This window comes from Mustela erminea, chromosome 1, assembly GCF_009829155.1.
Source record: "Mustela erminea isolate mMusErm1 chromosome 1, mMusErm1.Pri, whole genome shotgun sequence".
Taxonomy (NCBI): domain Eukaryota; kingdom Metazoa; phylum Chordata; class Mammalia; order Carnivora; family Mustelidae; genus Mustela; species Mustela erminea.
The window spans coordinates 18,779,719-19,057,753 of record NC_045614.1 but is presented as its reverse complement, the minus strand read 5'-3'; the positions used below and the strand labels follow the sequence as shown (position 1 = coordinate 19,057,753).

Below are 278,035 nucleotides of genomic sequence, written 5' to 3'. Positions count from 1 at the left end.
TTCACACCCAGCTTTTGGTATTGAAATACCATTCACCACTGAAAGGAACCAGGTCTGGGGCAGGAAATGTGCAAGATGAGTCTTGGACATCTTGTTGTCCCAGAGAATAAGGAAGTTATCAGACTACCAGGACAAAAGACTTCTGCAGAGCTAACTTAAAGGGTCTTCCTCTGTTAAATATATAATTACATTTTTTTTTTAAAGATTTTATTTATTCACCTGACACAGAGAGATCACCAGTAGGCAGAGAGGCAGGCAGAGAGAGAGAGAGGAGGAAGCAGGCTCCCCGCGGAGCAGAGAACCCGATGCGGGACTCGATCCCAGAACCCTGAGATCATGACCTGAGCCGAAGGCAGCGGCTTAACCCACTGAGCCACCCAGGCGCCCCTATAATTACATTTTTTAAAAAACACTCATCAGTCACTTTGGAGGCTAGGCAACCAAGTTATTTTGAAAACTGGTAGGATAGGCAAAAGAATCAATCTTTTATCTTACCTTTCTAGAATAGATATACCTCAAAATAACCAACATAGAGATGGTAAGAAAGTTCTTCTTTATAGAGGTATTCCAGCTAATAAACATGGAATGAATGCTAGCATTAGATTATCATCATTTTGGAAGTCCAATGAAAATAATGAATCTAGGCAATGATCATCAATGGCTGCTAAAAAACCATGAGGTAAAAGGCTGATGAGGGGGCGCCTGGGTGGCTCAGTGGGTTAAGCCTCTGCTTTCGGCTCAGGTCATGATCTCAGTGTCCTGGGATCAAGCCCTGCATCGGGCTCTCTGCTCAGCAGGGAGCCTGCTTCCCCCCTCTCTCTGCCTGCCTCTCTGCCTACCTCTGATGTTTCTGTCAAATAAATAAAATCTTAAAAAAAAAAAAAAGGCTGATGAGGAACTTTATAATGAATAGATGAGGCTTAAAACACCTAAACCTCTCAACTGATCTTTTCATCATGAAGAAAGATGCCAGCCCTAGTAAGAACCCCTTGTTGCAGTTCAACAGGGCTGCATTGCCAATGCCAAGCATTACCAAAGAAGCAAGCATACTTGCTAAAAATATTGAGACAATCTTGTTAAGCTTCTAGATCTAAGGACCAGTTTACAGAAAATATAGGGGTTAAATGGAACCAGAGGAATATAATCAGCAAAATCCAGAGTGGTTAATTCTATAGTTTAAATGACTATATTCTTTTAAAGCATAAAAGGCAAGGGGCGCCTGTGCAGCTCAGCTGGTTAAGCGTCTGACTCTTGGTTTCAGCTCAGGTCATGATCTCATGGGTCGTGAGACCAAGACTCCAGTCAGGCTCTGTGCTCAGTGTGGAGTCAGCTTGAGATTCTCTCTTCCTCTCCCTCTTTCCCTCCTGCTCATGCGCTCTCTCTCTAAAATAAATAAATATTTAAAATAATCTAATGTTTGTGCTTTGCTTTAAAACAATGTAGATAGATTGGGGGATCTGGCGAAGGTTACAGACTGCCCTAGGTTATTTGGTAAAACTAGGTGATGGGTAGGTACACTGGAGTTCATTCATCCAATGATTTCTACTTCTATATGCTTGAAATTTTCCACACTAAAAAATTAATAAGTAAATGGATAAAAATACCTTGTATTAGCTAAAAATTCCCAAAGATGTTACCTCCAACCCAGACCCCTCTTCTGAAATTTACACTCCCATATTCAATTGCTGACCTGACAACTCTACCTCGGTGACTAATATATACCTTAAACTCAACATGTCCAAAACCAAGATCATCTTCTTTCCCCAAAACATTTTCCATCTTAGTCTTCCTATTCCAGTTAATGGCAACTACATCTTTCTGGTTGCATGGGCCAAAAATCTAAGAGTCCTCTTGACTCTCTTCTCACATTCAATCTGTCAGGAAATACTATGGTTAATTCCTTCAAAACATCCAGAATCGGTCCACTTCTCATTCCTTCCACTATAGGTTTACCAGATAAAATATAGGATATCCAGTTAAATTTGAATTTCCCAAATATTGCATGGAACACACTTGTACTAAATAAATAAATGTGTGTGTGTGTGTGTGTGTGTGTGTGTGTGTGTTTGTGTGTGTAGTTTACCTGAAATTTAACTTTAACTGGATGTCCTATATTTTTATTTGCTAAATGTGACAACACTAATCACCAGCTTGATTACTGAAATGGCCTCCAAACTGATCTCCCTGATTTTACCTTTGTCCCCACTTTATAGACTCTTCTTTATGAAGCAGAGTTCAAGCATTAAGTCAGATCATATTATCCCTTTGCTTCTACCCTATTCAAATACAAGCTGGAGTTCTCTAGATTATCTTCAGTGTCTCCCATCTCCCCTTAGCCTTGCTTCTTCCTCATCTACACCCCATTCCACACCTCTGATGGGGCTCCTCAGCTCCTCACTATATTGTTCTCCCTTGTTGGGCACACAACCAGTTTCAAGTCCCTTTCCCATATTGTTTCCTCTACTTGGTTCACTCTTCCCTCAGATAACAGCGTAATAGGCGAACCCACCTTCACCACCTCCAGGTGTTCCCTTAAATTATCTATTCAAAATTGTACACCTCAATATTTACTGTTTCTCCCTTGCTTTTTCTCCACAGCACACCATTATTCTAATAATGATATATCTTATTAATTTATCTTGTTTTGTCTACTGCAGCATGCACAACCAAGCCTACTATAATGTCAAGCCCTTTGAGGATAGGAATTTTTGTGTGTTCTGTTCCCTACTATACCCTCAAAATCTAGGCACAAATATTTGTGCCAGGCACAAACAGAAAATATTTACTGTTAAACGAGTTTTTTAAAAATGAGAACTAGGGGTGCCTGGATCGCTCAGTCAGTTAAGCCTCTGCCTTTGGCTCAGGTCACGATATCTGGGTCCTGGGATCCAGCCCTGCTTATGGCCCCCTGCTCAGCATCTGCTTCTCCTTCTCCCTCTGCTACTCTCCTCTGCTTATTCTTTCTCTCTCTCAAATAAATAAATCTTTTAAAAAATGAGAGCTAAATTAGGACAAGAGAGCAAAACTTTACAAGTATCCACAAACTGAAAAATACATACGATTTGTTTTCGATTATTACATTTCATTCAAATCCCTAGATCACCACAGACTTATTACATATTTTAATAAAGGGGAAGAATTTAAGTAAATATAAACTCTTATGTTTACTCTTATGTTAATTTTTTTCCTCTCCACACTTGTGAAAATTCCTCCTTCTAGAGTCTAGATTTAGAATCTGGATAATTTCATACACATCACTACAAGACCATTATTCAAGACCATTATTACTACATCTAGAAGATACATCCTCTATCATCTTCAATTTCTGTTTATGCTGAGAGAGGAGAATAATTTATGCAGTATATGCCTTGGGGTTTAGAATAACTACTTTGGGGGTTCCAAACCTAACTTGCTCTTAAGAGTTTTCATAAATGTGGAAAAATTCCATGGTTGCTCCCCTGACTATGACTAAGGACCACATGGGGCTTGATTTGCTCAGCCTCAAGTTTATCTGTTCTCTGTGCACTTACTCATCACCTACTACTGATATAGACTTTTAAATTCCCAGAGGGCAGAAATCCCCTCTGCCTAAACCTGTCCTTATAGATGCTAGTAAGGAAGAGGTAGTCATGCTTAGGTAGGACACTAGTTAAATGAAAACTGAGATGCACATATTACAAACTTTCAAGGGGCAGGGTTCTTCCTCCTCTAATCCCCCAGTCCAATTAGAAGAAGCATAAAAGCAGAGAAAAGGTTGGGGGGGGGCACATGGGTGGCTCAGTCGGTTGAGGGTGAGAGCCTTGGTTTTGGTTTGGGGGGTGATCTCATGGATCCTGGCATAGAGTCCCTGGCCTCCGCGCTCAATGGGGAATTTGGGGATTTTCTCCCTCTGCCCTCCCCACAACATCACCAAAATAAGTAAATTTTTAAAAGGGGGGTGCAGAGGAAAGGCTTAAGTGCATGCAAGGAATTCGACTGTCTCCACAGGGAGCCCTGCCAAGGTGGTAGGCAGGGGAGGAAAAACCGGACTTGAGAGAATATCCTACGGGTCTCAGAGAGCACCCCTCACCCTGTCTTCAACACAAAATCCTAAAGCCACAGTGTGAGGTACTCTACATGCCTCTGGCTCTGGCTCCTCTGGCTCCTCCACTAGGTCGCAGAAAAAAACCAGTTCTGTCCCTCAGACTCTGCGGCCCCGCGGGCCTTCAGAAGACCCGCTTCAACCTCACGCAGCCATTCTCTCATCTTCATCTCTTTTCAACCAGGAGACATGTTCTGGACTCCTAGACTAAATCATTTCAGGGTCCTTTCCAGAGACCGCCAAGGGATACTGCATAACAATAAAGGCAAACCCCAGTCGGTTTCCCTGGACTCCTGTTCACCCCGACTTTCTGAGCCAATTCTCTTCTTTTAGTCTCCTAATCCCGGACTCGGGATGAGAGGCTGTGGAACCCTGCGAATCTGACAAACACAGCTCTCCAAGGACAAACACAGAAAGTAAGTCTCCCAGAGCGGTCTTTCGTCACAGGGAGAGAATGACAGGCTAGGAACTCCAGCACAAGGATCAAGTGGACAAGCCAGCGTCCCAAGAAACTCCTCGAGGCCCCCGGAAATCCCGAACCTATAGTAAAGCCCCATAAGGTTCCCCAACCACCCCCCACCTTCACCCCACCCTCCCCTCCCTGCTGTCTCTAACCAAACCCCTCCCGCCTCAACCTCTGTGGGCCGTCGCGCGCCGCAAGCACCCCACCTGGGGCGTCTCTGATCTCGCCTCGAGGCCAGTCCCGCCGATGTCGCCTGAGCATGCGTGATCCCGCCCCCAGGGCCTGATCTCACCAATGAGGGTTAGGCCCCGCCTCTGGGCCCGCCCCCTCCGCTGCTCAAGATTAACGGTTCTAACAGTTTTAAAGGTTCTAACGGTTTTAACGGTCCTAACAGTTTTACCCGCAGGTTCCTTGGCTTGGCCCGGTGGCCTACCTCTCACCGCATACCGCTGCACGGCCCACGTGTGCCTCACAAGATGTACCCGCGCACCTCCTCAGTCACACCCCTGCTGCCACCCGCACCCCAGCCAGCATCCCCTCACCAGTGCAGACCCGCTCAGGAGTTACCTGACCCACCCTGCTGTATGTGGAGTGGACTGGGTGCCCAGGGGCTAGGGCACCGGCTGGGGCCCAAGGGATCCTAACAAGACCTGGGTAGGGAAAGCCGCTGGGAGGAGAGGGGCCGTGGTCAAAAGGGGACACAGAACTGGCAGCCTGGTGGGGAGAAATAGTGCAGGGAACCCGGCCTGCTAGATACTGAGACAATGTGAGGGCACGGTGGGCAGGGCAGAGGGTATAGGGAGGAGCGATCTGTGTAACTCTGTCTCTGATGGTTATAGATGGTTTTTAAAGCCATGAAACAGATAATGAAAGAGTATGGATGGAAAACAGATTGTATTGAGCCCCAGGACACACAACTTTAGAGGCCTACATAAGGAAAAAGCAGCAAAAGACTCCAAGCAGGTGTGGTCAGGGACAGAAGAGGGATACCCAAGAGAGAGAGGTGCTGTGGAAGCCGCCTGGACCATCCTTCAAAGAGGAGCTATGTTGTTACTAGTGGGAGATTGGAGGTGTGGAGGTCTCAGTTCTTGGATTCCCCATGAAAGACTTATATGAGGATCCCCACTCGAATAAAGGCTGCCAGAAAGAAAATAGAAAGCACAAAGCAATTAAGTTTAAGATGGGAGAGTACAGGGCGCCTGGGTGGCTCAGTGGGTTTAAAGCCTCTGCCTTCAGCTCAGGTCATGATCCCAGGGTCCTGGGATAGAGCTCTGCATCTGTGGCCGGTGGTCTCTTCCGCGTTGGGCGCTCTGCTCAGTGGGGAGCTTGCTTCCCCCTCCCTCTCTGCCTGCCTCTCTGCCTACTTGAGATCTCTCTCTGTCAAATAAATAAATAAAATCTTAAAAAAAAAAAAAAAAAGGATGGGAGAGTAGGCAGGCTCAGAGATGGGAGCTGTTCTGGGGTTAGGGGTGTCTTTTTATATTTGCAAATTATGGGTCACAGCTAGGGAGATCTCTGACTGAGTTTCCAAACAATCTAAGGGACTTCTCCAACTGGTTAGAAGAGGGAATTTTGAGCCTTATAGGTTCTATTTTTTTTTTAAAGATTTTACTTATTTATTTGATAGAGACACAGCAAGAAAGGGAATACAAGTGGAGGGAATGAGAGAGGGAGAAACAGGCTCCCACCAAGCAGGGAGCCCGATGCCAGGCTCAATCCCAGGGCCCTGGGATCATGACCTGACCCAAAGGCAGACGCTTAACGACTGAGCCACCCAGGCACCCCTGAGCCCTACAGGTTCTTGATGGAACTGTCATGACCATCTTGCCTCACTGAGGGTCAAAAATCACAATGTAAATATAATGAACATAGGCGGTCACCCTGGAGCAGAGGTTGAAAAGGAGAGCACATGTTCTGCATCTGTGGCCAGTGGTCTCTTCATTCCCTGGATTTTGGAAGCAGTAAGACCAGGATGCTAAAAGCCATGAAGCTAGGATGTTGTGCCCTCAGGCTTCTAATGGGTCACCTATTTATCACAGCTTTTGCCTCCAGGTCCTGTCTAACTGCCTGCTTCATCAATGTCAAATGCTGCTGATAGGTTAAGGAAAATGAAGAATGAGAATTAATTATTGGGTAAACTTGATGAGTGGTTTAGTGGGGACAAAAACCTGATTAGTGTTTGGATTCAAGACATCTGATAAAGAAACAAAATTATAAAGAACACTTTAAAGCTCAACGGTAAGAATATCACCTGATTTTATTTTTTAAGAATATCACCTGATTTTAAAATGGGCCAGGAGCACCTCGGTGGTTCAGTGGGCTAAGTGACCTGCTCTTGATTTTGGGTTGGGTCATGTTCTCAGGGTTGTAACAAGCCCCACGTCAAGATCTGCAATAGGCACGGAGCCTGTTTAAGATTCTCTCACCCTCTGCCCCTCTTCCACATCTAAATAAATAAATAAGTAGGCCAACGCAGGGTTTTTTTAATACATTGCACCAAAAAAGATCTACAGACAGAAAATAAGCATATGAAAAGATGCTCAACATTATATGTTATCAGGGAAATGAAAATTAAAACAACAATGAGCTGTCACTACATACCTATCCGAATGGCCAAAATCCAGAACACTGATAACACATATGTAGGTGAGGAATGGGAATGCTAAATGGTACAGCCACCTTGGAGGATGGTTTGGCAGTTTCTTACGAAACTGAACATACTCTTCCAGCAGTCATGCTCTTTGGTATTTACCCAAAGGACTTGAAAACTTATGTCTGCACAAAAACCTGCATGTGGATATTTATAGTGGCTTTATTTCATAATTGTAAATCTTAAACCAATAAGTCATTTTCAGTAAGTGAATGAATAAATAAACTGTGGTAATCCAAACAATGGAACATGAAGCCCTAAAAGAAATGAGCTATCAAGCTAGCAAAAGACATAGAGGAAACGTCAATATATTTTACTAAGCGAAAGGAGCCAATCTGAAAAGGCTATATACTGTAGGATTCCAATATGACATTGTGGAAAAGGTAAAATTATGGAAATAGTAAAAAAGGTCAGTGGTTGCCATGGATTGGGGGGAGGGAGGAATGTATAGCTGGAGCACAGAGGATTTTTAAGGCAGTGAAGCTATTCTGTGTGATAGCATAATGGTGCATACATGTGATTGAAGTATACATTTGTCTAAACTCATAGAATATACAATTGCAAGAGTGAACTCTAAGGTAAACTATCAACTTTGGGGGATAAAGGTGTGTCACTTTAGGTTCAGTGATTATAACAAATGTGCTATTCTGGTGGGGGAGATTAGTAGTAGGAGAGGTTATACACACGTGGGGCAGAAGGTATATAAGAAATCTCTGCACCTTCTACTCAAGTTTGTTGTGAACCTAAAACTGCTCTTAAAATTCTATATATATATATGTGTGTGTGTGTGTGTGTGTGTGTGTATAGGTAGAGCTTTGTGTATCCATACAATGGAAAACTACTAGGCCATAAAAAGGAATGAATGAGGGTGCCTGCGTGGCTCAGTGGGTTAAGTAAGCCTCTGCCTTCGGCTCAGGTCATGATCTCAGGGTCCTGGGATTGAGTCCCGCATTGGGCTTTCTGCTCAGCAGGGAGCCTGCTTCCCCCCTTTCTTTCTGCCTGCCTCTCTGCCTACTTGTGATCTTTCTCTGTGTGTCAAATAAAGAAAAAAAATCTTTAAAAAAAAAAGGAATGAGTGATTGATAGGTATCATGACATGGATAAAACACAAGATAATTATGCTACATGAAAGAAGTCAGATACAAAGAATACATATCAAATGATTCCATTTATATAAAATTCTAGAAAATGCAAAGTAATCTATGACAACAGTCAACCAGCAGTTGCTTGAGACCAATGAGTGCCATAGAGAAGGATTACCAACGGGCAGAAGGAAACTTGGGGGTGATGGGTACGTTTACTACCTTGATTGTGGCTATGTTTCATGCATGTATACATAGGTCAAAATGTGTCAGACTGTACACTTAATATGTGTGGTTTATTGTGTTAGTTATACTTAAAGCTTTGAAAAATAAAAACATTACAGATAGAATTGAAGCTCCACTCTACCTTCTCTGATACTATTCCCCAGGTGACTTCTATCCTGAATTTTATGCTGATCATTTCTAAGTATGTTTTATACTTTTAGTTCAAATGTTTGCATCTGCAAATAATATATAACATTGTTTTGCATGATTTTATCATTGTATAAGTGGTATACTTGGTGCATTTTTCTACAATTTGACTTTTTTAAAAAAGATTTTATTTATTAGAGAAAGAGAGAGGGCATGAGAGGGGAAAAGGTCAGAGGGAGAAGCAGACTCCCTGTGGAGCTGGGAGCCTGATGTGGGACTTGATCCCGGAACTCCAGGATCATGACCTGAGCTGAAGGCAGTGTCTTAACCAACTGAGCCACCCAGGCATCCCTCTACAATTTGACTTTTTGACTCACCTTTTTAAAGATAAATATATTTGTAGATTAAAGTATCTTTCCTATTGCCCTATTGGTGAAACACTCACCTGCTTACAGTTTTTCCCTTCTGAAGATGCTGCATTGAAAATTTTTGTACCTGTGAATACATATGAGAGTGGGTCATCAGAGTAACTACAGTAAGGGTGGGTTTTCTGGCTGATAGGGTTAAATCAGTGACCCCAGCAGGGTGATGTTTTCTGCTGTTAAACTTTTTATGGCATATTTTTAGAGGATGATTACCAGCTCCTTTTGGTTAGTGAACAGGGTGAACTGTTCATGTTCCTGTATTACAAATGGAAGAGAAATACAGTAATCTGCTCAAGGGCAGCTTGGAAGATAAGCACAATATTTTCGTGCTCCTTTTTTTGCTCCTTCTTTGCTCCTGTTATGCTTTCCTTCTTTACTGGGGCCCTGGTAACAGCCACCTGCCCACTGTTCTCAGGTGCTACAGACTCCTAAAAGAAAATCTGACAGAACCTTATTCTGAAGCAGCAATTTTATCCTAAGAAGCATCAACCCTTTTAACATTTCTTCTGACTCTGGAATGCTTTCGAAATTTATGTTCCTGGCAATATGGTTACACAATTTTACAATGCAGGATTCACCTTTAAAATGTTCTTTGAAGGGGCGCCTGGGTGGCTCAGTGGGTTAAAGCCTCTGCCTTCGGCTCAGGTCATGATCTCGGGGTCCTGGAATCCAGCCCGGTGAGCTCTCTGCTCAGCAGGGAGCCCGATCCCTGCCCCCCCCCCCCCCCCGCCTGCCTCTCTGCCTACTTGTGATCTCTGTCTGTCTAAATAAAAAAATAAATAATCTTTTAAAAAAATGTTCTTTGATATTTCATTGACTGAGTTCATCACACTCTACTGTAGAGTATATGTTTCTATATGTAAGAGCTTTATCCAAGCTGTTAATGCTGAGGGGCAAATTTCTCTCATAAAGAAGTAAAAATGAGCAGGAAGCACAAAGGGGTAGCAGACTGGGCAATGCCTCAATGATCTCAGCAGCATTGTGCAGTCACAACCTCCTTTTGTCACTAAGCAACAAGAAGTTGAGATTCTCTTTGCTCAGACATAGCCTCAAAAAGACAAAAGGAAAGTTTGCTTTTTCTACTTGCTTCCTGGAAAGATGCAAAGTGCTTTAGTAGGCTCGTGGGTAAGAATGCACTTTACAATTAATCTTCTCTCCTGGCCCCTGGGTAGTACCTGAAATTTGAATGAGTCATGGGAGTAAATTTAGCAAGAAGGATTTCATCCAACGTCCAGGCTGATGTAGGACCCTGAACTTCCCACTCCCCCTCTGCCATTCTAAGGTTACCCCTGGAACCTACCTAGTCTTACTGGTGCCATGTCCTTTCCTATGTGTCCTGGTCTTGTGCTAACCAGCTGAACCTCCTAGTCGTCTAGCCACCCTATTTATTCCAAGTTCTTTGCTTGGTCTTCCCAAACTTCTGGAGTTTGACTGCCCTGTATACTGGGAACATCTTGAGGGCAAAGACTGTTTTCCACCTGTATATCCCATGCCCAGTCCCATGCCTGGAATGCAGTAAAGGCGGCCCAATAATATTGAATTAACTAAATAGCAAAAAATTAATAATAATAAAATAAAAAATAAACTGAATAGAGGGCAAGTTCAACAGATAATAAAAAGACAACTTGGGCAACCAAAACCCTCAGTGGGTTGAAAAGATAAAGGGCTTTTCAGTCATGTATAGGAGGCTCCTGTGATGGCCAGAGGCCAAACTTGGGTCACATTCTTTCTGCTCAGAGCTATGATCATGGAGGACCAGACATACCCATCCTTTGCAGGAAGCTCTTAGAACAAACAGTTGGGCTCTAGGAGCTCCCTGGGTAGATATCACTGCTGTCCACAGGGCATCCACCTAATGATACCAAAACAGTGTATCTCCTTCTTAGACCTCTCACAAATGCTCATTTCTGTCTTTTGTCAGTCCCTGTCTCTGAAATCCTCTCCAGAAGGTATCCCTGTTGGTAAAGTACGTCTTTTGAAAAGCATATCCCTTGCTTAGGTGCTCCAGCTTCAGAGGGTGCCCTGCTTACCCCAGAACAGCAGGATATGTAGCAAATAAGTGCTCACGGTTTTGTCAATAAATGCCCAGGATGGAACCATTCAGTCCCCAGGGAAGGATCTTATCACCAGTCAGTGGCCCTGTTTTCAAAACTCTGCTCGGTGCTCTGAACCATCCCAACCCAAACTCTCTGGTCCCCCTCCCCTCCTGAAAAGTCTCCCTTTGCTCTTAGAAGAGAAACCATATATTTTTTTAAAGATTTTATTTATTTGACAGAGAGTACGAGCAGGGGAAGTGGAAGGCAGAGGGAGAGGGTGAAGCAGCTCCCCATTGAGCGGGGAGCCTGATGTGGAGCTCAATCCCAGGACCCTGGGATCGTGACCTGAGTCTCAGGGGGACACTTAATCAACTAAGACACCTAGGTGCCCTGAGAATGCATATTCTTTTTTTTTTTTTTTAAGATTTTATTTATTTATTTGACATAGAGAGATCACAAGTAGGCAGAGGCAGGCAGAGAGAGAGAGGGGGAAGCAGGCTCCCTGCCAAGCAGAGAGCATGATGTGGGGCTCGATCCCAGGACCCTGAGATCATGACCTGAGCCGAAGGCAGAGGCTTTAACCCACTGAGCCACCCAGGCACCCCGAGAATGCATATTCTTAAACTAGTGTGAGGCCTGCCCTTCCCTGACCTTACCTGACGAGTTTGCTCAAAATCCTTTAGTCACAAGGATTTTTGTTCTTTTTTGTTCTTCCAACACATTTCTTTCTTTCTGGCATTGGAACCTTTGCTCTTTCTGTTCCCATCACATAGAATGTTGTTCTGCTGTTCCTTGCACAGCTGACTCCTCCTCATGTTCAGGTCCCACCCTCATTTTCATGAAGGGCTATCTGTATTCCCTGTTACTCTTGATCTAGTTATTTGATCAGGTTATTTCTTCCCTGACCTTATTTGCTGTGTCCCACTCCTTCACCAGAAGGAAGTTTCACCAGGACCAGGATATTTCTGTCCTTTCACCATTTTCTCCCTAGCTTATACTGGAATTTTATGAAAGAGGGGAAGGATGGAAAAAAGGAAAAAAAAGGGAAAGGGCACATACATACATAACCCTCCTAGGTGGGCCAGCACAGTTGAGACAACTGTTTTGTTTGTTTGTTTGTTTTTAAGATTTTATTTGTCAGAGGGAGATCACAAGCAGGGGGAGGGGCAGGAAGAGGGAGAAGCAATCTCCCTGCTGAGTAAGGAGCCTGAAGCAGCATGTGATCCCAGGACCCTGGGATCATGACCTGAGTCTAAGGCAGTTGCTAAACCAACTGAGCCACCCAGGCATCGCGAGACCAACTGTTCTAATGATGGATGACAGATGTGTGTCTCTCTCCTCAGATTCTTTTTATTCTGACAGTAGCTCCCAGGAGAGGGTTCTGGCCTGGGGACCCTGAGGTCTGAGACTCAGGGTAAGCATTTGGGAGGGATTCACCCTCATGCCTGCCTTATTATAGCACAACACTGGCTTCTATGGGCACTACAGAGGCCAATTCAAGAGTGAAAGCGCTCAAGAATACCGCCTTGCAGCCAAGCCCCAGCCTCCAGCAGTGTTCCTGCAGCGATGCCAGGTACAAGGCAGCCCTGGGGGCAGCTGGGGTGGCTGGGTCAGTTTCTATTTCTCTTGGAACCCAAAAGCATCATCCCCAGAACTACCACTGCTGGACTGACACCTGAGGCCAGCTTATTCCCCAGAAAATGCATGAGCCCTGGCCACTCGTCCCTGAAATAGCGTATTTCCAGATCTCCACCTATAGAAAGGGTGGAGAAGAGCTAGTACCAAGCTGGAAAGTCTTGCTCATTGCTTTTTCTGGGTGGACGGAAGGTCAGGACCCAGTTTGGATAGGTGGCCATGGGGAAAGACCCTCCAGAACCCAGAAAGTAAGCCTTGAGTTTTGCCAACAACTGCTCTCAAGCTCAGATTCCTTGATGTCATGAAAGCCCATGGCCTAATTCACAGTCAGCCTTGTAGTCCAGGCGCCCAGGAGGCCTCTTTTGGTGAGGGAAGCAGCTTATAAAGTGGCTGGGTACCCATCCACATGTGTAGCCAAGGAGGACTGGAAAGGAGTAATGAGAGAAATAGCTGGAAAAGGCTTCCAGAGAACAGAAGAAAGAGAGAGAGATAAAGGGCCCAGACCCTCTACTGCTTCTAGGTCTGGAAACAAGGAGGGGGCACTGATCATCAGTTGGGGTCCCAACAATAAAAATCTCACTCAAATCAGGAGAACTCAGCAGAGTGTACATGCAAAGGAGTTGGATGTGAGGGCCTCAGGTAAACGTGGTATCATAGGCTGGTAACAACCAAGTGGTCAGTACCATTGGGCCCAGATGGACAGGGGAAAGTATGGCTCCTAGAACCCAGAAGGAGTGGGTGGTTTGGAGACAACTACCCTGAGAGGAGTGGTGATCATGGGGGGAGAGAGACAGACAGGTGGGGGCTAGTCTCGGGTGGAGTTAAGAGAAGAGACCTCTCCTTCCTTCCCTCCATCTCTTCCCAGGGCTTTTCAATGGCCAGAGGGAAGGCAGGCTGGCGAGAAATGCACTCAGATCAGCCCCCTGGGCAACAGCAGAATGGAGAACATGGAAAGGAACCTGGAGGAGTGTCTGGAACATTCTCTGCCCACTGCAGCTTCTTGCTCCCAAGCCTCTAGCCAGATCCTGCTTGATCTGCCATCTGAATTCTCCATGACTTGCTTTTCCAGGCCAAGAACAGGGTCTTAGAGGCTGCCATACTATGGAGTCTGAATTTCCTTAGCATTCTCAGTTTGAAGGAGAGCCTGGCATTGCCTACTGAGAGAGCTGGATCCAAAGGCAACTCCAGACCACTTATCTGGGATCACTTCTCCCTCGAGAATAATGGGACCTGGGTAGTTCAGGGACAGAGGCAAGCCGGGAACTTTGTTCTGCGTTTTTGTAGTAGCCCAGTGCCAGCTGTCATCCTAAAGACGGAACATTCAATCTGTCCCCCAGAAACAGAAGTTGGGAACATGTTTTGGGACATGTTTTAATTGAAGACTTGCTACACAAAGCATTTACTAGCATTACCAGCATCCCCAAACAGCATGATCTCTGAGTGTTGGGCTCAGACTGTATAAATGCAAAGTCTGGTGGCTCTTTCTATGTCTAAAGCTCTTTTAATTAGTGGAACTGTTTGGGGAAGGTGCACATTTTATTTTTCTATTAGCGAAGAGATACCAGGTTTCAACCAGCTGCTTGCAGCTATTATTGTTGAAAAACTTTTCAAGATGTGACACCACTTTTCTTTAGTTTGGGGCAGGTAGAAATTGTGTCATTCAGATGCAAGAAAATTCTCTTCTTTTTCTTTTTCTCTTCCAGACTGAATTAACTTATTTCTAGTACTTACCTGCCTGACTCTTGGGACATGTAATCCTGGTCCTGTTTGTTTCTTCTTTTTTAAAGAGGTTACTTTTATTTTTAATGGTCCTGTTCGTTCTTAAGGTCAGACAAGAGCCACAAGGACTCATGGTTTGGAGTAGATCCTTCATTGGTAGTGCCATGATTGTTGTATCCCTGTTCCACCACTGACATGTCTCGGTCTGTCACAGGAGCTCCTTACTCAGCATCCTATTGACTGCAGAATGCCCAGCCTCCACAAGGGTCCTTAGCTCTCCCACATGCAACTACTGCCCCATCCCAGGAAATCTACCTTTCCTCCATGGTCTCTTCAACTGGAACCCAAGCCCAAGCCCATCAGCTCAGAGACCATGGGTTTTACCACCTCAATTGAAAAGGATCCCTAGAAACAAAGATGCAGGTGAAATTCTTTCCAGGGAAAAGAATACTCAGAACTGCCCACATGGAAGGAAATGATTTCACTTCTTACCAGGCTTTCACTATTGTGAGAACAAAACTTGAGTCAATGGAAGTCAATAGATTATGCTACCACCATTAGAACAGTGACTTTCACTCTTGAGGGATGGTGTCTAGAGACATTCAGAATGATCCAGAATCTGACATACCATCATAGGCTGTCCTATAATACAGCCTTTAACAAAACGAAGCTGTTCTGAACCCTTGGTAATAGAATTGTGCACCTTTATACCAACAATGTTGGGAAAGCACCATAATCCACATGGGGCATGTGACCAGGCTGATTTCAAGAAGTTTGTGTTGTAAAACCTGAAGTTCATATGAGGTGTTCTGAAACAAACAAATAACATGTCAGCAGGGCCTGTAGTGGTTCCCTATATGATAAGTATGTCTATGACCAGATCAAGTGTGCTTTCCTTACCAAGGAGCATAATAACACTGTGAAAGTGTTGAAGGCACAAGCATAAAGTCAGAAAGCTAAATTGGATTAATAAAAAAAAATCAAAAGGCAAAAATACATGCATAGTGAGTTTTCAGAGTCAGAGTTGCCTCCCAACAACAGAGGCATCCACATTCTAGGGCTGTGTACAATTTTTTAGCCAAGGATAGAGATGGAGAAGAAATTTGGGGGTCATTTAGAACTTGCTGCATACTCCCAAGGTTTTTTCAATTGAAATTTTTATTGAAACAACTATAAATTCATAACCGGTTGTAAGAAATAATAGAGACCCTTTCTATACTTTTCCCAGTTTCCCCCAATGAAAACATTTTGCAAAACTGTAGTATAATACTGCAACCAGGACACTGACATTAATGCAACCCACCTATCTCAGATTTCCATTTTACTTACACTACTTGTATATATTAAGACCTATAAAATTTTATCACCTACTTATGTTTGTGTACCCACCACCACAGTTAACACACTGGCCAACATCGCAAGTATCCCTGGTACTGCCCTTTTATGACCACACCCACCAGCCTCCTGCTCCTCTACCCTTTCTCTGTCCCTAATCCCTAGCAACTACCAGCCTCTTCTCCTTTTCTAAAATTTTGTCATTTCAAAAATATTATACAAATAGAATGATATGGCATGCAATATTTGGAGATTGGTTTTTCTTGCTCAATATAATTTTCTAGAGATTTATCCAGGTGATTTATGGTTCATTCCTCTTCATTACTGAGTAGTATTCTATAGCATGCATATGCCAGTTTGTATAACCATTCACCTATTAAAAATATTGAGGCTGGTTCCAGTTTTTGGCTCTTACAAATAAAGCTGCTACAGGTTTTTGGGTGAACATAAGTTTTCCTCTCTTTGGATTAAATGCCTAAAAGTACAATTGCCGGATTATATGATGGCTATGTTCAGTTTTTTTTAAACTGCCAAACTGTTTTTTTCTCTTTTTTTAAAGATTTTATTTATTTATTTGACAGAGAGAGATCACAAGTAGGCAGAGAGGCAGGCAGAGAGAGAGAAGAGGAAGCAGGATCCCAGGACCCTGGGATCATGATCTGAGCCAAAGGCAGAGGCTTTAGCCCACTGAGCCACCCAGGCACCCCTGACAAACTGTTTTTTAGAGTGACTGTACCATTTTGTGTTCCCATCAGCAATGTATGAGTGATCCAGTTTCTCTGCATTCTCAACATTTGGTACTGTCTCTATTTTAGCCATTCTGATAAATATGTCATATCTCATTGTGATCTCAATTTGCATTTCATTAGTGTTTAATGATGGCGAACATTTTTTCATGTGTTATTTGCCATCTGTATATCCTTTTCAGTGAAATGGCTTCATCTTGTTTGTCCTTTTTTTTTTTATTTAAATTCAATCAATTAACATAAAATGTATTATTTGTTTCAGAGGTACAGGTCTGTGATTCATCAGTCTTTTATAATACCAATTGCTCACTACAACATATACCCTCCCCAATGTTCATCACCCCCTTACCCCATTCTCCCACCTCCTTACCCTCCAGCAACCCTCAGTTTATTTCCTAAGATTAGGAATCTCTTGTGATTTTTCTCCCTCCCTGGTTTTGTCTTGTTTCATTTTCTTTTTTCTCTTCCCATATGATCCTCTCCATTGTTTCCTGAATTCCACCTATCACTGAGATCATATGATAATTGTCTTTCTATAATTGACTATAATTTCTATAATTGACTTATTTCATTAACTTAATATCCTCTAATTCCATCCATATCATTTATGGATTTATTAAGATTTCATTTTTTATGGCTGCATAACATTCCATGCACTTCTTTATCCATCCGTCAATAGACATCTGACGTTTGCCCATTTTCTAATAGGATTGTTATTTTACTGTTGAGTTGTGAGAATTCTTTATATATTCTAGATATTATTCCTTTATGGGCTATTTGATTTGCAAGTATTTTCTCCCAGTCTGTGGCTTGTCTTTTCATCCTTTTTATACAAATTTTCACAGAGCAAAACTTTAAAAATTTTTTGATGGGGTCCAATTTATCAATTTTATTTTATTGCTCTTGCTTTTGGTATCAAATCAAAGAACCCTTTGCCTAGTTCTAAATACTGAAAATTTTTTCCTGTTTTTTTTCTAAAAGGGCCCTGGGTTTTTAATCCCTGTTGTGTCAGCTTGCTTTATGAGGAATGAAAGGTAAGGCTGGCTGGCTTCCCACCTTCATAGAGCTTTCATTCTACTTGGAAACCAACACCAGCTGTCTAGGGCAGGAGGTCCTGCTAGGGGAGCTTGTTAAAGATACATACCACACACACGCACACACACACACACACACACACACACAGATACATACCACGGAAGATTCTGATTCAGGGATCTGGGATGAAGCTAAACCCAGTCTTTTATCTAGCAACCTGTTGTCAGCCATTGCTCATACCCCAACCCAGCCTAGACTGAACTCATCAGATCAGACACTTCATTCAGGTCTGCAGCAGAAGAAGCTGAATGGCTGGGGACAGGGAACTCTAGGGCCAGAGGCCAGGCACAAAGTCAAGGTGGATGGTCTTAGGAGAGATTCCTACTAAAGTCTGGAGGCCTGGGGGGTGGCCTTTCTCTGCCTGGGGATGGGTTATGGTTCTATGGCTCCAAGTGAGCCAAAGCAAATGCCCTGAGGACTTTCTGAACCCTGTCCTTTAATTAAACAGCAAACATGTATTTGCCCAGGCACTGGGCTCAGTGTTGGAGTTATAGATGTGACCAAGACAGACAATAATCTTTGCCCACAAGGAGCTTACGTTCTTGTCAGGAACATTAGGCAACATCATACTATGTAGTCACCTAGTATGCCAGAAGGTGGAAAATGCAGAGTTGGGTGACGGCACTGATAGTGTTAGTGTTTGAAGAAATCCTCCCAAGTGGGAAGTGAGAGGGAGTCCTACGGCCAGCTACAAGAAGAGTCCCAGACAGAAGGCCCAGGTGTTGCAAAGGCCCAAAGTGGATATAGCTGGTATGTTTCAGAAGCATTAAGGATGCCAGTGCAGTTGCAGATAATGGAGAAATCAATACTGTGTGGGTCTCATGGACCACTACATTGACTTTGGCTTTTATAAACATGAGGAAATATTGTAAATTTTCAGCAAACAAGGAAGATGATTTGATCTACATATCAGAAGAGTTATTCTACCTGCTAAGAGAACAATAAACTGGAAGGGAATGCTTGGAAGTAGAGACATGAGGTAGGAAGCTCTTGCAATAATTCAAGCAAGAGAAGAATGTGTTTCTTGGATCAGGGAAAGCAGTGGACATGCTAAGGAGTGGTCCAATCCTGGGCATATGTTGAAGGAATAATCAACAGGATTTCCTGATACTTTGGATATAGGGTGTGAAAGAAGAGAATCAAAGGGACTCCAAGGTTTTTGGCAGGATCTAGCTACCATGACCTGACCTGGGGGAGGCTCTGGAGGGCTGGGGTTGGGGCATAATCCAGAGCTCAGTCATGCGTTGGAGATGCCTGTAAGACATTTACAAGAAGATATGGAATAGCTTCTTGGCTATTGAATCTGGAGATCAGGACAGAGCTCAAGCTAGATAGAGAAATGGCCGTTTCCAGGTGGTACTTAGGGCCAAGAGCTTGGGTTGTTGATGAAGGATTAAATGTTGACAGAAGGGAGGAAAGAATTGAAGCCTGGTCCTGGACAATCTAAGAGTTAAAGGACGTGACATGAAACTTAAACCACTGCCCTTCTGGTGGCAGGATGTCTTCGAAGATGCCTCAGCCCCTTCTTCAATCAGCAGCCCTAGAGACTTTTGATTTGGAGGCAAATACCAGCATGAGATGTCCTAGGAGTGAGGCAAACAGCTTTAATTTCTAGCTGCTCTTTCAGGATTTTGGCAATTTTAGCAGTTTAGGGGTAGTGGCTCCTGGCAGCTTCCCTCCATTCTGGGTCCTGATGTAACATCTGAAGGGCAGGTGAGCATCATTTTCCCCCCCATTTACCTTCTTTCTCACTGTCTTTAAAGGAGCCAGCACAGCAACACTTGTTCTCCAAGCATGACAACCGTACTTCTTTCGACAAAGTGAGTGCTGGAGAAAGGAAGGAGAGCGGGCAGGGCCCCAGCCTAGACTGAAGTTGAGGTAGGGTGGTGGGGATAAGACACTGAGGGGAGGGAGGGCTCCTGAAAACCTCTCTTGTCTGGGAAACAGCCCATTTCCCAAACAAAGATACCTCTGCTTTGGTTTCATCTACTAGCTTGCCTGACAATGTGCAAATATCCCAGGGGCCACTGGCTTTCTGGAGGTTTCACCATGGAATAGAAGGCATAACTGGGGAGGCATGCCAAAGAGGCTGGGGTACAGGCCAGGGGAGCCAGGCATCACCAAGTAGGCTTGGGTTGAGGAGGGGCCAAGGGGTGCTTGGTGCCAGGACTGTGGGCCAAGGGCCCATACCGTTGAGGAGGGCCCCTACTGCCTGCTGCAGGGAATCGGAAGGCGGAAAGACCTGGAGCGTCTGTGGCAGCGGCACACCTTCCTGCGCTGGGCACCCCAGGAGCTGGAGTTGAGCCAGCAGCGGCCCCCTGAATCCTCCTACCAGGCCAATTTCCGGTCAGGCCCAGGACTCAGTGACCTCCCCCAGCGCCTTATCCACTTTGTGCAGATCGAGCCTCCCCGAATCAGCACCACCTACCAACAGAACTTCTGCCAGCCATCCCGGGGTGGCCACTGTGGCAGCAGCAATACGGGACCGGTCACCAACACACTGCCTGACCTCCCAGGGATCCCAAGACCCAAGCTGCTGCAGCATTACCTTCATGCTGGGGTCTCGGAGTGTCTAAACTGGTCCAGATTATTAAACAAGGACAGCTGACACAGCGGCCTTTCTGTGCTTGCAGTCCAAGGGCTCTAAGAAGCTGGACAGCGGTGAGGCCCATGGCACCTGTGTGCTGGGCAGGGGAGGTGCTGCCCTGGGAACCCTGCCACTGAGTGAAAACCCTGCAGGAGCCTAAGGGCCCAGGAGGGCCACCACGGTCATAGCAGATCAGTTCTGGGACCCCAAATCCATTCTTCCAGTAAACCCAGCTGTGCGCCCCTTGTACTCATGCAGCTGTAGGGAAAGCAGTCAGTGGGCCCTTCTAGCGAGCAGCAAAGACTGGAGGAGGAGGCACATGCTGGCAGCTCTGATTTCTCTGGGAGGCTACCATGCCTCTAGGGGTCTGGTGGGAAGCCACATAGTTCTGCCTAAGCTGGGGCAGGAGGAGCCTGCCCTGGCCACAGCCCCCACTGGAACACCCCCTCCCTACGGAGGTGAGAAGAGACTTTGAGGAAATCCTGTGTGCCGTGAACCTGGAGGTCATCCCAACCCTGGGGTACTTTGCTGTAGTTTTCTGAGCTCTTCTCTGGCCATCCCGTGAGTGCCCTCTAACACCCAGAACAGTGGGGGCAGCAGTCATCCTACGTCACCAAAAAGGAAACTAAGGCTTAGGTGGGGCTAAGACACCAGAACACTTTGGGGAGCAGAAGCCAGATCCAAAAGGCTACTCTGAACCCTCTTCCCTGGGAGAATCAAGGCCCCTGAAGGAGGGCAAGGGGTTGCAGGGGCAACACAGGAGTCCACACCGAGGGCCATACACCAGATTTTAGCAGCACTTTTACTTTCACATCTGAACTTCCTGGGTCCTCACAACAGCCCTGTGAGGTAGGTAGGGCAGGAAGGTTTCAGAGATCCCCATTTACAGATGAGGATGCTGAGGCACAGAGAGGTGAAATGACTTGCTCAAGGTCACACAGTCAACAGTGTAAAGGGCCCAAAGCCACTATTCCTCTGGTCCTCTGGAGGTTCCTACATCTACTCCTCCACACCCTCTGTGTCCTCTGACCTCCCTGAACTCTCCTGGGGCCACAGAGGCCCTCAAGGTAGGCTGACAGCTAGGATTTTTCAGGAACAGCCACTGGGGTGAGATTGGTCAACTCCAGGTAGGCACTAATCCTGTGGGGCCTGAGGCCAGCTCTTCCATCCTCCCACTTCCCAGTTGGACAGAGGGCCCAGTAGTTCCAGAGCAAGTGTGGAGCTAGGCATGGTCCATGAATGAATGGGGATAAAGGTGGGTATAAGCATATGTGTCCTGCACTAAAGACAAAGTGCCCTCACCCTTTGTACCTGACCTTGGGCCTCCCGCATCCCACAGAGCCACAATGAGCTTCTTCAGCAGCAAAAGGAGCCACGGACCTGTGCCAGGGGGCACTGCGCTGCTCCAGCTGCCACATCCCCGTCAGGCATTCAGACCCCATCACGCAGACACAGCGCCTCCACAGCTTGGCTGGGACCTTGGGCCACACCCCCAATGACAAACAGCCGGGGCCCAGCCTGCAGACTAGAACAGGAGCAGCGGGCTGTGGGCATGGCCGGCAGGGCCTCCCAGCGCCGCCGTGCTAGGCTGAAGCCCTCCACAGAGCCCAGAGGGCATGGCTGGTTGCCTGCAGGAAGGAGAAAGAAGTTGTAAAGGGCCCCGGCTGCAAGGGCCTTGACTCTTTTGCTTGCAGAGCCCACAGATGGCCCAGCAGGCATCACCCCAGGATGAGCTACCAGTGCCTTGCCCCCACTGCTCCCATTCATCATTTGTTCATTTCTTTAGATTTCTATTTGTCCATTCATTTAGTGGTCACTTGTCCTGTTTCTGTCTCCTATGCCCCTACTGGTGCAGAGCCATCAATCAGGTGCTGAGGGGCACCCCAAGAGTTAGGCTAAGCAGACTATACCCTGGCTGCTTCACAGATTGGGAAAGGGAAGGTCACAAATCCCTCATCCCTGGAGTGCCAGCGGAAGGGCAGGAGGTAGTGCTCATGCTTGGGGCTCTTCCTTCCTGTCTTGGGTTCACCTCCTTTCCCTAGCCCCACAGTTACTCACCAAGGCCCCCAATGGCCATGATGTGGCCCCCAAGGGAGCCAACCACAAAGTCGGCCCTCTTATCCCTCATACGCAGGCTGCGGGGCAGCTTGGTCCAGGACCCTGCAAGAAAGGGGAAGTCAGATCCAGCCCCCACGACATACACTGTGCCCCTCCATCCGATGGAAAGTGGGGGGACAACCCAGGCTAGCCACTGCTCACCATGTTCCAGGTCGAACATCTCCACAGTGTTGACAAAGTGTGGGCGGGAGTAGAAATTGTGGGGCCCGGGTTGCTGCAGGCCACCCAGGCTGAAGACGTTGCCTTCTGCCATGGCACAACCAGCAAAGGCCCGGCGGCTGGGCAGGCTTGGGTGCCGAGTCCAGGTACAGGCCTCCAGATCAAAGGCCTCAAAAGCAGTCACTGGGAGCTTTCCCTGGCGACCCCCTGCCAATGGAATTGGGGCACCTGGGAAAGAGTCTGGAGGCCCAGCAGGCTCCTCCTCCACCAGGTTGCTAAGCCTTCACCACTGCCCACCCTAGCCCCCCATACCGAGTTGTGTGCACCCCAGAGCATGGATCCCCTACCCTGCAGATCCTCGGGCACCAGGGGTATGGTTTTCCAGCCCAGGAGGGCCACCAAAGGTCAGCACCTCCAAGCAAGCCTGGCTCACTCAAAGCTTCTCTTGTCCTGCCATCTCAGGCTAAACCTGATCCCAGCCAACCTATGGGGATAGGTGTTTTGGCACATTGAGACCCTTTCCCATATCCCCCAGGCCCTTACCCAGGACATAGATCTTGTTCCCGTGCAGGAAGGTAGAAGCCCCGTAGCAGGGTGTGGGCATGGAGGGGAGCGAAAGCCAGCAGTCCCGCCGGGGCTCATATACCCGAACTTGGGCCTGGGGAGCCGTGTCTGGGCCCATTCCCCCCAGAGCATACACCATACCATCTGCATAGAAAAGAGCAATTCAGAGTGCACCTCAGCCTGGCCAGGGTACCCTACCCTGATGGCTGCCCTGGTCAGGCCTGGGCGTGGCTGGGGACCCACATGTTTGTAGTACCCCTCCCAAACAGCAGAGAAACCCTCCTTCCTTCCTAGAGTGGGGGCTAGGAGAGCTAGGATTCCTGCTCTGGCCAGGGCCCCTCCAAGTGAAGAGCAGGAGGCAGATGATCTAATTATAATTCATCTCTGTCTCCCTGGAGATGCTATGGCAACCAAGTCTGGCATCCAAGCAGGACTGGTGGTCAGACCTGGAGGCCACAAGGTGGGGGCTCCTCTAGGGGAAGAAGGCTGGAGGATGGCTTAAGCCAGGGAGGGGCATATGGGGATCTATTAAGCTTAGAACTCAACCTGGGGAGGGATCTCTGGGGATCAGTTGGGGGATAGGAGAGGGGCTTAGGCCTGTCGGTAGGGGTGCTGGCTGCAAGCCTTCTGCCCAGAAGCCCTGCCAGCACCTCTGTATCTCATCCTTTCACTGGAGGAGATTCTGGTCCTGTTACACCCTCCGGGTCAGATGGGGGTATGTCTGAAGGCCTTGGGGAGATGGGTCAGTCAGCTGAGGGCTTCCATGGCAACTATCCCCAGACCAGCTTGGTCTTCCCATCTCAGGCTCCCTGGTAAATGTGTATATGGGAGGAAGAGGGGGGAGGGAATCTAAGCACTTACTGGGCTCTGAGCCAAAGCCCTGCTCCCCTCCCCCTCCCCTAGACTATTTATAACCCTGAGAGTCATTGGGCTACCCCTCCTTGTCTCTTAGAAAAGAGGAATGGGCAGGGAGGTGGTTAGGGCCTCCCAGCATGCTGGGGGCCAGCCTGGGCTCTGCCTCCCACTTCACAGTGGGAAAGGGCAGTTAAGGCCGCTGCTAGCTCAACTCAGACCTAGGTAGGAGCGGTCTTTACAAGAGTCAAAGCTGTGTCCAGGGCACTCAGGCAAAATATACAGCTCTTGTCCAATCTCTGAGGGTAAGGGACCAAGTCAGAAAGGAACAGAGGGTGTGGGGATGCCTGAAGGACTCCCTTAAGGCCACTCACCTCTCTCCACAGTTGCAACCCCCATGGCTGCCTGAGGGAGGGTGGCCCGACGCTCCCAGCGGCCCTCGTCAGCCAGGAAAGCCTCCACGGCAGCTACAGGACTCTGGCCCTCATCCACACCGCCCACCACTAGCACCTGCTTGCCCAGCACCACAGCAGCTGCACCAGCCCGGGCAGTGGGCAGGGGGGCCAGTGCAAGCCATGTATGTGAGGCCATGTCCAGGGTCTCAGCAGTGTCCAGGGGCAGTCCGGCCCGGCCACAGCCCCCCAACACTAGCAGATGCCCATCCTGGTATGCCACTGTGCCATACACCCGGCAGGTAGGCATGGGTGGGAACACCTGCCAAGCAAAGGCCCGGCCACTGCCTGTAGCCATGGTGTTCACCTCCAGTGGCAGGCCATACTATCTGCTCAGGTTGCAGGCCTCACTGAGGGGCATGATGGGGCCTCCTCTTGACTCTATCAGGCCCACAAGCAGTGTCTGACCAGTTCAGGGACCTTGCCTTCACCTGGAGGAGAGAGGGAAAACAAAGGGTCAGGGCCACTGAGTAGCCCCTCAGTACACAGTTGAGCAGTCTGTAGCTGAGGGAAGGGCTGGCCCAAAATCACTGGTGGGAAAGGCACAGGGAGGACCTACCCCTGACCTACCCTTGCTGGCTAGCGCACCACTGTAGCTCAGAGCCCTCCTGGGTGGGAAAGAGAGCAGATTCCCAAATACTCAGGGAACTTCTCCCCTTCCTGTGGGGCATGAGGGATTCTCCCCTCACCCCCTGCCCTCAACTAAGAACACCCAACATTCCCTCCCCCTTCAGATCTAGGTCAAGGTGGCAAGTCAGTTGACTTCCTTCCTTTTGACAATCCTCATGCTGGTGTTCTGCACGAATAGAGTCTTACTGTACCCTCCCCTTTCTGCCTTCCAGTGCGCCCTGGACAGCCAGGGATCAGACTCCAGGGTATACTTACAACCCTTTTGGGGGCCGTTCCATAGAGATCATCCATTCCCACCAGCAAAAGGCCAAGATCAGGGCATTTGGGAGGGGAGAAGCTGGACGCCAGGGTCCCACATTCCCTTCAGGTCTACTCTTAGAGGTTCGGCCCATGCCAGGTTCCCAGAGGCCCGTCTCCTTGGTGTCCAGAAGTAGGGAGGGGGATGATTTTGGGATCCCATGACCATTAGGACTCCAGACTCCCATAGTCCAGGGCGTTTCCAGTAGGAATGAGCAGCTGGACTTTCGAACCCCCTCACAGCAGATCCCCAAGTTCCTCATCTTCTCCTTTCCCGCGGGGGCCAAGCTTCTGGGACCCTCGGCGTGATGGCCTCCTGGCCCCAAACTTCCAGCTCGCGGGAGGCGGGGGGGCGGGTCCCGGCGAGCGCGCTTGGGGCTCTGCGCCCCGCGCCCCAAACTTCCCCTGAGCGCGGCTCCTGCGGGACTCACCGGCCGGGGCTCCGGCGCCGCCGGGACGCGGGGTCCGCCGTTCCGGCTCCGTGCGGGCTCTGGCTGGGGCTGAGGCCAGGCTCCGGCGGGGCTCCGGCGGGGCTCCGGCGGGGCTCCGGCGGGGCTCCGGCTCGGCTCGGCGAGGGGCGGGGCTGGACCGGGTCCGCCCCTCGTCCCCCCTCCCGACTCGGGAAAATCTCCCCCCTCCCCCCCTCCTTAACCCTGCACCTGCCGTGGCCAGAGCAGGGCGCGTCGACCCATAGTCACAGGCAAATCGGTAAACAGACAGATGGACATGTGGACGCTGGGCCTGCCCAGGATTTAGAGTCCGACCTCGGGCTGGGGGAGAACTGAGGCAGCACTGAGCAGCACAACACGTGTATGGGGGGGGACCGCTCTGAGCGGGACCCAGCCTGGGAGCACCCGCGGGGTGGGGGGGCGGGGGGCGGGCCAGCAGAACCAGCAGGCTTGAGGGGCCGGCGCCCGCCCACCCGCACTGAGCTCGTACGAGCTCTAAGACAGGCTTCGCGGCGGCGCCCCCTGGAGGCCACTTGGGGCGTGGCCCGGGCGTCTGTTAGGGGCGGTGGCTGGGTCGCGCCTCCCCAGGCACATAACAAGACAAGGAAGAGGTCTTACGGTGGACATGGAGGCTAGCAGGGGATGGAGGAGCAGGCAGTGCCGGCCTCAGTGCCTGACAGTCCCTCTCACAGGTCTGTGTGGGAGAAGTTCTTGCTGGGAGGATAGCTCCGAGCAAGGGATGAGCTTCAAGAGTCAGAGGCCAGGGGACCTCCCATGCAGATCACTCTGTAGGGCCTGAGGCCTGGGCTACTAAGAACCCAAGACATTTTGTGACTATTCATGTCCAGGGTCCTGGGCCTGCCTGTGGCCAACTCTGGGATCAGGTGAGAGCAAACTGGTGTGACAGGAGCCTATCTATTTCAGACCCTGGCCCTGGCCCAGCCTGTCTTCGGGATGTTCAGAGTATCAGTTAAGTCTGTGAGCTGCCAGAACGTTTGTGCAGGTTGGCGGTCACCTAGGAGAATTCCTTGTGGTTGTCTGTGCTTGCTACTATCTTGTTCCTCTTTCATGGACGGTGTGTGTCTCACTTTCCCCAGAAGCACATCTGGAAACGAAGATACCAGTACCTATAGTTAATGTGGAAAGTGAGGCCAGGACGCACCAGAGGAGGAGTGGCAAAAAGAGAAAGCAGCCAATAAAGGCTGTGTCATCAAGCAAGTTACCACTGTGGGCAACTGGGACCAAATCATTCTTGGTTGCTTCCCAGAGCAAAGGTTGCTTGAGGAATTCATTCTCAAATCTCCATCAGTCATGGGTTGAGAGCTGCTTGGGGGCATTAACTCCTTGGTTAGCCTAACTTCTGAAGCCAACCCTGAGTGTGGGCAGAGCCTTTTCATGACCAGAGAGGGTATCCAGCCCCTTTTACAGGCTGGCAATTGGGAGTTGGAAGGCCTCCATGGAAATGGTCGTACCAAGGCCAGTTACAGAATCTAGGTAGAAGGCTTCCATCCATGGTCAGAGCAGGGTGCATTGACCCATAGTCACAGGCAAATCAGTAAACAGACAGATGGACACGTGGACTCTGCTCCCAACTTCCTCTTCACTTAGGGCACCAGTACCTTCCTCTACAGGGTGTTCACACTGCTCTGCAAAACCCCTTACATTTCCCACTCTTCCCTTTCTAGACCTTTTCTCCTCTCCACCAATTAAGCACTTAAAATCTTCCTACCTTGAGATACTCCCAGTATGCTCAGTCCCTCCAATCTCCCTTTCCTCCCCTCCAGTCTCCTTGATATCTGCTACCCTATGTCCACTGATCCCCCCAAACTGTCATTTCTTGTGACCTTGGCACCTCTGCTCAAATTCGTCCTGCTTCTTAGCGTCTTTTTTTTTTTTTTAAAGATTTTATTTATTTATTTGACAGAGAGAGATCACAAGTAGGCAGAGAGGCAGGCAGAGAGAGAGAGGAGGAAGCAGGCTCCCTGCTGAGCAAAGAGCCCGATGCGGGACTCGATCCCACGACCCTGAGATCATGACCTGAGCCGAAGGCAGCGGCTTAACCCACTGAGCCACCCAGGCGCCCTTCTTAGCGTCTTTTGAAGGCCTTGCTTCCTCTTCTCCCCAGGAAGTAGCTCCTCAAGATCCAGCCTTGGTTTTTCTCCTTGTCACATAGACTCCCTCCTGGTGATCCCTCCCAGGCCCACTGGTCTCACTCACAACTAGATTTCCACTAGATCTCTCTGGTCAGGTGGAAATGGCTCTAAGGTCCATCACTCAGGGCTGCAAAAGGTGCCAAATGGAGAGCAAGGGCTGGGTCCTGGGATGACCCTGTTGTCTCTGCCAACTTCATCCTTTCAAATCCGTTATGCCTACAGGGTCATCATCCACCAAAATCCAGGTGAAGTCACACTTTGCCCCCAGAGTTCCATCTGGAACATACTGAGCACCAAGAGGCAAAAGAAGGTTCATCTTCCCCCTCAGGATGCTAGGTACCCATGACCCTGATCCCTAACCCTACTATCCCCCCAGTTCTAATGTCTGCAAGGAATACAGCCTGGGGATGGGCCTGCCCTACCTGGTTCTCTATTGTTGTACTGAACTCCGGGCTGGACATCACCAGAGAGGGATTCCCCTTTCCAGGACACACCTGAATCCATGCCATCCCTGGAAGCTTGGCTCTGACTCTTCATGGGACTGGCTTCTGTTTACACAGTCCTGGCCTCACCCTAAACATGGGAGGTCAACACTGCTGGCTTTGGAGAAGCTGTGGAAGACAACTGGCACAGAAGATGAGGTGATATTGGTCCTGAGAGTGGCAGCTAATTCTCAACCGTAGATGGGTCAGATACTGGACTCACCCACAGTTGAGGACTGGGCATACTAAGGTGGGACTTCCTGATTGTTCCAGGAGACCCTGAACCTTGGGACTCCACATTTCCCTTCTTTCTAAGAATGAAGGGTTAGAAGCACGGACCCCAAAGGAAGAAGGGAGTTTGCATTTTACTGTTGGACACCTTGGCTATGCTCAAAGGTACTGAGGACCTCCTATCAGTGCTGAGGTCCTGGGAATCTCAGAGTTACCAGATGAAGCCTAGGGTGTTTTGGGTGTTTCTCTTTAGGGGTGTCCAGACTCTTTGAAATCAGCAGAAATGTAGAACAAGCCTGAGGATAATGAGGTCATACAGGGAGGGAGAAAAGCTATTAACCACTCCCTAAATGAAGCATCCACCCACCCATCCACAGGCTTTCACCTACCCCTCAGCTACCAAATATGGCACCATTGTACATATCAGGATCCAAGTGTTGTGGCAATATTTCTGCCTCCTAGTTCAGGCTCTGACTGAAAAGCATATGTCCCCATTATCTCATCTTGAAACCAGAGTTTCCATGCTGGCTCCCAGCCTGGACTTGGATGGGGGTGGGAGGTGCAAAGAGGGGCCTATGGTCAGAGTCTGACCTCTTGGACTTAAAGGGCTCATTTCGATCTGTGTTCTCACATCTGATGCTGCTTGGGCAGTGGGCCCTGTAACCACCAGCCCTCTGCTGACCCCAGGGTACAGGTAGCAAGACTGAGGTCCCAGTCTCCTAGGCAAAAGGACAAGCATTCTGGACAGAGTTAAGACTGGAGGCAGGACTTCCTGCCATTGAAGGGGCTGAGGCTGGGCAAGGGTTCTCCCACCACACCCATGCACGTATTCCTAGGCAAGTACACTGGTATGCTAGGACTCTCAGATTGGATATGCCCAGCTTTGGGATTGTGTGCAGCATGTGTGTGTACATCAACCTTTCATCGCACATGCAAGCCTCATTCTTGGGAAGAGTGGAGGGCCTGCTGCCCTTGAGGAGATACCCCTGCAACACTCCCAGGCAAGCAAGGGGCATTTCTCTCTCCTTCTGGTCAGGAACTTGGGACAGAGGTAGGCCCTGTCTGTGGCTGTGGGAGGACCAGAGCCTGGAGGAGGGCTTGGAGCTTGCAGGGAATTCCTCCCAGATGTTGATGCACTACCAGGTCCCTCAAAGGGGGTGTCAGGCCCTAATCCAGTGCTAGCAGCCCTGTCTGGGACAAGTCTGAGTACACCTCTGCTCCTCAGACTTCTGCACAGGTCCGGATGGATTTAGAGACTTTCCCGCTGCCACCTCCTCCAGGAAGGCTTCCTTGGTACCCACCTGCCCTGTCCCTAGACTTTGGGGGAAACGGGGTCTCGGGGGGTCAAGGGTCACTGGGGCGGGCCAGGTCCCGGAAGCGGAAGTGCCGCGCACTTCCGGTGCGCAGCGGGCGGCCATGTTGGAGCAGCGGAGGCGGCGCAGAGGCGCGTCCTGGGTCCCCGCGGCGGCGCCGGTAGGTTGGGGCCACGGGCCTAGCCGCGCCGCGGAGGGGCCGTCCGCGAGGCGACGGGGCGGATGGGCCGGGCGGCCGGCTCTTTCGAGACCCGCGCCCTCCACCGGCCTGGCCAAGATTCCCCCCACCTCCCTATCCCTTGCCCAGCGACCCCACCCTGGGGCTGCGCGACCCGGTCGGGCTCGCCCCGCGAGCCCCGCCCGCCCCTCGCGTTTTGCTGCCTCCAAGATCCCTGCTCCTATCCGCGGCTCAGGCCCCAGGGACACAGACTCCCAGGCCAATGGCACTGATCTGCCCCAACCCGGTCCCCCTTGGATGAGGCCTCTCCCGTCCCCGATCTTTCATCAACTTCTCTGTCGGCCCCTGGGGCACGTGTGAAGGGAAATCAGGGGCCAGACTGCAGCCTGTTTCCGGAGCCTCTTGGAAGGCCCAGAAGACCCTTCAAGAGTCTAGACCGACCTGGGCGGAAGAGCCCCCAGTTCACCCCCAATATCTGTGCCTGCGGGGAAACAGGCTCCTCCCTATTCAACAGTTCACAGTCCTGGGAACTACACCCCCTGGAAAAAAAATAATAAAAGAACTAAAGTCATGTGCAAAAATTGTGCTTGGAGATGGCCTCTGGAGAGAGGAAGTGCCCGAGACACCTGAGGATCCGAGAATGTTTCCAAACAAAGAGCCCCAGGGCACTTCCTCCAGGGGATTCTGAAAACTTCCTCTGCTCCATTAGGGCGGTAGGAAGAAGCTGCACAGACGCGCCTCCTGGCCCCAGGGACCTGCCTGATCCCAGCTGATCTTTTAATGCTTCAGTACAGCTGGGGAGCTCCCTTTGGGAACCCTCGGTGTTGGGTTGGGTATTAGACATTAGTCCTGACTGACAGCGCACAGCTTCTTCAGAGAAAAAGTCAGGGACAAGTTGGGTATTCCCAGACAACTCCCATCTGGGCTGTACTGAGGTCTGCAGCCTCCAGACCCTAGTTAGGACAGCTCAAATTTCTAGTGTCCACCTTATTAATCATCTTGTTGGAGCCTTTGGCTGCCATACCTTGGGCTCTTGGTCTGGCTGCCTGGCCCCCAGGCTGGCTGGTTGATGGCTCAGACATGTGTGTTTTATACCTGCTGCGTATCTTCTTAGTTTCTGTTGAAGGAGAGTCTTACTCTTGCTTTGGGGTTATTCTCCACAATTACAGTGCCAGGATCAGACCTCTGAGCCTGTCTGGAGACTCTGAAAGCAAAACTTCTGGTAGTCGGAGGTTCACCCCTCCCTCCCGAACACCTGAACAACAGCAGCTGGGGTAACAGGGATGGTCATGACTTCAAGGCTCATGTTGTCCTGCCTTTAACTGTTTTTCCATCTAGACCTCAGAGCTCTGACCACGGACTCCACTCACACACATTAAATGTGCCTTACTATTTCTCATTTCCAAGCCATTGCACAAGTTCTTCCCCTCTTTGCTCCATTTCCATCTGGAGTTCCATTCCTCAGTTTTGTCCCATCAAGGTGTTGCCTCTCCTAGGAATCTTTCTCTGACTCTGGCAAGCTGGGCTGGGTGCCAGTGTGTACTCCCAAGAACTTTGATGGTCTCTTTCTTGCCTTCTGTATAGGGCTCCTTGAAGACATACCTGCATTCCTAGGGTTTAGTCTAATCCCAGGTTTCTGGCCTTAGAAAATGGAGAATTGAATTAAAATGGGCCAACCAAGCCCAAATCTTCCCAGGGACCCAACAGCAGTTTGGATGGCTCTCATGAGCTTCTGGACATTTATCTTGAAGGAACTGCCTCTGACCCATGTGGGTACCCCCTGCTGACCCAGTCCTCACTCTGCCAGGAGTTCAGGAGACCAGGGTTTTGCCCCAAGCAGTGGCTCACTCTGGCCAGGCCCTTTGTATGGATAGTTGTTATCATGGAGAATGCCTGATGGAGAAGCGCTGATGGACTTATCTACCTGCCTCACTCCTTATCTCAGTGCTGGGTTTTTGTTTTTGTTTTTTGTTTTTGTTTTTGTGTAATGATATCTTTTCTTTAATGCAATATATCCGAAGTATTACCATTTTTTGTAAGTAATCTCTGCACTCAACATGGGTCTTGAATTCACGACCCCAAGATCAAGAGAAGCATGCTCCACCAGCTGAGCCAGCCAGGTGCCCCTCGGTGCCGTTCTTATTGATTCTTTTCCTCTTGTCTTGGAGGTGCCGATCGCTGGTTTGTGGATACCCAGGCCGATCTGCAGTGCCTAATGCCATGAGCGTGGTGCAGCATGTGGAGGAGAAAGCTGTGCACTCCTGGTCGCGGATCTCCACGGCAGGGAAGAAGGCCCTGGAGGAGGCGCTGCTTGTCTTTAACCCCATGAGCCAGGATCTCAGTGCCACAGAGGCCCAGCTTGTAGCCTTCCTGCAGGGCCTGCGGGATGATGGCTTCCAACCCACCATCCTTCGCAGCGGTGATGTCTATGGCTATAGTTCATGTACAGCCAACCCCCCAAGCCAGACGAAGCTGCAAGCCCGTGCCCCCACCCCCGCTGCCACATCACCTCCAGCCAGTGCTCCCCGAACTGCTATGCGGCTGCCTGCAGGCCGGGCCACGCTGCTCCCTATGCCACTATCTGGAAGGCTGGCCAAAGCATCCACACCAGCCCTTTCCAAGCATGCTACCACCAACCTGCTGCTGAGCTCCCTAAAGCAGTCAAGTGCCAGCCGTGCCCGGGGTGCAGCAGTGGGCTTCCCCACCCACCTCTATCCAGGTGTCTACCCTGCTATGCGGCTCTCTGTTGTCCTTGAGGCCCTGGTTCCACTAAAGGCTCCCATGCCCTGCCTGGGTGCCAAGCACAAGGCACAGTCACTGCAGCTCTCACTTGCTGACTCTCCCCTGAAGCTGCGCAGAGGTCCAGGGAAGAGGCAGGGTAACTGTCGGCCCAAAGCTCCCAGAAAAGCCACAGGCAAGGGCCCTAAGAATCTGACTCACAGAGGCCCCAGGGCCAGACCCCAACAAGGCACTATACCCCGGAACAAGACCTACAAGGCCACCGGGTCCCTCAGTGGCCTACGAATGAAAGGTGGCTCTGCCCTGGGCACAAAAACATCCCAGGCCAAGTCAGCTCGAACACCAGCCAAAGCTGCCCAGGCCAAGGTGGCTCGAACACAGGCCAAAGCTGCCAAGGCTCGGGCAAAAGCCAAGGCAGCACAGATCAGGGCCAGGGCCAAGGCAGCACGGATCAGGGCCAAGGCCAAGGCAGCACAGATCAAGGCCAAAGCCAAGGCAGTGAGGGCTAAGGCCAAGGCGGTGCGGGCCAAGGCCAAAGCAGTGCGGGCCAAGGCCAAAGCAGTGCGGGCCAAGACCAAGGTGGTACAGGCCAAGGCCAAGGTGGCTCGGACCCAGCCCAGGAGCAGGGGCAGGCCAAAAGGGTCTGTTCAGGCCAGGACTGCAAGGAGGGGCCCAAAAAGCCGCCCAGAGACCGTGGGGCAGAAGAGGAAAAGGGCTGAGGAGTCAAAGGATCTTCCTCCCCGGAAAAGAACACGACTTGGGCCACGATCCCCTAAGGCATGGCTAGGGCCTGGAACAGCAAAGCTGCTGAAATTCCGGGCCATCAAGGTGGACAGGCGGTCTTCGGATGATGAGGTGCGGCAGCGGGCTCAGCGGATCCTCCATGTGAACCTGTCCCCTGTAATACATCTCCAGCCATTGCTGCCATACTCAGCACCCTGATTCCTTCGTAAAGTTATGTTTGGGGAAACTGAGCCCAGTTGTCTGCGTGGCCAGTGGCACAGTGTGCAATGCCCATGGATTCTACAACCCAAGGACTCCAGGTGCCTCTCCAGGGCTCTGAGCCACCATTCTCCTTTCAGAGACTGGAGGATGCGGGGTGGTATGGGTGGGCGGGAAGGGTGTTCTCATGGCGCGATGCACTGTGATTTGTTATTCTTCAAGTTGTACCTCCACTGTTCCCATCTATCACGTTTTATACCTTTCCACCTTCCAGTCTCCCGGCCTACCCTTCATGGTCTTTTTTGTGTTTGTAGCTGCTGGTAGGCCAGCTTGAGCATCTAGGAAGAGTGGTCCCAAGAATAGGGCTGCCAAAGGGGGTCCTGGTGGCCTGAGACGGGTCGTCGATGTGAGTGGGAAGAGCAGCTCCCACGCTCCTCTGGAGGTGCTGGCCTCTAGAAGTGTGAGAAGCAGCCCCTGAGGACAGGGGCAGAGCCACTCACAGGTGACACACCTCCCCTTTGGGCTACACTGGTTTGTTATCCAGGCAGGCCCTGTGCAAAAGGACAGAAGGTGCCTGTGTGGGGAACACTGCAGCCAGCAGGTTTCTAGGCCAGGCAAGGGGATGTTTGTGGTATGGCTCCCCAGGGGCCATTCAGACAGCCTGGCCTTGTCTCCTAGCCTGCTCTGTCTGCCCTTCTAGTCTCAACTTACCCAGCTGGTGGCAACAGTTTGGGGGTTGAGTCAAGGCCAAGGCTCTGGGTTGTTCAGCCATTGAGTCTGTCCTCACTGACTACAGAATTTTCTCCTTGGATGGGTCAGGTACTGTTTTAGCTGAACCAGGAGAGTTTCTATAACTGCTTTGCCCCATCAGCATTGATTTCTACCTGAGTCCCAAGCACACTGTTCCCAGGTCCAGCCTTATCAAGCTTCCTGACAGGGGCCTGTGTGTGTTTCAGACACTAAAGGCTCGTCCGGCTTTGGAGAGGGGGCTGGGCCCCCGAAAAAAACTAGCTCCCAGCCCATCTGCCAGAGCTTCCCTGTCTGCCCAGCTGAAAGGCAATGGCTGGGGCTGGCAGGGAGGGGGACACATTCCCCAGAGGCTCCTAGAGACCAGTAGCCTTTCAGGGGTGGGGGGGGGGTGGGGGGGGAGCCTCATTTGAATGAGAATTGGATCTCTTGTCTCTGGGGGTTAGTCTGAACCCTGGCCTCACTAGCGCCAGCTGCATTGGATGGCAGACCTGTAGAGAAGTTTTGCTTGCTTTTTGGTACCCCTTCCCTACCTTTTCTTCTGATTCTGGTGGGTGCCATTAAGAGGGCATGGCCTCCCTTGGTTCCCAGGCTCTGGCAACCCCCTTGCTCTGAGCCTGCCCGTGGCTTCACAGCCCTGCATGCTCTTTGTTGTCTGGAAGTCCTGCTTTCATCTACCTTGTGCATATGGGGCCACACCCCGCTCCTCAAGGGCAGCCTGCTTGCCTCTTCCTCTCAGGCCTGATTCCAGCTCCCATGGCCCAGGAACCCCAGCCAGGCTAGGCCGCCTCCTTTGCAGTCTAGTACTCCTTTCAGTTCTGCTACTGCTGCCACCAGGGGGTGAGAGGTTGCCTCTTTCCCTGAGAGCCATCCAGAGGGGGAGAAGAACTCTACAGGCCTCCCTGTGGGGCAGAGTGAGGTGAGGGTTACCCCCTGGGATTTCTACTCAGACCCTGTCCTTCCCAGTCCAGGCTTTCAGAACAATTGCTGGAGAGGCAACAGACACTACCCCCACCCAGCTGCTCAAGGGGCAGCTGCTAACTACCTGCTGGCAACTTGATTGGTTGGCCGTGGCCAGAATTTACTGCATTATCAATCACCTGCAGGTGGGGAGGAGTGTGAGGGCTCTGGAGATGGTATCTCTGGGTTTTTCTGGGCAGGTTTGGCCTTGTGGGGCTTCAGGTCATTGCTGGGGGCTTGCAGGGGAGGACTTTGCTCCCCAGTTTTGGAATTGGAGGCCGGCCACGTACCTCTTGTCATTCTCCTTAGGCGTTCCCCCAGGAATCTGATAATTGCTTCTTTTGTGACTCTTGGGACCAGGGAGGCCATAGCATTGAGAATGTGATCTGGAGTGGTGGTCGTGACAGCAACAAGACCTGGTGGTAGGCAGAGAGTGGTGAGGGTACCCGTGTGCCCATGTGTGCAGGTCTAGGGTCAGGGCCTGGTCACTCCGACAAGCCTTGTGGTTGTAGGTGTTGAGAATGCCACGATCCAGCTAGACCCAGAGAGTGCCTTCTACTTTATCCACCTCACCATGACTTTCAAGGTATTCCAATGCCCCAGCCAGAAGGCTTGCTCTGTGCCTTCTGACATGGTGGCCACCAGTGATGTTTGCCCCTGGTGACCCAAGGATCCCCTCCTCTCCCCAGACATTCTGCCCAGCACCTCTGCTCCTGGAACGCTCAGTGGACCACGGCCACTCCTGGCATGTGTACTGATTCTTTGCCTACAGCTTCTCAGGCGTTCTTCCTGGGATCCTTCCTGCTCCTCCTGGCCACAGTGACCTTGTTTGTGACCAGCATTGCTCTGGCATCAAGCCTTCCACCGACGGCGAGGTCAGACCCAGAGGAAGGGGGGTTTGAGCCCTGGGGTGAAGCCAGAGGCTCAGGTTTGCTTTCTTCTCTCAGGTAGTTTTCAGAAGTTCTGGACCTAGCCATTCTGGTGGAAGACCCAAACAACCCCAAGATTCAGGGTAATCGTCCCCAGAGCCAATCCTGTACTCCTTACATGTTAAGACAGCCAGATACTGGGGCGGGGCGGGGGGGGGGGGGTCCTGTGTGTACACAGTGGGGCAGGGATGGCAGGCAACCCAGAATCATTCTTCAGCTCTGCCCCATCATGGTTCCCTATTGTGGGCCCTGTTATGGCCCTCTGTTCCTGTCCCATCACTGTTCCCCATACCTATGCCCAGTGAATAGGGTCTATGTGTAGCTGTTTCCATCTCTGCCCCATCATAACTCCTATGTGGGGCCCCATTGCAGATCTCATTACTACTTTTCTTTGCCAGCTCCCAACAATGTACCCCATCACTGCACCTATCACTGAACCTCAACTGTTCCTTTTATGAGCCTCCATCACCGCCCCCATCCTGGTCCCTTGGTGTTGCCCTGCCCTGATTCATTATCTGGGCCTTATTAGTACCCTGCAGCTCTGCAGCTGCCTCTAGGTGGCGCCAGGGCGTCTCTGGGTTGTAACATCTTTCTTGTAAGGTAGGAGTCTTGAAAGATAAGACACATAACCTAAATCCAGTAGAAGAGCCCAGAGTCTGGTCAGGTCAGTACCAGAGCAGGACATATTCAAAACTAGCTTTTTCTCTGCACTCTCCATCTACCTTGACTGGTTATTACCAACTGCTCACCAAGTCCCCATGCTAGGTTCCAAGCAGCTGTTGCTCTTCTGAGAGACACATCTGGCAAAGGAGCAGTACAAGAGATAACCTTGGCTCATAAGCTATAGAGCAGAAAGAAACCATGGACCCATCTCTCCCATGTGTACATTGAGCAAGTGCCCATTGAGCTCTGTGGTGTGCCAAGTATCTATACTGAGCAGTGCTCAGCAGGGAGCAGATAGACAAGGTATCGGTCTTCTTGTAGCTGACATGTAAGTGAGAAAAACAGTGGATAAATAAGCGAACTAATACCATAGATGGTTTGGCTGAATGATAAACTGATTTGTGGGTTTGATGGTGGGCTGGGGAATGGAATGCTTTATTGCACTGGGGAAGTAGGTTTCAGCTATCTAGTGATTCCAGGATGGGGTGTCCAGGAAGCAGTGGGATGGTCCGGTCTCAGCTCAGGAGTGATACCAGAGCGGGAGCTGTGCAGAAGGAATTATCACCATTAGGCTGTAGTTGTCCTGAGATGGTATGCTCAGAGGAGCAGGAATGGGGGCATGCCACAGCATGAATGCTGGAGGAGGTGTCTGTAGTGACACAGAGAGACAAGACCATATCCCATTACTCCCCCTTCCATCCCAACATAGAGGAATGATCCCCAGTGTACCTGAGACCCCCTCCCCCCACCCCCGCCCAGGTCTGTGTCTCCAGGGCTCTTGTGTGTGACAGACTTCATGTGAACTTCTCCAAAGTGCACAAACTAGGTGACTGCTGGGAGGCCTAAAGGGACACCCCTTCTACTACTATGCCCTTTATGAGTTCATGGCGAGAGGCAGCTCCCTGTGCCATGCCCAGGCCTCTGCGTATAAGCCCACAGCTGGGACCCAAGCCAATGTGAAAGGCATGGTGAGCACCACGAGAGAGACATCCTGTGACTGAAGGAGTGGGCAAGCTCAGGGGACTGGGGCAGATTCACCTTGCCCTCCTCCCTCGCAGGTGCATGGTCTTTGCATCTGCCACCACCACACAGTTGGTACCCACTGTGAGCACTGCCAGGACCTGTACCAGGACCACCCATGGTGTGCATCAGAGCCTGGGCAGCCTCACACTTGCCAGAGTAGGTGCTATGCCCTCTCTGCCTGGCCATACTTGCCCCGGCCAGCCCACTCCATATTCACCTTCCTTGTTCTGCCCTAGAATGCAAGTGGAGTGGGCATGCTGGCAGTTGTCACTTTGACATGCTCTTGTATCTGGCATCTGGCAATGTGAGTGGACGTATGTGTGACACATATTAGCACAACACAGCTGAGCTCCGCTGTGAGCTCTGCCAGCTCTTCTACCGAGATCCCAGGGAGGATCCCCGTTCCCTTCACTCTTGCAAACGTGAGCCCTCAAATCCCCAGTCCCAACTTTGACCCTGATCCTTTAGCTCCATGGTGACTTCTGACCTAACTCTCCTCACCTCTGACCCATGATCCAACCTGTGACTGTGACCCTGTAAGGACCCTGGGAGATGGTTTGTGTGATGCCCAGATGAGACCTGTGGCCTCTTCTCTAGGCAGTGTCGCTGCAAATTTCATGTCTGGCGCCAGTGCTGTGACTTCTGCCAGCCTGATCACTCTGGCCTCAGCCCTACCCACCCAGGAGGTTGTCAGTGTGAGTTACTCTGGGAGTGGACCCCAAACCCCATGTCCTTGCTCTCCCCCCCAATCATTTCCCTAATAACACATGCATGTGCCTACCCCTGTAGCAGTCCCAGTAGCACCCTGAGAGCCCTGTGCCCCAGCCTGCAGGTGTGACCCCCAGGGCCAGGTCTGTGGCACTCATGCCTGTGATTCCTCCAGCAGTGCCTGTCACTGAAAACGCTTTGTCTCTGGATGGGACTGTAGCAGTTGTCTGGTAAGCTTTGACGCACGTTCTGATTTGACCTTGGTCTTTGGCTCTGAGCTTCTAGAAGCTGATTCGTATAAGGCTATAATCAGTGTGACTATAGACTGAGCCTTGCACACGGGTTGGTTTGACTCCCTGATGGTCATCAGGGTCAATGCAACCTCAGCTAGCTGAACCAGCATATGCCCTCCGGTGGGAGCTTTGGGAGCCTAAAAAGGAAAAGCGATAAAACAAGTTACAACAGTATTGGTTTAAAGCACTGGGTTTAAAGGTGTTTTGCAACAAACATGTTTGAGGGAACTCAGACCAGGAAACAGTTCCATCCTTTTTTGCCTCTCCTTGAATGTAAATCCTTTGTTTAACTTTTACTTCAACCCCTGCAGTGTCCTCATCTTACCTCTTATGAAGTACTTATATAGTATACTGGGGTCTCCTCACCCTCTCTCAGCAGTAAGCAGAGAAGCAGTCAAGCTCTGTGCTTATACCCTTTCCTCCTGCAACATGCAGTCCCAGTATATGACACACACCCCCCCCCCAGGCTCCAGATCTTCCTGTCCTTTTCCCACCTACTTGCTCTCTCTTACAATCCGAGTTCTGGGGTCTGAGCAGTGACTCTCTAGGCTGCTGGTCCTGTGACTGTGACTTTGGGGGTGCCTACAGCAACAGGTACAAAGCAGGGCCTGCTGGGGAGGGCCTCTGCCTGTGCCACCCTTTGTGGCTGCCACTGCCATGAGCTCTAATCTGGGCACTTCTGTGATGCTCTTGACCAAGCCACTGCTGAAGCTGAGCTTTTCCAGGGCCTCCAGCCAGCTGACCCCCAGTCACCTGTGAGTGTCTGGGAGGGGTAGGGGCAAGGGGGAAACCAAGGCTCAGACTTGGTTTTCAGGGGAGGGAGGGAGTGTATAGAGAAAACCAGTTGGAATAAAAGGCTCAGTAAGATTAGGAAGGTGAGAAAGTCATGGTCAGAAATTTGGTGTTTTAGAACCCATATTTTCAGGGTAATGTGGGAGGAGAGAGGGCCAGAATGTTGGAGGACCCTGACACCTGGCTTGCTCCCAGGGAACCCCCTGGCCTGCTCCTGCCCACTGTACACAAACCTCAGGGACCTCTCCTGGTTGGCTCTGGCCACGACTTTGGAGACAGCGTGACCCTCGGTGTGCTCGCCACCCTGCTAGGCAAGCCTATTATAGCACCCAGCTGCCCAAAGTGAGGAGTATGAAGAGAGTGGGGTCATAGGTTGCTAGGGTCTTAGTAGGGATGGGGCACAAGGCCTGGCGATATGGTCCCAAGACCTCCCTAAGGTCTTGGGGTAATGGGAACCTAAGTCCTGAGGTCCAGGTCTGGAGTGATCTGGTTCTGCGAGTCTGTGTCTCACATCCAGGCCCCAGAGGAGCCCCTGCTTTTGCAGACTGCCTTGGGGTTTGTACATATGGTTGATGGGACTGGCCTCTCTCTGCTGGCGCCCACAGTGCCTTGTGCCTTGGAGTATGACATTATCCTGCGCTATGAAACCAAGGTCCATGACATAGGTACCAAGCAGGTGAATGGGTAATTCTGGGTGGGAGGCAGGGGCAGCTCTATGACTGCTGACCCCTAACCGCAGGCACCGAAGACTGACAGGCATTAGTCTGTGTTTGTGCTCAGGCCCTGCCAGGAGCACCCACTGTGCCCATCTGCACTCACAGCAGCTGTTCCAGGTGGCCTTCACCTATGCACACAGGTAGGCAGGACCCTAAAACCCCCAATAGCAAAACTCCGTTATGCTACCAACACATTTGAAACAACACTCAAAGTGGAAAATCTCTGATCTGGAATCTCATCATGTCGTAGAGCAATCAAAACAGGGACTGAAGGTAAAACAGCAAGAGTTAAGAAGTTGGTCTTTTTTGCATGGGTCATAGGATGAAATACTGAAGGCATCAGAAATGGGACACCCCTGGGGCCACATGATCACAGCCTCCTTACCCCACCTTCTCTGCTCCCTGCAGACCTGTGGTTTTATCCAGACCTTTCTGCTTTGAACCAGGGACACGCTACTCCGTGATTCTGCAACTATGGAGGACCAAGGGGGCGCAGAGACATGAGGGGAGCACTATCCTTCTGGATTCAGTGAGGTCCTACGGGCTCCACCCCGCATCTGGGGGAGATAAATTACAGCAGAGTGATGTGGATGTCGTAGGGCTGGGGAGTAAGCATCACAGAGGCCTGGAATTGCACCAAGAGAATTGAGACAGGTGGATAGATAGTGTAAGGAGGCTGATCCAGGCAGCCACAGAGCCCATGCCAAGGACAGGAGGAGAACAGGCAGCTACCAGACCTCCAAGAACCTATGCACCAGGAGAGGGGCTTAACCTTTATTGTGGGGCAGTGGGGAGCCATGGCAGGGTCTTGAACAAGGAAGATTCGTTGGGGAGAATGGATTATTAGGGGGAGGCTGCTGTGGTGATTCTGACCGAAAGGTGGCATTGCCTGGACTAGATGGGAGCCGTTGGGCAGGAAGGAGAAAGAGACTCAGAAGAGAACTAGGAAAAGGGGCAGGAAGGGGCTGTGAGATCCACTGTAAGGAAGGGTAATTAGCAGGTGTCGGTGAGTGAGGCTGGGCTCACTGCCCTCTTCTTACCACCCTCCATCCTCCTACTAGACTGTGTGAAGGAGTTGCCTGGGCTGAGATCTGTGGACCTTGGGACCACAGGGCACTTATAGGAACTTCACAAGGCAGGCAGCATGGAGGCAGCCAAGACTGGCCTCCCCAGCACCATGCCTGAGGTTCGTGCCTGCCTTGCCTGCAGCATCTCGGCACCGCTCCACGGGGGTGGCCCTGGTGAGTATGTAGCCCTGGCTTGAGGGGCCTGCAGCGTGGGGGGTGCAGGAAGCACCGTGAGGCTCACCTTATCTTGCTCTTTCTCCTGCCAGCATGTGAGTGCCACCCCTAGGGTTCCCTGCGTACTGAGTGCGCCCCACCAGGTGGGCAGTGCCCCTGCCCTAATATCATTGGTCGTACCTGTGACCGCCGCATGTCTGGAACATGGCTTCGGGCCCACTGGCTGCAGTGGGGTCTGGGAACAACCATCTCCTTTCTCCTTGTGGCTTGATGGCCCTGTCATTCCCCGCAGAGTGTCACTGCCACACCGAGGGGCCACTGGTACCATCTGTAGCCCTGTGAGTAGGCAGTGCACATGCCAGGCAGCCTTGCCAGTTGCCGCTGTGCCCACTGCAGGCCTGGCTTCCATGGCAGTGTTCTGCATCCTGGGGGCTGCTGGCGTGAGTGTGGCTAGGATGGGTGAGAACATCCCAAGGCAGATGGGGTTCTCCTTCCTCAGATCCTTCCTCTTCCTCTTCACAGCTGCAGCTATGACCCCTGGGACACTGTCCCAGCATGGTGCACCTCTTGGGCTGAAGCCTGCTTCTGCGACCAGGTCAGCGGGCTGTGTGTGCTCTTACTGCCCGCACACACTGGGGCGGGACTGTAGCCACTGTGCCCTCCTCTTCTGGAACCTGAGGGGACCCCGGGGCTGTGAGCCCTGCGACTGCCATGCACAACACACTGTGCAGCTGGCATGTCACCCACTGAGTGAGGCCACATTGCACATGGCTTGTGGCAGTGCCCAGGTGTGAGTGAAGGTGTGTGTGTCTCTGACAAGGTGTTACTTGTGCCTGGTGTGAGGGTTCACATGGCCACCAGCACTGGGCGGGGGGGGGGGGGGCTGTAGCTGTGAACAGCTGTGTGAGTCTCTGGTTTTGTGTGACATCAACTGTAAGGTAGTGGTGGGACTTGGTGTAAGCAGACATGAGACCACACACACCTGACCCCACCCCCCATGCAGCCGTGTGCTAGTGCATGGGTGACCGACCGTGAATGGGTCCCAGCAAGAGGAATGAACATGGCAGGGGTTGGGTGGGGAGGCTGAGGAGACACAGCTAAAGGGTGGGGATTAAGAGCTGATGCAGGCAGAAGGGGAAGCCACTGTGAGCAAGAGTTTCCAGGAGGAGAGTGGTCAGCAAACAAATGAAATGAGGCCTGAAGTGTGGGTTCTTGGTCTTGAGCAAAGAGACGGTGGGAGTCAGGGTGAAGGAGGCATGAGAGTGAAGGTATGGAGACAGCGGGGGATTCAGATCAGGACACAGAGAAGCAAAGAACAGCAGGACAAGAGTTGAGAACCCAGAGGGTCTGTGGGAGGCTGGCCATGTGGGAAGGCGGGGGCTGGCCAAGGAGGTCAGGCAAGAGGAAGCTGGAAAGGGAGGAGCCTTCAGCCAGGTATCATTGTGGGTGCTGCCTGGGGCAGGAATTGGGCAGGGAGAAGACTCTGTGCTTGGTGTGCATACACTGCCTCTGAATACCTGTGTCCTTCTCCCTGGCCCAGAGGAGGATCAGTGTTCCTACTCACTGGCCCACGCTCTCTTCCCTCAGGTCATGGGTCAGTGCACCTGCTGGGTGGGGTTTGGGGGCTGCTCGTGCTCCAGGTGTCAGCATGAGTACTAGGGTGACGCAGAGCAGGAATGCAGAGGTGAGAAGGCCAGTCCCATGATCCACACTATCCACACTATCTCGTATGGAGAACAGGAGAGCGGCGGGGCTTTCCTGGGGGAGAGCACAGCACATTTATTGCTGTTTGTCCCAAAACTCAAAGAAATGTTTATGAAAGCAGCTGTTGGCCAGGCCAGGTGGGCACACAGAGGGCACACAGCAGGTGGCTCTTTTCTAAACCCATCTGCCAGTCCTTCGCCCCAACTGCCCTGTGACTGGATGGTAGAGCTTCCAGAGCATTGTGCCGCTTCCCTGCCCAGAGGCTGCCCTGCCATGTAACCTCTGGGGCCAGGGAAGATGCCAGTGCCCGTGGTGTTCTGAGCAGTGACTTCGGCAAAGGCTTGTATGCACCCTCCCTCTCACACAGGGCTGTTCTCCGGGGCTGCCTTGGAGGCAAGGCTAGGGCAAGTGCTGCCTGCTCCCTGCCCTTCCCGTCTCTGCCCGGCAGCCTGTGCCTGTGACTCACAGGGCTCCATCTCACCCAGCTGTGATCTACACACAGCGCCTGCTTATGCAAAGAGGGCATCTCAGGGATGAGGTGCCAGGCATGTGTCCATGGCTCCAGAGGTGGCTTCCCATGCTGCATGTCCTGCCCTGCCTGTTTCACCTCCTGGAACGAACCTATGTCTAACTCTGCTCCAGCTGCAGCTGGAAATTGTGGCCTGGAAGGTCACCTCCCTACAACACGGGATACCTGGCTGGGGGCAAGTTAGACACCTGCGGGGCCCTGGAGGGGATACTCCAGCAGGCACAGATTCTCCTGGAATCTTCTTCACCTGTTTTGGGCACTCTGGAGAAACCTACAGAGTGGGTAGCTGGATTCAGGCAAGGGGTCTTGGGTCAGTAAGGAGGAGGTCTCCAGCTAGCTTCTCAGGGCTAGGGATTTCACAGGGTCTCAGGTTGGCCTGTCTGAGTCCTGAGTTTGGGAGTCAGGTGGGTTTTCTTGAGTGAGAAGTCATAAAGGACATCATATCTCTGGTCAGGCTGATACCTCCATCTTCCTGCAGGAGGAAAGTGACTGTGTTGGTACACACGCTGTGGGCCACAGGGCATTTTGTGGCAGAAAGAGAGCCATGGGTTAGGAGGCATTGTGGATGACTGGAAGATTTATCCCAGGAGCTAGATTGAGTCAAGGGTTTGGCCTGGCCCAAAAGGGCTGCAGGAGCCCAAGGTGGGGCCTAATGGTAGGGTGGGTGGGCAGGTGAGGGTATGGGCTAGGCTGGGGCAGAAGGAATGGACTAGGTGTCCTTGCTTATGTACCTGGGGAGCCCAGAAGGCTGATTGGCCCTGCCTCAGCCAATGGAGCCCAGAGTCTCCCCTCTATCCATCCCTGCCGTCCCCTGCAGATGCTGCAGCCCAGGTCTCCTCAACTGCCCTGCTTTCCCAGGAGGCCCTGCTTGGAGCCCAGCTTGTGGCCACATTTAGAGAACAAGACAGCATCCTGGGAAAGGCCTGAGAGGCCTGGCGGTGGACAGAGCAGTTGCTGCAGGGAATGGGCCAGCCAGGGACAGAGACAGCTGTGTGAGAGCTGAAACAGCTGGTCAACAGGGTCCAGATGTTGGATCCACAGCTTCTGAGACTCCTAGTCAAAGCTGGAGTGGTGGGTGGAGATATGGATCGCTATAGGGATTCTGCAGAGGCGAGGACTCTCTTCTAGCAGTAACCTGGGTGTAGGGCAATAGGGGATTTGGGACACGCATTTCTCACCGGATCACCTTCTGGTTGGCAGGAATGCAGGGGTTGGGGATCTGGGCTGGCCTGTGTTCCTGGACCCTGTGCTTTTCCCTCTTGTCCTGGGACCCTGCACATTGCCCAGTAGGCTCTGCTTGCTTCCTATAACTCTTCCGATAGCCTGGGCATAGCTGCCATGCCCTTCGAGCAGCATCAGCAACCAGTACAGAGCCACTGGGGCCATGAATGGGAGCTAAGGGGGGAGTTATAGGGAACCATAGCTTGGCCATAGGACTGCTGGAGACGCATTCCACATCTGACCCACCCCTACCAGCTGCAGCAAATCCAGGCCATGGCAAGCACCACAGGAATCCAGGCCCTGGAGACAAGGCTTCAGGCAAGGGGGCACTGGGGTGTGGCCACCCTAGCCCATGTGCAAGCATGTGCAGATCCCAGCCTTTCCTCCTGGGTACCCGTCTGCTTGTTGTGTGTCTGTTCACAGCTGAAGGCAGGGACAGGTGGGCATCTGGGACACTGCTATGATACTCCTTCCAGAATGAGGACTACTCATAAGGCTTGACCAGGGGTCAGGTGGGAGTACTAGTCCCCTGGCAAATACTAAACAGTTGGCTGGAGGTCGGAGGGAATTGATATGTAGTGTTTGCCAGTTTCCATGGTGTAAGTAAATCTACCACCGCTGATTTTAGTCTACCTACCAATTACAAGCTGAGTCACAAAATTCCTGAAAATTTAACACCTGGCTCTTTTATTATTATTATTATTATTATTATTTTATTTGACAGAGAGAGATCACAAGTAGGCAGACAGGCAGGCAGAGAGAGAGGAGGAAGCAGGCTCCCTGATGAGCAGAGAACCCGATGCGAGTCTCGATCCCAGGACCCTGAGATCATGACCTGAGCCGAAGGCAGAGGCTTAACCCACTGAGCCACCCAGGTGCCCCTAACACCTGGCTCTTGTTAGCCCCCAGCACACCAGGTAGTCATGTCAGAGGCAGGGTATGAGAGGTCAGGATCAGGGTTTGTTGGGTCAGAGGTCAGAGTTCACATCGAGATTCCTACCCCAGATGAAGGTGCAGGTGCTGTGAGTGTGGAGCTGGTGGCATGGTGTGGGCTGGTGGTGCCCCTTCCCCAAAGTGGGGCAGTGGGCCTTGCCCTCCTGCGGGTTCACATCCAGGGTGCCCTCCCTGCACCAGACACCACAGGAACTGCCCAGAGCTGAAGGCATCCTCTATCAGGCCCAGGAGAGCAGGTGAAGGGCCAGGAGGATGGAGGCAGAGGTCAGAGGGTGGGGAGGAAAGGGATGCCCAACTGATCATCTGCACCCTTCAGGGAGGGGACAGCTAGGGCCAAGGACCAAGCCCTGGATGTTCAGGGGGTGCTGGCTGAGGTGAGAAGTCACACGAGGGCTGCAGAGCGAGGGCTGCAGGCGGCAAAACGAATACTCCCGAGGCCTGGAGGCCAGTGTACAGGAGGTGACACCCCACCCACACCCCTCAGCTCCTTCACACCTCTTGTTCAGTGGCTGCTATTACCCCTATTCGCCCCCTGAGATCCTTAAGCCACTGTGATACTGTGGCGCTACTAAGTACAGAGACCATGAAAGTGCCCTACTTAGTTGCTACCCTGCTGTGACCTCCCAGTGATCCTTTGACCTTTGCCCCCGGTTGGCAGGGCATCTGGCCCAGATGACACTGGCAGTGGAGATGATCCCAGTCCTGGGGGATCTGTCCAGTGCAGCTGTGGCTTGCAGTACCCTTTTAGGCCAGAGTCAACGGCTGGCCCAGGAGACAGTTTCATGCCTGGGGGCCTGGGCAAGTGAGATGGGTACATGGGGCATTGAGGTCTCACAGGTGGGATTTAGGGTGGGACTGGGCTCTGCTGGGCTGAGGCAGGGTCTCAGCTCTAAAACCCCCTACCCTGCATCCCCCACCTCAAGAACCTTAGGTAGCAATATGCCTAAGACAGTAGGATCTAGGTGGGGTGGGTTTCAGGTTGAGTCCTGCTTTGAGTTGCGGGTGGCCCTACTAGGCATGGCAGAGTTGCAGAAGGGCACAGATATATAGCCTGGTGGCCATGGGGCAGGCCTCAGGAGAGCGGGCCCAGCAGGCACGAGCAGAGGTCCAAGAGCTGCTGAAGTGGGCGCAGAACAGCTGGAACCAGCCAGAAGGTAATGGATGGGCCACAGTGGGGTGGCAATAGGATGGGATAAGGGTCAGATGGGAGGGTCAGAGTCAGAACGGGGTTGGTGTGGGAGGGTCAGGGCTGGGGTCAAAGTTCAGAACAGGGATAGAATTTTGACTAGGGTTAGAACTCATTTAGGGCTGGGGTCAGAGGTAAGGTCATGACAGAATTGAGGACCAGGGTCAGGGAGTAGGGCCAAAGATCAGAGAGCGGCTCACAGGACCTGATCCTCAGGGTTGGAGCACCCCTTGGTGCAGAATGAACAGACAGAGGGCAAGAAGGTGGCCACCCCGTGGGCCCTGGAGAAGTGGGCAGCAGAGCTGCTGAGCACAGGCGGCTATGGGCAAATGTGTATGCCACCTGCTGACTGCGGTTTGTGGATGCCATGCCAGTAAGAGAGACTCTGGGAGTGACTGACCCAAGAATCTCCTGACCTTGGACCAAGGACCCCACTGAGTGCCCGTTGACTCTAAGTAACTCCCCATGGGACCCCATGATATCCTCCAGTGATCCTCTGTCCTTGAGAAACCAGATATCCTGTAAAACTTGACAGAGGCCATCTAGTGCCTTTGAACCTGGTAGATCCTTTCCTGAGTGATCTAAAATTCTGAGTCACCTCTAGTATCCCTCAGACCCTCAGGTTGACTACAAGAACCCCGGGGTAACTGGACACCCCTACTCCAGATAACAGGAATAACTCTCAGAGACCCTTAAAGTCCAGTAGTCTGACTGCTGACCTGCTCGAGAGACTTCTTGAGAAACCTGGTGATTCCCCAGAAGAAACCCCAGCTTTCTCCCCCCGTCACGCAGCTCTGGCTACTCTCCACCTGGCCCCAGACAGAGTGGGCACAGCTGTGGGAGCTCAGATCCACTAGGCCCTGGCCCTACAGACCTGTGGAGTCCGTGGTCACCGCCTGTGGTCCCAGGGGCCAGGGTGGGGCACTAGCTTGCAGTTCGCATTCCAGGCCTGGGCTCTGGCCTCCCGGTAGTCCGGAAGATATGGAGTGGATACTTAGCCATAAGATCGGGATTCACTCACTGTCTGTCGTGGACGGCCCCGCACCCACCTTCAAGCTGGGAAACGGAGACAGCACTTCCTGTGCCTACTCGTTGTAGTGATTAAGGGAGATGGAGAGCCCAGGAGCCGTGACTTGGGCAGGGGATAGCCTTTCTCCATCTCTCCTCCTACCCCCATCTTGTCCTGTTGCTCAGTCCAGGCCAACCTAAAATTTCCCACATCCTTAAATAGAGGAGCTTGATGTCTCTGTGTGTGCCTTCTCACCTCCCTGCTTATGCTGGAGCCCCGGGACTGAGCAACCTCATTGATGGTGACATCCACAGCTCCTACAATGCTAGGGACAAAAGCTGTGTTCCATGGACCATTTGAAGTCTCAGATCAGTCTCCTTTCCTTTGCTCATGCCACACCCCCTCCCTGCTGCACCCCCAAACTGTGGTGGCCTAAAGCCAACCCCCTTTCCCTTGTTCTGCACAGGCCTGGACAAGGGAGCGCTATAAAGATTTGCAGGGGAGCTTGCCTGTGTCTAGAATGAGGGTTGTTTCTGGAGAGGTGGGAGGGGAACCTCCACATGGTATTACACTCCTGCCCAAGATCCACTCCATGCTTTCCTTCTTGCCATGCTTCTCAACTTTGCTCAAAGTCGCAGGACTCTTCTAGTGGAGGGGCGGCCAGCCGGAGGATTGAGTGGGAAATCAGCGGAGTTACGGGGGCAGGGTCTGCAGGGGACCCCAAAGGAGGGGGAAGGTGGGCACAGGCTCCAGACCTCTTATCACCCCTCATCTGGATTCCCCTCCTCTTCAGGATGGAGCGGGCCTCAGGGGACCAAGGGAGGGACCTGCGGGGACAGCCCGGGCCCTGGGCGCTTCGACTGGGCCTACTGCTGAGTGGTGAGAGGGCCTGAAAAGGCCTGGGATTTGTGGGATGTGATGGTGGGTTCTGGGGAGCCAGCCCTGGGGCTGCTGGGTGGGAGCGCAGCAGAACTGGCTGACCCACTATTCCCAGTGCTGGCCACCGCCCTGGCCCAGGCCCTCGTCCCGGATGTGCCAGCCTGTTCCAGGGGAAGCTGCTACCCTGCCACAGGTGACCTGCTAGTGGGCCGTGCTGACAGACTGACTGCCTCCTCCACCTGTGGCTTGCATGGCCCCCAACCCTACTGCATCGTTAGTCACCTGCAGGTGAGGCTGGGTGGGATGAGGGTCTTGGGGGAGGGGGTGCTGGCACTGCCTGAGACACTGACCCTGACCTTGACTCTGACCCAACCCAGGATGAGAAGAAGTGCTTCCTGTGTGACTCCCGGCGCCCCTTCTCTGCTAGAGACAACCCAAACAGCCATCGCATCCAGAATGTAGTTACCAGCTTTGCACCACAGCGCCGGACAGCCTGGTGGCAGTCAGAGAATGGTGAGGTCGTGGGCGGGGCATGGGGTGAGCAGGGTTGCCCACCTGTAGCCTCAAGTCCCTGACCTCCAACTCCTGCCCCAGGTGTCCCCGTGGTCACCATCCAGCTGGACTTGGAGGCTGAGTTTCATTTCACGCACCTCATTATGACCTTCAAGGTGCCCGCATGTCTGGGAGCCTGCTTGAATCACCCTGCTTGGCTCCCCATTGCCCCTGAACAGAGTCCCAGCTCCTTAGCCCAGCCCCACTGAGCTCATATGCTGTGTTCTGGCTGCATGGGAAGTTCCTTCATCTCCCACACCTTCTGTTGCCTTCTGCCTCCAGGCCTTTCCCATGCTGCCCCAAACTGAGGCTGGATTAGGTGCTGCCTCCCTGGGCCCTATGACCCCGAGCCTTCCCCCAAGCAGTGGCTACCCTTCCTGATTATTGCTTGGCTTCCAGCGGTCACCCCCACCTGCCTGTGAGCTGCTTAGGGGCAAGCCCCAGCTGGGAGCAGGGCTCTCTTGATGGGCCTGGGCTGGACTGGAGTCCTGATACTCACTGATCAGCCATGCACCCCACCCAGACATTTCGTCCTGCTGCCATGCTGGTGGAGCGCTCAGCTGACTTTGGACGCACCTGGCATGTCTATCGATATTTTTCCTATGACTGTGGGGCTGACTTTCCAGGAGTCCCACTGGCCCCCCCACGGCACTGGGATGACATAGTCTGTGAGTCCCGCTACTCAGAGATTGAGCCATCTACTGAAGGCGAGGTGAGAGCTGGGATATGACATGGGGCAGGAAAATGGGGGACGATGGGCCTGAAGCAGGGTCCAGTGTCTCTAATGGCTCCTTGTCCCTTCAGGTCATCTATCGTGTGCTGGATCCCGCCATCCCTATCCCAGACCCATATAGCCCACGGATCCAGAGTGAGTATTCCTCTCTTTGAGCCTGGCACAGTCTCAGTGTGCAACTGCTATTTGGGACCTCAATAGCTATTTTGGGTGCTTCTTAGGGCAGGTGCCAAGTCCAGTTTAGCTCAGATAGCAGTAGACAGGAGGTCTCCCAAGGTGACCTTGGCAGCTGCAACCCCTGAGTGGGCATGGGGCAACAAGAGCCTTCCTGGCCAACTGGTTCCCTATCCTTTCCCCCTCCACTTAGACCTGCTGAAGATCACCAACCTACGGGTGAACCTGACACGGCTGCACACACTGGGGGACAACCTGCTTGACCCACGGCGGGAGATCCGTGAGAAATACTATTACGCCCTCTACGAGCTGGTTGTGCGTGGCAACTGCTTCTGTTATGGACATGCCTCGCAGTGTGCACCTGCCCCAGGAGCACCAGCCCATGCTGAGGGCATGGTGAGGGACTTCAGTTGGCTGGAATAGGGCTGGGAGCAACTACAGGCCTGGCTGGACAGTGCTGACCACTTGCCTGCCCGCCTCCTAGGTTCATGGGGCCTGCGTCTGCAAACACAACACTCGTGGCCTCAACTGTGAGCAGTGTCAGGATTTCTATCATGACTTGCCCTGGCGTCCAGCTGAGGATGGCCACAGTCATGCCTGCAGGAGTAAGTGAGATCCTGGCCCCTGCCTGCTGTGGTCTGGCTGTGCTGTGGGTAGAACTTAGAACTGGGTGGTCAAGCGTCTAACACCCAGGCTATGTCTGAAGGGTATCCAGGCCTTGATGCTCCTAAGGACTCCCTTAACTCTCTTCTAGTCTACTCTGGTCAGGGGCTCAGTGTGATGCTGAAACCTTTAAGTACCTGAGCCCCCCACCCACAAATTCTGGCCTGCGGCAGGGACCTGCTGTGTTAGTGGGACCCTGAAACCCCTTATCCGCAGGACATGGTCCCTCAACTGGCCTTTGTCCTGCCTTTCCCTTCCCCAAGAGTGTGAGTGCCATGGGCACGCCCACAGCTGCCACTTTGACATGGCCGCATACCTGGCGTCTGGCAACGTGAGTGGAGGCGTGTGTGATGGATGTCAGCACAATACAGCTGGGCGCCACTGTGAGCTCTGCCGACCCTTCTTCTACCGTGACCCAAGCAAGGACCTGCGGGACCCAGCTGTGTGCCGCTGTGAGGCTGGGGTTGGGCATGGGAGAGGGAAGGCTGAGTCTGGAATAGGAACTAGGAAGCCAGACTGCTGTCCAGGTTGCAGGGGCTTGTAGTGGTGGTGGTGGGTGGGTGGAGGGTGGAGCCAGGCTGGGAATCCAGTGTCGGGGAGGCTTGGGAGATGGGTGGTGCTGGGCTAGTTGGGATAAGGGTGATCCTACATCTCTTTTTGCCCTCAGCCTGTGACTGTGACCCCATGGGTTCCCAAGACGGTGGTCGCTGTGATCCCCATGATGATCCTGCTATGGGGCTGGTTTCGGGCCAATGTCGCTGCAAAGAACATGTGGTGGGCTCTCGCTGCCAGCAATGCCGTGACGGCTTCTTTGGGCTCAGTGCCAGTGACCCTGCAGGCTGCCGGCGTATGTGCTTCTTGCCCTAGCTCCTGTACTGACCTTAACCCTTGACTTCTTACTTTTTACCCAACTCAACAGCAGCACTGCCACAGCTCCCCAGAGTGTGATGGGTCTCCTTCCCTGCAGGGTGTCAGTGTGATGCACGGGGCACAGTGCGTGGGGTCACCTCCTGTGACCCCAACAGTGGAACCTGTTTCTGCAAGCATCTAGTGACTGGACGTGGCTGTAACCGCTGCCTGGTATGACTGGAGGGGCTTGGGGTTCTGGGGTCCTGCACTTATCCTCAGAGCACAGGGCGAGAGGGTGGTGTCTGTGTCCCACTGTGGGTGCCGAGACCTTAGGGTCCATTCCTGGCTGAGAGGCGTCAGGTCTGGGAGGTGAAGGGTGGGAGCCATGGTCTAGGGACTGTGTGTTCACCAAGGGGTGGTAGAGGCTGACAGCTGTCATTGGATTCCCGGATGGGTGGCGAAGGGGTCTATTTCTAGCCCCCAGCATCCTCCTCTCCCCTAGCCTGGTCACTGGGGCCTGAGCCATGATCTGCTTGGCTGCCGTCCGTGTGATTGCGACGTGGGTGGTGCCTTGGATCCCCAGTGAGTGCTGTATAAGGGGTCCCAGGAGGGGTGGGAAAAGATCCTGGGCAGGATAAAGGGCCCTTCTTGAGTAACTCTGGGCTTCCCAGGTGCAATGAGGCCACAGGTCAGTGCCGCTGTCGTCAGCACATGGTGGGGCGACGCTGTGAGCAGGTGCAGCCTGGCTACTTCCGGCCCTTCCTGGACCACCTAACTTGGGAGGCCGAGGACACCCAAGGGCAGGTAGGAGACCACGTTGGGGGGCAGGGCTTGGATTGGAGAGGTGGCGTTATGGGTGGTACTTTGTCTGGGCAGGGTGTCTAGCCTTGGATAGGGCCTCAGCTGAAGAGCTGGGTGTGAGGACAGGCTGTGGCCGAAGAGATGGTTCTTACCTGAGCACCCACACTGAGCTGCGCCCCTCACAGATGGTCGATGTGGTGGAGCGCTTGGCGACCCCTAGTGGGACTCCATCCTGGACAGGCCGGGGCTTTGTTAGGCTGCAGGAAGGTCAGACGCTGGAGTTCCTGGTCACCTCTGTGCCGAAAGCCATGGACTACGACCTGCTGCTGCGCTTGGAGCCCCAGGTCAGACCCTCTGAAACCTAACCCTGAGCCAAACCTCTGGGTCTGGTAGCATTTCCTTCATCATCCCCTCCCCCCAGGTCCCTGAGCAATGGGCAGAGATGGAAGTGACCGTGCAGCGCCCAGGGCCTGTGTCTGCCCACAGCCCATGTGGGCATGTGCTGCCCAAGGATGACCACATCCCAGGGACTCTGCGACCAGAAACCCGGTGAGGATACTAATGGTAGTATTTGTTGCAGTGGAGGGTTGTGGGCCAGCCATAATTCCCTGAAGGGCACTTGGAAGACGCTGCTGCTCATTCATCTGTCCCTTGCTTCAAGTGCTTTCTCCTGAATGCTGTCTTCCAGGTGCTGTTAGGAATGGCACAGTTCAGAAGAAGGAGTAGAACAAGGCTTGCTCTCTTAGGGGTCTAAGTTCCAGAGGCCTGTGGCCGGAATTAATGGGAAGCCATTCAGTGTCACTACAGGGAATGCCCACAGGGGAAGGGAAGGCATCAGAGCCTTCTGAGCAGGGATGTGACTGGTCTGATGATTGTTTTCTTACATTTTGGGTTGTATTTGTTTCATGTACCTTTTTTTTATCACCTTTTTTCACATTTTATTATGTAAGTATTCAAACAATACACAGAAGTGGAGAGAACAGCATATGATGGACCGTATCCATTATAGACATCTTTTCAATTGAGATTTAACAAAGATCTGTCTACTTGCTGAATGGAAAATAGACTTAAAGGTGGAGGTTGTTCAGTTAGCTGAGTGACAGTGGGTTGGCCAGAGGTTTAGTGGCAATTGTGGCAAGATGAAGGTTCCAGAGGGTTCCAGCGGCAGAGCTGATGGCTTAGACATATAGGCAAGGGAGAGAAAGTGGAAGATAACTCTAGCATTTTGGTCTTGATCATCTGGGTGAGGATTGACCCCTTTACTGGATAGAGACATAGGGAGAAGCAGTTCCGAGGTACTTAGGGATGGAGGAAAAGTCCAGTGGGTGGGTGGATTTCTGTGTCTGGAATTACTGGGAGGCCTCAAGTTGGAGATATAAATTTGGGACTTGTCACTAAAGGGATAGGTCTAAATGAAATGACCAGAGAAAGGAAGGAGGACCAGAACCAAGCTTTGGGGTGTTTGAGACCAGTAGAGGAGGAGCTGGGGGTGAGGGAAAATCAGGAGTACGGACAGGATTCCAGAAGGGAGAGAAGAGTGTCTCAGGAAGAAGGATGCCTTGCTTTCATGACATGTCGCTAAATGCTGGAGGAGATGGAAACAGAGAAGAGGCAGCTGGTTTTGGCCTCATGGTGGTCAATGGTGAGCTTGGTACAGGCTGTCCCCTTGGCATGTTGGCACAGAAACCCCATTGGCATGGGAGGCTAGAATGGAGGTAGTGACCACAGTCTAGTTTTAGGAATCTCTTGGGAAGGAAAGCAAAGACAAAATAACAGCTAAGGGAGACTCGGGGATTGAGGGAAGATGTTTTCAAGGGCAATAAAAGAACCCTAGCATGGGTTTGCAGGAGGATGAGAATGACCTAGGAAAGGCAAGGCCAGGTGGCAGAGGGGGGACGATGTAGTGTTGATGAAGAAGAGCAGAGGTTGGAGGTCAAGGTTGGAGGAAGGACGAGGAGGCCATTGAATAAAAATTGGCAGGTATTTGTGCTGGGAAAATGCTGTGTGGGTTGCACGGTTGTAGGGAGTGTTTTCAGAGATGGGTCTGCACAGGTGTAGGACTCTGGCGAGGCAGGTTTATGGGAATCTCCTGTATGGATTCTCTGTCAGTCTGTCCAGCTGTCTGTCGGCATGACCCAGCCTTACTTGATGTCTTTCTTGGCCAGTGAGTTGGCTGCTGGTGTGTGGGCTGGGGAGGCCTAGGCTGGTGGGAATAGGGACCCTGGGTGAACCCCATACCTGTCTTTTTCTCCCCCCAGGTATATGGTGTTTCCCAGACCTGTCTGCCTTGAGCCTGGCATGTCTTACAAAGTACATCTGAAGCTGGTGCGAACAGGGGGAGGCGCCCAGATGGATGCTCCCTACTCCGGACCCAGCCTCCTCATTGACTCGGTGAATAGCTCCTTTCCCCATGCTGACCAAGAAGGCAGGGTCTGTGGGATGGGACCTGTAGCAGCGGCTGACAGGAGGGGCCCGTGATGGAAGAGACAGGCCCAGGGGGGTGCTCATTGCTCTGGCAGTGCCAGTAGGGTCCTGGGTCTGGGCCTCACTCTTCCTTGCTCATCGCTTTAGCTGGTGCTGCTGCCCCGTGTCCTGGTGCTAGAGATGTTTAGTGGGGGGGACGCCGAGGCTCTGGAGCGCCGTGCCACCTTTGAACGCTACCGCTGCCATGAGGAGGGGCTGGTGCCCAGTAAGACCCCTCCCTCTGAGGCCTGCGCCCCCCTCCTCATCAGCCTGTCCGCCGTCCTCTACAACGGTGCCTTGCGTGAGTGTCTGTGCTGTGGGCTGGTGGGGCAGAGGTGTGGGGCCCCAGCCTGACTTGGCCCTCTCCCCCTGCCCCACAGCCTGTCAGTGTGACCCTCAGGGCTCCCTAAGTTCTGAGTGTGATCCCCACGGCGGCCAGTGCCTGTGTAAGCCTGCGGTGGTGGGGCGCCGCTGTGATGTCTGTGCCCCTGGCTTCTACGGCTTTGGCCCCACAGGCTGTCAAGGTACCTGCCTGCCTTTCTTCCCTCTTATTCTCTCTCATCGCCACAACTGGCTTCCTCCCTCCCTCCCACCATGCTTCTTTCTTTCTCTGACTCTGCCTTAGGCCCCACACTGCCAGCACTGGGGCACTGGAAGTTCTCTTTGATTCCCCGACTTTCCTACCCTAACCCCACCTAGATTCCCTCAGACCCCTTCCCTGGCTCAGCCTCTGCCTTGCCCCCAGCCTGCCAGTGCAGTTCCGAGGGGGCACTCAGTGGCCTGTGTGAAGGGACCAGTGGGCAGTGCCCCTGCCGAACTGGGGCCTTCGGGCTTCGCTGCGATCGCTGCCAGCGTGGCCAGTGGGGATTTCCTAGCTGCCAGCCATGTGTCTGCAACGGGCACGCAGACGAGTGTGACACCCGCACAGGCGCTTGCCTGGGCTGCCGTGATCACACCGGGGGTGAGCACTGTGAAAGGTGAGCCTGGAGCAACTAGGAGTGGGTGGGTGGGTGGGAAGGCAGCTCCGGGATCACATCTCTCTTCCTGTCACTCCCTGAAGGTGCATTGCTGGCTTCCATGGGGACCCACGGCTCCCATATGGGGGCCAGTGCCGGCCCTGTCCCTGCCCTGAAGGCCCTGGGAGCCGGAGGCACTTTGCTACTTCCTGCCATCGGGATGGGTACTCCCAGCAGATCGTGTGCCACTGTAGGGCAGGCTACACAGGTGAATAAATAAGGTGCAGGTGTGGGGTCAGGGTGGGGCAGCTGAACTGAACACTCATGTCTTCCCCAACTGTGGGCAGGGCCGCGGTGTGATGCTTGTGCCCCTGGGTACTTTGGGGACCCGTCAAGGCCGGGTGGCGAGTGCCAGCCATGTGAGTGCAGTGGGAACATTGACCCCACGGACCCTGATGCCTGTGATCCCCGCACGGGACAATGCCTGCGCTGCTTACACCACACAGAAGGGCCCCACTGTGCCCACTGCAAGCCTGGCTTCCATGGGCAGGCTGCCCGACAGAGCTGTCACCGTGAGTGTGGGATCGGGAAGGGATTGGGGGGAGGGGGTCGGAGTCTGCTGTGCGGGCTCCCCTTGATTAATGTGCTTGACCGGCACAGGCTGCGTCTGCAACTTGCTGGGTACAGATCCCCAGCATTGCCCATCCACTGACCGCTGCAACTGTGACCCAAGCAGTGGGCAGTGCCCATGCCTCCCCAATGTCCAGGGCCCTAGCTGTGACCGCTGTGCCCCCAACTTCTGGAACCTTACCAGCGGCCATGGCTGTCAGCCCTGTGCCTGCCACCCAAGCCGAGCCAGAGGCCCCACCTGCAATGAGGTATAGGACCCTGCTGTGGATCTCTGGGTGGGTGGGGCTAGCTGTCTGTCTCCAGTCTGAAGAGCTTAGCCTCTGATGGAGGCGCTGACTTCTGCCCTGTTCCCACTCTAGTTCACAGGGCAGTGCCACTGCCGTGCTGGCTTTGGTGGGCGAACTTGTTCTGAGTGCCAGGAGCTCCACTGGGGAGACCCTGGGTTGCAGTGCCGTGGTAAGCCAACAGGGCCAGGGTGGCTAGGGGGCTTCCCGGGATGCTCTACTGGCACCCTAACTCTGTGATCTGCCCTTTCCTGCAGCCTGTGACTGTGACCCTCGTGGAATAGACACACCTCAGTGTCACCGCTCCACAGGGCACTGCAGCTGCCGCCCAGGCGTGTCAGGCGTGCGCTGTGACCAGTGTGCCCGAGGCTTCTCAGGAGTCTTTCCTGCTTGCTACCCATGCCACGCATGCTTTGGGGACTGGGACCGAGTGGTCCAGGATTTGGCTGCCCGTACACGGCGTCTGGAACAGCGGGCACAGGAGCTGCAGCAGACGGGTGTGCTGGGCGCCTTTGAAAGCAGCTTCTGGCACATACAGGAGAAGCTGGGGACTGTGCAGGGGATTGTGGGTGCCCGCAACGCCTCAGCTGCCTCCACTGCACAGCTCATGGAGTCCACAGAGGAGCTGCGGTGCGGATGGGCCTGAGGATATGTGGAGGGATGGGGTAGAGACCCAATGGACCAGGGCCTAAGCTTCTCTAAACACCACCCCCACTGGCACAGGCGTGAAATTGGAGAGGCCACTGAGCACCTGACCCGGCTGGAGGCAAAACTGACAGATGTGCAGGATGAGAACTTCAATGCCAACCATGCACTAAGCAGTCTGGAGCGAGATGGGCTTGCACTTAATCTCACACTGCGGCAGCTGGATCAGCATCTAGACCTGCTCAAGCATTCAAACTTCCTGGGTGAGCTGTCGGCCAGCTTGGCAGGTGGACCAGGGTTGGGCGATCTTTTTTTTTTTTTTTTTTTTTGAGAGTGAGAGAGAGAGAGAGAGGAGGAGAGAGAGAGAAATCTTAAGCAGTTTCCACGCCCAGCACAGAGCCCAACATGGGGCTTGATCTCACGACCCTGAAATCATGACCTGAGCCAAAATCAAGAGTTGGATGCTTAACCCAGGCACCCCGGGTTAGGTGATCTTTAGCTGACTGCCAGCCTCTGCCTACTATAGGTGCCTATGACAGCATCCGCCACGCCCACAGTCTGTCTGCAGAGGCAGAACATCGTGCCAACACATCGGCCTTGACAGTGCCCAGCCCCGTGAGCAACTCAGCAGATACCAGGCACCGGACAGAGGAGCTAATGGCTGCCCAGAGGGAGGACTTCAACCGCAAACACATGGCCAACCAGAGGGCACTAGGCGAACTCTCTGCCCGTACCCATTCCCTGAGCTTGACAGCCATAAATGAACTGGTAAGGCACAGCATGGGGTGGGACTTGTGGCTGTGGCTGTTCCTTCTGCAGGGCCCTGACTGTTCTGTGCCTGGCAGGTGTGTGGACCCCCGGGGGATGCACCCTGTGCTACAAGCCCTTGTGGGGGTGCCGGCTGTCTGGACGAGGATGGGCAGCCCCGCTGTGGGGGCCTCGGCTGCAGTGGGGCAGTAGCCATGGCGGACCTGGCACTGGGCCGGGCCAGGCACACACAGGCAGAGTTGCAGCGGGCACTGGCAGAAGGTGGTGGCATCCTCAGCCAGGTGGCTGAGACCCGTCGGCGGGCAGGCGAGGCACAGCAGCGGGCCCAGGCAGCCCTGGACAAGGCTAATGCTTCCAGGGGACAGGTGGAGAAGGCCAACCAAGAACTTCGGGAACTTATCCAGAATGTGAAGGACTTCCTTAGCCGTGAGCCTCCCGTGTAGCCCAGGCCATGTGGTTGTTTTCCCTGTGTCTGTGTTCATACTTGTGTCTGTGGGTTCATACTTGGGTCAGGGCCTGCACTGGACCTGTGTTTATCACCCCATGTCTAGTCCCTCAACCTTTGCCTATGTGGTCCCAAAATCCATGACCCCAAGCCTGTGCCCACTTATAGTTCCATCACTGTGCCTATTAACAAACCCACATTCCATGTGTGGTCCCATGCCCCAAGATTGTATCCGATGCCTGTGTTCGAGAATCTGTGTGCCTAAGGCCTTGCCTGTGTCCCCATAGAGGAGGGGGCTGATCCCGATAGCATTGAGATGGTGGCCACACGAGTGCTAGAGCTCTCCATCCCAGCATCACCTGAGCAGATTCAGCACCTGGCAGGCGCGATTGCAGAGAGAGTCCGGAGCCTGGCGGATGTGGACACAATCCTGGCCCGTACTGTGGGAGATGTGCGTCGGGCAGAGCAGCTACTACAAGATGCACGGCGGGCAAGGTCTGATCGTGACCCTGGCCCCTATCCTTGACACCTGGTCCTGATACTTACAGGCCCTAATTCCCTCTCTTCCTCAGGAGCCGGGCTGAGGGTGAGAAACAGAAGGCAGAAACTGTACAGGCAGCACTGGAGGAAGCCCAGAGGGCGCAGGGTGCTGCTCAGGGTGCCATTCAGGGGGCAGTAGTTGACACACAGGACACCGAGCGAACCCTGCACCAGGTGTGGTCTCTCTGGGATATCATGGGAAAAGATTAAGGGCATGCACCCATAGACCTGTTTAACCCTGTGTCCACCCATGACAGGTGCAGGAGAAGGTGGCAGGTGCGGAGCAGGCACTGAGCTCTGCAGGCGAGCGGGCTCAGCAGTTGGATGGTCTCCTGGAGGCTCTGAAATTGAAACGAGCAGGGAATAGCCTGGCAGCCTCTAGCGCTGAAGAAACAGCAGGCAATGCCCAGGGTCGTGCCCGGGAAGCTGAGCAGGTGGGTTGAGGCAGAGCCAGCTGGTGGAGGTTGGGCTAGAGGCTGGGCCTTCACTGTGCCACCGCACTGACTTTGCCGTCTCTATTTGCAGCTGCTGCAGGGCCCAGTGGGCGACCAGTACCAGACGGTGAAGGCCTTGGCTGAGCGCAAGGCCCAGGGTGTGCTGGCTGCGCAGGAGCGGGCAGAGCAGCTTCGGGATGAGGCTCGAGGCTTGTTGCAGGCTGCTCAGGACAAGCTGCAACGGTTGCAAGGTGAGGACTGGGGTGGGTGGAACTCCAGAGGTGTGGGTCCGTGGGCGAAGGACCCTTCAGCTGAGACCTGACCCTTCTAGAGCTGGAAGGCACCTATGAGGAGAACGAGCGGGCCCTGGAAGGCAAAGCCGCCCAGCTGGATGGGCTGGAGGCCAGGATGCGTAGTGTGCTTCAAGCCATCAACCTGCAGGTCCAGATCTACAACACCTGCCAGTGACCCCTGCAGGATTCCTACCCCACCCCCCCAGCCCCGCCCCCGTTACTGTCTTTGCATGGCGAAGTTCCCAGTCTGACCAGGCCCCCAATAAACCGCTGTGAATCCCCACTGTGTCGTCTGGACTCTGATTTGGGAAGGGGCGGGGTCTCTGGGCGGAACCTCAGGACGCCACCAGCTGGGCCAGGGCGAAGCCAAGGCACCGGAGCCCCGCCTCCTCCGTCCGGGCCCGCCCCGGAGCTACCCGCCGCCGCGTGCCCGCTCCCACCGGAAGTGCGTCACCAGCTAGGCGCTTAGCCACCCGCGGCCGTAACTAGAAGTCGAAACAAAACAAGCGGCTGAGGCGGCGGCGGCGGCGACGGGACGGGGGAGGGGCGCGCCGGAACCGGAACCGACCAGACGCCGGAACCGGAACCGAGAGCGGGTTGCCAGGGCCCTAAGAGGGCTGGCGGCGGCGGCCTCGCTCGGTGAGTGGGACGGGCCGCAACTGGCCTGTCTGGCTGGAGCCGGGGAGGCCGCGACGCGGGCCCCGGGCTGCCTGTTCAAGGTCACGGGCCGTGCCAGCCTCGAACCCTCGAGCCCCGCGGCGGGCCGGGCCCACTGATGCAGGCGGGGCCGTTACTCTACGCCCGGGGTTGGCCTCCTGACTCCGAGAGGGCTGGCGACGAGCGAGGGCGGCTTCCCGGAGGAGGTGGTGGCGGGCCCAGGGTTCGGAAGCTGGAGCTGAGTAGCAGCCCGGCCGGGGCGCTGGTCTCTAGTTAGTAACCCCCGCAGCAGTATAGGCCAGCATGGTCTCTAGAGAGGCCCTTTCTTGCCTCGGTGTCCACGGGAGAATGGGGAGGGACGCGACCTTAAGCTGAGGCCTGGTGCAAGGAAGTGGAGGATGTCCACTCCTCGGCTCTGGATCTGTCGTCATTAAAGATCCAGCCCACTAGTACCCCACAGAAGAATGTCCATCTCTGTCCCCGCCACATGTACACCTTGGGGAACACAAAGTAGTCACTTACTTGCTTTGCTGCCATCTCAGAGCAGGCTTGAGGCTGCCATGGGTCCTAGATTCATGGTTTATTCCCACCATTATCTCAATTTTGAGAACTTTATTTTGAATGGAAAAACAGTCCAGAATCTACTGGTGGGTTTGAGGGAAACTGGGTAGAAGGTCTCTAGCCTAGTGCTGATGAGTGAGTGGACCTAGGAAAGAAGGGGGTGATGTCTGTTTCATTCTCAAACTGGTTGCCCCTCCTGGTTTGGCTCTGGGGCAGAGTTGCTGCTGAAAGGGTAGTGTGACAGCTAGATACCCTTTTCACCCCAGCTTTTGCAGGCCCTTCTCTGCTTGGGACAGCAGTGGGAAAGAAAAATCCCTGTTGGGATGTAGGAAGAAAAACCAAGCAGTGTATAGGAACAGGTTCAGGGGAGGGTGGGAGCCAGCAGGTGGCAGGTGGGACACCTTAACCCCAGGACCTTGCCTGGGCAGTGGTAGCACCTGGGCTGAGCCTGACTTCAGCCACAGAGCTTGCTCCCCTTGCTGCTCCTTGTCTTCTTTCTGCCTTCCTCCTCCACCTCCTACTTCTCGGGTGGTGACTAAGCAGCCAGTGAGAGTGTGGAAAAGTGAGCACCCTGCTCAGAGTGCCAGCCCTGTGGGCTGGAGCCATGGCTCCTCTCCAGATTGGTTGAGGAGCCTGGTTCCAGGCCATGGCTACCTTGAGCTGGTGCCTCCTCAGTGAGGCTCCTATCTTTTTGTGGGCTATGGTAGGCTTCTAGGAGTCTCTGCCAGAAGATGTTGTTGCTACTTAAATTGTTTATTCCTCCTTCAGAACAGTCTGAGAGCGTCCAGGGCTGCATTAGGTGGTGGAGAGATACTGCTCTGTAGTATCTTGGTTGTTATTCTGGGTTGCTGAGCCCTGGGCTGTAACCAAGGTGCAAATTGTTGGGCCTTGATGGTGATCAGTGGTCCCTTCTCATTAGGCTGTTGGTTCCTTGTTGGAGAATTTGGCCACAAAGAGTTGCCAAGATAGCTGGGCCAGGAAGAAAGCGCCGTAGCCCTGACCCAGACGCCGTTGCCGACCCCGGGGCACTCTGGCTGTCGACCAAGCGGCTCAAGATGTCTGGCGGGGCCAGTGCCACGGGCCCAAGGAGAGGTCCCCCAGGATTGGAGGAGGCCACCAGTAAGAAGAAGCAGAAGGATCGAGCAAACCAGGAGAGCAAGGATGGAGATCCTAGGAGAGGTGATTGTGGCATTCCCAAGTGCTTGTGGTCTCCTTCTCCACCCTGTTGAGTATACAGATTAGGGGTTGTGAGGTGACATTTTTGCTCTTCCTCCTGTTTTGGTCTGATACTGAGAGAAGGACTCACAGCAGGCTGGGTAGAGCCTCAGCTTTAAGGTCTACATACCTGGGTGAGATCCTGAAGATGGTGTTTGGTGGGGTGCTGGAGTCTTGGAGGATGCCTCCCCATCATCATTTCCCGGTTCTTTTCTTTGTTGTCAGGGTCAGCGTCCTCTCGGGAGGAGCAGGCCAAAGAGGGTGAGTAATGAGTAGGCCTTTTGGGTGCAGGTGGTACAGTGCTAGGGATGAGGAGGGAGCACTGGGGCTATAGCCTTCATCTGGAGCAGCTCTGTTAGGGGTAGGTCTCTGGCAGCTGTTCACCCCCACAGGAGTTCATGGAGACCCTCATACTTTCACTGGCACACCCCCTACAGAGTTGTTGCTTGACTGGAGGCAGAGTGCCGATGAGGTGATTGTCAAGCTGCGTGTGGGAGCGGGTCCCCTGCGGCTGGAGGAAGTGGATGCTGCTTTCACAGACACAGACTGTGTGGTGCGGCTTCCAGGTGTGTCCATGTGCCCTGAGCCCAGCAATATATTTGAAGCCTCTGATCTCCCCCACCCCAGCTCACTGCCCTTCCTCTGTCTCCAGATGGTCGGCAGTGGGGTGGTGTCTTCTATGCTGAGATAGAAAGTTCTTGCACCAAAGTACAAGCCCGTAAAGGTGGTCTCCTGCAGTTGGCACTGCCCAAGAAGGTGCCTCTGCTCACATGGCCCTCTCTTCTGGTAAGTTCCACAGCAGAGTAGGGTAGGGATGCCAGCATGGTTGACAGGGCCTGACTGCTGTATCTTTGGTAGAAGAAACCTCTAGGGACCCAGGAGGCGGTACCAGGGCTGCGGTGCCAGGAGAATGGGCAGGAGCCATCTCCCATTGCCCTGGAGCCAGGTCCTGAGCCCCGTCGGGCTAAACAGGAAGCCCGGAACCAGAAGCGGGCCCAGGGCCGTGGTGAGGTAGGCGCAGGGGCTGGCCCCGGGGCCCAGGCAGGGCCCAGCGCCAAGAGGGCTGTGCATCTCCGAAGAGGGCCAGAGGGGGAAGGGTCCAGAGATGGGCCTGGACCCCGGGGTGATGCCCCCCCCTTCTTGGCTGAGACAGCCACCCAGGTAAGAGTGGGGTACCTGTGGGAGCTGGGAGATGGGAGGGTTGATAGACTGCAGTGGGGGGGCCACCTACCAGACCTATAGCTGATCCTGCCCACAATCTTGCCGCAAATAGGCTGAAGCTGAGGAACAGCTCCGGGTACCACCACTGAACCCCCAGACCTGCCTCTTGGGCTCAGAGGAGAATCTAGTGCTCTTGGCAGGAGAGAAGACCGTGTCCACCAGGAATGATCCAGTCTCCCCAGCCATGACCCGGAGCAGAGACCCTGAGAAAGGTGACCGTTCCAAAGAGGAGATGGCAGTGGCAGCAGATGCTATAACCTTGGTGGATGGTAAAGGTGGGGCTGGGGGTGGGCAGGCAGAGCCCTGGTTGGGTTGCAAGGTTGGCGGGTGGATTGGGGATAGAACAGCAGTGGGCCAGAACCTGCCCTGGGTAGTGCTGAGCTGTGGTCTCAATGTAGAGCCGGAGTCCATGGTGAACCTGGCATTCGTCAAGAATGACTCCTATGAGAAGGGGCCAGATTCAGTGGTGGTGCACGTGTACGTGAAAGAAATCCGCAGGGACACTTCTCGAGTACTCTTCCGCGAGCAGGACTTCACACTTATCTTCCAGACCAGGTGGGTGGGAGGGCAGGACACGGGACACAGGGCACACTTCAGGCAGGACAGCGTATCTCATGCTCTTCTTCCCACCCTTCCTCCTGCCCTGTTCCCTGTTCTGCTTCGGCAGGGATGGAAACTTCCTGAGACTACACCCGGGCTGTGGGGCCCATACCATCTTCCGTTGGCAGGTGAAGCTCAGGTGGGTGGTTCTTGGCCCCAGTACTATGCCTGTCCCACCCTGGGCTCCGTCTCCCTGGCCCATCTAGCCCGACACCTACTCCACCTAAGTCCCTGAGTTCAGCCTTTCCCCACAGGAACCTGATTGAGCCCGAGCAGTGCACCTTCTGCTTCACGGCCTCTCGCATTGACATCTGTCTCCGTAAACGGCAAAGTCAGCGCTGGGGGGGCCTGGAGGCCCCAGCTGCACGAGGTCTGCACACGAGCTCCCTTCATTGTCCAGCCCGCATAACCCGGACCCCTACCCCCTTCCACGTGCTGCTAACCACCAGCCCCCTCATTCCCCCTTTTTAAGGTGCAGTGGGTGGTGCAAAGGTTGCCGTGCCGACAGGTCCAACCCCTCTGGATTCAGCCCCACCAGGAAGTGCCCCCCATCCCCTCACAGGCCAGGAGGAAGCTCGGGCTGTGGAGAAGGAAAAACCCAAGGCTCGTTCTGAGGACACGGGGCTGGATGGTGTGGCGGCCCGCACCCCCATGGAGCATGTAGCCCCAAAGCCAGAGCCACACCTGGCCTCTGTGAGAATCCTGGGGTGGGGAGGGGACAGCCAAGGTTAGAGGCTGGAGAGCCTCAGGGCTACTCTCTCATCCCCTTCCTTACTCCCACAGCCCAAGCCCACATGTATGGTGCCTCCAATGCCCCATAGCCCCGTGAGCGGAGATAGTGTGGAGGAAGAAGAGGAGGAAGAGAAGAAGGTGTGTCTGCCAGGCTTCACTGGCCTTGTCAATCTGGGCAACACCTGCTTCATGAACAGTGTCATTCAATCTCTGTCTAACACTCGGGAGCTCCGGGACTTCTTCCACGGTGAGAGCAGGGCCAGGAGCCCCGGGCTGCGGGCAGAGGGGATACCTTTCCCTGCTCACACTTCTACTTGGCTGTTGTCCCTAGACCGCTCCTTTGAGGCTGAGATCAACTACAACAACCCACTGGGGACCGGTGGGCGTCTGGCAATTGGCTTTGCTGTACTGCTCCGGGCGCTGTGGAAGGGCACCCACCATGCCTTCCAACCTTCCAAGTTGAAGGTGATCTGTGGCCACTTCCACCCTGGCTAGAGAGGGTGGGGAAGGCTCGTCAGCTGGGTACATGGTGGGTGTTGGGGCTCCATGCTCACACTTGGCCCCCGCATCCAGGCCATTGTGGCGAGCAAGGCCAGCCAGTTCACAGGCTATGCACAGCATGACGCCCAGGAGTTCATGGCTTTCTTGCTGGACGGGCTGCATGAAGACCTGAATCGCATTCAGAACAAGCCCTACACAGAGACCGTGGACTCGGATGGGCGGCCTGATGAGGTCAGGGTTGGGGCCAGAGGTGGGCATATCTCAGGCATATCCCAGGCCCCAGGTCTCCTTGATCTTCACCACTCTGCTCCTCAGGTGGTAGCTGAAGAAGCATGGCAGCGGCATAAGATGAGGAACGACTCTTTCATCGTAGACCTATTTCAGGGCCAGTATAAGTCGAAGCTGGTGTGCCCTGTGTGTGCCAAGGTGCGACGGGCTCCCCTGGAAAGCAGTCCCTAGCTTGCTGTAGCTAGCCTGGTCAAATTGGGGTTGAGGGTGTGTGCATCTTTAGGTGTCGTTTGGGTAAAGGGGCTGATAGGGAGGCCTTCACCTTCTGCATGGGCTGCAGAGGTCAGGCTGGGTAGCTTTCCAACTGACACAAAAGGGGTGTTTGGGCTCAAAGACCAGCTCTAAGGTGGGGCGGGGGTAGGGGTAAGTTTGGAAAGACATGTGGGGTATGAGTGAGGGTCAGATTGATATGTGGCAACGCTGAGCAAGGCCTCAGTTGCTGGAAAGAGGGAGTATTCTCTCCTGGTGGTCCTCCTGGTCTGTCTGGTATTCTCAAGCCTGAGCGTTTCCTGGTTGGCCCTAGGGCCCTGAGGACCATCTGAGTGCCTGGATTGGGCTCCCCAGACATAAGCATCCTGTGCCCCACTCCCGGTGCAGTCACCTAGTGCCACTTGTGCATCTGCAGGTCTCCATCACTTTTGACCCATTCCTCTACCTGCCGGTGCCCTTGCCACAGAAGCAGAAGGTTCTCCCCGTCTTCTATTTTGCCCGGGAGCCCCACAGCAAGCCCATCAAGGTGAGAAGTAAGCTCCTATTTCTGGGCGATCTCAAAGACCCTGGCCCACCTCCCCCATGGATTCTATTCTTGTTACCAGTTTCTGGTGAGCATCAGCAAGGAGAACTCCAGCGCAAGTGAAGTGTTGGACTCGCTCTCTCAGAGTGTGCACGTGAAGCCTGAGAACCTGCGTCTGGCTGAGGTACATCTGTCCTTCCCCAGGCCCTTAGGCATGTGGATATGTGTGGGTATCTAGGGTGCACAGACACGCGAGATGGTCGTTGGCATCTGTATGTATACCCACAAACATGCGTGTGACTGCATGAAACCCATGGGTGTGCTAGGGCTTGAGGCATGAAGCCAGGCATTTGGTCTGTGCAACACAAGTGCCCTCAGGTCCCGAGGTTGCCATCGTCGGGGTTTACTCCCCCCTTTTGTTGGGACCCTCAAGCGCTTTTCCATTGTCATACAAGGAGCTGGAGCTGCGGGACTATCTTTCCAGCAGCTATGGTTCTCCCTCTATCCCTCACATTACCCGGAATCTATCTCTATGCTAGTCTTTCCCAAAGGTTCGTAGCTTCCAGCCTGGAGGTACTCTTTTCTTTGGGGATAAAAGTGGGAAGGGGGGGCGCCTGGGTGGCGCAGTCATTAAGTGTCTGCCTTTTGCTCAGGTCATGATCCCAGGGTGCTGGGATCAAGCTCTACATCGGGTTCCCTGTTTGGCAGAAAGCCTGCTTCTCCTTCTACTCTCTTCTCTCACTGTGTCTCTCTGTGTCAAATAAATAAAATCTTAAAAAAAAAAAAAAGTGGGAAGGAGCCTCCTATGATTTGGCCCCTCCACAACAGCCATGGGGCAGTCTCAGCAGGGCCCCACTAACTGACAGAGTGGAGGCCCACAGTGTGCAGTGCTGGGTTGGTTGCTGTCTATCCCAGTCCCGGCTTTCAGGCCCTCTGATGCACCAGGCTGCTTATTCTGTTGGGCTCTGAAGCTTATTCTGTTGGGTGCCAGCGGAGGCATATGCTGCTTTGGGGCCACAGTCCCCACTCTGCTGTTCAGGCCCAAGTTCAGGGCCAAGTCTCCTTGTGCGCTGAGGCAGGGCTAGAGAAAGGACTCGTCCTCACATAGGATCTGTGTGTTCTCTGTCCCCAGGTGATTAAGAATCGTTTCCACCGTGTGTTCCTGCCCTCCCACTCATTGGACACTGTGTCCCCATCCGACACGCTCCTCTGCTTCGAGCTGCTATCCCCAGAGTTGGCTAAGGAGCGAGTGGTGGTGCTAGAGGTGCAGCAGGTAAGTGAGGACCAACCAGATGGCATGAGGGCCTGTGGGAGGGGGATATTCTCACCCGAGCTGGCCTTGCTGAGCCAGACAACCCACCCTAGCGCCCCCAGGTGCCCAGCGTCCCCATCTCCAAGTGTGCAGCCTGCCAGCGGAAGCAGCAGTCAGAGGATGAGAAGCTGAAGCGCTGTACCCGGTGCTACCGTGTCGGCTACTGTAACCAGTGAGGACCCCCCTCGCCTCCCCCTCCCTGGCCCTCCTCTCCATGTTTCACTTGCCACCCTACCTCCTCTCCCCATAAAGGCACATGTTTTAAGCCTTTCACTTACCATTCTACTCTGCTGGGCTTGGGGGGGGGGGGGGGGTCAGGGCGGGGCTGGCATACGCAGTTCCTAAGGCCAGAGGCTAATTGCCAGCGGTGAATCCTGGAAGGTGGGGCTGAGGCCCTGTTCTTAGTTCCCCTTTCCCTTCAGGCTCTGCCAGAAAACCCACTGGCCTGACCACAAGGGTCTCTGCCGCCCTGAGAACATTGGCTACCCATTTCTGGTCAGTGTACCTGCCTCACGTCTCACTTACGCTCGTCTTGCTCAGCTGCTAGAGGGGTACGCCCGGTAAGTGCTCAGGGATGGGATTAGGGTTGGGTGGTTGGAGGGTAGGCTTGTCAGGATTCTTACTCGCCTTGCTGCCTATTGCCAGGTACTCTGTGAGTGTATTCCAGCCACCCTTCCAGCCTGGACGCATGGCCTTGGAGTCCCAGGGCCCTAGCTGCACTACGTTGCTCTCCACTAGCTCCCTGGAGGCTGGGGACAGTGAGAGGGACCCGATTCAGCCGCCTGAGCTCCAGTTGGTGACCCCCGTGGCCGAGGGAGACACAGGGGTTCCACGGGCATGGGCAGCCCCTGACCGGGGCCCTGTGCCCAGCACCAGTGGAATTTCTTCAGAGGTGCTGGCCAGTGGGCCAGTTGAAGTTGGCTCCTTGCCTGCTGGTGAGAGGGTGTCTCGGCCCGAAGGTAAGAGTCAGCTAGAAGGCTCTGCACCCAGGGTAGGGGAGGTTGGGGGAAGCTTATTTAGGTCCTGGTAGGTAGAGGAGCTGTGATTGTTGTTTGTTTGTTTGTTTGTTTCCTTCCATAGCTGCCGTGCCCGGATATCAACACCCAAGTGAAGCCACAAATGCCCACACACCCCAGTTCTTCATCTATAAAATTGACGCATCTAACCGAGAGCAACGGTTGGAGGATAAAGGTGTCTGAGGCTGTGGGTAGGAACCATGGGATGGGTTGGGTTGGCCGCTCTCCATAGTTACATGACCCCTCTCCCCACCCATCTCTAGGAGACTCCCCGCTGGAGCTAGGTGAGGACTGCAGCCTGGCTCTCGTCTGGCGCAACAATGAGCGCCTGCAGGAGTTTGTGTTGGTAGCCTCCAAGGAGCTGGAGTGTGCTGAGGACCCAGGCTCTGCTGGGGAGGCTGCCCGTGCTGGCCACTTCACTCTGGACCAGTGCCTGAACCTCTTCACCCGGCCCGAGGTGCTGGCACCCGAGGAGGCTTGGTGAGGATGGGGCGGCCGGCGGGTAGTGGGGCAGAGTGGAGTGGAGCTCTGCTGGTCCTGACCCCCGCTCTTGTCCTCCATCAGGTACTGCCCACAGTGTAAACAACACCGAGAGGCCTCCAAGCAGCTGCTGCTGTGGCGCCTTCCTAACGTACTCATTGTGCAGCTCAAGCGCTTTTCCTTTCGGAGTTTCATCTGGCGTGACAAGATCAATGACTTGGTGGAGTTCCCCGTTCGGTGAGCGATGAGCTCTGGTGACTGAAATCAGGTCGTGGGGCGGGCAGCATCCTGGGTACCTGTTGACTGTCACCTTTCTCTGGCTGGGATCACAGGAACTTGGACCTGAGCAAGTTCTGCATCGGTCAGAAAGAGGAACAGCTGCCTAGCTACGACCTCTATGCTGTCATCAACCACTACGGAGGCATGATCGGCGGCCACTACACCGCCTGTGCACGCCTGCCCAATGACCGCAGCAGCCAGCGCAGCGACGTGGGTGAGGGCACACACAGCCAGCAGGATAGGTGGTAGCGGTGCTGGTTCAGGTTATGTTCACACTCTTCCCACCTCGCTGTAGGCTGGCGCTTGTTTGACGACAGCACGGTGACAACAGTAGACGAGAGCCAGGTCGTGACGCGTTATGCCTATGTACTCTTCTACCGCCGGCGGAACTCTCCTGTGGAGAGGCCCCCCAGGGCAGGTCACTCTGAGCACCACCCAGACCTGAGCCCTGCAGCTGAGGCTGCTGCCAGCCAGGTGAGGCAATGGAGAGGCTTTGCAGGCTAGGGAGTTCAGTTCACAGATGGGAGGGGGTGGGGCATAGCCTCCTCTCCCCTAGCCATCGGTCCCTGGAGTCTTGGAACCATGATCCTCTTACTTCAGAGTCTGGAGGAATCCCCATGCTGTAGTGACACTTACAAGGGCGCACGCACACCAGCGCGTTGCTGTTGGCGTGCATGTAGGCACCCTCTTGGCACAGGCTGAGTAGCTGCTCTGAACCTCACTGGGTGAAGGGATGCTACAGCCCAACTGTACCCTACGCTTTCCCACTTCCCTCTGCACCTTCCTTACATGCCAGCCAGCCCACAGACCCTCACTTGTCATAACTCCTTTGTTCTGATGTACACTCAGGACAGGCCTTATCCAGGCTGGCCATGGGCTAGGGTGGCCGCCACCCTCTCTGAGGTGAGCGTCTGTCCTTGCTGAGTCCTTGGGGTCTTCTACCCCTTACTGACATGTGGTGCCATAGGTCTGGTGGGTGGGTATGCTGCATCTCTTTTCTGGACTGGTTTCTTCTTACTTTTCTCTCCTCTGAGCTCTCTCTGCTCAGATGCAGAGGAATCCTGATAGAAGACCGTGGTCATAGTCTAACTGGACATGGGTGGGAGGGACCCAGATTACTTGGGTTGGCAGCTCTAACCTCCATGAGCTCCTCTGTGGCAGTCCCGTGCTAAAGAACTGACCAGCTAGCCATCTCCCCACTCCCCTGGCCAACCCAAATGGGAAGCTGCATGTCAATTGGGAAGCTTCTTGGGGGGCCCAAATGCTGTCAAGATTCGCCTGCCTCGGTGCTCTGTCTAGACAGTCCTGCGAATGGCCCATGTGGCTCCCGCTTGCCCACTTCCCTTCGGCTTGACTTGGGTTGTGTAAGGGGTTAGTGCCAGTCACTTTGGGCGGGAATTCCGTGGCCAGGGGTCTTGGGGACACCGGGTCCCTCCCCACCCCTGCCCCAGGTGCTGATGGCCGTTTCCGCACACTGTAGGCTTCCCGGATTTGGCAGGAGCTGGAGGCCGAGGAGGAACCGGTACCCGAGGGGCCTGTGCCCCTGGGTCCCTGGGGGCCCCAAGACTGGGTGGGCCCCCCACCACGTGGCCCTACCACCCTAGATGAAGGCTGCCTCCGGTACTTTGTTCTGGGCACCATGGCAGCTTTGGTGGCCCTCGTGCTCAACATGTTCTATCCTCTGGTATCCCAGAGTCGCTGGAGATGAGCTTGCCGGCAGGCAGCTGCTGTGAGCTGGCCCACCTGCCTGCCCACCAGGCAATGCCTGCCTCTGTGGTGGGGACCACCTCTGGGCTTGGGCCTCGGTGTGTGCATCTGGTGGGAGAGGGTGGGGAATTTGGCTCCTGCAGGGGCAGAGCATCCTAGGGTGGGTATCCGTTCAGTTGTCTGTCTGTGCGTCCTGCTGCTCTGACCCTTGGCCTGGGGCTTAGCCCTGCCCAAGCAGCTTCCTGTATTTAAAGTGTTAATAAAGTGAGACTGTTCAGGCCCGATCTTGTCTCTCTGTCTCAACGCCGCTGCTATCTGCGCCTGCCTTGGGACCCTCCCTTGGGTGCCCGGGCTCTGAGCCAGCACCCCCGGGATGCCAGGCAGTATACCGGGCAGCCCCCAACCCCTGTCCTCATATTCTGTTGCAGGGACTAGGCCCTGGCCAGGCCCCCGAGGTGGCCCCCACGCGGACAGCCCCTGAACGCTTCGCCCCCTCTGTGGACCGCCCAGCCCCCACCTACAGCAACATGGAGGAGGTCGATTAGCAGGTCCCTGGCTGGTGGGGTGGGATTGGGACTGGGTTTGTGGAATCCCCAACAGAGGGCCAGCTCTTTGCCGCTTCTCTTTCTCTAACCCAGAGGACACTGGCTTCATCAGTGGGGGTTGGGGGTATGATTGAGGTGGGAACCTCACAGGTTGGGCCCTCTTGTCAGCTTGATCCCTGGCCCCCAACCCGTGGGCCTTGGCTTCTCCAGCCACCCCCAGTGTTGCGTGATTTGATTCTCAGTTGTACCTTCAGTTCTTTCTGACTCGCATCATAAACCTTATAATTTTATTCTAAAAATTGTAATTTTTTTTTTTTTTTGCATTTTGGAAGTGATTGCTGCTGTTTAAATATATTTTAAAAATAAATGATAAATAAGCAGACTTAGTGACTGTGATACACCAGGTGCTGTGGCCACCTCTCCTATCCTCTAGAGGGGTGTGTGTGCGCGCGTGTATGTGTGTGTGCATGCACCCGTGTAGATGTGTTAAAGACCCTGAGAGCAGGGCTCCTGGGTGGCTCAGTTGGTTAAGCAGCTGCCTTTGGCTCAGGTCATGATTCCAGGGTCCTAGGATCAACCCCTACATTGGGCTCCCTGCTCAGCAGAGAGCCTGCTTCTCTTTCCATCTGCCTGCCGCTCTGCCTACGTGTGATCTCTCTCTGTCAAATAAATAAAATCTTAAAAAAAAAACAAAAAGCAAAATCCTGAAAGTACTGTGGTCTGAGGAGAGATGGTGGACTCGCACCTCAGCCTCCGTGGGTCACAAAGCCATCAGCTTTCTGGGGCCTACCTGCTGCCCTTTGATGCCACCAGTTCTGAGTCTCATGTGGAAGCAGTGGTGTTGGGCATCATTGTCAGTACTTCACACCTAAAGGGTGGATGAGTACCCCATGAGGCTCCAGAAGCTGGGGTCAAAGGTGCAGGCACTGGGGTAGCCTGGGGCAGCCTGGGGCTGACAGCCAGACGGTAGGTCAGGGAGGACTTCTTGGGGAACAGGAAGCATTGGGAGTACTGTCTTCCTCCTTTCCTGGTATCAGGTCTTTCTTTGCTATAGTCTGAGCACCATCTGAATCCCTTAGTGGAGAACACCACTGCTATGGTCTGAGCACCATCTGAATCCCTTACTGGAGAGAGACCCTCCAAAAGGACAGGCAGTGAGCCCGAAGCTCATCTTGGGTGCCTTCGTGTGGGAGGGAAGGTGCAGGATCCTGGCGGGCCATTTCTTCCCTTAAGTCCCTGAGACCTTGGCTCCTGGCCTTTGCCCCCAGGCTGTTTACCCATAGTGGGTCTGCAGTCTTACTTTCAGGGCCTCTTTGACCTTGTACATACACATAGCAAGGGCAAATCTTATGAAAAGATTCCTTGTCTCTCTTCATGGACAGTGCAGCCTCCTCCTCTGTTCAACGGCTTGACGGTAAGGTTGGATGTCTCCAGCCAGAGCAGATGGGAAACAGAGGTACTCATAAGGCGACTCTCAAGCCAGAAAAAGTATAAGGCAGGCAGGGGCGGGGGGCGGGGGGCAGCAGGATTTTGGCAGCCCTGTAGATCCATCCCTGCCCTAAGCTTCTGGGGCCAGTCCTATAAAAAGCTTAGCATTTGGGCCCTGCTAGGACACCTTAGCCTCATTTGGAGTTAGGGGTGGAGGAAAGCAGAGGGAGCTCCTGGAGAAAGCTACCCCTGTTACCAGTGTAGGCTTTTTCTTATGGGAACATGGCACAAGGGCAGTGTAGGGTTGCTGGCTATGGAGTGGAGCCTGGAGAGCTGGGTGTGAGAACCTACAGAAATGGTGGAATTGCCAAACTGAGGGCTGGTGTTGGCATACTGTTGGAGGGCCTGCTGGGTATGGGGTACAACAGGATAGTGCTCTATCTTAACTGTGTGCAGCCCCACGTGTCTAGCCACTGGTGGTCTGCTTGTAGTAGATGCACTGATCACAGGGCTCTTTGCCCTTGACCATAACCTGGCTGCTGTTGTATCTGCCATATAACCTTCCTGTGGCATCTGCACTATGGCCCCTACTACCTCTGTGCTGCCAGCCCCAGGACCCTGCCTCTTCCCATGCCAAAGCTGTGCCTTGCTGACTGCTGCCTGGCCTTTTTCCTTGATCATTTTTTTCTTGATTTTCCTTGAAGTTGTGTCAGGGACCCATGCAAGCAAGCCGGCTGCTGAGCTGGGCCATAAAATGTCATGGTTCTATTCTGGGCAATTCATAGGGCTCCAGAAGACTGGGTAGCTTGCCTCTGCTTCTTGTGGCATTCTTGGTACATTGGTGGGGCTACTGTCTCATCCTGTGACATAGAGCCACAGGTTCCCAGAGCAGGCACTATGAGAGAACAGGAAAAGGTGAGGTAGGCCCTGACTCCATTGAGGGAGCCATCACCAGACCTGCAGGACTTGATGGTAATAGTGCTGTAATAAATCCGGTGCCATCAGGTACAGAGGGGACAGTGGATGTGGCAGGCACTGTGCTCATCAAAGGCACCTTTTTTGTGGGCTAGGTATCTGTAGCTGTGGACTCAGCATAGGGGTGGTGTGGCTGAGGCTCTGCTTCTTGGTGCCTGTTTATGGTACCACTGCACTACCTCAATGCCTGCACCTGGCCTTGCCTGGGATGGACATCAGGCTGGAGTCATGGGAGACAAGACATAGGAATGGACTTCGGTATTGATGCAGTGTGGCCCTGGGCAGAACCTGGATGTGATCATCATGTGGGACCCAGATGTAGGCCCAGAAATGGCACTTGGTCATTAGTGGGATATGACCACAATGCAGAACACAGAACATGGATAGACTGCAGTCATGGATATCCTGCCTCGTTCTTGAAGGTCCACAAGTATTAGTGACCCCAAAGCCTAAAGAGCTTGAGTTCCAATCCCAAATTTGGGGATCTTCTCACCATCACAGCAGCTCCAGTTCCACAAAGAAAACAGTTCTCCTTTAGCCTGATTCTCAGCAGGTCCTAGAAGTCCAGTGAGACACTGGGGAGATTCCGCCAAGCACAACAGGCCTCATCATGAACATTGTATCTCCTCTGCTCCACCCTTTTCTAACTTCAATAAGATACCTTGTCAAACACTTGCAGATGGATTTCCAGGTCTAATTTGCCTGTAGTTTTTTGTGACATTTGCATGCTTTGGTAAGGGAGGGTACGTATGTCAGGAGATTTTTAAAAGAAGTCATTACAGAACACCGTTGAGGTCCTTCTTCAGCCCAAATACCTCCTAGCCGGGTGTGTCTAGGTGGGCGCCTGAAAAGTGCCGGACTTAGGGAGACCCTCTATCTGCCATTCTACACACTATCTGTGCTGGAGTCTTGACAGGTTTCTCCGGAGTTCGGTCCCCTGCCCCCCAGCTGTTTCCATGACAACTCCAAAGCTGTGACGTCAGAAACGCGATCGAACTCGCAGTTGCTCCCAACAACGGAAATGGGATGGTCCCAAGCTTTCCTGCTTCTGTGCTGAACACCTTCTCAGGTTCGTGCAAATCTCCCCTAAAGTCCTGCCGCCCCCACCACTTCACTTCAAGCGACCCGCACCACGAAAACGTAGGCGGAAGTGAAGCGCTCGGAAAAACCTGTTTGGGCGGCCTCTATCTTTTAAATGGCGCCGACGACCCTGTGTAGCCCGCCCCTTCCCTCCAGGATGGCTACCATTGGCTCTCCCTGGCGGCTTCGCCCTACTATTGGTCAGTGAGCTAATGCCAACGACAGATTGGCCCCAAAGTTTTCTTTCGGTTTCCGGTGTCCCAGCCATGGCGGCTCTGGACTCGCTCTCGCTCTTCACCGGCCTTGGCCTGAGCGAGCATAAGGCCCGGGAGACGCTCAAGAACACGGCTCTGAGTGCGCAGCTGCGCGAGGCGGCGACCCAGGTGGGAGTCCCTCTGCCCTTAACCCTGGCTGCCGACTGCTTCAATGCCGGACCAGGTCCCAATCCCCATCCTCACCCCGACCCCGACCTACCAACCTTGTCTAACTCATGTTTTTCTTAACTGGGTGTGGGGCTTCTCTTCTGACCCCTTGAACCCCAGGCGCAGCAGACTCTGGGCTCCACTATTGACAAAGCTACCGGGACCCTGCTATATGGCTTGGCATCCCGACTCAGGGATCCCCGGCGTCTTTCTTTCCTTGTGAGCTACATAGCCAATAAGAAGATCCACACCGAGCTCCAGCTGAGCGGTGAGACCCCTGCCTGCCCTGCTACTTCCATCTCCATCTCCTCCCTTCAGCCAACATCCCTGTCTGCCCTTTCTGCCAAGTCCCCCAGTGGCCTTTTTCTGTGCTCCTTCCGCGTTCCTCTCTAAACCCAGGCTCTGACAATAAGGGATGGAAAGGGTTCCCCGTGGTGAAACTGACTGAGGAACGGTGTGGGTCTAAAGGAGAGCTTCTGTCAGAGCAGGATTCTTTCCTGTGGTCTCAGAGCTTCTCTAGGATGGTGCAAGTCTTAACTTCAGAGGAGGCCGAATTGTGATTATTGGGGTTTCATGGGGCTAGGCAGGGCCTTGTCTAACCACTTCTTGCAGCTGAGATGCCACTCATTGGTTCTCCCTTTCTCAGCCGCCCTTGAGTATGTGCGACGCCATCCCCTGGACCCCATCAACACGGAGGACTTTGAGCAGGAATGTGGTGTGGGTGTCATGGTGACCCCAGAGCAGATTGAAGAGGCTGTGAGTCTTTCCTTAGGCATCGGGTACCTCCTTAGTACTGACCCTGGAAAGGAGTGGCTCAGCTTCTCCACCCAGGAAGAGACAGGGTGAGAGTGTGGGTCCCTTAGAGCATTTTTGAAGGACACTTTTCTGAATGACATGGTTTGGCTTTCTGCAGGTGGAGGCTGCCATAAATCGTCACCGGCCCCAGCTCCTGGAGGAGCGTTATCGTTTCAACATGGGACTGCTGATGGGTGAGCAGGGCCGGGGGCAGTGGACTATGTTGTTCTCTCTGGTCATACCTTCTTTTTTGGGCATAAATGAGAGAGAGGAGAGGGAGGAAAAGAGCATTTTAAAAGTGGTCCGGTTGGGCCCAGGCGCTGGTTCTTGAGGTCAGCTAGGACTTTTTCTTGTGAAAGAGAGTAGGAAGTGTCCTTCTTGGCCTTTCTGCAGCTCCTTGTGCCCATGTTTCTAGGAGAGGCTCGAGCTATGCTCAAGTGGGCAGATGGCAAAATGATCAAGCACGAAGTGGACATGCAGGTGAGCAACTCCTTGAGCTGAAGCAGGCAAAGACCCTGCCATGGACAGTGCCTAGGGTCCACTGAAAGATACATGGGGGTGGGAGGGGAAGAGACACTGTCCCTGCTGTGGTGGATCATAGAGCCTAGTGTGGAAGAGCACCACCCTGGTGGGCAGTAAAAGAGTTGGGCCTCTGGGTCGCGCCTGTTTTCCGGTGAGTTACTTTCCTCTGAACCTTAATTTCCTCATCTTGTAAACAGAGGTGATATGGCCCTCATCTCAGATGATGGGTGAGAATCGCAAGAGGCTGATGGCTGAAGTAGTTTGTTGTCTTGATGCTGAGCCCACAGTTCCTCTCTGTAAATGGCAGTTTTTGTTACCTGTTTTGTCACCAGATTTTGGACTCTCAGGGGGGAAAGAGCATTTGGGGCCAGCAGAACCATGTGAGGAGGAGAAGTGGGATGGGCTAGGTAGGTTCTTCAAGGCAATATTGGTAGGCAGGCCAGAAAGCCCTTGGGTAGATGGGCGGGGTCAATCAGAGGCTCCTTGAAGCAGAACACTCTTGTTTCAGCCAGAACCCCGGTTTCTGCACAGGTTCTTCACCTTCTCGGTCCCAAAACAGAGACTGATCTGGAGAAGAAACCCAAGGTGGGGTTTCCTGGGTATGGTCCTGGCTCCCTGGGGATGAGGTGGGGTGGGGTGAGACTTCCGGCTGGGGAAGGGAGCATGTGGCCCCAGTGATCCTAAGAACCTGACCCAACTTCTGGGCTTCTCTCAGTTGTCAAAAGCTCGGCCAGAAGAGAAAGACCGGAGGACAGCAAAGGACATGATGGAGAATGGTGAGAGGCTTGAGGTCCCTGAGACATTCAGCTCTCTGACTTCTAGGCTTTCTACATGATGGGTTCTTATAGCCCAGTCTCCTCAGGCCATTAACTTCCTCATCATCCTACCTTCCACTGCCAGATTGGAATTCCTGGTGTTTCCTTTGTTCTCATTACCCAGAGACTAGCATGAGGAAACAGAGAAGTCTCGCTCTGTGCCTCTTGTCTCTGGGGTTGGAGAAAGAGGAACCTGTATGGTTCTCCTCTGGTTGCAGGATTTGGGGAGTACTGAGAAGTACCTCCCTGAGCTGCACGAGGTAGCTATATTCAGAGGATCAGAGGATAAGTTTTCTTTGGTCTGTTCTTCACAGGTGAGGCTGCTGACCAGGCCCTCTCTCTGATGGAGCAGCTCCGAGGGGAGGCACTTAAGTTCCACAAACCTGGTGAGCAGGCAGGTCAAAATCCTGGGGAGGATAAGATCTTGATAGTAACTCTTAAAGCCAGGGTAGGGAGCCTTGGGCTGCAGCGCAGTCCTCAGGCTTGTTCTGGCCCTGGCAGGTGAGAACTATAAGACCCCAGGCTATGTTACCACTCCACATACCATGGACTTACTGAAGCAGCACCTGGAGATCACTGGAGGACAGGTGTGTGGAAGTACTGTTGGGCAAGTTAGTCCTGTCACTCGCCAGGGGGCCTGGGCTGCCTTCATCCTGCTCCATCTAACCCATCACCTGGCCTCCCTAGGAAGGAGCATCTGTCCCTTGAGGGCAGTCTCAGTTCTGGCTTAATTCTGGCTTAAATGTCCTATTTCCCTCATCTCAGGTACGGACCCGGTTCCCGCCGGAACCCAATGGAATCCTACACATAGGACATGCCAAAGCCATCAACTTCAACTTTGGCTATGCCAAGGTGAGTATGTGGAAATCTGGCAGTCAGGGTGACCACTTGCTGCTCCCAAGACTTGATACCAGAAAGGTGTCCCTGCCTTTCCTGCTGCTGCTATAATGTGCCCAGAGCGGACAGAGACTGGAGGGGAATCATGTATGTGATAAAAGGCCAGGAATCCATGGGGCGCCTGGGTAGCTCAGTGGGTTAAAGCCTCTGCCTTCGGCTCGGGTCGTGATCCCAGGATCCTGGGATTGAGCCCCACATTGGGATCTCTGCTCAGTGGGGAGTCTGCTTCTTCCTCTCTCTGTGCCTGGCTCTCTGCCTACTTGTGGTCTCTGTCAAATAAATAAATAAAATCTTTAAAAAAAAAAAAAAAAAAAAAAAGGCCAGGAATCCATTGGGCTCATTGGGAAAAAGCTGAAGTTGAGGCAGTGAGTTCAACTTTGGTGAATTGCCCAGTGCAACTCCTCAGGCTTAGAAAGAGGGTGTCTGGAGTTGGTATAAGGTGCTTTGTTTAAGGCATTTAGATACAGGAAGATGAGTGAAACTCCTGAAGTGTTTTCAATTCTGACATGGGAGAGCTCTGAGAAGGTACAAGTTTAATGAGTTGGACTCTGGAAGCTGATGATATGAGAGCTCACAGATTCTATAACTCCTAGGCCAACAATGGGATCTGTTTTCTACGCTTTGATGACACCAACCCTGAGAAGGAGGAAGCAAAGTTCTTCACTGCCATCTACGACATGGTGGCCTGGCTGGGTATGGGCTGGGCAAGGGCTGGAAAGAAAGAACTGGTGGTCAGCAGGCCTCTCCGTGGGCTATGGCTTGCCATTGGGTGTCCCTGGCTCATTGCTCATACCAAGTCTTTTTCTGTCTCAGGTTACAGTCCTTACAAGGTTACATATGCCTCTGATTACTTTGACCAGCTGTATGCCTGGGCCGTGGAGCTCATCCATAGGTGAGGCCGGGGCTGTCACATAGAACTAGGCAGGCTGCCCAGGACATAGCCATCTTGGGCGTTCATACCTCTTCCCCCATAGGGGCCAGGCCTATGTGTGCCACCAGCGAGGAGAGGAGCTCAAAGGCCATAACTCATTGCCCTCACCCTGGAGAGACCGTCCTGTAGAGGAGTCACTGCTGCTCTTTGAGGTGGGGTTCTGGAGGGGCAGCTGGGTCTGGGTGGGTGCTGAGGAGGAGGTGCCCCTGTGCTGAGAGGCAGTCTGAGCCCTTGGTCCTATCAGGCAATGCGCAAGGGCAAGTTTGCAGAGGGTGAGGCCACGCTGCGAATGAAGTTGGTGATGGAGGATGGCAAGATGGACCCTGTGGCCTATCGAGTCAAGTATACACCACACCATCGCACGGGGGACACCTGGTGGGTGTGAACATGGGGTAGGGCTATGGGATTGTAGAGTGGGGTGGGGGGGCCATGGGTAGGGCAGAGTGGGGCTGGATGGTGGGGCCCATTGCCTATGCCCTGCAGGTGCATCTATCCCACCTATGACTACACACACTGCCTCTGTGACTCCATCGAGCACATCACCCATTCACTCTGCACCAAGGAATTCCAGGCCCGGTGAGGGAGCTGGGCCTATGGGGTGGCGAGGGCCAGTGGGATTCCAGCAGCCCTTCCTGTGCTGTCTCTCTGGTCTGATGTGGCCAGACCTGACTCTACCCTCCCACCCCAGACGCTCTTCCTACTTCTGGCTGTGCAATGCTTTGGATGTCTATTGCCCTGTTCAGTGGGAGTACGGCCGTCTCAACCTTCACTATGCTGTTGTGTCCAAGAGGAAGATTCTCCAGCTTGTGGCAGCTGGTGCTGTGCGGTAGGATGATTGTTTATCTCACTGAAGTTTGGAAGTAACTAGTGGCATATTCTGCCAGTATCTCACCACCTCCTTGCCTGCAGGGACTGGGATGACCCACGGCTCTTCACACTCACAGCCTTACGACGGCGGGGCTTTCCACCTGAGGCCATCAACAACTTTTGTGCTCGGGTATAGCCCAGTGGCCTGGGTGGGCAGGTGGGGGCTGAGCAGTGCAGTTTGTGGTTGTGGCTGTGAATGATGCTGATCTTCCTGCTAGGTGGGGGTGACAGTGGCACAGACCACAATGGAACCCCATCTGTTAGAGGCCTGCGTGCGTGATGTGCTGAATGACACAGCCCCCCGAGCCATGGCTGTGCTGGAGCCATTACAGGTCATCATCACCAACTTTCCTGCTAACAAGGTAGGTGTGCCTCTCTGTGTATGTGTTGGGGGAGGGGTGCACCTGGGTCTGGACATGGGGGTCCCAGTGCCTAGTGTGACTCACACCCATCTCCTGCTATAGTCCTTAGAAATCCAGGTTCCCAACTTTCCAGCTGATGAGACCAAGGGCTTCCATCAGGTTCCCTTTGGACCCATGGTCTTCATTGAAAGGACTGACTTCAAAGAAGTAAGTAGGGGGTGTGAAGGGTCCTGTTTGCTGTTGAGCCCAGTCCTGAGATCCCTTCATCTCCTTTTGTCAGTCCACCTACTTCCTACTTCAGATGAACCAGCCCCTGCCAGACATAGGGGTGGGGGGAGAAGCCTCTTGTACCTTTTTGACTTGTGCAGTCTCCTGTGTCCACACTACTTCCTACCTCTAGGAGCCAGAGCCAGGCTATAAGCGCCTGGCATGGGGCCAGTCTGTGGGCCTAAGGCATACAGGCTACATCATCGAGCTGCAGAATGTTGTCAAGGTGAGAGCAGTCAGTGCCTGCTGTGGGGAGGATCTGGGTACATGCAGACTCCAGTTCTAGTAGTTGTCCCTGGGTCTAATTGTAGGCTCCTCGACTTCCAGGGCCCCAGTGGCTGTGTAGAGAGCCTGGAGGTGACCTGTAGACGGGCGGATGCTGGAGAAAAGCCCAAGGCCTTTATTCACTGGGTGTCCCAGCCTCTGACTTGTGAGATTCGCCTTTATGAGAGACTGTGAGTGAACAGAGCTGGGGTGTAGACAGATACAAGATGGGCACAAGATAGGCCTTGCCTGCTGTGGCTACCTAGCTGGGGTCTTGACCTTCCTTCTGGCTACAGATTTCAGCACAAGAACCCTGAGGATCCTGCTGAGGTGCCTGGTGGATTCTTAAGTGACCTGAACCCGGTAGGCTCATGGGGTATAAGGTGAGGGTGGTGGGTCTCTCTGGCTGGACGGCCCCTGAGTTTCCTGCCCACAGGCATCGCTACAAGTGGTGGAGTCAGCGTTAGTGGACTGCTCTGTGGCCCTGGCAAAGCCCTTTGACAAGTTCCAGTTTGAGCGGCTTGGCTACTTCTCTGTGGATCCAGACAGTGGCCAGGGACAGGTACACGAGTTTACCTGCCTGCCCTTTGTACAACAGTGACAATGGTGGCTACCATTTACTGTGCTAAGTGCTCTGCCAACATTCCCTTAGTTAATCCTTACCACTTGAGATGGGGTTCATGTTTTACTGATGAGGAAACAGGTTCAGAGGTCCATACACAAAATTTTGTATGGCCCCTGCTTTTCTTACTCCTCAAGGGTGTAGGGGTCAGGCATAGTGGTTGTTATAATCCTTATAAAATGGAGGCCCAAAGTCATCCAGTTCTCTACCCAAAGTCATAGTTATTGAGAACCCAAATGTCCTGACCCTCAGCTCCCCTGGGAGGAGGTAAGGGTAGGGTCTGGTGAGGTCTGGGCTTCCTAGTCTGGTTCTGGCTTGGTTGTCATTCTTCCCCCTCTGCCATCCAGCTTGTCTTCAACCGGACTGTCACACTGAAGGAGGACCCAGGAAAGGTGTGAGCTGTAAGGAAGCCCCGTGGACCTACCTCATGCTTCTGGAGGCCAAGGGTACCCAGACTCCATGTCAATAAAGAACAGCTAAATCCCCTGGAGTCTGTGTGTTGTCTGTCTGCACTTCCAGCTCCTGAGGACCTCAGATACTTGCTGGGGGTAGGGAGGAGGTGCACTGCACATACCTTTGAAACCACTGATACACTTCTAGGGCAGGGATCTGGGCCTGATTCGAAATCCTGTGCACCTGGCATGAGGGGCTAGCAGGCTCTGGGTGCTGTCCCACTGTTTGGAAACTTGTGCCAGAGGGATCTGAAGGGTTTGTGTCTGCTTGTGTGCCCAGACAGATGAAAACACCTGGTTCTCAGTCTAATCATTTAGCAAATAATTATTGAGTGCCATCTATGTGGCAGGTAAAATGAGAAGAGGAAGACTTGTGAGGTGGCCTTCTGAGTTGACGGACTAGTTGGGCAGACAGAGGGTGACCAGCTACGTGCAAGAGAGGTCTCCCTGGGGTCTGTACAAGGATGGAGGAAGTTCCTGACCAATCCTGTGCCTCAAAGTACTCTCAGGAGGTGACTCCTTAGGGAACCCCTATAGACCAAGGAGTTGTTTGCCAGGCGGGAGGAACAAGTGCAAAGGCCCTGAGGCCCTTTTTTAAAAAAAGTCTATAACCCTCGGGGGCAGTGTGGGCTACTAGGGAGGTCTACGTGTGCCTGCAGCTTTAACACCCTCCACATTTTCCCTGTATACAAACACCAGGCTACCAGAGGCCCGCTTTAAGGTGGACTGGGTTGCTGAAGGCTGGATTAGGAAGGCAGCGGATTGAGGCGGGGGTTCCTAACTGTTAAGGACTCCTGCACGAAAGTGACTCTGGGCTTCCCAGGTGGGACGATGGTATGGGGGCGCAGAGCCTAGGTTAAGGGGCTGCGGGGACTACCTTAAGCAAGAGACGGGGCCCCGCCCCAAGTGGGGCTGCGCGATTGAAGGAGGCCCAGACATGCTGCAGAAGGTGGGTCCAGAGAGCGAGCTTGACACCCAAACTGCCCAGGCTCCTACTCCAGGCCGGTATGCGGCCCAGGCCCCGCCCAGCATGGAGGGGCGTCCGAGGGCGGGCCGCTCCGCCCTACACTCCTGGCTCTACTCGCCGTTTCTGCATCCGGAGGCCCGGCCTCTCGCCTCGGCACAAGCGTTCCCTTTAAGTCTGGCCAGGAGGCAGTCTCAACTCTCGCGGGATTCGACGCTTCGGTTATCGCGAGAGGGGCATTCGGCACCCATTGGCTGTGAGGGTTGAATGTAAGATGGCGCCCAGGGAGCTGTGAGGGGAAAATCCTGTCGGTCTTGGAGCGGCGACGGCGGAACCGGGGCCCCGAGCGGTGCGGCGGGGCCGGCGGGTAGAGCGGCGGCGGCGGCGGTGGCGGCGACGACGACGTCGCCGGGTGAGGGCTGCAGCTGGGGCAGAGATGTGGCGAACCTGTGGGCCTGAGACAGCGGGCCCACCCCACACAACGGCGGGCGGGGGCGGGCGGGCGGGCCGCTGCCGCTGGGCCCAGGAGACCTCGGGGCGGCTCCGGAGAGGAGAATGTCCCTGGGCTCGCGCGCCCCCGCCCCTTGTGGAGTGGGAAGAGGCAGGTCGGGGACTCGGGTGGGTGCGGCGCGCGAACGCGCACTGGTGCTCGCGCGCGGCCGGGCCTGTTTATACGCGGGCGCGCGCGCGCTGTGCGGCCCTCCTGGCGCGCGTGGCCGCCGACGTGCGCGTTCCCGGTTTGGGTATCTCTGCTCCTGGTGCTGCGGCCCTTGGGCTAGAGCGGGTGTCGGTGGCGCGCGCCCGCCCGCGACCCCCGCTTTCGGGGCGCGCTCCCTGCTGTTGGGTGGCGACGCTGCCGCCGCGAGGACGCGCAGGACACCTCTGCTGCGTGGAGCGGCGGCGAGCTGGCGGGAGGCTCGCAGTGTGAGGAAGGTTGTGGGTTGGGCCCTTCCTGCTCTGGTGACGTCCCCGGACCGCCGTGGCCTAGGCCTGGGGAGAAACCGACCGGCTTTACCGTCTGACTTGAGGATCCGCTCTTCCGCGAGGCGGGCGAGATTGCTCGTTCTTCTTGAAGAATGCAGTGACTTGAGGCTAATGTGCGGGGAGGGTGCTGCCCTGTTTCTGAAACTGAGCTATGTAGGTCTCTGAGGGCAGCGAGCCCCCTCGAGTTTCTTCACCTTGTTCTTGTGCTTTGTGCTGGAGAGGGAAGGTTAATCCTGGAAGGCTCTTCAGCGGTACCTGCTTTCTTGTCATTGCAAAGTAATTCTTCCATAAGCGCAATTCCTACGCGTCACCTCTGTGCGCTCCGGAAGGGGATCCTTTTCTGTGGTCGTGAAATGACCCGAGCTTTAAAATTCCACTTGAGATCCTTAAATGCAGCCTTTTCTTCTGTGTGGGTGGGAGGGGCTTGTTTGTATTCTGTTAGACTAAGGAAGGCCCGCTATCTCTCAGCCAAAAAGTTGACCAGAACAAAATTAAACAACCTGAGAAACCTGTGCTCTGCCTTCTTTTATAATTACAAAATTCCCCAACAGAAATTTCTAAAATCTGTTCATATATCACTGCAGAAGTCACTTTTGATGTAGAATTTCAATCCTTTTCGGCTTTTTTGTTGTTGTTATGGTACTAGGGAAGTTCTAGGTTTGTCCTAGAGAAATAACACACTTAACACACTTGTCTTTTTTCTAAGACAAGACATCTATTTTACAGTCTTGCTTAATTAAGTTGAAAGAAAAAGAAGCTAAGAGGAAGTAAAATTAGCTACCAAACAATAATGATGGGGGTAATTCTTTTAACATACTGTATTTTAAGAACAAAGTTAAAATTTAAAAAGAGGCTGAGGATGGAAAGGACTTCTTTGTTCTATCTTCTTCAGAATGTTACAAGTCTTAAGAACTCAGGACAAGCAGCAGAAATACATGCAACATGGTGACTGGTGAGTTAAAATCATTCATACGCTGAAAATATGTGTGCAGTCTTTTTCCTAGTAGTATTTAAACATTACAAATCCTGCCAATTACTCTGAGTGCTGTCTGACAGAAACTACTAAGTGCTGGGAAATTGAAGATGTGGGAGAACTGCATCTTTGAATCCAGCCACAATTTGCTGCTTGAACACTTTTCTTCCCTTGAAATGTAAGTCAATGCAACTTTCAGGTTTTAGCATGAGGGCGCACAGCTTTTCTAAGGACCTTAAATGGTGCAAAGAAAAGTAGTAAAGTTTGAGATAGACTTAAAATTTTGATATACCTTTTAGGCCTGCCTGTTCCAAGATATCTTTGTTTTTAACTATTAAGTTTGAGATCTGCCATTTAAATTGGTGTTTGTAGATAATATTTTTGTAAGCTCATTAGCTTAGATTTCTCTATTAGAGGATCTCCTACTTTCAGCCCTTTGTGATGAATAGTTTGTGTACCTTTTCATAAACCTTTGCTGTACACATCCCCTTTCCAGCTTATGTTCTTGCCGTTTCAAATAGATCAAATAGGGGTTCAGATTTCTTAAAATTTTAATTGCTCCCAAAAGGTAATCAAAGTCAGGGGCTCCAGGTATGACTGTCTTGCGTTATGACAGCTTCAGAATCAGGAATCTTTACCTTAAAGCTTGCATGCTGTCTTTTAATCAGTTGTGGTTTGAACTCTATGTGTCATGCTTCTTGCTTGTCTACTTTTGAAATGGCCATTCTTTGTCTGTAATGGTCTTTTATTTCTCCATCTCAGAATGAGGTGTTATATGAGCACCTATTCTTTTCTGTTATTTTGTACTTAGTTGCCCTGCATTTTGTTCCAGATGTTTTAAGTCCTCTCCAGGATTGTGATTTCTGATTGTGGCTGCATGAACAAGTGATAGATTAACCTCTTGCTTTGCTGAAAAGGGGGAAAGAATGAGCCTTTGGTGTCACACTTGAGGCTAGAGCAAAATTTTAGGTAGAGCTGTTGGCTGTCAGAAAGCTTTTTTTTTTTTTTTTTTTTTTGAAATACCTGTAAATTCAAGTGATCTGTATAAAATTTAATGAAAAATTATAAAATGAACCACTGGTTTACAACCTCTTGAAGTTTAACAATGCCAGCACCCCTGCACCCTTCCTGGGTCCATTCCTAGTCATAGCTTCTCAACTGCTAGAGATAATTATCATTTTGACTTCTGTGACAATCATGTTCTTTTTCTTTTCACTTTTATCACCTTCATATCCCTCAACAACATAGTTTTGTTTGCTTTTGAGTTTTATGTACATGGAATCATACTGTATTTTATATCTTCTTTAAGCATTGCTAAATTCATCCCCATTGTGTGTGACTGTAGTTCCTTCATTCCAGTTTCTTTATAGTATTCAACTATATGACTGTACCATAATTTACTCATCCCTTTTGTTATTGCTTGACATCTAGATTCCTTCCAGTTTGGGGCTGTTACTAACAATACTACTTTGAACATTCTTGTATAATTACTTTTCTGTATATGTGTGTGATGCACACCTGGGGATAGAATTCAACTTTACTAGTTGATACAAATGGTTGTGCCAGTTTACAGTTCATCAGTCTTTGGTGGGAATGTGAATTTAAGTTCCTGGTTGAAAGTGTGTTGTCCAAAAATAGAAATATGGCAAAAATGCTCCTAAATCAGGCATTCCTCTGGTAAAGGTGTGGGGCAGATAAATGACCCAGTGGGATAATACTTATCCCAAACCATGTATAGGTTTAGTATCCTTAAGAATAGAAGTGTATCTCCCAATTTGCTTCTTTGAAATGATTCTTAATGTTAATTAGGACAGATGTGACTGCAGCTCCTTAAAATAGAAGTTGATTTCTTTTTTAATGTGAATGTGTTCTTCAAATTAGACTTAAACAGAGCTGTAAGGAGCCATCTACAAACAGTAGATGTGAACTGTGAGAGGGGCCCAATAACATGACTGGGTAAACAGGAAGAGGCAGGACTCTGAGGCAGCTCAGAGTTTCTTCTCTTAGTCCATTTTATATTCAAGACCTGCTTTGTGGAACTGCATGGGAAACTGGGAAGAGGTATCAGAAATTTGAGGAGACCCAAGATAGGATGATTCTGGTGAGTATTTAAGTTTTCCTTTAGTACCTAAATAGAAAAAAGAAAGAAATTGGCAAAGAGACCTATGAAAATGTAATAGATTATTCCTTTAGAATAACCTTTGTCCATCATACCTTCTTGTAAAGGTATGATAAAGTAATGATAACTTCATACATTGAGGGCCTAAATCTGTCAGACACTGTGCTAATAAGCTCCAGTAGAAGATACTGGGGAAATACTAGTGATTGATAGGTGTGTATATAAGTGAAAATCTTCTAGGTCTGTTGGTTTGGGGTTTTTTGTTTATTGTTTTGCAGAGCAGCTATGCTTAAGAGTATTCAGAAGCAAATGCTTGTTTACAGACTGCGCTACCCCAATGAGCCCCAAAGTGTTTTCCGTACTCTTTGCTTTTTGACTCCCAGAAATTGGGAGTATTCAACTATCCCTCCAGCTTCATGTTTTTCTGAAGTATCTTAATTAATCAGTTAATTTACTGTTGCTCACCAAGTCTTTGACCTGGAGCTAATTAAGAATCTTGCTTCTTTGGGGGGGTTGTGGAGAGTTTTTCCATTTCTCCATTACCAGGGTTCACCCTTGTGCAACCTTGTGAGCAGCATCTTGAAGAAGTTAACAGTCTTCATTATTATGCAAGCTCTGGTGCTTGATGATTTTGTCTTTAAATAAGAGTTTTAGGTTTTGAGGGAAAAATCATGCTACGATCAGCCAGAATTGTTTGTGTGTTACTGTGGTGTAATCGGTGTGTGAAAAGATTAATTTTTAATTATCTTTTTGATTTAATACAAATTGTGGAAAATATAGAAGAGTATTAAACAGGAAGAAATTTAAGTCCTCTGAATCTACCACCAAGGCAGAACTACTGTTAGCAGGTTTTTTGCATTTTTTTCCTTAGGTATATAAACAATATTGGGATATATAAATACAATTGTATTAGTTCCCTTTTCACACATAATTTATTTCTTTGTTAAATTTAAATAAACTATTTAGAGGACAAGGAATCTTCCAGATGTTAACATCTTTTTTTTTTTTTTTTTGGCTACTGTGTTAGTAGATCTGTAGAACACTCAATAAATGCTTAGGAGTGGACTTTCTTTATATGAATTTGGTATATGATAACAGTGGCATTTCAAGTCAGTGAACAAAGGAATTTCAGTAATTCAGTAAACGGTACAGGGACAAGTTGTTTGCTCTTTGGAAAAAATAAAATTAGACTTTTACCTCACATTATACAAAATAAATTTTAAATGGATCAAAGCATTGTATTAAAAAATTATAATGTTAAGTTAAAAAACTCTAGGTGAATAATGACCTGATTTTTATAGTAGGGAGGGCTTTTTCTGATCACAAAAACAAAGGAGGAAACCGTGGTCACCACTATTGAGAATTTGCTTAATTTTTCCTCAGTGTTTTTTTTTACTCACTGACTATTCTGAAATATTTGAATACATTTCTGAAGCCTTCCCTTCGCCCACCCCCTTCTGAGCAGCACTTTTGTGTCAGGTCAGATGCTGACTTAGTGTGCTTTCGTTATTGGGATGTGTCAGTCTGGTAGATACTGCCAAGTGAGCAGGTTAAAAAGACAAGAAATGAAGCCATGTGTGTTTTAGTCTGTATAAATGGACAGATTGGAATGTTCTTTCAAATTGGCCTTTTTCATTAAATTTTTAAGTTCTCCAAGGGGTGCCTGGCTGGCTCAGTCAGTAAAGCATGTAGTTCTTGATCCATGGGTTGTGAGTTTGAGCCCCACATTAGGTGTAGGGATTTCTTAAAAATAATTTTTTTTTTAAGATTTTATTTATTTATTTATTTGACAGAGAGGGAGAGAGAGAGAGAAAGAGCAAGATCACAAGCTGGCAGAGAGGTGAGGAAGCAGAGCCCGATGTGGGGCTTGATCCCAGGATCTTGGGATCATGACCTGAGCTGAAGGTGGAAGCTTAACCCACTGAGCCACCCAGGTGCCCCTTAAAAATAAAATCTTAAAAAACTTTTTAAGTTCTCCATTGAATTCATTGTTGGTTAATATTTTTAGCTTCCTCTGATTCATTGGTTCTCAGAGGATTTTGTGGACTTGTACAGACAGAATCAGTGAAGAACCTCCTAGGGGCCTAGTGAAAGAAAAAAACAATGGGAATCGGGAAGCCCTGGCTTCTGCTTGAAGCTCCACTGACTATCATAGTCAGCTCTAAACTTGGAGCACAGCAAAGTGTTTTTATATTTTGTAGTCTAAACTGTTTAAAATACAAAAGGTGTTTTTTATCATAGAATGTTTCATGTATTTTCACAAGGATACAGACGAATAGGATATCCGTTGAGGAGCCTTTATCAACATTTTCTAAGTTTTTTTTTTTTTAACTTTTTTTTTTTTAAGATTTTATTTATTTATTTGACAGAGAGATCACAGGTAGGTGGAGAGGCTGGCAGAGAGAGAGAGAGACACAGAGAGGGAGGGAAGCAGGCTCCCCACTGAGCAGAGAGCCCGATGCGGGACTTGATCTCAGGACCCTGAGATCATGACCTGAGCCGAAGGCAGCGGCTTAACCCACTGAGCCACCCAGGCGCCCCAACATTTTCTAAGTTTTATAGCACTTTTCCTACTTCAGGATGTTGGTGTTTTGTTTTGTTTTTTAAAGGTTTTATTTATTTATGACAGAGATACCTAGATAGATACCTAGAGAGGGAACACAGGCACGGGGGAGCTGGAGAGGGAGAAGCAGACTCCCCATTGAGCAGGGAGTCCCATGCGGGGCTCAATCCCAGGACATTGGGATCATGACCTGAGCTGAAGGAAGACACTTAATGACTGAGCCATCCAGGTGCCCCTGTTTTGTTTTGTTTTAATGAAATCTTGAATGAACTTTGAGACTTTATAGCAGATGCATTTCTAAGCTTTTATTCCATTCTTTCTTTTTAAATTTTAATTTAATTAATTTATTGAGTGGGCTCCAACACCAGGCTGAACTCACGACCCTGAGATCATGACCTGAGCTGAGATCAAGAGTTGGACACTTGGGGCGCCTGGGTGGCTCAGTGGGTTAAGTGTCTGTATCTTCAGCTCAGGGTCCTGGGATCGAGCCCATCATCAGGCTCTCTGCACCTGGCGGGGAGCCTGCTTGCCCCTCTCTCTTGCCTGCCTCTCTGCCTACTTGTGATTTCTGTCAAATAAATGGGTGAAATCTTTAAAAAAAAAAAAAAAAAAGAGTTGAACACTTAACTGACTGAACCAACCAGGTACTCCTTATTCCATTCTTTCTGAGAACTGAATATCCACCTTATTTTTGCTTTTTGGAATAAATTTATAGTCAGACTAGGGTTTCTTGTAATGATTTATCTTAACATGGTATTCTAGAAATACAGGATTTGCTTGGAGCAGAATGGAACCTTGATTGGAACCTTGATTTAAAAAAAAAATAATGTCCTAAGTTTAATTCGGTATGAAATGCTGTACTCTAAAAGTAAGCTATTTATTTATTAGAATTATACTCCCTTCACTAAATGCTTGTCAAAAATAGAGGACACCAGACTTTAATTTCCTTATCTTACATAATGGGAAGTCTGGAGATACTCTGAAATTAATAAGCCTGCAAATACAGATTTAAAGCTATGAAATTGATCATGGCAAAAATAAAAATGTGATTGGCAGGGGTTAGTGAGAGGAAGATGATTTAAATGCCCTAAACTTACCTTTCCTGAAGGACAGATCAGTGTTTAAAATAGGTAGATCAAGAAAGCATACTTACATATTATTTTGTGTTTTGGTTTTTTTTTTAAGGCAGTTAACATGTTTGTTAGCTTGACTGTGGTGATTATTTCTTAATGCATAATTATATCAACTTACAAATTGTACCCCTTAAATATATACAATTAAAAAACAGTTGCTTTGCATTAAATGACACATTAAAAGACAGGTGAATGCACATATATTTGATATAGTGTCCTTTTATAAGATACACAAAGAACTTTTACAAATCAAGTAGCAAAATGCAGAAAACTTTATAAATTGGTAAAAGACTTAGAATGACGTTTTAAAGAACAAGATTTCAGAATTATCAATAGATACAAAAAAGGTACTCAACTTTGGCTGCCAGGGTGGCTCAGTCCTTAAGGGGCTACCTTCAGCTCAGGTCATGATCCTGGAATCCTGGTATCCAGTCCTGCTTTGAGCTCCTTGCTCAGCAGGAAGCTTGCTTGCTTCTCCCTCTCCCACTTCCCACTTCCCCCTCTTATGTTCCTTTTCTCATGGTGTCTCTCTCTGTCAAATAAATAAAATCTTCAAAAAAAAAAAAAAGGTATTCAACTTCATTAGTCATCAAAGAAAAGTAAGTTAAACCCTGAATGTGGCATGTACTGTGCTCTGTTAATGAAAAATCAGACATTAATATTAAGTGCTGTTGAGAATGTATAACAGCTATATGTGGGGTTATTTTTAAATTATTTTTCTGTACTATTCGAATATTTTTTCTTAAAAAATAAATGTGTTGGGACGCCTGGGTGGCTCAGTGGGTTAAAGCCTCTGCCTTCGGCTCAGGTCATGATCTCAGGGTCCTGGGATCAAGCCCCACATCGGGCTCTCTGCTCAGGGGGGTGCCTGCTTCCCCCCTCTCTGTCTGCCTGCCTCTTAGCCTACTTGTGATCTCTGTCAAATAAATAAATAAAATCTTTAAAAAAAATTGCTTTGACATTATAGCTATGACTCCAGTACAGACAGTCTTGAGAATTCAAGCAGTCTGTCACTATTTTATGGGAATGCAGCTAATTGTTAAAGAAAATAAATTTGGGGAAATGTAAGTTTCAGTTGACCTCTGCCGTTCTTTTATTTTATTTATTTATTTTTTTTAAGATTTTATTTATTTATTTGAGAGAAAGACAGTGAGAGAGAACATGAGCGAGGTGAAGGTCAGAGGGAGAAGCAGACTTCCCATGGAGCTGGGAGCCCGATGTGGGGACTCGATCCTGGGACTCCAGGATCATGACCTGAGCCGAAGGCAGTCGTCCAACCAACTGAGCCACCCAAGCACCCCTCTGCCGTTCTTTTATGATGGAGGTGGACTACTGAAATATGTAATAGCATAGTATAGAAACAGTTAATTTCTGTTCATATATCTCTCTCCTTTGTCCCTTTTTGAGCTAGAAGGGTAAGTGTGATTAGGTATTTAGAGTCACATGCTGAGAATTTTGTAATGTTGTTGGGTCTATATTATGAGAGCTGCCTTCTTCAGAAGGAAATTCCAGTCATGATGCTCTTATCAGAGGAGAGGTTTGACACATTCTATACCAGTGTGGTGAGTGTTTTTGGGTCACCTACACTGGAATGTCCTTCTCTGAATAGGTTAGAAAAGGATGAGTTGCTTGTCCTTTGTGGTGGTCTTTTCATTTGTGCTATGACATCACTGAGAGCTGAATTTTGAAGTCTCATAGACTTCGAAAGACCTCCTAATTTTCAACTCTGAGAGAAGAAGATATCTGAATGCAGCTGTAGCAGAGAGAAGAGAGAACTGAGCAAGGCAGATGGTCCGAAGAGAAGTGAGAAAGGGACAAACGAGTTAAATTTCAGATTAGAGGCCGTCAGCAAAGGCTTTAACCTTGCCCTCACCTGACCTGCACTTGCTGTTCCCTGCACTTCATTGTGCTTGGAGTTTTCCAGAGAAATAGAGGCTCTTCGGAGAGGAGTGGCCTAGGATTTGACTTTAGGCAGGACAAAGTATATGTGTTGTTCTTGTGTGTGTGTGTGTTGTTGTACTTTATTTATGGAAAGATATATTTAGAATATATTATATGCATCATTAAAAGAATTACTGTTGGGTCTCTTCTCTTTGAAAGCACCCAAATATAGCTCATGTAGTATATTTACAGTGTCCCACAGAAATGTTGCCAGTGTTAATAACTTAGTAGCAGTAAGAATTAAATGTTTTCTTTGGTCTCACACTTGTCCCAGATACATAGGTTCTTTTCTCAAGATATATACTAACTATTTACCAAGAAAAAGGGTAACATTTATGGTTGTAAGTTAGAGATGTTACAGGGACAAAGAGCCATAATCCTTCTTTATACATTCAGTTGCAAATCCAACATACATGTACATGTATGCATATATGTACCTACTGTGTGTCAGCCATTCAGAGCGTATTGGGACACAGTCTTGTCTGCCAGGAGTTTAGAGTCAAGTGAAAGAGATGAGATGATTACCCATATGCCTTTTATCTGTAACATAAGGCAGAACACCTGGGCAGTGAAAGAGACTGGCCTTTCTAGCCTTGATGCCCTTCTAGCCTTTCCTTGATGACCCAGGGAGACAAATCACTTTTTCATTTGCAATTGACAGAGAGCCCTTTTTGGCAAAAAGGTTGACATCGTCTGTAAGACCCTCCTGTCCTGCTGCTGCTTTTGTTTTGGAGGTGGTTCTGATCCAGAGAGGTGGGAACAGTATGAAAGTAGCAGTGGTAGGGCCCTTAGCAGTCCATAGATAGATTGCGTGGTTGTCCCCCAGGTAATTGAGAATTACTATCTACCCCTGCAGATTCATTCTTAGGGTAAATACCCCAATGAAGAATGTGACAAATTGATCTCTGAATCTTAGTAATGTCCTAGTAATTTAAAGTGCTACTCAGCTCCCTCCCCCAGCTAATTTTAATAATACCAGCTAGTACTTATATGGTGCTGTCTATGTTGGATTTTCTTCCAAGGACTTTACTTGTGAAGTGTGTTTAATCTTTATGTCAATTCTGTATGATAGATACTATTTGTCCCCATTTTATATACAAACTAAGGTTAACTAACTTGTCCAGGGTTTCAGAGCTAAGGAGAGATCACGCCGGGATTTGGACCCTGGCAGGCTGGCTCCAAAATCCGTGCTTTTGACCAGTAAGCTGTGCTGTAAAAGAATGTGAGCAATATACGGCAAACGGATTTTTGGTGTTTCTGGTGGCAGATGAAATATAAGTATATACTCCCTTTCTCTAGGGTCTTGCTACAGCTAGATGGCATGTGTATTCTTCACTCGAGGACATCGTTGGTCGCAGAAATTGAACATGTCAGTAGGAATCCCTGCTCCTAACTTCCTTGGTTGTCCTCTCTGTGATGGTCACAGAGTAATTTTGCATGTGACTTTTGTTGTCCAGTGCTTGGCTCTGCAGAGAAGATGGCATTGGCCTAGAACTGGGTGGAGAGTGTGTTTTCAGCCTGTTTCATCCAGTACTGTGACGCATGCCTTTGTTTTTTGTTTTCACTGTGATAGTTTGATTTAAGAAATGTTTATGGGAACAATTTCTAGATACTGTTAACTAAAAAAAGAATAAGGTGGTATAATAACTCTATTTTGGATTCTAGATGTACACAGCTACCCTGAATATTCCACTCTGATGCAAGCATGATTGCTCTGCATTTCAGAATATGAAAACAATAGCATAATTTTGACTTCTGACCATTTATTTTATTTCTAGGAACCCTAAGGACTCTGCAATATGAATAATTCCCTGGAAAACACCATTTCCTTTGAAGAGTACATCCGAGTGAAGGCGCGGTCTGTCCCGCAACACAGGATGAAGGAATTTCTGGACTCACTAGCCTCTAAAGGGCCGGAAGCCCTTCAGGAGTTCCAGCAGACAGCTACCACTACCATGGTGTACCAACAGGGTGGGAACTGCATTTACACAGACAGCACCGAAGTGGCTGGGTCTTTGCTTGAACTTGCCTGTCCAGTCACCACCAGTGTTCAGCCACAAACCCAACAAGAACAGCAGATTCAGGTTCAACAACCACAGCAGGTTCAGGTAAAAGGGAGATGTTGAGGTGCATCCTGTTTAATAGATTTTTATTTGCCATCCGGGTTTTGGTTAGTAGGAACATCACATCACAAATGTCCAAGGTTATTTTTACTAGGGGGAGTACTCTGGTTTTTTAAAACACATTTTATTTAACACAGAGGCTTTCATAGTATAGACTAAAAGTATTTGCAACTACCATAAACTAAAAAGATTGCAGATACTTGCCATTTGCTTTGGAGAATTGAACAGTATGGGAATTAGTGGTCTTCTGGGACTGGGTTTGGATGTGATATAGCTGTGTGTAACAGAAGGCTCTCTTTTATCTGTGTCACCCTGAACAGATCAAGAGCAGAGGAGGGGTTCATCTTACCTCATTATTTAAAGCATGACATTTGGAAGTTGTTTTAAAAGGATATAATATATTTCAGTGATCTTCATTTATTTTTATTGTTCCCTGACTTAGGTCCCTTGTAGATTTCTAGGTCTGCATTTACTATTTGTAATCCTCAGGAAATAATGCTAATTGTAATAAGCTTACAGAAAGAGAAGAAGCTTCATACATTTGCTGAGAAGGTCAAAGTGCCTCTTTAGGGCTTCCTCATCTGAGACTAACAGTATGCTCCATTTACAAATGCTGCTTTCTTACCCCTGTCTGTTGTGATTCTATTTCATTTTGTCTCAATGTTTTTTACACCAAGAGAATTGGAAAGGGTAGAACTTGATGGAGGGGCAAGGACTGTAGAGAGGTATGTTTGATAAGATAGAAAGACTGGCCTCTTTGCTCCTTAGGAATGCAGGCAGATATATTGGAAGGATCTGGGCTCTGGAGTTGCATTCCTGGGTTTAAGTCTGGCTTGACCTCCTATTTGTTGACATGATTTAAATCTTTTTAGCCCTAGATTTTTCATCTGTTAAATAGGGATAGTACTATTTAGTGATACTGAATGAGATAATAAACAAGAAAACATCTGGCACGTGGAGGAATGCAGTATTGTTTTTTCATTTTTGTTCTTTTTTTTTTTTTTTTTTAATTTTTTTTTAAGATTTTATTTATTATTCAACAGAGAGAGTGTGCACAAGCAGGGGGAGCTGCAGGCAGAGGGAGAGGGAGCCGCTGACCTCCTGCTGAGCAAGGAGTGGGATGTAGGGTTCAATCCCAGGACCCTGGGATCATGACCTGAGCTGAAAACAGACCCTTAACGACTAAGCCACCCAGGCACCTACCTCTATTTTTTCCATTCTTTGTAAGGTGTATAGGAAAGGTAGACTGATTTTTTCGTTCAAGAAATTATTCTGCTGTTACTTAAACCGTGGACTTCATTTTTCAAAAGGTTAAAATGGTTTGGGATATGGGCGTCTGACTAGTCTGTAGAGCATTCAGTGTGACTCTTGATCTTGGGGTCTTGAGTTCAAGCCCATGCTGGGTATAGAGCTCACTTTAAAAAAATAAAAGGGAAAAAAATGGCTTGAGATTTGAGTCTAAAATGTTGTTTAAGGGCGCCTGGGTGGCTCAGTGGGTTAAGCCGCTGCCTTCAGCTCAGGTCATGATCTCAGGGTCCTGGGATCGAATCCCACATCGGGCTCTCTGCTCAGCGGGGAGCCTGTTTCCTCCTCTCTCTCTCTCTGCCTGCCTCTCTGCCTACTTGTGATCTCTGTCTGTCTAATAAATAAATAAAATCTTAAAAAAAAATAAATAAAAAATAAAATGTTGTTTAAGATGGTGAATTGAGGTCACCTATTAACATCATCATCTTTCCTTAAAACCCCTGTAAATAAAAGAAGGAACGTAAATATAATAATAAATCCATGAGATACAAGCACTGAGCATGGAGCTTTGCTTAAGATTTCTTTCTGTCCCTCTGACGCTCCCACCACTTGAGCGCTCTCTCTCTCTCACTTAAAAATAAAAACAAAGGGGTGCCTGGATGGCTCAGTGGGTTAAGCCTCTGCCTTCAGTTCAGATCATGATCTCAGGGTCCTGGAATTGAGCCCCGCATCCGGTCTTCTGCTCAGCAGGGAGCCTGCTTACCCTCCTCTCTCTCTGCCTGCATCTCTGCCTACTTGTGATCTCTGTCTGTCAAATAAATAAATAAAATCTTAAAAAAAAAAATTAAACCTCTTTTTTTTTTTAAGATTTTTATTTATTATTTGAGAGAGAGAGAGAATGAGGGAGAGAGAGCAAGAGAGGAAGGAGGTCAGCAGGAGAAGCAGACTCCCTGTGAAGCAGGGAGCCCAATGTGGGACTCAGTCCCAGGACTCCAGGATCATGACCTGAGCCGAAGGCAGTCACTTAACTGACTGAGCCACACAGGCACCCAAAGCAAAAAAAACTCTTAGGGCAAATCTATTTTCATTAATAACTGGCTTAAGCCAGAGGGATTTAATTTTTCTAAAATTTTCTAAAATTTTTCTAAAAGTTGGCTTTGTAGGGACGCCTGGGTGGCTCAGTTGGTTAAGCAGCTGCCTTCGGCTCAGGTCATGATCCCAGCGTCCTGGGATCGAGTCCCACATCGGGCTCCTTGCTCAGCAGGGAGCCTGCTTCTCCCTCTGCCTCTGCCTGCCATTCTGTCTGCCTGTGCTCGCTCTCTCCCCCTCTCTACCTCTGATAAATAAATAAAATCTTAAAAAAAAAAAAAAAGATTTAAAAGTTGGCTTTGTAGATTTAATTTAAATAAAGATTAAATTGATACTGTTACTTACAAAAATTGATACTGTTAATCTAAAGTTACCAAAATCATAAGCTAGACAGTATTAATAAAAATACAACTGAAAATACAACTTTATATAAGACTTTGAAAAAAAATTTTTTTCTGAGTGACATCAGAGTCAAATATATGCCTTGCAGTTATAAAATTATTATGCAGGGGTGCCTGGGTGGCTGAGTTGGTTAAGTGTACAACTCTTGATTTCAGGTCAGATCTTGATCTTGGGGTTGTGAGCTCAAGCTCAGCTTGAACACCCAGCTCTATGCCCACTTAAAAGAAAAAACCTGGAGTTACTATACACACATGTTGGTTTCTTGGTCTCTTTTATTGGCCTATCTATACTTAGTTTAAAAGGATAATTTTTTAAAATTAAAAATAGCGCATGAGGCATAGGGGAGGTAAGTCCTGTACTAGCAGATACTGTTTGCACCCAAGCTGCTCTGACTGGAGCCTGTGCTTCTGCATAGTGCTGCTGATATACGAAGAACTCCGAGAAAGTAGAAAAAATAACCTAGTAAAAAAATGAACAAAGGATATAGTAGTTTGTGAAAGAAGAAATACATGTGATCATATGCATATCAGAAGATATTTCATACTACTGGTAATTATGGAGGTATAAATTTTGAAAGTGAAATATATTTCATTTAATAGATAGGAAAACATTTATAAAGATTTTATCCAGGACAGCAAGGGTATGGAGAGGATAAATTAGTGTAACTCTGGGGTACATAGGTGGCTCAGTCAGTTAAGCGTCTGCCTTAGGTGTAGATCATGATCCTAGGGTCCTGGAATTGAGCCCTGCGTCTGGCTCCCTGCTCAGGGGAGAGGCTGCTTCTCCCTCTCCCTCTGCTGCTTTTGCTCTCTCCATTACTCACTCTTTCTCTCAAATGAGTAAATCTTTTTTTAAACAATGCAAAAAAAAAAAAATTAGTGTAACTTCTTGGAAGTGGTTTTGGTAATACTTGTCAAATGCTTAAGTGTGCATACCTTTGACCTTGCATTTGTTTTCACAGGCATATATGTATATGGGGATATTCACTGCTGCACTCATTATAGTAGTAACACTAGAAACAAGTCGCTCAGTAAGGGAAATGGCAAATAATGGCACTGGTACAATTGTAGTATATTGTCCTATGTAGCCAGAAGAACAAGGTAGATCTACATGTTTTGACAGGGTAGGATGTTTAGCAGATTGCTGAGGGTCAAAACCAGTTTAGTATCTCTTTTTTTAACATGCAGAATGTAGTAGTTCTTGAACAATAGTAGTAAAGTTCAAAACAGTAATTGGGCTTGGGAGTGGGATGCTAAGGAGAAGAGCTCAATTTTTATTTGTTTATTTATTTTTAACTGGGCTCCATGCTGGGCTTGAATTTTATTTTAATTTATCTTTTAAAAATTTTTTTATTAACATATAATGTATTATTAGCCTCAGGGGTACAGGTCTGTGAATTGCTAGTTTACACACTTCACAGTACTCACCATAGCACATGCCCTCCTCCCCAATGTCCATAACCCAACCACCCTCTCCTTACCTCCCCAGCCCCAGTAATCCTCAGTTTGTTTTGTGAGATTAAGAGTCTCTTATGGTTTGTCTCCCTCCCACTCCCATCTTATTTCATTTTTTTCCTTCCCTACCCAGCAAACCCCCCACATTGCCTCTCAAATTCTACATATCAGGGAGATCATATGATAATTGTCTTTCTCTGATTGACTTACTTTGCTCAGCACGATACCCTCTAGTTCCATCCATGTCATTGCAAATGGTAAAATTTCATTTCTTTTGATGGCTGCATAATATTCCATTGTATATATTGAACACATCTTCTTTATCCATGCATCTGTTGATGGACATCTAGGTTCTTTCCATAGTTTGGCTATTGTGGTTATTGCTGCTATAAATAAACATTAGGGTACACGTGCCCCTTCGGATCACTGCATTTGTATTTTTAGGGTAAATACCCAGTAGTGTGATTGCTGGGTCGTAGGGTAACTCTACTTTCAAGTTTTTGAGGAACCTCCATGATGCCTTTCAGAATGGTCACACCAGCTTGCATTCCCACCAACAGTGTAGGAGGGTTCCCCTTTCTCTGCATCCTCACCATCATCTGTCGTTTCCTGACTTGTTAATTTTAGCCATTCTGACTGGTGTGAGGTGGTATCTCATTGTGGTTTTGATTTGTATTTTTTGTATTTCCCTGATGCTGAGTGATGTAGAGCACTTTCACGTGTGTCTGTTGGCCATCTGGATGTCTTCTTTGCAGAAATGTCTGTTCATGTCCTCTGCCCATTTCTCGATTGGATTATTTGTTCTTTGGGTGTTGAGTTTGATAAGTTCTTCATAGATTTTGGATACTAGCCTTTTATCTGATGTGTTGTTTGCAAATATCTTCTCCCATTCTGTCTGTTGTCTTTTGGTTTTGTTGACTGTTTCCTTTGTGCAAAAGCTTTTGATCTTGATGAAGTCCCAGTAGTTCATTTTTGCCCTTGCTTCCCTTACCTTTGGTGATGTTTCTAGGAAGAAGTTGCTGCAGCTGAGGTGGAAGAGGTTGCTGCCGGTGTTCTCCTCAAGGATTTTGATGGATTCCTTTCTCACATTGAGGTCCTTCTTCCATTTTGGGTCTATTTTCGTGTGTGGTGTAAGAAAATGGTCCAGTTTCATTCTTCTGCATGTGGCTGTCCCATTTTCCCAACATATTTGTTGAAGAGACTGTCCTTTTTCCATTGGACATTATTTCCTGCTTTGTTGGAGATTAGTGGACCATAGAATTGAGGGTCTGTTTCTGGGTTCTCTATTCTGTTCCACTGATCTATGTGTCTGTTTTTGTGCCAGTACCATACTCTCTTGATGATAACAGCTTTGTAATAGAGCTTGAAGTCTAGAATTGTGATGCCACCAACTTTGGCTTTCTTTTTCAACATTCCTCTAGCTATTCGAGGTCTTTTCTGATTCCATATAAATTTTAGGATTATTTGTTCCATTTCTTTGAAAAAAATTGATGGTATTTTGATAGTGATTGCATTAAATGTGTAGATTGCTTTAGGTAGCATAAACATTTTCACAATATTTGTTCTTCCAATCCATGAGCATGGAATGTTTTTTCATTTCTTTGTGTCTTACTCAATTTCTTTCATGTATACTTTATAGTTTTCTGAGTACAGATTCTTTTCCTCTTTGGTTAGGTTTATTTCTAGGTATCTTATGGTTTTGGGTGCAGTTGTAAATGGGATCGACTCCTTAATTTCTCTTTCTTCCGTCTTGTTGTTGCTGTATAGAAATGCAACTGATTTCTGTGCATTGATTTTATATCCTGACACTTTACTGAATTCCTGTACAAGTTCTAGCAGATTTGGAGTTGAGTCTTTTGGGTTTTCCACATAAAGTTTCATATCATCTGCAGAGAGTGATAGTTTGACTTCTTTGCCGATTTGGATGCCTTAATTTCTTTTTGTTGTCTGATGGCTGAGGTTAGGACTTCTAGTACTATGTCGAATAGCAGCGGTGATAAGGGACATCCCTGCAATGTTCCTGACCTTAGCGGAAAAGCTCTCAGTTTTTCTCCATTGAGAATGATATTTGCTGTGGGTTTTTCATAGATGGTTTTGATGACATTGAATGGGCTTGAATTTTTAAGTAAACACAAGGGGCGCCTGAATGACTCAGTCAGGTGAGCATCTGACTCTTGGTTTTGACTCAGGTTGTTGTCTTTGGTTTGTGGAATCAAGCTCTGCACTGGGCTCCCTGCTTAGTATGTGCTAACTTCATGTACTCTTTCTCTAAAAATAAATAAATCTTTAAAAAAAAAGCAAACTAATTTTGCAATGAAAGAAAAGTGCTGTTTGGGAATATTTTGCTTTGAACTTGTAGGTATAGGGCAATGTTTTTGTTTTAAGATTTTATTTATTTGAGAAAGAGAGAGGCCACGAGAGAGGGAATCCAAGCAGGGAGTGGGAGAGGGAGAAGCAGGCTTCCCACTGAACAGGGAGCCTGATGCAGGGCTTGATCCCAGAACCCTGGGATCTTCACCTGAGGTAAAGGCAGACGCTTAATGATTGAGCCACCCAGACGTCCCAGGACAATGATTCTTAATCTTTTCTTCCCTTTGAGACGTCTTATGTCTCTATGGATAAAGCCCTTTGCTCTAGATGCTAGACCGAAAGCTCCCTGATTTGTGGAGTATAACATTATACCTGGAAGGAGAGAGATGGTTACATAAGAAAAATCTTACCATATAGTGATGAATGCAGAGGAGTGAAACAAAAGCAGGTGGGGAGATCAGGATAAGCTCAGTGTGCTCTTAACATTGAGTTAAGACCAAAGTGTTGGCAGATGAACCATGGTGGTTATCTGAGGAAAGAGCATTCCACATCAGAAAGCCCTACGGTGAGAGCCTGCTTATTTTTTTTTAAATGGCAGAAAGACGGGGGTGCCTAGGTAGCTCAGTTAGTTAAATGATTTCAGCTCAGGTCTTGAACTCAGGGTCATGAGTTGGAGCCCCATGTTGGGCTCCACACTGGGTGTGGAGTGTACTTTTAAAAAAGGGCAAAAAGGTGGGTCTAACTAGAGTGCATTGAATGACTGGATGAGGCTAGAGGGGTGACATATGTATGTACTGTCATGTACGTCTAAACAGACCTGCCTTCTCAATTCACATGGTTAAAAGACTCTTTGCCCCATGGTACAGTTGACTCTTGAACAATGTGGGGTTAGGGGTGTTGGCTCCCTGCACAGCTGCAAATCTTCGTGTAATTTTTTTAAAAGATTTTTATTTATTTATTTGTCAGAGAGAGAGTGCACAAGCAGGGTTTGCTGCAGGCAAAGGGAAAAGCAGGCTCCCTGTTCAGTAGGGAGCCGGATGCAGGACTTGATTCCAGGACCCTGGGATCATGACCTGAGCCAAGGGCAGCCACTTAACCGACTAAGCCACCATCATCCCTCTTCGTGTAATTTTTGACTCCCCAAAAACTTAATAGCCTACTGTTGACTAGAAGTCTTACTGACATTAGCAGTCAATTAACAAATATTTTGTATGTTACATGTATTATGTACTGTATTCTCATAATCTAGACAAAAGAAAATGTTAAATCATAAGGAAGAAAAAATACATTTTCCTTTTTCAAAGATTTTATTTGAGATAGAGTATGCATGCGCATGTGAGGGTGTGGGGGGCAGAGGCCGAGAATCTCAAGCAGAGTCCACAGAGCCTGATGTAGGGCAGGGCTCAATGTCATGACCCATGAGATCATGACATTTAACCAACTGAGCTACCTAGGTACCCCAAGAAAATACATATTCAGTACTCTGCTGCATCTATCACAAAAAACCTGCATATAAGTGGACCCATGCAGTTCAACACAAGTTGTTAAAGGGTCAGCTGTATTGTGTCTCAGTGTCTCAACCTAACCCCCCCCCTTTTTTCCTTAAGATTTTATTTATTTGAAAGAGAATAAGAAGAGAGAGGAATGGGGGGGGTTGTGGGTAGAGGGAGAAGCAGACTCCTTGCTGAGCAGGAAGCCTGATGCCAGAGTCAATCCTGGCACTCCAGGACCGTGACCTGAGCTGAAGGCAGTTGCTTAACCAGCTGAGCCACCCAAGCACCCCTCAATCTAACTCTTTTTTAATAAGAATTAAAAATTATGTCTGTATTACTGTTACTTAAATTTTCAGAACGATTTATTGTCTTGAGAACCTAGGCTGTTTTCTAAATTGCTTTTTTAAAAAATTATGGCAAAATTAGATTGCTTTTTAAAAACCATGTGTTAACCACCTTAGAGAGTTTCCTCTGTCAGACTTCCGCATCCGTCCAGCCTAGAAGCAGCACAGACATTGTTAGTTTTGACAGAGTAATTACATCCGTAGAACAGTTTTAGTGAATTGGTGGGAGACAAAGGTACATGTTAAAGGTTAATCACAGAAGTAGCCATCTGAATAAGCTTCACTGTGTTCCTTTACTCTCTACTACTAACACAGTCACACTTCAGGCCACCAAATGTGTGGGGTTTTTTCCCACATTGACCAATTCTCTGACATCAGCTAGCTGTCCTACAGTTCAGTTGATACTGTCTACTTGGAGTTAGTGTCAGGTCCCACAGGTTAAGGGATCCGTCCCACAAGACTGCCCTCCAGCTCATATACCAGTCAGGTCCTAGGATATCATCTGTACTTCTGATTGACTAGCTATGAGTTGGGGTTCTTACTACCCCTCCTTAGGTTTCATAATTTGTTGGAACAACTCACAGAACTCAGGGAAACACATTTGCTGGTATATTATGTAATAAATGATATGATAGAAGATAAAAATGAATAGCCAGATAAAGATATATAGGAGCCTCTGTCCATATGGAATTGGGGTACACCACATTCCTGGCATGTTCACCAACAAATCATACTTCTGAACCCCATACTTCTGGGATTTTTATGGAGGCTATATCCCATAGGTACAATCCATTAGTATCTCAATTTCTATCTTCTTTCTTCTCCAGAGAATGGAGTGTGGGGCTGAAAGTATCAAGCTTCTAATCATGGCTTGGTCTTTCTGGTGACCAGCCTCCGTCGAGGAGCCCACCAAGAGTTGCCTCAATAGAACACAAGATGGATCTAGCATTTTTATTAGCACTTACAAGATTTTAGGAGCTCTGGCCAGGAGCCAGAGAGAATAAAATATATATTTTTTTATTATACCACAGTATCATTCATCTAGGTAAGATAAGGAGGCAACTTCTAAGGACAAAAACAAAAGCTGTCATATAAATGCCTTGATAGTGTGTATAGTACTAGGAAAGGTCCAGGTTTTCTGTTCCTGGTCTGTTAGTCTGAGCTGGATAAAGGGGATTCATTTGGAACTTCTCTTTCAAGAACCCTCTTGAGTTGGGTGCTTCCTAAAGCATCCACATGGAGTTAGATGCATGTGTTAGAAAGAAGGCCTTCTTTTTTTTTTTTTTTTAATTTATATTTTTTATATATTTATATTTTTATATTTTTTAATATTTTATTTATTTGACACAGAGAGAGAGAGAGATCACAAGTAGGCAGAGAGAGAGAGAGAGAGACGCGGGCTCCCTGCCAAGCAGAGAGCCCGACACGGGGCTGGATCCCAGGACCCTGAGATCATGACCCGAGCTAAAGGCAGAGGCTTAACCCACTGAGCCACCGAGGCACCCTGAAAGAAGGCCTTCTGATGGTGAATCCCAGGGTTTGGGTTTCATTTCGCATCCATGAAATTGCTTTTTCTTCTGCCCTTTTACAGGGCAGGAACTGAGGCTTCACACAGGTCTGGTTGGTCAGTCTGGCTGCACTAAGTGAAGGGTACTTTGGGGAAGGGGACCTCTCATCACTTGCTCCTTTTGCAACTCTTCATTTGTTATTTCAACTCTTGTCCCTCTTTCTCTTTCTCTTCTTGCTGTTGTACGTCCCCTTCGTGCTGGATGGTTCGTAACCCCTGATCATAGTGTGGAATTACCGAGAATGACAAAGAGTTAATCAAAAGCCAGACTTGGCTCTGAGACAAACAGGATTCTGGTCTGTCTCTGCAACTTCAGATACGTCATCTTAAGCAAGTGATTTAACCACAGAGTCCATTTCCTTATCTACATCATGAAAATAAAAGAATTTATGTTGTAGTTACTTTGAGGGTTATATAAAATATTAAGTCCTAAACACATTCCCTGGCACATAGTAATCCTTTAATAAATAAATAATAGCTGCTGTTGTTTTCTTCTTCCTCTTCTCATTAGTGCCATTCCTACCTTGGGCCTCAGTCGCTTTTCAAATATTTTAAAAGTACCCAAACATTTATTCCCACACTGTTGGTAGTGCCATTTTTATCCTTTTTTTTTTTCTTTTCCTTTTTTTCTTTTTTTTTAAGTAGGTAGGCTCCACACCCAGCATGGAGCCCAGTATGGGGCTTGAACTCAAGACCGTGAAATCAAGACCTGAACTGAGATCAAGAGTCAGATGCTTAACCAACTGAGCTACTCAGGCGCCCCATTCTTTTTTTTCTTCAATACATAAACTTAACAGATGCAATTCAGATCTCTAGTAACTCCCCTGAACATCCTCCTCTCCCAGAGTAAATGCTATTTTAAGGTTTTTAGCTTGGTGTGATATTTTCTGTATCCATCTGGGTATTGATTTTTAGTTATAAATATTAGACATTCCCCCTCATCCCCTTTTTTATTCAGAAAGAAAATGACTAAAGGATAGTAGTTAGCTCAAGGAATTTGTGGGAGGGCTGGAGAATGGGTCTTGGAGATTACAGCCAGGCACAGGACTCAGGTCACATTGCTGGCCTGCTCTGGCAGAGACTTTCTGCCACACCCATGGGCACAGGTCCTTGCTCTACTACAGTCTCATTGGGATCTATGCCATCCTGCTCCATTTCTGCCATATTCCTCCACTCTCACCAGAAAATGGAGGTTGTGGTTCTTGCTGCCTCATGTTGCTCCCTTCTGAGTCCAAATTTCATGCAGTGTGTCTAATTTGGGAAGCTTTGGTCACATGCCCGCACTAGCTGCAGGAGAGGTTCGGAGAATGAGTCTGGCTTCTGCCTTAGAGAGGCAGCGCTCGTTTTATGATGTATTCTGCAAACATGGGTGTGCAGCCAAAAACGGGACTGCAGTCAGCTACTCCCTCACTGGCACATTGTGGGCCGATTGGGATCCTGATCATCACTTGGATCAGTGAACCACGTATTGCTCCTTTTCCTGGCTCTTCATGTCCAGCCTTTTACTCAAATTTAAATCTCTTCCCTTACCGTATTTCTAAGTTCATTCGTATAAGAGTTTGGTAAATGTTTAATACGTGAGTAGAGACTTTACCATTTTCAGAAGAGTGTTAGTTGAATAGGAATTCTACCAGGGCCCCTAAATTTTTGCTAGACTAGTTGTTAAAAGGTGCAGGTAGGTTCCTGCGTGTGTGATTCCTTACCTAGTGGGGTGTTCTTCTACCATGTTGAGCACTGTCCTCAACCATCCCTCCTCAGTGAGATTGAGAACATGAAATGGAATGTGAGCTACATGAGTTTCCTAGTACTGATTTTTAAAGGGGACAAAAGTGAAATTGATTTTTTAATCACATTTTATTTAATCTAATCTAATACTTCAACATGTAATCAGTATAATATTAAAAACCATTTTCCCCTTTTTTGGTACAAATCCTTGAAATCTGGTTATGTTTTGAACTTGTAGCATGCTATAGTTTGAACATTATAGGTGATGGCCAACTACGGTAGAGGATATTGGACCAGCACAGCTTCAGAGGAATGTGAGGGAAGAATTGTTTACTCTATCCTATGGAAATAAAGTAATTTTAAAAGTTGTTTATGAGGCAAATGTGGAAATTGACCCTACACGTTCAGTTTATTTTCTTATTTATTTATTTAAAGATTTGTTTATTCATTTTGGGGGGATGCTGAGGGAGCAAGAGTCTCAAGCCGACTCTGCACTGAGCAGAACATCACGTGGGGCTTGATCTCATGACCCTGAGATCATGACCTGGCCTGACAATAAGAGTCAGCCACTTAACTGACTTGACTGTGCCCCCAGGTGCCCCTTTTCTCCTTTAAATGAAATACTGATTTTATTTTACACTTTACCCAGAAGAAGAAGAAAAAAAAATCCAAGAAGTGGTACTAGATACGTTTTTTTGGTTTTGTTTGAGTTTCAGTGATTGGAAGAAAAGATTCCTAATATTGGTAGTACATGTGTTACTTCATGGTTTCTCATTGTTCCTTAGTTGGAATACTTAGTCCTTACGTGTTGAGCTTTGAATTACTTAGGTTATGAATGACACTGAGGAAAAAGGAAAAGATTTTCCATCTGCAAACTAATTAAGAATGTTGACAAGTCAGGGCCAATAAGACTTCTAGACTAGTGGTTATCCAGGTGAGTAGAATCACCTGGAGAGGTTTTAAGATACTTATTTTAGAAAGAGAGAGGCTCGTGGAGGGCAGAAGGAGAGAGAGAGTCCTGAAGCACACTCCGAGAGCACAGAGCCCAACACGGGTCATCTCTGCCACTACCCCCGCCAATATCAAGACCTGAGCAGAAACCAGGAGTCATCTCCTTAACCATCCTAGCCATCCTGATGCCCCTCACCTGGAGAGTTTCTTAAAATGAAAAATGGCTAGGGCACCTGGGTGGCTCATCCTGGCTCCATGCTCAGTGGGGAGTCTGCTTGAGCGTCTCTGCCCCTCCCCCAACTCCTGCTCTTACGTGCACTCTCCCGAAGGCCTGCGCTCTCTGTCAAATAAATCTTTTTTTTTTTTTTAAAGATTTTATTTGTTTATTTGACAGACAGAGATCACAAGTAGACAGAGAGGCAGGCAGAGAGAGAAAGAGGGAAGCAGGCTCCCTGCCAAGCAGAGAGCCTGATGCGGGACTCGATCCCAGGACCCTGAGATCATGACCTGAGCTGAAGGCAGCAGCTTAACCCACTGAGCCACCCAGGTGCCCTGTCAAATAAATCTTAAAAAAGGAGAGAATGGCTGCTTCCCTCACCCCATGCCCTGAATTCTGATTTAGTATAGGTAGGACTGGGGTCACTTCTAAATGTTTGCATTTTTCCCCAATTTTATTGAGATCATATAGCACGTCTAAGTTTAAGGTATACACCTTAATGATTTGACTTATATATCATGAAATGATTACCACAATAAAAGTTTGGTTAACTTCTGTCACCTCATATAGATTAAAAAAGGTTAAGAAAAAGGAAGTTTTTCCCTTCGTGATGCAAGCTCTTAGGATTCACTCTCCTAACAACTTTTCTCTATACCATGCAGCCATATTAGCTACAGTCATCCTGTTGTACATTATCTCCCTAGCACTTCTGTATCTTACAGCTCTGAGTTAATACCTTTTGACCACATTCATCCTGTTCTTCCTCCTCCCTGTGCCCACTTTTAGTAGTCATAAATTGATGTCTTTATCTATGAGTTTCTTTTTTTTTAGATTCCATATATGTGAAATCATGTAGTATTTGCTTTTCTCTGACTTACTAGCATAAAGCCATCAATGTCCATCTGTTTCACAAAGGTCAGAATTTCTTCATCCTTTGGCAGACACTCAACCATTTTCCTGTCTTGTTATAAATAATGCTGTGAACATGGAGTATAGATATTTCATTGACATGTTTTAATTTCCAGAGAATTTTTATTTTTATTTTTTTTAAGATTTTATTTATTGGGGCACCTGGGTGGCTCAGTTTACCTTCAGTTTGCCTTCGGCTCAGGTCATGATCCTGGGGTCCTGGGATTGAGTCCTGCATAGGGCTCCCTGCTCAGCAGGGAATCTGCTTCCTGCTTTCCCTCTGCTGCTCTCTCTCTCTGTCAAGTAAACAAATAAAGTCTTAAAAAAAAAAAAAATATTATTTATTTAAAAGAGTGCATGAGAGAGAAAGCAGGGGGAGGGACAGAGGAAGAAGCATACTCCCTGCTGAGCTTAGAGTCCAGTGATGGGCTTGATCCCCGGACTCCGAGATCATGATCTGAGTGGAAGGCAGATGCTTAACCAACTGAGCCACCCAGGTGCCTCGAAAATTTTCATTTCTCATAAATTTCCAGGTTGATGCTGAATATGCTGCTCCATGGATCACATTCAGACATACCTTCTGAAAAACTTAATTGGTAATATACTCAGTGGAGTAAGGAATCTGAGAAAAAAAAAAGTCATGAGAATAAAGAAAACAAAACCAGCTCAGAATTGAGCTCTAATTGCAGTGTCATAGCTGTACAGAAGACCCAGAAAGCAGTCTTCCCAGGTTGAAATATAAAGTCAGAATGCTCAAGAAGAAAGTAGTGCCGTACATCTTATGTGGTCAAGAGCCCAGAAATACAGTTATACTTCTCTTCTGAATAATGGGGGGGGGGGGCAATTAAGCCTGGAAAAGCTGAGGGGAGCTAAATGAGAAGGTTAATGATTTAATTGTGTGAAGAAAACTAAAACTGTGATTTATGAGGGATTGATAGAAGGTGGAAAATAGTGGTTTTGGAGGAAAAAAAATCATTCCCCTCAAAATGTCCCCCTCTCCCATTTGATATACAACTTTTCTAGGATACGCAAGCTTAGAGATGATCTTTTTCCTTTTTGTACCTATTGAGAATCATCTTAAATCTAGGCTTAAGTTTCAAAATGCTTTTTAATAATCTGTGTATATTTTTTGCTTAGTTAATCAGTCTGTCAGTTTGTTTGTTTTTTCTTTTGAGACACTTGACCGGAGTATTATAACCTTGAAAATTGTAGCTAAACCTGTTAAAAGCATAGAGTTGATCAATCACAGTACTAACTTCTAAATGTCTACCTTAGATTTTTGTCTTTTCCTCTTTTTTTTAAAGATTTTATTGATTTAGGAGTGCCTGGGTGGCTCGGTGGGTTAAGCCTCTGGTCATGATCTCTGGGTCCTGGGATCGAGCCCCACATCGGGCTCTCTGCTCAGCAGGGAGCCTACTTCCTCCTCTCTCTCTGCCTGCCTCTGATCTTTCTCTCTCTGTTAGATAAATCAATAAAAATTTTTTAAAAGGTTTTATTGATTTATTTGAGAGAGAGACATAGCGAGAGAGGGAACACAAGCAGGGCAAGTGGGAGAGGGAGAAGCAGGCTTCCTGCCGAGCAGGGAGCCTGATGCAGGTCTTGATCCCAGGGCACTGAGATTATGACCTGTGCCAAAGGCAGCTGCTTAATGACTGAGCCACCCAGGTGCCCCCCCCCTTTATTTAAGAGAACTCTTTTAGCAACTCTTACTACAAAGAAATACTTGAAGTCGTACAGTTCTTTCAGTTCACTTCATTTTTGCTGCTTTTCTGAGTAAAATTTAATTTTTTGTGTTTATTTGCTGAGTTTCTAAATTCTTACTATGACCATGTAGTTGTGATTAGCCAGATAAAAAGTTAACATTTTTATATAAATTTTAAAATTGGGAGGTAATATAAATAACAATCCTTACTGACCTATGATAGTTATGAATAAAGATGATGAACGTATAATATTTGATTTTTTATTCAGTATGTTGACATTGGTAAAGAAATGTCACAAAGTGCTTTAACTCTTACTCCTCTAATTTTAAATTCTAACTACTTTGGATCTAAAATGGCATCAGATTGGGCGCCTGGGTGGCTCAGTTGGTTAAGCAACTGCCTTCGGCTCAGGTCATGATTCCCGGGGTTTGGGATTGAGGCCCACATCAGGCTCCCTCTGCTCTGTGGGGAGCCTGTTTCTCCCTCTCCCTCTGTCTACTACTCCCCCTGCTTGTGCTCTCTTTGTCAAATAAATCTTTTAAAAAAATAATAATAAAATGACATCAGATTATTTGTACTTTATTCTGGAGTGAGGAGTAGTCCTGTCCCCCACTGCCCCTGCAGTTCTGATTCCATATTACATATTAAACAGTTATTGTGATAACTGTTTCCATTTCTGTTGGAAGATTGAATGTTGATAAATGGTTTCTAAGAAAAATCAATTAAAAGAGATACAGCAGGAGCAATAAGTGTCCAGCTGTTGGTTTTGGCTCAGGTCATGATCTCACTGTCAGGGAATTAAGCCGCTTGTGTGCTCCTCAATCAGCCCGGAGTCTGCTTGAGGTTTTCTCTCTCCCCGCCCCTCGCCCCCACCACCAGGTGCTTGCTCACTCACTCTCTGACTCTCTAAAATAGATAAATCTTGGGGCGCCTGGGTGGCTCAGTGGGTTAAATAAAGCCTCTGCCTTCAGCTCAGGTCATGATCCCAGGGTTCTGGGATCGAGCCCACAGCGGGCTCTCTGCTCAGCAGGGAGCCTGCTTCCCCTTCCTCTCTTTCTGCCTGCCTCTCTGCCTACTTGTGATCTGTCAAATAAATAAATAAAATCTTTAAAAAAAAATAAAATAGATGGGGCGCCTGGGTGGCTCAGCGGGTTAAAGCCTCTGCCTTCAGCCCAGGTCATGATTCCAGGGTCCTGGGATCGAGCCCCGCATCAGGCTCCCTGCTCAGTGCAGAGCCTGCTTCTCTCTCTCTCTCTCTGTCTGCCTCTCTGCCTACTTGTGTACTCTGTCAAATAAATAAATAAAATCTTTAAAAAAAAAAAATAAAAATAAAATAGATAAGTCTTTAAGAAAAAAAGATACAGTAAACTTATGAAGCATATAGGCTAGGATTTAGTGATAATAGCCAGTTTTTTAGTTTACTTATAAGATTTATTTGAGAGAGAGAGTGTTGGTAGGGGGAGGGACAGAGGGAGCAACTTCAGGTAAGCTCCCTGCTGAACGCAGAGCTCCATGTGTGTGCTCAATCTCTCCGACAAGGAGATCATGACCTGAGCCTAAACCAAGAGTTGGAGACATAACTGACTGAGCCACCCAGACACCCCAATAGCCAGATTTTTAAAATTTTGTTTTTAAGCAAGTAATAATAATTATAAAATGTCTATGTATTTAACTCTAGCAGTGGTTCTTTTTTCCCCTTAAGATTTATTTAAATATTTCTTTATTTATTTGAAAAAGAGTGAGCATGCAGAGGGAGGGACAGAAGGAAACGCAGAAGTTCTCAAGCAGACTTCCCAATGAGTGCAGGGCCTGACCAGGGCTCAGTCTCACTACCCTAAGATTATGATCTGAGCCACACAGGTGCCCCTATAGCAGTGGTTCTTAAAGGGTGGTCCAGGACCAGTCCTCACCAGTACCCTTGCAGGGTTGCTTAAGGTCAAAGCTGTTTTTACTATAATACTGAGATGTTATTTGCCTTTTTCACTGCCAATTTCTCATGAATGTACCAGTGGTGATTTTTAGAGGTCACGTATGATATGTGCACAGCAGACTGAATGCAGAAGCAGATACGAGAATCCAGCTGTCTTCGATTAAGTCAGCTCTTAAAGAGTTTTGCAAAAATGTAAAAAAGGCAACTCTTATAAATTTTTTGTTTTGGCAAATGCAGGCATACCTCCACGATATTGCAGATTCAGTGCTAGACTACGGCAGTAGAGTGAATATTGCAATAAAGCGAGTCAAATGAATTTTTTGGTTTCCCGGTGTGTATAGAAGTTATTCATGCTATACTGTGGTCTGTTAAGTGTGCAATAACATTATGTCTTAAAGAATGTCCATGCCTTAATTTAAAAATACTTTATTGCTAAAAAAATATGCTAACCATCATCTGAGCTTTGAGTGAGTTGTAATCTTTTTGCTGGTGGAGGGTCTTTCCTCGATGTTGATGACTGCTGATTGGTGGTTGCTGAAGGTTGAGGTGAATGTGGCAGCTTTTAAGATTTTACTTCTTTGTCAGAGAGAGAGAGTACAAGCAGAAGGACTGGCAGGCAGAGAGAGAAGCAAGCTCCCCACTGAGCAAGGAGCCTGATGCAGTACTTGATCCCCGGACCCTGGGATCATGACCTGAGCCGAAAGCAGATGCTTAACCAATTGAACCACCTAGGCACCCTCATTTCAGCAGTCTTTTTTTTTTTTTTTTTTTTAAAGATTTTATTTATTTATTTGACAGAGATCACAAGTAGGCAGAGAGGCAGGCAGAGAGGGGGAAGCAGGCTGCCTGCTGAGCTTAATCCCAGGACCTTGAGATCGTGACCTGTCGCTGAGTCACCCAGGTGCCCCCCGTCATTTCAGCAATCTTAACAGCATTGTCACCAGGTGTAGATTCCATCTCTAGAAACCACTTTCTTTGTTCATCCATAAGAAGCAACTCTTCATCCATTAAAGTTTTATCATGAGAATGCACCAATTCAGTCACATCTTTAGGCTCCGTGTTGTAGTTCTCTTGCTCTTTCCACCTGCAGTTACTGTCTCCACTGAAGTGTTGAACCCTTTAAAGTCATCTGTGAAGATCAGAATCCATTTCTTTTAAACTTCTGATAATGTTGATATTTTAATCTCTTCCCATGAATCATGAATATTCTTTTTTTTTTTTTTAAGATTTTATTTATTTATTGGAGAGGGAGAGAGAGAGAGAATGAGAGAGGTCAGCGGGAGAAGCAACTCCCTGCTGAGCAGGGAGCCAGACGTGGTACTTGATCCCCGGACTCCAGGATCATGACCTGAGCTGAAGGCAGTCGCTTAACCAAGTGAGCCACCCAGGTGCCCGAATCATGAATATTCTTGATGGCATCTAGAATGGTGAATCCTTTCCAGAGTTTTCAGTTTACTTTGCCCAGATGTTCAGAGGAATCACTCTCTATATCCAAGCATATATACCTTAGAAAATACATTTTTTTAATTATAAGACTTGAAAGTGAAAAAATACTCTCATCTTTGGGCTGCAGAATGGATGTTGTATTCGCAGACATGAAAACAACAATAATCTCGTTGTTCATGTCCATTAGAGCCGTTGGGTAATCACATGCATTGTCAGTGAGCAGTAGAATCTTTTTTCTGAGTAGTAGCTCTCAACAGTGGTCTCAAAATATTCAGTAAACCATGTTAAACACATGTGCTGTCATCCAGCCTTTGTTGCTCTGTTTATAGAGTATAAGCCCAGTAGATTTAGCATAAATTCTAAGGGCCCTGGGATCCTTGGAATAATAAATGATGAACATGAGCTTCACCAAGAAGTCACCAGCTGCATTGAGTCCCTGATATTGTGTCAGCGTTTCTTTTAGGCTTTGAGGCCAGGCATTGCTTTCTCCTTTCTAGCTATGAAAGTCCTAGATGGCAACTTCTTCAAATATAATCTTGTTTTATCTACACTGAAAATCTGTTTGGTGTAGCCACCTTTGTTAATTATCTTAGGTCTTCTAGATAACTTGGCGGTAGCTTCTACGTCAGCACTTGCTGCTTTACCTTACCCTTTTATGTTATGGAGATTGCTTCTCAAACCACATGAACCAACATCTGCTAGCCTCAAACTTTTCTTCTGCATGTTCCTCACCTCTCTTCAACCTTTGTAGAATTGAAGAGAGTTGGGGTCTTGCTCTGAATTAGGCTTTGGCTTAGGGAAATGTGGCTGGCTTGATCTTCTATCCAAACCACTTAAACTTTCTCCTTATCAGCAATAAAGCTGTTAGTGTTATCATTCATGTGTTCACTGAAGTAACACTTTGAATTTCCTTCAAGAAGTTTTCCTTTGTGGGGCACCTGGGTGGCTCAGTCATTAAGTGGCTGCCTTCGGCTCAGGTCATGATCTCAGGATCCTGGGATCAAGTCCAGCGTTGGGTTTCTTGCTCAATGGGAAGCCTGCTTCTCCCTCCCACTCACCCTGCTTGTGTTCCCTCTCTCTGTGTCTCTGTCAAATAAATAAATAAAATCTTTTTTTTTTTTTTTTAAGATTTTATTTATTTGTCAGAGAGAGAGAGAGAGGGAGAGCAAGGGAGCACAGGCAGACAGAATGGCAGGGAGAGACAGAGGGAGAAGCAGGCTCCCCGCCAAGCAAGGAGCCCGATGTGGGACTCGATCCCAGGACGCTGGGATCATGACCTGAGCCGAAGGCAGCTGCTTAACCAACTGAGCCACCCAGGTGCCCCTAAATAAATAAAATCTTAAAAAAAAAGTTTTCCTTTGCATTCACAACTTGACTGTTTGGCATAAGAGGCCTAGCTTTTGGGCTACCTTGGCTTTTAGCATGCCTTCCTCACTAAGTTTAATCATTTCTAGCTTTTGAAAATGACTCTTCCTTTCATTTAGAAATGGTTGTTATTAATTGGCCTAATTTCAGTATTATTTTTGTCTCAGTGAATGGGGAGGCGTAAGGAGGGGCAATTGGCCAGTTGGTAGAGCTGTTAGAGCAAACACATTTATCGATTTAAGTTTGCCATCTTCCATAGGTGAGATTTGTTGGGCCCAAAACATTTACAACAAGTAACTTAGTAACATCACAGATCTTGTTGTCCAGTCACTATTAAAAAATATAATGATAAAATTTGAAATGTGAGAATTCCCTAAATGTGACACAGAGACACGAGGTGAACAAATGCTGTTGGAAAAAACAGTGCCAGTAGACTTGATCAGTGTGGGTTACCACACATCTTCATCTAAAGAACAAAAACAAAAAACATCATGTGGTGAGCACAGTAAAGTGAAGCACAGTAAAACTAGACAGGCCTTTCAGCTGTTATTTATGTTAATGTGACTGGTTTGTGTGATACCCAGGTTTTAATTTCTAGTGTGGTAAATATCAGTAACTATACCCATGCTAAAAAGAAAAAAAGAGGCTATTGGGAATCCTCAATAATTTTTTGAGACCAAAAAGCTTGAAAACAACTGTTCTGTAGTAACTGGTTTCATAAGTTTCCTCTACGACCTTATGTAAAGCACTGGTTCTAAACTTGGGCATGCATTAGTCACCTGGAAGACTTGTTAAGATAGATTGTTGGCCTGTTCCCCAGAGTTTCTGATTCAGTAGTTCTGAGATGGGACCTGAGAACTAGTGTTTCTAACAAGTCCCTGGGTGATGTTGGCCTGGGTGTTGCTGTTGGCCTGGAAACTGTATTCTGAGATTCACTAGTATAAAGAAATATTGCTTATAATGAAGGAAACCTAGGTATTGAGTACCTACTTAATTTATGCTCATAACAACTTTGTAGGGAGTTAGGTGTTCTCCCCCTTTTTATTTTTATTTTTTTAAGGTTTTTGTTTGTTTTCTTTTTTTAATTTGACAGCACGAGCAGGGGAGCAGCAAGCAGAGGGAGAAGCAGGCTCCCCACTGAGCAGGAAGCCTGATGAGGGGCTCCAGGGGCTCAGTCCCAGTACCCGAGGATCATGACCTAAGCCAAAGGCAGACACTTAACTGACTGAGCCACCCAGGTGTTCCTCCCCCTTTTTATTATACCTGAGGAAATTGAAACTTGGGGACTCCAAGCTAGAAAAGTACAGCAGCTATTCAAGTCTAACTTCAGGCCTATTCTCTTTACATAAATTCCTTTTTTATCTTTTTAATTGGTGATGGCTTTATTGAGATCTCATTCTTGTATAATTCACCCATTTAAAGTATACAGTTCAGTGGTTTGTTGTTTTTTTTTTAACACATTTATTTTGGAGAAAGCATAAGTGAGAGGGGCTGAAGGAGACAGAATATCAAGTTGACTCCCTGCTGAGCACAGAGCCAATGCAGGACTCAGTCTCATGACTCTTGAGATCATAACCTGAGCTGAAACCAAGAGTTAGACGCTTCACCAACTGCAGCACCCACATGTGCCCGTTTTTTGGGGGGTGGGGCAGTTGATTTCTTTTAGAGAGATGCACACATGAGCAGGGGTTGGGACAGAAGGAGAGAATCCTAAGCAGGCTCCCCTCCGAGGGTGGAGCCCGACAAGGGGACTTGATCACATGACCCCAAGATCATGACCCAAGCTGAAATCAAGAGTCAGGGGGCATCTGGGGGCTCAGTTGTTAAGTGTGTGTCTTCGGCTCCGGTCATGATCCCAGCATCCTGGGTTCGAGCCCTGCATCAGCTCCCTGCTCGGTGGGAAGCCTGCTTCTCCTCTCGTACTCTCTCTACTCGTGTTCCCTCTCTCCCTGTGTCTCTCTCAAATAAATAAAATCTTTTTTTTTAAAAAAAGGGAAAAGATATAATCTCTCATCTGCCTTTTTACCTTCCTAGACTAGTGTTAGATGTGTGTCTGGAGGAAAAAAATATTTTTTTTCAATTTACAGACTATACATGGCATCCTTTCATGGTGCTCTGTATGCTGAGGTAACAGCAACAAGAAATGAGCTGCGTTATCATCAGAAATGTGTGGTTCAGGCTATAGTAACCTTCCTTAGGTTAAATTACCAGGAATCTTGTGGGGGGTGGTTTTATTGGCTTCTTTTTTAAAACAAAAGTATCTTAGTTAAGCACTTTTTAATGCTGCATTTCAGTAGCAATGTAGGGAGGTCCCTCCAAAAGGGATTTCACAAGTTTTGTCTCTACTGTGTTTTTCACTAGGCTGTGGTGGGAGTAGTTTTGATCCTTGGTTGAGAATTGCACACCTGTGGAATGTACTTATCTTACTGATCTTTTAGAACATTGGTCCCCATACTTTTTATCACTCAGTCCATGATAAACTATTCTTTGAACATACACCCAACTGTATTTTTATAAATTACCTACTGGTACTACTATACCAACATGCAAAAACAAAGTGGATCACAGTTTAAAACAAGATCTGATATTTTCTTCATAGATCCACTTGATGGCCTTGCTTTCTTTGGTAGATAATTGTTGCTCTGAATGCTGTGTGATGCTGGAGAGTTTTGCATTTGGTTTTGGGTATTGTGACCTCCTCAGAAGCTTTGGGTATGGCAGCCCCTCCTCCTCACCTTACCTAGGGAGCCTGCCTGAGATGGCTTCCTTTTGGGGCTGGATTCCTGATGTTGCCTTGTTTACTCACTGCCACATCTTGTCACTGCAGGTACAGGTGCAGGTACAACAGTCTCCGCAGCAGGTCTCGGCTCAGCAGCTCTCCCCGCAGCTCACGGTTCACCAGCCTGCTGAGCAGCCCATCCAGGTCCAGGTGCAGATCCAAGGCCAAGCACCACAGCCGGCAGCCCCTTCCATCCAGACCCCGTCTCTGCAGAGCCCCAGCCCTTCGCAGCTGCAGGCGGCCCAGATCCAGGTGCAGCACGTGCAGGCAGCCCAGCAGATCCAGGCTGCAGAGATTCCAGAGGAGCACATCCCACATCAGCAGATCCAGGCTCAGCTAGTGGCTGGCCAGTCTCTTGCCGGGGGTCAGCAGATCCAAATCCAGACCGTGGGTGCCCTTTCCCCACCACCGTCTCAGCAGGGCTCACCCCGGGAAGGGGAACGGCGGGTTGGCACAGCCAGTGTCCTCCAGCCAGTGAAGAAGCGCAAAGTGGACATGCCCATCACTGTGTCCTATGCCATCTCAGGGCAACCGGTGGCTACCGTGCTGGCCATTCCACAGGGCCAGCAGCAGAGTTATGTGTCTTTGAGGCCAGACTTACTGACAGTAGACAGTGCCCACCTGTACAGTGCCACTGGGACCATTACTAGCCCTACAGGAGAAACCTGGACCATCCCTGTTTACTCTGCCCAGCCCCGTGGGGATCCTCAGCAGCAGAGCATTACCCACATTGCCATTCCCCAGGAAGCCTACAATGCAGTTCACGTCAGTGGCTCACCCACGGCCCTGGCAGCTGTAAAGCTGGAGGATGACAAGGAGAAGATGGTGGGCACCACGTCTGTAGTGAAAAACTCCCATGAAGAGGTAGTGCAGACCCTTGCAAACTCTCTCTTTCCAGCACAGTTCATGAATGGCAACATCCACATTCCAGTGGCTGTGCAGGCTGTGGCAGGCACCTACCAGAACACAGCTCAGACTGTCCATATATGGGACCCTCAGCAGCAGCCACAACAGCAAACTCCCCAGGAACAGACGCCGCCACCGCCGCCGCCGCAGCAGCAGCAGCAACTCCAGGTTACTTGTTCAGTAAGTGACGACTTACCGGTAGGGCAGCCTGCTCCCCCAGGGCCAAGTGCAACACAGAACTTCCTGGCAACCTCAAGCTTGTTTACTGCAATGATGTTGGTCTTTCAGTAGTATATTTAATATTTCAGTTGAGTTTGGGGAGGGGGAATAGAAGCAGCAGGTGAAAGCTATAGAACAGGCAGGCATTCTGTCCTGGTACTTGGAGGTAGATGAAATGATCAGCAGCTGCTTTGGGGGTAGATGCCATGGATGCTTCTTTGTCATCCCTTTTTAAGAAGAATAAAGTTCTAGGGAAGGACTAATGGGACATGCTGAGTATTATCTGAGTTTAATAAGCTATTCTCTACTCCACGAATGACTGAATCTAGTGGAACCCTTGTCGTTCAGTACACAGGCTATAAACTCATCACAACGGAGAGGCTGTGAAATTATTCCTTTTGAGTTATCTGTGGACACACTGTAGGTGAATTAGCAGATGTAAAATACTTCCTGGTGGGCCTGTTAAAATTAATCACCTTTGGGAGTGTCAGATAAACCACCACAGTGGGTTTTTATGTTCCTTAAATAATCAAGCCTTGGTTAATTTTCTATTATGGAAGCTATGTTGAAAAAAATGTTTAACTTTTTATTTTGAAATAATCTTAGACTTACAGAAAATAGAACTCTCTTGAAATTCCGAATTTAAAATTAGCTTTTTGGGGGCACCTGGGTGGCTTAGTGGGTTAAGCCTCTGCCTTCGGCCCAGGTCATGATCTCAGGGTCCTGGGATCGAGCCCCGCATTGGGCTCTCTGCTCCGCAAGGGAGCCTGCTTCTCCCTCTCTCTCTGCCTGCCTCTCTGCCTACTTGTGATCTCTGCCTGTCAAATAAATAAATAAAATCTTAAAAAAATAAAATTAGCTCTTTTTTCTAATGTTAAGCCTTTTCTTTCTTTCTTTCTTCTTTTTTTTTTTAAGAGGACGAGTGTTGGTGTGAGCAGGGGGTGAGGGAGAGGCAGACTTAAGCAGACTGTGCTTGGTGTGGAGCCTGACTCAGAGCTTGATTTTATGACCCTGAGATCATAACCTGAGCTGAAATCAAGAGTCGGAGGCTTAACTGACTGAGTCACGGAGGTTCCCCTAATTGTTACATCTTTTTAAGGATACCACAGAGGTGTGGATAAATTTATTCCTTGAGACTGTTAGCAAACTTTAGGGCTTCTGGTCTCATGGGACTGCTAAACGCAATATGCCTCAGAGGGCAGGGGCTCCTGGGAATGCATGCAAGCAGCTGGTATAAACAGAGCACTATTAGACTAGGGACTGTACTCAGAAACTCAGGCTGTAAGCAGAGGCTGACAAAGCAGTTCCAGAGGCTGGTATATTATTATAGGTGACTTTTTATGGACTATTAAATATGCAGCTGCCAAGGCCTAGATGTAGAACTGTCATTGCTTCAGGTAGCTTATAGTCCAGTTTTGGAATTATAATGCATGTTTCCTATTTTCTGAATTTCTTATAAGGCAGCATAATCAAGCGTGACGTGACGTTTTATGTTCCACACTCACAAAAACAAACTGGGTATTGAGAAACCATTCTAGGTTAAAAAGTCAACAGAGACGTCTTTGTGGGAAAAGTGGCATTTGATCTCTGTAGCTTCAACTGACAAAAATGGAGCAGCATCCTGACAGAGCCAGAGATGGACAGAGGGGACATGGCCTAGTACAGCATGAGAGGGGGACTGTGGGAGAGGAGTTAGTACAGGGAGCAAAGGATTTATCTTCCCAAAGGGAAGAGTTGAGCTTTACCTGATCTGTAGTAGGAAATGTTTCCATAATCCTAAGAGTTGTGATAACAAGATCAAGTATGGATGTGTAGAATTAATTGCATGTAGGTGAAACCAGCCTGGAGAATTATGATGTAGCTCACCTTTTGCTCATAGGGATGGGGAGGATATCAGGCCTTTCCTCAGCTTTCCTGGTCCTTATCGTCTCAGTCTGCAGGTCAGGCCTCTTTTCATGCTCATCAGGCTCTGTAATTTCCATTTCTGGGCCCTTAAGCAAGAGAAGATCCTTTGGGGAGTTCATCTTAGTAGGCCCTTGTTCTTCAGAGGCAGTGTCTCCTTTGGGAAAGTCTTACAGGAATGAATGTCAGGTATTACCAGAAAAGGAAAACTTGAGAAGAATACCCATCAGGTGGGAAAGGTGAGTTTGTCCATTTATACCACAAACATCCTTCTGCCCTCTGTATTGGGCTTAGTGCCAGGTGCTGAGGAACAGATATGAATAGTTTTTGCCCTTGGAGTACTCGTAGTCCATGGGGAAGATAATTGTGCTGTGATGTGAGTTGAGCCCTAAGGAGAGCTGATGACAGAATATTGTGCTCTTCCCCTGGCATATCCTTTATGAAAGTTACCACATGCCTTTAAAACCAGATTTATGGTGAAACCTCCCTCCCTTGAGCTTACATCCACCTCTGTCTGTGGCCCCGTTTCTCCACTTTGCTTTATTCCCAGAGTCCTCAGGCATTATCTGTACAAGCTGATTCTGCCTACTAACCAGTTTTCTCTTCAATTTATCACTGTTTCTGTTCTTGTCAAGGTCAGCAGTGACTTCTTGTGGCCAGATCCAACAGGCATGTCTCTTTTTATCTCATAACAACATGACACAATAGACCATACTTACCTTCTTGGAATTCTCTGGCATGGTTTTCATCCTATCCACCACTGTTTTGGGTTTTTTGTTTGTTTGTTTTTTTACTTCTCAGGAGAGTTTACTCGTGCTTTTATCTGAACCATATATATTCATGTTCCTCAGAACTCAGTACTAGCCTTCTTTTCTCTTTAAATAGTTTCTGTCTATGGCCGTGGTTTTCAGCACCCGCTAGATGGCTGGTGCCACTGAAGGTGATAGTCACTGGCAGCATCTGCCAGGCACTATTTCAGTGTTACACAGGTCATTTAATTCACTCACCAACTTTATGAGGTATGCACTACTATCTCCATTTTATAGATGAAGAAAATGAGACACAGATTAAACAGCAAGACCAAAGCCATGGTTAGTAAATAAAAGAGTTGGGGTTCAGCCCCAGGTAGGCTGGCTCTGGAGCCCATGTCTTATACCCTGTGCTGCATTGAGACATAGAACTTTATCTCTAGACCGTGCCTTTTCCTTTAAACCTTTCTCATGCCTCCCGCAGCGTATTTTTCATTCACTTGGATTTCTTGAAGCTATCTCAGCCCTTCATTAGCATCACCTATTGAGAAATTCTCCTCTCGGGACACTTGGCTGGCCCACTTGGCTAGAGCATGTGACTCTCGATCTTGGGGTCATGAGTTCTAGCTGCATTTTGTTTATAGAGTTAACTTAAAAATAGATACATAGGTGGGTGGGTGGATGACCTGTTTTAAGAAACAAAAACAAGGGACGCCTGGGTGGCTCAGTTGGTTGGACGACTGCCTTCGGTCAGGTCATGATCCCGGAGTCCCGGGATCGAGTCCCGCATAAGGCTTCCAGTTCCACGGGGAGTCTGCTTCTCTCTCTGACCTTCTCCTCGTTCATGTTCTCTCTCACTGTCTCTCTCTCAAATAAATAAATAAAATCTTTAAAAAAAAAAAAAAAAAGAAAGAAAGAAAGAAAAACAAAACTTCCCTTCTCAGAAAGTGGTACCATCTCTACCCATTTGTTTAAACCGGAAACCCAAGAATCATCCTTGAGTCTTCTTTCCCTTTTCACAGCCAACTCGTCAACAAGCTACTTTGGTTCTACTACCACACTTCTCAACATTTCTTAAATCTTCTTCATTGCCATCCTAGTCCAGGCGACTAGCACCTTTGCCCTTCAATCCATTCTCCATAAATCAGAATATTTTTTTTTTTAATGTAGGATGATGTCACTTCCCAGCTTAAAACTCTCCAAGGACTCCATTATAAAGAGGAAGGAAAACTACCACAGTGTACAAAGCCCTACTTACACCCGTAGTTTTCGTCCTGGTTGGGATCACTACTACACCACCCACTGACAAACATTTAGACATGTAAAAGAATTTTGTTGTCAAAATGTTTGGAAATGCTATATTAGTGGGGGAAGGCACATAGTGAAGGGGGCCAGGCGAAAGACCAGAAGCAAAGTACTGCCCCGCATGCCCTGTCGCCCACCTACTTATTTAGTCAGACTCCTAGATTTGCAGCTTGGGTAGGTGGTATTAATATTGAACAAGATAGGAAGGGAATAGATCTGGACAGGGAAAGTGTTGAGTTCTCTCCATAGATGGTAATCTGAGGTAGTTGTAAGATGGAGACATAAAGTACCCCCTGGGTATATTAGTGGCAGATCTAGCTTGGAGCTGCATAGTTAGCAATCATTTCCACAAACATGGAAGTCTAAACTGGAAAAGTGGGTAAGACTCTCCAAGGAGATGGTAGTTGAACTGAGAAGTGTGCCTAGAGTGGAGCTCCTGGGTTGACAAACATTTAAGAGCCTCACACTGATACTTTTTTTGTGTTTTTTTGTTTGTTTGTTTGTTTGTTTAATTTTATTTATTTATTTGACACAGAAAGAGAGCACAACTAGGGAGAGCCCGATGTGGGATTCAGTCGCAGGACCCCGGGATCCTGACCTGAGCCAAAGGCAGTAGCTTAACTGACTGAGTCACCCAGGCGCCCAAGAGTTTTTACTTTTATTCATTGATAAGGAGCTTTATGTGTCATAAATTATTTTGCCTTCAGTTTGAATGATTTGACATTCCTTAGCTCTTTGGGTAGGCCCTGGCATGGAGAATTCCTCAAAGGAATTTGTTCAGAATATAGACGGTGTGTGAGGCCCAAGAACCTATGCCTGGTATCTTTGTTGGTGTTTATCCCGCCCAGTATGGGGATTGTGATTGACACTCATGGACATTTCATGTGCCACTTTGTGTGCACAACTTGGCTTTTAGACCATTGAGGACAAGACAACTCTTCCTTTGGAGGCAGGAAGCTAGAGTAGTACCTCCTGTCTTCAGAAAATACCCTTAGGAGGGACGCCTGGGTGGCTCAGTTGGTTAAGCAGCTGCCTTCGGCTCAGGTCATGATCCCAGCGTCCTGGGATCGAGTCCCACATCGGGCTCCTTGCTCAGCAGGGAGCCTGCTTCTCCCTCTGCCTCTGCCTGCCATTCTGTCTGCCTGTGCTCGCTCTCTCCCCCTCTCTCTGATAAATTAAAAAAAAAAAAAAAGAAAGAAAAAGAAAATACCCTTAGGAAATAGAGCAGTATTATTGAGAAGGAATTTGTGGGGGTAAAAAACAACATTATATATAGCTAGAGGAGCCATATACATCTTTCAGGTCTTTTCTTATCTTTCAATGGCATGAGAGAGAACACAACTTTTGCTTGTTGTACTTTTCCTTTTCCAAAACAGTGATTTTCTACCATGGCTGGACATAAGAATCACTGGGAGCTTTTAGAAATACTGATGTCAGGCTCCCATCTTAGACCAATTAAATCATAATCTGTAGGGATGAGGCCCAGGCGTGGATATATTCTAAAAGCATCCCAGATGTTTTTAAGTGCACTCAAGTTTAATGGTCATTACTCTGGACACTTGATAATTCAACGTGTGGTCTGCAGACCAGCTCCCTTACTTGGGAACTTGTTAGAAATGCAGAATCTCAGTTCCCACCTGAGACCTTTCAAATCGGAATCTACACTTGAAGAAAATCCAAGAAATTTTTTTTTTTTTTTTTTTGCACTTTATAGTTTGGCAAGCACTGCTTTGGGCCAGTAGTTCTGAGTAGTGACTAAACTTTAGAATTGCCTTTTTATGTGGGAAGGTATTTGAAAGACTGTAATCTCTTTAAAAAGAGATTCTGGGGGGCGCCTGGGTGGCTCAGTGGGTTAAAGCCTCTGCCTTCAGCTCAGGTCATGATCTCAGGGTCCTGGGATCGAGTCCCGCATCGGGCTCTCTGCTTGGCAGGGAGCCTGCTTCCTCCTCTCTCTGCCTTCCTCTCTGCCTACTTCTGATCTGTCTCTGTCAAAGGAATAAATAAAATTAAAAAAAAAAAAAAAAAAAAGAGATTCTGGGGTAGAAGCCAGGTATTGGTATTTCTAATTCAGGGATTCAAAAGTCCAGCCAGGGCTGAGAAGCATTGCAGGAGCCTTAACTGTTCTTGGGGTAAGGAGTAGAACTCCAGTGGTCTTTGAAAGTAGGATAACAAGTGGAAGAAAGATACTTTTTTAATACAAGAACCACAGGTAACATTTTTCTAGCATTTTTGTGGAAGGGTCTGGTGCAAAACAATACTGGCACATTTTGATGGTTTCTCTCTTACAGGCTCAGACTGTCCAGGTTGCTGAAGTTGAACCACAATCACAGCCACAGCCTTCCCCAGAACTTCTGCTTCCAAATTCTCTGAAGCCAGAAGAAGGGCTTGAAGTCTGGAAAAACTGGGCCCAGACAAAGAACGCTGAGCTAGAGAAGGATGCTCAGAACAGACTGGCACCCATTGGGAGTGAGTGTTTATTGGTTGGGGTGGGCTGGACTCTGGCTAAAATGTAACGGTACTGAAACAGCAGGAGGACATGATGGCAGGAAAGTGGCGTCCTTTGGCTCTGGGGTTTAGGGATCACCATCTGAAATAATATGCCGAATTCAGGACAGGCAACAAGCAGACCTGACCTGCTGCACATGAACAGGATTTATGGTGTTTGCCCAAGACCAAGCATGTTTGTACACATGGATTTCTGAAGTCAACCTAGCAGATCTGCGCAGAGTGAATTCTGGAAAGAGATAGGAACCAGTGACTGTCTTTAAGGCCCTTCTTCCTTAACATTATGTTTGTATTCTTCCTCACCTTACAGAGTATGGATTTTGCGGGTTTTTTGCTTTCATGTCTTGGCCCCAATAATAATTTTGAAGGTATGTGAGGTGGGGAGGATTGTGGGAAGGAAATCGTTAGTGTAAATAGGGCATACATGATTATTGTCTTAGTAGGCCAGTTCTGACCTTAGATGCAGGTAACTGTTTCTGTCCTAGCTCCCTGATGATCACTATCTAACCTGAGCGCTCCCAGGGATATGAGCAGCCAGTTAAGAGGTTACTCTTGCCAGGACCCCCATTCACCTTTGGGGGTCACCTTTGGCTTGTGTTGCAGGGCGCCAACTCTTGAGATTCCAGGAAGATCTCATCTCTTCTGCTGTGGCTGAGTTAAATTATGGGCTCTGTCTAATGACACGGGAAGCTCGAAACGGAGAAGGTGAACCCTATGATCCAGATGTGCTTTACTATATTTTCCTGTGTATTCAAAAGGTAGGAAACAGACTCCAGAGGAACGTGTTCAAGCTGTGTTCCTGTTGGGTATTTGCTGGTTACTGAAATTAGTAAAATGATAAACAAGTGGTTTTAAGGAAGTTCTCTTTCAGCTAATAATGAGTTTTTATTTTTTAAATTTTATTTTCATTAAGTAAATTAACATAGAGTGTATTAGTTTCAGGGGTGGAATCCAGTGGTTCATCAGTTGCACATCACACCATGTGCCCTCCTTAATGCCTGTCACCCAGTAACCCATCCTCCCCCCACCTCCCCTCTAGCAGCCCTCAGTTTGTTCCCTGTAGTTAAGAGTTTCTTAGAGTTTGTCTCTCTCTCTGATTTCATCTTATTTTATTTTTCCCTCCCTTCCCCTATGATCCTGTTTTGTTTCTTAAATTCCACATATGAGTGAAATCAACTATATTGAGTTTTTTTGATGTGCATTTTTAAAAATTGCAAAAGATCGAACATGTTTGCTTCAAAAAAATAAAATAAACATCAGCCATAATCCCATCATCTAGAGAAACTTTTGCTAAAATATTTGTTACAGTATCTGAGAGCCTTTTTAAAAAAAATACAAAGCATTTATATAATAGATTTTATTAAAGTAAATATGGTTTGCATAAAAGTAACTATCCAAAACAAAGTCTGGTGTTAATATTCAGCTCATTTTCTCATTGTTTTCTGCATTAACACAAAATAATATTTGAGAATCTAGCTAGAATATGCAACTGTAGGTAGGCTTTGAGAACATCTTAGGTGCAGTGTAACAGGGAAACTTGATTTAGGACCCGCAGTTCAGGAGAGCAGGGGTGGATTTCTCAGTGTGTGAGTGCTCTTGTGGTGAAGCCCTCAGTGTGATGGAGGAACACTTGCTGGTTGGGATTCATCCTGTTGCCTGAGCCTAAGAAAAGTCTGCTTCCCTCTTTATCTCTCTTTCTTCCCAGTCACACAGGGCACTTGAGTAAATTGGTTTACATACTCGGTTTCATTCCATGCTCTCCCTAGTCCTGGAAGGCAGGCACAGTCGTTTCCACTGACAAAAAAAACTGAGCCCCAGAAGTTAAAATACTCACACGAGTTACTTAACTTACACCATGGCTAATAAGAGGCTGGCCCCAGAGCCTGTGTTATGGTTTTTTGCTACCACAAGACAATGCCTTGCCTGGGTGAAATAGTGTTTGCAAAATCTGTCCCATTGACCAACTCTCCACAGAATGTTACCAGAGTCATTTCACATGATCTGAAGTATACTCTGGAAATATCATATGCAGGACCTTTTTGACCTGTTACATTGTTTTGTTAAGGAGGCAGGCGTGGGTAGGGAGAGATGATGATACTGGTAGCACAGTGTTTATTTCCCCTGAAAGTTTTACTCAGGAGATTATCAACAACTTTTACTGTTTTTCTTTTAGTATCTTTTTGAAAATGGAAGGGTTGATGACATTTTCTCCGATCTTTATTATGTTCGATTCACGGAGTGGCTACATGAAGTTCTGAAAGACGTTCAGCCCCGAGTCACTCCACTTGGTAAGCGTCTTCTTAGTCCTTGAATGTCTTTCCCACCTGGGTTTAAAAAAGGTCAGCTGCCGGTGTGGCTGCCTGTGATAAAGCGTGTGGGTGAGGAGGCTATAAATCCTAGGTACCAGCCTCAGCTTCTGTGCTGCTTGGCCTCGTATGCAAGGGGCACGGCATACCAGACAGAGAATCCGGCAGGTCCCAGTGTGGCAAGGACATGGGGCACAGAGAGTTGGTGTACTTTTTTTTGTTTGTTTGTTTGTTTTAATTAAAATTTACTGATTAAAATTAGAATCACTGCATTAAGAATTATGAACTGTTTGATCTGTAGATTACTCATGTTACATATTGGGGTTTTTTCCATGTGTTTGAACATGCACACAGATATATCTATATGTATATATAGATACATAGATATTCTGCATGTATAGAACATAATTTTTGCTTTACCCATATAACCACCTGAATAGCATGCGTCGGAAAGAACAGGAGTTTTACAGTAGAATGTCTGAGGTGTCTGTTTTGTTTTTTAATAAACTTTCTTCTTTTTAGAGCAATTTTAGGCATACAGAAAAAATGAGCAGGGCATAGAGAATTCCATAATACTCTCTCACACACTGTTTCTTCGTTTATTTAATACCTTGTATTGGTGTGGGGTATTTGTTATAATTGATGAGCCAATGTTGATATTAGTAACTAAAGTTGTAGCTTACATTAGGATTCACTCCTCCTGTGCTGCATTCTTTAGGTGTGGACAAATGTGTAATGACATGTTTCTGTAATTACAATATCATACATAAGTTTCGGGTCTAAAATCCTCTGTGTTCCACCTGTTTATCCCCCTTTCCTTCACATCCCTGGCAATCACTGATCTTTTCACTGTTCCATAGTTTTGCCTTTTCCAGAATATCATATAGTTGGAATAATTTAGTATGTAGCTCTCTCAGATTGGTTTCTTTCACTTAGCAATATACATTTTTTTTAAAAGATTTTATTTATTTATTTGGCAGACAGAGGTCACAAGTAGGCAGAGAGGCAGGCAGAGAGAGAGAGAGGAGGAAGCAGGCTCCCTGCTGAGCAGAGAGCCCGATGTGGGGCTCGATCCCAGAACCCTGCGATTATGACCCCAGTCGAAGGCAGAGGCTTTAATCCACTGAGCCACCCAGGCGCCCCAGCAATATGCTTTTAATGTTCCTGTATGTCTTTTCATGGCTTGACAGCTCATTTCTTTTTCTTTTTATTGCTGAACAATAATCCACTGTATGGATGTGTGTGTTTATCCACTCACCCATTGAAGGACATCTCCGTTGCTCCCAAGTTTTGGCAATTACGAATAAAGTTGCTCTAAACATTGTGTGCGGGTTTCTGGTGGAAGACCAGACAAATCACTGGAATAGCATAGAGAGCCCAGAAGTAATGTCACACAAATATAACTGGCTTATCTTTGACAAAGGAGTAGAGGCAGTTCAGTGGAGAAGAGCAGTCTTCTCAACAAATGGCGCTGCAGCAACAGGACACTCACGTACAAAAACATCAATCTAGATGCAGACCCTATGCTGTTCACAGAATCCATTCACACTGGGTCACAGACCAAAATGTAAAACACAAAACGGTAAAACTCCTAGAAGATAACGTAGATAACATAGGAGAAAATCTAGGTGACCTTGGGCTTGGTAGTAACTTTTTGGATGTAACACCAAAAGCACAGTCCATGAAAGAAAATAACTGATAAGCTGGACTTCATTAAAATTAGAGACTTATGACCTATGAAAGACACTTTTAAGAGAATGAAAAGACAAGCTACAGACTGGAAAAAAATCTTTTGCAAAACACATACTTGATAAAAGATTGGTATTCAAAATATACAAACAACTCTTAACACTCAACAATAAGAAGAAAGCAAAACCTGATTCAAAAAATAGGCAAAAGATCTGAAACAGATTCCTCACCAAAGAAGATATACAGGTGGCAAATAAGTATATAAAAAGATGTTTATCATTAGATATCATCAGGAAATTGCAAACTAAAATGAGATACCACTGTACCCCTATCAGAGTGGCTAAAATCACAAACAGTAGCAGCCCCAAGTGCCGGAGAGAGAGTACAGGAATGCTCATTCTTTGCTGGTTGGAATGCAAAATGGTATAATCCCTTTATAAGACAGTTTGACATTTTCTTTTAAAAGTGAACATTCAAAAAATAAAAAATAAAAAAAACAAAAGTGAACATTTTCTTACCTTATGATCCAAGAGTTGTGCTCCTTGGTATTTACTCAAATGAGCTGAAAATTTAAATCCACACAAATATCTGAGTTTTAATCCTGGCTTTGCCGTTATTAAATGTATGCTGCTTATGGGGGTATAACTCAGTGGTAGAGCATTTGAAAGCAGAATGTATGCTGCTTAAACTTTTTTTTCCCATCAAAAAAATCTAACTGGAATTAAAAACTTCTTTTAAAAAAATTGAGATGCAATTGATATATTAGTTTTAGGTATACAACATAATGAATTGATATATGTGTGTTTTGTTTAATGATGTGTTTAGTTAACATCCATTACCACAGAATTAGATGCTTAAACTTTAAGAAAAAATTACTGGTTAAACAAATACTTTTTGAATACCTGCTGTGTGCCAGGCAAGTATTTCAGGTGTAGATAATACAATGTTGTAACGAACTAAATGGAGCTTATAGTCTGATGGAGGGAGACAATGTGTAAATAACCAATTTATGAAGAACAAAGCACAGGGGAATGGAAAGCGTTAAGGGCATTGGGAGGGAGGCCTTTCTGAGGCGCTGTCATTAGAACAGAAACCAAGTAAGTGATTCCCTACATGATTTGCAGATTTTCAAGCCAAGTGTGGCTATGCCAAGTTTGCTTTTTTTAAAAATTGTATTACAGAAATTTCAAGCACATACAAAAATTAAACAGAATAGGTAAGTGACATTCCCATGTACCTGCTGTCCATGGCAAATCTTGTGTCTTGTGCACACCTGCTTTTCCCCTCCTATATTATTTTGAAGTAACTTCTAGACTTGATTCATAAATACTTAGTATACTTGACATACCATGATGCCACTTTTATAATTGAAAAAAAGATAATTCCATAATGTCATCAAAATCTACCCTACCCTTTGTTCAGATTTCTAAGTGTCTCATAAATGTCACAATCTTGTTTATTTGAGTCAAGGTGCAAATAAGGTCCATACATTGAAATTGCTAATGTGTCTTAGTATTTAGCTTTAATCTTTAATTTTCTCCTTGATTCTATTTCTTACAATTTTTTATGGAAGAAATTAGCCATTTATTAATTGATTTATTAAGAGTACCAGGGAGTGCTCCGGGAGGGAGGGACTGAGGGAGACGGAGAGAGAGAATCTCAGGCAAGCTCCATGCCCAGCATGGGGGCCAGCTTGGAGCCTAATCCCACCACACTAAGATCATGACCTGAGCCAAAACCAAGAGTCAGACACTCAACTGACTAAACCACCCAGGCACCCTGAAACTAGCCTTTTAAATTGTCAGTCTGATTACATCCCCATAGTGTAGTTTAACATAGTTTTCTGTTCCCTGTATTCACAGTTAATTGATAGTTCGTGTAAAGACTTCTTTGATCGGGTTTTGATTTTTGTGTTTCTTTTTGGCAAGGTTATGTCATAGATGTTGGTTATATACTTCCAACTGATACCCATAATGTCTGCATACATTAATTCATTAGGAGTTGCAGATGGTGCTATTCTGATATTATTACTTTTTCATTATTAGCTGAAGTACAAAGCAAAACTTTCACTTGATCACTCTTTTAATACCTAGCAGTATAGATGATGGATTTTATAGGAGAGACAGATAAGGGCTTATTTCTTATCTTTGTTTAGCAGTTTTTATGGTAATGAGTTGGTTCACTGGTTTCATCCAGTGATAACCAGTTCACTTCCTTTTCTTTTTTTAAGGAATCATTTGTGAACTAATGAATTTAAGCATATTTAATTTGGCTCAATCCATTGCAGTTCTTTTTTGCTGTGCAAATAGTTCCATCTTTGGCCATTTGGAACCTCCTAAATTGCTTTTAAGTTCTTTGGACATGGCTCTACTTCCTTGGTTTCTGATTGGCCAAATGTTCTAGGCTGACCATGGACAGTTTCTGTTTTCCGTCTTGATGTGGAATTGGTCAGTTCTCCGTGGAGACTGGTTCCTTTTAGTGGTAAATGGCATTTTAAGAAGCACAGTCTGGATGCACAGTGGTGTTCATTGCTCCTGGGTTGGTCGTTGCTCATAGGCCTTTCAGTGGGAAGAACTAAAAAAAGCTAAAATAGGTCATTTCGATGCTTGCAGTTCAGATTGAGAACTGTCAAGTTTTTATATGATGTCCCTGTCTGCATCTCCCTTCTCCCATGCCAGGAGTCCTGGTTTTTAGATCCTAAACTTGGCTTTCAGTTTTGTTAAGAAGTAGTTCAAGCTAGGGAGGCTCATTAAATGGCAGAGTGAAGTAAACCCAAGGAAACAGCACATGCCAAGTACGTGTGGGACCATTTCTACCACTGGCCTTCCCCAAGGAGGGATCTCTGTGCCACTCACCTGCTTCAGATATGTTTGAGGGCAGGGAAGCTTACCTCATTACCAGTAGGCCTCAAAAAGGGAGTAGAGCTAGAGCTGCCCTGAAGAGACTGGAGTGCACTTAATGGAGCTTTGGCAGGAGCAGAGAAGAGCAATGTGTTGGGCAGAATATTTCTTTCCCCGCTTCTAGGAAGTGACATCCTTACTGCCTGCCTGGAGGATCCTGCAACTCCAGCAGGAGAGCGCTTTCATCACCGCCTTAGTGCCTGGCGCACAAACACTTGTACGTTAACTGTTGAACGAACACATGAAGGGGGCTTGGTGATCAACTCAAGTCGCCTTTTTCTTTGGTGTAGACCTGGATGCACAAGGCTTTTGATCAAACACTGGCCTTAGCCCCTGTCCAGCTCTCAGTTCGCTTACAGACCGGGTTCTTAAAGTAAAATCTGTGCTGTTGGGGAATCCTGTAATAGTTTGAATATCGTTCTCCAATATCATTTTCCCCTTTATCCAGAGAGGGGATACGAATGGGTTTGCTTTCTAGAGGTGGAAAATGTGAAAGGTTTAGCACGGGCCAACAGGCACCCGTACCAGTTCTTTGGGCCCTTAACGCCTGAAAATACGATGCAAGCTCTGTACCCTCTTTGTAGAGAAGTATGCACATATGCAGAGTTTGTTATATAGTTTTGGGTGTTTCAGTATTCTTTTGCCCCACTTTAACTGTGAATTAGAGGAAGAATTAACAGGTAAGCGCAATCATACAGGCCAGTAGTTCTTAGGAACTTGTTAGAAATGCACATTACCAGGACCCACCCCAGAAACATGGGCTGGAACTCAGCCATTTGTGTTTTATCCAGCTTCCAGATGGTTCTGCCATTCCCTAGGGAGATTTTTCTGGTTAAACTTGTACTCTTTTGTGGTCCTTGTGCCTCCCACCTCCCGTCCTACACCTCTGAGGGCCCACCTGCCATCCTCTTGTTGTAGCAGTGCTCTATTCCTCCTAGGCTATGTCCTGCCCAGCCACGTGACTGAGGAGATGCTGTGGGAGTGCAAGCAGCTCGGGGCTCACTCCCCTTCCACCCTGCTGACCACCCTCATGTTCTTTAACACCAAGTAAGTGTTCTAGAAGCTCCATGCTTAGCCACTGCTGGCATCTGCCCAGTGAAGAGGGTGGAAACTATCCAGGTAGATACAGGAATTCCTTTGACACATATTTGAGAACCTTTGGGCTACTGAAAGCCTTCAGTCCCACTTGGCTACATTGGTTTGGTGACCAGTGAGGCAGACAGCCTTGCGAGACCCCTGCCATCAGTCTTGATATGGTTCCTCCACTAGACAGTGTTTTTGGGTATGGGCCTGTCCAGATTCTGGGAGTGTGCACAGTGACTCCTCTGAGACACCGATGGCAGAGGGTAAGTCATAGTCTCCTCCTGGCACCCCTCCCTTTGCCTTGCTTTCACTTGTGGTACAGATACTTCCTGTTGAAGACAGTGGACCAGCACATGAAGCTGGCCTTCTCCAAGGTTTTGCGACAGACAAAGAAGAACCCCTCTAATCCTAAGGATAAAAGCACGAGTATTCGGTACCTGAAGGCTCTTGGGATACACCAGACTGGCCAGAAAGGTAGGGGCTGCAGAAACAGCTGCAACTTGTCCTGCCCTGCCCTTGTGCCTGGGGGGTTAGTGTTGAGTGTGAAGGTTGGGATTTGTTGGATAGGAATTCTCCATTCCCTTCTTCCCACCTAGAAACTTCAAATTCTTGTAGAAGCAGAGATGCCCCAGAAACGATTGCTGCTTTTTCCCTTCATACTTTCCCTCCATGCCGCACACCCTTTCTCCTCCCAGTAAGTCTAGTTGGGATATCTGGAAGCCTAAGGTTCCTAATCTGGTCCTGAGCTAAGGCAGTCTCATGCTGTGTTCCTGGTGGTGGGGGTGTGTTTTATAGTTACAGATGACATGTATGCAGAACAGACGGAAAATCCAGAGAATCCACTGAGATGTCCCATCAAGCTCTATGATTTCTACCTCTTTAAATGGTGAGGAAGCTTTATGGTGCTTGGGTGACTGTATGTTTGCATGTGTGCATTGTACCTGTGTACAAGGCATTCTTTAGTCCCAAACAGAGTAAAAACACACTTCCAAAAAGCTAAATAGAGAAGCAGCCTGACTGGTTTCCCCAAAGCAAGTGAAATGACTATTTTGTGACTTTATGTGGTTTCCTGTCTTGGAGAGGGGAATGAAGGTAGATGAAAGTATAGAAGGGTGGCCTCCATAATGTAGCATAGTATAGCCCTGCATCTTCCTGGCCTTGACCTTTGTCACTAGCAACATCAGTCTAGGGGGCATTTCTTTCCTTGGCTTTTTACTCTCTTACCCTTGCAGTTTGGAATGTCATCTGTACAGCAATGCCAAAATCATCTTTCTATGTTATAGGTCTTATGTTACTTAGATTAAACCTTTAGTGGTTTCCATTTATTGCATAGAGAAAGAGTAATCTTAATGTTGCCAACAAGGCCTTATGTATACTCCCCCTTGCTAATCTTATGTCCTTGTAGCTCGTGGCTCTCTAGCCATACTGGCTCCCCTCCACTCCAGAGCGTCTTGCTCTTCTACCTCCAGTCCTCAGCTTAGAAATTTTCCCTGTTGGGCAAGAGTCCCCTCCCCACCCCCATATTTGGCTAGTTGACTCCTCTCCACTCCTCTTTTCAAAACAGCTTTATCAGAAGCATTTCCAGATTCCCTACCTGTTCTTTTGGGCTCTTTGCTCTGTAGGACTTATCACTGATTGTCATTTTGTGTTTATTTATGTAACTGTTTAATTGTTCACTGTCTCATATCTGTAAGTTCCATAAGGTAGGGAGTCTTGGATCCTGCTCATTTCTTGAATATCAGCCCTTACTGCAGGCCTGGCACACAGTATCCCTTTGATAAATCTTTTTTTTTTTTTTTTTTTAAGATTTTATTTATTTGAGAGGGAGAGACACAGCAAGAGAGGGAACACAGGCAGAGGGAGTGGGAAAGTCAGAAGCAGTCTTCCCGCTGAGCAGGGAGCCCAATGCAGGGCTTGATCCCAGGACCGTGGGATCATGACCTGAGCTGAAGGCAGCCGCTTAATGGATGAGCCACCCAGGTGCCCCCCTTTGATAAATCTTGAGTGGATATGTTAGAAGACGGCATATGCTAAGTACAGCACAACTTTGAGGGAGTGGAGGTGAGCCCAAGTAAGCGTCCAGTATCACAGCCAAGGTCGAAGGCAGAGTCCCCTACGTCAAATTTGGGAATTCAGTGAACTGGGTAGAGGAAACAACATGAACAAAAACTTAGAGAGGACTTGTAGGCAGTGAAATTGGTTCCAAGTAGAATATGGTTAGACTCAAGTAGATGAACCCTGATATCCCGAGGCAGGTGGTTAGAGGAATGACAGCTGGCTGCATGTGAGGGAGGAATGGAAGGGAGGCAGCTGGTATTGGCAGTAGCCCCAAAGGAGGCCCTAGAGGTAATTGTGTGTTGACTGCATGGAATTCGGTAGCTATGCCGTCATACTTTTGAAAGCTGCTGTCTTCCCACATTTTGCATATAGCATCTGTCTGGAAGATTCCAGGGTGGGAAGGTTGAGAATGTTTTGGTTTTACCCAACTTTTAAACTGATATATTTTTCAGTCCCCAGAGTGTGAAAGGCCGGAATGACACGTTTTATCTGACGCCTGAGCCAGTGGTGGCCCCCAACAGCCCAATCTGGTACTCGGTCCAGCCTATCAGCAGAGAGCAAATGGGACAGATGCTGACTCGGATCCTGGTGATACGAGAAATTCAGGAGGCCATCGCAGTGGCCAACGCAAGCACCATGCACTGAGATCCCTAAGCCATGGTGCAAGGGAGATGATCCAGGAAAAAAAAAAATGGACAGACTTTCACACTAAAGAAGAGGCCTCCGTTTTTTTCTTTTTCTTTCTTTTTTTTTTTTTTTTTTTTTTAAATTGGTGTAGTTATGAAGCCTTTCAGACTGCTTCTGTTTAAAATGTAAAAGGAAACTTTGCCTCCTGTGTGTCACCGTAAATCTGCCGCAGCAGATTCCTCAGCCCGTGGGGGCTCTGGGTTTCCTGAAAGCCACATGTCCTAGAAAGTTGTTGGCTGGCTTTTTCTTTTTTGTCTGGGGCCTGGGGAAAGGGCTCGGACTGTTAGGAGAAATGTGGCCCCTTCCCTTACTCCAGAAAGATGGAATTAGTGACGGACCCTCCAGGGAATCTCCCCAGCTGGCTTCCACTCTGACTGGCGGACGTCGCTGACCACAGGGGAGCCATGGTCTTTTCTTTCTTCATGCTCAGACATAAACTTAGCATCTTAATGGAAGGAAAATGAGGGGAACTTCAATTATGATTTATTAAAGACAATTTCTATTACACCCTCCTTTCTGACAAGTGACATTTTAGATGTTAAAGTAAAAACTTTACCATGCCTTTTTTTTTTTTTTTTTTTTTTTTTTTTTTTTTTGGCCTGACATTGAGGCCTTAAACCTGAGGCTCCTGTGCCTGATGGAATTCTTGTAACATACACTCGTGTATCATATAAAGATACCACTCTGTTTCTCTTATGTATTCTTAATCCTAGTTGTTTATTAAGAATGACAAGCACGTCTTTTCAACATGCTAGTGAACATCGCCTCTTTATTTGGGAGGAGGCTAGCGGGCCAGTGGAAGCAAAGCCTTAACTGCTAGTTGAACGGGTCACTGTCTTCTGGGAGGGGGCGGCCTCGGGAACACCCAACTTTGTGGCTGCACACTTAGGGCGTGCTTTGCGCATGCGCTCCCTCAGCCCCGCCCGCGAGGTGCGCGGGCTCCGCCTGCTCGTGCTACGTCCTGACGTCAGTGACGCGTAGGGCGCAATGACGATAGCGGCGGGTTTATATTGGCGCGGCCCGGACGGCTGAGGCCTCTGCGGCGCGGTCTTCGGGCACACGCGGCTTTGCCCGGCACTGGCCATGGCCGACTACTTGATTAGCGGGGGCACGTCCTACGTGCCAGACGACGGGCTCACGGCACAGCAGCTGTTCAACTGCGGGGACGGCCTCACCTACAAGTGCGGGGCTAGCGGGCTCACCTGGGGAGAAGAGGGGCGGCGCGCTGGATTGGGAGGCCGGGCGGGGTTTTCCACTGAGCCCGCTTGGACCTGGGCTTGGGAGACAGGTTCCGGAGAATCCCCCACCCATCTCTGGGGCTCCGTTTGATAGATCTGAAGTGGGGCGGGATGGAGGAGGCATCTTGGCAGTGCTTGAGATTTCAAGCTAGAAGCTCCATTCTCTTCAGCACATGGAGTTGTCAGGGTGCCAGGGTCGCTGATGACAGCTAGGTGGCAGAAAAGGTCCCGTCTTCATCTCCACCTTGTGATTTGTCTGCCCTGCCTGTGACAAGGGCTGGGTCAGTGCCCTCTACGCCCAAATGCCCTATGACATGATTTGCGGGGATGGAATCTCGGGCCCCCTTAAGCCTGAGCCTTAATCCAAATTCGCTCCCCTCCCCCGTAGTGACTTTCTCATTCTCCCTGGGTACATCGACTTCACCGCAGACCAGGTGGTGAGTATGGCCAGAATTGGGGTCCTGAGCATCAAGGTTGGGTAAGATACTTCTCTTCCCTGTCTCTCTGCTACCACAGCAGATTGGGCTTGGGGGTGGATTCTATGGAATAGTCTGATTGACATGCAGGTCATACAGGGCACCTGTTTTATGGGGGACCTGACACCACCCTGAGGCTTTTATGAGGTGCTTTCCCACATTAGCTGGCCGTATTTCCTCAGGACCTGACTTCTGCTCTGACCAAAAAAATCACTCTGAAGACCCCACTGGTTTCCTCACCCATGGACACAGTGACAGAGGCCGGCATGGCCATAGCAATGGCGGTGAGCATCGTGGGCGTAAGGACAAAAGGAGGGACCTCACTCACACTCTTCCCCAAAGACACACATAGTCATGCTGCTCCTTGTCACTTTTTCGCTGTCTTCTGTTTATCATGCAGCTTACAGGTGGTATTGGCTTCATCCACCACAACTGTACACCTGAGTTCCAAGCCAATGAAGTTCGGAAAGTGAAGGTCAGAAGGGCAAGGATCGTGGTCAAGAACTCCTGGGAATTGCACTGAGGTGGAGTGGGGTGGAAGTGGGGGATTTGTTCTCCTAATTTAGGATCCCTTTTTCCCCACTTGGGGGTTCAATTCCTGAGAAGAGCACGAGACCCTGTGTCCTAAGACAAGAGGACCAGGTGGATAGAACCTAGAGCCCACCCATGTTTACTATCCCTGGGTTTGAATTGTGATTTGGTCCTGTGGTACTTGCCAGAGGGGGAGTTGGCACAGACCCCAGGCTTCAGACTGATAAAGATGGTTCAGCAATGTTCTTTCTCACCATCCCTTCCAGAAATATGAGCAGGGATTCATTACGGATCCTGTGGTCCTCAGCCCCAAGGATCGAGTGCGGGATGTGTTTGAAGCCAAAGCCCGGCATGGATTCTGTGGTATCCCAATCACTGACACGGGCCGGATGGGGAGCCGCTTGGTGGGCATCATTTCCTCGAGGGACATAGATTTTCTCAAGGAGGAAGAGCACGACCGGTTTTTGGAAGAGGTGGGTGCTATTGACAATGCAAACCCAATCTCTGGCAGCCAAGGCTTAAGGTGCGGTTTCTGTTGCCTGAATGGCATTTCTGGGGGTCTCTGCTGTCCAGGAAAGATCAATGAATGCCCAGCCTAGTCTCTGACCCCTTCGTGGGGTTCCTGCATCTCTTTCCCACCAAATGCTCTCATTGTGCACAAGTGTTTGCCAGCATGTATGCTGTGTTGCCACTCCCAAGGTGGGGGCAGTGCTCAAGGACCAACTTCAGCCTCCTCGGCAGAGCCCTCCACTATGTAACATTACAGCATGTTCTGTGTACCACGTCCTTCCTACTCAGTTTTCATCCATGCCACTATTACTGCTGCACTGGCTGTTGGGTTCATTTGAGGAGGGTGGTTTGGGTACAGGTGTGTGCTGGTGGTGGTCTGTAGAACCTCACCCCTGAGTCTGGGCGGGGTGTATTGGGAGGTCTGGTCTCTGGGCCCTTCTCACAGCTCCCCTCACTGCTAGATCATGACGAAGAGAGAAGACTTGGTGGTCGCCCCTGCAGGCATCACACTGAAGGAAGCAAATGAAATTCTGCAGCGCAGCAAGAAGGGTGAGTTCTAGAGACGGGAGGGTTCTGGAACCGAAGACCAGGGTTCTGATTTATGTACCTTCCCTACTCTCAGGAAAGTTACCCATTGTAAATGAAGACGATGAGCTGGTAGCCATCATTGCCCGGACAGACCTGAAGAAGAACCGGGATTACCCACTGGCCTCCAAAGACGCCAAGAAGCAGCTGCTGTGCGGAGCGGCCATTGGCACTCATGAAGATGACAAGTATCGGCTGGATTTGCTAGCTCAGGCTGGTGTGGACGTAGTGGTTTTGGTAAGCACTTTGCACAGGCAGGGTGGGGTGGTAGGGACAGCCTTCATACCAGTACATCTCACTGGGACTTTCTCCTGGTCCCAGGACTCTTCCCAAGGAAACTCCATCTTCCAGATCAACATGATCAAGTACATCAAGGAGAAATATCCCTCTCTCCAAGTTATTGGAGGCAATGGTGAGGCAAGACTGGGCACCAAAGTGTGTGGGGCAAGAGTTAGGGGAACTAGGCTCCCCCTCAGACCTTCACACAGCCTTTCCCTGTTCTTCACTATAGTGGTCACGGCTGCTCAGGCCAAGAACCTCATTGATGCTGGTGTAGATGCCCTGCGGGTGGGCATGGGCAGTGGCTCCATCTGCATCACCCAGGAAGGTAGGAAATGCTTTGGCGGGGCCCTCAGAGACCCTGATGTCAGCAGGGCCCTTAGCCCCATATGGCCTGGAGCCAAGCGCTCCCGTGGGAACTATACTGAATCCTCCAGTAGGGGCAGTCCCAGGGCCAAACAGGCCCCTTGGATGGGTGACATGCTGGAAGACGAGTTCGTCATTCCTCACCTGCCACTTCCCCCCTGCCTAGCCTGGCCTCCTTGCTCCTGCTCTGCACCCTCTCTAAACTCTGGTCTGTTTGTTTTATTTAGTGGCTCCCAAGATCCCTCCAGACATAAAGTCCCACAGCCCCAAATGCCCTTCTACTGTCAAGGGTTGCTATAGTAAGTCCAGCCCGGCCCACTGGCCCGGCCCAGCTGCCCACTGCCCGGCTGCTTGGTTGACTGTAGCTGTAGCTCCCGGGGTTTGTGGTGCTGATGGGTGGGCAGGGCAAACTGAATGACAGACCATGGTTTTGGGGGCTGCTGGAGAACACAGCTCCTTCCTTTTCCTGGGGTGCTTGTAGGGCAGGACCCCCTTCCCAGGTAGGCCCTAGTTGGCCCACATTTCCTACAGTAGGCACAGCTCAAGGACCAACAAGGCCACTCTTCCTTCCACATGACCACTCCCCTTATGTTGCCTGAGCTGCCAACCCCGCTGGGAGGAAGGGATGGGCCTCTGGATACTAACTGCACGGTGACCCCCAACCCCCACTTGATATCAGTTGGGTGGGGCTTCTCCCGGCTGCTGACTGCATGTGCCTGAGGCTGCCCTGGGCCATGCACACATGCACGTGCACACACAGGGTTGAGTGGAGGCTGTCACAGCTGTTTAAAACTGTTGAAGGCAGATGGGGCAGCAGCCATTCCAGACAGGAATCTCAGCTGGGCTGTAGTCCTGATGCAGGTGTAGCAGAACACTCCTGGGTGCAGAGTTATGGCCCAGGTCCCATTGCGTGTCCCCACTAACTCCACCCACCCATCTGTTCCTCCATTTCTCAACAGTGTTGGCCTGCGGGCGGCCCCAAGCAACAGCAGTGTACAAGGTGTCAGAATATGCACGGCGCTTCGGTGTTCCTGTTATTGCTGATGGAGGAATCCAAAATGTGGGCCATATTGCCAAAGCCTTGGCCCTTGGGGCCTCCACAGGTGAGGCCCGACACCCAGGGAGTCTGGTGGGATTCCTTCCCCATTGCCACTCAGGGTCTGTTCCCATCACACCCATTTGTCCATAGTCATGATGGGCTCCCTCCTGGCTGCTACCACTGAGGCCCCTGGCGAGTACTTCTTCTCTGATGGGATCCGGCTAAAGAAATACCGTGGTATGGGTTCTCTTGATGCCATGGACAAGCACCTCAGCAGCCAGAACCGATATTTCAGGTGGGACAGGAAGGTCAGTTACCCCGTACTGATAGCCTTCTACTGATACGCTCATCCATGCTTTGAACTTGCCTATGTTGCCTTACCTTTCCCTACAGTGAAGCTGATAAAATCAAAGTGGCCCAGGGGGTCTCTGGGGCTGTGCAGGACAAAGGGTCCATCCACAAATTTGTGCCGTACCTGATCGCTGGCATCCAGCACTCCTGCCAGGACATTGGTGCCAAGAGTTTGACTCAAGTCCGGTAAGCCTGGGGAGCCGGGACATGGGTGGAGGAGCTAGTTGAGGGCCAGGTACCTACATCAGACATTTGCCCTTCTTCAGAGCCATGATGTATTCTGGAGAACTCAAGTTTGAGAAGAGAACATCTTCAGCTCAGGTGGAAGGAGGTGTTCACAGCCTCCATTCGTAAGTGACCCTTCTGTACCCATCCACCCTTGGGGCAGAGGTTTCTGCCGTGCCTCCTTCCTCCTGACCCCACCTCAAAGCTGGTTGTTCTGCTTACAGGTATGAGAAGAGGCTTTTCTGAAAAGGGATACAGCATACCCCCTCAGTTTTTCAATAAAAGTTTGGGAAAAAAAAAAAAAAGTGGTGCTCAATCTTTGAGGTCAACAGGCAGGTGTGGTGGCCACTATCACAGATACATACAACAAACATGACACTCATTTGTAGAGAAAGCCTCAGACCCTGAGGTCAAGCTATTCCTCAGATCTGGAAGGAGGTACTAATTCTAAATTCATCAAGTCCCTCCTGTGGCAGCTCACAAGGGAGTCTGGCCGGGTCTAGCCAACCCTGGCTCACAAGGGTTCAGTCTCACATTGTGGCTGCTTAGGACAGGTCATGGAATAGTCCTTGGGGGCTTTGGACTGGCACCCACAGGGCCTCCTGCTTGGCCACAGGGACCAGGTTGAGACCCACATACATATTCTAACGTGAGTTAGAGGATCTTGTGGAGAAAGCACTGAGGTCCTCTCGGAGGTATATGTGAGCAAATACATTGATCTGCAGTTTGGAGCAGGTGCCTGGACTGCCTCCTGCCTCTGAGAAGCTAAGCAGTCTGCATAAAAAGAGGATCCCCTGGTTTCTTCACACACACAAACACACCCACACAGGAGCCCACTGAGCCAGCAGCAGCTCCTGACCAGCAACACACCTAATACAAAATGGTAAAAGTGGATTAAATTATTAATTTGCTGGCAAGAAAGAGGTGTTACAGTGCCAAAGAGGAAGGGCTAATGAAAGCGCTGGAAACTCCTGCGCTCTGCAAAAAGTGCCAGGGCCCTCCTGGACAGGTCAGGTCAATTCCTGGCAGTTCATTCTGCAGCTCGTTCTAAGGATGTGAGCGCCGTCCCTCTGGGTGGAGGGATAAGAGCAGCTCCTGTTACTCGGCCTTCATGACACAGGAAGTTGAAAGTGGCACAGGCATTGGGCTGCAAAGAGAAAGCCTGCATCAGCCTGGCGAGGGCGAGGCCTGGGTCCCGCTCCACGCTCCCGAGGGGCGGACCTTACCGTGTCCTGCACTTCCACAGCGATGCCCCGCTGCCTCAGGGCTTGCAGCACCTGGGGTTGCAGCCGTTCGGTCCGGTCTCCGGTGCCCACCACCACAATCTCTAGGGAAAGATGGCGTGGGCTAGCCTCCGGCAGCTCTGTGCGGAGGCTGGGGCGGGTGGCTTTTGGCTTTCCAGGGCTGGAAGCACCTCAGCCCTCCCCTTCTCCAGTACCTATTCGGGGCTCCAGCAACCAGAAGAGAGAGAAGCTTTCTTCAGTGATGTCCCGGTGACTTCCTACCTGTGTTGGGAGGAGACAAGTTAAACAAGCTCGCGCGGTTTTCCCCACAGAGCCCTTACCTGCGCCCCAAACGAGCAACGGAAAAGCCCAAGTCCGCGAGGGACAGAATCGGGGGGGCAGGCCCGGGACTCCGGCCCTCCGCTGCCTCACTGCTCACGTTCCACTGCACCACCGACTGCGGGAGCAGCGCGCAGGGCCCAAGCACGCGATTTCCGTTGACCATGAAGCCGCGGCTGCTGTAGCTGTCGATATACATGATCTGCGGGGACTCGCGCTGCAGCAGAGAGATGCGCGTCCGCTCATACAGCTCGTCGTCCGCCGGCGTGAGCCGGTGCCCTCGCCGTGGGGCCCTGCGGAGGAGTGTGCTCGGGCTCTAACCTGCCAGGAGGAGCCGGGCCGGGATCAATGGCCGTGGGGGCGGGGATCGGGGACGCTGGGCCCGGGCTCACCTCAGCAGCTCCGCAGGGGAACAGCGTAGCACGGCTCGCGCTCCGCACAGGCCGCGAAGCAGAAACGCGGCTACCATGGCTGACCGGCGTGCGGGGATGTCGGCGCCGGGTCAGGGGGTCGTGGCGGAACCTTCCGCAGCGCGCCCACAGCGCCCCCTAGGTGCCGGAGGGCACCGCGCAGGCCGGCTGCCCCAGCGCGGGATTTTGATGGACCGGCCGGTGCCAATTGTCCCAGGAGGGCCCGTCCCCTAGCGGGGCTCCGGTGTCTGCACCTGCCGCCCGCCCCGCCCCGGGCCCCCGCAGACCGTCCTGGGGGAGCCAGACACCTGGTGGCGTGGCCGGCCTCAGAGAGCGGCCTGGGCCCCCGCCGCAGCCTAGTCCCCGGCTCTCAGCCATTACGCAGGGCTCCCGGGGCCTGGGGCGGGGCGGCGGCGCACCTGGTCGAGTCCCGCACACCTGGCCAGGGCGTGGAGCCAGCCTCCAAACCCCTAATCCCAGGCTTTAGGGCGTCGGGTTCCCAGGGCGGGGCAGCAGGCTCAGGTTTCCCTTGCTTTTCCGCGAATCACGCCCCTCCCCAACCGTCGCCCGCGCGACCGTTGGCGTCGTCGCCGCGCGTCTCCCGGGGCGTGGCTGCGCGTGGATTGGCTTGTCGGGAGGGCGAGGGGGCGTGGCTGAGTGGTTTCTCCTTAAAATGGCTCCGAGTCTGCGGCCCGAGCAAGCGGAAGGGGACGCCGCTGTCGGATGATTGTGGCTCTTCGGGTGGGATCGACCCGGCCGAACGGTACCAGCTATTGAACTAGACAGCGGCTGGAGCATCGCCCTGTCGTCGCTCACCATGCTCGCGGCCCGAGAATTCCCCGACCCCCCCCCCCCCGTCTTGAGCCGAATCAGAGGGCCTACGGGCGCGACAGTCGCTGGTGCCCGCGCGGCTTTCGGGGATCTCCGCGCCCCCACCGTGTCGTGGCCTAAAGGGAACGTTGACGCGTCTGCTGCCCACTGGGCCGGGAGGGAGGTTCGGCACGGCGGAGGACGTTCGCAATGGATTCCCGGGGGTCCCGTCGCCGCCATTGGGCACCCCCCACCCACCCAGCCAGCGCTCCGGGCGCTGGCAGAGTCACGGGACGAAGGGCCCTGGGTACGGGGGTGTCCCCGAGGCGGGTGCGCGGGTTTACTTCCTCTCCGGCCCCACGGGGGAGCTTCTCTTTTGGCCGATCCCGAAGCCCTCCCCGCTATCGTCACCGCACGGGTGGCCTGGCTTCCTGAGACCAACAGGAATAATCCCACCCTGCGGATTTAATCCGGATCGGGACCGGTCCCAGGGGAGGCCCCTACCAATCTTCCTATTGTTTAGGGGCCCAGGTGAGCGCCTCGTTCCCACTACACTCGGCTTTACCGCCCACTCCTAGGTCAGTCTTCTGGTACTGGGAATGGGGGGCGGGGTGGTTCCTGATCTGGCCCCAGGGTAAGGGACCACCATCCTCCCGAGGTTATCTCCCGCCCCCCCGCCCACGGCTGGACAGCGGGCAACGGAATCCCAAAAGCAGCTGTTGTCTCCAGAGCATTCCAGCTGCGCTTGGATTTCGTTCCCTGCTCTCCTGCCAGAGCAGCGTCCTGGCCTCGATGGGGTGGGCCAGCCCCTGACCCCCAGACATACTTTATTTGGGTCGCTCTGGTCTTCGCCCCTGTCTCAGATGCGCTCTCAGGTTGGAAGTGGTGGGCATAGACATCGGAGAGCGAGGTTTGTAGTCATCTCTGGAACCTGGAGTAACATTGACAAGGGAGGTTGGTCTCAGGGCCTTTGGACAGGGCTGCAATGGCGGTGAGTCCCACAGAGGAGGGCCACCCCAGCCCGCAGCTCGCTATAGATAGCCTTTCACTTCCTGGGGAAAACCCACACCAACCGTCTTCGTGTACTTAGAGTAGCTGAAGTCCCCAGCTTGGCCTCCAGCCCCCAGCCCTGTTAGCAGCTGTCCCTGGGTCATGCGACTGTGGAATGGAAAGCGCTTTGGAATGACACGATCACTCCCGTTGAGTGGGCACCCAAGAAGCCATCGGGAATGTCGTGTCCGCCCAGTGCTCTTTCGGCGATCCCAGCAGGGCCCTTGCAGGCCTGCCCCAGAAAGGGTCTTGCCAGAATTCCTGCCCTTAGGATCCCTCTCCTTTCTGAACTCTGGGCACTCTCACTACTCCAGAGCAGTAATTATGGGTTTCCTGCACTCTGCTCTGTGCTGTGTCAGGTTTGATCTCCATTAAAGAAAATAGAGGAAAAGGGGATTTAAGTTACATTGAAGTGAAAACGAGCCCTCATGGGACAGAGGAAAGAGCTTTCTCTCTGTAGTGCAGTGGGATACTCCCAACTGAGAGCAGTCTTTTAGCTGGGTCTTATGGTCACGTTGTTTATTTTGCCTACAATGGCTCGTTACCTAAACCGGGCCAGAGTATCCCTGATAATGTACACAAGGTTAAAAGAAAAGCATTAAAAACTGGTAATTCTGCAAAGTATCGTGATGGTTCTAATTCCACAAAAATCAAGAGAAGAAATTCTACCAGAGTACGCATTTATCGGGAGTAAAGACGACCCAAATCACAAAGGAGGAAATGGTTGTAAATAACCTGAAGGCGCAGAACACAGATTCCTTCAAAACGAGATTTTTTTTTTTTTTAAGGAGGTCGTGAAAATGGCTTTAATGCTAGGTTCCCTATTCCGATGACAATTCACTTGGAACTTTTGACGTCTGATCAAGTGTCAAATGTGGGGAATGAAACGTTATCACAAATAGGTAAGATTTCGATGAGCTAAAGAGTCGGGTCTGGGTCCCACCCGGTAGCGAGGATCCTTTCCCTGGCTGCTAATGCCGGTGACGACGACGGAACTCTAGGCCTAAGGCGGACCTCGTGGGGCCGGGGCCCGGCAGGCGGGCCACGCAGAGGGACTGCTGGGGCCGAAGGTCGAAAGCGGCCTCCACGGTTCCCTGCAGCGCACCTGTCCGCTCAGGTATCTCCTCCACAAGATATGCGCCCCAGCCAGTCTGCCCTCCCGGAAGCTCGGCCTCCAGACGCTTGGCTTCCGGTTCCGCCGGCTCCTTCCGGTCGCCATGGCGACAGGGCGCCTGGGGGTCGGAGAAACGCTAGGGGCCCTCAACACGGCCCTGGGACCTGGCGAGCCCGTGTGGTTTAAGGAGACGCGTGCCCGCCACCTGCGCGCCCGAGACTTCCTGGCGCCGCGGCCCGCGCTGCAAGCGCGCTTCGGGGATGGACAGGTGGGCGCCAGCGGGGCGGGGATGTGCGGCCAGTGGCAGCGTCGCAGCCCGCCTCACCGCCCTTCCTCCCGCAGGTGCCCGAGCATGTGGTCCGTGCGGTCGCCGGCTTGCAAGGCCCCGGCGTGGCCCCGGTGCTGCGCTGCGAGCTGACGCCCGCGGGTCTGGCACTCCAGCTGCAGCGGCCCGCCGTCTTCGAGCGCGTGCTCGGCGCGGTGACCGCCTATGCCGCGCCCGCCGCGCCCGCCGCGCCCGGCCCGCGCGTCCTCCTGCACTGCCCGGCGCTGCGCGGCGCCCCTGGCGCGCTCCGCTTGAGCCAGCTGCGCGCCGTGCTCGTGGCCGATCATTTGGCGCGAGCTCTGCGCGCTCATGGGTGAGCGCGCCGCGAGGCCAGAACCCGCCGGGGTGGCGACCTGGGCCTAGAGCCGCTGCGGGAGGGAAGGGGGTGGAGCTGCGCCGGTCGCTCGGGCTGAGACGGCCGTCCTCGTTTCCCAGGGCGAGTGTGCGGCTGGTACCCGCCGTGCGGGACCCGCACATGCGGACCTTCCTGCAGCAACTGCGCGTGGACTGGCCCGCTGCCTCCGAGAAAGCCGCCACCGGAGCCCTGAGGAACCTCCCGCTGGCAGAGCTTAGCCCCGCCCCCGATGGAGGAGCCTTGCCCCCTGGCGTCCTGGGCACAGTGTGCCTGAAGGAGGTGATGCGAGAGCGGGGATGCGCAGCTGGCTATGACCCCAACGTGGACAAGTGTCTGGGTAGGAGCTGGAGCTTCTCAGGGTCATTGGGAAGATGGGGACCGTGTTCTCCTGGCCAGCCTCAACGACCCTGTGCTCTGTCTGCAGTGACCGAGGATCTGCTTTCCGTGCTGGCAGAGCTGCAGGCAGCTGTCCGCCACTGGCCTGGGGACGGCCCTCCGGGCCTGGTTAGTGACTGACGCCCACCCTGTAGGCCTCTGGCAAGCTGCGCCTTGTGCCCGCCCAGTGACCGTCCTCCTACCCTGTAGGCCACGGCCCCAGACGCTGATGCTGACGGCTGCATGGCCCTACACGTGGTGAGCTGTGAGGAGGAGTTCCAGCAACAGAAGTTGGACTTGCTCTGGTGGAAGCTGGATGAGCAGGCTCCTCACACACAGGTGGGTTGGGATGCTGGAGCACCCCCTCCCTCCACCAACCCAGGACCTTTGCAAATCCATCAAGGGGCACAGGGGCGCACGAGTCCATAGGGGACACTTGGCCTTGAGGGAGACGTTAGGTGAGTGGGGACTTCCAGCTCATGTAGTGTCCTGGGAAAAGGTGGGGTCTGGAGGCGCTTTCCAGAGAACACTGAACAGCTCGGGGAGGCTGGGCTGTGCGCTGAGGGGTGGGCTTGGGAGCGAGGCCCAGAGCTTGATGGCAAAAGGCTGGGGGAGTCCAGACACCAGGTTTAGGTTCTCTGAGAGATTTACTGCTGGCAGTGTCGCCACCTGGGCTAAGCGCCTGCTCTCTCCCTCACAGAAGCACCTGGTCTGTGGCCCAGTGAAAGCAGCTAGTGCCCTGATGGCCCCCGAGTACTATGAGTGAGTCAGGCTGGAAGGGAGGCTACCAAGTCAGGGTCGTTGAGGTGGGGGTGGAGGGAAGACCGTCTGTCCCTGGAGGTCCCCCCCGCCCCCCCGCAGACCCTTGGCTCACTCTGCTCCTCATGCAGGCTCCGGCACGCCCAGGTGTGCAAGGCGGCAGCCCTGAAGCATGGCAGGGAGCTCAGCCAAGGTGCGTGCAGGGGTTCTGGTTTGGTGGGGGGGGGGGGGTCCTCTGCTTGTCTGCCCAGACCGACTGACTCAACTCCCACAGACCCAACTTGGACAGAGGTCTTCAGCGTTCTGTCTGCAGCCACCATCAAGTTTGAGATGCTCAGCACAGCTCCACAGAGTCAGGTAAGCCCGGGGGCCCGACAGGATCAGGGCTTGTGGAACACACGGTGTCATGCCTGCAGCTGTGCCCCCGTTCCTCAGCTCCTCCTGGCCCTGGCCGACGGCAGCATTTCCACAAAGGGCACCAAGAGCGGCACCTTCGTCATGTATAACTGTGCCCGTCTTGCCACGCTATTTGAGGGGTACAAGCACAGCAGGGAACAAGGTCTGTACCCTACTTTTCCACCTGTGAGCAGTCTCGATTTCTCACTGCTACAGGATGAGGTGAGTGTCATCCTGGGTAGCTAGACACCTGTAGGAGGTTGGGAACCTCCCCTCCCAGCACCCTTCTCTACCCCCACCCCCCAGGGCGAGTGGCTGCTGCTCTTCAACGGCGTGCTCCCCTTCCCAGAGCTGCTGAGCCAGACCGCAGCCCTGGCGTGTGCAGCCCCGGGGCTCCACGCAACTGCGCACACTGAGATGGTGAGGCAGAGAAGCCTGGCACAGACACTGCACGCTTGATGCTTTATTCTGGGCTGGGCACGAGATCAAAGAGACCGGCCAGTGACTCAGTCTCTGTCTCTAGATGTGCAAGTTCCTGGTTCAGCTCAGCATGGATTTCAGCTCATACTATAACCGCGTACACATCCTAGGGGTAAGTACACAGCACAGGGGGCGGGGTGGGGGGAGCTTGCAGGGGTGCAAGGTCAGCAAAGGAGGAGACCAGCAGGCCCCTTCTCTCCTCCAGGAGCCTCGATCACACCTGTTTGGTCAAATGTTTGCCCGTCTCCAGCTTCTGCGGGCTGTGCGTGAAGTGCTCCATGCTGGCCTAGCCACGCTGGGTCTCCCTCCACTGAACCACATCTAAGGCCACAGAGATCCCGATATCTAGGAATGTTTACAAAAGTCATCACCTGGAAAAAAGATACCAAGATCTTATTAGAGATGTGGAGGCAAAATAAATTGCTTCTGTTTTATACAAAGTCTGGTCCTGTTTGTAGGCAGTGGGGCATGGTTTTGGTTGGCCTGAACGGCCCCTGACTCACCTCCAGCTCCTGCTCTGAAGCCAGGAACCCGCGGCCGCCGCCTCCCTTCACACCGGGCATGGGCACAGACGGTCACTCCTGTTCCACCCCATCTGCGAGCAGGTCCCATGCCCGGCACGCCGGCCACCGCGGGACACCTTAATCATACCAGTTGTAAACCTCAAGCCCTTGGCCTGCAAGAGCACAGCGGTGGCCAAACTCAGGGCTTACAGGCCAGCAGTCCATGTCTGCCACATCTGGGACATGGTACACGGTACTGTTCATGAAGGTGGGCTCCCCATGCCCCAGACGCCAGAAGGTCAGCCGCTGGTCGATGGAGGCGGAGACCATGAGGCTTGGGCTTAGGATCTTGAGGCCTGTCACGTGGGCAGCGTGTGCACAGGGGATGGAGTATTCCTCTAGCACATGCAGCTGGGGCACCAGCTCAGCACCCCCCACAGCCTCCTCCAGCTCCGGTGTCTCCACAGCCAGCACAAAGACATGGAGGGAGCCATCCTCACTGCCGCTGGCCACGAGATGGCCCTCACGTATGGGCAAGGTGTGCAGGCTGTTGACACCACAGCTGTGAGCCTGGAGGGTCAGGCAGGGGGTCCCCAGCCCTGAAGGAAGAAGATGGTTGTCAGGGCCCAGCCTGCCACACGGGCGAAGGGCAGTGGGAGGTGGGGAGGGACAGCCATGGCTGCACAATGGCTACTCACGGTGGGGAAGCCCAGGGTCTGCTGGAGGCTCCAGGGCGGTGGAGCCGTGGTCCAGCACGGCAGTGAGATCCCAAAAGGCCAAGTTGCCGTCAGTGGCGGCGCTGCATAGGAAGAGCCTCCTGGGAGCCAGGGACAGGCAGCTGGGTCAGCGAGGGGGGCGGAGAGCAACAGGGGACACCCCTCCCCTGTTCCGCCTGCATCCATGTAAGCCCGCCAGGCAGCCCCTCTCACCGTCGCTGATTGGGTGCCTCGTGCGTAAAGGAATGGACCTTGAGGACACACCGCTTGTGGTGGAAGGTTTCAGCCAAGAGCTGCAGCCGCCGCCCCGAGTCCTGCAAAAGGAAGAGCCTGGGGGGCGGAGGGTGGCCCAGCTCAGAGCCCATTCCTGACACCTTCCAACCCTCACCTCTTGACCCAAGGGCCTCTGCTCTCACCTCACTGCGCCATCACTGCAGGCTGCAGCCACCAGGGGGCCAAGGCCAGGACGGTCGAGTTCACACACAGCGAGGGACATGTACCTGCAGAGACAACACCGGCCTGCCATTAGGGGAGGCCTGAGAACAGCGGCAAGGGGCTTGCCCTTCGGGCCACCACTCTGTGCTCCCACCTCCCAATGCGCACATCACCTGGTCTCCGGGTCCACCTTGACCATCCGGTGCCGACTGCGCTGGCGGTCCCAGTACTCATCCAGCCGGTGGGACGAAAGGTGCATGACGTGGCAGGCGAGACGGCTTGGGGTGCCAGGGTCTGGGGTGACCATGAGGCTGAAGCAGTGCATCTCAGCCCGGCCCCCCGCAGACACCACATGAGCAGTCAGGCCTGGCCGAGGATCCTGAGGGCCCCCTGGGGTACCAACGCCCCACACAGCCAGGGCACGCACAGACGAGATATGATTACACACTGCTGTAAGTGCGTGGGCCGAGCCAGTGACGGTGGGGAGTGCCAGGACACAGACAGTAGTGTCCTCACTGCACGTGATCACAATGTCGGTCAGGCCCGGCCCCTCGCTGCCAAGCTCCAGGTAGTCGGGCTGCATGAAGCCGGGCACCTCAAACTCGGGCCCCAGAGTGATGGTGCCCACACGCTTCACACAAGTGATTTCACGGCCGTGCAGACTCTCCCGGAGAATCACGTGCGGCCGGGTGCAGCCACCCAGAGCCCGGTAGAGCATGATGTCCCCGTCCTTGAGATAGGCAAAGGCCATAGCCGCCTCGGTATCCGAGAAGGCCCAGGAGCGGTGCCCTCCACCACAGTTGACGATGTGCAGCTTTTCGTGTGACCGGGGACTCCACACCACAAACTCATTGGCGTGGAAACCCAGGATGACCATACTCCCGTCGGCCATAATGCGGAGCCCAGCCACCCAGTTCATGCCTCGACAGGACTTCTGCCTCAGGACAGGCTGCAGCTGGCCACCTCGCACAAAGAGCTGGTAGTAGGCGCCATCGCGCCCTGTGGTATACACGTAGCCACCATGGCAGGTGACTGATGTCACACCCTGCTTCCCATGCAGAGAAGGGAGGGTGGACACAGGGCCCCACTCGGTGGAGGCGGTCTCCTCCCCATCACTGCCACTACCTTCTCCAAGTGCTCCAGCGATAGCTCCCACCTTGCCGCCAACCCCAAGATCCTTGAGCAGAGCTGGTCTGGAGGGAAACAGCAATACAGAGCCCCGGCGGTCCCCACACACTAGGAAGTCACCAGGGGGTAAGAAGGCACTGCATGTGTGCCATCTCTGCTTGCTGGGAGGCAGCAGGTACCGGCAACGTTCCTTTACAAAGATGGCTTTGCCAGAGGGTGCAGCTGAGATTTCCAGGCAAGCCACCACACCACCAGGGCCCGATGCCAGCAACAGAAGTTCCTCGTAGCCACGAAGGGCCCAGCTCAGACTATGCACTTTCCCACGGAACAGGGTCAAGTCCACAGCTGCAGTTGGAGTGTTGATGGGGACCACCTTGACACGACCCTCCCCATTGGCCAAGGCACAAAGTCCAAAGCCCTCAGGACCAGGGGCTGCCTCCAGGAGGCAGTAGGACTGGAAGCGCTTGTCCTCCAGCAGCTGCTCCCAGCACTTGACCTCAAGGTCGTAGAGATACAGGGCTCCTGTATCAGTCACTGCCAGTACTCGCCAGGAGCCAGCCAGCGTCACAGCCTTGAGGGTACCTGGCCGGCTACGGGACTTGAAGCAGAGAGCTGAGACCCCTGAACCTGGGTACCCACGCCCTACCAGGTGCCACAGACGGATGCCTGAGTCATCACCTCCGGTGACCACCCAGGCTTGCCTCTCATGGGCAGCTACAGCCCGGATCCCACGACCCTGGTGGCCCCGAAAGGCCTGAAGGATCTCCCCTTCATGGCTCCATACCAAGCAGACACAGTCCTCTCCTGCACTGATAAGGTAATTCTCTAGAAGCTTGACCTGCCACACACGGGCACTGTGTCCAAAGCAGTGCCCAATATTCTGTACCCGACCCCCAGGCACCCGGAGGTCACCCACCTTCCAGATGCGGACACTTCGGTCTTCTGAAGCTGTGGCCAACAAGCCCTTGCTTTCCAGGTATGACATGCTGAAGATGACACCCACATGCCCACTGACTCGTCGGTCAGGGGCCACAGGCTTATTGTCTATTAAAGCAGCTGCTGGATACCAGACAAGGAGCTGATTGGAAACTGCACCTGCCACTATGGTCAGCTCCTTCCAGGTATCTCCAATCAGACAGGCTGAGGAGAGGGTGCACCTGTCTGTGCAGGGCACGTCCTGCAGCATGCACCCTACCACAGGGTCGTACAGCACTACCGAGTTATGGCCCAGGGCCAAGGCCACGTTGCCCTCAAGCCAACGTGCATCCCAGATCCAGTCAGACATGTTCCACAGGCCAGAACGCCAGAGCTCCCGGAAGCGGCCCTGTCCCCAGCTAACTTTCACAATTCGGAGTCCCTTGCTCCCAAACACAGCCACCATAGCCTCCAAGTCAAGGTCTCCATTTGGTTCTGGTCGCACCCGGAACCCATGGATAAGATAGTGGCCAAGCAGGTTCTGCACACGCTTCATCATCCGCAGGTGGCCACCAAAATCCAGGCTGTACACCAGGACATCCGGCCCCTCACCTAGACAAAAGCACAGAGTCACATCAGAACCTCACCCAGGGGCGCCTGGGTGGCTCAGTGGGTTGAGCCTCTGCCTTCGGCTCTGGTCATGATCTCAGAGTCCTGGGATTGAGTCCCATGTCAGGCTCTCTGCTCGGCAGGGAGCCTGCTTTCCCCTCTCTCTCTGCCTGCCTCTCTGCCTACTTGTGATCTCTCTCTGTCAAATAAATAAATAAAATCTTCAAAAAATTAAAAAAAAAAAAAACCAACAAAACCTCACCCAATGGGGCATCTGGGTGGCTCAGTCAGTGTGCGTCCGCCTTAGGCTTGGGTCCTGATCCCAGGGTGCTGGGACTGAGACCACAGGGCTCCCTGCTCAGTAAGAAGCTCATGTGTCCCTCTCTCTCTGCCCCTCCTCCCTCTGCCTTAGATTTTATTTATTCATTTGCAAGAGAAAGCACAGGCAGAGGGAGGAGGGGCAGAGAGAGAGGAGGAAGCAGACTCTCTGGCTGAGCAGAGAGCCCGATGCAGCCTCCGTCCCAGGACCCTGAGCTCATGACCTGAGCTGAAGGAAGAAGCTTAACCCACTGAGCCACGCAGGTGCCCCAATAAATAAAATCTTAAAAAAAAAACAAACCTCACTCTGCCAAACCATGAAGAGATGGGGGCAGGAAAAACTCAGGCACGTAGTATAGCCTGTGAATGCATTAGAACACACAATCCTGCTGGCTTGAACCCTGGAAAATCCTTGGTTTTGGCTTCAGCTGGACTTCAGTGTTGACTTTCCAACACCTACCAGGGGGTTCCAGACACTCAGCTAAACCTGGCTTCCTCAAACACTGCTTCTGCCTCATCCCACCTGACTTCTCATGCTTCCTGCAGGAACTCTCGAAGCCTCTGTCCCAAACCTGCAGCCACATCTACCTCTACACAGAGTCTTCCCGCTCTCCCTCCCCGAGAGAGAAAAGGCTGTTCCCCAAAGGTGATCCTCCCACCTTGGGGCCACAGCAGAACCCCTCTGGATTTCCAAGAGCTTCTTCCTTGCGGCTCAGATGTGAGCATGTTCAACAACGACAGGAAAAACCAGGAGGTGGCCCCCACTTTGGCAGCCACGACTCCCATGACCCTTAGCTACCTTCCGGCTGCCCTGTGGGTCCCTCTCACTCTACTAGCTTACCTTCAAGCTCTCTCAATGCTCCTCACTGCACTGATTGCTCCACTGACCACTACCACCCTCTATCCAGTCCCATCCCCAAACCAAGAAGCTCACCGCTTATTCCGCTCAACTTCCCACATCTCAAATTCTCAGTTGCCTAGTCCCATGTGCTCATTTTCTAAAGATTTTTCAAATCCTCCCCCACCACAGTGACTTTGGTCCAGGGTGTCTATCACGTGTTAAGCTAGATGACACTAACAGCCCCTCACGCCCTTCTTCGCTTGCAATCTCCATCTTTCAATAGATAGGCGGTGAGCATCAATCATAAACCAGACAAGGAACTATACACACTGGAGTAGTGAGTAAGAGGAGCACAGACCCCGGCTCCAGGCCATCAGGCAGACACTAAACAGTATCACCCAAGTAACTACATTGTTGTAACTTTGGTAAGTTCCAGGAAAGAACTATACAGATTGCTTTACTATAAAAGAAGGAAATCTACTCCACCGATTTTCCCTCCAGAAGACATCTGGCAATATCTGGAGACATTTCTAGTTGTCACAACTGGGAGTTATGCTAACTGGAATCTAGGAATAAAAGCCAGGGATGCTGCCAAATGTCCTGGAGATCAGCGGTAACCAGAGAAGAGCAGGCGTGAGGGAGATGGGTGATCCTTTCTTGGCCAATAGATAGCAAGCTGAACGGCCCTGAGGTGAGCAAGAACTCTAGGTTGTGTGCTTGGAATAGGAAACAAAGGGGTCACGGATGGCCTGAGAGAATGCGGCTGAGGCGATCGGGAGCCAAAGCTGCCATGGCCTCCAATGATGGCAGTAAGGTAGAGAAACAGATGCTACAAGTATGAAGTCAAAATCAACCAGACTAGCTTGGGGACTGAAGGAAATGCTTGGGCTGGAGCATCTGAGCGGCTGCTGTTCTCCCTGTTCAGCTGGAGCATCCAGCAGGACTTCAATCTGAAGGCACCTATGCACTTGGGCCTGAACTCACGAGCAGAGAAGGCTGGAAACTGAGAGAACAGATGCACATGGGTGGAATGTGAGAATTGAAGCAGTTTAAAAGTCACTTTGGAAATCACAGGAGCAGGGGAATTCACTTGATGAGCTTTCTAACCTGCATTTCCCATGTCATTTCCCCATTTAAAACCCTTCACAAGATCTCTCTCGAACATCATAAAGTCAGATCTAGGTATAAAATGGTATAGCCACAGCTCATTTCTCCAGCCTCCTCTCCCAGACCCTATCCCTGCTCAGCCTCACAGGAACTCTCCCCCTCCCCCACCAAAGTAATGAATTCGGTCTCAGGGCCTTTGGCATGCCTACCCTCTGCCAGGAACTCACCCCTTCTCTTCTCCTAGCTCATTCTTGTGATTCTTTGGGTTTCTGCCTACTTATCCCCTCCCTCAGCCTTAGGAGTTCAACCCGTGTCCGACCACGGGTTCCTACACCTTGGGCTTCCAGAGCCCCCATAGCGAGGCCACCCCTCCACACACACAAAACCACCCTCTTAGGATAGGAAGCAGCTCTCTCAAGGCTTGAAGACAATGCCCTGTCTCAGGGTCCTTAAAAAAACAGCAGCACCACCATCAGTCACCAGGCTTTGTAACTTTGGTAAGTTCCAGGAAAGAACTATACAGATTGCTTTACTATAAAAGAAGGAAATCTACTCCACCGATTTGGGCCTGGATGCTCTCCAGGGCTCTGTTGCTTCAGGTCCCAGGCTTTCGTGTTTTTTTGTTTGTTTGTTTTTTGAAGATTTCATTTATTTATTTATCTGACACAGAGAGATCACAAGTAGGCAGAGCATCAAGCAGAGAGAGGGGAAGCAGGCTCCCCGCTGAGCAGAAAGCCCCATGCGGTAGCTCGATCCCTGAGATCGTGACCTGAGCCGAAGGCAGAGGCTTACCCCACTGAGCCACCCATGCACCCCAGGTCCCAGGCTTTTGATGGCCTATGCTTCTCGACCTGACTTCCCCCTAAAGGCCATCAACATTCGATCTCCTGAATGCAACCATCTGAGAACCCGCCTCAGCGTCTGCCTCCCCAAGCACTGGCCCACTCAGAAAGGTCTCATCCCTGGTTTCCCGCTACCCCATCCTCGTAGTCCCCACCTTCCAAGGAGGAGCCTCACCCGCCCCTGGGAGCCCAAAGCCCCGCCCTCCCCCGAGAGCCCACACCACAGACCGTCCCCCAGACCCGCCCACCTTGAGGGGGACTCACCCTCACCCTCCCCTCCTGGCCCCCGGCAGGGGCCACACACCGCCCTCCCTCCCTGCCCCGCCTCCCAAGCCTCTGCGTTTTCCCGCATTTTCCCGCGGCCCCAGCGCCTTTTCCACGTCAGCTGCATGTTGCGAAGGAACTCGATAGCCACATCGTTGTTTTTTTTTTGGTCTCCTGGGCTCCTCCGGCCGGGCCTCCAGCCCGCCATCTCCTGGGCTCCCGCCCACCTCGGTCAGGCTTCATCCCGCCACCCGTCCTCCTCCTTGCGGGCATCCCTTTGTTCTGATGGTCCCGCCCCCTGAGAGCGCCCGGTTTCTTCTCCGCTAGCGCGCACCAAACCTCACCCGCCAGCAGCCGATCCCCCACGCACTCCAGACCCGTGACCGGGAGGAGCATGAGCTCCGAGGTTGCCCGCGGCCAGACGTAGTCCTCGTGAGCGTCCATGTCGATCCTCGAGCCGCTGCGGCAGCCTTTGGCCAAGAAGGGAGCTAGCGCTCTCGCGAGACGAGCCTTCCTCGCGCGCAGCAGAGCCGCTCTGCACCGGCCTTAGCAACAGGTAGCGGAGTCCAGGGTCGCCCACGGCCGGTGTCCAATCACGACCCTTCGCCCCACGAAATCCAGCTCGTCATTGGCGAGACCGTCCTCGCCCCTCCCCCTGACGTGACGCTCGCCAAGCGCAGCCGCGGGCTCCCACTGGCCCAATCTACCTCCCCCACCCCCATGCCGATCCGACCTGTGGCTTCTCGGCCCCGCGGCTCGAAGCCGTGTAGTTTTATTTGGGGTGGGGGCAGCATGGGTCTGTACACAATAAATAACACGAATATAGGAACTGTGCCCTAATCGCGGTTGGAGGCGGGGATAGGGCAAGACACTGGACAGGTCTTTGACCTGCATCTGGACAGGGAGACCACAGGTCCCCTGACCTGGGGCGGCGGGTGGCCTGGGGCTGCGGGCTTCGGCGACACTCCCCTCAGAGCTCCACGCGCGCGTCACGGTACGCCCGGTCCAGAGCCCACTCTGGCTGGGAGTCGGTGCCGCCTTCTTGGGCCAGGCGCGCCATCTCCTGCTGAAATAGTGCCTGCCGTGCCCTGCTGGGGTCCACGTTGATCCAGTTGTTGGCGATCCACTTAGTGCCACTTGTGACCAGGCAGCCCCCGTGCAGTGAGTAGTCATCCACGTCGCCCACCCAACCTAGAAGAGGAGGATGGTGTGACCGAGAGAGGTAACCAGAGGGGGCTCTAGGCGGCGCTGACCTGAGCATGATCTCACACAGGCGAAGGGCACGGCCAGGGTGGCCCATCGGTGGGCCCACCCCACATCAGTAGCAAAATCTGGCCCCACGGCCTCCTTTGGGGCTCAGCATCTCTCTCCAACTAATGCACTACCACCACCACTGGTCTTCTGAAACCAGCTTTCTTGCTGCCAGACTGTCCACAGCCCAGGCTGGTGATAGATGTGTCCCCAGCCCCAGTGAGCTGGAAGGCTGGAGCCTCAGGGAATCAGTCACAGGGGTCACGATAACCCAGGAGGCTACACAGGTGCTGGCCACTGGAGTCACTGAGGAGGACCTTTGGGATGCACCAGGGGCAGAAATACATGCATAAGAGTGCCGAAAGCATCCCACCGGGGTGGCCTTCTGGGCTAGATAAAGGGAAGCTTCCCTCAAGGCACTCTTGGCCTGGTCACAGGCCCTCACCTTGTCCATCAGGCAGGTAATTGTACCAGAAGACTGCTGTACCCTGCCGGGGCTTGACACGCAGATTCCCCTTGTCACAGTGCCTCCGAGTGTCACGGAGATCTACATCATCCTGAATCAGACTCTGTGGGCAGCAGGATGGTGGGGTTTTCAAACTGCCCCCACTGTGTGGCCAAGCAGCCAAAAGCAGCCAAAGGGAAACCAGTCAGAATTGCCCAGGGGATCCCTTGGGCCCGTCATCCCAGCTCTGGAGGGGTATATACTAGGATTGCCCAAGGCCCTGCCATCCCACCAGAGTTAACAGCCTGGTTGGCCCTTACCATTTCATCGTAGGTTCTGTTGTCTGCCACAGGGAAGACAGTCTCGCCCCCACCGGTGACGTTGTTCAAATAAAACAGCACTGTCATGTAGCTGTAAGGCAGGGGGCCCACTGAGCAGCTGTGGACACTCCCATAGGCTTACCTGTGGGGAGGATAAGCTGCCCAGATTCCCAAGGGCCAGATGGGGGCAGGCTGAGATCAGTGACAACACTGCAGATCAGTGCCAAGATGTCCCTAGCCTGTCCTTCCTCCCACAAACCCAGTCTCTTTCTGTGTGTCACAGTGTTTTGTGCGACCAAGATCACAGGTGTGCTTAGCTAAATTATTGGGAAAGGTAGGCTAGCAGGAGCAGCACAGCCCTGCAGAGGGCTGGCCGGGAGTAGAAGGCGCTAACCCAGAGCAGTCACATGAAGAGAAGATGCCTGCCTCCCTGCCCAAGCAGGGGAGGGGGACACAGCTTCAAAGGGAGAAGCTGAGGCCTCCAGCTGTGGGGGAGAATCAAGGTCCAGGGGAGGGGACGCCTAAAAAACTGGAGACCCAGTCTTGCCCCTTGCCTCAGCACTCTGGGGACAAGTCTCAGTGTCTGTGGGCACCTTAGTTTGGCCACTAAGACAAGATGGCCACCCTTCCTGCCACTTGGTGAAGAAACTAGGGGGAGAGATGGGGTATCCTCAACCAGGATGGCCCAATGCCCTCCTGGACGCACACAGGGGACATCCCGTTAGGACAGGGCTGTATTTATGTCATGGGAATGCCTGGCCTAGTAGTGGAAGGTCACCCCAGATGGGAAGTACTTGCCGGCAGGAGGTCTCGAAGGGTACAGACTCATTGGCTATGAGCTTGGTATGGGAGCAGATGGTCTCCGGGTACACAGGCCCGCTGTCCACATGGGCATGGTAGTGGCCTCCCTCGCCATACCGCACGACCTGCAGTGGCTCGCTGAGCTCCACGATTTCAGGTGACAGGCGGGTGAGGCGTAGCACCCTGGTGGGCAGCAGGCATTCAGCTGGGCAGTCCCATGCAAGGTGGCACCCTGAAGAAGCCAGACCCCGGACCTGCCACAAGCTGTGCCCCTGCCCACCTCCCCTGGTAACCCCGAGTCCCCCGCCCACCCCCGCCACACCCCGCCGATGGGCCCTGTAGGAGCAGGAAGGGGTTACTCAGGAGCCCTTCTCCTGGGATGCCAGAGACCACGCTGGGTGGGGAAGATGAGATTTCCACTAAATTGGGAGCGGGGATCACTCCCTGCAGGAAGGAGGTTGCTTATCTAAAACCCCTGGCTGCTCAGCGGCAGGGGGTCCTGTGGACAGAGATAAGAAGTCATTTCTCTAACTAGCAAAAAACGAACATTCCAGTCTATTCCTAATCCCAAATGTGTGTTGCTGGCCCACAACAACGGTTAATTTGCCTTTGTTAATTGCCTGTCTTTTAAAGGGTTCTAATCCTGGTCTAACAAGTAGAACTTAATCCTGAGTTAGCTAACCAAGCCTGTCCTCTCGGCCCCAGCCAGGAACTTCTGTGAGGGCCCCACAGGCCTGCTCCCTCCCATGTGCTCACCTCTGGCGGATCGCGCGCATGACGTGGTGGGCACCTTCACCCTGGTAAAGCCACGTGTGGTGGCTGTTCCGCACCAGCTCGCTGGATGCTGCCTTGTGGCCCTTCATGTACTTGTGGAAGTCCCGAAGGTCCATGTTGGAGAACTCCTGCAGGCTCAGCACTCCTGCGCAGGGCACCCATCGTCAGTGCCCCCCAAGCCCATGTGAGGAGCCCACAGTAGCAGGCTGCACCAGCCTCGATCCCCCTGGGGGCGGGGCCCTCGGCCACTGGGGGCTCACGCGCACCTGTCCCCCACCCTGGACTCTTGGGTCAGATGAACCTGGCTTCTGTCACATCAGGTCCTCCAGAAAGACCCAGGGAAGTTCACTTCCTCAGTTTAAACCCAGATTTGGCCCCGCAAAGGAAGAAGCTCAACCCCTACAAGATTGGCCAGAGCTGGGTGGCCAAAGGAAGCTTGAACCATATGGCCAGGACCCCCCCAAGAACTGCCCCTGGCCCCCCAGCCTGGCTCTAAAGCATGTACTGGCTACCCTCTGGTCCCATAGAGGGTGAAGAAAGTAGTCAGTGCTGGGTTCTGTCCAGAGCCTTCCATGCTATCGGGTTTCATTCAGGGCTAGTGCCCTGGAGCTCCCTTATGACCTCAGGTCCCATCCTGAGTGGAATATATCTATCTACCTCGCCAGTCCTGCCTGCTGGGCTAGCAGTCTCCCTCAACAAAGAAAGCCGGGCCATTCTCCTAGACAAGAATGCTCCCTCCTGTTTCTGCCCAACCCACAAAGCAGGAGCTCCACTGGAAGCTGGTGTTCTGGAAGAGTAGCTCGTGTCCATCTATTGACTTAAGGGTGAAACCTTTCTTTCTTTCTTTTTCTATCTTTTCTTTTCCTTTTTAAGTAGGCTTCATGCCCAGCGTGGAGCCCAGCATGGGGCTTGAGCTCATGACCCTGAGATCAAGACCTGAGCTGAGTACCTTCCCCATCTCACCCAGAACTTGGGCATGTGAGTGATGACTACACCTTAGTAACATCTAGGAGTTATTACCCAAGGGGGGTGGGGTCCTTGCACGACAGCTCCCCTACCCCAACCACCCCCAGCAGTTAGAATGACTCTAGGTGAGCAAGAGGAAGGCAAGCAAGATCTTAGTTAGACCAGAGACTGTGTCTTCTGGGGAAGACCCTGTGCCTGGCTGGAGAGAAGTAGATGGAGCAGGGAGAATGGCCAAGTTCAAGCTGGCCTCACCAGATCTATGCTCCTGCTGAACCTACACTGGCCTCTGCCAGCCAGCAACTCCCCTCCTGGACCCCACACTCTGCCTGTTAAGGTCAAAAGGGCCTCCAAGCACTGTCCCCTAGACTGTCACCAAGGCATATGGGAGGACCCAGCCTACTGCCCAGGAGTGAGGGCAAGGTAGCATCCTCGCCTCCCCATCAATGGCTCCTCTAGAAGCTGGGTGTACGGCGGGCAGGAGGCTCACAGGGACAGACTGTGGCGAGGTATGAGCTCACCATCACCATCAGGGTCAGCCTTGATCGCAGAGTACATCTCCTGAATGTTCTCTGGAGTCATCCACCGTCCATTTCCCAGACGAGTCTGGGCCAGGACCTAAAGCACAAGATGGTCCCTCAGTGGAGTGGCCGCAACGATGGAGAGCCACCAGAGCATAGACAGTCGCCCAGTTCTTGCTGTAAGGGCTAAGGGTGCTGGTGATGGGGTAATGGTTGAGGACACAGGGCAGAGCCTGAGGTCCCTGAGCTGAAGGGAGGGTAGGCAGAGAGGCCCACAGGCATCTCGGGAGGTGGCCAGGAAGATAGTAAGAGATCTGTGGGCCATCGGCATTCCTGGCCCTGTTGGGACTGTGGCCTTCATGGCCAGCACTGTCAGCTGGTTGGAGGCAGAGTGAAGCACAGGACTGTGACCCACTCAGATACTCCAGGTCAGAAAGGGGAGGCCAAGGCCTGGGTGCAAACAGGGAACAGGCACCAAGGGGAGGCCTGGCCAGGGCATGATCACCAGGCTTGTCCAGAAGACCAGGCTCAGTGGGGCGAGAGACCCTCTGTATAGGCGAGGGACCCTCCACCTTGCCAAGACCTCTGACAGAAGCCTGGTGTGAGAGGCATATAAAAGAGACGCAGACTCCTGGCTACCCTCAGACCTGCCACCCCCTCCACCATGAGTTCTGTGGGTCCCCAGCCACGTCAGCAAGGAATCCAGACCACAGATGGCAATATCACCCAGGAACTGTGGTAATAAATGTCATCACCCACAGGGGGATCCTCCTGCCACCTTCTGGGGTTCCCGAGGCAGCAAGGAGCTCTCCAGGGAAGGAGAAGGGGGTGGGGCTGGAACTGGGCAGGCCACCGGAAAGACAATTCTAGGCACTCCCACCCTGGGCCTACTCCAGGCCGCAGGATCCCAACCTCACGGAGCTGCAGGCGACCATCGTGGTTCTGGTCCAGCAGCCGGAAGAGGTCCAGCTGGCTGACCTGCATCGTGCCCATTGCCTCCTCGTATTCTTCAGTGGGCAGAATCTGGCTGCGCTGTAGCCCCTTCATCTGGGCCAGGTGGATGATGAGCCGACACTCCTCATCACTCAGGAAGCCAGGGATCTCTGCCAGAAGAGGAGGTGGGGGAGGCCACGGACTGAGCCAGGCCACTGGTGCAACCGGTGCCTTCCTCTTTGCAGTTCCTGCGGGACTCCTGTGCCCCGGCACTCCCCGGGTCAGGACTTCACACGCGGCTTTACCTCTGCTCTGCACTCTGACCCCAGAACTGAGTTGTCCTGCAAAGGTTGGCTAGCACTCGGAATGTGGGGCTTTTCTCTTTGATGCTGACAGCAACCATTTCCTGGGGAGCCCTGGGAAGTTTGCTAGAGCTAAGCTGAGCAGGGGCTCCCCCCACCTCGGAGTGGGACTGAAGGCAAGAGGGCTGACCGCCACTTCTGATTGGGTACCTACTTTGAAATGGGGTGATGGTGACTGGATTTTGCTTTCATTTTTGCTTTTCAGCATGGATCAAATAAAAACCAAGTGTAAAACATTCATTGCTGTAGGTCAGTCCTTGCCGTCCACTCTCCTGCACAAGTGGGCGCTGACCATCTGTCCAGGGCTGAGTTGCCCCGTGCTGGCATGTCCGTCAGTGGGTGTCTCTTAGGGTTTTGGCTCTGAGAAGATGCCCCAGGTGTCCTTTGCTTTGGGAATAAGCATACACTGAACATCATGCCTTTAAGTCCAAGTACAGGCTAGGCGGGCTTGGGGCTCAGCTCCGGGGGCTGGATGCCCCCACGCCAGCTCTACAAGCAGTTTGGTCACGCTGGAAAGTGAGTCTCGCACCTGGGAAGCCCACATCCCAGTGGTCCCGGGCACTCATAGACCGGAGCATGGGCCCTGCTTCCTCTCCTCGTTCCCAGGAGAGAGGACTTCCTTAGATGGGGACCAAGAGGCCCACAGAGGAACAGACTGGAGGCAAGGCCCTGTGGCCACAGTGAGCCCTCAGAGCTGCAGAGCGGTCTACCACCTCTCAGGGTCATACTCCCAGCATTAAGTTCCAGGCATTGCCATGAGGAAGGAAAACAGCTGCTCAGAGCCAGGCCTGGAAGGGTTTTTAGTGGTATCATAGCAGATCATACTTAGGTGGCATGGATTCTGCATCCTGTCCTAAGCATGTCATCAACTCCTGAATCCCTACACTCACCCTAGAAAGCTGGGCCCCTTCAATTTGCCTTTCCTGTCCCTGACACCCTGCAGGCACAGAGATGTGAGAGACTTGCCAGGGACCTTCCAGGCTGTCATACTCCAGAGTCCATGCTCAAGACCACATTCAGCTTCCCTGGATAGATGACCCAGATGCAATGACAAAGAGGGCAGGATAAAGGCCCCCACCCAGGCCGGCTTGACCTCCCAGCCCAGCAAACCCAAAAAGGGTGTGAGCCATCCACTACGGGGTGCGGGGGCGGGCGGGGGGTGGGGTACACGCAGCTCTGGACAATGGGTTAGACCAAACTGCTAATCAACAGTCACCTCCAGGTAGCTTAAAAAATAAGTAAACAAACAAGAAAAGTAAACCAGAAAAAGAAAAAACACAGGCCCAGGTTTCTTCAGTTTATTAAGCGCTGGTAATCCGCAGGCCCCAAGATGCCGCCAAACTCTACAGTCCCCTGCGGTGTGCTAATCAGATGCAAATGGCCCAGGCCAGCACACTGGGGCCTAACCAGATGGGTCCCAGCACCAGGGACCTGCACAAACACCAGTTCCTGGGGTGTGGGGACAGACCTATAAAGGTCTCAGCCTCAGCCCATTAAGACCAAGGCAGACAAAGCGGGTGATGGATCAAGGGCTGTGGCTGTTAGTGGCCCTGGTGGTGCTCTGGGCTGATAGTGGAGCAGGGGCTCCCCGGGGCCCCACACGGTGCATGCCCATTCCCCAAGCCATGGCCCTGTGCCACGACATTGGCTACACAGAGATGCGGCTGCCCAACTTGTTGGACCATGACACGGTGGCCGAGGCTCTCCAGCAGTCGGTCAGCTGGCTGCCCCTGCTGGCCAGGGAGTGCCACCCGGATGCCCGCCTCTTCCTCTGCTCCCTTTTTGCCCCTGTGTGCCTCGACAGGTAGGGCAGGGACTCCTAGGTGGGGCAGGGGGAGGGGCGCTTTCCTCTGCCAGGGCCTGTTCACTAACCATTGCAACGTACCTCTCAAGGCTGGGTGGCGACAGGGGTGGGGAGGAAAATGAAGGATTGTCTTGTCAGGGTGTTCCTGGTTCAGGGGAACAGGTGCCCATGGAACAGAGGAGACATAGGCAGACCATCAATGGTTGGCACCCTTGGCATCAAGGGCTCTTGAATGTCAAGGTATGGCAAATGGGTAGGATGCTTTGGGTTGGGAGGGCTGGAACCCCTCTCCAGAGGGGTGTGGAAACTGTCTGCCCAAGGAATCCTGGCAAAAGGTGGAGCTCATCTGAGGGCCTTTTCTCCCAGACCAGAGATCGCAAACCTGATTCCCCAGCCTAACCTACCTGGTGAACAACAGCGCCTTTGGTCCCTCCTCTGGGGGACATTCCCAGAGCCTCAGGGTGACCATGCCAGTGGCACCAAGAAGGGGCTCTTTCAGAATCCAATGATTGGGCCTCTGCTCTTTACGAGCCCCAGCCCTGGCCAGACACTGCAGTCTCCCACATGCCTTTCAGGACAAGAGGGAGGGCTCTGCTTTCTCCCTCCAAGATGGGGAGTTAAGGCCCAGAGGGCAGGGCCCTTCGCATATGCCCTTCTCCAGGGCACTGGATGTCTGTCCCAGCTGGAGGGGGAGGTGCGCTGGAAAGCAGCCCTGGCCACACAGAACGGTGGGGGCTGTAAGACCGAAGGCCGGTGGGGGAGGGGGGGAAGGACGACGACATGCGGGGGCAGAGAGCTGTTGCTAGGTGACCAGGTGTCGTTGCCCAGCAACCGCGAAGTCCCTGGCTGTGCCTGAGTGGGGGGGGGGGGATAGAGAGGAGGGGGGGGCTAGCCTGGACTCCAGGAAACCCGGTCCTGACCGCCCCGTCGCCCCGATCCTTCCATCCTTCCCACCTCCGCAGGGTCATCTACCCGTGTCGCAGCCTGTGTGAGGCCGTGCAGGCCAGCTGTGCGCCCATCATGGCCTGCTACGGCTACCCCTGGCCGGCCATCCTGCACTGCGGCCGCTTCCCCGCCAGCCACGGCCTCTGCGTCGCGGCTGTCTCCAACGGCTCCCGCCTGGGCCGCCCACGTGAGTCCCCCCACGGCTCCCAGGCCCGGCCCACGGGCAGCGCCTTACCCTCCCAAGCCACTGCCCGCAGAGCCAGAGGTACACGGGTCTCTCTGGTAGGGGAGACAAGGGACCAGCCACAGCAACGGGTCTCAGAAAGGGTGAAGAAGGAGGGGCCAGCGGGAGGCCCACCCCCCCACCCCCACCTCGTTGCCGGCCCTTCCCCCACTTGCTCCAGACGGAGCCTCACTCGGCCCCTCCCCCCAGTGCCTCGCGCCAGCTGCAGGGACTGTGAGTTGCAGGACGCCCGCTCGTCCAACGAGGTCCTGGATGCGCTCTGTGCCAGCGACTTTGGTGAGCCCCTAGCGTCCAGCACCCCTTACACCCACCTCACAAGTGCCTCCATCCCAGCTCCCAGATCGGTGTAAGACAAATGAAAGAGAGGACACTCAAATGCTCTACCTGGTTAGAGCTACAAGATAAAGGCCTTTAACAAGTGTGGCATCGCTAAAACAACACACTGAACCTGCCTAGGAGGGTGGCAGCCAGGGCTTCAGGTCTTCCCCAGGACCCTGATTCAGAGTAGAGCATCCAAGAGGGTGTGGTTCACCAGGTGGAGGGGATGGGGGGGCGGGTACTCCCAGAGGCCCTGCGCCTCACCCCACTCCTCTGATCCCATGCAGCAGTGAAGGTTAGGCTCTCCCGATGCAACGGGTCGTCCTCTGGTCTCTCACACTGCCACCTGGACTCCCGGCTGGAGGTGCTGAAGGCGGGCCCACTGCCTGCCTCGGAACTGGCCCCTACTCTGCGTCGCTGGCTGCAGCTGGATGCCACGTGCGTGCACAACCTCTTGCGAGGAAGGCTCGCTGGCACCTACGTGCTAGGTGGGGAGGTGCAGGGCCCTCGGCTGCTGGTAACCACGGCCTATGTTTGGAGCCAAGGCCACCGACATCTGCAGCTGGCCGTGCGTAGGTGGCACCATCACCAGTGCCCACGGTAGGGATTCCTACAGGCAGGGAGAGCCAGCCACACAAAACCCGCGCTGCCCTGGACACACCTAAAACCCTCTCTGCTGCCCATCATGGACACTTGCAGACCAGAGTCCCGAGAAGTCCCGTGAAGGACCCAAGCAGGGCAGAAGCCCACTGCTGTGGCCACAGCTAAGGGACCCCTTCCTGGACTACAGCGCTCTGCCCAGACACGAAGGAGGCTGTCTCCCCTAGCAGGGGAGTGTTTGCTGGTAGGCAAGACAATCTTTCTGTCCTTCTGTCCTTCCCAGGCCTGGGATGACAGCCTGGCTAATGCCTACAAGCCGGAGCAGCCCAGGCTGCCTCAGGGCAGGTGCAAAGCCTTGGGCTAAGCGCCTCCCAGGCAGGATGCTGCCTGTCAATCCCCACATAGACTTGGTTTTATCTGCCTGACCTTTACTGAGCCCATGGTCCCACCAAGCTGCAGGCCCGTGAGAGAGCACAGGGGGTGGGGAGAAGTCCATGCCGGAAACTGCCTTCAGCTGCTTACCAACCTGAACTCTCTCTCTCTCTCTCTCTCACACACACACACACACACACACACACACACACACACACGAGCAGAGTTTTCCCCCTATTTCTGGGCCTCCAGTGTTTGTCATCCTAAGTAACTGCCTAATTGTTTTCTTGAGCTGACTTGGAAATCCTACGATAAAGCAGTCATGGTTTTAAGATAAAACTGTTTTGTGTACTGTTGTCAGTTATTCGTCTACCTTAAGTAGTTAGGAAAATGGGCTAAAAATCTTGTTGGCCTTCGGGAGGTGACCCCTGCTGTTCTTGAAGGGAATGCCAAATAAGGGGGCACCTGCCAGGGTGGTGGGAGGTCACTCTGAGCAAACAGACAGGTGCTGGTCCGGCTGAGTGCCCAGTAAATCTCGCCAGGCAGCCAGTCATGACCGGCAGCAGACAGACTCCGGCTGCTGACTACTGAGCCTGCACAAATCAGGCCTCTCTCACATGCAGCTCGCCTTTAGGGGTAGAGGTACGAATGACAAATAAATACGGAGACTGTCCCCAGGGTTACTAAGCGCCAAGAAGAAAACCAGGCAATCTGATGCAATGGTATCTGGGAACCTCTTAAGACCAGTCTGAGGTCAGGAGAGGTCTCCGAGGAGGGAATGTGTGCGCACAGGCCCAGTGGACCAGAAGGCACCCTCTGTGGGATGGCCAGGTCTGAGCCTTCTGGTGGAGGGCACAGCACATGTAAGGTCCCAGGGCAAAATGAGCTTGGGGACAGCAGGGAGTGAGGAAGGAGCAGCAGGAGAGGAAGGCACCACCAAATGACACTTAGAGGTGAAGTGGGAAACTTGGAGACTTTTAAGAAAGTGGGCGGTAAGACTAATCTGTTGTTTAGACACAGAATGGGGGTGAGGTAAGGTGGAGGGAGAGGTGAGCCACGTGAAAGGTGGCAGTGTCCCCAGAGAGATGACAATGACTCAAAACTGGAACACCTCCCTTCTGAACTGAACAGGTCGAAGTCCTCAGCGGACTTCTGATGGTCCAAATCCTTGTGGAATGCCTACCACACTAGGCACACTTCACAGATATTATGCCAAGAACTCAGAGTGGGGCTTTGGTGGTCTAGGTCCCACTTGCCCCAGGTCTTTAGGGACAAAGGTGGGAAACAGGGAAATGTTTCCCCAAAGGGAGACTGGAGTTTGCATGGGGTCTTCCCCATGAAGTGGTGGGACTCCCTCCCCTGGAGATGGGGGCACTCTGGGGTAGAACCGAATCCCTTTGCCCCGGCTTATATCCTGAACACCCACCTCTCAAGCCCTGGCGCCTTGGGTCCCTGAGGCTGAGGGTGGACAGGTTTGGGACCAAGAGTAGCAAGACAGAGGTGGCAGAGCCCACAGCAGGCCCATCCTCCTTGGTCCCTCCTGCCTTTTTAGGGTGACAGGAGATGACTAAATGGGCAGGCAGAGAAGACAGACACTGTTCCTTCTTGAGATAAGGCTTCCTTTTGGGGTCCATCTAACACCACAGAATTCAGGAACTGCCCCCTTTCCAACATCCTCTCCCCCGTGCTTTCCCTGCCTCACAAGTGGACTTCCTATAATCCCTAATCTCTTCTTCATGTGGCTCACCTCACATGGTGAGGTGGTTTCGTCAAGGAGCAAGTCCCAGGACTTCCTGGGTAAAACCGGGGACAGTGCCTAATACCAGACTCAAAGTCAATGTAAGTGTTGGGAGAAAATGGGGGCCACAGCTGGAGGTTCTTGCTGCAGCCATCCTAACCTGCAGGTACACAGACCCATCCAAAGGCTTAACGAGAAGCAGTTTACCTTGTGCCAGATCTCTCCTGCTTCCTAGACTTTATGGGGCTTGGGTCTCTCATTCTCTGCTCTGTAGGACTTTGATGCAGCAGCTGCATGTTAGGGGCTGAGGGGTCACAGTTATGGGTCATGATTCATTTAACCTAATATACATCTGAATTGTGTGCATACAGGTCCCAAGAAGGCTGAGAACACAACCCCTTCAGGCCTGTCTGTTCACAGCAATGTAGCAGTAAAGGGGTGAGTGTCGCTCCCTTGCCTGGATCACCCTTTCTTGACAGTCACCTGGCTTGATCCCATAGCTCCTAGAGGTTTTGGCTCAAATATCTTTCACAAGGAGGCCTACCTTGGTCACTCTATTAAAAGTGTCAACACCAGTTGAAATTCTGCCTTATTTGTCTGCAATCATTTATCACCAACTGACACGCCATATATATTTGTTTATTGTCTGTCTCCTTATTTGAATGTCAGCTTCAGGTGTGTGTGTGTTGTTAGTTTTTTTTTTGTTTGTTTGGTTTGTTTGTTTGTTTTTCCCTATTTGGTTCAATGCTGTGTTCCCAGCACTTAAAATAGTGCTTGGCACAGATTTCAACCTTATGCAGCAGTAATAATCATAGTAACAATAACCTTTTAGGGCTCCTCCCACAACGGGACCAGCATAACCTATTTCCCCTTACACTGCATGCAGTGTTCTCATAGGTCTCAAAGGTCTCGGCATAATTCTCAGCCAGGGCCCTCTGCCCCAGAGGTAATGGCAGGTGCTCAGACGCTCTGCTTTGGTCCCCAGCCCCCTCCTGAAAGCCTCTAACTCACACCATCCCCCAGCAGGCAGGAACAGCCCCGGGTCTGCAGGTAAGTGTGTCACCAACACTGGATACCCAGGGCCGGGTGCACAAAGCTATCCTGGGCAGGGTCATGAGTCTGGGGAACCCCCACCTTGCTGACACTGGTGGTCTCAAGAACTTCGAGAGTCTTCTCAGCTAGCAGGGTGGCTAGACAGTACAGGCTCTAGAGGCAGGCTGCCTGGGTTCTAACCTTAGCTTTGCTCCTGAGCTAGCTGTATGAGCCTGGCGGACCAACCGCAGTTCTGTGTCTCACTTTCCCACCCGGTAACGTAAGGGTGGGACCCACACCCACCTCATATAGGCGTTGTAAGAATTAACTGAAACGATCTCATAAAGCCTAGCGCAAAACCAGAGCTCAGGAACTGTGAACTTATGATGCTGGTTCCAAATGAGGTCACGCTGGAAGGTTTTGCCTACTTATGGCTGAATACAACCGCATCCTAAGAACCCTCGTCAGACCACAGGGTCCACTTTGGGAGTGAGATTCATCCTCAGAGGCCCTGAGATCAGCTAGGTCCTGGTTAGCAGTCTCTCCCACCCTCCCCCAGTTCTAGAATGTGATAGAATTAATAATGGCAGAAAGTGTCCAAAGATGGTTTCAAATGAAGTGTTTAGACAACGGCCTAAGGGTCGCATTGCCCAGCCCTGTAACGGAAGGATCAGCTGCAGAGTAGGGGTCAGAGAGGGGAGTGTGGAAAGGTCACCCTGTGACCCTATTACAGAGGTGGACGTTGGTACTTCGCTTTGGGAAACCTTTGGGTGATAAAAGCTACTCCGAAGCAGCCATTTTCAAAACAGAAGTCACGTGGCCAAAGCGAGCCTCCGAGCGCCCCCAAACCGCAGCCCCTGGCCCTTCCCAGGAGCGCCCAGCTGACTTACCGAAGAGCAGCGGCTTAAGGCTGAGGGTTCGGATGAAGTGATCCCTGTCGGCGACCAGCTGGACCTTACGCTCGTGCCCCACCTAAGGGAAAGGGGCACTGCGGGCAGCTCGGGCCCCAGGCCGCGCCGCCCGAGGAGGGTACAGGGGCCCGGGCCCCGAGCGCGACGAGTTAGGGGTGGGGGTGTGCGCGGGGCAGACGACGCAGGGAGCAGCGTGGAGGTCGTGGGCTGCGCGCCGGCGGTCACGGGCTCGCAGTGCAGGGCCTGGAACCCGGCGAGACGGGGGTCCTCACCTTGATGCCCTCCAGCCGGGCGAGGGGACCCAGGGTCGGCGCGGGCCCGGGGCCCTGGGCGCGGTGCTGGGGCCCGGGGTCGCTGCTCTCGTCCCCGTTGCTGTAGTGCACGAAGAGCAGCAGCGCCAGCACGTTGCCCAGGTACAGGTGCACGAACACCATCAGCACCAGGAAGTAGGCGCGCGAGCAGATGCCGCGGGGCTTGCACAGCGGCCGGACCGGCGCGTCCTCGCAGTCGCCCAGCCCGGCGGCGGTCCGGGCCCGCTCGTGTCCAGGCGGCGCCCACTGCGGACTCACGGCCTCGGGTCTCGGGGCCGCCGCCGCCGCCGCCATGGCGCCCAGGTCGCGCGCACGCCCAGGGGAGGGGCCGCGGGGATGCCCGCGCCGCGCGGCGCCGTCGCCTGGACAACCGCCGTGGAGCCCGCGCGCGCCGCGGTCTCTAGGAGACGGTGCCTGGGGATGCTGCACCCGCCGGGGCCGCCCGCGCCCGCCCCTGCGCGGCACTCAGTCTCCCTTGCGCCCTGGACCCCGGTCCACGCTGGAGTTTCTCTTCCCGGGGTGGGTTACTGTCCGGAGGAGATGCACGCACCCCCGGGCGGAAGCCGGCCCCTCCCCCACGCGCAATGCCAGGGCACACAAGAGCAGCACCATTAAAGGAAACCCCATTGATATTTTCTCCGTCCCCTAGTTAAGATGTACTTCCTCTTCCTGGAAAAGTATGCCCTGCATTTTCTTGCTCTAGAGAGTGGGGTGACAGCGACGAGGCACTGCCGAAAGATGACTCAATAATGCGGCGGTCTGGGGCCTCCGCGGAGGCCGACTACTGCGCATGTGATCCTGTAGGACCCGCAGCTTTCGGCACTGTCGCTTGCCAGCTTAGACTGCCAAGAATGCCTTGGGAGTTCCGCTCTGCGACCTCACAGGGAGGCCTATAGGAGTCAGGCCTTAGGAAGGAGCGGCTGGATGTCCAAGGTCGCATACGTGCATAGACCGTGGGATCCAGTCTGGAGTGGTCAGAGAGGGCTTCCTGGAGGAGCCCTGGCACCAGGAAGCTCAAACCCCTAACAACCTGCGGAACTCAAAAACGTTTCTTGCCTCAAAGTTGGCACAGGGAAAGAGGGAGAAAGGCACTTTTCTGTGAAAGGGGGACTTTGCTATAATTGAGACACCATTGCCTCAGAGGATACGTGGATAAGACTGAGCGCATTCAGGGTGGTGTGACTGTAGTCGCCTCAGAGGAAAAGAAACTCAAATTATCACCAGGTATGGAGAAGGGAGGACATACCAGCGGCCCAGTGCCAAAGCCTGGGCATTTTCATGCTCCCTGCTGTACTAGGGCTGCGTTATCCTCAGGCAGTGATGCATGGGCCCCAGGGCAGAAGCCAACCCCTTCCTGTGGACAGGCAGACAAGAGCCACACCGCTGAGTCGGTCTCACTAGTGGTTTTCCCCTTACCCTGTTAACAGCCCCTTCTCCAGCCCATTTTCTTCCAGAAAAGTGGAGTCTGCATTTTCTGGTCTCCCCAGAGCGGGCCAGGGGCTCCAAAGGCAGGCCCATCTCCTTCTCTTGGAGATTCTACACACAGGGGCGGATTTCGCCAGTGCCCGAGCCTGTGGGGAGCACGTGGGTGCACCCACTCATCCAGCCGCCCTCAGTGACCATCTTGTCAATCTCCTTGGGATACTACAGAGAAACACTGCCCAAACAAAGGAGACATTCTGGACATGTCTAGTGGGGAGGAAGAGGGGGAGGTGATAATGGGAATCGTTAGGGTTCAGCCGAAGTCGGGATGTTGACCAACCGGCACCAGCCGTCCAGTATTCTGCTTCAGATCGAGTGGGAAGCCACACGTCTGCAGGTAACCAGGTGAGCTTGGACTCCCTGTGCATGGAAGTGAATTCTGAAATGAATTCTGAAGCCCCTGCTCCCTGAAATGAATTCTGAAGCACATACATACATATATACATTCATACATACATAGAATGGCCACAAAAGAAATGTTTTGGATTCAAATGGAAAAAAGTCCTATTACCAACTTAGCAGTGTCCAGCTTTCCTGCAGCTTGTCTTTAAGCCACTCTAGTTAGGTCCGAAGTCTCTCAACATCCAAGTACACAGCACAACCGGAGCAAGTACATTTCCCCCAAATCATATTGTTCTCCTAATTTTTTCCCCTATTCTTCTTCTTTTTTAATCTCCTAAATTCTTTTTTTTTTTTTTCATTTTCTTAAAAGATTTGACACAGAGAGAGCATGAGCAGGGTGGAGCAGCAAGGGAAGAAGAAGAACCAGGCACCCCACTGAGCAGAGACCCTGAGGCGGGGCTCGATCCCAGGACCCTGGGATCTTGACCCGAGCTGAAGGCAGACGCTTAACTGACTGAGCCACTAGATGCCCCCCTCATTAGCCTTTTAATGTCTATTATTAGGAGTGACTGGGTGGCTCAGTGGGTTAAAGCTTCTGCCTTCGGCTCAGGTCATGATCCCAGGGTCTTAGGATAGAGCCCCACATCGGGCTCCCTGCTCTTAGGAGAGCCTGCTTCCTCCTCTCTCTGCCTGCCTTTCTGCCTACTGTGACCTCTGTCTGTCAAATAAATAAAATCTTTAAAAAAAATACCTATAATTATATCACCACAAATCCTCATGTTCCTTATTTTTCTAAACCCCTTTCTCTCACATTCCCATCTCCTGTACCCAGGTGACTAATCTCCACTGCCAGGCACAGCTCCTTCTCTCACTCATCACCAGACAACAGAAGGCAAGCCTGCTGGGGCACGTGGGAGGGGGTGTGGAATGCTGTCTAGTTCTGCTCCACCTGCTGTTGGTTGTGGGAATCTCACAACCACATCATAAACTGGAACTTGGCCTTTTAAAACCTATGGCCTTTTTGCTGCCTAAGGGCCATAATGTTTCTCTTTTTTAAATAGGCTCCAAAGTGGGGCTTGAATGCATGACTCTGAGGTCAAGAGTCCCATACTCTACCAACTGAGCCAGCCAGGCACCACATTTTAAAATTTATTATTTTGGGGCGCCTGGGTGGCTCAGTGGGTTAAAGCCTCTGCCTTCAGTTCAGGTCATGATCCCAGGGTCCTGCGAGCAGTGCATCCGGCTCTCTGCTTGGCGGGGAACCTGCTTCCCCCTCTCTCTCTGCCTGCCTCTCTGCCTACTTGTGATCTCTGTCAAATAAAGATCTTAAAAAAAATGTTTTTTAAATTATCATTTTTTTTTAAAAAGTAAGAGCCATAGGCTCACCCTCAGGCTGCCTCACCTCACAGGGCGGGGGAAGGGGGAGTGGAAGTCCCACCTTAATTGTTAATGCAGTCACATCTGGGCTTTGTGCTGTGTTCTAGCCTCTATTACCAAAACTGGACTAATGGGGGCGACTGGGTGGCTCAATCGTTAAGCATCTGCCTTTGACTCAGGTCATGATCCCGGGGTCCTGGGATAGAGCCCCATATCGGGCTCCTTGCTCAGTGGGGAGCCCGCTTCTCCCTCCCCCTGCTACTCTGCCTGATTATGCTGTCAAATAAGTAAAATTTATTTTTAAAAAATTGGGACTTATTTCCAGGTTTTTTAAAAAAATATTTTATTTATTTACTTGACAGAGAGAGAGAAAGAGAGAGATCACAAGTAGGCAGAGAGGCAGGCAGAGAGAGAGGAGGAAGCAGGCTCCCCACTGAGCAGAGAGCCCGATGTGGGATTCGATCCCAGGACCCTGAGATCATGACCTGAGCCGAAGGCAGCGGCTCAACCCACTGAGCCACCCAGGCGCCCTTAAAGTATTTTTTAACATATTTTATTTATTCGACAGACAGAGATCTCAAGTGGGCAGAGGCAGAGAGAGGATGAAGCAGGCCCCCTGCTGAGCAGAGAGCCCGATGCAGGGCTCGATCCCAGGACCCTGGGATCATGACCCAAGCTGAAGGCAGAGGCTCTAACCCACTGAGCCACCCAGGCGCCCCTTAAGTATATTTTTTAAAGGTTTCATTTATTGGAAAGAGAGAGACCACACACCATGGGGAACAGCAGGCCAAAGGAGAGGGGGAAGCAGGTTCCCCACTAAGCAGAGAGCCCATTGCAGGACGGAATCCCAGGACCCTGGGATCATGACCTGAGCCAAAGGCAGACACTTAACCGACTGAGCCACCCGGGTGCCCTCTCGTTCATTTTTAAGATCCCCAAGGGTATAGTGCCAAGGCCATGGTACCCTGCCCACTGATCTACAACAGTAGCCCTTTAGTCCTGGGATGTTCACTAGTGATGAATTCCATCTGTGTGCCCCATGCTCTGGAGGCTCTGAGAGGCTAGAGCCTGTGGATCTTTTGCACACAATGGTATGCCCAGGTGCCATGCATGGGGCTCAGCACACCGGAAGGCCAGGGATGAGCAGCTGTGGAATTGACAGGCAGTGTCTAGGGCCTCTCTGGCCTTGCTTGTCCCGTGCATGCTGAACACAGCTTTGGAGCCTTAACCTCTGAACTATGACTAAAGTTGCTGCCACTCTTGCCAAAAGTGGGGACCCCCTCAATTCAGAACCCAAACTCCACTTCCTGTCCTCAACCCTTGGGATTAAACTCCACACACTTGGGTTCCTGTCCAGAGTCCTAGCTTTGTTAACTCCAGAGTCCCTGTGAAGCTCCCCCACCCCCATACTGTATAACCCTAAGCTTCCACGTCTGCTTTGGAGGGACTCGGGGCCTCTGCAGGAGCTGTGGGGCATTCCCACTGGTACTCCGCCGCAATCTCAGGATCTCTTTGTGGGGGGAATGGTATGGCCTGCAACCCAGGGAGGGAGAGGAAAGTAAAAACGGGCAGGATATTCAACTTCCCTCCGTAGATGCCCTCTCCTCAGAAAGCCAGACACAGCAGGCAGGCAGAACAGAGGCCCCTGGGACCTTCACAGCTCTCTAGAGGAGGGAGCTGATCAGGAGGACGGCCCTCAATTGGTGCACATTGGCCAGAATCCCCTGGGGTGTTGGTTCAGGAGGTTACCTGGATCCTTGGAAGGAAGACTCTACACAATTTTATAATCAGAAACTTTATTTTGAATAAACCACTCAACATTGAGCAGATGACGTTGCCTCAACTTTTTCTTTGAAGAAAACAAAGATATTATGGTAAATTCATGAAAACACTGTGCCTTCCTTTATCTTCTATCCTTTGTAGGGCAGAACAATTCTGCCTGACCTTTCCCATCTTCCTGATGATGTTGGCCAAGGATAGCCCCTGGGGGCACAAACGGAAGCTCTCCACAAGTCAGGGGCTGCAGACTACAGTCTGGGTACCAGTGCACCATGTGGTAGCTGTGCAGGCCAAGAACTGCCCAGGATGTCCAGGGTGTGACATAAGGCACAGAGCTGCAACGCCTCTGCATGGCGGTGACACAGGAAGGACCCGACGGAGTGGGCAGCACGGACACCCAGCCCCAGGTCCTGTAGCAGGCCCGCTCCTCCTTCAGTGAGCTCCCCGCCATTCAATTCTGGGCTCATGTGCTGCACTCCTAACTTGTTCTCCCACTCCACCCCACAGTCCCTCCCTTGAGGAGGACAGGAAGAGACAAAGCCTGGGTTGGGACTGGAGGGGAGACAAGGAGCCTGCAGCCAGCCGTGTATCCCATGATCCCAAGAATTATAGCTGCCCTCTGTCTTCAAGAGTGATTCAGTTTACAGCTAACATGGTCCCTGGGAAACTGCTGACTGAGGTGAGAATGTCTGAGTATCAAGGGACTTCTCTGGAATATTCACAGACCTCCCAAGCAACTGTTCCAGGAGGCGAAGGAGGCCCTGTCGAGTACAGACAGCTCTGCCCACCTCAGAGTGGGGGCAATGAACCAAGCCACAAAAACTCCAGGTATCACAGATGTAACATTTAGAAGGCTCACAGAACCAGGTTCAGGACAGGCAGGACACCACACCAACCACCTGCTCCTTTGCACTCAACTGTGCAGAAGCTGGCCGTCTCCCCTGGCCAGCCCTTCCAGCATAGTAGCTGGGACCACAAATCCAGGACCCTCCTGGCCTCAGACTTCCAGACCCCTGAGAAGCCACTCTGGAGGAGGAGAACACACTCCTGATAACATGAAAAGCACTTGTGCAAACAAGGCCCCTGAGTCCGGAAGACCTGTGCCCTTGGGTGAGCCATGCTGAACTCTGACCCTGAAGTGCACCAAAGACAGTGTAGCAGCACAGCGTCAGGTACGCACAGCCGTGTGTGAACCTGGTTAGTTATATCACTGGAACACTGGCACAAAAGAAAGGACCAAGGTAAAATGAACTTATTTTGGGGAATAATTGCTTTTAAAAGTAGATCTCGATCTTTAGGAGACAAGAGGAAACACTGTGCTGAACTCATGTCCCCACCTATACCGTTATGGTCTCTGGCCTCAGTGGCCAGACCCACAGAAACCTGGAAGAAAGATGAGGCCACACACAGCGCCATCGGAGATGACGACACCCTATGACAAGGCCCCTTTCTGTATTATCTCCTCACTGCAGGGTAAGGCAGGTACACCCGACCACAAAGGGTCCCCAAGGACCAGGCAGAAGGCATGATGTGATTCCCTGCGCTCCATGCCCGTTACACAGGCCAACTCAATTCCCACCGTCTGCCACCCATGCTTTTCCCTTGAGACACCAGCTGTGACCAAACACAGGAGAATCTGGAAAACAGAGACCACCCTGGGGCCCTCTTGCTGGAGACATTCTGAGGCAGGGTGGGCAGGCAGCATGTTACATTCTAAGTAAAATAGCTAGAGGGTAAAACACTCCAATGCCAATTTATTTTTAAAAAGGGTTCTGTGTAATTCTATGGTTTGTCTTTTTTTTTTGTATAATTATACAACCTTTGAAAATTACATAAGTTGTAATGATCTAATACTATTAATAGTCATTCAGAAAAAACTTTCCCTCCCTCCCAACAACCATCCAGGGGGAATTAAAAGTCCTGAAAAGAGGCCAATTCAACATGGCCTCTACCCTGGTAGAAACAAAAAGCGAAAAGATGAGAAGAAAACAGAAATGGACTGTGTGGCCAGTGTCTGTTAGGAGTGGGGCCCAGGCTGTTGCCTGAGGTGGTGAAAGGCAGAGCCTGCAGCATGCAGTTCGGCAGCCGGGAGGCCTCGCAGCCACATCGTCCTCACTCCTGCGTGTCCGTGTCCCAGTCTAGGTGTCATGGAAGTCCTTCAGCAGGGTTCTCCTCCGCTGCTCTGCTATGTGCATCTGGTTCTCTAAGTCCTGCACCAGGGAAGCAAGATGGTGCTTGCACCGCCCAGTCCCGAGTGCACCGAGCAGCCAAAGCCACACCCACCATGTCAGGGGCTTCAAGGGGACAAAGGCACTGCCCTTCCCACCCTTCCCTACAGAGCTTCCGGTCCACATGCTGACAACCCTGTCGCCTGCTAACAAGCTGGTCCTCCCAGACCTGCAACAGAGGCACCAAGAAGGAAGGAGACACTCACCCCTCTGTCATAGCTGTCTGCGCGCTCCACCTTCCATGACAGGTTCTCGATCTCAGCCTCCAGCTGAGCCTGCTGGTATTCAAACTGTATGGGCAGAGCAGGAGGGTCAAAAGGAGAGGGGCTGCAGCCGGGCCAGGGCCTGCAGATGGAGGGGCAGACGCAGCACCTGAGGCTCGTATGAACTACAGACAGCCCTGAGCCGGTCCTCAGAGAGCAGGGCTAGCTCCTATTGCCAGAGCCAGAATCCAGTCAAAAGGCTACCTGAAGAGCGCAGCCAGGCGGCAAGGCCACACTCACCCTCCAGCCCGAAAGAGAGGGGAAAAAGTTAAGCCACTGAAGACAGTATTCCCCACATACAGGCAACAGATGCTGCAAAAACAAGTCAAAATGGATATTCACAGACATGGTGTTCACGGAGTACTTCCTTTTTCCAGCCCTTCTGGAAATCAAGTCTTAAAAATATTCAAACCATTCGACTTGGTAATTGTACATCCGCTGTACATTTATACACGAAGCGTTCCTCAACATCTTATAGTAAAAACGCTAACAGTGGCCATGTCTTTTTGGTGGGATTACGGATGATGCAAATGTTTTTCTGTTTTCCAACATTTAAACAATACACGCGAACTACTTTATCATCAGGGGACATGACCCATATCTAAGACAGAGAATTAAACAAAGATGTAAAAAAGCCCACTATAAATTAGGAACGTGTGAGCTGGGCATCCTCCTAAAGCATGGGTGCCAGCCTCCCACGTGGCCACAGACTGTCCTGTAACTACAGCCATTCAGGAGCTTTGGTGTATCTGCCTTGATATTACACAAAATGCCAGGGCCTGAAGTCTATTTTAGAGAAGTCTAAAGGAGAACTGAATTTTTTTTTTGAGAGAGAAAGAGAGTGAGCGAGCACATATGCACACAGGGGTGAAAGAGTGAATCTTAAGCAGGTGCCGTGCTGAGCGTGGAGCGGAGCTCAACCTCACCGCCCTGAGATCATAACCTGAGCCAAAACTAAGAGTTACCCAGGCGCCCTAGGAGAGCTACCTTTTAAAACGGACAGTTTTGCCCTCCCAACAACCCGGGTCTGGTCCCCACTCTCCTGGAAAGTACGGGTAGACAAGGGTATCTCTGAAGCTCAAGGGCAGAGCACAGGACTGCTTGGCCTTACCAGCTTCTTCCTGGGTCCAGATTCCATGTAGTAGGCATACGGGTAAGTGTACTGCAGGGTGTACCGGCACTGGAACAGAAGAGAGAAGGCGCGTGCACGTGTGACCCAACCCTCACGCGTCCCTGGTGGCTTTCATGATTCTTACCCTACCACGCAAGTGAGCCTGGCTCTACAGGTACAGGCTTGAAAGAAATGACGCCAAACCAATCAAGGATGAACTGGGGGACAACATGGGAAAAGCTGAAACAGAAATGGTCACAGAACACACGGTTCCTTTTTCCAACTGTGATTTATCACCAGCAGCTGCCTCAATGGCTCTTCCCTCGAGTCGGACATCAGAGTCCACACATCTATCTCAACACTTGCCCAAAGATAATCTCTTAGTTTCTTTGGAGTGACCGTGGATAGGACAAAAGAAGAAGGGCTCTAGTTTCCCCTGCACTTCCCTCCCTGTGGCTGAGGTAGCGGAACTCTTCTTGGAAATCCCCTGGCAGCCAGCAGCAGGCTGGGTCCTCAGTGGGCACAGCCCAGGGAACTGTGGGCCCAGAAGCAGAAGCATACAAAGTGATACGAAGTGCTGGGCTCCCCTGCCCCCAAAACTGTCTCCCACCCTCCCATCCTCAGATGTCTGGGCCTGACAGGGCCAGGGATCAGAAGAGGGAGGGGGTACAGACCTTGGCCAAGAGCTTGGCAGCATTCTGTAGGTACTGCCAGTCGATCCACGTCCCCAGATTATTCATGACTCTCTCCTGAATCTTCTCATGAATCCGCTGATAGGTCTGTGCCTCCAGCTGCAAGCTCTTATTGTGGTTTTCCCACTACAGGGCACAGAGAAAGGTGCGCAAGTCCAGATGGAAGTTCAGAACAGACACCTTGGTTGGCACAGCAAGGCCGAAGCTTCATCTAACTTATGGGGACCGTGTGTCCTTGAGAGGGCAGGAGGAGGACTTTTTCTTCTTCTTTTTAACAATTTATTTATTTGGGAGAGAGGGTAGAGGGCACGCCCGCAGGGCAGGGTGGAGGGGCAGAGGGAGATGGAGAGAAGCAGACACCCTGCTAGGTGCAGAGCCCAATGTCAGCTGATCCCAGGACCCTGAGATCATAATCTGAGCCGAAATCACTAGTCGGCTGCGACCACGCCGCTCAGGTGCTCCAGGAAGGGGACTTCCTCAGACCATATACTGACCCTGTCCTAAGCAGCGCCTACCATTCAGATCACTCTACCATCCAGGGCAACAGGTCTTCAGCCCTGAGGACGAAACAAAGCTGGGTACCCACTGGTCTACTCTGCTTAGAAAGCAAATGCGCCGTACTCTGTGGGCTTCTGAAGGGTCTTCCTAGGAGGAACTGTCCTCTAAATCTGCTTAAGATGGTACCAGATGTAAAAGACTACCTGATGCTCCCCTCATTGTCCTTCAACCCATGATTCAAAGAGTGCTATTGGTCATGGCTGGCCTGTGGAGCCCATAAGCCACATTTACGGAAGCATCACTCAGGCCCACTACAGGAGCTCCTCTCCCTGACTTCTGTGTACACGTACCGCACACCAGTCCCTGGGAGTTCTCCCTCAGCACGCCAGTGGGAAAAAGCCCACTCATGAGGGGCAGTTTCCAGAGAAGACGCCTTGGGGGTATAGCTCAGTGGTAGAGCATTTGACTGCAGAGAAGACGCCTACCCTCTCAAAGTAGAACAAGTACTTCTTGAGGGCCTCCCTGGCCTGTGCCTGCTGGCTCTGGTTGACAATGTCGGGGTTCTCCTTGTACCGACTGCACTCATAATACTCGCTGCCATGGGTCTTCCAATCTCCTAGACACATCCAGCAGAAGTCTGCAAAGAATAGAAAATGAGGTATTTACACCCACAAGGTAAGCCGACATTCCTCCAACAGCAAAGCAGTGGGACAGACAGATCCTGTGAAAGGGTAGAGGTGTGGGGGTTGTTACCTGCCCACAGCTTCCTATGGGTGCCTGTTTCCAGGAGGAATGTGCACCTCTCCTCTTTGACACATAACACTGTCCCTATAGCCCTTCCTTGCCACTAGGTACAACAGCCAGCAGATACTCGCTGTTCCATAAGCACATAAGCTTTGTACCTTCTTAACCCAACAAGGGAGGGTGCTGACTGTACAAGACCACTGGTGTGCTGTGTCAGGGCCACTGAGAGACGCAGAAACTTGTCCAGTGAGGCCCATCTGGCCATCCGGAACACAGGATTGTCCTGACTACCTCCCACCCTCACAACGCCTGTCCTAAGAAGATTTTGTACAAAAATTAGGAATAAAGGCTTTCACCTATTTTGTCATTTCTTAAAAAAAGAACACTTCTATAAAACCAACAGCTACCCAATAGTTCCTACTCAGAATTATGAGTCTGCTTCTACACTGAGGAAACCAAAAGGTAAAAATAAAGATCGACCAAAAATAAAAAAAATCATAAAAAAAAAACCAAAAAAAAAACCCAGAAGCTCACCAAATATTAGAATAAAAAAAAATAAAATAAATCCACCAAACATCCAACATTTACTGCGGTCTAATGGCAGGTGGCCAACCACAGTTCTGCTGATGGCCAGATCTCTAGCCTGTCTGATGTATATCCTATCTCTGACAAAGACCCCGACAGGGTTACGGTAAACCCTGTTTTCCAGGATTCAAGATGGTTCACTGACTTCTCCAAAGGACCTCTTATATAAAATCTGGGGAGGCTAAAGCCAAACTCAGAGACCCAGAGTTCGTTCTCTTCTCCTGGGAACCTTCACCAAACAGCAGCAATACTGCAATCCCCTTAATCTTGCTGCTTGCTCCTGTCTTAAACACTACTGCACTGCTCAGGGTTACCTGTAGAGGTGGTCAAACTATACAGGAATGCAAGGGGTGCTGGCTAACTCTGGGTGGTGAGGGATGGGAAGACTGTGGGGAGGGATACTCAGGGGACTTCCTGGGTACTAGGAGTATGATGGGTAGGTACCGGGGTGTTCACTTGCCATTTCTCTTTAAACCATATGCATGTCTTATGCACTGTCCTAAGTGGATGATACACGCCCCTCTCACTCAAACACAGAGTGGGATACCACTGAGGAAATATGCCACTACCCACAGCCTGACTTCATGCTATACTTCACTGTCACTGTTCCCTTCTAATTCCTTGTCATGTCCATTCTGATTATGGTGGGCTCTTGGGAAAACAGAGGAATACCATTAGATGAATCCTTACAAAGAGAAACCCTCAGGGCCTTCTGTTCAGCACTGAAGCTGCGATGTAGGAGACCTGTTTGTATATACTTTCTACTTGAACAAATTTCTTTACTGCATCTGACAGGAAGGAAAGCAAAGCCAACAGGTTCCATGTAATAAGCTACTCCTGATAAAGGCGATCTGAAAAGCTGTATCAAAAGCCCTTGTGGAAACTTTGTAAAACCTCAAAGGAAGACTCTTCTGTGACTCCCGCCAATAAAACAGCCTGTTCTGAAAGGTTATCTGTAAGGTAGCACAGATAAGCCCCCATTACTTACCTGCCTTGGCAAAAATAAAAAGAGCACACTAAATCTTCTCGGATGACTGAGGATCATGAAGGTCTAAGAGTCATGCCAACTGTGACTTCTATCTTTGTCAGCAAGATGGCAGTGAGATTGTAAGAGCACCAGAAGAGATAGATAAAAGACTAAGAGCTGCTTTGGGCTGGGTACTGTAAGTGACTGCGGCCGCCCTTTGTCACTTCACTACAAAAGCACTCACTAAACAAGCCGTGGAGGCCCAGCACAAGAAACGCAGACTGTGCCCCGGGGCCTCGTGCACCACACCTGGAACTCACCGTGTTTACACTTGGAGCATTGCTGTCAGAGGGAAACAGAAGAGAACATGTTAAGGGAACGCTGACCAAAGGCTCCACGGCACATATGCAAAGGGTACGGGCTTCTGCTCACCATGTGGTTGCAGCCTCCATTCTTCTCAATGCAGATGTTGCACTTGGGACACTGAGGAGACAGAAGGGCGCCGTTAGGCTCACACACCACCAGGCTGGTTCTAAGACAAATTACACAAAGCTCCTGGCACCCGTGCCCAGTAGCTCATCGTGCGAGCCCTTCTGGGGAGGAGCATCTCACTTAAATGTGGCGGGTCGCTGAGGCTGGAACAGCAATTCAAGGAAATGAGGTCAGCACATTTGGCTCTGAAACACTCCAAGCACCGGCTGAGCCCCACTAAGTCTTCCACCATCTGTCTCTGCCACGAGGCTGCTCAGATTAAGCACAGCTGAGTCAGCACAAAGCTGCCTGCTTGGGAAGAATGCCAAAGCAACACAAGCACTGCCCCCTGGACCAAGTCCTGTCAGCTTGCCTGGACGCCTGCTCCTGCAAGAGGCCATGGGAGCAGCCACTAACACTCACTTGCTCTCACTGAGAGATGCCCAACCTAGACAGCAATGCAGAGACCAGTGTGATGCTCTGCTCTCCCACGGCCACGAAGCAGACTGTTTAATGAGGTCATGGTCATGGCTGTGCTGTGAGTGCAGCAACTCAGCACATGACCAGCTCAGGGTAGGTGCTGAGTCACCCAGGGCTTGAGGGGCTGACGGCCATGTTTTCCCATGGGAAATTTCAGAGTGAGAACAGGGCATGCCTGGGCTTGCAGCAGAGCCTTGCTCTTTACTATATGTTACGATCAACCACCTCTCTTCTAGGGCTGTTGAAGCCCAGAGGCACTCAAGAAACCCAGGTTTTTCTAATTAGTCACCCCATGGGTCAAACTTTTCCAGGTAGTTCAGCATTTTATTAAAAGAAATGCACCCAACACATACTATGATAGTCCACTGCAAACTCTGCCAAGTCTGGGCAAGGGTCTGCAGCCTCCAGCAAGGGCCCCGGGGCCCTGTTCTGCTCTCAAATGTCCAGCCTCCTGGGCGAGGCCCTAGGCAGCATTAAGGAGGGCAGGTCCATGACAGGTAAGATACAGTCCTTACGTCTTTAGTGTGAGCACTAATGTAGTTGGCTGTTTCAGAGTCGTCTGCACACTTCGTGAGCCATTTCCGGATTGTGGCGCAGTCTGTGGGGGCGTGATACATCTGACGACACTTGAAACTTAAAACCAGAAAAGAAAAACATTCAAATAATTGTTAGGTCAGGGTCCCATGTTTTCCATTTTCCTTCTATCCAAGCCAACAGATCCTGAGTTAGAGTTTCTCAAAGAAGTCTCGTCATTTTTCAAGGCCTTTGAGATCCTTACTTACCTAGAACTATACTGAAATACTGTATGAATTTCTCTTCAATCTAAGCACTTCTAAGTCACACTCCTAATAAACCTCAATAAAATGCTTCTGTCTTGGGGCGCCTGGGTGGCTCAGTGGGTTAAGCCGCTGCCTTCGGCTCAGGTCATGATCTCAGGGTCCTGGGATCGAGTCCCGCATCGGGCTCTCTGCTCGGCAGGGAGCCTGCTTCCCTCTCTCTCTCTGCCTGCCTCTCCATCTACTTGTGATTTCTCTCTGTCAAATAAATAAATAAAATCTTAAAAAAAAAAAATGCTTCTGTCTTAAATATCCTGTGCGGTGTCAATTCTCCCTTAAAGGATGTGAAATTCAGAGTTCAGCTTCTCAAAGGGCATGGTGAGGTTCTTTGAGATGGATAACTAAGTTGGGATCCAAGGCAGAACCAAGATCAACTTTTTTGGGAGCCCTGACTCAGCTCCCAGTCAGATGTGCACAAGATATACACATGACAGAACCCGTTCAGTCGGCAGGGCCATGATACACCTGACAATGCCTGAAACTTAAAATCAGAAAAGAAAACACTCCAACACTTGCCTGGCTAGGTTTCCATGTTTTTAATTTCCCTTTTGTCCAAGCTAACACAATGTCTGGACAGTAAATGCATGAAGGCAAACCGTCTAACCCATGCCCCAGGGAAAGAAGTTTATAATGTGGGACACGGGGGTGTCTTTGGCTCAGGTCATAATCTCAGGGTCCTGGGACCGAGCGCCGGGCTCTCTGTTCAGTGGGAAGCCTGCTCCTCCCTCTCCCTCCACATGTGCTGTCTCTGTCGAATAAATAAAATCTTTAAAAAATAGTAATAAAGTGCGATACAAAGGATGGAGAGCAACTACGTTAGTGGTTTGTGTTTTGTTTTAAGGTAAGCGCCATGCCTAGCATGGATCCCAACATGGGGCTTGAACTCACGACCCTGACGTCAAGACAACAGATGAAATCAAAAGTTAGACACTTAACTGACTGACCCACCAAGGAATGCTTACGTTAGTGGTTCTTAATCTTTGGTGAGCCCCAGAGTCCCTCAACAATGTTTTGAAAGGCAAGAACACATGCACACACACCAATTTTCCACATAGTTTCTCTGAAGCCCCACCATGAATCATCTTAGGGAGGCAGACATAGAAGTGGACCTAAGTTATAGCTCTGCCATTGCCTTGCATCTCCATTTCCACCCTATAACATAAGGGCAATAGTACCAATTGTACACAGTTGTGACAATGTATGTAAAGTGATCAGAATAATGTCTTTCCCAAGGTAAGTCTTCAGTACACTTTAGCTATACCTCCACCTACTGAATGGAGTAAACCCCAGACATAAAACTACCTTTATGAATTATAGTGTTATAAAATCAGCCTACAAAGGCCAAGATGGAGAAAGATTCAAACACTGAAGGTTGTAGCTTTCAAACACAGTAACACACGATTATCTGTACAGGCAAATACAAACCCACACAGACACATCTCGGTGCCATGAGTCTCATAATAAAAACCATAGCACATTTTCTGAGAATCTATGCCACTCTTGTTTCTGGACTGAGCATGATCAAACATCCTGTGGAACATGAGATGCTGGGTATATACCTGGCCCACTTGGAGCAGAGCTGCTGCGTTAGGCTCACAGACCCTGTCTTTCTCAGCCCCACCCTCACCCACAGCAATGGCAGTTGTGCTTCGGAGGACAAGGCAGAAGCCCAGGGATGCTCAGTGCCCGCACTCACTCTTACCAGAACACCTCGTTGCACCGATTGCACTGTACTCGGCGAGCTCTAGGCTCCTGTACCCGAATAACCATGGGGCAGTCTGCACCAGGGCACAGCTGGAGCTGGTAATGACTCTGTGAACACACCAAGGAGAAACAATGAGGACATCCCCTAGTCACTGCTTCCACATCAGACTTCCCTGAGAGCGCAAACACCTTCTGTCCTTCCAGCCGATGACTTCTATCAAGGGGCTATAGGAATTCAGGAAGCATGTCACAAAGAACAGCATTAGGCAGATATTGAAGACATAAGAATATTTAGCTAAAACTAGGCAGCAACTCACTAGAATGATCTAAAGTTAGCTTATCATATAAAACTGTGTCTGTGAGATGAAAGTGCACAGGCACCAAGGTCTGGAAAGGAACATAGCCTAGGGAGCTGTGCATCTGAAAGTATTATTCCTAAGTGACGTAAGATGGAGAAAGACAACCACGGTATGATTTCACTTCTATGCAGAATCTAAAAAAAAAAAAAATTAACAAAACTCAAAGATACAGAGAACAGAAGAGGAAGGGGGAATAGCGTGTGTGAAATGGGTGAAGGGGTTCAATTATATGGTTAGAGGGAACTAGATTTACTTTGGTGATCACTTTGTAGCATATACAAATACTGAGTTATTATGTTGTATCCCTGAAACCAATATGTTACACACCAATTTTACCTAAAAACAAAAACAAAAGCTCTGAGAGGCTCAATGACCCTCATGCATGTACCAAAGGCGGCAAATAGCAAAGGGCACAAGGCATTGTTTCTCCCAAGCCCATGCACGAGAAGACCCGGCCTGTCAGTCAATCTTGTCAGCTCAGGCACAAGCAGCAAAATGATGAAAACTATGCTGCACTGAGGCTGCAAGCCCGAGCCCGAGCCCGAGCCCAGAGGAGGGAAGGAAATCCCAAACTGACCATGCTGGAATCCCGAACAAGTTTTCAAAGTGCACAAGAAGCAATACCCCTTCAGGGGGCCTGGGTGGCTCAGTGGGTTAAAGCCTCTGCCTTCAGCTTGGGTCGTGATCCCAGAGTCCTGGGATCGAGCCCCACATTGGGCTCTCTGCTCAGCGGGGAGCCTGCTTCCCACCCCACCCCCGCCTGCCTGTCTGCCTACTTGTGATCTCTGTCAAATAAATAGATAAATAAATCTTTAAAAAAACCCCAATATCCCTTCCCTGTGCTTTATCATCACCCAGTGAACCAAATGCAACAGCAGCTCCTGAGACAGCCCTGACTCATGTTCATCCCCTGACATACAACAGTTTGTTTAAGCAACTGTGTGGAAGGGGAGGAGGCCTGACCATTCTACCAGAGAAAACCAAGACTTGGGGTCAAATCAAGGGTGGAAGGCTACACAGCAAGGACTAACAGACCTGGGATTCACATCACTGTCAGCCTGACTCCAGGCCCTGTGCTCCTCACTACCACTCTAGTGGTTTCTCCATTTTGTAAAAACCACGGAGCTCTTTCTTCACATTGGAGCACCGAATGGCCGCCTCATCTACAAAGTGACTGTGGTGAGCATGAGATGCAAGGTAGGCCCAGGAAGACAGATGTGCAAAGATAGGGGCTGGTCATACCTCCACGTAGTCCCTAAAGAGGTAGCGCCTGTATTTGTCTCTCAATTCTTCATTGGGCAGCAATGGAAACACAAAGTCCTCTGGTGTTCGGAGTGGACAGTCCTGAGCCATGCAAGAGACTCCTGTTGAACAAAACAACATGACAGATAACTGTACTGCAGAAGACACGATGGTAATGTATTTCCCTTCACCCAACAAATTCAGATTCTATATAGGAAATCCTTGAAGCCACAGAATTTATTTTAAAAAGAGAGAGAGGGGGGCGCCTGGGTGGCTCAGTAGGTTAAGCCTCTGCCTTTGGCTTAGGTCATGGTCTCAGGGTCCTGGGATTGAGCCCCGCATCGGGCCCTCTGCTCAGTAGGGAGCCTACTTCCCCTCTCTTTCTGCCTGCCTCTCTGCCTACTTGCGACCTGTCAAATAAATAAATAAATAAATAAATAATCTTTAAAAAAAGAGAGAGAGAGAGACAAATTAATGTATTTGCTGTGACACAACTAAAATTTATCTCAAATTTCATATATATCACAAACAGCACCACTAAAAAAGCAGTATCATCTAAAAAAATCCTTTATGGTTCTTGGGGTATGTCTGGCTCAGCTGGTAGAGTAGGCGACTCCTGATCTTGGGGATGTGAGTTCAAGACCCCCATGGAATGCAGAGGTTAATCTTTAAAAATCCTATATGGCTCTTGACTAACAATTTTGTTTTGTGATATTTAATATTACGTGCAAGTGACCACCACCCAACACAATGAGATTCTGCAGATACCGTTAGGGGGATGCTAATTGAGTTCTGATGCCATCAAAGTCATAGTACAAAAAACCACTCCCATAACCAGTCGCCAAACCTGATTTGTGTTATGCTACCTAAATAGCAGGATTCTCTGAGGGTTTCTGAGTTATGGCTCCCACTTGGGGCATCAAGATGTGGTAGGCAGCTTAAAGGAGAGTTCTCCCAAAAGTTCACCTTGCACTCACACCAACATTCACACATATGCCCAAATAATAGCCTTAATCCTCTCAATCCTCAGGACTAGGGAAAATCGTGCCACTGTGCAGCCTGATGTTTTTAGAAACTAATGGTTCTGACAGTAAAAACCCTTATCAGGCTCAGAAGAAAACATGCAGCTGACCTGAGAACCTGCAAGGGCAAAGCGGAAGATAAATACTTCACGGCAGCCTTTTACAAATTCTGCCGCAGACTCACCCACACCCACGCCGTCCTTGACAAGTACTGAGCAGTGCTGCTCCCAGCAGCTACGGCAAAACTGGTGCTGACAGGCCAGAGAAAGTAGGTTTTCCTTGCGCACAAACTGCATACACACTGCGCAGTGGTGAGGGGGGTGGGCCGTGGGAACCTGGGGAGAAACAGAGTCAACTGAGTGAAGAGGAGCCTTCAGATCCTAGGAGGCCACAGGGGCGCCTGACGCAGCTAGGTGCATGGGAGGCGAGCCTGACCCTGCAACACGTGTCAGAACTCAACTGCAGTGTGTGGGCTCTGTGGGTCCCAAAAGTTCTGAACAGAAAGCACCAGTCAGGAAGGCTTCCTGAAGGAGGTGGCACATGAGCTGGGCTTGTATAATCACTAGGATTGAGAGAGGCAGAGGAAGGCTGAAAGGAGAACTTACAGTAGTTTATAATGTCGGGCTGAAAAACTCTGGATTTCCAAATTGCCAAGGTCTTTAAAGGTCATTCAATCCAACTTCTGCTTTCAGAGGCCACTGGGTTTCTTTTACAAACCGCACCATTAGGTGCACAAAGCTCCCACTACAGAGGTTCTGAGAGACTGAGCTGAGCATGTGAAGCTTCTAACAAACCCAAACAGCAGGTTTACTTATCAAAGACAGTGCTTTTCCCACACAGATATGCCCGAAACACAAAGCTTCATGGTTTTTACTAACTCACAACTCATCCTTAACACACTGCAAGATATCACATACAATTAACCTAGAGGGATGAGGAAGGCTCCTACTAGGGAAGAAACCTTACAGGATGTGGGCAAATAACTGCAAAGCTTGAACTCCAGAATCCATGCCGTGCTACATGAACCAGCAAAGACAATGCGGGACCCCTGGCCCAAGCCACAAACTGATGGAGAAGTCCACTATAGGTTTACATTAGGTTCTGGTTAGCTCACTGGGAATACAAAATGCAACTGGAGGAAAAAGGCTGTATTCTCATGTTTATCCAAAATGCTTCTGGAAATTTTCTCCTAAGAGCTACAGAAGTTGTGTGCTAATTTGAACCCTGATTCTCCCTCCTAAAGAGCGCTTTCGACATGGCCTTCACTCACGTGAAAAATGTTTGTCAAACTCCTAAATACAAAGGACATTGCTATGCATTGTAAGATACGGTTCCTAACCATAAAGCACACAGTCTGGGAGGGGAGCTGAGAAAGATGAGTGAATCGCCACATCATGCAGGTAAAGATTTCAAGACATGACTAGAGGTGTTCGGAGAGAAGAGATCACAGGCTTTGTCAGAGGTGGGTCTTTAAAGATGAGTTCCATTCCGGGGCGCCTGGGTGGCTCAGTGGGTTAAGCCGCTGCCTTCGGCTCAGGTCATGATCTCAGGGTCCTGGGATCGAGTCCCACATCGGGCTCTCTGCTCAGCAGGGAGCCTGCTTCCTCCTCTCTCTCTGCCTGCCTCTCTGCCTACTTGTGATCTCTCTCTGTCAAATAAATAAATAAAATCTTTAAAAAAAAAAATAAATAAAGATGAGTTCCATTCCCACAGCAAAGATGGGGACAGGGTAGGCCAGCAGGACTGGAGTACAGGCTGTGTGTAAGTGTAAAGAGGAATCCATGAGGAAACTCTTTAAAATGGAAACGGAAGATTTAGGCCCATACTGGAACAAAAATCTCAAGCATGTTGTACTATAAACAAAGCAAGATGGTTCTCACTAACACCATAAGCCACAGCAAGAGCCATGTGTGTCAGGAGAAGCCTTGCTCAAGTGGGAGACACTCACATGTTTTGAGGGACTAGGCTGAACTCGAGCCTCGACGAGCAGCTGAGCAGAGTTAGACTTGTATCTACAAAACAAAAAAACAGAAATAAAGGGATTCAGAAACAGACAAACATTTTAACCTCTGAACAAAACCAGATGAGACCAACAAGTGCTGTGGTTACACTTAAGTGCCTTTGTCTCTACTTACCTTCTGACAGTATCAAGCTTCCTTTTACCTTAAATACTTTTCTCTCTCTCAGCTTTTTATTTCATTTTATATATTTTTAGAAAGACCTTATTTATTCATTTGACAGAAAGAGAGAGAGAGAGCAAGCACATAAGTAAAGGGAGCAGCAAGGGGAGAGGGAGAAGCAGGCTCAATCCAAGTACTCTGGGATCATGACCAGAGTTGAAGGCAGACGCTTAACCAATTAAGCTACCCAGGAGCCCCATCTTTTTCAATTTTTTTAGCCCTCAACTGGTATGAGAGTAATAACCCTGATTCAAAGACACCAAACTGTAGGAAAAATACTTACGAAGTCTGAAGTCTGTTTTCAACTCCTTTCCGGAAATACTGCTATCTTCAGAATAGGGAAGACTATCTTAAGACAAAGAAAATGCAGGGGCACCTGGCTGGCTCAGTTGGTGGAGCATATGACTGTTGATCTGGGGGTTGTGGGTCCAAGCCCCATGTTGGGTGTACAGATTACTCAAATAAAAACTTTAAAAAATGCAAAGCATAAAGAAAAACTCTGACAAATTATATTACATTTAAGAAGTTCAGTTCATCAGAACACACCATAAAGTGAAAAGCCAGGCTATAAATGGAAGATAATTCAATACATATATAATTGGCAAAAGACCAATATTCAGAATAAATAAAAAGAAAACTTCCTCCAAGTCCATTTGAAAAGACAAAATAACAATAAAAATGGGCAAAGACAGAACAAGCATTTCGCAGAAAAGAAACCACGAATGCCCCTTAACATGAAACATACTAATCTAGGACACAATTATATGTCATTTATATCCACCAGACTGCAAAACTTCAACTCTGTCAGTATCAGGAACACTCATATACCACTGGTGGGCATGTAACACAATACAATCACTTCGGAACATTTTGCCAGTTAGTAAAGCTAAGGAACAGATATCTTCACTTTCTATACTCAACAGTAGGAAAACTTATGACACTAGGAGTCACGCACAAGTTTTCAGAGCTGCATTACTTGTAATAGCAAAAAACTAGAGGTCACAATTTTTTCTTTTTTTTAAGATTTTATTTATTTCTCAGAGAGAGAGACACACACACAAGCAGGGAGAGCAGCAGGCAGAGGGAGAAGCAGACTCCTGGCTGAGCAGGAAGTCCAATGTGGGACTCAATCTCAGGACCCTGAGATCATGACCTGATCCGAAGGCAGACACTTGACCAACTAAGCCACCCAGGCATCCCTCACAAATGGTTTTTGACAGGAATATGGACAGGATGTCATAAAATGCTGCCTTGTTTTAAAAACTGAAGAACACATACAGTATGATTCCATGTCTATAAAGTTCTAAAAACATACAAAACTAGGGGTGCTGGGGTGGCTCAGCCAATTAAGCATCCAACTCTTGATCCCGGTTCAGGTCTTGATCTCAATGGTCCTGAGTTCAAGCCCAGTGCTAGGCTCCATGGAGCCTACTTAAAAAAACAAAAACACAAAACCACACGAAACTAAAGGTTATATAATTTAAGAATAACTGAGAAGGGATGCCTAGGTGGCTCATTTGTTTAAGTGTCTGCCTTTGGCTCAGGTCATGATCCCAGGGTCCTAGGATTGAGCCCTACATCAGGCTCCCTGCTAAGCAGGGAGCCTGTTTCTCTCTCTCCCTCTATTGCTCCTCTTGCTTGTTCTCTCTCTCTCTCTCTCCCCCCACCCCCTGTCAAATAAATAAATAAAATCTTAAAAAAAAAAAAAAAAAAGAACAAACAAGAAAATGATCAATACCCAATTCAAGATACTGGTTGCTTTGGAGAGGAAGGAAGGGGGTGTGGCCAGGCGGACACTGCCATCAGAGGCTTCTAAGTAAAGATCAGAGGGTTTCTTATTTTGGGTGGACACTTAAGTATTTTTACCTTATCATTCCTTAACCTACACACATCACACATGTGTGTACACATACATATATTTTTGAAAAAGAAACAATAAAAACTTAATTCCTTTCTGGAACGAGGTATGGCATACATACATTTAAAAATAAAACCAGGAGTGCCTGGTGACTCAGTAGGTTAAGTATCTGACTCGGATCTTTAGAGTCCCACATTAGGCTCCATGGGGAGTCTCCTTGGATTCTTTCCCTCTCCCTCTGTCCCCACCCTGCTCACACACACTCTCACTCTAAAATAAATAAATATATAAAGCTTAAAAAATAGTAAAAATAAAAACAATTATTACGTGGCAATCAAAGTAGCACACAAAGCTCAGGAAAACACATTACCCAGAATCCAGGAATTTGAGCAGGGAAAAATGTCTCCTACACACGACTTCCTTATTCCACCTAGTCAAAATGCCTCCTTCCTCTGCTTTTATTCCTACTTTCTCACACCATGTTCTTACTATCTTCAGCCATCTTGTCCATTCCCATGTTAGGCTACAGAGTTTGAACAGCGAGAGATACCCCACTGCTGGAACCTACATAGATTCAGAATTCTGGGTAGTAGAAAAAGCAGTGCAGACAGTGAAAGAAAGTTCACTTGAAAGTCTATCTAAATGTATCCAGCTCTGGGGGATAGAGAGTGAGAGAGTGTAGTCAGTGAAATCACAAGCGCACTTGCTCCTTCCCGAGAGGGCTGAGCCGCTCCAGCAGGTACAGCCATCCCAGTTATGTCGTAGCCTGGAGAAGGAGAGGCAGGACCTTCCTCTGCAGATAAACAGATCACGCCATACAAAGGAAGACTCACAGGTGTGTGAAAGGGCAGGGACAGGACCAGTGATTCTCACTAGTGACAATTTTGTTCTCCAGGGGTTACTTGGAAACATTTTTTATTTCAAAGGCTTGGGGTGTGAACTTCAGTGTCCCAAATTACTATGGAGGTTGGGCACCTTTTCATGTTAATGGCTGTTTGTGCTTTCTTTTGTGTGAAATGCTTGTTCTGTCTTTTGCTCATTTTTTATTGTTATTTTGTCTTTTCAAATGGATTTTGCCAGAGATTCTGCCAAACCTCTTACTAGTCACAGAACAGTGCCCCCACAACAAAGAATTATCTAACCCTAAATGGCACGGATGTCGAGGGTAAGAAACCCTACGCTAGACAGAAGCACACGCCTCTGCAGGCAGGGCACGGGGACTCCTCCTAAGAAGGGGCAGCAGGAAGAGGAACCCCTCCTCCTGACCACTCCCAAGACATCTTGAGACTCTAAGGTCTATGCCTCAAGAGGTCTGGCTCTGGTGGTAAGCTGGCCTATCTTTTCTGAAGAACACTTGCCAACATCTCCATTTGCCTCTTTTGGATTCAAAAGAATGTTTCATTTCTCACTTGATATATCCAAAGAAACAAATGGAAATGTTGGCAAATGTTATACAGAAGGGCACTGATTACAAATTCACAATGGCATTAAAAAATCGAACTAATTTCACTGACAACAGGGGTTTGGAAAAAGCATGGGACGTCTACGTGATGAAATACTGAGCCAGCAATAAAACTGAGATAGAAAGAATATGATGCAGTCATGGGAAAATGTTTGCCAGGTATTGAGAGAAAAAAGGATATTCAATATGATCCAATGTTTTAAATATATAATATGCACATTGTAAGTATACTCCAAAACATCAACAATAATCACTACTGCGTAGATGGGCAGAGAAAGAGGCTATGGGCAATGCCACCTCTCTTCCCCAAAGTACCTTACCTGTCCAATATCTCTGCAACTTGCCAGTGGAAATTAACTAATATAAGTTTAGCAACTGAATGAGATACCTAGAAAGAAGAAAGGGGGAAAAGAAATCAAATTACAACTGTTGTTTCTTTCGGAGAACTCCATATTTTGAGAAGTGCATGCATTCATGTCTACAGCAGGCCCAGGTTTGATTTCCAAATTCTTCCTCTTGGTTCTCTGCTTCATTTTTTAAATTCAGACTCTTATGGGACGCCTGGGTGGCTCAGTGGGTTAAAAACTCTGCCTTCGGCTCAGGTCATGATCTCAGGGTACTGGGATCGAGCCCCACACTGGGCTCTCTGCTCAGCAGGAAGCCTGCTTCCTCCTCTCTCTCTGCCTGCCTCTCTGCCTACTTGTGATCTCTGCCTGTCAAATAAATAAATAAAATCTTAAAAAAAAAAAAAAAAAGGACTCTTATAATCTTAGTGATAATATTAATATAATCTTTCCTGGATCTCTTTGACTTTTTTTATTTTCATTAATGACACTTCTAAGAAATTAGTCTGATTTGAAGCTGAAGTAAAAACACCCTGTTATAGTAACAACCCACCATTTGACTGAAGCAGAAGAGCTGTGTGTTCCCTGATGTGGCCTATGTTCCCTCAAGCTGCTGTAGGAGGCCACACATGGAAAGTGCACCTCTAGTTAGGCCTGTCACTTGCAAAAAATCTTCAGGCTTGCACTTCTTGTATAAATCCAGCAAATCAAAACACCCCTGCTTAAAATCTCCAAATTCCTGGCAACCAATGAGCCCCGATCACAAGTATGATTTAAAAGCCTATGGACAGCTTTTGTGGCCCCTACATTTTAAAGCACTCTGGTTGTGGCTATCAAAGAGCCCCAGAAGGTGCTCTGAGCTAGCAATTCTACTTCTGTAAATTTTTCTGAGGAAATCATAAAAGATATGTATACAGCAGTGTTTTGCAAGAGTAAAAAATTAAAAATAATCTAAATGTCCAACAAAAAGGAACTAGGTAAATAATATATGACAGATCCATGCAATGATTTAGTATGCAGTCATTGAAAAGGATGTTACAGAAATAAGTTATCGACATAAGAAGTTCACATTTTAATTTAGGGCAAAGAAGCCAGTAGTAAGACAGCAGGTACGTGTTATAGTCACAGTATCTTGGTTAATAGGTAAAGCAGACTAGGGCACCTGGGTGGCTCAGTCAGTTAAGCATCTTACTCTTGAATTCAGCTCAGGTCATGATCTCAGGGTTATGAGATAGAACCCTGTGTCTGGCTCTGCACTGAATGGAAAGTCTGCTTGGGATTCTTCCCCCGCACCCCCCCACCCGCCCCTCCCCAGCTCACGCATGCTCATGCTCACTCGCTCTCACTCTCTCTTGCTAAAAAAAGGGGGTGGGGAGGGGAAGAGGACTAGTTACAGAAAGGAACACCCTGAGGTTGTCAAGACTAGCGTAGGGCCACAGAAGATACGGCTGTGTTTGGAGGTCTAAATCAGGCTTCTAGAGAGAGCAGCGCGGAGCACGAGGTGCTACTGAATCAAGGAGAAACAAGGAGCACACTTCAGACCAGAAAGCCAAGAGGACACGCAGAACCCTGGTCCTCTGCCCCACTGGACTGAGTCTTTACACAGAAGCTACCAAGGAACCGTAAGGCAGCTGGTCCACAGGTAAGAACTGCAGAGGGAAAGACACAGTGACCAACATGTAATCCCTGGCCCTAGAGCTCAAGTCACTCCTGAAAGGAGACAGGAGCATACGTGCTAAACAAGGACATGTCCCAGTGTATACTCAGCGTTAGACACTATGTCAAAGTGCAGTGAGTGAATGCCTTTTTGTCCTACAGCCCAGGTACATCTTGAGAAAACCAAGTTCTCAAGATAGCACATTTCACTAAAGGTGGGGGTCGCCACGTCCCTTCCATGCAAGGTAACAGCCACCTGACTCATACATGTTGCTATAGTATTTTCCTGTTGAGGACCATAGAGACTTTAGGTCTCAGATTCCTGAATTGTAACTGACATTTCTTCTAACTGTAGCCATAACAAAGCTATTTATCTATAGCAAACCACTATCACAAAATGAAAACAGAAACAAACATATGGCTTAAAGTTAAATAACTGCTTTGAATATAGCTTCTGACTATGATTAAAAAAAAACAAACCAACAAAAAACACAACTGCTAGTGATGCTGTTTTGGATGACCTCCTAACAGAGTCTTTTCTATCACCTCTTACCTAATGGGGCCCAATCAGTCCTACACCATTTTCTGTCCTGACTTCTAAATGTCCTGGCATATTGTGGCTATTAGGTCTTGACAAAGGCACTTAACTACCCAGAGTCCTCACCATGTCCAGCAGCTACCCCTACCTTCTCACCACAGATGGCTTGGGTGGAGCCTGGGAGCTAAAAACAGGTGTTAGGCTGCTTCTCACAGATCCAGAGAGCCTAGAACTGGACTGGACAGAGGGTGACCACTCAACAGATGCCAATCATTAAGTGACATCATGTCTTTACTCTGTGGATTTTCAAAATGGAACTCAACTTTTCTTAGGAAACAGAATTTTAGCACTCTACCTAGTCTGATCCTTTGATCTGAATAGCACTTAACAGCAGCAACAAAACCTCCGAATTCGCACACCACATGCAACCCACCTATGCAAAACACGACCCTCTGTTGAGACAGAAATTTTATTAATGACTGCAAGTCCACTAATGACCAACTGAGAGTATCCTAGCAGAGTTGAGTTTTGGTGAGAGGATATTATGTGAAGAGAGGGTACATCTAGCACTTCATGAAACTGATAGTGGAGTGATACGAATCTCTTCTTCCCCACAGCCAAGAATACATCAATACATACAAGATAAGAGGCACACGTTTGTCAGCCATATGCACCTCCCACCAGCCTTCTGCAGGAAGTGCTACTGTGATCCCCACATCACAGATGGAGGTGTGAAAATGGCCCATATTATGTCCACAGTATATCACTGAAAATCAGGGACTTTCCTTCAATAATCCATTATAAACCTGAAGGAACTCAGAGACCATTAATTTAAGCAAAATGCAATATGAATGCAGTGTGACTGTGCCTTGCCCTACAGTAGCAACATAGAATCTACAGGGAAGTCAGGTTCTAAGAGGCTCTCCAGCAAAAACAGCACAGGGTTAGAGGAAGAGTACCTAGAAGAATTTATGCTAAAAGTAGCAGACCCATGGGACACCTGGGTGGCTCAGTCGTTAAGTGTCTGCCATCTGCCCTGGGCTCAGGCGATGCATGATCCAGGGTCCTGGGATCCAGTTTCACATCTGGCTCCTGCCTCTGCCCCTCTCCCTGCTAGAGCTTGTGCTCCATGCGCTGACAAATAAATAAATAAATAAAATCTTTTTTAAAAATTAAAAAAAAGAGGGGGCACCCGGGTGTCTCAGTGGGTTAAAGTCTCTGCCTTCGGCTCATGATCCCAGGGTCCTTGGATTGAGCCCCGCCTTGGACTCTCAGCTTGGCGCCCCCCCCCCCCCCACTGCCTGCCTCTCTGCATACTTGTGATCTCTGTCAAATAAATAAAAATCTTTAAAAAAAAAAAAAAAGTAGTCCCAGCAGGGAGGCCACCTCATCCTTGATTTGGGGTCACAAGAGAGAACTGGGGACGCCTGGGTGGCTCAGTCAGTTGAGCATCTGCCTTGGCTTGGGTCATGATCCCAGGATCCTGGGATTGAGTCCCGCATCCAGCTCCCTGCTCAGGGGCGATCCTGCTTCTCCCTCTGCCCTCCCTTCCTCCTGCTCGAGCTCAGGCAAGAGCTCTCTCTTTCTCTCTCTCACAAAAATAAATAAAATCTTAAACAGAACAGACTGTACACATGTCCCAGTAGTATCTGAGGAAGCAAACACGGTGATTTGGGGGCAGAAAAAGATGTGTGTGGGGGGTGCAGGGGTGCCAATATTTAAGTCTTCCACAAGAGGGCCAGAACAAACCTTGGGGATGATATTAAAGCATTAAAAATAAAAATTTATCTTTCTCAAAGTGCAAACAGCTGAACGCTCTCAAGAAAGAATTTCCTGAGTATTCACACCATTACTGTTTGATGCTCATAGGGCTCAGCAATCCACTCTGAATCTATTAGAGTCAATAGTTCACAGCTGGGGAGTCTTCCATTCTTCTGTACGTTTTCAATTGTGGAGAATAGAATCTTTTAGTAGAATCAAGATGAATCTTTGCTGGACTGTTTTGCTCAAGAAATGAACAACCTATCAGTACTACTGTCTGGATCTCTCCAGTCTATATCCCTCAGGAATACCTTCCTGAAACCCTGATGTAAAAGTAATAATACTAAACAGCTCTTACAGAGCTCTCACATCTGGCCAGGATCAGCTCCCACCCTGTTTAAAACCCATTAGTGTTTTCCAGTACTGATGAGACAAACCTTACGCCCTTAGTGGAAGAATTATCAGAACCACTGTGCCCTGGAGTCCAGCATTAGACCAAATGATACTAGCACCCCATACACTCAGCCAACTATTCTCTACCAAGGATGCCCTTTTTTGTAGCAAATAGTTGGAAATTAAAGAACATACTTCTGGGGGTGCCTGGGTGGCTCAGCGGGTTAAGCCTCTGCCTTCAGCTCAGGTCATGATCTCAGGTCCTAGGATTGAGCCCCACATCGGGCTCTCTGCTCAGCAGGGAGCCTGCTTCCCCCCTCTCTGCCTGCCTCTCTGCCTACTTGTGATCTCTCTGTCAAATAAATAAAATCTTAAAAAAAAAAAAGAGAACATATTACTGTAGAACCTACGTGTCACAGAAGAAATCACAAGAGAAATTAGAAAATGTTTTGAGCTACATGATAATGAAAATACCACAGTAAGAACTGGGTGAGATCCTGCTAACATGATGCCAGAGGGTAATTTATAACTGTAAATGTTTATACTATGAAAAAAATATAAAAATCAATGACATAAAGTCCCCTTAAGAAACTAGAAAAAGACCATACAAATAAATCTTTAAAAAGGGGGGCCACCTGGATAGCTCAGTCAGTTAAGTGTCCAACTCTTGGTTTCAGCTCAGGTCATGATTTTGGGATCAAGCCCCATGTTGGGTTCTGAGCTCAGCAAGGAGTCTACTTGAGGATTCTCTCCTTCTGCTCTGCCCTGCCCCTCCCCGCCCCATCCCCACAACAGGTGTGAGAGCTCTTGCATATAAATAAAATCTTATTTTTTAAAAAGATTTTATTTATTTATTTGACAGACAGAGATCACAAGTAGGCAGAGAGGCAGGCAAAGAGAGGGATGAAGCTGGCTTCCCGCCGAGCAGAAAGCCAGATGAGGGGCTCGATCCCAGGACCCTGGGATCATGACCCAAGCTGAAGGCAGAGGCTTTAACCCACTGAGCCACCCAGGCACCCCGCATGTAAGTAAAATCTTAAAAAAAAAAAAAAAAAAAAAAGAAAAGAAACTAGAAAAAGAGGACTAAACTCAAAGCAAGTAAAAGGAAAAAATTAAAAAGATCCAAAGAGAAATAAGTAAAATTCAAACCAAATAATACTGAATAATAAATCCTGTAAGTTGATTCTTTTTTCTTTTTTTTTTTTTTAAAGATTTTATTTATTTATTTGACAGAGAGAAATCACAAGTAGACGGAGAGGCAGGCAGAGAGAGAGAGAGGGAACAGGCTTCCTGCTGAGCAGAGAGCCCGATGTGGGACTCCATCCCAGGATCCTGAGATCATGACCTGAGCTGAAGGCAGCGGCTTAACCCACTGAGCCACCCAGGCGCCCCCTGTAAGTTGATTCTTAAAGAAGATCAACAAAGCTAATTAAAAACCTTAGCCAGAACATTTAAGAAAAAAAGGGAATACAAATGACCAATAACGGGGGTAAAAAAGGGACTGTCCCTACAAACCTTACAGATACTAAAAGAAAAATAAGGGAACATTATAAATAATCTATTTTTTTTAAAGATTTTATTTATTTATTTGACAGACAGAAATCACAAGTAGGCAGAGAGGCAGGCAGAGAGAGAGGGGGAGGCAGGAATCCCACTGAGCAGAGAGCCCATGAGGGGCTTGATCCCAGGACCCTGAGATCATGACCTGAGCCGAAGACAGACGCTTGACCAACTAAGCAACCCAGGCGCCCCATCAATAATCTATTTTTAATAAATTTCATATCTTAGGTGAAAGTAACAAGTTCCTTGAACATTACTTAGCAAAACTGACACAAAATGGAAAAAAATAAACTGAATAACTGTATCTATTAAAGACATGGAATTCATAATCAAAAACTTTCTCACGAAATTCCATGCCCACAACTTTTTACTAGAGAACTTCATCAACGCTAATCTTAAACACTTTCAGAAACTCAAGAAAGTAATACTTCTTCCAAATTAATTTTATGAAACTAACATAATTCAGATACAAAAAATCTGACGGGGCACCTGGGTGGCTCAGTGGGTTAAGCCTCTGCCTTCAGCTCAGGTCATGATCTCAGGGTCTGAGCCCTGCATCCGGGCTCTCTGCTCAGTGGGGAGCCTGCCCGCACACGTCCCCCCACTCCCTGCCCTCTGCCTACGTGATCTCTGTCAAATAAATAAATAAAATCTTAAAAAAAAAAAATCTGACAAAAATATAACAAAAAGAAAATTACAGACCAGTATCCCTTATAAACAGACACAAAAATCAATCCAAATATTTTAGCAAATTAAATCCAGCAATATAGAAAAAGTACAATATGGCATAATGAAATGAGGTTTATCCAAGGAATGGAAAGATGATTTAATTTGAAAGCTCCTATTGTAATTCACTCAATTAACAAAATAAAGGTGTAAAAAATGATCATTTGTGTTATAGAAAACCCACTTGACAAAATTCTATATTCATTCAAGATAAAAATTCTCAGCAAATCAGAAAAAAAATGAACTGCTGAATCTGATATAGGGCATCTATGAAAAGCATTATATTCAATGATGAAACAGTGAATGCTACTATGCTACTATCAGGAAAATGACAGATGACCACCCTCACCATTTAACATCACATTGGAGGTCCTAGCCAGGGCAGTAAGACAAAGTGGGGGGAGGGGGGAGAGACATAAAATACCTTAATAAAAGACTGGAAAAAGAAGAAGCAAATTGGTCTCTATTTCTAGATAAAATGACTATTTACTCAAAATCTTAAACACATGTACAAAACTACTACTAGAACTAATAAATGAACTTAGTAAGATAACAAAGTCAATATACAAAAACCAAATGTATTTCTATACAGCGGCAAACAAATGAAAACTAAAATTTAAAACAGGTGAAGTGTTAATAATATACTTAATTTAGACTAATACATCTAAATATTTTTTAACATGTAATCCACAAAAATTATTCATGAACTATTTTATTTCATATCCTTTTATTCACGTAAGTCTTCAAAGTACACTGTATATTTTAAAATTATAGCACATGCCAATTCAAACTGGCCACATCTCAAATACCCAATGGCTACAAGGGGTCATAGCCACTGGACAGAACAACACAGCTCCAGACTGAACACCGCAATTAAAATTAATCAAAATCAAAGCAGGGTTTTTTTTGGGGGGGACTTACACTATCTGACTTCAAAACTTTCTATGAAGCTACAGTAATCAAGACAATGAAGTATGTATGGGCTTAGAAACAGGGAGATCAATGAAACAGAATAAATCCAGAAGTAAACGCAGACATCTAAGGTTAATTTTATACAGAGGTGCCAAGGAATTCAGTAGAGGAAACATTCAACAAATGGTTCTGGGATAACCAAATATCATTATGCAAAAACAAACCACGGAACTTAGAGACTTCACAGCACGCAAAAAGGAACTCAAAACAGTTCACAGATTTAAATGTAAAAATCTCTGCATCCTTGGTTTAGGTAAAGATTTCTTAGATACAACAATGAAAGCACTATCCTTGAAAGAAAAACTGATAAACTGGACTTCACTAAAATTAAACTTTTAGTCTTCAAAGACATTAAGAATGTCTTGGAAGAGATGGAAGAGACAAGCCAGAGACTAGGAGAAAATAATTACAAATCATGTATTTGACAAAGACCTTAATTCAGAATCTATAAAGAACTCAGGCAACTCAATAGGACAAACAACCCAATTTTTAAAAAATGGGCAAAAGATCTTAATACTTTACCTGAAAAAGTTATGAAGAATAAATATGCAAAAGAAAAGATCCTTAATGTTATCAGTCATAAGGGAATTGCCAATAAAAATTGCAAGATACCACTTCATACTCAACAGAATGAATATAATCCAAAAGACTATCCATACCAAGTGCTAGCAAGGATGTGGAGAAACTGGAACCCTTATACAACGCTGGCAGGAATCCAAAATAGCATTCATCTCGGAAAACAGTTTGGCAGTTTCTTAAAACATTAAACACACACTTACCATACAAACTAGCAATCCCACTCCTAGATATCTATCCAAGAGAAATGAAAACATATGTCCATTTAAAGCCCTGGACAAGAATGGTCATGGCAGCATATTTTATAATCACCCCAAACTGGAAACAACCCAATGTCCATTAACTGATGAATGAATAGATAAACAAAATATAATATATATCCACACATGGAAAATCATTCAGCAATAAAAAGGAAAGCACTACTGACACGTAACGTGACATGGATGAACCTCAAAAACGTTGTGCTCAGTGAAAGAAGCCAGACACAAAAGATTACATACTGTACAATTCCCTTTATATGCAGTTTCTGGAAAAGGTAAAACCATGGGGATAGAAAGATGATCCCTAGTTGCCTGCAGCTTTGAGTGGGGACTGGCTAACAAACACAAAGAACTTTCCAGATGATGAAAATGTTCTTTCTATAACTCAGGTTGTGGTGATGGTTACATCGCTGCATAAACTTATTAAAATTCATCTAATGGTACACTTTAAAATGGGCAAACTTAATGGAATATAAATACTTTAAGAAATCTCTATAAAAATAAAATTGGTTGGTTGATGGCTAGATATATAACAAAGCAAATGTAGCAAAAGGTTAGCACCTGTATAATCTTGTTAGTAGGTATATGGATGTCCACTGTACAATTCCTTAAACTTCTTTGTTTTAATTTTTCAAAATATAAGTCAGGAGGGACTTTTAACATAATTGCAGTAACTTGCATGAACAAATGTCACAATAACAAAATGCTGATCTTTATGCTACTGTATCAAATAGTCATTTTGACCTTTTACTTACTCCTCAAAATGAAAAATTTCCCTACATGGTTTGACCAAAGGTTAACTGATCATACAGTGTGAATTTCAGCATAAGCAGATATAACTTCCACAAAGATCTATAATGCCAGTAACTTTACAATACTCTGTGGCTCTCTCTCAACCTCCCAGACCAAGTCTTCTTAGTGTTCCAATGGACACTGCTCCTACTCTTTCTGCTCCTTAAATGTTGCCATTCCACAAAGCACAGCTCTCAGGCCTGTCTTTGAGTCGTCAGAGTTGTGGCTAAGCCTTGCTCAGTGTGAACAGAAGCCCCAAAGTAAGAACTCCTCTCTTATTTTTCCTAGGAGCTGGGGAAGGGAATGTGACTGATCAAGGTGGGGAAGGGAAGGCAAATAGTAGTAAAAAGTTCATCAAAGACTGAAGGATGCCCTCAAGTCTCCAGTGGTCCAGAGTCAAAAGATTTGGTAAGAGCACAGAAGCCAAGAGCAGCCTTATCTTCCCTGCCTTTTCCTCCCCTTTCTCTCCAGACCCTCAAACCTGACCAACAATAGTTCAGGAACCTCTGGGAGCTTTCCTTCCAGCTTGAAAAAAAAAAATGTGGGATCACCTTCCGTTGTCATTTACCCTGAACACTGCTCTGCATTACAAATCCAGTCTGGCTTCTTTTGCCGTCGCATTTATAATCCCAACACCCTCGAATGGTTTCCAGTTCTTTGTTTCAGGAAAACCTTAGCTATATGCATGTCAGAAAGGACACTGCTGCTGGTCATCAGTATTTCCCAAAGGCTGCAGACAAAAATCTTCACTCATCTTCTACAATCTATATTTGGGACAGATGCTTAAAAGTTATTTCCGTGATATGGGTCCTCAAAACATGTTCGGTAGTTACCGCTTGTGCACTGATAACCTAAAGAAGTAGACAACTGCTGGGAGAGTTAAGCTCTTCTTTCTGTTTCTTATAAACAATGTAGTAAGTGTGTATACAATTCCGACCCTAATTCATAAGTAGGGCCTGGGGGATGGGAAGTAGGGACCAGTGGGAAATGCAGAATATGGGCCAACAGTGCTAAGATGTTCCCCACAGAGATGTAATAAAGGGTACATGAATGCTTTAGCTGCAGTAACCAGCAAGGAGCTCCTCACTGGTTAAGAGTATACAAATCCACCACCTCTGCATTTCATTAGATATTTTGGAGGCAACTGCCTTCCATGCTCTAAGGGCTTCAGAGACTAAAGAAATGAAACAGTGTAAACATCCAACTGTCACTTAAAGTCGAGACCACCCTGATGAGATAAGAATTCTGAATCTGCATGGCCTCCAACCCACTCACTACAAGAAAACAGCAGCAGGATTTCAAGGCCTTAGATAAGGTAATTCCAGCAGCAATCTGGCTACTGGCTTATACTTCAGCAGTTCTGCGGAGTGCTGTCCCACCCCATGTTTCAACTTTACTGTGCATATTTTCTCCATTAGGTCCCTAAGCAGAAAGCAGACTGTCGTAAAAACAGTTTTAAAAATCACAGGTCCCCAAGCCCACCTCAAGTTTGTTAGTAAACGAGAACCACAAATTTCTTTGTAAGTCTCTATCAGAATTTTATATTAATCATTGAAACAAACATTTCTTGATCTCCTGACCACAAAGAACTTAAAATACTAGAGCGAGATAAACCTTGCTACTGAAGAAAATCATAAGAACATACATTTTGGACCCTTTCTAATATACAGCCAATATCCATCTTTAGAAACAATGTTTTAAGAGTTTCGGGATATTTAATAGTTACTACTTGACATCCCAGAGCACCTGGATAGTGTATGTTTAGTATTCCAAAATAATGTAGAGGACGTGCTAATTTTACGTAAGGATCAAGGCACATAGTGAGTAGCTTCTGCTCTTGACAAAAGTTTCCAGAGGAAACGCATGAGCATGGTCAGTTGCTTCTTCCTCTTTTTAGTCACCTATAGCTGCTTGAAGCTGTCCAGCCCTTGGGGACAAGTTAATAACATGGCTTGCAAATAGATCCTTCCCCCAGAAAAAAGAAATCCAGCAGCCCACCAAAACTGTCACCAGCCCTTCCCACACTTACCAGTGCCATAGGGAGGATGCAGCTGATGGCAGTGAGCATCAACGGCCTGAAAAAATACAGGTGGTAGTTTCAATTTTTATTTAGAATTCTTACTTGCCAACTGCCTGAAAATTTTTAAGGCTACACGAATGGGTCTCCATGCCTCAGCCTGTGTTAAGCCACTTCGTGGTCCAATCACATTTGTTAACAAACACTAGCAGTAATTCACTAAACAGCAGAGATGGAGGAAAGGAGTGAATTGCGGGTGAGCTTCTGGATCTGGGGTAGAAAGGGACATGACATAGGAAAGCTAGCCTAAGGAGATCAAGATGGATGAATTCAGGTCTTGTAGGGTAGGGGGTGAGGCGAGAAAGTACTAAAAGGGATAAGAGGAAGAAACAAGGTTAAAGTACAGAGACAAAGGAATAGGTGAATTATCACCCTAGAATGGGATGAAATCAGCAGCAACGATGGTGATAGCGGGGTCCCACCAGGGCTCTGACTTGCGGCAAGGCTCACCGCTACGGTCTAATTTAAGTGGTGGGCCTTCACTTCTCCCATACTTCACATCTACATATTCTCAGTTTCTAGGAGGTCAGCTCTCTGGCTCCTGATCACAACTACGCTTCCTTTCACTTTTTCTTTACAGGTCTCCATGGTGGGAGAGCTGACTTGTAATCAAGGCACCTACACTATTCATGTTTTGAAAAATCTGATTAAATTTGAAGATTTCTCTCATCTAACCTTAACTCACTCTGTCTCTAAGCATTAAAATAAATACCAAAAAAAACCCCAAAGACCTCACTAAATAAAAACTTTATGCAAAATACAATAAAGCAAAAATATGAGTCATCCATCCCTGACCACCAGGATACTTTTTATTATGAAAAATTCCAAACATCTATAAAAGTGAAGAGTATGATGAAAATCATGTACCCGTCACCCAGCTCCAACATCAACTCATGGCCACTCAGGTCCACTCTATCTATACCTCATCTATCCATTACCTGCTACAGTATCACGGAGTAAATCCCAGCCTATCTTTTAGGAAGCACATTTTAACGAAATACCCCTGGAAAGTACTTAGTACAAAGGGCTGGTTAAGCCCCTACGAGAATTTTAAGAGTTTTCCAGGGGGTGCCATGTAAGCAGGATGACCACCATTTTTATGAACCAAGGTCACATCCAATAACCAAACCAAAAGAAATGCAGACAGGAGCTGACATCAAATGAACTGCACATTGTAGGACTAAAATCCAAATCTCCTACCATGTTCATGCAGCCATAAGCCCACCCTGTCCAAAAATGATTTCAAATAATGCTCTGCCTCTTGTAGCTACTGCTACTGTGAGGAGGCATGTAAGAGGGAATACCAAACACTAGCTTGGCAGTACCATTCATGTTCCCACTCTTCTCTAGAGGATACCTCAGAGGCTAGCATATCTTACTGATAAAGCCATGGACTCCAAGAACATTTTTCAAAGACAGAACTACTAATTGTTGGCCTTAGCTGTGCTTAAAACATATAACGCTATTTTTATAACCTTTCTGTTTATATAAAACTCCATCGGAAATGGAAGCTCCTTGAGGACAGAAATTTGAAACAACTTCCTTTTCTGCCATACGCAAGCACTTGGAACAATGCCAGCACCAGTACTAGATCCTGTCACTGCACACCCACACTCTCCTCCAGAACCCAGACAGGCACCAAGATCTTCTGGCCTCTAGGGGATGCAGGAAGAGGCCAGATACAGCTCCCAAGGAAGGTTAAAAAGAAAAAAAAAAAAAAAAAAAAAGAATTTACAAAAGGAAGGACAAGAGGTCCTCTGAGTTTGCAGAGGGTTCTGAAGGGCAGAGATGGTTACAGGAGGTTTGAGGAGACAAAAATCAAACATAAGGGTTAGAGAAGGGGGAAACAGGAAGGAGTTCAGGCTGGAGTCTGAAGAAGCTACTTTAAGTTTTTCAACAGACCAAGATAATCAAAGTGGCACTTTTAGTGGATATATCAGAAAATATGAAATACAAGTAGAAAAAGATTTATTTATATCTCCTCTCTCACCATTCTAAAAAAGCGATGGCAGAAACTAAAGGCAAAGAGATCTTAGAATTATTTTATGGTAGAGGTCAGACTATTTCCCCTCCCAGTTCTCAGCATCTATCTAAAAGTTAAAACAGCGGAAGACACTCAGGAAAGAAACATTTGTTTATTGGGAATCAACAATAGTTAGGAACCTATCCCAATTACCAATGAACAAAGAAAATCAAATGGCTCATAAAAAGCACTTTGATGAAAAGGAACAATACCTGCCACACCATCCCACCCCAGCATGCCAGTCTTCCTAACCAGGAGAAATCTCCACCAATTCTTTTGGTTGTCACCAACCTCATTAAGCATGCCCATAATTCTCTAGCAGATTTAGCGCACTTATACCACTCCCTACCACCCCTTCCAAGGCCCAACCTTTTTATATTTAAATTACTACTTTCAGTTCCTTCCATCAGTTACCTTTGTAACTTTAAAATACTGTTTACAGGACCAGAATTGCTCTTTCTTCCTTGTGCTTCCAAAGCCACTATCCATAAAGAAGGATATTCTTCATACATTAGGCACAAATACATTTTCTATTCAGTCACCACCAATTACTCATACTTGTGCCACTTATGTGTTTGATTTGTGTTTGGCTTACAACTTTCTGCATACAGTTTTTCTGCTTTGCATAGTTGTTCTAATTCCCTTGCCCCTTGTAAAAAGTTCTATGGTTTCTTCACCGTATTCCAACTGTCTTCCAGCTTCTTCATTTTATCTGTTGCTTGGAATCTACCCATTCCCATTCCCAAATAAATTTTTCCTGGATCCCACCAAATCTGTGTCCAAATCTGGGATGGCTACTTTCCAGGGTAAAACAGCTCCTGTTGCACAGGTAACATGAGTCTTTTCATTGGACTACTAGGTTAGTTCAGACATTTCTTGAAATTTTTCCTTTTTTAAAAAATTTTCATCTGTAAATAACTGCTTCAGAAAAGGTGTAAGGAAAGAAAATTTCAGGAGTCCTTGCACATCTGAAAACAAGTGTATTTTGCTATGACAGATCTGGTTCAAAACCATTCTCCCTCAGGGCTGGGAAGATTGCTGCTCCACTGCCTTCTGGTTGTCACTGCTGTGGATGACACATCTGATTCCCATTGCTTTTAGAAGACCCAGTGTATCTCACAGAAACTGTTATGGTTTCCTCTCTATTCTTGTTCTTCTGAAATTTCAGTCACAATTCTTAGCCGTGGGTCTTTCTTTATTCGTCTGAGCACTGGGTAGAAACTTTAAATATGAAGAATGCTCCCTTCTTTTGATCCTGGAAATTTTTTTCTTATACTTTTAAATATTCCTCTCCTTTCAATTTTTTTTCTCACTTCCCAGAAATTCTGGCAGATGATGGTTCTCTGGATTGATCCTCTATGTCTCTTTCTTCCGCATGAATTTTTGCCTGTATTTTGGCTTTATGCTGAGATTTTCTCTTGACTTAATCTTCTGATCTATCTACGGAATATTTTTTAACTTGGCAAACATAATTCATCTCTATAAGCTTTTTTATTTTGACAGTTTCTTCCAGATGGCAACACTGATTGTTTCATGGATGCCATATCTTCTTGAATATCTAGCAGATTACTAAATAGTATGCTTTTAAAAACAAGCAAAACCATCTACTGGTCTGTTTCAGCTCAGATCAATTTTCCTGTTTCTTTTCCATTTTACATGTTTTCCTCAAATGACTGGTGATTCTTGGTTAAAAAACAAAGGGCCACCAAAAAAAGGAATGAAGTAGTGATAAATGCTATAACTTGGATGAACCTTGAAAATATCATGCTAAGTGAAAGCAACCAGACACAAAAGGTCATATACTGCATGATTCCAATTATATGACATATACAGAATAAGTAAATCCATAGAGACAAAAAGCAGATTAGTGGTTGCCCAGGGAGAGTGGGAAATAACTGTTTAATGCGTACCAGGTTTCCTTTTGGGTAATGAAAATGTTCTGGAACTAGACAGAGGTTATGGTTGCACACTGTGAATGTACTAAATGCTACTGATTTTCAAATTTAAAGTGGTTAATTTTATATGAGTATTACAATTTTAAAAGGGGTGGGGGATGTCAGGAAAATGAATCCAACTCTGTGTACATGGACAGAACCTGTCAACTGTCAACTGACAGGCTTTTCTTTAGGGTGCTTAATCAGAGGCAGCATATACCCAAGACTCAAGAGCCCCCAAAGTGAGCAATGATGTCAGCGGATCTCACACTCTCTAAAGGCCCTATTTCTCCCCGGGGGTATTCTATTTCTTAAAAATATGCACATTATTTTGCCTAGAAACCAAGTGGGGGCAGGGCTGACTATTTTACAGAGAACTTTCTAATTAACCCCCTCATTTGCAGTTCGTTTATCTCTTCCAGCCTTTGTCAGTCAAATTAGAGCTCACAGGTCTCTTCAAAGATCTGCAGTCTCTTCAAAGATTTGTGGGACAAAGGGGCTCCTGTGTGCAAGGTCTCCACAAGCCACCCCCCTCAACCTACTCTTTGTTGTATTACGAGTTTAATAACATGAATTGCCTTTACTTTCATTTTCATAATATTTCAAAATAGAAAACCATCCCTGAATTTACCTCATGCTCTTCAGCATCATCTTTCTCCCTGCCCTCCCCAACCACTGTTTTACTTTCCTTCACAATGGGTTTGCATTTTCTAGAATTTTATATCATTGAAATCATAAAATATTTGCTCTTCTCCCCCCCTGGGATCCCATATGCAGCATACTTTTTGGGATTTACCAATGATGCTTATGTAAGCCATTCACTCTTTTTATACCGCTGAGAAGTATGCTGTTCAATGGGCATACCACTACTTGTTCATTCATCTGTTTCTGGATATTTAGGTTGTTTCCAGTTTTTGGCTATTGCAAATAAAACTGCTACAGACATCTGAATACCAAACAAACAAAAACAAATGGAGGGATACAAAGGTATATAAGGACAGCCAACGATCTTTCAGCAGAAGCCAATGCTAACATACTAGCGAGGGAGGGGGGGATGTGTTCTGCGCCATAAAATTCAAAACTCTTAAAACATTCACACTGCAGATATTATTTGTCATTTTTACAGCTATCATTATCACCATGATCCTAAGAAACCACTTTTATCTTGATATCGATGACACAGGAAGTTACGTTTAGACATCAGAAATATTACAGGAAAAAAAATACAGGAAACCTATCAAACTTGCCAGTATAGTTGGGTGTCTTTATCCTACCCCTACTCCAGTTATGAAACCAGTACACTCTGAAGGCTGGACACATCCTTTCGGTAGCCAAAGAAAATGCACCCTTTCCTCCTTGCTTTGATAACCTGAATTGTTTCACAATTTTTTTGTACTTCCACATGAATTCTCCACATAAATATAATGAATACCTTGCCTCATCTCTGAAAATTTTGTTTTATTATGTCTGCATAAAATAAGATTTTATTTTATTATGTCTGCATAAAATTCAGGCTTCTGTATCAGAATTGACAAAACTAATTCTGAGATGCACCCCAAGCTGGGAACCATACATCTACCAGGTATATAGTCTCTGCTTAGACTTCAGCCAGCTTCATGGAACTCCTTTGATAACTGTGTCTTCTATTTACAAATGGGAACCTAGAGAAGTAGAGGTCTGGGGTTAAATTCTCAACTTCTGCATTCGTTGACTTGGCTTAGACAGTCGGATCAACAACAAGAAACTCTCAAAGAGTTGCCCTGGCTTACAAGCAAGAGTTTCTAATTAGCATAAATACACAGCAAGACACATGTACAGAGCGGTACAGAGACAGGAGTGTCCAGCTTTGCCTGGGGAACAGGGAGGGCTTCGTGGGAGAAGGGAGTCAAGGGTAACTCAGCTTCCAGCTTGGTGGATGGTGGTATCATCAATTAAGACAGAGAATCCAGGGGCGCCTGGGTGGCTCTGGTGCCTGACCTCTGCCTTCGGCTCAGGTCATGGTCTCAGGGTCCTGGGATTGAGCCCCACAACGGGCTCTCTGCTTGGCGGGGAGCCTGCTCCTCCCCACCCCCCCACCTGCCTCTCTGCCTGCTTGTGATCTCTGTCAAATAAATAAGTGAAATCTTAAGAGAGAGAGAGAGAATCCAAGCAGCTAATTTTTTTTAAAAAAATTTTGTTTTTTAGAGAGAGAGAGTGCACACACGAGCACAGGCAGACAGGGTGGTAGGCAAGAGGCAGAGGGAGAAGCAGGCTCCCTGCTGAGCAAGGAGCCCGATGTGGGACTCGATCCCAGGACACTGGAATCATGACCTGAGCCGAAGGCAGCTGCTTAACCAACTGAGCCACTCAGGCGTCTCCAGGCAGCTAATTCTGATGGCACTGGAGTTATTTCTTGTTAAAAGGAGGCAAAGCTATCTACAGACTCTGGAAAATAAAAGCCTAAACTAAGGGATAAAAGAAATGAGAATGACTAGAGCATATACTGGCCAAGAAAGAAGCCACTAGTCAAAGACAGCAAATTTTCCAGATGGAGACCACTCTTTGTCCATGATCATAAGAACAGTTCTGTTCTATTAAAATCTCTAAACCAACCTTTTCCTCACTTTCCCTGTATTTTTCTCCATTTCTGGTTGGTAACTTGAGGTTTTCACAGTAAAACCATTTCATGTGTATAAAGATTTGTGACAGTTCTAAGAAAAGGGAACATAAATAAGCTTCAAATTCTGATAATTCATGTCAATTTGAGTAATCAAGCCACAGGACAGACACATTTTAGGAAGAGCAAGATGAGAAGCTTCCTGTATCTCATCTGTACCTTTCTCAAATCCTTCCTATAACTCTTTCCTCTTTTGGGCAGAGAAATCTAATCTGTGAAATTTTTCCTAGAGCAGTAGGGGCAAAGGCAAAGTAAAACAAAAACAAAAACAAAACAGAGGAGACTGGAACAGAGCACAAGTTAAAGTAAGGAGATGCCCCAATAATAAGAACCCCCAATTAACCAAGTACTTCACATTAAGTAGTTCTATCAATGTAGGCCTAAGACCAAACACAGCAGTCAACCAAAAATGTAGGAATAACAGACAAGCCATATTCCCCTGCATCCTTTTCCTGGTCCCAATTCAAAATTCATTTTGTGTTATTTTTACTTTTCTTATCAGTGAGCCCCAGGAGAAGGGAACCGGAGGCTCTGCATGAAGACAAAAAAATCCAAAGTACATGATCCATCTACCATATGCACACTAGAAACATCATCAGCAATATGCCACCCAGAACCTTCCTCAATGTGGCTTTTAGCCTGCAACTGAAAATGCACATTCCTAAGAGTGTGTTCTAAGGAACTGCAATAAATATGTGAAAGTAACAATCCCACTGTTCTGCACTTGCCCTGCCATGACTTGCCTTCCACCATAACCATTTGTTTGAACATTCCTGTGCCAGGCACTTTACATGCATTATCTCATTCACTGCAGCGAAGGAGGTCTTTTTATCATTATTTTACAGTTGAGAAAATTGAAGCTGAGAGATGTTAGGAACTTGCCCAAGGTCACATTATATTAAATGGCAAAAAAGGAAATGGAGCCCAACCATCTGACCCCTAGCCCAGGCTCTGGCCAAGGGCCAAGAGACTCAAAGGCCACATTTACAAAAGTGTTCACAGCCAACATAACCAGTCCGCAAGAACTGTAACACATAAGTACTTACCTAAATGCCCAATGGAGAAAGTCTGAGCAAATTAAGCCTCAATATGATGGTGTGATACTCAGCCATTTAAAGTAATTTATGAGGATGAAGTAAAAATGGGGAAATCGTTAAAATACAGGCACACCTCATTTCACCATATTTTGCAGATACTGTTTTTGTGTGTATGTGTGTTTTTCAAAAACAAACTGAAGGTCTGTGGCAACCCTGCATCAAGTAAGTCTATCAGCACCATTTTTCTGATAGCATTTGCTAACTTCCTATCTCTGTGTCACATTTTGGTAATTCTTGCAATATTTCACATTTTTTCATTATTATTGTATTTGTTATGGTGATCTGTGATCAGTGATTACAACCTGCTGAAAGCTCAGGTGATGGTTAGCAATTTTCAGCAACGTTATTTTAAAATTAGGATATTTACATTATTTTATAGACAAGTTGCTACTGAACACTTATCAGACGACTGTATAGCATAAATACAACTTTTTTTTTGCGCTGGGACATAAATTCATTTGACTTGCTTTATTGTGATTTTTGCTTTATTGCAGTGGTCTGGAACCAAACCTGCAATATCTCTGAGGCAAGCTTGTATATAAGAAAATAGCAGAATATAAAAATACATGTACAGGGTGCCTGGGTGGCTCAGTGGGTTAAGCCGCTGCCTTCAGCTCAGGTCATGATCTCAGGGTCCTGGGATCGAGCCCCGCATCAGGCTCTCTGCTCAGCAGGGAGCCTGCTTCCTCCTCTCTCTCTCTGCCTGCCTCTCTGCCTACTTGTGATCTCTCTCTGTCAAATAAATAAATAAAATCTTTAAAAAAAAAATAAATAAATAAATAAAAAAAATAAAAATACATGTACAGAACAATTACCAGAATCTAACATCCATCAGGGAAGGAACCTATTATGTTGTTCAATGCTATTTTTTCAGTGCCTGGCACACAGTAAGTGCTTAATAAATATTGGTTAAATGAATGAATTGAAGCACAGTAATATTATGTATAAATTTAGGTAAGACCTGCAGGACTATAAGCAAGGAAGAAAACTTTTATTTTAGATTAAGGAATTATGAAGGATAGTTCTTCTTTAAATACTATAGTAACACCTCAACAATAAAAGGTTAAATATAAATAAGTTAAGGATTAGAACACAAATGTAGGATTAAAAGCACCCTTTAAGGGGGCGCCTGGGTGGCTCAGTCAGCTGAGTGCCTGACTTTTTTTTTTTTTTTTAAAGATTTTATTTAAAAAAACAAAACAAAGATTTTATTTATTTGTTTGAGAGAAGAGCATGAGGGAGGGACATACAGAGGAAGAGGGAGAAGCAAACTCCCTACTAAGCAGGGAGCCAAAGGACCCAAAGGCAGACACTGAAGGCAGCTGAAGGCAGATGCTTAACCCACTGAGCCCCAGGCACCCCGTGGCTGACTCCTGGTTTTGGCTCTGGTCATGATCTCAGGGTCCTGGGGTTGAGCCCCCTGTTGTAGGCCTCGGCAGGGAGTCTGCTTGGGATTTTCTCCCTCTTCTTCTGCCCCTCCCCCTGCTTGCGTGCTCTCTCTCTAAAATAAATAAATCCTGAAATAAAATAAGACCACCCCTTGATTATGCATCATTTGTACGATAATGTGAAAGTACAAGAAAAAGACTAGAATGAAAGCTGCTCTTGAATCTGATTAAGAGCTTATTTTCTGGAAGGCGGTAAACGCATGTGGTGCCAAGTGCACAGTGAGCAAACAAAGTCAACGATGACAATAACCTTACTAAACTGGCAAGACAGGCACAACTGTAGCACTAGTTGTACTTAGGCAATTCTCAACGTCACTCTGGACATTCTTCATCTCCCTTTTAAAAATAAATCTGTACATCAGTAAAATGCACATCAGATTTCCAGACTAAACATCATGAAGTATGACACACCCACTAACAACCAACTATTTGAAACACAGGAATTTAATCTAGATTCTATTGAGATACGGGCATGCAAAGAAATCTGACATCAGGTCATAAAAATAGAAATCAGATGGCTGCTCAGCATAAATACTCAGTGTTACCAAGCCCAGCTTGAGAATACTCCCATTAATAGTAATAAAACAACAAGTACCATTAACAAATATATAAATTAAAATGGTCTAAAATCCCACTATATCAGGATAAAATAAAGTTGACATGATAAGTAAAATTAAAGTCTTTTCCAGATATTATACAAAAACTAGGTGCCACTTAAGAGAAAGACTAAATACAAGGTATTTTGTGAAAAACATCAATTGCTCATGTTATCAGTACCAAATGCATAGAAATGAGATTGTTTTGAACATAAGACTATAAAGACTTCTGCACTTGGAGTCAGAAGCATTGAAAACTAATTATGATTCATCCACAAAGGGGAAAAACGATCCACAGAAGAAGAATCATAAAAGAATTTCCAGCCACATTTTGCTGAATATCAAACACTAGATTTTAAAATAAATTTAAGCAAAAGGGTGGCAGAATGAAGTATTCTATGTAAGTTTCCCCTCTACTGCAGTTAATACAATTCATAAAGCAAGAACTGTAGTAAAAACACTCATTATAACCAGCTTATTTCTCCAATCCTATCTGAAGGAACACAAGGTTTAAGAAGTGAACAGCGCAGTTCAGCAATGAAGAAGTTTAAAAATCCAATAGTAAAGACACCCCAGGCTGCATTCACAATCCTCCATATTTTACTCCCTTTAACCTATACTTACTTCTTAGTCTCCTGCTCTAGCTCAGAACATAACTTTCCCATCACCATGCTTATCGACCTGTGGGGCTTGGACTTGACTGCTGTGACCTGCACTGCCCTTCTACTCCAAGGTTCTCCTGCAACACAAAGCTCAGAGAGCTCACTTTTGCTCCATTAGACTGGATCTAGCCCAAAGTGGACTACTACTTCTCCTTTTTCATGCATTTGGGTGGGGACCTGAACCACATTCCTCCTCTCCTGCCCACACCCTTGGCACACTGCTGAGAGGAAGAGAGTAGCATGGGGGAGACTCCTCTGGCCCATCACCAATGAAAGCCAGCCTGGGCTACCTGGGCTGAGCCCCTTCCTGAGCAGCTTGATAGCAAATGCCTCAGGAGTTTCACAGAACAGCAGTAACAAACAGGATTCACTGAACAACAAAATTCTTCTTGGCTAACTACTACATATTTTGCAATAAAAATGTCTGTTATTACCAGAAAAGGACTCTTTCATCTGTAAGATAATCAAATAATCTTCGTGTGAGTGTCATATGAAAAGACAGGGTTTGTTTTTGTTTTTATTTTAAAAGAAAAGACAGGTTTTAAAGTTAGCTTTGTTTTCCTTAAAGACTTTCCTTAAGACATAAAGACCTACACAATCACGACAAATATTTGTCATAGATTTTCTCCCTCCTACAATATATCTCACCTGACAATCATCTAATCTCTAATGACTACAGTTGATACTTGAATAACATGGGTTTGAATCACACAGAGCCACCTATACACAATTTTTTTGCAATACAGTACTGTAAATGTCTTTTCCTTATGACTTTCTTAACATTTTCTTTCACTAGTTTACTTTATTATAAGAATCTGGTATGTAATACACGTAATATACAGGATATGTGCTCACTGTTTACGGTATTGGTAAGGCCTCCAGTCAACAGTAAGCTACTAGTATTAAGTTTTGGGGGAGTCAAAAGTTATATGTGGATTTTTGGCAGTTTGGGGATTGGCACCCCTAGTCCCCGTCATTGTTCAAGGGTCACCTGTATCCTGTCTGTATAAGAGGATAGCTAATTCTAAATACAAACCTTCCATTTTGTCATTATCTGAACACAGTAGTCTCCCTACCCTCCCCGCCCAATAACAGATATTCATTTTCTCTGTTGTCTATCCTTAGCCCTTAAATCTGATTTCCTGGACACTTTCCTTTCTCAATTAATGATCTTACTCAAGGACTTGTTTTACAACATGTATAGGAAGTTACCCTGACACCAGGGGCCCTCACTAAACCAAAAACCCAGTGTCCCAGACAATAGGAATTTTAATATTTGAGAGACATCAAATCTCAAAGGACAACAAAAGGCTTAATTTTATGCCAGACAATGCCCCATCCATAGGTAACTGCCAACACACAAACAAAACAAGTGAAACAGACATGAGAATCAGTGAAAAAGTCAAGCCAGTCCTCAAACTTAGCTTTCATTCATAAATGACTGTTCCATATGGCTCTAACTTTAAACCACATACACATCATATTTCCTACCAGCCAAATAGCACCTAAATCATATGAAAGAATTAAATATCTCAATATGTCACAGAGTTGTACAAACAACACCAGGATCATCGGGGGACATCAGTAGTAATCTGGATGATCACCACTGATCTCTACTCTCAGATAAACATGCAATAGGAGAGCTAGAATAGCCAAAGCACCAATAAACACCATTCCGTAAACGCAGCACTTAAAATTATTCCCTCTCATCTCATAAAATATTAATTACAAAAATGAAAACGTTAGTTTTTAGCCAGCCTGAAAAAGGAAGACTGTATGTGATTCCCTCTCTAGTCTCAACCAAGCTGTTTTTGCCTAGCCTCTGTCAAATTCCCAAACTACTTAAAACACCACTGAGTCCCTTTATGCATAGCCAAGCCACCAAAAGAGCCAGAACCCTTGCTCCCCAGCTCCAGAAAGAAAATGGTTATTAGCATGCTTCTCATTGAGACCTAGGGAAGGGGGGAAAAAATCTATCTTCTACCGTGATCTAAATTTTCATGGACTGTTTTCCCCTTTGCCTCATTTTCTCTTTAACCCCTTCCTTGTGTTTCAACTTTCTTTCATCTCTTTTTATTTCTTCATCTCTATACCAAGTTTTTTTTGCTCCTTCTTTTCATGATTTTGAGGGTCAGAATGATGCCTTTTCCTGACAGCAGAGAAGGATGTACAGTAGGGGACTACGGAATCTGGCTCATATGAACAGCATCAGCTACTGTCATCAACAGCTGACAAAATTCACAGTATCCAAGAAATTATTCAACACCTACTATGGATGAAACACTGTGAAATGATGGGGGAGAAGAGGTATAAAGCAGTTTCTGTCCTCTATGCAGTGACAATCTAGTCGGAGATCATGCGAAAATACATGAAAAGGTAAAACAACGTAAGCGGTCCAAAGACTGCAGGATGTGCTCTAGTACATACAGGAGCTGTAATGTTTAGGCACTGAGAACAAAGGACGGTACAACCACTGTGTTGCAGGAATGTCAAGAAGGCTACCCAGGAAAAGTACAAGCTAGACTCTGAAGGCACTCGAAGGGAGGAAAGGGAGGGCTTTCTATGGGGAGACTTTCCAGGGGCCTAACCCTGTATCAGCTTAATAGCAAGGAAAAATGTAAAATTGGTAAATTTTATGTTATGTATGGTTTACCACAATTAAAAAAAAAAACAAAGACAGGTATCTGGGCCCACCCAGAAGGGTAGGAAAGGCAACACAGAGGAAACAGGGTGCTTATGCATAGATGAAACATCTGATGAACTTAGTCAACACACAGCCACACACTTGACAATACCTTTTCTAATTTTAAATACCAACACTGTGCATAACCTGACAATATGGTTAAAGCAAAAGAAACTAGTTGACCAGAGAGGTGTGTGCACTGTGAAGAAGAGATATGATGTCTTTTCTACCACAGAAATGTCCTCTGGAAACACAGGTCCCAGCAGCTTTACTAAAGCTATGGGGCAGAAATCCCAAATCCAGAGGTTCCGATGGGTCTCCATTCTTCAAAGTTTTCTACTGACCACAAGACAAGAAGTCTGCAACCCTTCCAGGAAGGAGTCACCAAAAAAGCTGTAGATTTCAACTTCCCACTAGCTGCTAATAAAGCCCTGAGTATCCAAATCTAAGGTATTAGTGAGCCTCTGCTGACCATCTGGGGGAAAAAAAATCCCTAAACTAATAGATAAAGCAGCTTTTAGAGAAATCACACATGGCATACCTTAGTTACTTCCATTTAAATACCAACAAGAAAATCATTTGGTTGAAATCATGCCTATGTTCCCCTGACCTTCGATTTAGGCAGATAACAAGATCCATATAGCAGTTCTTGAAGGAAGGGCAGTGAAATAAGAGAAATGTCCCCACTTTCACATAATGGCCAACATTAGAGGAGAAAGAAACATGCTGGGAAATTGTCTAAATGAACATAAAAATAATTATTGTACATAGTGTTTTAGGTGAGTGTACTAGGTACTAGTCTTACATAGCACAAAACATACATGGTAAGGACAAAAGTGGCCTGAGGTGCAAGATTGAAAAGCAAGCTAATTTCAGTGGTAAAAATGAGATTCTTGCTGGAATAACCAACTCTTTAAAATTTCCATAAAATACCTCCCAAATCAAGGAAACACAAACTAAAATCTCTTCCAACATTAGTACATGAAACAATGGAATTCAATTAGCCCAGGGGCACTGATGACTCAAGGCACATCCTGGGTACCTCTCAAGACATTTGCCAGAAACTCACACACGGTGGTATAGAGGATGGTGATTCTGAGGCTAATCATATCTTACCTCATTAAGTTTCATAAGACTCACTTACCGAAACCATGTTAATCTACATAATTCTGCTTCTATGTACTTCCAGTCTATCCTGAATCTACTCCATCGTTCCTAATTTTTAGTAACTTGGGAATTTGAGGGCCTTAAATATGCATATTTTAGAAAACAAAGTAAAGCATCAAATGGGTCCAACTAATCCAACACATGTCCTAAATTTGGTTTCACTACAGCGCCACTCATTCCATCAATCTGGAGGAGACATCAGTTAGCAAAAGCTTGTATTTAGATTTAACTGGGGGAATTATACTTGGAATTGACATCACTGCTCACCTTTAGGACAGAGGCTAAGCTGGTCATGTGTTCATTGAGGGCACCCTCAGATTCCTTGTAGGTCAAGCAGGTAAACTGGTACTCCTCAGGATCAAAGGCATCGGCCCCCTGCTGCTCCACATCGCTGGCTACTCCGACGTAATAGTCCTCTATGTCCCCAGGGTCCTCATCCTCTTCTTCCTCCTCACAATTTGGGTCATAGTCCTCTTCATTGCTGTCAGACCCCTGGCTATTCATGTCCACAGACATCTTAGCATCCAGCCAAGTTGCAGATCAGGAAAGCAGCTTTTTCCCCTCCCCCCAAACTTTACCACTTTCTCAAATGCATTAGTGTTTTTTGTCTTCTAAGGAAGGAAAAGAAAAAAATAAATGTTACTTACTTTCACTATGAGAAGTTATAACAGTAACCATTGAAGAATCAAAAGAGTATAGCCTGGTCCTATCACCATTATGGCCTATTCCAACTCTCGTATCATATAGGAAACATCATCATCTCCCTGCCCAGGCTTATCTAAGCGAAATTCTTTTCTTTCTTTTTTTTTTTTAAAGATTTTATTTATTTATTTGACAGAGAGAAATCACAAGTAGATGGAGAGGCAGGCAGAGAGAGAGAGAGAGAGGGAAGCAGGCTCCCTGCCGAGCAGAGAGCCCGATGTGGGACTCGATCCCAGGACCCTGAGATCAAGACCTGAGCCGAAGGCAGCGGCTCAACCCACTGAGCCACCCAGGCGCCCCAGCGAAATTCTTTTCTTGAGGAGCAGAAGCACCTAATAATGGTAACTTCACATGAAGGGCCTGGAATGAAAGAGTCAGGAAGGCTGTCTACTCCATGTCAAAGGGTCAAATTTCCAAGGACTTATCCTTCCCGCAGGAGTCCTTAAGAAAGAGGCACATCTCACAGCTGAAGGCCCACCAGGGAAGCAATCATAAGGCTGAATTACCAAAATTTAAAATCTCTTAATCCCTAACTGATTTTTTCAGTTTTAAAGGATTCTACTGATTCCTTAAAGGGGTATTCAACACAAAGAAATTGATCCAATTGAGAAGGAAAGCTATAAATATACAGAGAAGATTTTGGCAAATACCCATTAACTTTTCTGTACAAGTACTATTTCAAATGATCATCTGCAAGAAACAATATTATACAGTAATTTAATTTTTTTAAGATTTTATTTGTCAGAGAGAGAGAGAGAGAAAACCGCACAAGCGGGGGTGGGGGAGCAGCAGCAGAGGGAGAAGCAGGTTCCCCAGTGAGCAAAGAGCCCTATCTGGGACTCAATTCCAGGACTCTGGGATCATGACCTAACCTGAAGACAAGACATCTTAACCCAGGTATCTCTTAAATAGTGATTTAAATGTAAAAACTCGTAAGACTTTAAAACGCAAGAGCATCTGGATGAGATGGTATATAAATAACTTACATAACTAAATCTAGATTAAATACAAAAGTATACATGAAGTCTATTTGAAATAGATAAGCTCTCAAGGGGGTGGCTTGGACCGCTCAGTTGGTTAAGTGTCCAACTCTTGATTTGGGTTCAGGTCATTATCTCAAAGTCCTGAGATCCATAGGGAGTCTGCCTGAGATTCTCTCCTCCCTCTGCCCCTCCCCCTGGTCTCATTGGGCAAGCTTTCTCGCTCTAAAAAATTAAATACATAAAAAATCTGGAAAAAAAAAAAAGAATCTCTCAAAAAAATCAACCATCATTAAGACAAAAAATAAAAATTAAAACACATTAAAATGAATGTGTTAAGGAAAAAAAAAAGAACATGTAGTGAATAGGTAAAGGACCACAGAACCCCTTTTAATATAAAAATATCAGTGAATCGGTGGGGCACCTAGGTGGCTCAGTGGGTCAGAGCCTTTGCCTTCGGCTCAGGTCATGATCCTAGGGTCCTGGGATGGAGCCCCACATCAGGCTCTCTACTCGGCGGGGAGCCTGCTTCCCCCTCTCTCTGTCTTTGCCTGCCTCTCTGCCTACTTGTGAACTCTGCCTGTCAAAGAAATAAAATCTTAAAAAAAAAAAAAGTATATATATATATATATATATATATAACTCTGCCTGTCAAAGAAATAAAATCTTAAAATAAAATCTTAAAAAAAAAATATATATATATATATATATATATTTTTTTTCTATCTCTCTCTCAGTGAATCAGGGCGCCTGGGTGGCTCAGAGGGTTGGGCCTTTGCCTTCAGCTGGGGTCATAGTCTCAGGGTCCTGGGATCTAGCCCCACACTGGGCTCTCTGCTCAGCGGGGAATCTCTCCCCGCCCCCGACCCTGCCTGCCTCTATGCCTACTTGAGATCTCTCTGTCAAATAAATAAGTAAATAAATAAAAATCTTAAAAAAAAAAATCATCAGTGAATCTAAGTTTGACATGCTAACCATAAATGCCCAGTTTTTTAAAAAGTCACATTAATGAGAGCAGTACTAGTATTTTCAGTTTGACTTTTAACAAATTGTTTTATATGGCAGAATCACCTAATTACAAATAAACTATAGTACTTTTCCCGCAGGAGAAAGTTAATCTTTAAATTAAAAATACCTGCAATTCTTGAAGATCTTTCAAGATGTCACCCCAAATAGTCTGTCATATAATTTCCATCTAAAATGAAAAGAGAAAATTCTATTTATATTTTTGACGTTGGTACCCTGGGTTTGCAAATTTATTTTTTAACAAGTGAAGACATTTAAAAGGATAAGCAGCAAGGGAGCAGAGTAACTATGAAATTATTTTAAGTCCCACAGAAGCATGTATACCATTATATTGAGAAGAGTTATTAACAAGAGGAGTTCAATGGCCTTCTAAAAAACAAAGTGCTCAAAGTAAACAGTCAATAAGAATTTAACCTGGAATACTGGTGATGTAAATAGACACCCAGTTCCCTCCCTCAGTTTGAAAACCCACCACCTTATGCCTATGGTTCAGATTCCCTAAGTCACTATCACAATTTCAACCCTAAATGTTGCACAGAAGTGGACAAAGTAAATTGCAACTGACTTAAAATGAAATTTTTAGTATAAAATAACTTCCACGGTGATAATCTAACAACAAACATTGCCAGTATTTCAGATCTCACTTACTCATGAAAGAATTATTTTGAAATAAAGAATGTCCCCAATAGGATCCCCACTAGGCAATATTAATCCCCCTTTGTCACCTCTCTTCTGACATGCTCAAGGGTCATCTGACCTGCTCAGAGATACAGAGCTCACTATGCAAGACTATATAAGTACTATTTGCTCACTCTATTAGAAATCTTATGTCTATTTCTTTATACTACAGGATTTCTCAAAAAACTAAAACTTTGTAACTTCCAAAAAAATACTTCAAACATGGACAAGTAAATATAAACCAAATGAAAATCAAGGTCTAAACAATGATTATGGAAGGTTATTTCTAAAACAGTAAAGAACAATTGATTTTTTTAAAATCTATTTTTTTTTTTTTTAAGATTTTATTTATTTGACAGAGACCACAAGCAGGCAGAGAGGCAGGCAGAGAGAGAGGGGGGAAGCAGGCTCCCTGCTGAGCAGAGAGGCCACACGGGGCTTGATCCCAGAACCCTGAGATTATGACCTGAGCCAAAGGCAGAGGCTCAACCCACTGAGCCACCCAGGCGCCCCTTAATGTCTTTTTTCTTTTACCTGTATTTTTATTAAAGATATTGCTTACTGGGAAAATAAAATTCATAAATATTGCTCCCATCTACAGTATTTCACTACCAACATTTGCTCTCATTTAATGAAGGCCAATTTTAGGTTTGACTCATTCTCATCTTCACAACCCTACAAAGTGGCTATAATTCCCTTCTTACAAATGAGGAAGCCACAGTTCAGAAAGGTTAAGTAACTTGCCAGGATCACAGTTCTAGCAACCCAGAATTAATACTTCCACCAGATCCACTGGCTACAGGGATTTATAATTCCCCACCACCCTTCCAGAGAACCTAATACTATCCACAAAGCTACCTCCAGAATCACAACAAACAGAAGACCAAGGTTTCCACTTTCTCTGGCTTTCTCCCCAGGATTTGAACTTAGATGTTGCCCAAAGGCTTCTCACTAACTAAATACTCAAAAAGCAGGGGAAAACTTCATACTCCCCTCTAAAAAAGAGAAAGTCATTTCATACTTGGTGAGAGTTCTAGGTCCAGATTTAAATAAAAACTTAATTTTTAATCTTTTCAAAATTAAATATCCCTAATTATACTCAAAAGAGTGCTGACATTGTTTGAAGGGGCCTGAATATCACTGCCTTATTAAAAGAACTAATGACAATGCTCTGATTTCCTTTGGATGTTAAATATTATCCCTCCACCTCAAACAGAAAAGGAGTAATATAAATTACTTTTCCCCCAGAACCAAAGTCACATGTTGAGGAGACGTGACACCCTCCCTCCCTGGGCTAAAGGATCTAAACTGAAGACTTCTCTCTCAGTTTAAAGTTGACAAGAAAACTTTTTGGCAAGTCTGAAGATGTTTACTCCAGACATAACATTTGGCTCTGAATGGTCATTTAATAAGGATACATCTCTGAAGAAAACTACTTAGCACTTTAAAAATATGAACCCGGGCGCCTGGGTGGTTCAGTGGGTTAAGCCTCTGCCTTCAGCTCAGGACAGGATCTCAGGGTCCTCCAATCAAGTCCCGCATCAGGCTCTCCGCTCAGCGGGCAGCCTGACCACCCCCCCACCCCCCCCTACTTGTGATCTCTCCTCTGTGTCAAATAAATAAAATCTTTAAAAAAAAAATGAACCAATAACTTAGTTTCAAAACCTGACACTATACTAGCCTGTCTAATATGGTAGCCACTAGCCCCGTGTGGTTATTAAAATTTAACTTTAAAACTAAACAGGGGGCACCTGGGTGGCTCAGTGGGTTAAGGCCTCTGCCCTCGGCTCCGGTCATGATCTCAGGGTCCTGGGATCGAGTCCCGCATTGGGCTCTCTGCTCAGCAGGGAGCCTGCTTCCTCCTCTCTCTCTCTGCCTGCCTCTTTAGGCAGGTGATCTCTGTCTGTCAAATAAATAAACAAAATCTTTAAAAAAATAAAAATAAAAATAAAAATAAACAAAACCCTAAAATTCAGGTTTTCAGTCGCATTAGCCCTAAGTCAAATGCTCAACAGCCACGTGTAGCTAGTGGTTACCCTACTTAAGAACAAAAGTATAGAATATGTCCATTGTGGCAGAAAGTTCTACGGGACAGAGCAACAATCAGTACAGAGGTGAAGTCATCCGACAACACGGTTGTCTCTCCTGCGGCTAGCACAGCGGCGTCCGGAGAGACGACGGCCCAGCTCCTGGGCCGCACGTTTCTACCGAGGCGCAGGGACAGCCGCGAGGACACCGAACCCACGCGCAGGGGGACCCTTCGCAGGCGAGCGTTAACTAACTGCGCGGGTGGCACTGCGAGGGCTCCGAATGATAACTAGAGTGCGGGGCCCCAGAGGCGGCGCGTATCCCCGGCGCGCCCGGTGGGGAGGGCCCAGAGGCGCCGGCGCCGGTCGGTGAGAGGCACTGGCCTCCGACCTCTCCGGGAGCTGGGAAGACGGGAGGAGAAGGAAAAACCGAGAAACGCCAGGCGCCCGCCGCCTTGTCGTAGCCCTCAGCCGCCCCTCCGCGAGCGGCGTGGGCGCTGAGACCGGGACCCAGCGCCCGGGGGCACCGGGACCTCGCGGGAGGCGATGAAGGCGGAGCCCCGGTAGGGCTAGGGAGGCGCGCGACGAGGCAACCCCCCCCTTCCCCGGCCCGCCGGGGTAAACAAGGCCGCGACCCGCGCCGCACACTTACCGGGAGCCGCAGCCCGCGGCCGCTGAGCCCGGGCGGACTAGACCGGGTCCGGCCGGGCCAGAGGTTTCAGACACAGGCGCAGAGGCGGCGGCGGAGACTACGGGCCGACGCCGGTCAAGGCCCGCGCTCCTTCCTCCGGTGGAGCCGTCTCCGCAGCTCCGGAAGTGCTCAGTGCAGTTGCGTCACTTCCGGCCCGGGGTCGACCCGAGGTCGCCGAGGTCGCGGGCTGGTGCTGGGTGATAGCGTCCCTTGGCCCGCGCTTCACTGCAGTCCAGCACTGCGATCCTGAGTGTGACCTGGCACGGCCAGTGCCCACGGCTGCGGGAGGCGGCGGAGGAGAGGAGCCGGCTTATTGGAGAGTGGTCAAGGCGTCTCTTCCGGCTTTCGCCCGCTGGCACCGCCCGCCGGGATAATTTTAACCAGCGTTTTTCTGATGGACTGCTCGCTTCACTGTATTCGAGTGTAGTGCACACAGAAGACATGCTGACGTCCATGGAGTACCAAAGGACCGTTGTCTCCCGGCCGCTGTCTGGAGGAAGAAGAACTGGGGCTCTAGGTCGCTGCGCCGGCCCGGGAATTTCTGCCTGCACTCTCAGCCCGCCGCCTGGTGGCCCCCAGCCGCACAGACCGGGCCGGGCTTTCCCTTTACTCTCCGCGGCCTGGCCCACCCAGGTCTCCCGCTTCATCGTCCAAGATTGAATCGTGATTTCGTTTCTTCAATTCCACATTTGCCTTGCTACACGGTTTCTAGAAGCAGTTTAGGAAGTATGCGTCATTATGACTGCCAGTTCCTTCTAGGACCTGTTGCCAAGTGTTGTGGATAGAAAGACCCGGAGACTCCCTCAGGTTGCTGCTGCACGAGTGAAAATGCGAGGGTGAAGCGGGTGATGTTACGGAGCATCCTGGCTGTGCGAGTCTTCTCATAACCCAAACTATTTCCACCCATACACAAGTCGTGTATGTACTGATACGCAAAGAATCTGTGTGTAACGAGCTCTTATTTCTTGCTCCATGCGTGTATTCGTGTATTTCTTATACATGGTTTTCAGCTAACAGTTTAAGAGCATGTACCTAAATAAGGCGCAAATACTAGAAATCCTCCCTCCTGCAAAAGGAAACAAATCCTAGAAAGCCCAAATAAATTTGGAGTGAAAATCAATAGCAATGACTAACAATTGCAGGATTACGAATTGTATATATGTTAACAACGTAAAAGTCTACTAAACTTGAATGTGCTTCTTTCATTTGTCTTCACGAAACATATTCCTTTAAATTATGATACTAGGAAAAGACCTAACGTATATTTTTTGCAAATGAAATCTGAAGTAGAAGCTTTCATTTTGGTATACTGGTAATAAATGCTCTCCAGCAAACAAAAGGAAACTTTCTGTACCACTATTTGCAATTGCAAAATAGAGAATTTGTTCATAAGCACATGGATGTACATATAATACGTACATATGTACATCCATGTGCTTGACATATGAACAAATATGAACAAGTATTATCCATATTTGTTAACCTGTCTTCTACTAAAGGTGAGTTTTTGCTTGTTTGTTTTAGAGAGGGACAGCAAAAAAGAGGGAGAGAGAGAGAGAATCCTAAGCAGGCTGTACCCTGGGCAGAAGCTCTATCTAATAGCCCTGTGATCATGATCTAAAATCAGGAGTTGATGCTTAACTGACTGAGCCACCTGGGAATCCCAAAAGGTGAGTTTCTTAAGGGCACAGATCCAACCGTGTTTTCTTCTTTTTTTTTTTTTTCCAAAGATTTTATTTATTGACAGAGATCACAAATAGGCAGAGCAGCAGGCAGAGAGAAAGGGGGAAACAGACTCCCCGCTGAGCAGAGAGCCTGATGTGGGGCTTGATCCCAGCACCCTGAATTATGACCTGAGCCAAAGGCAGAGGCTTACCCCACTGAGCCACCCAGATGCCCACAACTGTGTTTTCATTATTACTGTATTACATAACCATTTATTGGGCTGATAATAATGCCAGTGGCAGTTTCTGTCCAGGAAATAGAGATTTAAGAATTAAGCCAAAATAGGGATGCCTGGGTGGCTCAGTCAATTAAGTGTCTGCCTTCGGCTTGGGTCATGATCCCAGGGTCCTCAGATCGAGCCCCACATCGGACTCCCTGCTCCATGACAAACCTGCTTCTCCCTCTTCCACAACCCCTGCTGTTTTCCCTCTCTTGCTATGTCTCTCTTTGCCAAATAAATACATAAAATCTTTTAAAGAAACAAAAATATTTAAGGATATCATAAAAATATGTGCACATATATGTGCTTTGGAATCATGATTCAAATAGGGAATGTTTACAGCACCCAAAATGTCCAAAAGTAATAGTTTGTTAAATTATGGTAAAATATACAATAAAGAAAACCATTAGCAATGATGCAGTACTAAGGCATCTATTAATAAGGAAAGGTATTTTTTATGTACTCTTAAGTGATAAGAATAAGAAATGAAATGTGTATGTTTATATATATATATATATACTTTTTCAAAATATGTGTGCATGTGAAATATTTAAAAGTCTCATGATCTCTGTGGTTCAGAAATCGAGACAGGTCACAGTGAAAATGGTTTATCTCAGCTCCTCAGTGTCTGGGATGTCAGCTGGAAGACTCAAAAGCTAGGAGATGGAATCATAGGAAGCATTGTTTGCTCATATATTCCGTGGGTTTTGGTGGCTGTCAGCTGGGGGTCTAGCTGGAGCTGTTAGCCAAAATACATACACACATGGCCTCTACACATTGGTCTGGTTTCCATGATAGAGTTCCAAGGATAGGGTTCCAAGGACAAGTGCCTTAAGAGAATGGAGCTGGGTGGAAGCTGTATCTCTTTTTATACCTTAGCCTTTGAAGTCAGACAGCATTACTTCTACCACATTTTATTGGCCCAAGTGGTTGCAAATGTCCTCTCAGGTTCAAAGGAATGAAATGAAGCCCCACCCTTGATAGAGGAAAACCAACATCATATCACATTGTAAGAAAAACATGTGGAATGGGATATATGTTGGTGTGGCCATCTTTGGAAAATATAATCTGTCCCATCACATATTACATATATGGATCTTATACATACAAGCTTTCACCTTCACCTTTAATGATTTTAATTATGCAACTAATATATTGATATATTAAAGTTGTAAAAAAATAACAAAAACTATTGATAGCAACATGTGAATATTCCCATTAACTCACTTCAACTCTCTTTACCCTATCTGGGGTTGTTACCATTGTCTGATCCTTTCTATGCATTTACACATATATCTATATTTACAGATTGACCATTCTCCCTTTGCAGGTCATCTGTTTCCAGTTTTTCACAATTAGAGATAATGTCACAATAAACACCTTTGGATGTACTTCTTTTTGCATGACTCTGAACACGTTTGGGGTTATATTTCTAGAAGTGGAATTGTGAGTCAACTGCTATGCTCATATTGCCAAATCACCTCTTAAAAACGCCTTTGATTCTTTGAGCCCACCTGAAGGCCAGGCACCATGTTGTTAGATATAATGGTGGGGGAAGGAGATCACAATCCCCGCAGTTTTGGAGCTTTGGTCTAGTAAGAGATGAAAAAAATCAGAGAACTCATGAAATAAGTATGAAATCGCTGTGAGGAGTATCGCACAGGGGAATGGAGTCACTCTGTCTTCATCCTCTGCTCTAACTACACTCATTCTCTAGTAGTCTCATCCAGTCTCTGCCCAAGGACCTCCAACACAATGATGACTTAACAGATTTTTCTTTCTAGCCCTACCCAATTCCCTAAACTCCACATTCAATATATTCAATTGTCCGTTCAATATGCCCATCTGGAAGTTATATTAACACTCAAAATTTTTTTTATTTTTTTAAAAGATTTTATTTATTTATTTGACAGAGAGATCACAAGTAGGCAGAGAGGTAGGCAGAGGGAGAGGGGGAAGCAGGATCCCTCCTGAGCAGAGAGCCCAATGCAGGGCTCGATCCCAGGACCCTGAGATCATGACCTGAGCCAAATGCAGACGCCCAACCCACTGAGCCACCCAGGCGCCCCTTAACACTCAAATTTGAAGTCCCAAAAACAAAACTCAATTTTAACCCCAAACTGGTCATTCCCCAAGTGTGTCGCAGCTCAGTAATGCTACTGTCTCTCATTGTTTACTCAGGCCAAAAATTTACAAGTCTCCTATGACTCTTCTTTCCCTTTCCAGTTCCACATTCAATCTGTAAGTGCTATATACCTCCTTGATCTGTCCCGGTTTGGCACTTCTCCCCATCTGCTGCTCTAGTACAAACCACCACCATATGTGCCTGGATGTGAGCAACTAACTAGTCTCCATACTTCTACCCATCCTACTATATCTGTTCTATACGTTATCTAGAAAGATCTTTTTAAAGTATAAAAATGTGTCAATTCCCTATTCAAAACCTCTCAAAGCTTTCAATCACAGGCTTTAGCCTTATAGGCCTATAGAGGTAGGGTCTGAAGCCAGATGCCCAAGGTTAGAATCCTAGTTTGGTGACTTCCTAGCTGTGTGAACTTGGGCAAGGAACTTCACCTCTCTGTGACAGTTTTCTCATTTGTGAAATGGGGATAACAGTGTACCTTCCACTGAATGAAAAAGCAGAATAGGGGCGCCTGGGTGGCTCAGTGGGTTAAGCCGCTGCCTTCGGCTCAGGTCATGATCTCAGGGTCCTGGGATGGAGTCCCACATCGGGCTCTCTGCTCAGCAGGGAGCCTGCTTCCCTCTCTCTCTCTCTCTGCCAGCCTCTCTACCTACCTGTGATCTCTCTCTCTGTCAAAGAAAGAAAGAAAGAAAAAAAGAAAGAAAAAGCAGAATAATATTGATGATAGCTTTTTATTAATGAAAAAAGGGTGTGTGTGTGTGTGTGTGTAGATTTCATATATATGTATGTATCTATAGATATCTATATTCATATAATATAGATATAGATCTATATTATATGAATATATATCTATATATGATATATATAGAATATAGATGATATATATCTATATATGATATATATAGAATATAGATGATATATATCTATATATGATATATATAGAATATAGATATATATAATATAGATATATATTCATATATATTCATATAATATAGATCTATATTATATGAATATAGATATCTATAGATACATATATATATATGAAATCTACACACACACACACACATACATACAGGGACGCCTGGGTGACTCGGTTAAGTGTCTGCCTTCCTCTCAAGTCATGATCCTGGGGTCCTGGGATTGAGTCCTTTATCTGGTTCCTTGCTCAGCGGGGAGCCTGCTTTTCCCTCTGCCCGCCGCTTCCCCTGCTTGTGCTCTCTCTGACGAATAAATAAAATCTTTTAAAAAGGGGGGGAGTTTACCTAAAATCTTAAGTTTACAGTTTTCTGTTCTTTTCCTTTTTTAAAGTTTGTTTCTTTGTTTTTAGTAATCTCTACACCCAATGTGGGACTTGAACTCACAACCCAGAGATCAAGAAGAGTCGCACACTCTTCTGACTGAGTCAACCAGGTGTCCCTATGTACTTTTCCTTTTTAATTTTTTTTTTACTTTTTCTTTATTTAAGTAATCTCTACACCCAACATGGGGCTCTAACTCACGACTCCAAGAGCAAAAGTTGCATACTCCTCTGACTCTGAGCAAGCCAATTACCCCCAACTTTGTTTTGTTTTTGATAAGGAATGATTATGTGCTACTACTGCTTGTCAGACTCTCTGGAAACAAGTGCTGAGATGGAATTGAGAGAGCAAGGTATTTATTAGGTACCAACATACATAAAGGGAAGGATCAGGAAGCGGAATTGGGCAGAGGCAAAAGTTGAACTGTTTTGCAGGCCCAGTGAAGCTGCCATTAACACAGCAGAGAGCACTGGAATTGATGTGGGAAATGAAGGCAGGAGAAAAATTACTTAATTTCCTTACTACTTACAGACCATTGACAAGTTTTTGTAATAGGCAGAGTGACATTCCTCTAGGGACTCAACTACCTAGATGCTGACACTTTGCTAAGGGTAAAAGGCAACTGTAGCTCAACCCCTGGGGAGCCTGTAAGTCTTCTTTAACATACAAAAATTCCTTTGGAAACTTCCTTTATCTCGACCCACCCCATGATACATGTTGGCAATCATCCCCCAAGCATATGACCTACTGATATACATCCGAAGGGACTCATGACTAAGGTTTTATTGGACAGTAATAAATGACCTTTTCCTAACAATAGCTAGCCCCCTCAAGGTCCTGGAAACCTTCCAAAATTCATTGGAGGCTTACGCTATCCCTAATCCCCTCCCAACTTGAAAGTGTATAATGGACCACTCTGCATGACCCCAGTGCAGCTCTCTCTGCCCATGGGTCCTGTCCCCAAGTTTTAGTAAAATCACCTTTTTGCACCAAAGACATCTCCAGAATTCTTCCTTGGTCATCGGCTCCAGACCTCACCAACATTTCAAAACTATATCATTTGGCAACCACGAAGGGACCCCTCTCACTCTAGAGAACTTTCTTTCTGTTCTCACCTTCACTTAATAAACTATCATTCATCCTTTTGTGTCTGAGATTCATTCTTTGACTCTGGGAGACAAGAACCCTGCAACCCTGTAACAGAATGAACAGTGCCTATCAGAGTATCTTATACTGGGTCAGACTGATATTTACACACTTTTACATACTTGGATTTGTACACTTGCTAAGTCACTGGGTGTAGGCTGTCTTGGGAAGGGTATGCCTAGAGGGGAGGCGCCTATCTGAAGCTAAGGCATCTCCTGAAGGACTGAGACCTAGAGGCTGTCTGCTATTGTGTTCCACAGCTGGGCAGCCAGGCCTTCCTTGAAGAAGGTTCTAGCTCATAACTCCACGTCCACCACAAATATTACATAGTTACTACCATTTATTGAGATGATCATAGGATTGTCATCCTTACTATACTAGTGTTATGACCGCATTATGGGGTTTTAAAAACATTTTTTAAAAGATTTTTTTATTTGACAGAGAGAAAGCACGGGTAGGCAGGGCTCAGTCCTAGGACCTTGGGGTCATGACCTGAGCTGAAGGCAGCTGCTTGACTGGCTGAGCCACCCAGGTGCCCCAACACATTATGGGATTTTTAAGTAAGCTCCACACCCAATGTTGGGCTTAAACCCATGACCCTGAGATCAAGAGTTGCATGCTTTACCCACTGAGCCAGTCAGGTGCCCTGGTATTCACTGATTTTAAACCACATTTGGTCATAATACCTTATCCATTTAAAACTTTGTGAAATTGATTTGCTAATATTTTACCTTTAATATTTTTGTTATTCATGCATTAAGTGATAGTAGTTTCTGGTTTCCTTTTTCTATGTGAATGCTATCCTTGTCTGATTTTGGCATCAGGGTTATGCTGGCCTCTAAAATTTAGGAATAGGTAATGGTGAAATCCACCACAAACAGAAAATTGTTGGATATGGCCAGGTACCACGTTTCATATGAATCTTCAAGAATCTTATTTTTAATTGAATATCAATGATTATGAAGATAACTATTAGTTTTGCCCCTGATATGAGGAAGTTGAAAGGCAACGTGGAGGTTTTGTGGGATAGGAAGGGAATAAATGAAACAAGATGGGATCAGGAGGGAGACACATCGTAAGATACTCTTTTTTTTTTTTTTTTAAAGATTTTATTTATTTGACAAACAGAGATCACAAGGAGGCAGAGAGGCAGGCAGAGAGAGGAAGGGAAGCAGGTTCCCTGCTGAGCAGAGAGCCCGATGCGGGGCTCAATCCCAGGACCCTGAGATCATGACCTGAGCCGAAGGCAGAGGCTTAACCCACTGAGCCACCCAGGCGCCCCATAAGAGACTCTTAATCTCACAAAACAAACTGAGGATTGCAGGGGGGAGAGGGTTAGGGAGAGGGTGGTTGGGTTATGGACATTGGGGACAGTATGTGCTATGGTGAGTGCTGTGAAGTGTATAAACCTGGTGATTCACAGGGGCCCCTGGGTGACTCAGTGGGTTAAAGCCTCTGCCTTCAGTTCAGGTCATGTTCCCAGGTCCTGGAATCGAACCCCACATAGGGCTCTCTGCTCAACAGGAAGCCTGCTTCCTGCTCTCTCTCTGTCTGCCTCTCTGCCTACTTGTGATTTCTGTCCGTCAAATAAATACATAAAATTTCTTTAAAAAAAAAAAACAAAAACCTGTACGCCTGGGGCCAATAATACATTATATGTTAATAAAACATTAAAAATTTTAAAAAGATCACTATTAGTTTTTCAAGTTTCTTTGTTTACCATATTTTCTTTCTTGGATTCATTTGTTTGGCGGTAAGTAGTATATTCCTGACTAATTCCTAAAGAGAAGGCACATGGGTAGCAAACTTTCCAAGTTTTTCTTTTCTTCATTAAAAGTATGCTTGTTGCTTCCAGCTACTTGAATGCTAGTTCAGCTCGGTATAAGATTGAAGGTTCAAAATGATTTTACCTCAGAAGTTGGAACTTATTTTCTTTCTTTCCTTTTTTTTTTTTTAAGATTTGTATTTTTTTGACAAACAGAGAGAGAGATCACAAGTAGGCAAAGAGGCAGGCAGAGAAAGAGGGGGAAGCAGGCTCCCTGCTGGGCAGAGAGCCAGATGTGGGATTCAATCCCAGGACCCTGAGATTATGACCTGAGCCCAAGGCAGAGGCTTTAACCCACTGAGCCACCCAGGTGCCCCTGTAACTTATTTTCTGTTGTCTTACAGTCAGCATGGTGAATGATAATTCCCCCATGTTTTAATTTTTATTCCTTGCTTGATAGCTCCTTTTTTTCCCCCCACTCTGAAAGCTTCTAAGATTCTTTTCCCTTCTGTTCTGAAAAGTTGCTGTAGAACATATAGATGCCTTTTGTTATTCATCTTGGTTGGTTCTCACTGGCCTTTTTCAGTTGAAAGATGTGAGTTTCCTACTGAGATATTTTCTTCATTTCTTTGGTTATATCCTCTCTCCCTGTTGTCTCTTCCTACTGGAAATACTATTAGAGAGGTGGGAGCTTCTGAATCTGTCCTTTGTGCCATAATTTCCCTTTCTTCTTTTTCAGCTTGTCTTTTTTTGACATTGCTTTTTTAAAGAGATTTAGCAGCTTGATCTTTCAGCTTTCTAATTTTCTTCTTGGAGTGTCCATACTTTAATTTCAGCTCATCTGTGAAGTTCTTTTAAATTCAAGATTTCTTGGGGCGCCTGGGTGGCTCAGTGGGTTAAAGCCTCTGCCTTCAGCTCAGGTCATGATCCCAGGATCCTGGGATTGAGCCCTGCATTGGCGGGGTGGGGGGCGGGGGGGAAGGCTCTGCTCAGCAGCGAGCCTGCTTCCCTTCTTCTCTCTCTGCCTGCTTCTCTGCCTACTTGTGATCTCTGTCTGTCAAATACATAAATAAAATCTTTAAAAAAATAAATAAATTCAAGATTTCTTGTGGGTTCTTTTTTTCTGGATGCTACTTACCTTCAGGAATCCTGAGTTTGAGATCCCTGTGGGCAGCAAGGGTGAAGCCCATGCTAAGTATAGAGATTGGAGAGATTTCTGGCCAGACTTAGAATTTGAGGCCAGGAAGAAAGAAAGAAGAAAAAAGGACCAAAGAAGGGACACTAGGAAGATTAGCCCATATTTGATTTCCAGGACTTAGGAACAGTACTTCTCATCTGAGGTCAAGGATGGCTTCAAGTTCTCATGAGACTGAAAGCAAACCTGTATATGTCTATGTACATTTTTCTGGGGGAAGGGATACCAGGGGTTTTCTGCCCTGAAAATGGTTAAGAACCACTGGTTGGGCAATGTCTAGCATGTGGAAGCAACTCAGTGTACCTCGTTTGCATCACATGTTATAGAGTAGGAAGAAGGACATTATGTCCTGAAGGGCAAAGTAAGTGTAAAGGCCTGGGTCAAGGCAGGGAGGCAGTTAAGTAATAGATCTGTGTGGTAAACCAGGAGAAGCTCAGTTTGCTCAGAGATGAAGATAGAGTCTAGAGAAAAACAAGGTTGAGGAAGTGTGCTACTATAAGATTATGAAAAAACTTTGACTGCTCGGGGAATACTACTTGTATTGTATTCTGGTGAAATGAGGAGCTGAGGTTGAGTCTCATCTTAAACACTGAAATCTAAACCTTCCTTTACGTCTTTGTTCTGTTGGCTTCCCTGCCAAACTCCTCGAACCAGTAAGTAACTGCTGTTAGTGCCTCTGCCTTCTTGCTGCCTGTTAAGTACTCAACCTACCACATCAACACTCTTGGCAAGCTTCTTCTAAATGTCACCAATGACTAATAGTTCATCCTAAGGAGTGTTTAAAATCCCTTAGCTTCATCCAGCATTTAACCCTTTTATCCCTTTTACTGAAAGGCATCACTCTCTCTTCGGTTTCCTCTAAAACTCTAGCAACAACTTCTGCTGTGGGGGCTCCTCCTAACAGGCCAGCCCATTTCCCCATGGTATAGTCTTCCAGCAGTTGGATATATATTTCTTTATTGAAGCCTTCCTGGCTTCTGTCTCTGGCTTCACCTCTCTCCTGGTTCCCAGTCTGTACATCTGATAATGACCAAATGTGTCCTCAGGGTGCCATGACTACTGCAGTTGGAGTGTGTCTGAAATTCAGAGTGGCTGGAGGTTTCTGGTAATATTAGCCTCTGGATTCTAGCTTTTTTCCATCCAACAGTGACCCTTGCCTCATTTCATGCCTTCTCTCCCTCTTGCTTAGACTGCAGTAATTCTTTCTTGTCTGGTCTCCCTGCTTCCAGTCTCTCCCAACACAGATTCATCCATCTAAAATTGATTTTCTTGGGGCGCCTGGGTGGCTCAGTGGGTTAAGCCTCTGCCTTTGGTTCAGGTCATGATCTCAGGGTCCTGGGATTGAGCCCCGCATTGGGCTCTCTGCTCCGCGGGGAGCCTGCTTCCCCCTTTCTCTCTGCCTGCCTCTCTGCCTACCTGTGATCTCTCTCGTTCTGTCAAATAAATAAATAAATCTTTAAAATAGATTTCTTCTTTCTTTTTTTTTTAAGATTTTATTTATTTATTTGACACAGAGACAGATCACAAGTAGGCAGAGAGGCAGGTAGAGAGAAAGGGGGAAGCAGGCTCCCCGCTGAGCAGAGAGCCCAATGTGGGGCTCAATCCAGGACCCTGAGATCATGGCCTGAGCCGAAGGCAGAGGCTTAACCCTCTGAGGGACACGGCACCCCTAAAATAGATTTTCTAAAACAAATCTAATCATGTCTTCACTATGCTTATACTGTTCCATGGCTCCCCATCCCCTCTTAGAAAAAATATATGACATAGAGAAGACAGGCTTTGGGCCCTTGCCTCCTCCTCCTTGCCCTCTACTCCCCTATAGGACTTCTAGAGCAGCCAGTCTCAGTCAAATCCCAATCCTGATCCTGGGCACGGAAAGATTACTCATCTTTCCGTGCCAGGCCTACACGGCCCATCCATCTTCCCCAGTCCGGCTTCCCTCTAGCTTGAGAGCACTATAAAGGAGGATTATTATCAAGTCAGCTTGACATGACAGTGACATGACTGCCACATGTCTATTGTTCACAACTTTTTTGTTTGTTCAAGTTTTACTTATTTAAGTAATTCTGACATGGGGCTTGAACTCACAACCCCAAAATCAGGAGTCTCATGTTCTTCCAACTGAGCCAGCCAGGCATCCCTGCTCACAGCTTTTTTTTTTTTTTTTAAAGATTTTATTTATTTATTTATTTGACAGAGAGAGATCACAAGTAGGCAGAGAGGCAGGCAGAGTGAGAGGGGAGAAGCAGGCTCCCTGCTGAGCAGAGAGCCCGATGCGGGACTCGATCCCAGGACCCCGAGATCATGACCTGAGCCGAAGGCAGCGGCTTAACCCACTGAGCCACCCAGGCGCCCCTGCTCTCAGCTTTTTTTTTTTTTTTTTAAAGATTTTATTTATTTATTTGTCATAGAGAGAGAAGCGAGAGCAAGCACAGGCAGAGGCAGAGGGAGAAGCAGGCTCCCTGCCAAGCAAGGAGCCCGATGTGGGACTCGATCCCAGGACGCTGGGATCATGACCTGAGCCGAAGGCAGCCGCTTAACCAACTGAGCCACCCAGGCGTCCCTGCTCACAGCTTTTTAACTGAATATTTTTAAATATACAGAAATGATGAAAAAGTAAGATGGTGAATACTTGGATACCATCCACCTAGAGTCATTAAGGCATCCTCCTTAACTCCTCTCTCACATACCTTATGTTTTGTTCATTAACAATTCCTTTAGGTTCTTCTTTCAGAATATATCCAAAATCCAAATACTTCTCACCACTTCCTTTTCTGTGCCCCATCCAAGCCAGCACCTCTGACCAGGACTTTTAGCTTCTTCAAGGCTCCCTGTTTCTTCCTTGCTCCCTATAGTCTATTCTCATCCAGCAGTCAGAGGGATGCTGTGAACTCACTATGTCTCTCCCCTGCTCAAAACCCCAGAATGGAGGGCACTGTGTGGTGCAGTCAGTTGATGGCGCTCAGGTTTCAGGTAGGGTCATGATCTCAGGGTCCTGGGTTCGAGTCCTGTATTGGGTTCCACTCTCAACATGGAGTCTGTTTGAGTTTCTCTCTTCCTCTCTCTTTCCCTCCCCCCACCACGCTCTAGCGCACGCACTCTCTCTCTCAAATAAATAAATCTTTAAAAAACAAACAAACCCAGAATGGCTTCTGTCTCCCATCTCCTTCAGAGGAGAGGCTGATGTCCTCATAGTGGCACACAAGGCCTGTTTAATGTGCCAGTATTATCTCCATGTCATTACCTGCTATTTCTTCCTCTGCCTCAAAGGCCTCTCTGTGGTTCCTCAAACAGGCCAGGCATAGCCCAACTCAGGGATTTTGCTTTTTCTTTTCCTCTGCTTCGTAGAACTTACTTCCTCACTTCCTCAGTGAAATCCTCCCTCACCTACTTAACACTGCCAAAGACTCACCTGCTGTCTCCCATACTCTCTAACCCTCTTCCCAGGTTTTTCTCCATTGCAGTTATCACCACTTGAAACACTATGCAGTTTTCACTTTTTTTTTTTCTTTAAGATTTTATTTATTTATTTAACAGAAGGGGGGACGCCTGGGTGGCTCAGTTGGTTAAGCAGCTGCCTTCGGCTCAGGTCATGATCCCAGGGTCCTGGGATCGAGTCCCACATCGGGCTCCTTGCTCGGCAGGGAGCCTGCTTCTCCCTCTGCCTCTGCCTGCCTCTCTGTCTGCCTGTGCTCGCTCGCGCTCTCTCCCTCTGTCTCTGAAAAATAAATAAAATCTTTATTTAACAGAAGGGGGGAGAGAGAGAGAGAGAGAGAGAGAGATATCACCAGTAGGCAGAGAGGCGAGCAGAGAGGGGGGGGAAGCAGGTTCCCCGCCGAGCAGAGAGCCTGATGTAGGGCTCTATTCCAGGACCCTGAGACCACGACCTGAACCGAAGACAGAGGCTTAACCCACTGAGCCACCCAGGCACCCCTAGTTTTCACTTTTTATCTTTGTTATGCTCTATAAGCTCTATAAGGACAGGGACCCGTGTGCTGAGCTACCAGCTGTGCCTCCAGCACCTGGAAGGGTGCCTGGAACGTAGCAGAGCGCTGTCGGCCTCAGTGGAGTGACTGAAGGAACTGGAGTCCAGAGTAGAAAACATTCAAGTCGGAGAAGACTTCCTGGAGGAGTAAATCTAACCGCCCGCGCTCCCAAACACCGCCCAGAGGGTATGGGTGCCAACTCCGCTTTCTCGAACCACGCCTATCGGGGGCGGGGCCTCTACCGGAAGCCGCCCTCCCGGCGGAAGCGAGACCCGGCTGCCTAGGACCTCCTCCCAACCTGTCCCGGCTCTTGCCCCGCCCACCCGAAAGTGGGTGAAAGGTTGGCGCTGCCAGCGCTGTAGCTGGGGCTGTGGAGCAGGACGCGTCCGGAACAGACCGACACAGTGCCGGCGAGGCCGACAGACGGACCATGGCAGATGAAGCGAAGCCCATCAGCCCGCTGAAGAACCTGCTGGCCGGCGGCTTTGGCGGCATGTGCCTAGTATTTGTGGGGCACCCGCTGGACACGGTCAAGGTGCGAGGAGGCTGGGGCGCCGGCTGGAGGGAGGAGGCCCGGGAGGGGCGCAGAGTGCAGCGTCTCCCAGGAGGCACAGCCCAGGATAGAAGCGGGGCCCGTGAGAACTTAAATGAGAAGTCTAGGAAGTCTCCCTTTAACTCTTTTCGAGGATCGGCGGGGCTGGAGGAGCGGGGTTGGAGAGCGGAGGGGGGGCTGTTCCTTGCGCCCCAAAGAGACAGACAGCACAGAGAGAGCAGCCTCTAACCGTCCATTAAGGGCTCTGATTTAAAGTTCTCTGTCCGGCATCCTTTCCCGACCCCGCGCCACTTCTTTGGGAACAGGAAAGAAAACCCACCCCTCTCCCCAAGCTCTAATTATCTGCAAACCTTATAACATTATCAGCAGGATTGAAAGAGGTCACTGTTAAAGCCCTCCTCAGGGGGAGAGCTAGGCAGAGGTGCAGTTCTTCTAGAGATGCCTTTTGACACATTCTCTGAGCACCCATCACCATCTCCTTCTAATTTTCCCGCTGCAGAGAGGGGTTTGGCCATCTTCAGCCTATTACCTCCTGTTAGCCTGATAGACTTCCTGTGGAAGGTGATAACCTCAGAGATGGAGTCGCTTCCAAGGAAAGCAAGCGACTGATTTCTTCCAGGGCCGGGATGATCCTCACAACTCCCACATGAGGAAGCCCTAATCAAACAGGCTCTGGGAAGGAAACTCATCAGAGCTAGTTCCCAGGTCTTCTTCACATACTGCCTCAACTCAGTTCCTCCCCCTGCAACACTTCTAGCAAGGCCTTCCTGGAGACCAAAGTCCATGCCCTGTGACTTAGCATTCAAAACTTTATCCGAGTTTTCTTTTCTTTTTTAAGATTTTATTTATTTATTTGACAGAAATCACAAGTAGGCAGAGAGAGAGGGAGAACCAGGCTCTCTGCTGAGCTGGGAGTGCATTGTGGGGCTCGATCCCAGGACCCTGGGATTATGACCTGAGCCGTAGGCAGGGGCTTTAACCCACTGAGCCACCCAGGCGCCCCTATCTGAGTTTTCTATCATTATTTCTGGACACACATTTGGAGGAAATTGACAGATCATGTGGAGGGTGGGCCTTTGGGGAGCCCACATGAGTTTTGCAGAGTGGGAAGTCTGTGTAGGGGACTTACTAGAATATTGGTTGGGTTTCTTCCCTAGGAGATAGCTCTGGGGACACTTCCTCTTGGCAGGTTTGGGCAGCAACCTCTTTGCTGCCTTTCATCTGGGAAAGAGCTGGAGTCATCCTACAGGAAGATCAGGATTAAAACAACCAGGCTGGTTAGAGCACTGTGAAACGTGAAATCAGATGTTTATTCAGCTGATGGTAAATGCTGTGTGTGTTGTGCTTCCCAGAAAATGGTTGTTGTAGGCAGCACTGTCTGCTAAGAGAAGAATTGTCTGGTCTCTCATCCTACTGTTGATCCATGGAGCCAGACATCTTGTTAGTTCTAGGCATTTGGGACTTCTCTTGAAAGAAAACAAAACCCTTCTTGGCTGCCTTACACAAATGTTGCCCTTAACTTCTGTATCCTCTTGCCCTTCCTCCCCACAGATGTCCCTTTCAGGAAGAGCCCAGTTATCTCTGTACCGAAGTGTAAATGACCGAAAATGTTCCCTGGTGTTTTTATCAGCCAGAAAGCCTGTTTTAAGCTTAAACAAATCACAGATTACTGATTGCCGTCCTTTTGACCTCAGAGAGCCACATGGGCTCCAGTCAAAGCCTAGTCTAGGGGCACCTTCTAAGGTCCAAGGTCACTAGTTGTGGCCTGAGAAGGCAAGAACTGCGGTATTTCAGAGTTGGGAGTTTGGAAAGACTGTATGGCAGGTCCCTAAGGGCTGGCTGAGTTCTGACTAGAGAAGTAGAAAAACCCAGACATCTGGGCGTGGGGAGGGCAAGAGTGAAGGCAGATTACAGGCTTGGCAGTGGGAGTCAGGCTATAAAATAAGATCAGCCATGGGGTACTTTAATGTTCTTGCTGACTTGGTTGGAGGAGGTCATGATGGGACAAGGATGAGATTTACAACAAAACAAAACAAAACAAAACAAAAACACAAAAAGGGATGAGCAGTTTTGATACCTTTCTCCCTGCCTACCAAGCAAGGGAGGTTATGCCTGACCATGGAGGATTCGAAGGCCAATATAAGGGATTTTAGATCTAAAGCAGTGGGAGCCTCTGGAGATTTCCACCGTTCTATCCTCTGAGTTTAGATTTGCATGTTCTCTCCATTGCCTAGACAGTGATGCCTTATGGTGACCTATAAGGCCTTAACAAATATAAGGATAAGAGATTCTAAAGAAACAGAGGAATAGCATGCTGAAATGGTGTTTTGAAAAGGTTAGTATGATAGCAACCTGAGAAGGACTTGGAAGCCCAAGAACTCTGAGCAGGAAAAACAGCCAGGAAATAGACTGCAGAAGTAACTTGGTGTATCAGTTATCTATTACAGTGTAACAACTTATCCCAAAGCGTACTGATATGAAACAAGAGTAGTCATTAACTCTCATAGTCCTTGTGAGGTAGGATTTTGGGGGCAGCTTAGGCAGATGGCCTGGCTCAGGGTCACTTGTGAGGTTCCAGATATTGGCTGGGATCCAGAATGTGTAAAGAACTCTCGTAACTCAATAAAAAGACAAATAGACCAATTAAAATTAAAACTTAATATTTGGTGAATATCAGGCGTATTTATAGAGATGGTAGGTGTTTGCTAAGAGCTGAGAGGAGAGAGGAATGGGGAGTAACTACTAATGGCGTGGCATTTCTTTTTGGGGTGATGAGAATGTTCTAAATTGATTGTAAGGAAGGTTGCACAACTCAAAATACTAAAAACCATTGAATTGTGTACTTTTAAGAGGGTGAACGTTTGGTGTGTAAATTATGTGTTAATAACAGCATTAAAAAAAGATACCGAGGGCACCTGGGTGGCTCGTTGGTTTGGGCCTCTGCCTTGGGATCAGGTCATGATCTCAGGGCCCTGGAATAGAGTCCCACATTGGGCTCTCTTCTCAGCAGGGAGCCTGTTTCCCCCTTCTCTCTCTCTGCCTGCCTCTCTGCCTACTTGTGATCTCTCTCTGTCAAGTAAATAAATAAAATCTTAGGTCGTGATCCCGGGGCCCCGGGATCGAGTCCCACATCGGGCTCCTTGCTCGGCGGGGAGCCTGCTTCTCCCTCTGCCTCTGCCTGCCTCTCTGTCTGCTTGTGCTCGCTCGCGCTCTCTCCCTCTGTCTCTGAATAATAAATAAAATCTTTAAAAAAAAAAAAAATAAAAAAAAAAATAAAAATAAATAAATAAAATCTTAAAAAAAAAAAAAAGATACTGAACCAGGCTGCAAGACTGGCTTAGTTGGTAGAGAGTGTGACTCTTTTTAAATAAATAAAGATTTTATTTATTTATTTATTAGACACACAGAGAGAGAGAACACTTGCACATAGAAGGGAGAGCAGTAGGCAGAGAAAGAGGGAGAAGCAGTTTTACCAAGTAGGGAGCCTGATGTGGCACTTGGTCCTAGGATCATGACCTGAGGTGAAGGCAGACACTTAATGACTGAGCCACCCAGGCGCCCTGAGCACGTGACTCTTTTTTAAAACATTTATTTATTTATTTTAGAGAGAGAGAGAGAGAGAGCTCAAGGACAAGCAGGGGGAGGGACAGAGGTATAGAGGAAGAGATGCAGACTCCCTGCTGAGCAGGAAGCCTGATGCAGGGCTTGATCCCAGAACCCTGAGATCATGACCTGAGTCGAAATCAAGAATCAGAGAGTATGACTCTTGATTTTGAGGTGATGAGTTTGGTTGCCATGTTGGGTATAGAGATTACTTTAAAAAAAAAAAAAAAAAAAAGTACTGAACTAAAGACAGTTCACCTCCCCCTACAGTAGGTGTTGTCTGGGACTGCAGTCATCTGGATTGACTTCCATGTGGTTCATTCACGTACTGTCACGTTCGTCCTGGTTGTGTCAGGAAGCCTTCTTTCCTCCGAACATGGCCTGTCTAGGCTGCTTGAATGTCCTAATGACATGGTGTCTGACTTCTCCCAAAGCAGATAACCTGAGATAGAGATAGGCAGAAGCTGGCCTTTTTATCACCTAGCCTTGGAAGTCATATAGCATCAATACCACCACATTCTACTTGATAGAAGTGAGCTCACTTGAGTCTGGTCCACATTTAAGGGGAGTGAATTAGGATTTACCTTCGAAGGGGAAAGAGTGTTAAAGAATTAGTGGACATAATTGAAAACCACTACACTGTATATGGATGGGTTAGAACTTGCCCTGGGAAAGGACTCAGAGAGAGGAAGAAATTAGGATTCTGGAAGCATCTGGAAAGACTACTTTAACAGACTTGGTGCCCATGTCGTAACAGCAACAGGAAGTAGTCAGAGGTGATGCTGTGGTTTCAAATTCTGAGAAAGAGGGTGGCTAGGTGGCTCTGCTCAAATGGCACATTCATTAGGAGGGTGAGATTCCAGAGGTGATTTGAGTAGGGAGATCTTCTCCAGGCAGTTGGAAGGGCAGCCCTAAAGAAGGGAAAGAAGGGGGTGCCTGGGTGGCTCAGTGGGTTAGAGCCTCTGCCATTGGCTCAGGTCATGATCCCAGGGTCCTGGGATCGAGCCCTGAGTTGGGCTCTCTGCTCAGCAGGGAGCCTGCTTCCACCTCTCTCTCTCTGCCTGCTTCTCTGCCTACTTGTGATCTCTGTCTGTCAAATAAATAAATTAATTAAAAAAAAAAGATGGGAAAGAAGGTCTGGAGATGACTAAATTATAGTCATCCCTGAGCAGAAGCTGAAGCCCTGCAATCTGAATTTTCTGAAATTGATGTGGACCAGATAGGTAGGGCGCTAAGCCTTGAAGAATGCCTGGAGTAGAAAAGGAGACAAAAGAAGAAGTTGTAAGAAGGGAGGTTTGAAGAAGACATAGTTTGAAGCATTGGGTATACCAGAAGGTTGAGAAGGGTGAGAACCAAGAAAAGTAGGATTAAATCCACGTTATTCCAGAACGCTTCTGTGGGGTGCCTTACCTAACCTCCAGCATACCATCACAAATGAAAGGGGGGAGTTGGCTAGAGCTGGAGCTTTGCATCAGCCAGGCCTTATTACTGGCATATCACTTGAACTCCCTAAACCCAGTCTTCCCATCTGTAAGCTGGGAATACCTATCCCATGGGTCATTGTGGAATCCATTAAGTAAGAAATAAATGGTGGAAGTAACTGGATGAAGGGGGGAAAGAAAGCATGGTACTCATGACCTGTGAGTGCAGACTTTGAATAAACTGGAAGAAAACGAAGTCTGAATCTAGCAGGTTAAATGAATGCCAAAGACATGTACACAGGCATAGTTTTCTCTGTTCAGAGTTTGGCAGGCAGTTCTGTTTCTGGGAGATGACTGTATTTTAACTTCTGGTTTCAGGTCCGACTGCAGACGCAGCCCCCAAGTTTGCCTGGACAACCACCCATGTATTCTGGGACCTTTGACTGTTTCCAGAAGACTCTTGTTAGAGAGGTATGGTATCTAAGTGCTGGGCATTCCTCTTACTCAGAGGACCACATTCACAGAGCTGGTTTGTTACCCCTCTGGGGGGATAGCCCACAGTTCCTGCTATCTCATCCTGCCATCCTATGCTCTCTTGTGGTTGCGCTGGAGTCTTTGATAGTTCCAGCCACTGCTTTATATGGAAGACTGAAGCTAATAAAATGGTTCTCTCATTTGGAAGGCAGAATTAGACCACATGAAATCATTAGAGATGTGAAATAGAAGAAAATACAAATCTGTATCTCTTGGTTTAATAGAGGTCCATGTCAGAAGTTCGTGTAAAGTCTTGGGGTTTCTGGCTGGCTCAGTTGGTGGAGCATGTGATTCTGGATCTCTGGGTCACGAGTTCAAGCCCTTCATTGGGCATACTTAATAAAAAAAAAAAAAGAAAGAAAGAAAGAAAGAAAGAAAGGAAAAGAGAAAAGGAAAGAAAAAAAGTGTAGTCAAAAAGAAGTTCATGTGAATTCTAGAGGAAAAGTCAGGCAGTCTGATGAACAGTGAGAGAGGCCGGCGAGTCTTCAAGCTTCTAGACAAAGACAATAAATTGGTTTGGGGTTATTGAATTACGTAATAACTATTTAGATATCGCTTAGAGTGGAAACATGAGATTTTATTTATTTCTAAATATTTATTTATTTGCGAGAGAAAGAGAGCAAGAGCAGGGGGACGGCAAGCAAAGGGAGAGGGAGAGGGAGAAGCAGGCTTCCCACAGAGCAGGGGGAACCCAATGTGGGACTCAAGCCCAGGACCCTGGGATAATGACTTGAGCTGAAAGCAGACACTTAACTGACGGAACCACCTAGAGGCCCCTATTCATTTATTTGTTTTTAAAGATTTTATTATTTATTTGAGAAAGAGAGAGAGAAAGAAAGCACCTGAGCAGGGGAAGGGGGTTAGGGGAAGAGCAGAGGGAGAGGGATAAGCAGACTCCCTACTGAGCAGGGAGCCTGGCTCCATCCCAGGATCTTGGAATTGTGATGAGCTCAAAGCAGATGTTTGAGCCACCCAGGCACCCCTGAAAACATAGAATTTTTAAAAAGTTTTTTTTTTTTATTAGTGATATTTATTGCTTACTTCATTAGCAGGTATGTTAAAAGACCTTGTTGAGAGCTTTTCCTTTGCTTCCTAAAATACAACTCTCCTATAAATACTCTGTTAAACATATAATTCTGACTAAATGTATGGAAACTGAGAAGTAGATGTCACCCAGATAAAGAGGAGATGTTGGTAAGTGATGGGCTCAGCCCTGGGATAGAAGTTGGTCCCAGGGTTCCTGTAGGATCCATGCTGCCATGGTGCTGCCTTTTTCTTCTGTAAGGCATTCTTATAGAATTCTGTGCTGCCCAGAACGGAATCTGACCAGTGTTTGATTGAGGCATTAGGGTTTGGGTCTGTTCAGAGTCCTCTGCCCTGGAGGTAGAGAGGTGGGATTACATGCCTCTTGGTCAACAAACATTGAGCACCTGTTTAGTGGCTTAGCAGTGTGCTTGGTCCTGGGGGCTGGTGAGAATGGCTTGTATAAACCCAACTCCCTGCAAAGTTGAATAGGCTTCTTTAATTCATCGTGTGCATGCCCCTGGTTTTTGCCATGCAGCTTGAGCTCTCCGCTTTCTTTTCTTTCTTTCTTTTTTTTTTTTTTTTAAGGATTTTATTTATTTATTTGACAGACAGATCACAAGTAGGCAGAGAGGCAGGCAGGGAGAGAGAGGAGGAATCGACTTTCCACAGAAAAGAGAGACGTGGGGCTCGATCCCAGGACGTTGGGATCATGACCTGAGCCGAAGGCAGAGGCTTTAACCCACTGAGCTACCCAGGTGCTGAGCTCTCTGCTTTCTGAAGCTACTGGAGGTCTTGGTGCTACATGGAAATTGGTGGGCCTGTATAGTGCAAGGAAGGCTAGTGGAGTTGTCAGGAGGCATGGGTTAGGACTTGGGTGTCCTTCTCAACCCCGGTGGGGAGCTGTGGGCTTTGGAAGGACTTTGTAACATGCTGCTTTTGTAGATCCTCCTCAGAACCTTCTCTTTCCTCTTCATTCTTTCCTGTTTACTGCCTTTGCCCTTTGTCCCCAAGAGAGGCTGCTTATAGTATTAGACCTTTGTAAGTCTTAGACCTTTGTAAGATCCAGGAGTGCTGACTGATACAGCTGGCCCCTGTAGAAGGCTGGTTGTGAATGTCCAGAGTCTGCAGACAGAAGGTTCTTCAGCCTGTGTCTGTGGACCCTCCCAGTGTGTAGCACCATCCTGTTTCTCTTGCAGTTCTCTCTCTCTCTTTTAAAGATTTTATTTATTTATTTGAGAGAGTGTGTATGCGACCATGATCCAGGGTGGGGGGTGGACAGAGGGAAAGGGATAAGCCGACTTTGCGCTGACTGTGAGACCAATGCGGAGCTCAATCTCAAGACCTTGGAATTAGGACCTGAGCTGAAGTCAAGAGTCCAATGCCTAATGGACTAAGCCACCCAGGTGCCCCACCTGCAGCTCTCTCTTCAGGAACAGCTTTTTTTAAAGATTTTATTTATTTAGTTGAGAGAGAGCAAAAGCACAAGTAAGGGGTAAGGATAGAAGGAGAGGGAGAGGCAGACTCCCCACTGAGCAGGGAGCCCAAAGTGGGACTCTATCCCAGGACCTGAGCTGAAGGCAGGCACTTAACCAACGGAGCCACCCAGGTGCCCGAAGGAACAGTTTATGTATATTTTAAAGATTTTATCTGTTTATTGAGAGTGTGTGAGTGTGTTTGAGGGTGTGCAAGTACACAAGCTGGGGGAGGGGCAGAGAGCCAAGAGCCAGATGCCCAACTGACTGAGCCACCCAGGTGCCGTTTTAATATATTTTTTTAAAGATTTTATTTATTTGGCAGACAGAGATCACAAGTAGGCAGAGAGGCAGGCAGAGAGAGAGGGGGAAGCAGGCTCCCCACTGAGCAGAGAGCCCAATGTGGGGCTCGATCCCAGGACCCTGGGATCATGACCTGAACTGAAGGCAGAGGCTTTAACCCACTGAACCACCCAGGCACCCCTTAATATTTGTTTTTTAAAAGTATCCCTTTTTGGGGCACCTGGGTGGCTCAGTTGGTTAAGCATCTGCATTTGCCTCAGGTGGTCCTGGGATCTAGCCGGCATCCAGCTCCTTGCTCAGCAGGGAGTCTGCTTCTTCCTCTCCCTCTGCCTGCTGCTCCCCCTGCTTGTGCTCTCTCTCTCTCAAATAAATAAAATCTTTAAAAAATTATTCCTTATTTTGTATTGAAGTGATACAAACACCTGGGTTTATTATTAAAAGGCTTGTAACAAAGTAGCAAAGTGATTTATGCCCCAATCTCCAGAGGCAACTGTTTTCAGCTCTTCCAGTTTAAGCTTGTTTCTACCTAAATAATATACATTTACTACTATATTTTATACATTTTTATATGTTTTAGCTACCTGTTTGTGGTAGATGATTTTAAGTCTTAACATTTCTTTATCCCTTCTTCCTGCCCTGCCCATATAATTTTATATTTTGTGGTTTAATCTAGTTCACTGTTTTCATGATTACAGCTTTTTATATGTTTAAAAGTTAATTAAGTAATATACTATGAGGCATATTTTATTTCTTGTGTGACTGTTTTTCTTGAGTTTAGGTTAGTAATTGTGTCGGTTTTTTTTCTTGTATTTCTTTGAATCACTGTCTCTGTTATCCTATATCTGAAAAGTACTCTGTGGAGTACTTTTCTGTTTGGTTTTCCACACTGCCGAAACAGTTAAATCTGTTGTTCTATGTGAGTTGTTTTGCTTTGTTTTTCTTGGAAACATCCCTTCTGGAGTCCTCCATCTTCATACTCCCAGGTAGACTGGCTCCTTTCCAGACTGACAGTACTCAATGCCATCCTGGAAACCCCATTCACCTCTCTTGAGTTGAACCCTTGGTCTCCTGGGTCCCAAAGCTTCCTCTTCCCTGGTTTACTAACCTTGTTTGTGGGGATATTATCTATTTGTCTATTTATTGGCTACTACATAGTTGATTTTGTTACCAAACTGTATTGAAAAAACTGTATTGAAAACTGAAAATTGATGTGCAGTTGTGCTATTATTTCTAACAATAAAACCCCCATGTCTTAATACTTGGAAAATACAAAAACTTTTTTTTGTTGTTTTTTTAAAGATTTTATTTTTTTACTTGACAGAGAGAGAGAGAGAGATTGATCACATGTAGGCAGAGAGGCTGGCAGAGAGAGGGGGAAGCAGGATCCCCGCTGAGCAGAGAGCCTGATGTGGGGCTTAATCCCAGGACCCTGGGATCATGACCTGAGTCGAAGGCAGAGGCTTAACCTACTGAGCCACCCAGGTGCCCCCAAAACTTCTTAATTATCTGTCATCTCACCCCAAGAAAGTCAGATCACATTGTTTTTTAGCCTGCTTTTTTAGTGGTCTCTAAGTAGACCTAGTAGTCTCTTTTGTTACAGTGCGATTTAATGGCTGTGATCGTCCATTCATGGAATTCCCATCATTTGTCTTGGTGGTGTCCTCATTGGGAGTTTTTTGGTCTATTCCAAAATCTTGAGAGCATATAATTGCCTGATGTCATTCCATTTTTACATCTCTGAGTATTTTCTTAGAATAAATTTCTCGACAGAGAATTTCCTGGTGAAAGAGTCTGCTGCATATTGCCGGACTGTCTTCCAGGATGAAAGCTGTTTCCAGTTTCTTCAGCAGTGTATAAGAGGACAACTATTTCTGGGGTTTTCTTCCTATTTAAAGCTCTCTTTGCTTGGAGAAGAGCTAAAGGAAGGAAGCCACAGGTTAGAAGACACACTACTCCCCCATTTCAGCGGTACGAAGTGTAGTTGTGTCTATAAACAGCTTCTGCTTCTGTGATTCCTTGCAGGGCATCACGGGGCTATATCGGGGCATGGCTGCCCCCATCATCGGGGTCACCCCCATGTTCGCCGTGTGCTTCTTTGGGTTTGGTTTGGGGAAGAAACTGCAACAGAAATGCCCAGAGGATGTGCTTAGGTGAGTACTTCAGGTCAGGAGCACTTGAAGCTGTTCTGCCTGGTGATGTGACATGGGTTAAAGGGAAAAAAATCTCAGCAGATAGGGAGCAGCTATCCTCTGGGCCTCTAATCCTGGCTCCTGGTTGTTCCACATGAGGGAAGCACTGGAGTGTCTTTTGTCCTGTGAACCAAAAGGAAAAAGAAAACAACCCAAAGCCCTCTCCCCTCCTCCCTACCAGGTTGTCATAATTTCTTCTGTGAAGTAGTGTCACTGACTAGGGATATTAGTAGTATCAACTCCATGGAATCAGGATGTCTGAATGCTACATGTGTAAAATGCCACAAACAGTTCCTGGTCCTGCAGTAAAGACAGTGGCAGCTGTGATTTCCATCACCTGGTTGGGAAAAGGGCAGTTCTCAACTTTTGTTTTACATCATTTTTATATCATGATTATAATTATTTCAAATACTGGTTTCTCTGTTGAGTGCAATAAATTAGTGTATCTTCTTTTCATAAACTTTAAGAAGTTGGATTTGAGTATGAAGAGGCAGATGAGTCAGGATTACAGCCCAGGATTTACAAAGTAGTTAATAAAAATAGGTCAAGTTTTTTTTTTTTTTTTTAAGATTTTATTTATTTGACAGACAAGAGATCACAAGCAGGCAGAGAGGCAGGCAGAGAGAGAGAGGGGGAAGCAGGCTCCCTGCTAAGCAGAGAGCCTGTTTCAGGTCTCAATCCCAGGACCCTGGGATTATGACCTGAACTGAAGGCAGAGGCTCTAACCCACTGAGCCACCAGGCACCCCCAAATAGGTCAACTTTTAAAAAATTAAACATTTTTAAACTAAAAAAAAAAAAAGATTTTGTTTATTTGAGGGAGAGAGTGAGAGAGAGAGAGACAGCATGAGAAGGGGAAAGGTCACAGGGAGAAACATACTCCCTTACTGAGCTACCCAGGTGCCCCCATTTTTTAACTTTTGATTCAAGTATAGTTGACATATAATATTAGTTTCGGGTATATAACATAGTAATTCAACAGTATTGTACATTATGAAGTGCTCACCCTGGTAAGTACAGTCACCATCTGTCACCATACAAAGTTGTTACAATATTATTGACTATATTATATTCCCTGTGCGATACTTTTCATAAAACCAGCTTCTTGGGGTGCAGGGGAATTCTGAATGGAAGTGTGGATGGCAGGGTGGCTCATCTGAGACTTGCAAGGTGACAACTCCTGGGAGGGGCTGTAGGCAGCACAGGACCCCCAGAGGCTAGCCAGACTTCAGATCCAGGAGCTCAAAGGAGGAAGCCCAGGGTGCTATATGGTTGTTTTCTGTCACTACTTTAGGCCACAGCATGCTAGATATAGATAGAGATGCTTGTAATGTGAAACTATTTCTGGAGTCCTTGTGATCCTTAAATGTGCCCAGTTTTTATAAACAGCCACGGGTGGCCGCAAATGTGGGCATGTATTGGGGTCCTTTTGAAGCTGTATTTGACTGTTGGCAGTCCAGATATCCCATAGACACATGTCCTCTCTGAGCACTTGGTCTTCCAGCTCATGTGCCAGCTCCTGGCTTTACCAGGACCATGCACTAAAACCTGCAGTGGGGTCATTGTTAGTACATTGGCCTATGGCTTATGTTGCCTGTGTGGTCACATCAGTGTGTAGAGAAACACCCTTCCTCCTTGAGCAAAGATTGAGACACTTGGGACCCCACCCTTTTAATCCTTCTATGTTCTAAATTTTGAACTTCAACCCTGCCATCTTCCCCTCCCTGGAGTGGTATTTAGGGAGAGTGTGAAAATGAGCACTACCAGGCCCATGGAGTGGATGCCCAAGAGGTCCAGATTCACAGATGCCAACCTGGGGTTTGGGTGGGAGGTGGCAGAAAGGGCCAGGTAGTCATAGAGTGTCTACAGAGTACCCTGTGCACACACAGAGACCCCATTCAGAGGGAAGTCCTTAGTCCCAGGAGATGGGTGTGTACCTGACCTGGGGTATGGGCATCTTGCAAAGAATACTTGGTCTCATGAGGGGAAGTTCAGTTGCAGAGAGGGCTTCTCTTGAGGAGAGTAGTGTGAACTGAGCCTGCGAGGGAGGCCCTGCACGAGAGCAAGTCTCTTGACTGTTACACAGTCAACCCATGTGCTAGACTTGTCTGCCTAAAGGTACATGTGTGGGCCCTGCCTGGGGTGAGAATATGGAAAGAACAGAGCTGTTGAAACTGATGCCCTGCCTGGAGGGAAGGACCGGCAGTAGCTGTCTCCCTACTCCCATTTGACATCTACTTTCCAGATATTGGGCTCCTTGTTGGGGGGACCTGTTTGAAGGCTCAGCAGGCAGAGGCTTGGGGTCAGGAGGGGCCTGAGTCTCTGGCGAGTAATTGAAGATTTTCAGCAACATTTTTCTTAAATTGTGGAGGCTCTTTTGAAATACTAATTACGGCTTTGTGCTCCATTGCCTCCTGGCCACTCTTGATTACTAATCCCAGAAAGAAAAGGAGATGGCAGAGTAGCACAGACAGCTGTGAACTACAGATGCCTGGAGACTCAGTCTCCTCTGAATACTGGGTATGGTTCATTCTTTGAGGGTCAGGGTGAGGATCTAGGTGTCTGGCCACTGGGTGACCATTCCCAGCACAGAGGGCCACAGAACCCATCATGCCTATCTGGATACCAGCCCTGTTTGGGCCTTTCTCAGCATCTTAGTCCAGTCCTTGCAACTCTCCTGGCAGCCCCTCAGCCTGTGGAGGTTAGCCCCCCACTCGCCCCCCAGCCACGATGCTGTCCTGCTTATGTCTTGGCTTAAAATGTTCTCAGGGCCTTGGTGGTCCAGAGGAAGTAAGATTGGGGGAGAACTGGGGTCAACTGAGACCCAGACCTTGAGTTAGAGGCTTCCGCACACCCTGAATTTTACAAATGGGAAATCAAGGCTCAGTGAAGCCTAAAAAGTTGTGTGTAGTCATGGTGCAGGGCAGGCCCAGAGAAGGAACTGTGTCTCACTATAAAGCTCCTCCCATGGGCGAGGCCATCTGAGGTGTGCTGGGGGTGGGGGGTTGGGAGGTTGCGGGGAGGATGGGGGCCTTGCTGACCAAGCTCATACTGCTCTTGACACTGAGAAATTTGCCCTGGGAAATCTGACATCAGAATATACCTAGAACTTGGCTTTTGTGCAAAATAGGACTTATTTGTGCTGGGCTTCTGCCTAGTCAAGTGCTTATTTTTTTTTCTTTTTAATTTAAATTCAAGTTAGTTAACAGAGAGGGTATTGTTGGTTTAAGTAGTAGAAGTTAGTGATTCGTCACTTACACCTAGTCCTCATCCCAGCAAGTGCCCTCCTTAATGCCCATCACACATTTAGTGAATCCTCTAACCCCCTATTTTTTCTTAGAAAGTCATCTCTTTGCTGGGATTGCCTCTGTCCTGGATAGTTAGTCACCGGTGTTTGCCGCTGGTTTTTGTTTTCAATACAGCTACCCCCAAATATTTGCAGCTGGGATGTTGTCTGGTGTATTCACCACAGGAATTATGACCCCTGGAGAACGGATCAAGTGCTTGTTACAGGTAAGGGATGGGATCTGGAGTTTGGGGGTTGTCATCTGGGGGGAGGTGGCTAGCTTTTTCCATTCAGTGCGCAATTTTGTGTGGATGTTTATGTCCTTTCACCCTTTATAAAGGCTTCAGATCAGGTGTGCAAAACAGTTTCAAGGTTTTCAGGAACATGGAAGCAATCGTAGTAGAATCGAGAACCAGGACAGTATAACAAACCAACCAAAATGTCACACCTGTGACGTGTCATTCCAGACTTATCCACTCTTATTAACAGCTGCTTCAGGAACTCTGAAAGGTAAGTCATGTCTGGTCAGAGGTGGAAGGGAGGCTGCTTCTGCCCATTGTATCTTACGTCTCTACAGTTGCCCAAATTCTCAGTGCAGCACTGACCTTGGAGTGCCTGGCCTTTCAGAGGCCAAGGATATGAACTGGCTGCCTGCCTTACCACACAGGGCTCCTTTTAAAACAAAAAAAAAGTTACTGCTATTTTCTTCTAATGGTTGAAGTAAATTAACACACCATTCTTGCTAGAAAATTTGGATAATGCAGAGAAGCACAAATCAAAAAATGTATTTCTCACCCATGATACCATCCCACTGAGGTAACCACTGTTAGGGTTTCTTTGTGAATTCTGATCTTTTTGGTAAACATGTATATTAAGAAATACTAACTTTTGAAATAAAATTGGGGTCATGTAATGCATTAGTTTTGTAATGTGCTTTTTTCATTTGATGTATCCTAATTTTTTGTGTGGTTATTTTTCTGAAGCATTGTGTTCTGTGTATTATTTCATTACATGGCTGTCATTTGCCCAATAATCCCTTATCTAGGGGCATGACAAATTATATATGATAGTGAAGATTTTGCTAAATAAGTGTTTGTGTGTGTACCTGATTATTTTCTTAGAGTAAACGTCCAGACTTGAAATTATTATGTTTAAAGGTGTATACTTTTTTTTAAACATTTATTTATTTATTTTAGGGAAAGAGCGAGGGGGAGGGACAAAGGGGGAGGGAGAGAGAATTCCAGGCAGACTCCATGTTGAGCATGGAGCCTGACATGGGGATCAATCTCATGACCTTGAGATTGTGACCTGAGCCAAAACCAATAGTTGGATGCTTAACTAACTGTGCCACCTGAGCACCCCTAAAGGTGTATACTTAAAAAAAAAAAAAAAGTGGGCTGCTGGGTGGCTCAGTGGGTTAAGCCTCTGCCTTCAGCTCAGGTCATGATCTCAGGGTCCTGGGATCGAGCCCCCCAAAGGGCTTTGTGCTCAGCAGAGAGCCAGCTTCCCCCTCTCTGCTGCCTCTCTGCCTGCTTGTGATCTCTCTCTCTGTCAAATAAATAAAATATTTTTAAAAAAGTGTGTGTTGGGGCACCTGGGTGTCTGCCTTTGACTCAGGTCACTATCCCAGGGTCCTGGGATCGAGCCCCACGTTGGGCTCCCTGCTCGGTGGAGAGCCTGCTTCTCCCTCTCTCATGCTTCTTCCTTTCTCTTTCCCCCTGCTTGTGTTCCCTCTCTTGCTGTGTCTCTCTCTGTCAAATAAATAAATAAAATCTTAAACAACAGCAACAAAAAAGTGTGTGTGTGTTTTAAAAGATTTTATTTATTTATTTGTCAGAGAGTGGGCACACACAGGGGGAGCAGCAGGCAGAGGTAGAAGCAGGCTCCCCGCTGAGCAAGGAGCCCCATGTGGGACTCTATCCAGGACCCCAGGATCATGACCTGAGCTGAAGGCAGACACTTAATGGACTGAGCCACTGACGCCTCCCTAAAAAAAAAGTTTTTAATACCTATTACCAAATGATCCCCCTATATCGGCCTGTCACTTTCTATTCCGTCAATAATAGAAGAGCAACCACTTACCAGCAAACTCTGCGTCATCTAATTTACAATCTCTGCCAGTGAAAAATTGGCATTGTTTTAAATTTTGATGCTTTTAAATGATGGTGAGGTTAATTATTTTGATGAATATTCATTGTATTTTTCCATTGTGAAGTTCCTCTTTGTGTTCTTTGCTCATTTGCTTTTTGACTTACAAAAGCTTTGTAATTGTTAATTACTTATTATATGTGGCAAGCCTGTTTCATGGTTTACATTTGTCATTTAAGTTTGTGTATTTTTTTTAGCTTTTAACAGTACAAGCTTTATTACAATTTGTATATTTTTTAAATTAAACTTTTTATTTTGAGACAATTTTAGATCTCTGGGCAGTTGTAAAAAATAATACAAAGGAAAAAATCACAATAATACAGAGAGATTGGGGTGCCTGGGTGGCTCAGTTGTTAAGCATCTGCCTTCAACTCAGGTTATGATCCCTGAGTCCTGGGATTGAGCCCCACATCAGGCTCCCTACTCAGCGGGAAGCCTGCTTCTCCCTCTTCTGCTCCCTGTGCTTCTGTTCCCTCTCTTGCTGTCTCTCTGTCAAATAAATAAATAAAATCTTTAAATAATAATAATAATACAGAGAGATCACATTTACCCTTTACCCAGTTTCCCCACATAGGTAACATCTGGTAAAACTGTGGTACAATATTACAACAATAATATTGATATTTATACAGAAAAGATACAGAACGTTTCCATCATGCCATGACCACATCCACTTCCTTTCTCTCACTCCAGTTCTTCACTACCCCAGCAACCACCAGTCTGTACTCTATTTCTGCCATTTTATAATGTCAAGAATGTTATACAGATAGAACTACACCTCAGTAAACTTACCAGGCAAACTTTTTTGGTTGCTTTTTTTTTTTTTAAAGCTTTTATTTATTTATCTGACAGAGATCACAAGTAGGCAGAGAGGCAGGCAGAGAGAGAGAGGAGGAAGCAGGCTCTCTGCTGAGCAGAGAGCCCAATGCGGGGCTCGATCCCAGGACCCTGGGATCATGACCTGAGCCAAAGGCAGAAGCTTAGCCCTCTGAGCCACCCAGGTGCCCCTTTGTTGTTTTTTTTTAACTCAACATAATTTTCTGGAGTTTCATTAGATTGTTTCATGTATGAATTGTTCATTTCTCTTTTAGTAGTCCACTGAAGGACATCTGGGTTGTTTCCAGCTTTTGACTATTAGGAATAAAGATGGTAAACATTCATGTTCAGAAGTTTTTCTTTTCTTTTCTGTTTAAGATTTTATTTATTTCTTTGAGAGGGAGAGAATGAGAGAGAGAGAGAGAGAGCACAAGATAGGGAAGGTCAGAGGGAGAAGCAGACTCCCTCCTGAGCAGGGAGCCCAATGCAAGACTTGATCCTGAGACTCCGGGATCATGACCTGAGCCTAAGGCAGTTGTTTAACCAACTGAGCCACTCAGGCGCCCCCAGAAGTTTTTCTAAGAAAATAAGTTTCATTTCTCTGGGATAAATGCCCAAGAGTACAAATTGTTGAGTCATATGGTAGCTGCATGTTTAGTTTTTAAAGGAACTGCCAAACTGTTGCTTAGTTTTTTATGTTTTATAGTCCTGCCAGCAATGAATGAGTGGTCCAGTTTCTCTGCATCCTCGCCAACATTTAGTGCTGTCACTATATTTCATTTTAGCCATCCTGATAGATGTGTAGTAATATCTCATTTTAATTTGTACTTACCTAACAGCTGAAGATGTTGAACATCTTTTCAATGCTTATTTGCTGTGTATCCTCTTAGGTGAAGTGTCTGTTCATGTTTTTGTCCGTTTTCTAATTGAATTTTTTTTATTATTGCATTTTGAGAGAGTCCTTTATTCTAGATACTTGTGGTTTGACATATACATGATTTGCAAATATTTTCTCCCAGTTTATAGTTTGTCTTTTCATCCTCTTTTTTTTTTTTTTTTTTTTTTTTTTTAGAGAGGGTCTTCTGGTTAAAACCGGAAAACCTGCTAGACAAATTCTAAAAGAGCTGTAACACTTGTCTTTTCATCCTCTTAACAGAGTCTCTTTCTCTCTCTCTCTTTTTTAAAGATTTTATTTATTTGACAGAGAGAGAGAGATCACAAGCAGGCAGAGAGGCAGGCAGAGAAAGAGGGGGAAGCAGGCTCCCTACTGAGCAGAGAGCCCAATGTGGGGCTTGATCCCAGGACCCTGAGATCATGACTTGAACCGAAGGAGGCTTTAACCTTCGGCTTTAACCCACTTTAGCCCACTGAGCCACCCAGATGCCCCAACAGAGTCTCTTTTTAAAAAGATTTTATTCATTTGTTTTATTTGAGAGAGAGAACGAGAGTGAGAGAGAGAGCGCGCATGTGCCTGAGCAAGGGGAGGGGTAGAGGGAGAAGGAGAAAGAATCCCAAGTAGACTCTGCACTGAGTGTGGAGCCCCATGTGGGGCTGGATCCTAAGATCCCAAGATCATGACCTGAGCTGAAGTCAGGTGCCCCCAAATTAAAATTGTTTGCTCAAAATACTCTCTTAAGGGGCATCTGGGTGGCTCAGCTGGTTAGGCGCCCAATTCTTGGTTTTGGCTCAGGTCGTGATTGTGAGGTGGTGACATCGAGCAGCCCTGCCCATTGTTGGACTCTGTGCTCAGTGGGAAGTCTGCTTGAGATTCTCTCCCTCTCCCTTTTCCCCTCCCCAATTCATGCTCTTTCTCTCCCTCAAATAAATAAATAACATTTTTTTAAAAAAGATTCTACTTATTTATTTGACAGAGAGAGGAGAGACACAGCGTGAGAGGAAACACAAGGTGGGAGGTGGGAGAGGGAGAAACAGGTTTCCCACCGAACAGGGAGCCCAATGCGGGACTCGATCCCAGCATCCTGGGATCATGACGAGAGCCAAAGGCAGACACTTAATGACTGAGCCACCCAGGTACCCCTCAAATAATAAATCTTAAAAAAAAGATCAGTTGGGCATATTTGTGTGCATAGTATTTGTTCTGTATTTTCTTTCATTGATTTATGCATTTATCCCTCCACTAATACTATAGGCTTGATTAATACAGGCATATACTAAGTCTTAAAATTCAGTAATCTGATCCCTCCAACTTTATTCTTTAAAAAAAACAAAACAAACTTGTTCTAGCTATTCTATTTCCTTTGTGTTTTCATATAAACTTTAGGATAATCTCGAAAATTAAGGGGCATCTGGGTGGCTCATTCGGTTAAGTGTTTGCCTTCAACTTGGGTCATGGTCCCTCCTGGGATTGAGTTCCATGTGGGGCTCCCAGGCAGGGAGTCTGCTTCTCCCTCTGCCTCTCCCTCCTGGCTTGTGCTAGCTCACTCACTCACTCTCTCTTTCAAATAAATAAAATCTTAAAAAAAATTATTTATTTATTTATTTGACAGAGAGAGAGGTCACAAGTAGGCAGAGAGGCAGACAGAGAGAGAGGGGAAGCAGGCTCCCACTGAGCAGAGAGCCCGATGTGGGGCATGATCCCAGGACCCTGGAACCATGACCTGAGCCGAAGGCAGAGGCTTTAACCCACTGAGCCACCCATGCGCCCCTCAAATAAATAAAATCTTAAAAAGAAAAAAAAGAAAATTGGGAAAAATCTTGCTAAGATTTATGTTAAATCTATAGGCCATTTTGGATGGAATTGACTCTTATTACTATGAGTCTTCCAATCCATGGACATAGTATATCTTTCCATTTATTTAGAACTTTAAATTTCTTTTATCAGCACTATGTAATTTTCAGCATATAAGTCCTGTACGTGTTTTCTTATATTAGTGCCTAAGTCTTCTTTCTTTTTTGACTTTGAAAAATTGCACTGTGAATGGTACTGTAATTATAATTTTGTTATCTAATGTTCATAGCTAGTTTATAGAAATACAGTTGATTTTTGTATGTTAATCTTATGTCCTGTGGCCTTCCTGAATCCCTTGTTAGTTCTAGGGTTTTTTTTGTGTGTGTGTTGTTTTTAATAGAATCAGTGAGATTTCTTTTTTTTTTTTTTAAGATTTTATTTATTTATTTGACAGACAGAGATCACAAGTAGGCAGAGAGGCAGGCAGAGATAGAGGGGGAAGCAGGCTCCCCGCTGAGCAGAGAGCCCGAGGTGGAGCTCTCAGTGAGATTTCTTATGTATAGTCATGTCATTTGCAAATAGGGAGTTTTATTTCCTCATTCCTGATCTGTTTAACCTTTATTTCCTTATTTCACTGGCTAGAACTTGCAGAACTGTGTTGAATAAGAATGACAAGAATGGACATTTTTGCCTTGTCCCCACTATTACAGAGAAGTATTTACTATTTCATTATTAAATATGTTAGATGTACTTTTTTTTAAATGCTCTTTATCAAGTTGAGAAGTTTACCTTCTGTTACTCTTTTTTTCTGAGAATTTTATCATGAATGGATATTGACTTTTGTCAGATACTTTTCTGCATTGATTGATGTAATCACAAAGTGGTTTTTCTTTAATCTGTTAACTTTGCATTATTGGAACCAACTCACCAACTTGAACATGTTGTATGATCTTTTTGTATATTGCTGAATTCAATTTACTTATGTTTTGTTAAATATTTTTACAACTATAGTCATGAAAGATTATTAGTCTGTCATTTTTTTCTATATTATTTTATCTGCTTTTGGTTTCAGGATGATACTGTTTTCTTAAAATGAATTAGGAAGTGTTTCCCCTTCTGTTTTTGGAGGGAGATTGTATAGAACTGGTGTTAATTCTTTAAACATTTGATAGAATTTTATAATGAAACTATCTAGGCTTAGGGATTTGGGGAGGAGTCTTAAAATTATGAATCCAATTTTCTTAATAGTTACAGGGCTATTCAAATTCCTTACTTCATGTTGGGCGAATTGTGATAGTTTATGTTTTTGTTTTTTCATCTATGTTGTCAAATTTGTCTGTGTAGAGTTGTTTGTAGTATTCCCTTATTATCCTTTTGAAGTCTACATGGTCTCTGGTGATATCTTCTGTTTTATTCCTGGTATGGTAATTTGTGATTTTCTCTTTCTTTTTTGTCAGCTTCATTAGAGGTTTGCTAATGTTTTTGATTCTTTCAAGAAAACAACTCTTTGTTTTATTGATTTCTTCAACTCTTTTTCTGTTTTCTATTATACTGGTTTCTGCTCATATCTTTTTTTTTTTTTCATATCTTTATAATTTCCTTCCTTTTGCTTGTTTTAGGTTTAGTTTGCTTTTCCTTTTGAAGGGCTTTTTAGGTGAGAGCTTAGATGATTGATTTGAGTCTTTTCCTCTTTTCTAATGTATGCAGTCAGTGTTAATGGCTTTCCTCTTAGCAGTGCTTTAGTTGTGTCTCACAAACACACACAGAGATAGATAGATAGATATCTATAGATAGAATCTTAGCTATCTATCTATCTATCTATCTCTGTGTGTGTATTTTTAAAAAATTCATTTACTTATTTAAGTAATCTCTGTACCCAGTGTAGAAGTCAGATTCACAACCCCGAGATCAGCATTTGCATGCTTTCCCATCTGAGCCAGCCAGGCACTTCTAACTTACGTATTAATTGCCTATCAGTTCAGTGTGTTTTCTAATTTCCTTTGAGACTTCCTTTTTGAATTATTTAGAAGAGTATTGTTTAATTTCCAAGTGTTGGAGATTATTGATTTCTAGTTTAAGCCCATTGTGATCAGAAGATATAACTCTGTATTATTTAAAATCTTTTAAAGTTCTTGAAGCTTGTTTTATGCCTGTGATCTATCCAGTCTGTTCCATGGTCACTTGATTTCTAATGTATGTGCATCAGAAGTGAGCACTTCATGGACACTTGGAAGGAATGTGTATTCTGCTCTCATTTGGTGGAGGGTTCTGTAAATGTCAGTTAGATCCTGTTGGTTGATGGTATTGAGTTCTTCTCTATCTTTGCTGGTTTTCAATCTTTTTGTTTTACCAGTTTGTTGACAGAGGGAGTTGAAATCTCCAAGTATAATTGCTGGTTTGTCTGTTTCTCCTTTTAGTGCTATCAGTTTTGTTGCATGTTATTTGTAGCTTTCTTGTTTGTTACATACACATTTTGGATTGCTGTGTCTTCTTGGTAGATTGACCCTTTTATCACTATATAATGTCTCTCATAGTATCATTATGCAACATCCTATAATTTTGGTTATTATGTTCTTGCTTCCATCCCTGATGTTTCAGGGTTCCTTCTTTCATTTTTCTGTGTAGAGAACTTCCTTTCACTATTTTTGGGGGGCAGATATTCTTTTGGGGTAGGTCTTCTTTTGGTGACAGATTCTTAGTTCTCCTTTATCTAAGAATGCCTGATTTCCCCTTTATTTCTTAAGTATATTTTTGCTAGACATAGGATTCTGGGTTGACAATTCTTTCTTTCAGTACTTGGAAGATACTGTGCCATTTCTTTCTATTGTCCCTAGTTTTGTGGTCTTTCTGATTGTTTAGATAAGGTGTCATTTTCCTCTAGCTGCTCTTTAGATTTTTTCTTTTTTTTTGATGGGAAGAAGGGCAGTGGCAGAGGGAAAGAGAGAATCTTAAGCGGGGCTTAATGCGGTGCTCGATCTCACAACCCTGAGATAACCTGAGCCAAAAATAAAAAGTCAGATGCTTAACTGACTGAGCTACCCAGGCACCCCAAGAATTTTTTCTGTATCTTTAGTTTTCAGAAGTTCATTTTTGATGTGTCATTGCATGCACTTACTTGGGTTTATTCTGTTTAGTATTTGCTCACCTTCTTGAATCTGTGTATATGTTTTGCCACATTGAGAAAGTTTTAGGAACCTTTTGGCAATGATTTCTTCAAGTACCTTTTCGGTCCTGTTGTCTTTTCTTCTCTCCTTCTGGGACCCTGAGGCCACAAAACTAGATTTTTTTGTTATAGTCACACAAGTCTTGAGGTTCTGTTCAATCTGTTTCGGTATGCTTTCTTCCTGTTGTTCAGACTGGGTATTTTCCATTGTTTTGTTTTCCAGTTGATTTTTTTTTCTCTCTTGCCTCTATTCTGCTCTTTTTTCTTTTTTAAAGATTTTATTTATTTATTTGAGAGAGGGAAAGAATGAGGAGGGTGGGGCAGAGGGAAAGGGAGAAGCAGACTTACTGCAGAGCAGGGAGCCGGAGGTGGGGCTCAATTCAGGGCTCAATCCCAGGACTCATAGATCATGACCTGAGCTGAAGGCAGGTGCTTGACCAACTGAGCCACCCAGGCGCACCTCTGTTCTGCTCCTGAGTGAGCCATCCATTGAGCTTTTTATTTTGGTTATATTTTTCTTTTTCCCTTTTCTTTTTCCAGTTGTATTTTTCAATTATATGGTTTCCATTTGGTTCTTCCTTACATCTTCTATTTCTGTGTTAAGACTTTGTTTGTTGTGCCTTTCCATATTTTCATTTGTTTCAAGCATGTTTATAATTACTTATCGAAGGATTTTTACCATGGCTGCTTTAAAATCTTTGTCAGATAAACAAACAAAAACCCAAAACCAAACAAATATTTGTCAGATAACAGTAACATCTCTGTTATCTGTTGCTTGTTTTTTTCCTTTCAGTTTGAGGTCTAGCTGGTTTGGAGTATGATGAGTGATTTTTTTTTTTTTTTAAAGATTTTATTTATTTATTTGACAGAGAGAGATCACAAGTAGGCAGAGAGGCAGGCAGAGAGAGAGAGAGTAGGAAGCAGGCTCCCCACTGAGCAGAGAGCCCGACGCGGAACTCGATCCCGGGACCCCGAGACCATGACCCGTGCCGAAGGCAGTGGCTTAACCCACTGAGCCACCCAGGTGCCCTGATGAGTGATTTTTCAATTGAAACCTGGTTATTTGCATGTTACGTAAATAACGTATTTTCTATTTTAGCTGGCTTTTTCCAGCAGGAAAGGAAAGAATGCTGCCTTGTTATTGCCAGGTGGAGATAGAAGTGTAGGTTCCCGACTTGGCTTCTGTTGGCACCTCAGGGTGGGGCACTTCTTTTTACTGCTGGGTGGGTGTGGGAGTTGCAGCATCTCCACTGACCCCATCCGATAGGAGGGTGCTGGTTACTGGCTGTCAGGGATGAAAGTCCTAGTTCCCTACCTGGCCTTCTCCGACTCCACCCTGACAGCATGTTGGGTTCCTTGTTAGAGCCCTGCAAGGGTGGAAGTCCAAGTTCCCCACTTGGTGTTTGCTGGTGTGGTTTTGTTTTATGGTGTATGGCTAGAGTTGAGTGTTTATTGTCTAAAACTTTCTTATCTTTCTAAGCTGACCCTTTCTTGGTTCTTCGTCTAGAGAACACAGGCTTTTGTTGGGGCTCTTTCTGGTCTATGCTTGTTCGTATTCCTGGATTGCCAGTTTCCTCAGCCCCAGATCTGAGATATATCAGAAAGAAAATCCAAGGAACTTACCACCAAGTCATTCCTCAAGTTCAGAGTCTCCTAACCAGTCTCTCTTTTTCTTTGGACTTTCAGAGTCTTCTCATGTTTGCTTAAAAATAAAGTCTAGGGTTTTTGACAGCTCTTTCTGCCCATGGGTCCTGTCTCATCATCCTTTAATAAAACCACCTTTTTTTCACCCCCCCCCAAATTAAATAAAAATAACATCTGGAGTTTTTTGTTGCACTTCAGCAGAGAGAATTTATATTTCCAACTCAGGCTTTTCCTGAACTCCACACAAGTTTATCCAACATTTCCATTTGGATGCTAATAGGCACCTCAGTGTCATCATGTGCAAAAATGAGCTCCTAGTCTTCTCCAATAACTGCTCTGCCTACAACCTTCTCCACCTCAGTTGTGGCAACCATACTTCTAGTTGTTCAGCTCTAAATCACAGGAGTCATCCGAGATGCCTCTCTTTTCTCACCGTACATGTCCCATCTATTCAACAGTTAAGCTTGCTTTCAGTGTATGCCAAGTCTGTCCCTTCTCATCCCTCCATTTGCAGCCACATTGCTCCAGGTCACCTTCATCACAAAACAGGGAGAAGATTCTCACAATAAGACATCAATTCCATACCGATCCTCTTTGGCCCCCACGTCACCGTGAGTCAGCTCCAGTGTCCTCTGGTCACGTGGGTCTCCTTGCTGTTCCTCAGACATACCAGATTTACATGTGCCCAGATCATTGGGGGAAGTTATATTTTAAAAAGCCATTACTATATGATTGACATTGTCTTAAATTTATTATTTTTAGAAAAATTGAAGTCTTTCCAAGGAAAAACTTTCCTAATCAGAATGATGACTCTATTCATCTCTCTCTCTTTTTTTTTTATGTTCCTTGGAGTGCTTTAGTTTTATTTATGCAAATCCTATTACTGTTTGACGCACATATATTTTATTGCTATTTAGGATAGGATTCCTTCCGGCTCTCTGCTCGGCAGGGAGCCTGCTTCCCTTCCTCTCTCTCTGCCTGCCTCTCTGCCTATTTGTGATCTCTGTCCGTCAAATAAATAAATAAAATCTTAAAAAAAATAATATCTTTAGAATAGGATTCCTCCGCATTATTTTCAAATTGTTATTGCTGGTATGTAGGAAAATTATTGAACTTATATGTTTATTTCATGTTTCTCCTTGGAACTGTTAAAGTTTAACTCTTCACTTTTTTTTTTTTCAAGATTTTATTTATTCATTTGACAGACAGAGATCACAAGTAGGCAGGCAGAGAGAGAGAGAGAGAGAGAGGAAGAAGCAGGCTCTCCAATGAGCCGAGAGCCCGATGCAAGGCTCCATCCCAGGACCCTGAAATCATGATCTGAGCTGAAGGCAGAGGCCTTAACCCACTGAGCCACCCAGGCGCCCCTTAACTCTCCAGCTTTAATTATTCTTTGGTTGATGCCTCTGTGTGTTGTGATTCCTCTTGCATGGGGTTCTTTGTCTCAGATCTTTTCTGAAATTACCCCTGCCTGCCTTACTTAAGCTCTTGTGTCTTAGGCCCTGGATGCCAGAGACTGGTATGGAGGCCTCTCCTTGCTCCTCCCCCGGCTCTGCACAGGATCTGTGTCGTGGCACTTAGAGCTCTGAACAGCTCTTTCCTGTTCACCTTTCCTTGACCGAGCTTCCTGATCTCTGAGAGCTTGGGATGGATTTGGTGCTCAATGGATATTTGTTTTTTTTAAATTCTTTTTTTTTTTTTTTTAATATTTTATTTATTTGACAGACAGAGATCACACGTAGGCAGAGAGGCAGGCAGAGAGGGAGAGGAGGAAGCAGACTCCCCGCTAAGCAGAGAGCCCGATGCGGGGCTCGATCCCAGGACCCTGGGATCATGACCTGAGCCGAAGGCAGAGGCCTTAACCCACTGAGCCACCCAGGCGCCCCTCAATGGATATTTGTTGAAGGAATAAGTGAATGACCTTCCAACTGGCTTTATTGGGAATGCTCTTGTATTTGAGAGAATTCCTCCACATATTTTCCAGCTCCTCTGTTGACTTTTTTCTTGTGTGTGGATGCTTTGTGATATTTTCATTTAACCTTATTTCCCAGTGATTTCCACCAATATTCTATGTTCCAAATAACTAGCAGTTTGACAGGGCAGTCTTTCATTGGTCTAATAATGATCACTCCCACACTCACCTTGTAATCTGTAACCTGCTGAGCCTGTTGACTCTGATGTTGCTGCTACTGACTTGATGACTTTTTCCTTCCTCTCAGATTCAGGCTTCTTCGGGAGAAACCAAGTACAGTGGGGCCTTGGACTGTGCCAAGAAGCTATACCAGGAATCTGGGATCCGAGGCATCTACAAAGGGACAGTGCTCACCCTCATGCGAGGTAATCTTCTAGGTTCTCCACCTGAGGACACCTTGCAGGGGGAGCTCATCGGAGGAGGGCTTGCCACAGAGGGTCTTACCTGTATCCCTGGATACAGGTAATGCCTTGGCATTGTACAGGCTGCACTTCTGACTGGCATGGTGTGTCCTGTTTTTTGGGTAGTCTCATCCCTGGCCAGCATGGAGACAAATGAGGATAGGAGGACCTTCTGGCAGGCTGGCCCTCAAGGATGTAACTCAAGATAGTGCCAGTTACAGGGGAGTAGCTAGTAGATAGCAGTCATGGCTGGAGGGATGAGGGACAGTGGGGCTCTCCCTGGTTTCAAGAGGCATGTGCTGCTGGGGTGGCAGTCAGAGAGGCAGACACAGCCTCACCCCTGTCCTACTGTAGCTGTTTGGAGGAAAGCCAGAGGCTGGCTGTAGTTGTAACATGGAGTGGGCGTGTTCGTGGGGACCACTCAGAGGGGACTTTGAAGGTGAAGTGATGTTGCATGTGTTTGTGCTCATTCACAACAGTGCTTGCCCCAAAGCAGCATCTAATTAATGCAAAATGATTACTGCACATAGGAGGTGTGGCTGAGGAACTTCCCAAGAAACCTTGAAAGGGCCAGCACCAAGCTTGGCTCTTCTAAGTTCTAGAAATCCATGAGGATTTTATATTCTTTAATTCGCTTCTTTCTTGCCCCTAACAGATGTTCCAGCCAGTGGGATGTATTTCATGACATATGAGTGGCTGAAAAATATCTTGACACCAGAGGGAAAGAGGTGAGGAGAACAGAAGAATGCAGAGGCCACTTTGCTCCGTCATGGGTTTGTTGCCCTTTACTGTGAGTGGGTCTGAAGGCAGAGTGGGGCTTGCTTCTGGCTCCATGTCCACTTTCCTGTCCTTGCTGCTGAGACCAGCTAACACTGCTTACTCTGTACTTCACCTGCTGGAGCAAGTATATGAAACAAGTTCATGAAACCTCTCCAAGGAGTGGCAGCTACCATGTCACAGGAGCCCTGGCCTTGGACCTCCTCCCTCTGACCAGCCTCTCCCTCGGTGTAACTGCCCCATCCGCCAAGGGGGGGGATGGTTTGAATGCCTTGATCACAGCCTTTGTCTGACTGGGGCTGCGGTTGGTATTCTGCAGTGTCAGTGAGCTCAGTGTGCCTCGGATCCTGGTGGCTGGGGGCATCGCAGGGATCTTCAACTGGGCTGTGGCAATCCCCCCGGACGTGCTCAAGTCCCGCTTCCAGACTGGTTAGTGGAGGGTAGTGGGGTGGATGGGGGTGGACTGGGTACCAGAACTGGCTGCCCCTGGGGTGCAGAGCTCTTAGGGCCCTGGAGATACTCTCCACAGCAGCACCCAGCAGCTCTCTGACCAACATTTTCCCTTACAGTCATTTGTGTCCTAGGAACCCTAGATTCATTTCCTTTTGGCCAGAACACAAAATAAGTGAGATAAGCAGTCAGATCAACTCTGCTGCCTTCCCATGAGCAGAAGGACTCTTACGTGCTTCACTTTTCCTCTCCACTCCCTCAGCATCAGTAACCCAGACATTGTATGTTTATCCCAAGGTGAATGGTGTTGTCTGTGGACTGGTCCCAGATGACCTGGAGGGTATTCTCTTCCTGATGCGGTGACCCAGCAGGAAGACTTGATTATGGAACTGTTCCCGTGTAGGTTACTATAGGCAGGTCAGGAAACTTCCTAAAGCCTTAACAGTTGGATTCCACCCACAGCACCTCCTGGAAAATACCCTAATGGTTTCAGAGATGTACTGAGAGAGCTGATCCAGAACGAAGGAGTCACATCCTTGTATAAGGGGTTCAATGCAGTGATGATCCGAGCCTTTCCAGCCAATGCGGTGAGTGGAAAGCAGGGGCTAGCTTTCCCTTCAGGGCTTAGAGCAGGTTCCTAGGTCTAGATGGGCTGACTTTTTGCTTGTTCCAAGATTGGATTGGGGGCTCAGTTTTCCCCAAATCCCACCCTCAGCCAGAGCCTCTTTATTTGCTTCTTTTCCTGAAGCTTCAGTTGTTATCGTCTTTGGAATTCTTTGAGAGGAGGGGCTTTTTTTTTTTTTTAAGATTTTATTTATTCATTTGAGAGAAAGAAGAGAGCACAAACAGGGGGAGGGGCAAAAGGAGAAGGGGAAGCAGATTCCCTGCTGAGCTGGGAGCCTGGCATGGGGCTTGATCCCAGGATTTAGAGATCATAGCTGGAACCCAAGGCAGATGCTCAACAATCTGAGCCACTCAGGTGCCCCATGAGGGGAGGGGTTTTGATCTCCTGTCTTGGTCATCAGAAGTGGGTAGTATTGAGACATGGATTTTCTTCCCCTCACAGGAATATGAAAGCACAGCTTGATTCCCTGACCTGGGGTGGGAATGAAGTTGGGGAGGGGTTCTGATAAAGTCACAGAAGGGTTCTGGTCCTGACAGGGGCAGCCAAGCATGGTGCTGGGGTCTTTGTGATAGTTCCAACTTCTGCTAGCTTTTTCTTCCTTTTAACCCCTTCTCAGGCCTGTTTCCTTGGCTTTGAAGTTGCCATGAAGTTCCTTAATTGGGCCACTCCCAACTTATGAGGCTGAAGGCTGTTCAAGGCTTCTGGAAGATAGAAGCTATCACAGAGGAGAAGCCGTGGGCAGGACTAGGCAGTCCTGAAGGCAAAGGGAGGGGAATGGTGGGATCAGAACTCTGTACATGGACTTGTTGAGACCATTGCCTTAATGACATCCTCTACCTGGTATAACTTGGTGTGCCATTTTGAAACTTGAATTTACTCATGTCAGTTTAAGGGATCTCAAGAGGATTTGGAGGTGGAGTAAGTAGCTTCTAGACCAGATACCACCTATGGTCAGAGAGCTATCTACTGGTGGACTACAGGCCCTACTACACCCAAAATACTACTCAAGAAAGAGAATCTCAGCTTCTCACTAGAGACACTATGCATGTTTTCAACCAGCTGACCAAGAGTTGGTGTTGTCTTCGATCCCTACCCAGGAACACCCACGAGATTTCCAGGGTTATCACTTAATCCTGGCCTGCATATGGGGATGTGGACTTGAAGGCCACATCTCTCTGTCCAAGTAGACTGAGCAAATGTGCCTAGGGGCAGATAGCCTGTTAACAGGTTGAGTTTTTCTTTCTAATGCATGCAAGTAATCAAAGCTAAAAGTACAGTAGCCTAATTTCCCAGGAGTAGATGGAGAGCTTTCCCTCCTACACAGTGAGGAGGGTTTTGAATCAACAGTTCTAGCCTGCTGAGATAAGTGACAAAGCTTGGGGTGTAGGAAAGGCTCTTTTCACACACTCTTTTCTCATGAGAGCACCCTATTTTAACAGGAAACAATAAATATTGTTTCTAATTTTTGCATTGTGTGAAATTATTTCGATTCTGGGTCACTTCAGCAGGCAGCCTGTGGCTTTGGTGGAGGTTGTCAGGGATCTGGTATCCTTCTTGGTGGCTCCAGGCAGGGGATTTAGGAGGAGGAAGAGGAGGAAGTTTAGGCTAGCCCAGCCTTCCCTGACTGTCCTAGCAGCAACTGCCTGATGGGGAAGTGGGGGAGCTTGATTGCTAACTATTCCCATAGCCCTCAGTACAAGCCTGCAGCCCTTCCTTTCACTCTTTCACCTCTCTGCCCTGAGCTAACAGAGAGTTGATTGTTCTAAAAGCCAGAAGCAATCCTGACTTATCATGAGTTTGGGGGTCACTGTGATCTGATGTCACCAGCCGGGCTTTGTTAATTAGGCTATTGGTGATGCACAGGTACATCCAGGGGAGGTAAGGGAGCCCAGTTAATTTGTCCTTGTCTGGTGGCTGGCAAGGCTACCAGAGCTGGGCTTCTCTGGCATTGTCCCACCTGGCAGTCACAGTTAGAGTTCTGCTGGTACGTCCCACCTTGCAGCAGCTGCAGAGAGACCCTGGGACTTAGGCTTTAGTGCCATTACTTGAATAAGGGGATGAGGGGGAAGGACCCACCCCCATCTGAGAGTGGGCTTGGCCAGCCTGGCAGGAAGCTAAAGATTTGGGGGTTTAAGGAAGGACACTTTATTCCTGGGAAGATATTCTTGGATGACCAGAAAGGAATTATGGTCAAGCAAAAACAACAACAAATAACATTGTTCTGAGATGAAAATTATGTGCCCTCTGCTTAGGAAGATTAATTCAGTGTTATGCCTGCTCCCTAATGCTGCAGGATGTCTTTATTTAATCTCTCCCTGGTTTGGAGAAGGCCACATAAGTGTTTCTTGACGCTCTTGGCAGCACCCTGTCCTTGAGATAATCCTGCAACCTCAGCCTTTGCCTGAAAGCCCCTGTGAGTGCATTTGCATTCTAGCCAAATGACAGCCATTCCCATGGCTCAGGATCACTTTTACAGTCCTTGCGTCTGGCTATTTTGCCCTTTGAAACAGCTTCCATTTTAAAATGGAATGTTTCGTTTCCTTGATGTTAGTGGTGATAGATTCTTCTACTCCTTTGGTTGTTGGATAGGTGTTAAGTCAAATAGGGAAGCCCCAGGAGACGTATTTGTGAAGGGAGCAGAGCAGATGGTAAGTAAGTCCCTCCTGGCTGGCACTTCCTTTTTATGATGCACTTTGAAATGCCACCTGTTCCTGATATATCTCTGCTGTCCGTGATGGGGGTGAGGGTGGGGGTAGGGCTGGGGCCCTCCTCAACAATTTCTCTGTCACAGGCAGCATTTAGAAGCCAGACAGCAGGTGTTAAAACAACCAGCCGGTGATAACAGCCTCACCCAGGCACAAAGAAGAGTATAACTGGGTCAAAGGTGAGGGGCAGCGAGTGGAATGTTGCAACAAGCCTATTAGAAGCAACAGTAGTGCCATTTTCCTGTTGTAAGGTCATACCATCTCCACCTACAATTCTTTACCTACAGTTCTTTTGAGGCTGAAGCCCCTGTGCCCTTTCTAACCTTTCCATGGGTTTATTCTTTTTTTTAATTAAGATTTTTATTTATTTATTTGACAAGCAGAGATCACAAGTAGGCAGAGAGGCAGGCAGAGAGAGAGAGGGAAGCAGGCTCCCCGCTGAGCAGAGAGCCCGATGCGGGGTTTGATCCCAGGACCCTGGGATCATGACCTGAGCCGAAGGCAGAGGCTTTAACCCACTGAGCCACCCAGGCGCCCCTATTCTTATTACTTTATCTCCATGTAACTCGATGTTTAGTGGGCACACATTTTTACCCCACTTTTGGATGTGGAAGCCAATGCTCAGACCGGGTAAGCTGATCTGCCAAGATCATTGGCAGATCGATAATAGAGTGCAGATGACAGAGTTATGTCTGGGTGTTCACAGGCCTGAAGAAAGGGTTGTGATGCTATCAGAGGCTGTCCTGGGACTGCTTGGCCCAAGCTCCAGGAGGCATGTCTGCACTACAGGGTCAAAGCTGGGCCACTGGCCTGTGAGTGAGGCCACAGGTAGCAGAGAGTCCCAACAGGTACTGGGAAAGCCCCAGGACCAGGTGTTCCCTGAGGGCTCTCTTTTCTGCTTTCTCTGCTCTGGTGAGCATATAGGCCTGTGGCTCTCCAGCCAGCCTTTCCCTTGCTTCCCAAGGTCTGTTCTTTCCTTGAGGGGTCTCCGAGGCTGACCCAAGGTCCGCTGCAGAAACTGATACTTTCTTGGGACACAGTGTCCTGGGGAGAGGGTGACTCACAGGTGCAGAAACAGGTGGCCTGGGAATTAACTCCATCCTGGGGCATGGATGCTTGTTAAAATAGAGCAGACTTCCTGGACCAAAGGCAGTGGCCACATGAGGGAGGCATTATAGAGGCTGAGGGACAGCTTGGGTGATGACAGAGAAAACACAGCCCATTTCACCAAGCATTCCTGTCCCAGAGGCTCATAAACACTTCTGAGGCAAAAGAGAAACTGATGGTGGTAGATGCTAAATGAGCTGGGAAGACTGGACCAGAGGGGCTGGCATTCAGGGGTAGTCAGATCACCAACAGGTTCCAGGAGATAGGTAGGGGAGGGGAATGGCCTAGAGATCCCTTTTGGGCAGAGAAGAGGGAGGTGTTGCTGCTTGGGCTGAGTCCATTCCCCCACTCCCAGTATGCAGAGGGTATCAGAGGGCAGAAGGTATATACACTGGGAGGTCTGGGCCAAGAGCAGGCTCCCAGAGGAGTCTGGGGGGAGTTTGGGTGTTTCTCTTCCTCCTAGAAAGAAAAAAAAATGCGTTAAAATAATAAACCTATCAAGAGTACACGAAATCCACTGTTTCATTGGAAACAATAGTTGGTACCTTACCCATGTTCATTTTCACCAGACCCACTGCTGTCAGGCTAAACATGCGCCCCACCTGTGTTACTGTGATTACTAGTTGTAAACATCTCTGAGAACCAGCCCCATTGTGTTCGCGTCTGCCCGTGGTTGGTGGTGTGGCAGTCTCTGCAAGCTCCGACTGCCTGCTGGGGAGTGACTCCTAGGACTGGTGCTTGGAGCTGAGCACCTGTCAGGCCTCTTCTCTACCGCAGGCTCTATATTTCTCTTGCTTCTGAGGGTCTCTGTTTTTGCTTTGTCCCCCACCATCACTTACTGGTGGCAGCTATTTCCCAGTTACCTGCTGTCTGTGGGTTTGGTTGCCATGGTAACCTCTAGTGGTGTAGTTGGACAGGCTTGAATGAAGGCACTCCTAGGAGGGTGAGGGTAGAAGATGTGGGATTCAGGGCTCTGGTATTTTCTTTTGCTCTAAGGCACTCTTCTTTGGACAGCTCAAATGAGCATTCATGAAGGCCTTTGGGACTCTACTTGCAACAGAAGGGCTTCCCAGAGATGGATCCCTGCTCTTGGAACAGGTGTTAGGGAGGGGAACCAGGTAGGGCCGGGAGGCTGGCTGTCCATCCTTACTCTCAGGCTGGTTTGTGAGATAAGGAACAGCTATGGGGTTCCTGCTTTCTGTGGCCCTCATTCCCTCCAGGTCTAAAGATGCCCTTTGAATGCTGTGTTTGCTGGCTGGCTGGCAGGCCAAGCTTTGGGCCAACTGACAGCAAACCAGCCTACTCCTGGCAGAAGCTGATGGGAGTTTCCTTGAAGTGACCTGGAGAACCTGCCTACACCCAGCTCTGTCATCAGAGTGGCCTTCCTCTATCTTATTTTGTAATTGAGGTGAGAGTCCTAACTATACAGGTACCTGTCCCCCTTTAAAACATATAAAACCTGGGGGCACTTGGGTGGCTCAGTGGATTAAAGCCTCTGCCTTTGGCTCAGGTCATGATCCCAGAGTCCTGGGATTGAGCCCCGCATCGGGCTCTCTGCTCAGCAGGGAGCCTGCTTCCCTTCCTCTCTCTCTGCCTGCCTCTCTGCCTACTTGTGATCTCTGTCTGTCAAATAAATAAATAAATAAATCTTAAAAAAAACCCCAAACATATAAAACCTGAAGAATGAGCAAGTAGGGGAGTGGAGTTGTGAATTTGCCTTTCCAAAGGGTTGGTTGTAGGATTATTTGAAACAGGCAGATCCCCAGGTGTGGTGGTGCAGTGGGAGTGACACACAGTTCTTCTGGATATGGGCTGATTCCTGGAATACTTGGAAGGCTTGGTCTAAAGAGCAGAGAAGAGTTGATGAGCCCTGCCCCGTTAGCTTCTTACTACCCATCCTTAATGAAGTGTTCATACGCTGATATCAGAAAGCACACTTTAAAGAAAAGGATTCTAGTTCTGAGATGGGTCAGGAGAGCAGTTTCACTGACTCCACTTGCTGTGTGGAAGAATTCATTCATTCATTCAGTAAACCTTCCCCAACAGTGTGTGGTAAGGAATCAGCAGGAAACAAATTGGAGGGGCGCCTGGGTGGTTCAGTGGGTTAAAGCCTCTGCCTTTGACTCAGGTCATGATCCCAGAGTCCTGGGATCAAGCCCTGCATCGGGCTCTCTGCTCAGCAGGGAGCCTGCTTCCCCTGCTCTCTCTCTGCCTGCCTCTCTCCCTACTTGTGATCTCTGTCAAATAAATAAATAAATAAAAACTAAAAAAAAAAAAGGAAACAAATTGGACACTATCCCTGCTCTCACAAAGTAAATTGTGCAAGACTTCCCCCTGGAGTCAAGGAACTTGTCCAGGGAGACACAGCTGTTTGGAATCACAGGCTTGCCTAGCCTAGAGGGTGGATGGCTTCTGTACCAGCGGGGATCTGTTGCTCCTGTTTCCAGAAACTGAGTTCCTAGCAGCACTGAACTCCTGGGTATGTGCCAAGCCAATATGAGAGGTCTTAGTGCTGATTTTAATTAATACTGGGTAATTACCTGGTGGAGCTTAACCATCCCAAATGCATTGGAGGTTCCCAAGCCTATAGCTCATTACTTTCTGTCTGGGCCCAGCAAAGAGAGGCAGGATTCTGTCCTATGCCCACTGGCCTTTTGTCAGCACAGGGACCCAGAACAATCACCTTTTTCTATTCCCTTCGATCTGGTGTGGGTGAAGGGGGCAACTTGGGAAATAGCCTAGCCTCTCCAGTTCACGTATGCCCCCTCCCTAGGGGCAAAGCATAACAGTGCCTTATGGTCTACTCAACACCATGAAACACTGTGGGGCCAGGGTGGAGTGTGGGAAGAGCAAAGGCCTGCAGAATCCTGGTGGGAGTGCTTAAGAGGAGAAGAGACACAAAATTGATTCCTGCTCTGCACCTTACTCCGTGCTCAGCATACATACTCTAACAGGCTTATTTCTCGCATGTGGCTCTCAAATTACTGTATCACTGAAACTCCTACCATCTATCACGCCTTTCCTGTTTGACATATCACAGACCCCCTGCCAGATTTCTGAAGGTCCTACCGTCATGCCACCACTCCACCCTGGGACCAGGGTGGTCCTGACTTGTTACCAGCCCTTTGCTCTTGCTGCCCTTTGCTCTTGCTGCCCTCTATGTTCAGACGGCTTTCCTCAAGATTTTCCTGTCGTGGGATCCTCTCCAGGACTCGGAGTCAGCCTGAATGTCACCCCCTCTTGCTCTCCAGGACA

The 278,035-nt window shown here is 48.3% G+C and overlaps 16 protein-coding genes, 1 non-coding gene and 1 pseudogene across 61 annotated transcripts in view; 11 read left to right on the top strand and 7 right to left on the bottom strand.

The window, feature by feature from the left end:
• CCDC36 (coiled-coil domain containing 36) overlaps positions 1-6,492 on the bottom strand; it is a 44,641-nt gene extending 38,149 nt beyond the window's left edge. For 4 of the 20 annotated variants that reach the window (XR_004280343.1, XM_032319523.1, XM_032319515.1 and 1 more), the window contains exons 1-2: positions 1,723-2,172; positions 496-571 (exon numbers count right to left, since the gene is read on the bottom strand). The gene's annotated coding sequence lies outside the window, so the exon portion shown is untranslated. The other 16 variants (XM_032319486.1, XM_032319552.1, XM_032319492.1 and 13 more) reach the window with 14 other exon arrangements.
• C1H3orf84 (chromosome 1 C3orf84 homolog) lies at positions 4,941-20,247 on the top strand. 2 transcript variants are annotated; one of them, XM_032319585.1, is made up of 4 exons: positions 4,941-5,107; positions 12,569-12,682; positions 19,403-19,459; positions 19,840-20,247. In XM_032319585.1, exons 1-4 carry the CDS (start codon positions 5,021-5,023, stop codon positions 20,245-20,247), a joined length of 666 nt encoding a protein of 221 aa, XP_032175476.1. In that variant the 5' UTR covers positions 4,941-5,020. The 2 variants fall into 2 exon arrangements, with proteins under 2 accessions (XP_032175476.1, XP_032175483.1); XM_032319592.1 differs by lacking the exon at positions 4,941-5,107 and adding an exon at positions 10,091-10,198.
• LOC116566864 lies at positions 14,535-15,433 on the top strand (annotated as a pseudogene).
• A 762-nt stretch (positions 20,248-21,009) lies between the features above and the next one.
• On the bottom strand, positions 21,010-26,225 carry KLHDC8B (kelch domain containing 8B). The gene is made up of 6 exons (XM_032319575.1): positions 25,730-26,225; positions 24,294-24,802; positions 23,047-23,211; positions 22,486-22,710; positions 22,285-22,386; positions 21,010-21,854 (listed from the first exon to the last, which is right to left on the bottom strand). Exons 2-6 carry the CDS (start codon positions 24,667-24,669, stop codon positions 21,658-21,660), a joined length of 1,065 nt encoding a protein of 354 aa, XP_032175466.1. The 5' UTR covers positions 24,670-24,802; positions 25,730-26,225; the 3' UTR covers positions 21,010-21,657.
• Positions 26,226-29,979: 3,754 nt separating this feature from the next.
• On the top strand, positions 29,980-34,058 carry CCDC71 (coiled-coil domain containing 71). Its single transcript, XM_032319411.1, has 2 exons — positions 29,980-30,086; positions 32,273-34,058. The coding sequence occupies exon 2, from the start codon at positions 32,325-32,327 to the stop codon at positions 33,783-33,785; it is 1,461 nt and encodes a 486-aa protein (XP_032175302.1). The 5' UTR covers positions 29,980-30,086; positions 32,273-32,324; the 3' UTR covers positions 33,786-34,058.
• Positions 34,059-49,061: 15,003 nt separating this feature from the next.
• On the top strand, positions 49,062-60,852 carry LAMB2 (laminin subunit beta 2). The gene is made up of 33 exons (XM_032319333.1): positions 49,062-49,166; positions 49,254-49,339; positions 49,455-49,627; positions 49,717-49,852; positions 49,934-50,007; positions 50,415-50,603; positions 50,696-50,759; positions 50,992-51,194; positions 51,283-51,403; positions 51,725-51,913; positions 52,129-52,308; positions 52,429-52,541; positions 52,813-52,892; positions 52,982-53,114; positions 53,297-53,455; positions 53,533-53,660; positions 55,370-55,502; positions 55,683-55,875; positions 55,955-56,098; positions 56,320-56,551; positions 56,635-56,798; positions 56,878-57,102; positions 57,191-57,408; positions 57,520-57,616; positions 57,702-58,074; positions 58,168-58,352; positions 58,616-58,857; positions 58,935-59,283; positions 59,590-59,797; positions 59,875-60,016; positions 60,100-60,276; positions 60,368-60,527; positions 60,608-60,852. The coding sequence occupies exons 2-33, from the start codon at positions 49,255-49,257 to the stop codon at positions 60,742-60,744; spliced, it is 5,406 nt and encodes a 1,801-aa protein (XP_032175224.1). The 5' UTR covers positions 49,062-49,166; position 49,254; the 3' UTR covers positions 60,745-60,852.
• A 231-nt stretch (positions 60,853-61,083) lies between these two features.
• USP19 (ubiquitin specific peptidase 19) lies at positions 61,084-72,509 on the top strand. 14 transcript variants are annotated; one of them, XM_032319410.1, is made up of 27 exons: positions 61,084-61,208; positions 62,707-62,966; positions 63,228-63,263; positions 63,440-63,568; positions 63,655-63,788; positions 63,861-64,163; positions 64,276-64,492; positions 64,622-64,778; positions 64,891-64,962; positions 65,078-65,193; positions 65,302-65,516; positions 65,607-65,802; positions 65,887-66,020; positions 66,129-66,287; positions 66,372-66,482; positions 66,970-67,080; positions 67,160-67,261; positions 68,210-68,350; positions 68,443-68,561; positions 68,812-68,949; positions 69,035-69,348; positions 69,470-69,580; positions 69,669-69,885; positions 69,970-70,122; positions 70,218-70,378; positions 70,460-70,638; positions 72,300-72,509. In XM_032319410.1, the coding sequence occupies exons 2-27, from the start codon at positions 62,843-62,845 to the stop codon at positions 72,414-72,416; spliced, it is 3,966 nt and encodes a 1,321-aa protein (XP_032175301.1). In that variant the 5' UTR covers positions 61,084-61,208; positions 62,707-62,842; the 3' UTR covers positions 72,417-72,509. The 14 variants fall into 14 exon arrangements, with proteins under 14 accessions (XP_032175301.1, XP_032175300.1, XP_032175298.1 ...); XM_032319409.1 differs by having other exon boundaries at positions 65,296-65,516; XM_032319407.1 differs by lacking the exon at positions 72,300-72,509 and adding an exon at positions 71,645-72,153 and having other exon boundaries at positions 64,276-64,498; positions 65,296-65,516.
• A 592-nt stretch (positions 72,510-73,101) lies between these two features.
• On the top strand, positions 73,102-83,153 carry QARS1 (glutaminyl-tRNA synthetase 1). The gene is made up of 25 exons (XM_032319182.1): positions 73,102-75,888; positions 76,164-76,282; positions 76,442-76,589; positions 76,968-77,077; positions 77,235-77,310; positions 77,532-77,596; positions 78,170-78,223; positions 78,354-78,414; positions 78,768-78,839; positions 78,955-79,040; positions 79,219-79,305; positions 79,944-80,043; positions 80,164-80,242; positions 80,325-80,433; positions 80,526-80,656; positions 80,765-80,857; positions 80,970-81,107; positions 81,191-81,278; positions 81,367-81,510; positions 81,613-81,717; positions 81,911-82,003; positions 82,105-82,232; positions 82,338-82,404; positions 82,478-82,603; positions 83,011-83,153. Exons 1-25 carry the CDS (start codon positions 75,846-75,848, stop codon positions 83,059-83,061), a joined length of 2,373 nt encoding a protein of 790 aa, XP_032175073.1. The 5' UTR covers positions 73,102-75,845; the 3' UTR covers positions 83,062-83,153.
• Positions 83,154-84,376: 1,223 nt separating this feature from the next.
• QRICH1 (glutamine rich 1) lies at positions 84,377-137,900 on the top strand. 6 transcript variants are annotated; one of them, XM_032319204.1, is made up of 11 exons: positions 85,084-85,216; positions 85,956-86,015; positions 95,571-95,900; positions 118,893-119,930; positions 126,214-126,391; positions 127,034-127,188; positions 128,604-128,718; positions 134,264-134,372; positions 134,731-134,882; positions 135,204-135,294; positions 136,919-137,900. In XM_032319204.1, exons 3-11 carry the CDS (start codon positions 95,592-95,594, stop codon positions 137,109-137,111), a joined length of 2,340 nt encoding a protein of 779 aa, XP_032175095.1. In that variant the 5' UTR covers positions 85,084-85,216; positions 85,956-86,015; positions 95,571-95,591; the 3' UTR covers positions 137,112-137,900. The 6 variants fall into 6 exon arrangements, with proteins under 6 accessions (XP_032175090.1, XP_032175095.1, XP_032175086.1 ...); XM_032319199.1 differs by lacking the exons at positions 85,084-85,216; positions 85,956-86,015 and adding an exon at positions 84,377-84,491; XM_032319195.1 differs by having other exon boundaries at positions 85,084-86,015.
• A 226-nt stretch (positions 137,901-138,126) lies between these two features.
• IMPDH2 (inosine monophosphate dehydrogenase 2) lies at positions 138,127-143,043 on the top strand. 3 transcript variants are annotated; one of them, XM_032319266.1, is made up of 15 exons: positions 138,129-138,334; positions 138,780-138,828; positions 139,050-139,151; positions 139,268-139,342; positions 139,665-139,871; positions 140,370-140,457; positions 140,531-140,730; positions 140,815-140,905; positions 141,005-141,100; positions 141,366-141,437; positions 142,098-142,241; positions 142,328-142,472; positions 142,571-142,714; positions 142,795-142,878; positions 142,978-143,043. In XM_032319266.1, exons 1-15 carry the CDS (start codon positions 138,237-138,239, stop codon positions 142,997-142,999), a joined length of 1,617 nt encoding a protein of 538 aa, XP_032175157.1. In that variant the 5' UTR covers positions 138,129-138,236; the 3' UTR covers positions 143,000-143,043. The 3 variants fall into 3 exon arrangements, with proteins under 3 accessions (XP_032175177.1, XP_032175157.1, XP_032175166.1); XM_032319275.1 differs by lacking the exon at positions 141,366-141,437 and having other exon boundaries at positions 138,131-138,334; XM_032319286.1 differs by lacking the exons at positions 142,795-142,878; positions 142,978-143,043 and having other exon boundaries at positions 138,127-138,334; positions 142,328-142,485; positions 142,571-142,680.
• Positions 143,044-143,634: 591 nt separating this feature from the next.
• On the bottom strand, positions 143,635-145,558 carry NDUFAF3 (NADH:ubiquinone oxidoreductase complex assembly factor 3). 2 transcript variants are annotated; one of them, XM_032319312.1, is made up of 5 exons: positions 144,708-145,558; positions 144,416-144,608; positions 144,192-144,258; positions 143,980-144,080; positions 143,635-143,900 (listed from the first exon to the last, which is right to left on the bottom strand). In XM_032319312.1, the coding sequence occupies exons 1-5, from the start codon at positions 144,782-144,784 to the stop codon at positions 143,784-143,786; spliced, it is 555 nt and encodes a 184-aa protein (XP_032175203.1). In that variant the 5' UTR covers positions 144,785-145,558; the 3' UTR covers positions 143,635-143,783. The 2 variants fall into 2 exon arrangements, with proteins under 2 accessions (XP_032175203.1, XP_032175213.1); XM_032319322.1 differs by having other exon boundaries at positions 144,416-144,636; positions 144,708-144,796.
• A 2,078-nt stretch (positions 145,559-147,636) lies between these two features.
• DALRD3 (DALR anticodon binding domain containing 3) lies at positions 147,637-150,829 on the top strand. 3 transcript variants are annotated; one of them, XM_032319248.1, is made up of 12 exons: positions 147,639-147,967; positions 148,042-148,337; positions 148,460-148,716; positions 148,804-148,883; positions 148,965-149,093; positions 149,455-149,516; positions 149,645-149,706; positions 149,788-149,870; positions 149,949-150,131; positions 150,216-150,329; positions 150,433-150,501; positions 150,577-150,829. In XM_032319248.1, exons 1-12 carry the CDS (start codon positions 147,803-147,805, stop codon positions 150,712-150,714), a joined length of 1,638 nt encoding a protein of 545 aa, XP_032175139.1. In that variant the 5' UTR covers positions 147,639-147,802; the 3' UTR covers positions 150,715-150,829. The 3 variants fall into 3 exon arrangements, with proteins under 3 accessions (XP_032175130.1, XP_032175139.1, XP_032175145.1); XM_032319254.1 differs by having other exon boundaries at positions 147,647-147,967; positions 150,595-150,829; XM_032319239.1 differs by having other exon boundaries at positions 147,637-147,967; positions 150,433-150,829.
• On the bottom strand, positions 150,646-158,715 carry WDR6 (WD repeat domain 6). The gene is made up of 7 exons (XM_032319178.1): positions 158,412-158,715; positions 152,217-154,698; positions 152,025-152,108; positions 151,822-151,938; positions 151,591-151,709; positions 150,893-151,491; positions 150,646-150,760 (listed from the first exon to the last, which is right to left on the bottom strand). Exons 1-6 carry the CDS (start codon positions 158,509-158,511, stop codon positions 151,031-151,033), a joined length of 3,363 nt encoding a protein of 1,120 aa, XP_032175069.1. The 5' UTR covers positions 158,512-158,715; the 3' UTR covers positions 150,646-150,760; positions 150,893-151,030.
• Positions 158,716-158,807: 92 nt separating this feature from the next.
• P4HTM (prolyl 4-hydroxylase, transmembrane) lies at positions 158,808-173,006 on the bottom strand. Its single transcript, XM_032319300.1, has 9 exons — positions 172,674-173,006; positions 172,381-172,462; positions 164,055-164,245; positions 163,143-163,239; positions 161,641-161,803; positions 160,882-161,067; positions 160,084-160,174; positions 159,764-159,887; positions 158,808-159,258 (listed from the first exon to the last, which is right to left on the bottom strand). Exons 1-9 carry the CDS (start codon positions 173,004-173,006, stop codon positions 159,038-159,040), a joined length of 1,488 nt encoding a protein of 495 aa, XP_032175191.1. The 3' UTR covers positions 158,808-159,037.
• Positions 173,007-179,486: 6,480 nt separating this feature from the next.
• Positions 179,487-228,494, bottom strand: ARIH2 (ariadne RBR E3 ubiquitin protein ligase 2). 2 transcript variants are annotated; one of them, XM_032319169.1, is made up of 16 exons: positions 228,381-228,494; positions 225,133-225,192; positions 222,583-222,926; positions 196,715-196,782; positions 192,843-192,906; positions 191,079-191,229; positions 189,873-189,994; positions 188,270-188,379; positions 186,247-186,364; positions 185,213-185,263; positions 185,101-185,122; positions 182,970-183,121; positions 181,969-182,112; positions 181,295-181,363; positions 180,127-180,210; positions 179,487-179,902 (listed from the first exon to the last, which is right to left on the bottom strand). In XM_032319169.1, exons 3-16 carry the CDS (start codon positions 222,829-222,831, stop codon positions 179,831-179,833), a joined length of 1,476 nt encoding a protein of 491 aa, XP_032175060.1. In that variant the 5' UTR covers positions 222,832-222,926; positions 225,133-225,192; positions 228,381-228,494; the 3' UTR covers positions 179,487-179,830. The 2 variants fall into 2 exon arrangements, with proteins under 2 accessions (XP_032175060.1, XP_032175062.1); XM_032319171.1 differs by lacking the exons at positions 225,133-225,192; positions 228,381-228,494 and adding an exon at positions 208,002-208,047 and having other exon boundaries at positions 222,583-222,693.
• Positions 228,012-229,611, top strand: LOC116588833 (uncharacterized protein ARIH2OS-like). The gene is given in 5 exon segments (XM_032340447.1): positions 228,012-228,023; positions 228,302-228,392; positions 228,395-228,498; positions 228,500-228,789; positions 228,791-229,611. Coding segments are annotated over 5 exon segments (786 nt in total). The 3' UTR covers positions 229,080-229,611.
• A 12,569-nt stretch (positions 229,612-242,180) lies between these two features.
• SLC25A20 (solute carrier family 25 member 20) lies at positions 242,181-271,982 on the top strand. The gene is made up of 9 exons (XM_032319088.1): positions 242,181-242,432; positions 247,853-247,945; positions 252,832-252,959; positions 256,420-256,510; positions 268,963-269,080; positions 269,772-269,844; positions 270,213-270,322; positions 270,806-270,930; positions 271,585-271,982. Exons 1-9 carry the CDS (start codon positions 242,328-242,330, stop codon positions 271,645-271,647), a joined length of 906 nt encoding a protein of 301 aa, XP_032174979.1. The 5' UTR covers positions 242,181-242,327; the 3' UTR covers positions 271,648-271,982.
• Positions 260,321-260,382, bottom strand: LOC116581689. Its single transcript, XR_004282176.1, has one exon. It is a non-coding gene; the product is annotated as a U7 small nuclear RNA (small nuclear RNA).
• Positions 271,983-278,035: the final 6,053 nt, after the last annotated feature.

Coding starts and splice junctions, on each gene's coding strand:
- C1H3orf84 (XM_032319585.1), top strand. CDS start 5,021: ATGTACCCGCGCACCTCCTCAGTCACACCCCTGCTGCCACCCGCACCC. Junction 5,108..12,568: donor AGTGCAGACCCGCTCAGGAG/TTACCTGACCCA, acceptor GCCTTATTATAG/CACAACACTGGCTTCTATGG. Junction 19,460..19,839: donor ACCGTACTTCTTTCGACAAA/GTGAGTGCTGGA, acceptor ACCGTTGAGGAG/GGCCCCTACTGCCTGCTGCA.
- KLHDC8B (XM_032319575.1), bottom strand. CDS start 24,669: ATGGCTACAGGCAGTGGCCGGGCCTTTGCTTGGCAGGTGTTCCCACCC. Junction 22,711..23,046: donor GAACAAGATCTATGTCCTGG/GTAAGGGCCTGG, acceptor TTCCATTGGCAG/GGGGTCGCCAGGGAAAGCTC. Junction 21,855..22,284: donor CATGGCCATTGGGGGCCTTG/GTGAGTAACTGT, acceptor TCCTTCCTGCAG/GCAACCAGCCATGCCCTCTG.
- CCDC71 (XM_032319411.1), top strand. CDS start 32,325: ATGAGCGTGGTGCAGCATGTGGAGGAGAAAGCTGTGCACTCCTGGTCG.
- LAMB2 (XM_032319333.1), top strand. CDS start 49,255: ATGGAGCGGGCCTCAGGGGACCAAGGGAGGGACCTGCGGGGACAGCCC. Junction 55,503..55,682: donor CCAGCCTCCTCATTGACTCG/GTGAATAGCTCC, acceptor TCATCGCTTTAG/CTGGTGCTGCTGCCCCGTGT. Junction 60,017..60,099: donor CCGAGCGAACCCTGCACCAG/GTGTGGTCTCTC, acceptor CACCCATGACAG/GTGCAGGAGAAGGTGGCAGG.
- USP19 (XM_032319407.1), top strand. CDS start 62,843: ATGTCTGGCGGGGCCAGTGCCACGGGCCCAAGGAGAGGTCCCCCAGGA. Junction 64,164..64,275: donor TGGCTGAGACAGCCACCCAG/GTAAGAGTGGGG, acceptor TGCCGCAAATAG/GCTGAAGCTGAGGAACAGCT. Junction 66,483..66,969: donor TGTGCCCTGTGTGTGCCAAG/GTGCGACGGGCT, acceptor GTGCATCTGCAG/GTCTCCATCACTTTTGACCC.
- QARS1 (XM_032319182.1), top strand. CDS start 75,846: ATGGTCCCAAGCTTTCCTGCTTCTGTGCTGAACACCTTCTCAG. Junction 81,511..81,612: donor CCAACTTTCCTGCTAACAAG/GTAGGTGTGCCT, acceptor CTCCTGCTATAG/TCCTTAGAAATCCAGGTTCC. Junction 82,604..83,010: donor CAGACAGTGGCCAGGGACAG/GTACACGAGTTT, acceptor TCTGCCATCCAG/CTTGTCTTCAACCGGACTGT.
- QRICH1 (XM_032319199.1), top strand. CDS start 95,592: ATGAATAATTCCCTGGAAAACACCATTTCCTTTGAAGAGTACATCCGA. Junction 95,901..118,892: donor AACAACCACAGCAGGTTCAG/GTAAAAGGGAGA, acceptor TTGTCACTGCAG/GTACAGGTGCAGGTACAACA. Junction 134,373..134,730: donor CTCATGTTCTTTAACACCAA/GTAAGTGTTCTA, acceptor CTTGTGGTACAG/ATACTTCCTGTTGAAGACAG.
- IMPDH2 (XM_032319266.1), top strand. CDS start 138,237: ATGGCCGACTACTTGATTAGCGGGGGCACGTCCTACGTGCCAGACGAC. Junction 139,343..139,664: donor ATGAAGTTCGGAAAGTGAAG/GTCAGAAGGGCA, acceptor CATCCCTTCCAG/AAATATGAGCAGGGATTCAT. Junction 142,473..142,570: donor AGCCAGAACCGATATTTCAG/GTGGGACAGGAA, acceptor CTTTCCCTACAG/TGAAGCTGATAAAATCAAAG.
- NDUFAF3 (XM_032319312.1), bottom strand. CDS start 144,784: ATGGTAGCCGCGTTTCTGCTTCGCGGCCTGTGCGGAGCGCGAGCCGTG. Junction 144,259..144,415: donor AGTCGGTGGTGCAGTGGAAC/GTGAGCAGTGAG, acceptor CTCCCAACACAG/GTAGGAAGTCACCGGGACAT. Junction 144,081..144,191: donor GTTGCTGGAGCCCCGAATAG/GTACTGGAGAAG, acceptor ATCTTTCCCTAG/AGATTGTGGTGGTGGGCACC.
- DALRD3 (XM_032319239.1), top strand. CDS start 147,803: ATGGCGACAGGGCGCCTGGGGGTCGGAGAAACGCTAGGGGCCCTCAAC. Junction 147,968..148,041: donor CGCGCTTCGGGGATGGACAG/GTGGGCGCCAGC, acceptor TTCCTCCCGCAG/GTGCCCGAGCATGTGGTCCG. Junction 148,884..148,964: donor GGGACGGCCCTCCGGGCCTG/GTTAGTGACTGA, acceptor CCTACCCTGTAG/GCCACGGCCCCAGACGCTGA.
- WDR6 (XM_032319178.1), bottom strand. CDS start 158,511: ATGGACGCTCACGAGGACTACGTCTGGCCGCGGGCAACCTCGGAGCTC. Junction 154,699..158,411: donor GGGGGATCGGCTGCTGGCGG/GTGAGGTTTGGT, acceptor GCTTTTGTCTAG/GTGAGGGGCCGGATGTCCTG. Junction 152,109..152,216: donor AAGGTGGACCCGGAGACCAG/GTGATGTGCGCA, acceptor TTGTCTCTGCAG/GTACATGTCCCTCGCTGTGT.
- P4HTM (XM_032319300.1), bottom strand. CDS start 173,006: ATGGCGGCGGCGGCGGCGGCCCCGAGACCCGAGGCCGTGAGTCCGCAG. Junction 172,463..172,673: donor CCCGGCTGGAGGGCATCAAG/GTGAGGACCCCC, acceptor CCTTTCCCTTAG/GTGGGGCACGAGCGTAAGGT. Junction 161,068..161,640: donor ATGCGCGCGATCCGCCAGAG/GTGAGCACATGG, acceptor GCTGCCCACCAG/GGTGCTACGCCTCACCCGCC.
- ARIH2 (XM_032319169.1), bottom strand. CDS start 222,831: ATGTCTGTGGACATGAATAGCCAGGGGTCTGACAGCAATGAAGAGGAC. Junction 181,364..181,968: donor CTGCCAAGCTCTTGGCCAAG/GTCTGTACCCCC, acceptor CTTCTGTTCCAG/TGCCGGTACACCCTGCAGTA. Junction 179,903..180,126: donor CAGACAGCTATGACAGAGGG/GTGAGTGTCTCC, acceptor TCCCTGGTGCAG/GACTTAGAGAACCAGATGCA.
- SLC25A20 (XM_032319088.1), top strand. CDS start 242,328: ATGGCAGATGAAGCGAAGCCCATCAGCCCGCTGAAGAACCTGCTGGCC. Junction 252,960..256,419: donor TGCCCAGAGGATGTGCTTAG/GTGAGTACTTCA, acceptor TTTTCAATACAG/CTACCCCCAAATATTTGCAG. Junction 270,323..270,805: donor CAAGTCCCGCTTCCAGACTG/GTTAGTGGAGGG, acceptor TTCCACCCACAG/CACCTCCTGGAAAATACCCT.